The sequence below is a fragment of the Stegodyphus dumicola genome, chromosome 2, assembly GCF_044657685.1.
Source record: "Stegodyphus dumicola isolate Sdum_Otavi_A_Nest chromosome 2, ASM4465768v1".
Lineage (NCBI taxonomy): Eukaryota > Metazoa > Arthropoda > Arachnida > Araneae > Eresidae > Stegodyphus > Stegodyphus dumicola.
This window is the reverse complement of record NC_140769.1, coordinates 181,962,721-182,251,078: the sequence shown is the minus strand read 5'-3', so window position 1 is coordinate 182,251,078 and position 288,358 is coordinate 181,962,721. Positions and strand designations below refer to the sequence as shown.

The 288,358-nt window shown below is 32.1% G+C and overlaps 4 protein-coding genes across 20 annotated transcripts; 2 read left to right on the top strand and 2 right to left on the bottom strand.

The window, feature by feature from the left end:
- Nucleotides 1-71,951: 71,951 nt before the first annotated feature.
- On the top strand, nt 71,952-123,302 carry LOC118188419 (uncharacterized protein F13E9.13, mitochondrial). 12 transcript variants are annotated; one of them, XM_035358853.2, is made up of 9 exons: nt 71,979-72,594; nt 75,505-75,584; nt 77,407-77,464; nt 77,659-77,871; nt 82,512-82,594; nt 99,063-99,249; nt 105,982-106,132; nt 118,860-118,987; nt 122,168-123,302. In XM_035358853.2, exons 5-9 carry the CDS (start codon nt 82,520-82,522, stop codon nt 122,353-122,355), a joined length of 729 nt encoding a protein of 242 aa, XP_035214744.1. In that variant the 5' UTR covers nt 71,979-72,594; nt 75,505-75,584; nt 77,407-77,464; nt 77,659-77,871; nt 82,512-82,519; the 3' UTR covers nt 122,356-123,302. The 12 variants fall into 12 exon arrangements, with proteins under 12 accessions (XP_035214742.1, XP_035214739.1, XP_035214740.1 ...); XM_035358852.2 differs by having other exon boundaries at nt 75,430-75,584; XM_085811490.1 differs by having other exon boundaries at nt 71,995-72,010.
- Nucleotides 123,303-124,384: 1,082 nt separating this feature from the next.
- Nucleotides 124,385-137,074, bottom strand: TP53INP (Tumor protein p53 inducible nuclear protein). Of its 2 annotated transcripts, none has more exons than XM_035358858.2 (4): nt 136,914-137,074; nt 132,807-132,925; nt 129,375-129,812; nt 124,385-126,961 (listed from the first exon to the last, which is right to left on the bottom strand). In XM_035358858.2, exons 2-4 carry the CDS (start codon nt 132,916-132,918, stop codon nt 126,771-126,773), a joined length of 741 nt encoding a protein of 246 aa, XP_035214749.1. In that variant the 5' UTR covers nt 132,919-132,925; nt 136,914-137,074; the 3' UTR covers nt 124,385-126,770. The 2 variants fall into 2 exon arrangements, with proteins under 2 accessions (XP_035214749.1, XP_035214750.1); XM_035358859.2 differs by lacking the exon at nt 136,914-137,074 and adding an exon at nt 136,784-136,813.
- Nucleotides 137,075-137,120: 46 nt separating this feature from the next.
- On the top strand, nt 137,121-160,982 carry LOC118188422 (protein C19orf12 homolog). Of its 3 annotated transcripts, none has more exons than XM_035358861.2 (3): nt 137,121-137,271; nt 150,536-150,699; nt 156,414-160,982. In XM_035358861.2, exons 2-3 carry the CDS (start codon nt 150,540-150,542, stop codon nt 156,671-156,673), a joined length of 420 nt encoding a protein of 139 aa, XP_035214752.2. In that variant the 5' UTR covers nt 137,121-137,271; nt 150,536-150,539; the 3' UTR covers nt 156,674-160,982. The 3 variants fall into 3 exon arrangements, with proteins under 3 accessions (XP_035214752.2, XP_035214753.2, XP_035214751.2); XM_035358862.2 differs by having other exon boundaries at nt 137,127-137,260; XM_035358860.2 differs by having other exon boundaries at nt 137,157-137,415.
- Nucleotides 160,983-164,476: 3,494 nt separating this feature from the next.
- Nucleotides 164,477-266,084, bottom strand: Daao1 (D-amino acid oxidase 1). Of its 3 annotated transcripts, XM_035358845.2 has the most exons (11): nt 265,770-266,083; nt 251,761-251,881; nt 246,764-246,843; nt 232,306-232,371; nt 227,750-227,804; nt 219,784-219,885; nt 207,159-207,217; nt 194,105-194,222; nt 168,864-168,962; nt 168,688-168,739; nt 164,477-168,594 (listed from the first exon to the last, which is right to left on the bottom strand). In XM_035358845.2, the coding sequence occupies exons 1-10, from the start codon at nt 265,964-265,966 to the stop codon at nt 168,698-168,700; spliced, it is 939 nt and encodes a 312-aa protein (XP_035214736.1). In that variant the 5' UTR covers nt 265,967-266,083; the 3' UTR covers nt 164,477-168,594; nt 168,688-168,697. The 3 variants fall into 3 exon arrangements, with proteins under 3 accessions (XP_035214736.1, XP_035214735.1, XP_035214737.1); XM_035358844.2 differs by lacking the exon at nt 168,688-168,739 and having other exon boundaries at nt 265,770-266,082; XM_035358846.2 differs by lacking the exons at nt 168,688-168,739; nt 194,105-194,222; nt 207,159-207,217 and having other exon boundaries at nt 265,770-266,084.
- Nucleotides 266,085-288,358: the final 22,274 nt, after the last annotated feature.

Genomic DNA, 288,358 nt, shown 5'->3' with positions numbered 1-288,358 from the left:
TCTATCTTTCCAGTTCTGGCATCTTTTCCGGCTCTTGCTTCTTTTCCATTTTTTGCATTTTTTCCAGTTTCTTCTTCTTTTTCAGTTCTTCTTTGTTTTTTAGTTTTTGCATTTTTTCCAGTTTCTTCTGCCTTTTCAGTTCTTCTTTGTTCACTTGTTTTTGTATCTCTTCCAGTTGTTTCTCTATTTTCAGTTCTTTCTTTTCTAGTTTTTGTATCTCTTCCAGTTTTTTCTTGTTTTTCAGTTCTTCTTTTTTTTCTAGTTTTTGAATCCATTCCAGTGTTTGCTTCTTTTTCAGTTCTTGCTTCTTTTCTAGTTTCTGTTGCTTCTCCAGTTTTTGTTTGTTTTTCAGTTCTTCCTTCTTTTCCAGTTTTGGCTTCTTTTTCTGCTTTTTCAGTTCTTCTTTGTTTTTTAGTTTTTGCATTTTTTCCAGTTCCTTCTGCCTTTTCAGTTCTTCTTTGTTCACTTGTTTTTGTATCTCTTCCAGTAGTTTCTCCATTTTCAGTTCTTCTTTCTTTTCTAGTTTTTGTATCTCTTCCAGTTTTTTCTTGTTTTTCAGTTCTTCTTTCTTTTCTAGTTTTTGAATCCATTCCAGTGTTTGCTTCTTTTTCAGTTCTTGCTTCTTTTCTAGTTTCTGTTGCTTCTCCAGTTTATGTTTGTTTTTCAGTTCTTCCTTCTTTTCCATTTTTTGCTTCTTTTTCTGCTCTTGTTTCATTTTCAGTTCTTGCTTCTTTTCCAGTTTTTGCTTCGCTTCCTGCTCTTGCTTCTTTTTCAGTTCTTGCTTCTTTTCCAGTTCTTGTATCTTCTCCGGTTCTTGCTTCTTTTCTAGTTTTTGTATCTTTTCCAGCTTTTGCTTCTTTTTTATTTCTTGCTTCTTTTCTAGTTTTTGTGTCAATTCCAGTTTTTTCTTGTTTTTCAGTTCTTGCTTCTTTTCCAGTTTCTCCTTCTTTTCCAGTTTCTCCTTCTTTTCCAGTTTCTCCTTCTTTTCCGGTTCTTCCTTTTTATTCAGTTCTTGTTTCTTTTCCAGTTCTTGCATCTTTTCCGGTTCTCGCTTCTTTTCTAGTTCTCTCTCGTTTTCCAGTTTTTGCTCCTTTTCATGATCACAAGGAGGGTTTTCCAATCTACAAAATAATCAGTATATCTTTATTTCAGTAGTAAAAAAGTGAAAGTAATGCAACGACGATCACGTTTAACATGTACAAGACTTTAATATTTAGATACTATATAACACTTTGGGCTCAGTTTCATAGGGAAAAACCTCCCCGTAGATTTATTGCCTGACAGAATATTTTTCTACAAAGGGCGAATTTGTTGTTTTCGTTATAAGGACCTAAAGCCAAGCAGAGAAGTTAAAGAATTTGGCGTGATTTGTATGCAATAAGCGACCACCATGAATCTCACGTAGAGTGTGATAATTTGCAAAGTTTCAGTGCCTTACTTTTCCTTACTTAATTTTTACATAAGTTGTAATAATAATAATAGTAATAATAAACAAGTGGCTTAAAAACAGAGGGAAACAATGGGGAAAATTGCAAAATAGGAGAAAAATATGAAACTGAAATCAAAAATGAAACAACTACAAAAAAAGGATGGAAAAAGCATCTTAGAAGATATACACGTAACGTTCTTTCTGAATCAGAAAAACCTGTATTTAAACGAGTATAAGTTTGAGAGCTTTAGATTCATTTAGTTTTTAAATCAATTACTATTTCTTACGCTTGCTAGATATTTTAAATTTCTTCAATTTTTGTATAATTTACTTACGTATTTTGTATTTTAACCTTTTCTTATTATTATCCCAGTAGAGGTAACCTTACACATCATTACATTATCTCCGAGTTTCCTCATTTAAGTCATCTTTCTCTCAGAACAATCCCTTTGCATCGCTGGCTGCACAGGTTTCAAATTTTCTCTCGTTATTCCAAATTCGGAAAATATTGCTGGTCTATTTCGTCGTCCAGCAGAGCAGCACTAGGGGTTTTGCCACCATTTGTTTTCAATTGAAAATTTTATTCTCATTCTTCAGTTACATTCTTTAAGTTTTAATTATTTATACAAGAAGAAAGAAAGAAATCAAACACAGTAAAACAAATTAGGAAAAGAAATATCTGTTTTCTCCTATATTTATTGTTCCCTGTAATTTCTTTTGCCTGTTCCCTTAAATTTATTGAAGGAAAATTTGCTAAGTTTTTCAAAATGTATTTCCTAAACCCTTATGCGAATTAAGCCTTTCTGAGTGTTTCGGCTAATGGCCGAAATCACTTTAATGGCTTTCACAATGTAATGTTTGAATATTGACAGCTGCCTATACTGAAATATTTTCTCCATTGTCCTCGAAAAAAGAAGTATTAAAGTTCCAGGAGATTTTACAATGAAGGACACACATTTCTTATTTGAAGGGCAAGAGGAAAAAAAAGATATTTTCGGATGGGAATATGTAGCATTGTAAACACCGTGTTTGTAAATTTCATCATATAGTAGCAACACTTGAGTCATAAGTAATTATGCACATATATGAGAGAGACGACATCGAGGAAAAATGAAATGGCAAAACTAGGCTGATACAACTTTCCTGGCCGGTACAAACAACACAAAACACAAGAAAGAACGGACACCAATTATGCTTAGCACAAGAGAAATTAAAAAATAGGAACAAAATTAGACACTTATGGACCTCAAAGAAGGTGTTCGAAATTACGACCTGTACCCTGATGCAGGTATCACATCTCTCGCACATCGACCATAAGATGTTCTGGAAAATACTGTGCATCCTGAGGACTTTCCCAGCAGCTGCCACGATATGTGCCACAAGTTCCTGTTGGACTTCTAACAGGGGTTTCGTGCACGAATGTGTTGAATTACCCCGAGCGGAAGTGATAATGCAAGTGAGGTCTCGTGATCTTGCTGAACAATGCACTGGACTACCCCTACCAAACCCATGTTTAGGATACTTTCCTAAGGAACTTTCGAATACTTTCTTTGATGACAATCCAATGTTTTTGTTCTTATTTCTGAGTTTTCGCTGCGCTAAGAATAATAAAGAAATATCTTTACACTGTTCGTACCCTATTTTTCTTGTGTTGTCTCTCGTCACTATAGCGCCAGGAAAGCGTTTCCGACCATGCATTGCAATAAACGATTATATATATATATAATTTATTTCCTAAACAATATTGATTAATTGATTATATTATCTCCTATGATTATTTAAAGTAGAATTATTTTAAAAGAGTGAATCCATACTGGTAAGTTATATTTCGAAAGATGTTTTGAAGTAATTTGAAAGCAAAATGTTAATAATGTTTTTGGTTAATAATGTTAATAATGTTTAGCAAAATGCAAAATGTTAATAATGGGGACTAGAGTTAAATCATCATGAAGAATAAAATTTCAATTGTAAAAGGAAAATTAAAAACATGTAATCATTGTCATTGATCGGAAATTAATTGACTTTTCAAGGGGAACAAACCAACTCCCATTCAACGAACAATAATTGATAAAAATACGTAAATACGAAGGTGTTTCGTCTTTACTCGAGTTATAAGTTAAAGCCGAACCGGCAATTCTAGTCAGGCCAAATATCTCCGCGAATAGAAGGGATTATGATCCAATGCTTATACTCAAAGAACTTATTCTTATGAAGCAATTTAGTCAATTCAATTTGGAGTAAAAACCAAAATCTGTAGAGAAATCCGATATAACCCGAGTAACCGTCCCCGACACCTTCATGTTTATGCATTTGAGTTCTATATTATTTTTAAAAATTAAACATTGGAAATTCAATTTGGAGTAAAAAGCAAAATCTGTAGAGAAAACCGATATAACCCGAGAAACCGTCCCCGTCTCCTTCATGTTTATGCTTTTGAGTTCTATATTATTTGTAAAAATTAAACATTGGAAATTGTTATTATGAAATCGAATTCAAAGTAAAGTTGAAATAAACATAGAAGATTACAAAATAAGATAAATAATGCAAAGTTTGTAAAAACAAATCAAAGACAATATAAAGTAATATAAAAAAATGTAAAAAATAATATATAATAAGAACAGTGAATGTACATGAAGATATAAAGGCCAGAAAAGGTATTAAGTAACTTACATTCTTTCTAGTGGGGGAGTTGGCAAAGTATTCTCTTCATGTCTGACTCATAAGTGTTGGGTGTCCGAAAATTCTTAGCGGCAGTGGGGGCTTTGAATAATGTCAGTCGGTAAGACTTGGGTGAAGTAATTTATGGTAGTGGGTTGGACTCGGAATTCTTGAGGGATGTATTATGTGGAGTTCTTATTTGAGGGAGACTGTCTGTTAAGATTTTTTTGAAAATACTAGTGAATGGAAATTAATTAATTTCTGGCTAATTGTCGTGTCGCAATGATTAAGAATTTAAGAAAGGAACAAAGGAATTTTCACTGTCCAAGAGCTATTAGACAGACTAAAGTCATGAAATGGGCCCATTTTTTAGTAACAGTATAGTAACAGCATGAGTCTGAAGACAATTAGGTTTTTACAATATATACAATTGAGTAATTACACTATATACAAATCCTTCAACTGATAGTCATCCAACTTATACCGCCTTCTCAGGTTTAGGAACAAATTATCATATCCCTATCAGTTACATGATTTAGAGTGAGTATTTAACGCCTGCTCTTTTAAGACAATGGTTGATAAATTGAATGGGTATTAGATTATTTTTGAGAATTTTAATAAGGAGCAAAATTTCGCGTTGTAAATCTATTGTATCTGTGCATATAATTTTAATTCCTTGTATTTGATTAATTATAGTATTGTTAATTACTTTTTTGGATATGTTGGAGTTCCAATTTATTAATTTGTTAGTACTGAAATTGAAGTTTCTTGTTTTGTCAAAAAGTAAAATTTTTTTGTAGTTAATGATTTGAAGATCTAGAAAGTCTATGCTATTTTGTGAATTATTAGTTTCATTAAGTGTAAGACAATTCGGATAAATCTCGGAGTGTTCAATTTTATCAAAATTATTAATTGTAATAAGGTCATCAATATATCTGTAGGTGTGTTTGTAGTAATTTAACTCTTGTGGTTGTAGATTTTTTTGGAAGTTAAAGTCTTTGACAAATAAAAAGATATTACAGATCGAGGTGCTGGAATGTAAGCCCATTGGCAATCCTCTGACTTGTTTAAAAATTTGATTTTGAAACTTGATGTAGTTAAGAAAAAGTGTGCATTTTAGGTAGGTTTCCCATTTGTCAAGAGTCATGATATTGAGCATATCAGGGAAGAGTTTAGGTAGATCAAGTAGACTGGTATATATTTCTTCTAGAGGAAGTGAGGTATATAAGTTTTCAAAGTCATAGCAATTAATGTTTTGGATGTTAATGGTTTGAATAGTATTAATGACAGGAGTGTTATTATGAATGATCCAGGATTGTTATGATTAGTGTTACAATCATTGAAAATAAATTTACAGATTTTATTAAGTTGAATTGAAAAATAATAGTCTACATTTTTCTTGTAATTTATTAGTTCCATTAGCAATAAATCTGAATTTTAATTGTGTTTTATGGAATTTGGGAATCGCATAAAGATTAGTAAATCTGTTGTAGTTTGCATTGAAAGTAATATTGAGTTTCTTATGAAAAGTTTTAAACCCTTTATTATAGATGTTTCTGTAAGGTTGGCTAATTGATAAGTAGTTGCTTTGAGAAGTTCTTTATGAATAATTTCTGCGTAGAATTGTTTTCATATAATGCTAAAGTTATTAGTTGTTTAACTATTTTTGTAATAGTAAAAAGCTGTTTTAATTTTTTAATATCTGATGTAAGTTGCGACCAATTCAGTGTACTTTTAAACTTGAGGTGACTGATTTCGGTGGATATGCGTTGAAGAATTTTGGCTTTCCATTTTTAGAAGGTATCTATGGGTAAATTCAGTTGATAGCTTGCTTTAACTATAACTTTGTTGATGTTGTTTTCGAAAGTCTTGTAACAGAAATTTGTAGTCATGTTTCTGACTGGTCTAAATTTTGTACCATAACTCATTAGTGTTTTAAGTTGATGGTTTTGTATGATATTCAGGTTGCCAGTAATTATGTGCTGGTGATGAGAATCCACGTAATTGCTGTAAATTGGTGTCTTACAATGTCATTCTGCTGTTTCATCTATTTCATGGTGGTTAGTCAGCAAGTTGCTTAAGGTCCTTTGATATTTAAATGCAACCATAGGTAATGTATCAACTGCGGGGAAGTAATCTTTACAATCTCTGATGATTCTTGAGAAATGAATATTGTCAAACTGCGGATGTAGAAAATTGACTTTAAAATAAATTTTGCGTTGAGTGAGACTATTAGAGAGTTCGAAAAAACTAAAATCGAGAATCATGTCTTTAATGATTTGTATGTCGTCGTAGCTTTATTGAATGAATTTTTTTAGTTTGATAAGGAATTTATTAGTACAGGAGTGTAACAGTTGTGAAGTTTCTTGGGAAAGTTGTCTGAGTCAAAGAAACATTTCAATTGTTTTTTCAATGCAAATGTATCCAAAGTGGATAAGAATCTCGCATTATTTTTTATTTTGCTTCCTCTTATTCCTCTCTGCGTTTTGTTCCTGCAGTGCTTAAATTGGCTGAAAATAGACTTCTTAGAAGTATCTCTATGACTATGTATATAAGTGTTAAGTACATATGGATAAAGTGAACATTGTTTTAGTATATAGAGAGATTCCTGAAAAATTCGTGTTTTGTGATTGGGTATTATATCTAGTATTTGAAGTTGAACAGAGTTGAAGTCATGGTCTTTAAAGTGCTCTAATTCTGCTGTATTGAGTTGTGATGGTGTACTTATTTTAATGCTATTTTTTGTGCGTTGAATTTTTTGATTTAAGCTCTATGGTTATTGATTCGAAAGTTAAGATTGTTTTTAGTCTGTCCTATATATTTTATATGTAAAGTGCCGCATGTAACCATGTAAATACAGTTAAATGTTTTTCATAAAAATTGTATTTTGGGTTTATCTGTAGCAGGCATGGCGTTAAATTTTCAAGTTTTTCATCTAGTGGAATGACATTTAATGATTTCAATTTCAGATAAACTAGCAAGATATAAAAGTAAGGAGGCTGCTAACCTTCAATACAGTAAAGTTTTTGTATAAGAACTTTATAAAACTTAAAAATTAAAATATTAAAAAAGAAGAATGGTGGTAATATATAAAGTGGGTACATTAGGCAAGAGATAAAGAGCGCTAATAGCTGCTATTTAGCATATCCAATGTTGTATGATCTTAAATTCATTAAGTGCGAAAAGAATTTACAATTACTTGCGCAATTGCTGCAAAGTTAGTTAATAATAATTTATTTCCTAAACAATATTGATTAATTGATTATATTATCTCCTAACTTTAATTAAAGTAGAATTATTTTAAAAGAGTGAATCCATACTGGTAAGTTATATTTCGAAAGATGTTTTGAAGTAATTTGAAAGCAAAATGTTAATAATGTTTTAACGGGGACTAGAGTTAAATCATCATGAAGAATAAAATTTCAATTGTAAAAGGAAAATCATATATATATATATATATATATAATAGTTATATATATATAAAATCTTTATGTATATATATATATCTTATCGTGAAAGACCGAAATTGGAGAATGTCGACTTTCACCGGAGAATGTTAACATTCACCAAATACGTCGGTGAAAGATCGAATATTGCATTACATTCTTGTACATTCGGACCCTCCCCGGTGTATGTCGACACTCACGGATGTGTTCTGGTGTAGGTTGAAAAGAGAGGAGTATATGTACACGCTGTCATTGCAAAAGGAAGTGTTCCACAAATAAATGCTGTTGTAAAAGCAAGGGCCTCTTGTGCAATTGAAAGTGTCATAAGAGTTTAAGTTTTTGCAATAAATAAGATTTGAATCACGTAATTTAGTAAGTTTTAAACTTCTATTATTTTCCTTTCTCATTTTGAATGTACAGTGTGTTTTAAGTTCTTATATTCTTAAGTTTTTAATTTAAGTGCGTTTTTTCATGACCGAATTACGGAGAAAATATAATATTCTTATGTGTTCAACATTCACCATTAGTAGATTGTGAATGTTGACATTTACCGGTGTAAGTCAGAAATAAGAGTATTTGGAAAATATTTCGGACATACAACAAGCGACTATGTGAATGTATATATATAGATATATATGTATATGTGTGTGTGTGTGTGAATTAATGTTAGGAATTCTGATCGCACATATTGATCTATAATACAGAGCAAATTTGGCAGATGAATAAGATAAAATATTCAGATTTATTTCAGTTCACATTTGCGGCCCCAATTCATTTGAAATTCTAAACCTACCTATTTCTAGAATATTTATATTTCTCATATTGTTGAAATAGAAAGAAATTAGCACGACGTCGTGTCAGACGTGACAGAGATAGAAAAAACGTGCATAGTTCGACAATATTGTGGCTTAGTAAGAGAAATATTTGATTCAGGAAATTTTATATTCCCACTTAGCTAGGTCATCATCTTTATGTAAAAATCATGTGATGGGTATATATATATCTACATAAATATATTTTAATTAATTAATATTTATTTTTTAATTTTCTATTAATTCAAAATTCTTTAATATTATACATTAAAAAAATAATTGCAATGAAAAGTTGAAATATCGAATTTTTTATTATGTTTAATAAGTACATTCTCAAAACTCGAGCTAAATAATATTATAAATCTCTATAAATCTAGAAATATATAGTCTAACAGAAACAGATGAAGAGAACAATTTATATTAGATTTGTTCCGAATAGAGTATAGGATGGATTTCAGTGTTTACTTAATTTGTTTTACATACATATATATTATTATTTATAAACATAAAGTCCTTTTTGTCTTTGTTACTCTAATTATATCAACTATTTGACATTCAACAACTAACTTCATAACAACTTCTCATTCACAAATTTTACAAACTGGCCGTTTAAACACGTGTATTTTGTATATTAGCTTTCTGTTTAGATACTTCATTAGTTAATGCAATAACGTTTCCTCATAATCAAAAGGTATGACAATAAATCTGAATTCTTCACAATATGATTTTCCAACTTAAACATTTATAATATATTTTTGTAATGAAGGAATGAAAAAAACATTAAGCATTATAAATCTGAAAACGTATTATTTTCCAGACTAGCGTTTTTGTCAAAAAATTATTAAATGTATAATTAAACTGGACCTGAAACATTATGTTTTGTTTTATTATTTTTTCCGAAAAGACTTACGTCTCCGACACGTATTGCAATCTTAAACATTGGGGATCCAATTCTTCTAGTAGTTGTTCGCTGTAGTAAATTTCTGCTTCTCCTTCTTCTTCTTCAAATAGACGTCGATAATTATTTGCGCTGAAATATTTTTATTTCATTAAATATATATGTTCATATGTTTGAATTCATTAATTTAATAAATGATTACTTATACGTTTTTTCTCAAAAGTAGTAAGTTACAGTTTGCGAGCATTTTTACAGATTGTCAAAGATTTTTAAACGCTCAATGTTCCACGAAGAAAATATCTTTACCTATTCAAAATCTTTTAAAAAGAATAAATATGGAAATGAATATTCCTCTTATTAGCCTAAATTCCGTTATGAGAATATACAGGTATAATAGGAAATCAAGCTGCTGGCACCAACAGCTCAGGATGCCATATTAAAAGGTCTGATTGACATCTATCATCTCAAATCAAACCATGCAATCAGGAAAAAAGTTTCCAAACACGTTTTAATAAAATAACAAACAGGATGGGACGAGACAGATACAAGAAGATTGCTCGACGGTTACCTCCCGCAAGTATCCCTATAAAGATTAAATTTTTTTCTCCAATTAGATTGGCAACAAATCATGGAAAGTTCCCATTTTATTACCAGAGATTCTTAAGAAGCACGTAAAATGCGAGCGCGAAAAACCTGCAAATCTAGAAAACCTAAGCTTTATAAATGGCACTCTCCCCTACTTTCCCTTCTTAGAAAAAATAACCAGGATTTGCATCAAAAATTGCAGAGAAACGTGTTTCTACAATATAAAGTGTGTGTCTGCACTTCAACAATTTATGAAATATATTATTGAAAGTGAAGGAACTGTGATTATAAGTATCTAATCATATTACAAAAGTGAATAAGCATATATTTAAGAACAAGAAAATTTTTTAAACGGTGGCTTCCGTTGACCATGCTGATGAAATTTCCAGTCGAGCGCAATTAATCAATGTTTGGGATCTCAACCTGATGGCTGCGTATGCTGAGTCGATGACTGATCATTCATTTGGACAATTTCCGCACAGGATTAAAAATTGCCTTCCTACAGACTTCTTCACTTAACGGGCCATGCGTTCAAAACACAGATTTACACGTTAACTGAAATGTATAAAAAATTAGCGAAAACAAAAAAAGTATTTAAACGCACAATATCTCTTCGGATCTTCTTATGCTCCTGATTATTACATCTGCTGAAAACAATTTAATACGTTTAAATGCAATTACATTTCATTGAAGTGATCTATTAATTGTTTAACAGTTTTCTGCTGTTGACTTCAATAAATTTAATGATGTTTGGTATTTCATTTGTTTCCAGCAACACCTAGTCTCCTTTGCAAAGAAAATTAATATTAACTTTTGTAATTAAGAAATGATTTAGATGAAAAATTAAATTGGACTGGAGATAATGTCTCGGTTGTTTTCGTTAAAAGAAGTTGGTGCTTTCCTAATTCAAAAAATATCTCCATATATATACATAACATACATGTAATTAATTTACACACTTAAAAAAAGTATTCTTCACATGGTATCTTCAAATGGGTAGATACGATAGCTGAAAAACAAGTGTCGGACTAAAGCGGAGCTGCAAAGAGCGATTTGTTGTACTGATACTTCCGTTTATATAATTCTTGTTATTCGATGCATGTAGTTTTGTTGAAATTCGTGTTACAAATTGCTTTATTCTCTGATGTAAAATGAATTATCCCAAATTTTCAGAAGATTTAAATAACGGTTTCGATCACAATACACAGCAGTTACTAGTAAAATATCTGGATCAGTGACTTTTTGACGTCATTTAAAACGCTTAATTACAGGGCCGTAGTACAATTCCCAACCGGCCCCAAACCCAGGGGTATAGCGATATACAATAGTGACATGATCGAAGATTCTTTGGAAATAATCGCTGTCATCGAATGACATGCATATTCTATTTAAGTAATCATAGTCATCAGCTTTTAATATTCGTTGCAAATAATCATTGTCATCGAATAATCATTGTAAAGAATTATTCTCATCGGATAATCATTGAAAATAATCTTTGTCGTTACATAAAGGGGCATAATAGCTGATGTATAAAGAATTGTACTCAAATTCTCAATAAAACAATCGAATATGTATTGCAATTTATCATATGATCATTATTTACAGGAATTATTCTTAAATGATTTCGACCTACGGCTCCTAATGACGCCGAGGAAAACTTGCGCAACTGTGACAAAAAGAAGATTTTAAAATACAATAAAAGCTTGAAAGCTAGGAAAAATGTCTGAATTTAATTTCCTTTTGTTTAAATGAAGCTTAATGTTTTTAAAGGAAACTGAATATAACGTCATTGTATGTCGAAAATCTTTCGTTAATATCAGTATTTTAAATGAATAGCTGCTTTTGGCAAATTTTATGTTTCACCTTTGGATACGTGACACGATATGCTATCGCTACGTTAATTCCTTTATTGAGATTTTGAAATTTTGTTATATTGAAATAAATTTAAATCATAAACTCTAATGTATTACCTGAAGTGTCAAAGGTCTTTGTTTCCTGAGTTGGCAAGAAAAATTTATTTACGAATCGCTGGTTGCTTGGAAAGAATGAATGCATTTTCTTCATAATGAAATGTTTCTATGCAGTTTATGCTATTCTAATTTTATTTATAAAAATTTAATTTCTTTTATTGTATAATTCCTTTCTGAGTAGAAGTTTAAACTTCTGTAGGTATTTAACGTAATTTAGATTCAATGTTACTTTACTACAGTTACATAATTTTTTTTTTCAATTTACTAAAATGCCTGAACGCAAGAAGACAGCACAAATGTTACAGCGAGCTACATAAAAATGAAGTAAGAAACACTAGGAAACTCAGCAGGCAAGTACAAGAAAACTTGCGAGCTTCAAAAATGAATGAAGATACAACTAGAAACTCAGCAGGCAAGCATAGTGACAAGAAAGCTTACACATTCAAGAAAGTGAAGAAGAAACGAATAGGAGTTCCAGCAGACAAGCAGCAACTCAAGAAACTTCGCGTGCTAAAACTGTATCAGAAACTAGTAGAACACACAAAAGACATTCAGAAAACCAAGAAACACTGCGTGCTCCGGAAAGGGAAGCCGAAGCGAAACGGAGGCCCATTAGATAAGTGGAACGTCAACAGAATATGCGCGATGAAGAGAAGCGATGAAGATAAGTTGCGCAATGAAGATACGTTGCAAGTAAAGGAAGGATACAAGACTCTCCGCGTCACCGTAAGATTCGACAGGAAATACCAGAACAGCTCAAGAACCTACATAAACAACTCAAGACGCTGCAGATTACGAACAATTTCGGTTCGAAGAGGCAGAGCTTGTACGAGAAAACAAGCTTCGCAAGAACGCATTAAGTACTCTTCACAATGCAGGAAGTTTACTTTGAGCAACACACTGTATACATAGAAATGGTAGACATATATAGTAAAGATTTTGCTTTGGCAACAGCCTCCTAGTAAAATGTATGAATTTTATATTGGTATCTCACAATACCTGAACGAAATTTTTCTATTTACTTCTTCATTTACTATTTTCTTAAATTTTTTATCAGTAGTCCTGTCTATATATTATAGATATCAAAATCAGAAAAATTTAATTAATTATCTTTAAATGTATCTAAGTAATGAAAACTTCGCCCCTGTTCATACCGAAACAACACGATGTAATTGTAGATAGCTAGAAAGTAAAATGTATTCAGCAGGCTGTACAGCAAGCGACATGTATAAATGGTGATAACACAAGAATGGTATTTAATGTTATATACTGGCAGAGTTTTAAAATAAGAACATATACATCAGTGTTTCAAAAATACGAATTTTGCATCAAATTGCAAAACAAATATCTTAAAATCTGCCTTTTCATGCATAAGAGTTCAGCATTCGGAAAATTATATTTTCGTAAACGGTTTAGCAAAAATAACAAAAATTATTGCCTTGAGAAATGGATAATCTTGGTATGAATCCGAATTACGCCAAGACTACCCGTCAATGGTTGTTTTGAACACGCCCTTAATGTATATATATATAACCCTTAAAAAACGTAAAGTGAGTGAATCTACTATCCGAGTGTGTAATAGTATGATAATGCTATGTCGTATGAACATAACTTCTTGCATTGTAAATAATCTGTAATATTATGATAATGCTATGTCGTATGAACATAACGTTTTGCATTGTAAATAATCTGTAATAGTATGATAATGCTATGTCCTATGAACATAACTTCTTGCATTGTAAATAATCTGTAATAGTATGATAATGCTACGTCCTATGTGTTGAAGTATGTTGTAACAGTATGTTGCGCTATGTCCTAAACGTTGTTAGTGCTATGTCCTATGTTTACTGTAATCAGGTCCCCTGTGTCCAGAGAGCTAGTACATGGGGGCTATACCATTTTTGTCAATGGCGATGGCGTGTTGCCCCCTGTACTTGTTCCTGTCCTGTCCTGTCCTATCCGAGTGTGTCTTTATGTCTTGAGAATTTAAGAAATAAGAAATGCATTTATCAAACTGGATAAAGCTAACGCTATTGCCCGAATAACAACGTTTATTTAACACTTGATATAACCAATTTCATATACATCTTGAAAGAAAAACATAAATTTCCTAATCAGATTCTACCAATTGCAGAAAAAAGACAGAAATAATGGAATTTCTAATAACACTACAAGTAACATACCGAGGAATAAATTGCGCGACAAAACTGATGCAATCTACAATATGTAAACCAAAAAATTTAGGTTCCGCTATAGAAATGCAATAGAATGAGAAATGAAACTATGATGACATTTATAATGAAAAATTTACCATAAAGTATTAATATATGATATTAGTAAATATATACTTTTAATACTACTCATTTAAATATGCTCAAACTTTCATAATATTCATTACTTACAAACACTTTTTCATCCATCGAAGCATAGCACAAGCCATTCTCAATTCAGTGCTGGTGCACGTCAATAAAATAAGGAAAAATCCAAATTTTCACAAAAAATCAATCGCTTTGACTCGTTTCTCAAAAACGTTTACCTACAAATGCAGTATTAATATATCACATCAATATAATTCTGGATCATAAAATCTCCAAACAACGCATTAAACGCAAAAAATCGCATTATGGCAGAATGAAGAATTTTCACTCTTACAATGGCATTTACAATAATATACAATAGAATCTAATTTCTAAACTAAGTGTTCATTGTTACACCATATTTCATTCTTGAGGAATCTTTCATGGTTGTTCAGTAATTCTAACTGTTAACTGGTTTAAATCGAATTATGATTTCATATATATGCACAGACTTATATATGTATATATTAATACGTATCTGTAGTAACATACATCATCTTATTATATGTAGGCGCATAATTCTAAATTAATTATACTAGTCAACATAATTTATATATTGATAGCATCAGACTTTAAAAATTATTTATTACTATCTGCTTGCTAACTATTATATAATTACGTACAGTGGTACCTCGACATACGAGTTTAATTCGTTTCGTAACCTTGCTCGTATCTGAAAGCAATTTTCCCCATTGAAATAATTCGAAATGCCATTAATCTGTGCCAGCTCTCAAATCACGACCTCAGTTGTTTTTGTTAAGTGTTTTCGAATAAGGAAAATGTATTTTCTTATTCAAAAACAAGAATAAGAAATATGTATTTTCTTATTCAAAAACAAGAAGAAACAATTATTTATAAATAACAAATACATATTCTATAAAAACATAATTAAAAGAAAAAGTGAAGTGCCTACGGAAGCGCTTAATTTTTGTCTCTGGTCTTCGCTTTTTTCGTCATGCTCTGCTCATTTTCACCCGCAGATCGTTTAAAAAACTGTCGAAGGAGGTTTGTTTCTTCCTCCGTGTCAAGGATGCACGACTAGTTGCAACTTTTTCGCGTTGATTTTTATCCACGCACTCTACAACTTTCTCCCACATTCCCAAGACCTAAGATCACGCTCTCTAGAAGAATTCGGCTCGACAGCAGTTGTCGCCCAACAGTGGCGGAGGGGTAAAATCGCTGAGCACTGGTAGTTTCAAACTGGTTTCGATTCTAGGCGAATAGGTTGACTGCGTGGGAGGTTTCGGAGTTTTTCCTATGTGTAACGTGTATATTAGCCAGATTCCCTTAGAATGTTCTCCACGAAGGCATCCTTCATCCTAGGCAGATAGCGCAAGTGTGCTTCGTTATAATCAACTAAATCAAACCAAACACCAGAATTGCCTGTGTGGCACAGACAGACTAAACACTTGTCGAGCACCGAAGCTAGAATCCTAAGATTCGAGGACGAATACGAAGGTTGTGGAAACCGGCTTTCCTATCTCCATGCCAGAAAACCGCTAAGCGGAAAATATTTTCAAGTTTTTTGTGGTGAGTAGGCGAAATAAAGCAGGATTACGATTATCGTAGGATTTACGTTATAATCATGATGGTAAAGTGATGTAATTATATTAAAATCATGACCAGTATATGAAATTATTCGTCAAAGTTTTGGACTGATTTTGGTATATATGGTTCGAAGGTAGCATTTATGACATTGAAGCATCCTTTTTGAATATTTATATAAATATGTCGCGAGACTGCTCAACTAAGGTGAGATCGTTATAGTCAAGGTCGATTATGCTGACATTTTCTCAAGTCAGTAAATTGACCAAAGTATTATACTTTGGTACTTTAGTTTTACACTAATGTTGAGAGGAAATAAATGTTTCTTTGCTCTTATCTGTTCCGTAATAGAGTTCCAGGTAGAGTGTGATATATGTAGGGATTATAGCGATGTTCAAAGTAAAAGGTATACAGGAAAGAAAAGTGACAAAAAGAAAAATGTGCCTTAAGTTATAGTTGATTTCTTTCTTTCAGCAAATCATGTATATTCTAAACGCGATCGTCTAATACTATAACCAAAATTTATCAAAACATCGCGGCATAAAAATACATAGCAACGAATTTTCAAGCATAATTTTTTTTTTATAAACTGACTAACATATTTACATTTTTGTAAAGTAGCATATTTACATGTATACGAAATGAAAAATAGATATGAGGTAATAATAAAAAACTAAATAAAATATGCTCCCAAATAAAGACGTTAAGGCAATAATTGCTACACAAAGACAGAAAGTTGGTAACTAAACTGAGAACTTTTGCAGCGAAGACATTTATTAGTTCAAAAATCTATAAATATGTCAAAATAGAATAAATTCTATGTAGAAATGTTAGCAAAGATACTGTTACGAATTTGGTATTTAAAAAGCTAATGTTAGTTCAATTATAAATTAAATGGTTTTATTTCTCGCGCAGTGCAGCGCGTGACGAATATTAAAAGAAAGCTAAGCAGGATAATTGAAAATACAAGAGCGCGTGCATTAAATAAATAAATGTCTCTTTTTGATTTCGAGAAAGTACTGGAAAATTCTAGCGCGTGATTTTAAAATCTTATAAAAGGAGGAAAACATCTCAGTTCGCAGTAGTTGCTTAGTTTGTTGTTGTTTAGAAAACTGCTCTTGTTGATTGTAGCGAATTCGCGGATTAGCGTTCTTTAGCTGTTTTGAATTACGTTCTATTGGACATTTGAGTAGTTAAAAGATAACTACTGTGAGATATTGTAATACTGCATGATAATTTGAGAAAATTTAAGCATTTTTGTTGTGATAATAATAAATTTTTGTTCATTTTTCATCGGACTTGTGCATTCATTTCATAACGAACTCGTACGCACGCAACAATTTTTGGTGTCAGAAGTGGGATTTGAATGCCAATAACAAGAGCGATGGAAGAGCAATTAAGGCAGTTGATCTCAGCCTTTACCTCGTTGAAAGAAGATATGAAATCTAATCAGGAAAGGATTGAAGCGGGACAAGAATCCGTTAAGGAAGAGATAAAGGCCATTCAAGCTGGTCAATTAACTTTTAAAGACGAAATAAAAGCCGTACAAGTAAAGATTGAAGAAAGTCAATACGAAATGAAAAGAGAAATTGCCTGCATAATGGAAACCAAATTCGATGTTATGGAAGGCAGAATAGATGTGGTTGAAAATAAAGTTGGGCAAATTGAAGAAAAAGTTTCTTCCGTAAAAGGTCAAATTGAAGAAAGAGTTTCTTCGGTGAAAGAAGAAGTAGAAGAAAGAGTTTCTTCTGTAAAAGACCATATAGAAGAGCGAGTTTCTGCCGTCGAGCAACAAATTGATGATAGGGTTTCAGCCGTTGCGAAAGAAGTTGACACTTTAAAGAAGAGCATAGCGAACGAAAGAAGCAATTCTGAGGGTTTTAAATTCTTACCGATGCCTGCTCGTCCATCTCTGAAGATATCCACATATGATGGGAAGACATCCTGGCAAGTGTATAAAACACAATTTTCTATCGTTTAGGATGCGAATGGATGGGATTCCCAAACTAAGGCCTGCCATCTCGCCGCTTCTCTGAGAGCAGACGCTGCGGATATCCTGCAGACGCTTACAGAAAACCAAAGACTTGACTTCGAAGCTTTATTCGGCGCATTGGAACTGCGCTTTGGCGAGAAATGTTTAAAAGACTACAGCAGGCTTCAATTAAAATCCCGTCAACAGAAGCCCACCGAATCACTCCAGGAACTCGCCACAGATGTTGAAAAGCTGTCCCACCTCGCCTTTACGGAGTGCCCGAGAGAAACGAGGGAAATCCTGTCCCTGCAGTACTTTATCGATGGCATCCGGGATCCCGAAATACAGAAGGCTCTACGAATGGCGGATGTTAAAGATTTGAAAGGCGCCTTAGTGTACGCCATGAAATTTGAGGCACCCCAGCAAGCCACTCGTCGAGACCGCCACCCCGTGAGAGCTGCTCAAGTCCAGCAGCCAGAGAATCAAGTCACTGCTCGTCTAGACGATTTAACTAGACAACTCAACGCCTTGAGACGGAATATTGGTGATAAGAAACCGACCGTTAAGTGCTGGAACTGCGGTGCTGAAGAACACATACGACGAAACTTCAGAACACCCCAGGGCACGGATGTTAAGACCGCTCCTAGCAAGCAGCAGGGAAACTAATTAGTGGCTACCTCGTGGGTGGAGGTTGCCAGATAATGAAAAGCCCCAGTTTAAAGCGCTTCAGATTTCTGCAGTGAGAGGCGGCAGTAATGGACTTTTTGTAATAGGACATATTAATGGAGTTCCCTGCAATATGACAATAGATACAGGAGCCAACGTTACCATCATCCGAAAAGATTTGGCTCAAGAATTGGGAAGCAAACTTATCTGGACGCCGCCCTGCGTTACCCTCCAGACTGTGTCCGGTGAGAAGATCGATATCGCGGGGAAAGTGAACGTTAATATCAGGTTTGGAAGTGCCGCTTACCATCACATAGCATATGTAGCAGACGTTACAGATCCTTGCATACTCGGATTAGACTTTTTAAGGAAATATAATTTTTCCTTGGACTTTAAAAATAATGAATTGCATTCTGCGTCTGAGGACATAACGTTATTTGGAATTAATAATGCAGAAGTTAAATCTGTCCACAGAATCATAGCACAAGACAATATCACAATACCAGCAAGAACAGAAATTTTACTCCCTGGATCTATAGCCGAAAACAGAGATTTTCGCTACGGCATCATAGAATATCCCAATAACTGTAATACCCCGAAAGGAGTACTAGTAGCCTCAACACTCGTCCACTTATCGAGAATGGTTATTCCTGTGAGAGTTGCCAATGTAACTGAGAAGGCGAGAGTTATTAAGAAAGGCGACGTGTTTGCAGCATGTACTCCAGTAACCAGCGTTGAAAGAAAGAGCAACATCCCAGAACCCGTGTCCTCAGAGAGCATTACATCGGAGTTATTGCAGAATGCGCAATTAAACGATGAAGAGAAGAATGCTGCCGATCGCGTCATTAAAGATCTTCAAGTTGTTTTCTCCCGCTCGTCTTCTGACGTGGGTCGAACTAGTTTGACGCAACATAGAATCGATACAGGCGATCATCACCCGATCAAGCAACATCCAAAACGCCTACCGTTTGCTAAACAGGAAGAGGTACGAACACTTTTAAAGGATATGGAAGAAAGCGATGTTATCGAGCCTTCAGCAAGTCCATGGGCATCTCCCATCGTTCTTGTCAGAAAGAAAGACGGCTCAACAAGATTTTGTTTTGACCATCGCCGGTTGAATGAGGTTACGAAGAAAGACAGTTACCCTCTTCCTAGAATTGACGACATTTTGGACACTCTTTCTGGAAGCAAGTGGTTCTCAACACTTGATTTAAAGAGTGGGTATTGGCAGGTAGAAATACACCCTGATGACCGAGAAAAGACGGCATTTACTACGGGACAAGGGCTTTGGCAATTCAAGGTGATGCCCTTTGGACTGTGTAATACGCCGGGAACATTCGAACGTCTTATGGAGACTGTTTTGAAAGGCCTTTCCTACGAAGCCTGCCTGATATACCTGGACGACATCATCATCGTCGGAAAGAGTTTTGAAGAACATTTAGAAAAATTTAGGAAGGTGCTTCAGAAACTGAAAGAAGCCAATCTGAAGCTGAGTCCCGCTAAATGCAAATTGTTCCGAAAGGAAGTGACTTATCTGGGACATGTCATCTCTGCAGAAGGTGTACGCACGGATCCTGAAAAGGTATCAGCAGTTAAATCCTGGACACGTCCCGAAAATGTCCATCAGCTGAGAAGCTTCCTAGGGCTTTGCACCTACTATAGGAGATTCGTGAAGGACTTTTCTTCCATCGCAAGACCCCTTCACAAGCTGACAGAGAGCAAGCAAACGTTCTTGTGGACAAAAGAATGCGAGGATGCATTTAACAACTTAAAGGAAGCTTTAACATCTGCTCCAATCCTGACGTATCCTCAGCTCGACAGACCATTTATTCTCGACACGGACGCGAGCAATGAAAGTGTCGGTGCGGTTTTGTCCCAAGAAATAGACGGCCAAGAACGTGTAGTAGCGAACTGGAGCAAGTGCCTGTCTAAACCGGAGAGGAATTACTGTGTCACCAGGAAAGAATTGCTCGCCATAATCAAAGCTGTAGAACATTTTCATCATTATCTATACGGCAGAAAATTCCTCCTCCGCACGGACCATGCCTCATTAGCCTGGCTTTTAAATTTCAAGAATCTTGAGGGTCAAATAGCCAGGTGGATACAGAGACTCCAAGAATATGACATCACTATCCGTCATCGAAAGGGATCATCACACGGGAACGCCGACGCCCTGTCTAGAAGACCTTGCCCAGAAAGCTGCCGATATTGTTCCAGGGTGGAAGCGAAATACGAGCTGCTGACTCCGGTCGCAAGACAAATTACAACATCAACATCGGCTGATCGAGACCCGTGGAGTGATGATGAAGTCAGGAAAGACCAGCTGGAAGACCATGACATTAAACCCATACTTGATTTAATAGAGTCATCAAACAGAAAACCTACATGGCAGGACATTTCTATCTGTAGTCCTCCAACAAACAATACTGGGCACTCTGGGATTCACTTCACATTCGAAACGGCGTCTTATACCGGAAATTCGAGTCGGTTGATGGGAAAACGTGGGACCTCTGCCACGAACTGCTGATGGTAACAAATACATACTCGTTGTCATTGATTACTTCACCAAGTGGCCTGAAGCGTATCCTATTCCTGATCAAGAGGCTGTTACAGTAGCTGAGGTGATGATACAGCACTGGATTTCCAGTTTCGGGGTGCCTCTTCAGTTACATTCCGATCAGGGAAGGAATTTTACCTCGGTAGTAATCAAAGAACTATGCAAACAACTCGGCATTGACAAAACCCAAACGATGCCATTACATCCCCAGTCGGACGGCATGGTAGAGAGGTTCAATCGAACCATCCTTAATAACCTCTCATTAGTGGTTTCCAGAAACCAGCAGGACTGGGACAAGAAATTACCACTCTTTTTACTGGCTTACCGCAGTGCTGTTCACGAGACTACCGGCTATTCCCCATCACAGATGCTCTTCGGTCGTGACCTTCGTCTGCCTTGTGATCTATTGTTTGGTCGCCCTCCGGATTCTCCTTCATCGTCTGAGGAATATATTCAAGATCTCCAGGCCCGGTTTGAAGTGATGCACAACTTTGCACGAGAGAGAGTCAAATTGGCGACAGAGAAGATCAAGACCCGCTACGACACAAGAGCTACTGAACATCAATTCCACGAAGGAGACAAGGTGTGGTTGTGGAATCCGACTCGACGGAAAGGACTTTGTCCGAAATTACAGTCACATTGGGATGGCCAGTACACAGTCCTAAATAGGCTGAATGACGTCGTGGTTCGGATTCGTAAGTCTTCGAACTCTAAACCTAAAAAACCTTCGAACTCTAAAGTCGTTCATTACGACAGGTTAGCTCATTACTATGGCCATAGTACGTAATGTAAATAATTGTAAATAGTATAAGACCATGGTCCTTTTTGTTTTTAAATGTATATTTGATTTGATTTGTATTTAGTATTTGATTTGCATTTAGTATTTGATTTGTATTTGATAGCATTTGATTTGTTTTATTTATTGCATTTTTTGTTCATGTTGTTCATTGTAATGTAATGCTTATTAATGCATGTATGCCACAGTTGTAAGTTTAGCTTCCTGTCCAGGGATTGTACTGCCCGGGACGTGCAGTCCTTGGGAAGGGGGCAGTGTTACGAATTTGGTATTTAAAAAGGTAATGTTAGTTCAATTATAAATTAAATGGTTTTATTTCTCGCGCAGTGCAGCGCGTGACGAATATTAAAAGAAAGCTAAGCAGGAAAATTGAAAATAGAAGAGCGCGTGCATTAAATAAATAAATATCTCTTTTTGATTTCGAGAAAGTACTGGAAAATTCTAGCGCGGGATTTTAAAATCTTATAAAAGGAGGAAAACATCTCAGTTCGCAGTAGTTGCTTAGTTTGTTGTTGTTTAGAAAACTGCTCTTGTTGATTGTAGCGAATTCGCGGATTAGCGTTCTTTAGCTGTTTTGAATTACGTTCTATTGGACATTTGAGTAGTTAAAAGATAACTACTGTGAGATTATGTAATACTGCATGATAATTTGAGAAAATGTAAGCATTTTTGTTGTGATAATAATAAATTTTTGTTCATTTTTCATCGGACTTGTGCATTCATTTCATAACGAACTCGTACGCACGCAACAATACATTACTGAGAGCCTGCAAACACAAATTGTAAAACAAGTTTTCGAAACAGTACAGTGGTTGGCTTGTTTACACTTAGATGTCCATTGCAATGAAATGTTTCCATGCCGTATTTGAAGGTCTCGATTTGCAATAGCAAGAACTTGGCATCCAAAACATATCCTCAGCAATCATTCCGCTAATGTCAATGGGAAGCAACTTAATAAGAGAATAAAACTGTGTGCATAACATTTGGCCCATTTAACTTTGGCTGCAAAGAAAGAAAATTTAAATGTTTACCTAACAAACCTAACGGTTTTGGTAATTGCATGACAACTAAATATTCACTAAAACTCGAAAACTGTTTTAATATTTGGCTCTGAAACCGCCGTACCTTCCACAACGGCGTGGAAAAGACAGTGATCATTGTTAAAAAATACCGCTAGTACTTTTTGGCAGGTTCTTACATGATTTACGTGTAAATACGGCTGGCTTTTACATTTATTTTTTTCTTCTAAACATTGGTCATTGTCTGCCCATATTTTAAGATTACACGTTAATATATAAAAGTATCGTTCAAAATATTCATTGACGTATGCGTTCGATTTTTTAATATATGTTGCGGTCACTTTAAATTAATATCTGTATGAGTTAAAGAAATGTAGAAAGCAACGAGCGAATGAAGGACAAGAATCGAAAGATAACTTCTTTGTAACCATTTACAGAAAATGTAATAACTGGTTTAATTGGACTGGGTGATGAAAAATCTTCCATCATTTTCATATTTTGGTATATTGGCTTTAGAGCATGAAATAAAGCAAGCTCAAAATATGACCTAAACGTATTTACTCATGTCATCAACAGTAGCAGTTAGATACTCACCTCTCGGAAGTTATATCAGAGCGTGAAATAAATGAAGCTGGATGTATATAAATTGGCAAGATATAATATCGTTGAAACAAACGTAATTTTCCGGGAAACTTTTATTACAGATCAGGTGGCATGGCGAATCCAATGTAATTCTGAACCCAAATGCCTGTCTGAAAATGGAAATTGTCAGATTCTCGGAAAGAAGAAAAAACTGAAGTCAATCATTAAATCAAGAGCTAATTTTTTCTACATCAAAGAAAACTTTTGACCTAATCTGTATACGATAGAATATAATCTGTTAGATATAGTCACTTTGTCGACATGGGATTCGGTAAAATAGATGAAAGTTGTAAAATATTTATTCATTTTAATTTACCAGGTATTTTATGGTTACGCATCTTTACTGTGAGTTCTCTCTTACCTCTTCCCTGTCAAAATGTAAACCTTAGTTCGTGCGTATTTAAATGAGGTAGAAAAAGGTAGTATTAAGGGAGGTTTTAGACTAGAACGTGTACGGCTTGCTGAAGGACACATTACCAGTTCAAATTCTACGATAGCAGTCTGTCTTTATTGTTGTATATTCTTGGCAAGAGTACTTGTCCTCCTCGTATATGATTCAGTGAACTTCGCGTTAATAATTTCTCTGCAGCCTTTGGGCTAGCTTAATATTTAGCTAATTTTTTTTGATAGAAATACCTTACTTTTAAATTGCAAAAAAAAATATAAAAAAATGCGTTTAAAAATCGCGATGCAGACTTAACTGGTGGCATATATTTTTTTTTTTTTTTTCATTTTTCTATTCAGTCGTTTTTCAGCTAATCACCTCAACGCTCAGTTTTCTTACTAAGTTGGCTTTAAAAACTTATTTTACCTTCTTAATATTAACACTCTGTGCGTTTACTTTATTTATTAAATATGATACTTTTTGCCCCTTAAAATACCTAAAATTGGATTCAACTACAAAATTACAATATATTTCACAGCAGCATAAATTTAGAATATCCGATTAACGGTCTCGCGTGCTGGAAATAAAAATGTTTTATTCGGTACAGTGTTGCCACTGGTCGCTGGGTTTGTTAATAAAAAATTTGTTTTACAAAATATGAAATAGGTAATAATTCCAAATTCGGCTTTCCATGGGGCCTTGCTGGGGTGAAGGGCAGCGCTACTCTAAATCTGATGGTTATCGGAACAGATTTTTCTTCACAGTGCGGAAAACCTACATACATCCACGCAGATTCTTCTTATTGAATTCCTTTAAATAAAATACAGTGCGATAATATTTGGTGGGAATAATCTGAAAACTGATACAGCGCATTTAAATGTTTCGAATCAAACTGTCGTTTCGAGACTGATATCCCGTTCAAGATAAACGTCCATTTTGGGGTAATAAGTACAATATGCGAAACAACTGCAAAATTAACAAAAAAAAGCTATTGTAGAGAATTCAATCGCAAAAAGAGAATGATTCAATCGCAAAAAGAGATGACACCAAATTACGTGTAATTACGGAGGAGGTAATTAGGCTAGAGGCGAGGTTGAGAATGTTTTGACTTTTATATTTGAAATGGTAAATTTCCTTTATTAACTGTTATTAGCTATTGTTGTATGTATAATATCCAATCTGTACAAGCAGAATTCGTAAACAGTGCAAGAATGCATTTAATCATTTAAACAGTCCCTTGTGTCAAACGACTCGCAAACATTTTACCAATAAGTTAAGTAATTTCGGAAATATACGAAAAGATTTTTGGTATGAAAGTGTTTCTTCAGGAAAGGGCTCTTTCAGTTTCACAAGAGTATTTCTTCACTTGCAAGTCTGATATCCAAATTAATATGGGTTTCGTAATACTTAATAAATATTTTTAGAGCCACAGCGCATTTAGAGAGGGGCCTTGCAAAGATAAACATTAGAATTATACGTATCGAGTGCTCTTTGAAAAATTAGTAGCCTTCAGAGATGCTATTTTATAAATGTTTGTAGCAAAGAGGAATTAATATTTGTTAAATTCATTTTATCGTTTAGGCTACTAAGTGGATATTTTAACTTTTTCCGTTTATTAAGATACTGTTAAATAGTTTAAATTTGTTTTCATTTTTCATACTAAGCCGCATCATGAAAGAAAGAGATTGCTTACCAGTCGACAATGCATGTTTTTAATTATTTTTCCTTTAATGATCTTTTTTAAAACTTTTGTATGGGAACTTATATTATTTCATTAAAATTTTTTGAAATAGATTTGATAAGATCGAATGAAGTGTCAAGAATTTAAGAAAATGCTAAACACTTCTCTGACTCCGATAAAATTAACATTTAATTTTCATTTCTCATATCGAAATTCACAAATAGGAAACCAGGCATTGTTCTTTTTCATTTCATGGTGTTCTAATTTTTCCACTTCAACTGAACTTTATCAGAAACTAGATGATGATGCAATAAATCGATGTCATCGAAACGACACTACTATATTAGTAGTGTTCCTTTATAGGAAATTATCAATAATATAGGTTTTTATAAACAAGATTTTATGCCGCTGTTTACATCAACATCCACACGTTTGATATTTTAATATAAATATTTAATTTTCCTTTGCAGTTAATAACAAAACTTTTGCCTTAGTATATGGCTCTACAATTGCATTGCTTTTATTTCTGAGAATGCATATTTTTATAGTTATTATATCCAGGCTCACCCCAAACCCAATACGGTAATTTAAATAAAGTGTCCGTGAATATCTGTAGGTTGATGTCGAAGAATATAAAGCCGTAGATGGCAACACAGGGAATTTCTGAAGACAGCGTAGACGCATTGTATTTTAATATTAAATAAACAAATCTTGTACTCTATATATAGAAAGTATTGCCCGCTTATTGCATACCAGTTTTCTCGTCCGCCTATACGGTATAAAAGTTTGTCTCTTTCTTGCTCAGGACACATTTAGTTTCTAAGTTTAGTTGTTTTACTTTTTTGAATGAAACTGCATTGCTTCTTAGATGTAAAGCGGTGGTTTTGTAATTTCTTGGTGTGGAGAAAATGTTTTTCCGTGATTACTAATTTTATGTAACATATATCCGAACTTGTTGGAAAGGAGAGTGCCGACATTTCTCCTTTTAGTGTTACATGTGTGAACTTATAAGGAACTTCCGAAATTCTTATCTAAGGAAATTTTTCTCAAAAATATGGGTAAACCAGACCGGCTTCATGAAGTAAAAATTTCAACAATTTGAACGTTTTATTGCGAAACGTTCTTTCCCGGAGGACATTGCACCAAGCTCCAGTTTTTTATTGTTCCATTTACGGGGATTAAGAAGGCTAATGAGCATGTAACCCAGTGAACCAGCTGTTGTGTCGATGGTGAAAAGGAAGAAGGCAGACAATAAATTGCTATAAAAGTTGCTTAATTTTGATCTCTCCACTCCCACGATCTAGACTCCGTGCTTGTTCTTCCTTGCTTATTGACGCTGAAAAATTAAACTGTGTAGATTAGAGATGATGGGATGAACATAAATCTGAATAAAATTACATGAAAGAGGGAAGCCGAATAAACAGTGAAAGATTCCTTGGGAGATGTGTTGCAAACGGCCTACTTCCGTTTACTAGCGTATTTTTGACATCGTCGCTGACATTGAATTTACAGATGAAACTCCTACTAAATTTCTTTAAGAATGCTTTACTATTCCCAAATTCAGGATCCCGGTGCAGTTATTTATTGCATAATTCAGCAAACCTGAATTTTTTATGCAAAATTCTAAGTGGCAGAGCGAGCAGGAATTGTCTAGAAAATTGATGTAGTTTTATTCCGGGATAAAATTTTCTTACAAAGTGAAATAGCTAGTACTATTACACTTTCCAGTTTCCTCCTCTCGTATTGCAGTTTTAAAGCATTATTTTTATTCCTTCCCATTTCAACTAAAACTGTCAGTGAAATTCAGTCACTAAACATTGTGGTCGAGCGGAAACAAATAAGAAAAGCTACCTTCAATATCGATGCAGTGGTGAATAGGAAAAATTTGACAGAAGCAAAGATTTAGAAATAAAATATTTAGGAATGAGATTACTATGAACGAGTGCCACTTCAACGAGTTAATTTAAAATAAAAACTCGGATTCAAATTTAAAGGTTCAAATCCCGCGAACGGGCTGGATGCATGGGCGTTTTTGTGGTTTTACCCATGTGTAATGTGCATACGAGCCAGTTTCCCTTAGAAAGTCCTCCATGAAGGCATCCCTCCCTTTAGGCAGATAGCTCTCGTGTTCTTTGCCATAATTGGATAATCCAATCCAATCCAATCTGAGAGCAAATTTGAGAGCAAAATGTTGGAAACGGCTGCTTCGGACAGATAATTACGGATGGTCTGCTCGGAGGATTCGACAGAAGGAGAGAGGCTAGTGACTCGATTAGTTTTCATTATTATCATTTTTTTCTTTTCTGCGAACAAAACGGGAAAATCCCTTTTTATGTCTATGTATAAATTAGAGTAATGTAACATTTCCACTTGTGTGAAATATCGAAAAAGATCTCGACATTGAATGATCCGTGCTCCGATTATTTCAACTGTAACGTGCACTTTGTAACCTAGTGGGTTGCAATATATTGAATCTCGAGAACATAGAGTTCGCGAATTTATTTTTCGTTAAGTACGGATACCAAAATTTTGAAAGCAAAACGAAAGTCGCATTTAGGGTACAGAAATAGCTCAGTCGTATTTAGGGTGCAGATTTAGAATAAAATCGCATTTAGGTTACAGATATTAGTCGCCCAGATATAGCTCAGAAGATTGAAAACGAAAGTTTTAAAAGTGACGAAGTCAGTACGTTGTGTAAACAAATTCAGGACAAAATTCGCACGTTTAACAAACAACTCAAGAATAAATTTCGAATTCGTTGCTAAATGATAATACGCTTCAAGATGAATATTCCGAAGAACTTTCGAAAGTGGAAGAATACCGAGACAAATTCTGTTTAATTTGGTTCGCTGTTGAAAAAATGCAAAGAAGGGAAATTCGGCTACGGAATGAACAAAAAGCGAGCAAAAAGGGAAATTCAAACTTCCGAAACTAGAATTGAGGAAATTTAGTGGAGAACCGAAAGACATTCTTGCCTTTTAATCCAAGTTTGAAACAATTTCACAAAGATGATGCTACTGTGGATTAAGACCAATCTCAATATCTGTTACAATGTGTGGTAGTAGATCTTAAAACGGCAAGATTGGTGACAAGTTTTCCGCCAACTAATGAAAACTATTCAAAGATAATTGCACAACTTAAAGATGGCTTAGAGAGAGATTAACTTTTGGTTCAGATTTATGTACGGGATCCATTTTCCATGGTAACGAAAAATGCTGCTTGTCGGATTCAATGAGATTTAGCTGAACTTTATGATTTACTTGAGAGCAAGCTCATGGCCCTCGAAAGCTCAAAGGTAGAACTAAGGAAGAATTTGCTGAATTTTTGGAGCCACTTGTTGAGTCCTGCTTACCAGAAACTGTTCAATGGTTGATACTTCGTCCCAGCAAGATAGTGCGCGCTCTTTGGATAAACGTTTGTGCTTTCTTCGAAACCAAGTGCAAAGGGAGGAAAGGATTAAGCTCGCACGTAACCGGGTCGGGAGCTTCCCTTTCTGCTCATTCACGTCCACATTCTGATGTTCCCTATTGCTCTACAGCTGCTGCCTTCGTAAATTTCCAAGGCAATACAGGTAGGCGGAATTTAGGTTGTATTTTTTGTTAGAAATCCCACAATTCTGCCGAATGTTTTTCTGCTCGCAAAATGTGTTTAGAAGATAAACTAAAGCCTTTGGTGCAAACGCCTGTCTATTTTCGCCGCCTACGAGTTGGACATAGCTCACAGGCCTTCAGAAAAAAAGTAAAATGTTTAACATGTGTATAAATTTCACTATACCAATATGTGCTCTAATAGCGAAACTGTAAAGCGAAATGAAACTGAAAGTACTGTTTTTTCAAGTAATGCATTGTCTAATCAGCCAACTGTTAATAAAAATTTGTATTTGCAAACATTTGATTTAAAAATAGTTTTCGAAGGTACACAACTTACAGTTCGTACGATTTTCGACAGTAGTTCACATAATCTTATCTTTCAGAAAGGGTCATCACGTTTTTGCAACTGCGTCCCAAATCGAAACAAACCATTCTTGGGGAGAGAGAGACAAGTCCTAATTGCCATTTAGTGTTTGATGTTAATTTAAGAAATTTTGAGGGAACGTATGAACATAACTTTGAAGTACTTACTCATAACAAAATATGCGAATCTGTTCGAAAAATAGTTGATCACAATACCCTAAATTAAAAGGTAGAAATATCACCTTGTCTGATTTGCAAGCTAAGGAATATAACATTGAATTACTTTTAGGAGCAGATGCCATCGGGGACATTATTGCTGACAGCTCTCTGAAACTGAACTCGGGTGTGTCTGTAGTGGCGACTGAATTCGGATACACTGTGATTGGTAAAGTAAACAGCTTATCTGAAGAACCTACTTCAGCTGCTATTCTAGCATTACTGGAAAATAATTTGTTCAACAATATAGTGTCGTTGCATTCCTCTAATCTTGTGTAACCGAACTCTGGAATTTAGATGCCATTGGCATAACAGACCCAACCGAAGATGTTAAACTAGAACTTGCTCACACCAACACAGTTAAGCAATTCAAAGAGATATTAAATTTTCTTTCCGATGGCCGATATGAATTGCCACCATCCTTTAAATATGAAATTCTGTTACCTAACAATAAGTCTATGACCTTTAAAAGTCACAAACGAATGTGTCGACGAATTAATGAGAAAATCAGTTAGGTGAATATAAGGTAGTTTTTGGAGCAACGGGAAGATCTAAAAGTAATAGAAAAGAATTTAGTATGCTTGAATTTTTTCGCCATTTATTTTAACAGAAAGTTGCTTAGTAAGATTTTGTCCAGGTTTATTATTTGTCATGATTCTAGATTTGGAGGATGAAATTTCAAGTTTAATTTTCTTGCATTCTTGCTGGAATATGGCTATTATTTCTTGACAATTTCTTCGAAGGATTAAATGGGACCTTCCACTCATAACAAATGCGACATCATCGGCGAAAGCAGTAATTTTAGCAAAAGGAAGCCAAGCACTTTTTATAATTTTATTAAATGTAATATTCCATAATTCTGCGCTTATACATGCGCCTTGTGAACATGCACGAACTTGTTTTCTTCTGATTAAAGTATTATTATATAAAATGAGACTATGCCGATTATCAAGGAAATTATTGATAATTTAATAGATATTATAAGTACATTCAATATTTCTAAGTGCTTCTTTAATTGAGGGCCGCCATAATGAATCAAAGGCTGATTTGAGACCTAAGCTGATTATTGCGGAGTGTAGGTTATTGATTTTATTAACATGGATTTGGTTTAGGACTGCACTGGTTGCATGAATGGTAGATTTTTGCTGCCTAAATCCACACTGATTTTCATTAATGAATTTATGATGGTGAAAATGGTATTCAAGTCTTCCTATAATACAACTTTCAGATTTTCTCCAAGGGCTGGTAGAAGGTTAATTGGCCGATAGGAATTAGGATTTTCATGAGCTTTGTTCTTTTTGAGGAAGAGTATGATTTGTCTTGTTTTATAGCAGTCTTGAAAAATACCAAGTTGGAGACATTTATTGCAGATTAGAATTAGCTTAGGATTACTTTTATGTATAATTTGATAGCAGATTCTATCTGGTCCAGGAGCATTTTCGTTATTGAGTTTTTTAATAAATAGATTGAGTTCCATGGCTGTAAATGTGTTATCATTTTCTTGGAAGTAGATTACAACGAATTAATCTTTGTTCAGTTAAATCATCATATATGTTTTCTTTTGGTAGAATAACATCTAGAATGTTTTCTAAAGTGATCTTCGTAACATTTTTATCATTATTTCCCCTATTAGTGACTGTAAGTTGCGTTGGGTGGAAGATTTTGTTGGTTTCAATTTTGTACAATGAGCCATACGTATACTGGTTGTTTGAACAATAGTTGCACCATGCTTAAAGTTTTGCAGACATTATTTGCTTTTTATATGAGGCTTTTCGTTTTTTGTATTTTTGAAGTAGGTTGAGTCGTTCTTCATCAGTTTGCGATGATTTCAGTTTGCTTCGTAATGCTCGTGTTTTGTGTTTGACTTAGCGGAGTTTTTTCGTCACCAGTTGATTTTTATAATGGGTATTGATGATCTTTTGAAGAAGGTACGTTCGTAGGTATCTTGAAACTTTTTGATAAGTTCCTTGGTAATATTATTAAGTTCTGTTTTGGTTGTACACAGAATAATAGCATTTAGAAAGTCATTTGAAATTGGATTGAACTTTTGTTGAAATTTCTTTTCTTTGTTATTATTGATTTTAAATCTGGTAAGTGCAGTAAAGGACGTATATTCAGTTATATCAAAAGAGATATATTTGTTATAAGATTCGGTATGTTTATCTAGTATTGATCTGTTGTTAATTTTATTATCAAGATGTGTTGTAGAAATAAGAAGATCAGTCCAATATTTATTGTAGGTATTATCAAAGGTAGGTCGGTCAGTAAAATCATTATGTAGAATGAGATTGTTTGCATTTAAAAATTCTTCAAGTATTCCTCCTCTGTGATCGGTTTGTAAGTATCCCCATTAAATACTTTGCGAGTTAAAGTCTCCACTAATAACATGCGGACTATTATTATTGTTGTAAGATTTCATTTAGTATGGATAAGGTTTGATTTGGATTTTTGACGGAGATATATAGATACTAGTAATAAGAAGCTGAGATGCATTAGTATTGATTGAAATTGTGATTATATCTCGAGTATTAATAATTATTGTAGAATTACATTTATTGTTTGGAATGAATATGGCTGTACGAGGAGATAAAACACCCGTTGAAGCATGACGTTGAATAATTGCCCAGTTATTTGGACTTCTTCCTAATTTGCCAGTGATGCAATAATGTTCTTGTTTTATAATAAAACCTGCCAGATAATCTACTTGATACTGACATAGTTGGTCGGTGGCGGTCTTTGCTCTTTGAAGATTTATTTTGAGAAAGCGGATGCCATTGTTATTCTTTTTATTGATGGAAAGGGTCTATAGATAGTCTGCAGGATCTTGCATTATTGTTGATAATATGTATTGGATTTTACTCGTCTAACTTCTGTTTGATATGTGGACCAGGAAATAGCTAAAGCTGGATGTTTACAGTCAAATTTTGTTTCATACTTTTCATTGTTAATCCAACAGTTTATGCAGTACGGAGTTTGGGAATAACAGCAAGAAACATGATATTTTCCGCCGTAGAATGAGCATTTTGGTTGGTTTGTCTTATGAGAGAAATCTTGACAGACTTGACATCTGCGTACACCGATAAACTCGGCTCTTTTCGCAGTTCATCCGGTTTCCTTTTCGGGTTTGACAGTTCTTCTCCGGTTCCTGCTGGTTTTGCAGATTTGGATTCTTTTCCGTTTTTTGCTTCTTTTCCAGGTATTGCGTCTTTTCTGACTCATCTATCTTTCCAGTTCTGGCATCTTTTCCGGCTCTTGCTTCTTTTCCATTTTTTGCATTTTTTCCAGTTTCTTCTTCTTTTTCAGTTCTTCTTTGTTTTTTAGTTTTTGCATTTTTTCCAGTTTCTTCTGCCTTTTCAGTTCTTCTTTGTTCACTTGTTTTTGTATCTCTTCCAGTTGTTTCTCTATTTTCAGTTCTTTCTTTTCTAGTTTTTGTATCTCTTCCAGTTTTTTCTTGTTTTTCAGTTCTTCTTTCTTTTCTAGTTTTTGAATCCATTAAAGTGTTTGCTTCTTTTTCAATTCTTGCTTCTTTTCTAGTTTCTGTTGCTTCTCGAGTTTTTGTTTGTTTTTCAGTTCTTCCTTCTTTTCCAGTTTTTGCTTCTTTTTCTGCTTTTTCAGTTCTTCTTTGTTTTTTAGTTTTTGCATTTTTTCCAGTTCCTTCTGCCTTTTCAGTTCTTCTTTGTTCATTTGCTTTTGTATCTCTTCCAGTAGTTTCTCCATTTTCAGTTCTTCTTTCTTTTCTAGTTTTTGTATCTCTTCCAGTTTTTTCTTGTTTTTCAGTTCTTCTTTCTTTTCTAGTTTTTGAATCCATTCCAGTGTTTGCTTCTTTTTCAGTTCTTGCTTCTTTTCTAGTTTCTGTTGCTTCTCCAGTTTTTGTTTGTTTTTCAGTTCTTCCTTCTTTTCCAGTTTTTGCTTCTTTTTCTGCTCTTGTTTCATTTTCAGTTCTTGTTTCTTTTCCAGTTTCTGCTTCGCTTCCTGCTCTTGCTTCTTTTTTAGTTCTTGCTTCTTTTCCAGTTCTTGTATCTTCTCCGGTTCTTGCTTCTTTTCTAGTTTTTGTATCTTTTCCAGCTTTTGCTTCTTTTTCATTTCTTGCTTCTTTTCTAGTTTTTGTGTCAATTGCAGTTTTTTCTTGTTTTTCAGTTCTTGCTTCTTTTCCAGTTTCTCCTTCTTTTCCGGTTCTTCATTTTTATTCAGTTCTTGTTTCTTTTCCAGTTCTTGCATCTTTTCCGGTTCTCGCTTCTTTTCTAGTTCTCTCTTGTTTTCCAGTTTTTGCTCCTTTTCATGATCACAAGGAGGGTTTTCCAATCTACAAGATAATCAGTATATCTTTATTTCAGTAGTAAAAAAGTGAAAGTAATGCAACGACGATCACGTTTAACATGTACAACACTTTAATATTTAGATACTATATAACACTTTGGGCTCAGTTTCATAGGAAAAAATCTCCCCGTAGATTTACTGCCTGACAGAATATTTTTCTACAAAGGGCGAATTTGTTGTTTTCGTTATAAGAACCTAAAGCCAAGCAGAGAAGTTAAAGAATTTGGCGTGATTTGTATGCAATAAGCGACCACCATGAATCTCACGTAGAGTGTGATAATTTGCAAAGTTTCAGTGCCTTACTTTTCCTTACTTAATTTTTACATAAGTTGTAATAATAATAATAGTAATAATAAACAGGTGGCTTAAAAACAGAGGGAAACAATGGGGAAAATTGCAAAATAGGAGAAAAAAATGAAACTGAAATCAAAAATGAAACAACTACAAAAAAAGGATGGAAAAAGCATCTTAGAAGATATACACGTAACGTTCTTTCTGAATCAGAAAAACCTGTATTTAAACGAGTATAAGTTTGAGAGCTTTAGATTCATTTAGTTTTTGAATCAATTACTATTTCTTACGCTTGCTATATATTTTAAATTTCTTCAATTTTTGTATAATTTACTTACGTATTTTGTATTTTAACCTTTTCTTATTATTATCCCAGTAGAGGTAACCTTACACATCATTACATTATCTCCGAGTTTCCTCATTTAAGTCATCCTTCTCTCAGAACAATCCCTTTGCATCGCTGGCTGCACAGGTTTCAAATTTTCTCTCGTTATTCCAAATTCGGAAAATATTGCTGGTCTATTTCGTCGTCCAGCAGAGCAGCACTAGGAGTTTTGCCACCATTTGTTTTCAATTGAAAATTTTATTCTCATTCTTCATGTACATTCTTTAAGTTTTAATTATTTTTACAGGAAGAAAGAAAGAAATCAAACACAGTAAAACAAATTAGGAGAAGAAATATCTGTTTTCTCCTATATTTATTGTTCCCTGTAATTTCTTTTGCCTGTTCCATTAAATTTATTGAAGGAAAATTTGCTAAGTTTTTCAAAATGTATTTCTTAAATCCTTATGCGAATTAAGCCTTTCTGAGCGTTTCGGCTAATGGCCGAAATCACTTTAATGGCTTTCACAATGTAATTTTTGAATATTGACAGCTGCCTATACTGAAATATTTTCTCCATTGTCCTCGAAAAAAGAAGTATTAAAGTTCCAGGAGATTTTACAATGAAGGACACACATTTCTTATTTGAAGGGCAAGAGGAAAAAAAGATATATTCGGATGGGAATATGTAGCATTGTAAACACCGTGTTTGTAAATTTCATCATATAGTAGCAACACTTGAGTCATAAGTAATTATGCACATATATGAGAGAGACGACATCGAGGAAAAATGAAATGGCAAAACAGGGCCGATACAACTTTCCTGGCCGGTACAAACAACACAAAACACAAGAAAGAACGGACACCAATTATGCTTAGCACAAGAGAAATTAAAAAATAGGAACAAAATTAGACACTTATGGACCTCAAAGAAGGTGTTCGAAATTACGACCTGCACCCTGATGCAGGTATCACATCTCTCGCACATCGACCATAAGATGTTCTGGAAAATACTGTGCATCCTCAGGACTTTCCCAGCAGCTGCCACGAGATGTGCCACAAGTTCCTGTTGGACTTCTAACAGGGGTTTCGTGCACGAATGTGTTGAATTACCCCGAGCGGAAGTGATAATGCAAGTGAGGTCTCGTGATCTTGCTGAACAATGCACTGGACTACCCCTACCAAACCCATGTTTAGGATACTTTCCTAAGGAACTTTCGAATACTTTCTTTGATGACAATCCAATGTTTTTGTTCTTATTTCTTAGTTTTCGCTGCGCTAAGTATAATAAAGAAATATCTTTACACTGTTCGTACCCTATTTTTCTTGTGTTGTCTCTCGTCAGTATAGCGCCAGGAAAGCGTTTCCGACCATGCATTGCAATAAACGATTATATATATATATAATTTATTTCCTAAACAATATTGATTAATTGATTATATTATCTCCTATGTTTAATTAAAGTAGAATTATTTTAAAAGAGTGAATCCATACTGGTAAGTTATATTTCGAAAGGTGTTTTGAAGTAATTTGAAAGCAAAATGTTAATAATGTTTTTGGTTAATAATGTTAATAATGTTTAGCAAAATGCAAAATGTCAATAATGGGGATTAGAGTTAAATCATCATGAAGAATAAAATTTCAATTGTAAAAGGAAAATTAAAAACATGTAATCATTGTCATTGATCGGAAATTAATTGACTTTTCAAGGGGAACAAACCAACTCCCATTCAACGAACAATAATTGATAAAAATACGTAAATACGAAGGTGTTTCGTCTTTACTCGAGTGATAAGTTAAAGCCGAACCGGCAATTCTAGTCAAGCCAAATATCTCCGCGAAGAGAAGGGATTATGATCCAATGCTTATACTCAAAGAACTTATTCTTATGAAGCAATTTAGTCAATTCAATTTGGAGTAAAAAGCAAAATCTGTAGAGAAATCCGATATAACCCGAGTAACCGTCCCCGACACCTTCATGTTTATGCATTTGAGTTCTATATTATTTTTAAAAATTAAACATTGGAAATTCAATTTGGAGTAAAAAGCAAAATCTGTAGAGAAAGCTGATATAACCCGAGTAACCGTCCCCGACTCCTTCATGTTTATGCTTTTGAGTTCTATATTATTTGTAAAAATTAAACATTGGAAATTGTTATTATGAAATCGAATTCAAAGTAAAGTTGAAATAAACATAGAAGATTACAAAATAAGATAAATAATGCAAAGTTTGTAAAAACAAATCAAAGACAATATAAAGTAATATAAAAAATGTAAAAAATAATATATAATAAGAACAGTGAATGTACATGAAGATATAAAGGCCAGAAAAGGTATTAAGTAACTTACATTCTTTCTAGTGGGGGAGTTGGCAAAGTATTCTCTTCATGTCTGACTCATAAGTGTTGGGTGTCCGAAAATTCTTAGCGGCAGTGGGGGCTTTGAATAGTATCAGTCGGTAAGACTTGGGTGAAGTAATTTATGGTAGTGGGTTGGACTCGGAATTCTTGAGGGATGTATTATGTGGAGTTCTTATTTGAGGGAGACTGTCTGTTAAGATTTTTTTGAAAATACTAGTGAATGGAAATTAATTAATTTCTGGCTAATTGTCGTGTCGCAATGATTAAGAATTTAAGAAAGGAAAAAAGGAATTGTCACTGTCCAAGAGCTATTAGACAGACTAAAGTCATGAAATAGGCCCATTTTTTTAGTAACAGTATAGTAACAGCATGAGTCTGAAGACAATTAGGTTTTTACAATATATACAATTGAGTAATTACACTATATACAAATCCTTCAACTGATAGTCATCCAACTTAAACCGCCTTCTCAGGTTTAGGAACAAATTATCATATCCCTATCAGTTACATGATTTAGAGTGAGTATTTAACGCCTGCTCTTTTAAGGCAATGGTTGATAAATTGAATGGGTATTAGATTATTTTTGAGAATTTTAATAAGGAGCAAAATTTCGCGTTGTAAATCTATTGTATCTGTGCATATAATTTTAATTCGTTGTATTTGATTAATTATAGTATTGTTAATTACTTTTTTGGATATGTTGGAGTTCCAATTTATTAATTTGTTAGTACTGAAATTGAAGTTTCTTGTTTTGTCAAAAAGTAAAATTTTTTTGTAGTTAATGATTTGAAGATCTAGAAAGACTATGCTATTTTGTGAATTATTAGTTTTATTAAGTGTAAGACAATTCGGATAAATCTCGGTGTGTTCAATTTTATCAAAATTATTAATTGTAATAAGGTCATCAATATATCTGTAGGTGTGTTTGTAGTAATTTAACTCTTGTGGTTGTAGATTTTTTTGGAAGTTAAAGTCTTTGACAAATGAAAAGATATTACAGATCGAGGTGCTGGAATGTAAGCCCATTGGCAATCCTCTGACTTGTTTAAAAATTTGATTTTGAAACTTGATGTAGTTATGAAAAAGTGTGCATTTTAGGTAGGTTTCCCATTTGTCAAGAGTCATGATATTGAGCATATCAGGGAAGAGTTTAGTTAGATCAAGTAGACTGGTATAGATTTCTTCTAGAGGAAGTGGGGTATATAAGTTTTCAAAGTCATAGCAATTAATGTTTTGGATGTTAATGGTTTGAATAGTATTAATGACAGGAGTGTTATTATGAATGATCCAGGATTGTTATGATTAGTGTTAACTATTTCTTTATATTTATTAAAAATGCGATTGAATTATGTTGTTCTTATATTCCGGTTAAGGTTTTTATGCCTTTAGTAAATCTGTATGCAATATATTTTGAATTATCAACAATTTTAAAGTTGTTTAAGTGCCGCTAAGACTAATAATTTTTTTGATGGCGGCCATTGCTTGTTTACATTTGTTACAGCAGGATAATGGATTTGTTGCCAATCTAGAGAAACTTAGCTTCGGAACAACAAAGATGGCGCCTTCATTTATTATTGCAAATTAAATCATGTTTAATCCTTTCTGCAATTTTTTCGAGGAAATAAGTGTTTAAGAATTACTTCGTAATTTTTAATAGAGTTATTTTGAGTTTTTATGTATTTTTGCCTTGTCGCGAAGTGAGAACTGAATTAATTGAATGAAAAATACTCAATCGTCTGTGTAAAACTGTTTCTTTTTTGTTTTGTTTGCTTAAATTCTTTTATACATCGTTCTAGATTTATTATAGTATTTGAACAGAACATGTGGCAACGATTAGATAATTCCTTAAATAATATAAATTTTGTGCATTATGAGTTATAATATGAACGAAATATAATATTGTTAAGTGAACCTAGCTTAACATCATAGCCATCATTTCAACTTATTGGATTGAATTAAATCTACTTCGCCGACAGCGCATAAGCCACAACAGAATAAATGCATTCTTTAAAATTCACTCTATTTGTTTATCATCGCCAGAGTGTCGCTATGATAAACAAATAGAGTGAATTTTTAAGAATGCATTTATTCTGTTGTGGTTTATGCGCTGTCGGCGAAGTAGATTTAATTCAATCCAATAAGTTGAAATGAAATGCAAGAAAAATTGCGTATAATTTAATATTCCGTACAGGAAAGTCATGTGGTATACACATCATATTTTTTGTGCAAGGTATACCATGCATACTGTCATGATATTTCACCAATGTGTATTTAAAGTTTTTATTTTTCCATTTATAAATTAAATTTACCAATATCACATCAGATTTGTTTCGAAGAACAATACCATACTCTTATTATAAGTAAACAGATTTTATTTTGGAGGACGTACATTTCCTGTATGGATTTAGAAAATAAAATTCAGTGATTTGGATTTTATTAGAAAACCAACGGCAATATCTAAACCTCCTAAAGAGCTTAGGCAGAATAGAGGGCACATCTATCAACCAGTCAGAAAAAGATCATTTTTAAAATAAAAAGAAAAAGAAAAAAATCCATGTCTAGTAGAAAGTCTGTGAATGATTGCTGACTTCAGAAAAAGTGAAGTTGAGTAATGTACTTTACTTTTAGCCAATAAGTTTTGCCTGACTTTTATAAAATTACGACCTAAGTGTAAATTACGTGTTTTCATTAAGAAACGGTTTTTTGATATTATTATTATTATTATTATTATTATTATTTTGTTTAACTCTATTCCTCAGGAAATATAAGATTAGGAATATATTACAAGGAATATATTACAAGGATTATATTCTTGTAATATATTCCTCAGGAAATATATTACAAGGATTATATTCTTGTAATATATTCCTCAGGAAATATATTACAAGGATTGTTTGATGAACTTTTGATACGTTTGCGAGGCAACAAAGAAAACTGCAGCCTTTCTCCATAGATTTTAAATTTAAAGCTTACATTGAACTCATTGAAGGAATGAGTTTTGATTTGGTGCTAAATGTTCAGCTTAGGTTTTTGTTTCTGCTGTCGCATTTTCCCCTTGGTCCGGCTCTACTACTTCCCCAGGACAAGTCTCTTCCGAAGTATGTAAATTTCATGACAAAGGTTGGCTTAATGCCGGCAAAACCAATTTGTCTTGCCGTGGTATAAGCTCGTTGCTACCATTTAAAACCAACAAAAAGCGTTAATAACTGACAAAAAATAATAAAATATTGTAACCAAGTTGCAGAGATATTAGGTATTTTTTTAAAGCAGGAAAGATGAAAAATGAGTAATGCCCTCGCCGGGACTGGAGCCTCGAACCTCTCGAATACACGCCGAGCGTGCTGACCACTACACCACGAAGGCATGCTAAGCAACCCCTTTTAAACGGCGATCGGGGGTTAGGGGATCCCCAATTTTTTTTTTAACCAAAATATTGAATTTGGTTTTTTACTCTCGTAATATTCCATATACATAACTACATCGTATGCAAAAAACCGAGTTCAAATATTCTAATTTTTAGAGAATTTACAAGCATTTAAAATGTGTAAACAACGTAAACTTTGCCCTTTAAATTTTGGAGAAAAAGTAAAAAAAAATATATATCAACAGTTATTTACTGATATTATAATTTATATTTGCCCAAAAGAAGTGCTTATTTCTAAAAAAAAGGCTAGAAATGTCGGTATTGACAACTATTAATGAATTTAACTTTGGTTATGTGAATGCTATACGCATACACAGGAGGAAACAAACTCATTTTTCTTTCTCGTTGCAAAAAAGCGGGATCAACGTCGCTTGAACAAAAGCAAAGAGAGAAGTTTACTTGCTTGGAAAAAAACAGAAATATTAAAAATATTGTAAAGCATTAAAAGGTAATGGTGGTGTATTTAATTATGGCAAAGTACACTAGGGCTATCTGCCTAAGAGGAGGAATGCCTTTGGTGGAGGACTTTCTGAGGGAAACTGGCTCGTATACACGTTACACACGGGGAAAACCTCGAAAACACCCATGCAGCCAGCGCGTTCGCGGGATTCGAACCTCGGACCGAACTACCAGTGTTCAGCGACTTTACCGCTCGGCTGCTGGTGGGCGCCATTAAAAGGTAATGTAAATGTAACAAATGGAGGTAAAACATATAATGCGAGTTAATTTTAATTTTTTTTTAGATATAATGCATAAATTTGTTCTACCTTTAACTTCCAATCACATACCATTTTGTGATATGTTTATTTTTCTCATATTTAATATTATGAAATTAAAAATAGTTAAATGATACGAAAGTGTTGTCTAGTGTCTACATATTCATATTAAAAGTTCATTTGCTATTTCTCATGTCCATATATTAAAGGTAAGTTTGAAGAAAAACTTTAAATTCGGTTTTCTCAAAAAATTTTTTTCGCAGTTCTTATGTCTTAAAAATGCTCCATGAATTTCATTTTTATTTAAAAATGAATGATATTCAGAAGAAACTATCTTGTTATATGTTACAGTAGATCTTTGGATATTTTCGTAATTGCAATACTTCTTTTATGAGAAAGTAAAAGACATCATTTTATTTGATGCGCCTAGTTTTACTCTTTATTATAATTATTAGAACGTAAAGGGATACGTGAATATTCGAACTCATTCTGGCGTAAGCTTTTAGTGACTCATAAGTTAAAACTAATAGAAGAAATAAAAATAAAACAAAATTTCTTCAGCAATCCAAATGGAATAGTTAGGTTCGTGCTATATATGATAAAGAAAAACAGAAATATGGGTAAAACGGGAGAAGAACTTTTCGCACCTGCCTGTCAGTCACGTCATGCTTTCTAAAAAGAATGCACCCCAAACACGAAATTTTCCTTCCAAATTAATCACACAAATGAAATAAATTCATTAGCCCGTTGCTGAAACTACGTGTGTCTCATACCCAACAGTTACTTGTCCACATACTTCTTATTTAAATATTTATCTTAAGGGTTGAACTTGAGAAACTTCACTGTACTTGAATTCTGCGACATATGACATTTACAAACCTGATTAATGTTTGCTTTCTTTCCTCGATACAAGTCTTCCAGGCTTTGAGTGCGGGAAATTTTAAGAGTAATAATTTTAAAAGCAATGGTTGGGAAGTCTGGTTCATATGCACGTAATTAGTATCCTAAATCTTCAAATCGTGTTTGCTTTTAATGATGGATAATATAAAGGATATTTAAAATGAAAGTTAAAGTAACTCAGCAAAATGAGCTATAAATGTACTTAAAGATTTAAAGCCTATTATTTCACTTTTCTCTAAAAAACAAATATATCATATTTCCTACTGTATTCCCCCCCCCCCAAGCGTTTTAGCGCCAGACTCTGAAAATTAAAAATGTTTCGCGAAAACGTTCAGTTTATTAGTAGAGCTTATTCTCTGAACGTATTCTATAACGTAAAATGTAACGTAACGTATTCTTTAAAGTAACATGCATTTCCCCACGTAGTGAATCTTTTCTTTTTACTTACAAAAACAAACCCCAACAAGGTACCTGCAAATGTCATGCCGAACCTTTCTCTTCAAACTTTTGAATTTTATGCCAGCTTAATACAAGAATCGGCCGATCGCAACAAAGCAAACACGAACCTACACTCAGTCTATGAATTTCGCAAAGTCAACTGAACATTCACATTTTCTAATCATTTATTGATGATTTGCGGCCTAAGAAACTAGTCCAGACAACAGCAAAAACGGCAGAGAACCGAATTAGTGTTTGGTTTGGATTTATTTTATTATGGTAAAGCACTCCATGGGTATCTGTCCAAGAATGGGAATGCTGTCTTCGTGGAGAATTTTCTAAGGGAAACTAGCTGGTGGCTAGCTTTCACATGAGGAAAACTAAGGAAACGCCCATGCGACAGCCTGTTCGCTGAAATTCAAACCCCGGACTGAACTACCAATATTCAGCGACATTACCCCTAGGCCCCTGCTGAGGCTTCAAATCGCAGGAATATAGAAATGAAGTCATTTTATTAGATACTGTTATGAAAAGCCCAGATGCGGGGAGATAGCTTCCTCACAAAGCCAGGTTTCGGTTGCCAGAAAGTGGCAGGGAAAGGCAGTGTTGCGAGATTTGGCGCGAAATTGCCAATTTGGCGGCATTTGCCGATACGACATAGAAGGAGCTAGAAAATTCTAGAAAGCGGGTTTCCTCGGGAATGTTCGCGAAGGTAGGTTTAGCAATATATAACCCGCCTGTACTCTGAGAAAGGAGTGTCTTTAATTCAGTAGTGTAGTAGTGACTTGACTTCAGATGCTTGAGAGCTGTATTTAGTGCTTTGCCGTAAAGTTCTCTTCACCAATGTAGCGTGAAGGCTGTATTGCTGATGGTTTCAGAGTGTTTATCATAGTTTTTTGCCGGCTGTAAACGCGTCTTTGGACTCTCCTGTATAATCCTGGCGAATAAATTGATATTTGATTCTTCATTAAAGGTTATTATCAATTACTCCATATCTAGGACCTTGTAGAATACGTTAATATAAACAAAATTAGAGGCATAGATATATGTACTAAAAATAATTTGTCATTATTTATTCTCAAGCTTTGTAGGGTTCTTAAGTCCTTGTCTAAGATGAACGTCGAGGATCCTAGTGTAACGATTCATCGCTGAGTTCAAACAACTAAACACACAGACTCGAGAAGGATTAAAATACCTTTTTATACACTCATATCAGTCGGCCCCTCCTCGAGCTTAGAGAAAGCCTCTACTGTGGCTTTAACTCACAATACGAAATAAGAAACTAAACTATAATTAACTAAAGGAGACTTAGCAGAAGAAGAACACTACTTTCTAACGTATTTGACCCTTAAATTAAACTAGCTGGGTTTTATCAATAGACACGTAATATGCGGCCGAGCGTAACAGCTCCAAGTGACACGCAACACGCGCCACTAAACACGCGTGAAGGCAAACACGTGCCACTGAAAACTCCTAGCACTCTCTCTTGAAGTAAGTTGAACCTTCCTTAAATACTTCTTCTAACTCATTTGCATTTAACTCTATTCTAAAACCTTATTCTGGTAGGGAATCGTAAGGGGAAACCAAAATTGATAGGAAAGGCTTTCGAAATTGTCACTGTTATAAAACTAAAATATACCTTACACACTCGAAAAATATTCTTTGAAAATTTGAAATGTTTCCCCAGAGAAAATTTTCATAATTTGTTGAATTTTAATTTATGCTAATCCAAATCCACGAATTCATAAAGCGAAACAACATTTTGATGTTTGTATTACTATGTATTCCTATTCGAATGTAGGTTTCTTTTAAATAAATAATATTGCAATAATTACCTGTAGTTTATCTATGGCTACATTTTATTTGTTATGCTTTTAATGTAACCCCGACCTCTGGAAATCAAACTATTTATGTAATTTTTTCCTCTCAATTTTTGGACGATACATTTGGCAGAAAGAAAGAGCAAATACGATATTCCCAGTTACAAAAAATGTTTTTAATGACTTAAAAATTTCTGCTTTTGTATTTCATAAAATTATTTCCAATAATTTGGTTTTAAATTACGAAATCTATTTGTTCACTTTCCTCCGGGCCCTATACTTAGCAAAATATTACTCTTGCTAGAAAATAAAACGAAATATGGTTAAATTCTCTCCGAAGCAAAAATTACTTGGAGATTTCATTTCAAAATGTGAGATATTTTACGTCATTTTTAATTTAAATTTGAAGTTATTTTAGTAAATAAATTAAACCAATTCGAGATATTATTTTTTCATTAGAACAATGATAGTCCATTGTAATTTACTAGCGTCTTCATTTATAATTGCTTAAAAAAAGCATGGTGAAAGCATTTTCAAACATGTAACTGAAAAATGTTTTAAAATCTAATTATTAATATTCCTGTGCATTTTATTAATCAGGATTCATTTTCTGTTAATCGTAAAAATTAGGTAAAAATACTCTTCCTTTTCAGTTAAAGCTAATAATATTGCGAGTTAGCTACGTGCCAATACTGAAGCCTGGAAGAGTTTACTAGACACGAAATCTACTAGAATTCATGATTAAATCTCCCTTTTGAAAACTAAATTGTATTGGTAAACACTTTATATAAATATCTACATACAAATGTTCGTCATGAGAGTCTCTTAATATCAGAAATTTTTCTAGAATATATTATATTACTCCAAAAGGACAATTTGCCCAGAAGAATTGTTAATTTCGTTTTGGCATTTTGCTTCGATTCACTGTAAATGGCAAATCACTTTTTAAATTGTTGCCACCAGTTATTATCGTTCTGTGTTATATTTCAAGTAATGAAATAATGTAGAATATGCATAACTGTATGTAGGTTATTCTACAACTATTGCATGCAGATTAAATAAAGGCACAAAAACTAACCGGATCATAAGAACAACATACAGTGGATGGACAAAAATATGGAAACACCTTGTGAAATGCATGTTTGAAAACAAAAATTGATTTTAATGAAATATGTAGGTGGCGCTGGCGTTTTTGACTACTGACGCCACCTATACAACTTCCTAAATGTGCTAAACAGTTCAGTTGTTTTCGGAGTACTGTTATGTGAGGTTGTCATTGCATTATGTCAGAGTTAACAGACTTCGAACGTGGGCAAATTGTTGGAGCACGTATGGTAGGTGCTTCCGTAAGCAAGGTAGCCGAGGTGTTTAGTGTTTCAAGAGGTACTGTATCGAAGATTTATTCCGCATATTTGAAAAGCGGAAAAACATCCTCTTCTAAATCACAGCGCGGACGAAAGTGTGTCCTGAGTGATCGTGACAGACGATCATTAAGGGCAATTGTGACGAAAAATAAGAAAACCACAGCTGCAAAAGTTTCTGCTGAAATGAATGTTGTGTTACCGAACCCTTGTGAGTACCAAAACAATTAGAAAGGAGCTTCATAAACATGGAACTGCTGGCCGTGCTGCAATTGAGAAGCCGCTCATCAGTGATGCTAATGCCCGTAACAGGAAAAGGTGGTGTTTAAGTCGTAAAGCCTGGACTATAGAGCAGTGGAAGCGAGTAATATGGCCTGACGAGTCTTCTTTCACATTGTTTCTCAGTTCTGGCCGAGTTTACGTCTGGAGAACGCAATCTCAAGCCTATAATACAGACTGCTTGTTGCCAAGAGTGAAACATGGCGAGGATTCTGTTATGGTTTGGGCAACCATATCGTGGATCTCTGCTAGCCCCATGATAACTGTGTCAGGGCACATGACTGCCAAGACTTATGTGAACATTTTGGCCGATCGAGTTCATCCCATGGTACAAACTTTGTTCCCCGATGGTGATAGTGTCTTCCAAGACGACAAAGCCCCTGTTCACACAGCTCACATTGTCCAGGACTGGTTTTCTGAGCACGAGGATGAGTTGTCCCATCTCCCCTGGCCACCACAGTAACCAGACCTGAATATAATCGAACCTTTGTGGTCTACATTGGAACGGAGTGTGCGTTCTCGTTATCCACCGCCAACATCGTTATCTGAACTTGCCACCGTTTTGCAGGAAGAATGGTATAATATTCCCTTGGCAAACATGCAGGAACTGTATTTATCCATTCCGAGAAGACTGCAAGCTGTTTTGGATGCCAACGGGTTCCCTACACCATATTAAGCAAAGAAACATGTTTTTTAAAGGTGTTTCCATATTTTTGTCCAACCCCTGTAGTTCAATCATCACTTTAAAAATAAAATCCGCAATTTAACAACATATAAAAGTAAAAAAAAACTGAGCGTACCGAGCTGAGTAACAGAGTGGGTGTATATACTCGTATGTGTGCTATTGGTGTCGCCAATTGCAACCAAAAGAGGAGTTTCCACAACTGCATGTTATAACGGTACCATATACAAAGCTTCAAGGTTCTGAGGCGTTTCGGTTTTGAGTTATGCGAGATACATACATACGTACATGTATACGTACTGAAAAAGAATCTGATGTGTGCACCACATAACTTCCTTGTACGTAATATTCAATTATACGCATTTTTTCTAAAAATTCATTTAAACTGATGGGATTAAATTAAATCTACTTCGATAACGCATAAACCACAATGAATTAAATGCACCCTTTAAAATCCACTATATTTATTTACCATAGCGACATTCTGTCTCTAGGTTTACACATAAGCGTTACATCTCATTCATTTTATAAACTCCGAATGCACAAGACATTTATCAACTGAAGAATTATCTAATCGTTGACACATGCTCTGTTCTTAAACTTAATATGTTTCACAAGCTATAATCAATCAACAAATGGACTGTATTCCTACACTTTTATTTCATTACACTAATTATAAATAATATGTCAGCGATGCGAAATAATTAATACAAAATAAGCGACCCATTCTACATGGCTGGCACAAACACAATTCTATCAATCAATTATCTTGTTGTCACACACAAAGTTCAAAACTAAAGGAAGAAAAACAAAAGGAATTTACGCTGTTTGCAACAATAAAATGAAGCAAACGATACTCACATAAACATGCTCTATTCAAATACTATAATACATCTTAAACGATGTATAAAAAAAATTAACAAACACACACACACACACATAAAAAAAAAAAAAAAAAAAAAAAAAAAAAAAAAAAAAAAACCGTTTCACAGACGGATTCAGTATTTCTCATTCAATTAATTCAGTTCTCACTTCGCGACAAGACAAAAATGCATAAAAGCTCAAAATATCTACATTAAAAATTAACAAGTATATCTTAAACTCTTATTTTCTCGAATAAATTCCAGAATGCATTAAATATGATTTAACGTATAATAAAAGAAGGCGTTATCTTTGTTGTTGCGAAGCTTAGTTTCTCTATATTGGCAACAAATCCACTATTCCGTTAAGTTTCAAATGTAAACAAAGATGTTCGCAATGGTAAAATGAATTACGCTAAGCCGCATTTCAGCAACTTTTAAATTATTGATAATTCTACAAACATTGCATGCAGGTTTTACTAAATGCATAAAAACCATAAACAGAACCATAATTGGAAGATAAGTACAACATAATTCAATCATTTTTAAAGCAAAAAATGCACAATTTACAAACATAACGAAACTGCGTTCACTGAGTAACAGAGCGTATATACATAGATTTATATACACTGAAGTGACAAAAGTCATTGGATACCTCCTAATATTTTGTCGGTCCTCCTTTTGCCCGGCGAAGTGCAGAAACTCGACATGGCATGGACTCAACAAGTCGGTGGAATTTCCCTGCAGGTATATTGAGCCATTCTGCCTCTATAGACGTCCATAATTGTGAAAGTGTTGAAGGTGCAGGGTTTTGGGCACGAACTGACCTCTCGATGATGTCCCATAAATATTAGATGGGATTCATGTCGGGCGATCTAGGTGGCCAGATCATTCCATGGAATTGTCCAGAATGTTCTTCTAACCAATCGCGAACAATTGTGACCCAGTGACATGGCGCATCCATAAAAATCCCATTGTTGTTTGAGTACGTGAAGTCCGTGAATGGCAGTAAGTGATCTACAAGTAGCTGAAGGTATCCATTTCCAGTGAATGATCGATTCAGTTGCACCAGAGGACCGAGTCCATGCCATGTAAAAACAGCCCAGACCATTATGGAACCACCACCAGTTTGAACAGTGCCTTGTTGACAACTTGGGTCCATGGCTTCGTGGGGTCGGCGCCACACTCGAACCCTACCATCATCTCTTACCAACTGAAATCGTGACTCATCTGACCAAGCCACGGTTTCGTTTAGGGACCAACAGATATGCCCACGAGCTGGCATAGCCCAAGGAAGACAAATTTCGCCGCACTGTCCTATCGGACACGTCTCCCGTACGTCCCACATTGATTTCTGCGGTTATTTGACGCAGTGTTGCTTGTCTGTGAACATTGACAACTCTACGCAGACGTCGCTGGTCTCGGTCGTTAAGTGCAGGTGGTCGGCCACTGCGCTGTCCATGGTGGGATGTTATGCCTGAAATTAGATACTCTCGGCACACTCTTGACTTGGAATGTTGAATTCTCTAACGATATCCGAAATGGAATTACCCATGCGTCTAGCTCCAACTCCATTCCGCGTTCAAAGTCTGTTAATTCTCGTTGTGCGGCCATAATCACGTCAAAGCCTCTTCACATGAATAACTTGAACACAAATGAAAGCACTTCGCATTTATACATTTTCTACGCGATACTTCTGCCATCTGTGTATTTGCATATTGCTATCCCATGACTTTTGCCACTTGTGTGTATTTTTGGTGCGGCCGTTGCAATTAAAATAGGAGTTGCACATCTACCTGTTATAGAAGTCCTATATATAAAATTTCAACATTCTGAAACTACTCGTTTTTTGAGTTATGCGAGAGATAAATACATACAGACATCACAAAAAATTCTCTTAAGAATGCCTTTTAAATCCGTTTTATAATTTTTCTTGTGGAACACCTTTTCAACGGGATTTTTTCTAAAAAAGGTTATTTTTAAAAATGTACAGTTTATTTTTCTTTGATTTTTGGACACGTTAACCTTTCATCCTTGCGATTGCTTTTACAAAAAGAATTTTGGAAAAATGATAATATTTTGTATTTTTAAAAAATCTTTTAAATGAAGCTTCCGAGTACACTTCTCACATCTCACATCTTTAAAAATGTGATTTTGGCAACAATTTTCCTGTCTTATTGTTGTTGATAGATTTTTGATGAAATAGCATCATTTTGAATAGTTTCATTCTTTTCGAAATATGCGTTTGGCAACCATTTTTCATCCTATTTCTTATGTCACTGTTCTTAAGAGATTGGCATATTTCATTGTCATTTATATATATATATATATATAATATATTTTTATTGATTTTTTTTTTTTTTTTTTTTTTTTTTTTTTTGATGATATTGTTCTGCAATGTAAAATTCTGCGCGGAATTTTATGTTTTTTGAGTTGCTTTCATGTTATATTTTGCTTATTTCACTGTTTTTAAGATATTGAAAAGTTGTTCATGATTTTTTTTCTTCAACGGAAAGTTGGTTAATTTTTTAATTAGGATAATTGATATTTGTATTAAGGGATATAGCTTATTTCATTGTAATTTTTTTCTCTTGAAAATATAAGATAAAATATCATTAATTATACTTTGCTTTTCAGAATTTTTTGTTTTTTGTATTCTTTTATGTCATTTATTGCTCATTTCACTGTTTTTAAGATATTGAAAAGTTTTGAGTGATTTTTTTTAGGAAATAAAGTTCTTAACCCCCTTTGTACCATATGAGTTCTTAAGATTTTGCAAAGGGAAGTTTGTTAATTTATTTATTAGGATAATTAATATTTGTACTAAGGGATATTGCTTATTTCATTGCAATTTTTATACGTAAAAACGTTTCTTATGAAGTTGTTCTGTAGCGTAAAATTCTACCCAGTTTTTAAATTTAAAATTTGGTGTTCCCTTCAGCCATTTTTCCGGTACATTTAAAAGCCAGACGAAGGCTGGCAGCGAAGCTGCTAGTGTTAAATATAGCTAAAATTTAGAAATTTTAAATTGCGTTTTATATTTTGTAAGTAAAACTTGAGCTCATTTTGAAAAACAAAATCAGCTTCAATGAAAGTTTAATTTAAACTGATTTTTTGAATATTAAAATATACGGCTCAGAGTGACTAACATACGTACTGTTAATGATAATCCGCTCTACCCGGTTGTTTTGTCGCATTACTTAGAAAATCTATCTCTCAGATAAATGTATAATACATACCTAAAGACTAATTGCTCTCAATGAGATAAGAGAATCTGTAATCGGCTATTTAGGTAAGTCTATTCCATCAGAGTCATATAATTGGCGTCCTTTAATTTGAGGTTGTCAGTCGCAATGAATTGGCGGATAGTTGTTAAATGGACTGAAATCAAAGGAATACTAAGTGGCGTTGAATATCTACTTGCGGACACTAATTCCGGTTCCCGACACGAATTTACATTGATAAGAGATTCATGAAATGAAGTTAGGGCGTTTGATCATTGGTCAGATTCAAAACCTTAATCAGAAATATTCGCCAATGTATACTGCGTAAGATGCAGCAGTGTTTATGATGGTATGTATATTTATTCTATCTCACAAAAATACTGTACAAATGTAATGTATGCGTAAAATGAATGAAAGGTAATTTGTATGTATTCGTTCTTGCAGACACAATCGGAGAGGAAGCTGTAATTTTTGCTAAAACATCAGGGTGTTCATTTATTCTTTCAGAGAAATTTTGTTTAAAATTTCTGATGTGTAACAGTTCGGCCAGCAAGCAAGAGGGCAGAAAAAACGCTGAAGGAGCAGAAATTGACTTGATTCACTATTCTGCTAAGTTTCAATTGTAAACAAATTTGGCTGCTATGCTAAAAAAGATTAGGCTTAGCCGCACTTAAACAACTTTTAAATTGCTGATAATTCTACAACTATTGCATACAGATTAACTAAAGGTATAAAAAGGCTTAACAGGAAGACAAAAATAACATTATTCAATCATTTAAGCAAAAATTGCTCAATTTACCAACATATAAGAATAAGAAACTGAGCTCACTGAGCTGAGTAGCAGAGTGGGTATATACATTATATATATATATATATGTAATAATAAAATTCCATAGTCCAGAATACACTTAAAATTCTAACTGTATGTTCTTTTCATTTTTAATGGCGACGGTCTCTTATTTGAAAGTACGTGGAATTAAATTCACAGCCCCGTAGTCAAGTTGTTTTTCCCGCCTTTTATACATGTACAGTTATAGAATGCTCTGGAAATATTTAAAGCGAACTGGATTGGCTGACGAGGCTGACGTCATTTCTTAGAAGCTCCGCCTTTCCAGAGGCTATAAAAGGACTCGCAAATGAATATCGGGGTCTTTTCTTAAATGTCACGATGCAATAAACTTCATACAAAAAGTTATTAGTAATTCTTTTTTATTTACTCCGGAGGTAAGATTTTTTGTAACTGCTGTTTTCCCTGAAATATAATAAATGGATCCTTGTTTTTTAAACTTATCGTCTGATAATTTAAGCCACGACTACATCTATGATTCTTCACCAATCTATTTATTCCGGACAAAAGTTGGTACATCACATATATACATATATTTACTAAATAAAATTGATTATATTATCTCCTAAGATTAATTATAGTAGAATGATCTGAAAAGAGTGAATCCATATTTAGAACTAATGTTTCACAAAGGCCTAAAATTGAAATTCATAGTTAATAAATTTCAATTAATCTTATAAATGCAATAAAGAATTTTAAAATGTTAAAACCTAAACATTGAGCGAAAATACTAGGCATGTTTATATTTTGTTTAATTTTTTTCCATTATATATATATAATTAATTTACTAAAGAAATATTGATTATATTATCTCCTAATATAAATTTAGTTGAAGTATCGAAAAAGAGAGATAAAAAAAGATCTCTCTTTTATGATACTTCAACTAAATTTATATTAGGAGATAATATAATCAATATTTCTTTTGTAAATAAATTATTATTTTCTTACTTTGCAGCTATGACGCAAGTATTAGGAAAACTTGTTTTCGAACTAAGTGAATTTAAGATCATACATACAACATATACGTATATATATATGTTACAGTGAAACATCGAAATCTGTAGAATGTCGACTTTCACCGGTGAATGTCAACATTCACATAGTCTCTTGGTATATGTCCGAAATATTTTCCAAATACTCTTATTTCTGACTTACACCGGTCAATGTCGACATTCACCGTGTACTAATGGTGAATGATGAACATATAACAATATTATATTTTCTTCTCCGTCATTCAGTCGCGAATAAACGCACTTGAGACTTGAAATAAGAACTTAAGAACATGAGAGCCTAAAACACACAATACATTCAAAATGAGAAAGGAAAATAAAAGCAGTTAAAAACTTACTTAATTATACAGTACGTTCTAAATGAGAAAATAAAATAACAGTCATAAAAAACTTAACTAAATTATGTGATTCAAATCTTATTTATTGCAACAACTTAAACTATTATGGCACTTTATGACCTCTCTTTTCGACTTTCACCAGAGCGCGCTATAATCATCTTTGGTTTTGCGCCATAATCTCTCACTCACTCGATTTTCACCAGAGCAAATCTGTGATTGTCGACATACACAGATGAAGGACGAATATACAAGAATGAAGTGCAATATTCGATCTTTCACCGACGTATTTGGTGAATGTTGACATTCTACGGTGAAAGTCGACATTCTCCAATTTCGGTCTTTAACGGTAACATATACATACCCTATATACAAAATTTACATGTTCTGAGGATATTCGTTTTTGAGTTATGCGAGATACATACACACGTACGTACAGACGCCACAAAAATATCTCTTCTGAATCCATTTTAAATTAGTTTTATAATTCGTTTGGGGAAAAAGAGTCCTTTATTCTGTTCTTACGGCACAAATGTAACGCAAAAACAGCGTTAAATTGCAATTTGACAGTGGACAAAATGGATATTTTCGTTGAAATATGATACACGGAATTTTTCGTGATTACAATACTTCTTTTACTTCGAAGAAGGAAGCAAAAATGACGTGGCATGTTTAGTATCTTTGTAGATACTGCTTTGTTTTGGGAAGTGAGAAACAATAATAAATTGTTTTTAACTTTTCAGGACATTGAACCAGCGCTCATCGTTTTGCTAGACGGATTTGTTAACATCAGGGTTGTAAGTGGACACACCGTGGCTTCTCTTACTACGATTTTTCAGTGTTATCCATGGTTCTTATATTGTATAGGATCGACACTTACACTGAATGATCACGAATGGGAGAATGCTATAATTCCTTACATTCTCCCTCATCTAAATTCATTTTAAAGCTGTTTTATAATTTTTTCGGAGGAAACGAGTCTTTTATTCTGTCCTTACGTACAGATATCACGCAAAAACATGGTTAAATTGCATTCGATAGCAGTCAAAATGGATATTTTCGTTGAAATATGCTGCCTGAAACTTTTTGCGATTACAATACTTCCTTTTTACTTCCTACAATGAAGTAAAAACTCTGGAAACGCTCATTTTCGCACTCATTTTCCCGAGTGGCAACAGTCTAGGTGCGTTGGAGATAAAAATGCTTTATTTCGAAAAGTGTTGCTACTGTTCTCTTTCAACTCGTAGAGTTTGTTAATCAAAAATTTATAAGTTTAAATAATCTGTATATACAGTGACTCCCAAAAGTGTTCGTACACTTATGATTTTCATAGAAATAGGGAAATCCATTAATTAAAAGTAAAGTTTCTGAATGAGATTTTAATAATAAGATCTATAATCTGTTCGTAACAAAATAACATGAAATATTTTAAAGTATAGCGAAACTTTATTTTTAAGAAATTGATAATAAAAAAATGACAAACATTTTATCTCCCAAAAGTCTTCGTAGACTTCAAAAAATCTTGATATATTAGTAAATATTTTCCTTTTTCGTTAAATTAATATTTAGTAGGATATCCTGTAGCATCCACAACAGCTTTTAAACGCCTGGGAATAGATTTTATAAGTGTTTTTTTAGTCCAAAGGAATTTGAATCCCAAAGGACTATTAGTTTCGTTTTGGCATTTTGCGTCGGACTCATAAACGTCGGTTCACTTTTCAAACTGTTGCCACAAAATGTTAGAGTCCTGCATTATATTTGAAGAAATTAAATAATGAAAAATCTGCATAAATGTATGTATATTTCTCGTATTGTGATAAAACAACGGTACATAGAGTCATCGAATTTTGAATAACGTAATCCTCCAACGAATATGAGCATGTGGAAGACCAAATTTGAAATTTGAAATTTGTTTTATGATCGATTTCCTATTTTTTAAAACTTTGACGAATTTTTGATTAACAAACTCAAGGATTTCAAAGCGAGCAATGGCAACGTTGTGCAGAAAAAACATTTTTATCTCCAGCGCGTGAGTCTCTGTATCGGAAATTCTAAAGATATGCTCGGTTTAAAACTATTTTGCGATATTGCTGTTGCACTGGATCTTATGCTTTAAGTGCGAGGAACATGATATTTAATAAAGAAAGGTAACACATCAAAATGTTAAAAAACGCCCCTTTGGACGTAATTTAAAATCTGAAACATTTCAGATTTTTTTTTTTTTTTTAAATTATTATTATTATTATTTTTTTTTTTTTTTTTTTTGTAAATTTCTGGATCAATGTTCATCCATTCTTCCATCATTGCTGTTTTTAGTTCGCTTTTCGTTTTGATGTCGTCTTTTCGTACTCTAACCTCCAGTGCTTTCCAAATGTGTTCTATGGGGTTTAAATCTGGCGACTGAGGTGGTGTTTTGAAAACCTGTGGACAATTATAGAGACACCACAGGCGAACGTTGGGAGCCGTATGCTTATAATCGCTATCATGATTAAAAATAAAGTTGTTTCCAATACCCAAATTTTGGGCTGATAATTTTAAATTGTCTCTTAAAATATTTAAATAAAGAGAAAAATTTAATTATGCCATCAATAAATACCAAATTACTTAGTCCTCATGCTGCCCTGCACCCCCACACAAGAAAACTTCCACCGTCATGCATAAAATCAACTAAGTTTCTTAGAATGAAACGTTCCTCCTTTTAACTTCTCTACAATTATTCGACCATCGTAACCAAAAATATTAAATTTGCTTTCGTCAGCAAATAGGACATTATTCCAGTACGTTTCGGGTGTATTTATCATTGATTTTGCGAATGAAAGCCTAAGCTTTCTGTTTTTCTCACTAACAAAAAATTGTTTACGGACAGAACGCCCATGTAATCCAGCTTCTCTGAGAACTCATCGAACAGTTTCTGGTGAAATTGAAGTAAAAAACTTTGCATTAAATTCTGCAGAAACTTTTGCAGCACTCAAACGTGGGTTTTTCACATATCTTCTAATAATAAATCTCTTATCACGTTTAGTTAACTTTCTCGGTCGACCTTTTCTTACCTTGTTTTCAATCCGATTTTCTTCTTCAAAGCGTTTCATCACATACTGCACTGTAGAATGGGATAAATTAACTAATTTAGCGATATTTCGAATTGATTTACCACTACTATGGTGAAAAATTATCAGTTTTCGAAGGTTGTTTGTAATTTCTTTACCACTGTGACCCCGTTTTCAATAGTAAATATAATATTATGAAGTAAACAAAATAAAAAAAAAATAATAAAATAATAAAAAATTAAAGCAAACGATTTTTTAAATGCCACCACAATGCAAAAATTAAAAAAAGCGCAAATGATAATTCTAATTTTGATTTTATCCAAAAATATTTCAGTGTACGAAGACTTTTGTGAGATAAAATGTGTGTCAGTTTTTGATTATTTATTTCCTAAAAATAAAGTTTCGCTATATTTTTTAAATATTTCGTGTAATTTTGTTTACGAATAGATTATAGATCTTATTATTGAAATCTCATTTAGAAAGTTTACTTTTAATTAATAGATAGAACATTATTTCAATGAAAATCATAAATGTACGAATACTTTTGGGAGCCACTGTATACATATATATAAAGAAGAATGTGTATGTGTGTGTGTGTGTGTTTGCGTTATTGATTGCTGATCAATTATGATCAATTTTTTGTGACATTTAATCGACTAAAGTTGAATATAGGTGAAATATTGGCTAGAACTTGAATCCTTTACTACAATTTTATTAAAAAGACGAAAATCATTAAAATTTGCGTGCCATTGTTACTGATATGATGAGAAAATATTAGTTTACCTTTAAATCGTCATTTGTATGAGGGTTCTATATCGCATCAGCCTGAAACCTTTATGACTATGAATCGCATTTTTGCGTCCTTATTAGAGAAGGATTACAGCTATATCATTCTCTCTGTTGTTAGATACATTACTCTCAATCTAACGTAACTGTGATTGGGTACTTCCGCTAGTTTATAATAAAAGGTCCACCTATTTTATTTATTATAAACACATTAGCAAAATTAATTTTGTTCTTTGAAAATCTGGGACAATCCAAAATTAATTCTCGCGAGTAGAGTTTCCGTGCGAAACTAACATCCACATAAAGTTACATTTCTCCTGATTTTAAAATGCGAAGTGGCGTGTTTATATTCCGTTTACTAACATAAACGATTCTATAATGAACATATCATGCGCTACCAAATAATTAGCACTTCCAAACCAGTTTCCATCAAAAGTTTAAAGTGCACCTTGATGGTATTAGTAAATTTTACATTTCATTAAGTAAATACTTCTGCTAGTGTTCCTCATTATAACTGCGGAAGCTCGAATCCTGTCATCATGAACAAGAAACTGCTCGGTTGACTGCTCGGTAGCAGCTAATGCGTTTTCAAACTTGCTTTAAAATAATCCGTATACTTCGGGGGGAAAAGCGGCACAGTTCTATATCTTCCGTTCTACTGAGGCGATTGATGAAATCCAACTTGAGTTTTTCACGCCTCGAAAGAGCGACTTAGGATATGTATTAGATTTGTATACAGCATTGCTCTAATATAGCATTTTGACACAAAATCGGACATGTTCTGAAGCGTCATGTCACTTTTTTCAATATTTTGATTATACGACTGAAATTACGGCAAACTGCCAAGTTTTGTAAAAATCACGCGAGCATTTTTTAAAAAGTTAGCACTCAAAATTTTAGCTCCTCAATGTTAATTGAGTTTTCCATATATTTATTAATATATCTTTTTTTTTATTAAACTTATTTCATTCTTCCTTTCGCATTTCGAAATTTAGGTTCATTCCAAATAAAATTCGTCCATTTTTATGATTTATTTTAACAATTTGTATTTTTAAATATTTTTATAAATTTTTGGAAAACAAATTTTAATTATAATCTATAAAGTTTTACCATCATCTTAAACTAGATGTATTTCTAAATATACCTGCAAAAAATTACAGTTTTTTTTAATTCAAAATTCCGAAGATATACGTGTATTTATACATAATAATAGCTAAGCTAAAATTATCTATTTCAGTTAATGTTGCAGATTGCGTTGTTCCTTAATCTTCTAATTGGATCCGGCTTATTATTTTTTGCAGACTGTTAGAACAATTTTATAAAAGTAAGCTTGAACTTTTGATCATGTCAAAAAGAATTTCCGATTCTGGAGCTGCCAAAGGATCTACAAAGCGAAAGCATGTTTCGATGTCCATCAAACAAAAAATGGAATTGCTGCAAAAAATGGATAAAGGCATATCCTTTGTTTCTCTAACCATTCCGAAATATGTTTATCAATTTCATGCTGCTCTGCGGGGGGAGGGGGCAACATCACGGCGTGCAATAAACTGGAAGTTGATCTGTCAACACTATCCTTATCTTCAGGGCAGATGTTTTTATTTTATTCGGCTTATAATTCTTCACTAAATGTAGTATTTCATTTCAATGTACTCCATCTTTGATATGATTTAAATCAAATTCCTCATCATTATAAATATCACGAATACACATCAAATAGTTTTCTGGTTGCAATTTTCTAATTTCGACTATGCGTAATGTATTCTTTGCGCATGCGCGTTGAAAGAAATGTTTTAATAAAGTAAAAAAATAAATATTAAGCTTTTTTTTTGTAAATTTTGATACCCTTTAGACCATAATTGCTCTTTATTTCATAAATTATGGTTTCATATTTTTAATTTTATAATTTCTGCATGCTATCTTACCAGATTTAAACTCATGATCTATAATCCAGAAAAACCAATAATCCGGAATCGCCAAAGTCCCGATGAGTCCGGATTAAAGACTTTTGACTGTACTTAATATACAATTATTTTGCACATCTCTGCACTATTTTACACACATATGCTCTACACACATACTGATATTACATTTCTCGCACAGAAACCATTTCTTTCTGTCCTTGTTTTTAGGGCACTCAGCGCATCATCTGTTAATGTTTTTCATCTCTTCATCTCTTTAGATGGTGGTTCCATGTTGCAATCTCCTGAATTTTTTTTTTTTTTTTTTAGTTTCAAACGGAGCATGATTTGCTGCCGCCATTGATTTGATTAATATTCCACTTTCGAATTTCCAGTATTTCCAGATAATGCTTTTAGAACTAGTCCTAACATTCATTCAGAATTTGTTTTTCTTCCATACCAAGCCATTTTTACCAACATAATTTTTATTATTTCATTGATTTTCTAATTCACTATCTAATTCAGTGTCTGTATCACTGTCTCTTGATGAATTATAATTGCTGTTGTGTTCTTCATCTATTAATTCTTCCTCCTCTTCTCTAAATGTTGCATCATCTGTTGAAATGGTTTCTAGCATATTTCTCAACCTTTTCCATTTCTTTATCATAACTTAGATGCCACACCATGCTGGCTAACTAAAAAAATGAGGGTGAAAATCTGAGAGACGTGAGAAGGCGCGCGGTTGTCACATACCGAAATGGTACAATTCCTAGAAAAGTATTCAAAGAATCACTCCACGGAATTCACAGCTTCATGAATGTGACCTTGAATTCAGCTACAAAAGGTTTCGCCCATTTCCAGGAAAGGGGTTTTGAGATAAGGGGCAATGAATATGCCCCCGAGTATGAGATACCTGGCCTGTGTGCTCGCGGGTTAAAGATTTTAGGGATATTTTATTGAATATCAGAATAGCTTTCTGAAATCCTTTATATTTTAAGAATCTCTTCCTGCTAATATTTCCTCATCTTCAACTCATGTTAATAAGTATAGTTAGGCTCTAAACTAATGCTTGAAAGGTCAAGTGAAAAGTCGTTGTATTCATCAAAAGGTCTTGCTGATCATACTGAATTTTCATTTATTAGAAAAGAAAAATATAAGTATAACTGTTCCCAGAACTTACCCCCTTCCCTTGAGAAGCAAGCTAGACTTATTTTTGTAAATGTTAATGAACTAAAAAGGTATATAACTTTACGAAATGTAGATAAGCATAACACAGTTTGGTGCCTCGGCTCAACTAGCCCTATCTCAGAGTGTTTAGTAAGAGTGCATAAAAATATGCAGTATATAAAGCTTTGTGAAATGATAAGTGAAATATAAATTAACATTTAATAGATTTAAAAAAATAAGCTTTTTGTTTCACTAATGGAATTTGTGTTGGTGTGTTTTGAAATTTGGCATACTTGAAGCGATAATAACATCAAATGTGGTTTAGGCACATTGTTAAAATTATTTGAAAGTAAGAACGATGTGACTGTTTTTCTGCTCTTGCCCAATGGAAGGGAAAGAAAAATAGGTTGCCATATATTAAGAAGTTCAACAAAAGATTATTATTTGCGCAAACTGAAAACAAATTCGCCAAGATAAATTTTTGAATTTCTCCGTAAATTTCGCGCCTAATTTTACACAATTTAATATTTAGGCGTAGTTTGAGTCGTAGAATAGAAATACGGAAAAAAAATATGTATGTTATTTCAGAAAAAGTCCGAATTTGTGTCGAAATACCTATGTTGGAACAATGCTATATATAAATCTAATATATACAGTGGTGGCCAAAATTGTGGACACTTTTGGAAATTTTTATGTTTTTGAACTTTGTATGCTTATATAAAATGTTACGTTTCAAAAATGCAAACTTGTATATATCATTTTAAAGAGAATTTATTACTGAATTCAATACAAAACACAAAATTCAATTATTTGCAATACAAAAAAAGTTAAACGATAATAGTTATCGAGTTTGAGCACTTAAGCCTAAGTGCTGCAAAAACTGTGAAATATTATTTCTCATTAAAGAAAATGCAGGTGGAGTTTTAGATTAAAAAATCCATCTTAGGATCTCACTTTTAACCCGCAAGCACGCGCGCCAAAATTACGAACACAGAAAGGCTGCTAGGTATGTCATACCCGAAAGCAATTAACACGTTTTCAATTACATTAATAATATAAATATGAGTATAAATGTGGATTGACATAAAAACAATGAACTTTAGAATATTTTAAAGAATATAATAAATGAAGTACAGTCAAAAGTCTTTAATCCAAACGTCCAAAATCCGGAATGATCTATAATCCGGACCTCAAAGCTACAAACTTTCTGCGCATGCATAAATGCATAATACCTTTACGCATGCGCATATGCATTTACGCATACGCGTTTAATGTATAACGGACGGTATAAGCTAAGCTAAAATTATCTATTTCAGTTAATGTTGCAGATTGCGTTGTTCCTTAATCTTCTAATTGGATCCGGCTTATTATTTTTTGCAGACTGTTAGAACAATTTTATAAAAGTAAGCTTGAACTTTTGATCATGTCAAAAAGAATTTCCGATTCTGGAGCTGCCAAAGGATCTACAAAGCGAAAGCATGTTTCGATGTCCATCAAACAAAAAATGGAATTGCTGCAAAAAATGGATAAAGGCATATCCTTTGTTTCTCTAACCATTCCGAAATATGTTTATCAATTTCATGCTGCTCTGCGGGGGGAGGGGGCAACATCACGGCGTGCAATAAACTGGAAGTTGATCTGTCAACACTATCCTTATCTTCAGGGCAGATGTTTTTATTTTATTCGGCTTATAATTCTTCACTAAATGTAGTATTTCATTTCAATGTACTCCATCTTTGATATGATTTAAATCAAATTCCTCATCATTATAAATATCACGAATACACATCAAATAGTTTTCTGGTTGCAATTTTCTAATTTCGACTATGCGTAATGTATTCTTTGCGCATGCGCGTTGAAAGAAATGTTTTAATAAAGTAAAAAAATAAATATTAAGCTTTTTTTTTGTAAATTTTGATACCCTTTAGACCATAATTGCTCTTTATTTCATAAATTATGGTTTCATATTTTTAATTTTATAATTTCTGCATGCTATCTTACCAGATTTAAACTCATGATCTATAATCCAGAAAAACCAATAATCCGGAATCGCCAAAGTCCCGATGAGTCCGGATTAAAGACTTTTGACTGTACTTAATATACAATTATTTTGCACATCTCTGCACTATTTTACACACATATGCTCTACACACATACTGATATTACATTTCTCGCACAGAAACCATTTCTTTCTGTCCTTGTTTTTAGGGCACTCAGCGCATCATCTGTTAATGTTTTTCATCTCTTCATCTCTTTAGATGGTGGTTCCATGTTGCAATCTCCTGAATTTTTTTTTTTTTTTTTTTAGTTTCAAACGGAGCATGATTTGCTGCCGCCATTGATTTGATTAATATTCCACTTTCGAATTTCCAGTATTTCCAGATAATGCTTTTAGAACTAGTCCTAACATTCATTCAGAATTTGTTTTTCTTCCATACCAAGCCATTTTTACCAACATAATTTTTATTATTTCATTGATTTTCTAATTCACTATCTAATTCAGTGTCTGTATCACTGTCTCTTGATGAATTATAATTGCTGTTGTGTTCTTCATCTATTAATTCTTCCTCCTCTTCTCTAAATGTTGCATCATCTGTTGAAATGGTTTCTAGCATATTTCTCAACCTTTTCCATTTCTTTATCATAACTTAGATGCCACACCATGCTGGCTAACTAAAAAAATGAGGGTGAAAATCTGAGAGACGTGAGAAGGCGCGCGGTTGTCACATACCGAAATGGTACAATTCCTAGAAAAGTATTCAAAGAATCACTCCACGGAATTCACAGCTTCATGAATGTGACCTTGAATTCAGCTACAAAAGGTTTCGCCCATTTCCAGGAAAGGGGTTTTGAGATAAGGGGCAATGAATATGCCCCCGAGTATGAGATACCTGGCCTGTGTGCTCGCGGGTTAAAGATTTTAGGGATATTTTATTGAATATCAGAATAGCTTTCTGAAATCCTTTATATTTTAAGAATCTCTTCCTGCTAATAGTTCCTCATCTTCAACTCATGTTAATAAGTATAGTTAGGCTCTAAACTAATGCTTGAAAGGTCAAGTGAAAAGTCGTTGTATTCATCAAAAGGTCTTGCTGATCATACTGAATTTTCATTTATTAGAAAAGAAAAATATAAGTATAACTGTTCCCAGAACTTACCCCCTTCCCTTGAGAAGCAAGCTAGACTTATTTTTGTAAATGTTAATGAACTAAAAAGGTATATAACTTTACGAAATGTAGATAAGCATAACACAGTTTGGTGCCTCGGCTCAACTAGCCCTATCTCAGAGTGTTTAGTAAGAGTGCATAAAAATATGCAGTATATAAAGCTTTGTGAAATGATAAGTGAAATATAAATTAACATTTAATAGATTTAAAAAAATAAGCTTTTTGTTTCACTAATGGAATTTTTTGAAAATGTGTATGTACATGATGTACATAATAATAATGGTTTGAATTATTTGAAATTGCATTGGATTTTTATTCCACAGTAGCTTTTAGAATTTTTTAAATAGTGTAGGAATCACTCCTACTTCATATAACAAATACTTATTCAAATCTTGTTTCATCATCTTAAGTACTTTCTATGCCTGGATGTTATTCAGAATTTTATTTTTAATAAAACTGAGTACAAAAAGGGAAACTCTAGTACATAATAAAAAAGTACAGACATAATGTTTATGTTATGATTGAAATAACAGAGATAGATTAATCTATAAAATTGTGGGTCAGATTTCAATAAATAAATAAGATTAGTAGCTGACACTTTTGCTTTTCAAAATTGAAGTAAGATAGAAAAAGTGTGACGTTTGTACTTTTACAACAGTATAAATTGTGGAAAGTTAAAATAATGTAAGTTTTGTGTTATATAGTTTTTGGAAAAGACACAGTTTTCTATAATAATGCATTGAGCAGAGTATTTGTTTGTGATAAAACATTTTTCATTTTTTGGTACTTGTATTTCTATCAACATTTTATTGTAATTCTGTGTTTTTTGTTAAATACTTATTATTGTATGGGATGTTCATATTTATTCATAATAAAGGCTCTTTTTGCTGAAAGTAGTTATTATTAAAATGGCACAAAGTGATTATTAAAAGCATGGTGAATCCAGTAAAGAATTTTCAAGCAAAGATAAATTATCCTTGGCGTTTCTAGGAATATACTACATTATACGATTCACATCATTTAAACCTAGTAGCTAATCCAGATTTTGTATACCTATTATATGGTTTGAAAAAAATCATGTTAAATATCTTGAAAGAGATTATTAATTTTGTAGATACGAATTTAAATTTATCATAAGCATTCATAAAAATTTATTATTAAACCACAGTGTAGGCTTCAAATTCCTACAAAAGCTCATTGCTGTCGATTTTGCATCAGGTACTTTGGAGTGTAGAGCTGTAATATTCTAAACTTTACATCTAAAACAGGATTTAGTTTCAAATTGCTTCCAAAACTAGAACATTTACTTTTTTGTACTAAAATAAAATTTTTGCAGAAATATGACATATTCCAATCTTAGCAATTTTCTGCAAAAATTTTGTGTGAGAAAATGTTTTAGAGTTAAATTGCTGAATAATTTTCAACAGCATTTAACCAGGGGATTTCATTAAAACTTTCTTTTTAATTCAAATACAGCCTTTCATAGCATCTCTGAAAGTATTTCAGTGTGAAGAAAAAATCATCAGAAACCATAGTAGGTCGTCTTAAGGTCTCCCCTGTAATGGCAAGAATTCCTCTCAAATAAATAAATAAACTTGTGTTAAAACTGAAGTTCGTAGGTTTTTTTTTTTTTTTTTTTTTTTTAAGTGTAAATTAATTTTAGAATTTTTGTCATTCTTTTCTGTTTTTCTTAATCTTCAAAAATTATTCACTCACACATTATTAGATAAAATATCCACTTGTTAATGAATGCAATAAAAATTAATCTATAAACTGAAATTAAAATATTCATTACTTCCACATACTACTTCAAAATACAAAATTTAAAATTAAAACTCTAAAAATTTCTCTTTTTTTTGCCAATAGTTACATTTTGTAAAATTTGTTGTTGCATTATGAGAGCCAAAAGTAAATTTTGTAATTATACCATATCATTGTTCATAGTAAAACTGTGGGTGTCCTGTTTTATTAAAAACATTTGGATACATCTGAATGATTCGTTTTCAAAGTTATTAGCTGTAAGTTCTTTTTGTGCTATCTTTAGTGCAGTTTAGGTACACTATGTTAGTAGTTTTTTTTAATTATGAAATTAAATTGTAATTTGTGTATAAACATGAAGCATTGTAGAATATCAGTAGATTAGTAATGCTGGTAATCTGTTTGAGTGCAGTGAGCCGAAATACAAAATATGTATTCTAAATCATTTCAAGTGATAGTATTTTTATACATGCTGATTGAAATATTTTTAACCGAGATTTAATTTTTAATTATGATTAAATATATATTATCAATAAGTATAAAATAGCTAAAGAGCTCAGTATTTCTAGGTTTTCTGCTTTATTTAATTATAAAAGAATTAAAATGTAGAATTTTAATAATTAAAAATGTCCGAAGGTGCCTTAAGAAATTTTATATGATAGTTTTCTGAAATTTCTTTCGTAATATGAAATCAGTATTTATACTTTTTTTGAGATGATATAAAAAAAATATTTTCAAGAAGAAAAACTAGTTCAGTTTGATATGAAATTAGACACAAATCCCTGTATTTAATTATGTTAAAAACAAAATAGTACACACTTTTTTAGTTGATGAATATATGTTGTGTATTTGTGAAACCTATGACTAATAATGGGTTGAAAAAAAAAATTAGGAACTCTTTCATAAATAAGCAGTAAAAATTAGCTCTTATGTAGCTAAATATTACCTAATCTTATGTAGCTAAATATTACCTAAATTGTTCAGTTTACAAAACTGAAAACATTTAGGAAGTGGTTCTCCTGAACCATCTTAATCTCACTATTCTCACTATCAGTATTATCTACCTTAATACTGATAGTTCACTGCATATTTGTGTATGTAAACAAGGTTTAAAAAAAAAAAAAAAAAAAACAGTCTATTAAAGAGAGTTTATGAGATTCTGAAATATTTATGAGCAAAAGTTAAATAACTCAGTCTTAGAAAATAAAAATAAACAAAAATAGTATTATTCTCATTATTTTTAGTTGAGGTTGCAGTAGGTTTTAAGGTATGTTCTCCCTCCTTATAGCGTGCATTCGTGATGAAATTGGAACCACGTCTGCCTAGCTATCCAGAGATCCGCCGGAGTTGGAATTCCGGCGAGGGCACTGCTCATTTTTCACAATTGCTGCTTCACTAAAAATCCTAATGACTGTACAAGCTACTGACATTTCTTGAAATAAAATATTCGGAGCTCATAATAAATGTAAAGATAGCGCAGTTATTAAAATTTTAAAAACTTTTCAGGTGAAATTTCGGCTAGGAAAATAATACAGCGTATGAATAAAAGTTATTTTAAGACTACAGCTTTTTAGCTCGGATTTTTAGCTCGGAAACGGGAAAAAAAAAAAAAAAAAAAAAACATTAACAGAAGCGGACGAAGTTTGATCAGATCGGTGAATAATACTAATTCAGTGGTATTTAAAATTTTAAAGATGCTAATCATTTATAAACTATACTTACAAAAATAATTAATTGAATATACATTTTATTGTACTATAATCACGAATAACGCAGAGGGAGAAGGTTTCAGTCAGGGTAATGGAGGTATTTTTCCAAATCCCGTTTTTGAAGTATTCTTGAAAAACTGACAGAAAGCGCTTTTAAATTCTACTTTATAGATCAGTCTTAGAACACCGTAACGGTTTTAGTAAAAACTGATACTGTGTTATCGATGAGGCATGTGTCTACGTTAGAATTGTAACTCCCGTGAAAATCAAAATTCGGTTAATCAGAGCTAAATCCAGGGTTAAATACTTTGACAATTTCCCATTTCCCGGTTAGAATTGATGGCTTGTTGTATTGGCACGAGACTGGTCAGTACCTCGTACCTCCTGGTACTGGAGGTACTGGACTGGTTCACTCAGTATGCGCTATTGCATAGAGTGACTGTATGGTAGCACTCTGGTGGATTAAGAACCGTGGTGATGGGTTAGTTTTCTTTGCCAACAGAGTAAATGAAATAAATAGTCTGATTCCTTCCCTAGTTTAGCGCCATATACCAGGTGATTTAAAGCCTCGCAGATATACTTTCAAGAGGCAGTTCAGTTCTTTTTTATTTTCCGATTATCTTTGGTGGGAGGGTCAGTCCTGGCTCCTGGAACCTCTTAACAACTGGCCCCTTAATCGCCTGGCTTACGAGACCTCTAATGTAGAGCGAGTAGAAAGGAAAGTCAGGTTATGTAATCTTAATTCAGGTGAAGAGGAAATACCTTAGTATGCTGTTAGGTTTTCAAATTTTGTGAAAAACGCAAAAGGAAACTCGCATTTCGAAAGACCGTTCGTTTTCGATTTAACCTTTCATGAGGTGGAACATGCCGAAAAAAACTTGTAAAAATTGTACAAAATAAGTAGTTTCCCTCTGCGGACTCTATTCCTAACATGAGTTTCATTTCAGACGGAGAGGGTAGAAAAAAGTGAAAACTCGCATTACATTTTAATCTGCCGTACGCTCAGTAATTAAATCGGAATTCATAAAAAAATAATAATAAGGATTTTTTAGAGATGATTACCGTACTTCAGTTTTATTTGTCACATTAGTTAGCTGCATTATTGCTTTAATTTCAAAAGAAATAAGATAAAATAGAAAGAAGACTCGATGAAATTAAAGAGAGAAAGGAACGAATATTTTAATATACATATCTCTTACGCAAATTATGCATTCTAATAATTTTGGTTTGGATATAAATACACATTTTAAGCTTAGGCTGCATATTATTTATGTTATACAAATGCTAATATTTTATATATTACTGAGAGATTACTGCGTATTTGTTATTCGCATTTCCAGCCCTCTGATATGCCATCTAGTGGCTGAAACTTAAAGAACGGTATTCTGTTCGTCCATACTACGTTGTTTAGGAAGCACATTATGATCGAAAAATAGCTAAACATTTATTGTTGATTGTTGCGGGCGTTATGCATAGCTTAAATGGAAGTACAGAGAACACGTTTTGTTGTGCAGCTAGGTCCAGTTAACGAGCTTGAAATCAACCTGTGATATGCGTCCATCATATCCCTGCTTCGAAAAATAGGAAACAAGGTAATTTTATTGCAAAGCGAAGAAAGGAGGGGGATTCCGGTATTGCGAGTTAGAAAGGAAATTCTACGTTGTATGGAACTGAGTTCTAAATATTTTGAAAAAAAAAAAACTGATTACATTTTTCTACATAAGGGATATTTTGTTTATATTTTCAAAATTCTTTCCTCATATATATATATCTACACTCGTGCTAAAAAAATAACCAACAAACACTAAAAGAAAAGATATGAATGTAAAAAGAAGAATTGAAATATACAATTTATATATGAGGTAGCGGTTACATTACCGAATGGAAATAGGCGACAAAAATTAACATAAAACGCAGTCACACCACAACGCCTTAAAACGGGGCATGCCGGACTTGTGCGTTAGTTCGCAAGCAGCCATAGTTGCGTGTAATCCGAGATAGCCGAAGAGGAAAGCATGAGCCAAACACACCATTTGTACGATGAATTGCTTTGGAGGCTGTCGGGATGTTGCAAGACAATTCGCTGTTACGAGAGAGTTGAATGATCACAGTAGTGTCATCAATAGGCTGTGGAATCATTACCAAAGGGATCGAAATCCCTGTAGAAGACGTGAGTCGGAGGACTACCACAACGGCTTTCTGTTGCTATGTGCAAGACGCCGCAACAGTTGGAGTTGCGTTTCTCTCCTGCTGCAGAACGGCCCATATTCTGCCAAAATGTGTCGCGTCGACTGCGTGAAGGTAGACTGCACTCCGATGACTTGTGATTTTTGTTCCTCTGCCCCATAGAGCGCGCCTGAATTGATCCCGTGAACAACACAGTTGGACACCAGAGTAGTGAGGCTAAGTACTCTTTATGGATGAGTCTCGATTTAGCATCTATAACGATTACCGAAGTGCAATGATATAGCGACAGCCAGGTATACGTTATAGAGCATCAAACATCGTTCAAGGAGATCATTACAGAGGAGGCGGCTTAATTGTATGGCCTGGGATAGTAATGAACGGCCACATCGACCTCTACATGATTCCTAATGGTTCCGTCACAGCCTTTCGATATCGCGACGAAATTCTACATCCTCTTAGGCGCCCTTTTATCGCTTCAATGTATTCCGACGTGATACTTATGGACGATAACACCCGTTTCCATACAGCTCCAGTGACACCGAGTTATCTGGAGAGGGATACCATACCACATCTGCAGTGGCCTGTAGGACAACTGGATCTGAAGCCCATAGCACATGCGTGGGACATGTAGCGACGACAGAAAGCAGATCGCAGTATACCGTCAGGCACCCTCTAAGAGTTTCGATATGCTACAGGAATGGGCGCCATTGCCATAACAAGCGATGAGGGACACTATTGCTAGCTTGCCTTGCCATTGTCAAGCATGCATTTCAGCTACAGGGTATCATACTTCTTATTTACACATTCTTCCGACCTATTTGGTCTTTCGTTATGGGATGGTTGTAATACATGTGTTTTTGTATGTCTTTGTTTTATTGCTTGCTGTGTAGCTTAGTAATGCCACACCAACCTCTTGGGTCAGTTCACACACACACACACACACACACACACACACATATATATAGGTACATTTGCTTTGAAAGCAAATAATTTGCATATTCATGTTATGTTATGAACTATAAATTATAACTCATACATCATTCAATGTTATTAATGCACACGCACACACATATGTTTGGGTTTTATGCATATTTTATCTGCAGAAATTTAAATTCTACTTCAATAATGTAAACAATGATTTAACCTTTTCTAGGGGGCTGGGACATATATATTCCGAACTAAATATACAGCAGCTGAGGCCTCGGAACAGTTTCTTGTTTGTCGCTTGAAACTTGAAGATTATTTACGACACCGAAGAGAATGCGCTATATTGTGAGATTCCGCTAATGGGTAGAGATAAAATGTCCGTACTTTGCGAATTAGGTATCTTCCAGGAAATATTTTGTTGAGAAATTTAAAAAAATAAATAAATAAATAAATAAAAAGAATAGTTTCTTACTTCGATTCTCTCACGTTTGTGTTTTAAGATCTTCCTTCATTTTTTTCTGTTGCGAAAAACGTTAATTTTCTTTCAGTTGATACATTTATAATTTTTTCTTGTTCAATTTTAAATGATAGCTTATCAATAGCGATTATAAGCCGCCCGGTTTAGTAGTGAAACTTTTTATAGGATAGTAGGTAAATAAGCATTTAGACTAAGAGCATTATATTGCTACGAAATACTCAACTGCGGTAAGATAGCTTCCACGGAAAGTGGAGATAGGATTACCAGAAAGTGCAAGAAAAAGTAGGGTCGCCAGATTTGGCTGGAAATAGTCTGTTTCGCAACAAAATTGGCGATATGCCATAGACGGAGCGAGAATATTCTAGAACGAATTCTTAGCGGTTTTCCTGAGAATGTTCAAAAGATTGATCAAAAGATACATATACCCTAACTCTACGCGGAGGAGCGTATCTAGAGTACGTTGAGTTCAGTAGTAGTGTATTGAGTTCTGAGAGCGATCGCCGAGTCGGGAGCTGTACTTTAGTGCTTTGTCATGAAGCTACCTTCGCCGTTATAGCCTAAAGGTTGTGTTGCTGATTGTTTCAGCGTGTTTGTCGTAGTTTTTCGAAAACTGTCATGAGTCTTTGGAACTGTTCTGAGTAATTCTTCGTCAAGTGTTATCCGCGATTCCAGCGCTCAGATACGCCATCTAGTGGCTTAAAGATGGAAACATTAAAAATTGGTATTTACGTTTGAGAATACTACGTAGTTTGTGAAGCGTGTTGTGATCGAAAAGTAATTAAACGTTTATTTTTTATGGTTGTGGCCATTATGTTTTCAGTCGTTTTAACCCCTTGTACGACAAATCTAAAGAAAATGCTTGTAATATCATGTAATCAAAAGTTAACTATATGTTATATGCCAGCATTGCTTTCTCAAGTACTGAGGGGTAGGTAATCCTTAATCTGCTCTTTTTTTAAATGTTTGGTCATGGTATTATTCATTGCATGTATTTTCTATAATATATATAGAATATTAATATTTCTCATTTTATTTTTTCATTTTTAAGTGCTTTGCTTGTTGATATTCTCAAAATTGCATCTGATAATTAGTGCTATTATGTATATAATAGATATAAATATAATAGACGAATACAATAGATGAATATATTTTTAGTATATAATGATTCAATATCATTTTTATGGAAAAAAAGACACTTTTCACTGCACAGATTTTTTGTAAATCCCAAGCTAAACACATATGAAATCATTTGTTTACAATCAGTGAACGTTAAAATCAGCTAACTGTCGCAATACAATAAAACAGTGACACAATTTCCTACAACAGCCAGCAGTTCCTCCTTTACATGAACAAGAAATTTTTTTTTAAATTTTACTTTTCCTTTTTAATAATGAAATGTCCTTCGATTTCATGCGATCAAGATGCTATACAACTTATCCTTAAATAGGAAGCCAAAATTTGTAAATTGGATTTTTCAAGTAAAATTCCGAGCATTACCAAATAATCCACTTTTTAAAATTCTCTCTGCTTCAGTAACACATCGAGAATTTACGCCTCCTTTAACAAAATCAAACATTTCGGAAAAGCTAAGCAACTTCATTTTTGAATGTACGAAGTCAGATCACAAATCAAATTACCGGTTTTTATCCTCCACATTAATGTGTGAAAGAGCTACCTATAAGTGAATTGAATCGCGGATCGTCAATCACACCTAAGGCTCCTCTAAATATATAGGAGCCTTACCAAATCCACGAACCTGTAGAATGCAAAAATACTATTTTTATTATTTTAATTTTATGAAAAATTTAAAAATAACTGAAATTAAACGGCGGGCACGTCAAATCCACGAACTGGTAGAACGCAACAATATTATTATCTGTATATTTAAAAAGTCAAACAATTTTTAATGTAATTCTATAAAAATATTTAATGTTATTAATTTTAATGTTTAATTTAATGTTATTAATGAATTAAATTTGTTTTATGTGAATCGATTAGATTGAAAAGTTAAAAAGTAATATTTTTAAATTTTAATATTAAAGAACAGTATCTTACGCTTTTCTGAATGGCAACAAACTCCAATGAAAAGTGAAGTATGACTAGATTCCGCTTGGTAAAACTTTCAATACTCGTCTTTCTTTGCTCGTAACCCCTTCTGGGCTAAAAAAGAAAAAAAGAAGGGGGTAAACAACTAATAATATTTGCAGTAATATAAATGTCTTCGACCTATCTGTCGTATAGATGTGCGTTCTGATATTTAGCAATCAATTTAGTTCTTGATAAAAGCCGGCGTTATTCAAAAAAGTTATGCTTGGTTCTCTTCCTCTACCTTTTATTTATTTACTTATTTTATTATTAAAAATTATGAAGAGAGAAACACCCCAAATTTTTTTTTTTTTTTTACATATAGGACCAAAAGTTCAACTTAGCCACTGACTTTCCAAATTATGTTACACACCATGTCGAAAAGTACAAGCTTGAGAATAAACTTCAAACCCTTACACAATTCGAAAGATTCTTCGGTGATTGCTAGAGAGCTCACACACATGTCCTTCATCGTCGTTATCGATTGTTTCAGATACAGGCATAGTTGAATGGCAAACAGTTTGTGAATTAAGAAAGTAAATTGGAAATACTGTGTATTTCATATTAAGAAAATAAGGAATCGTATCTCATATTAGATGTCATATCATTTTGGTAATTTTATTTTCCAATTAAAGAATTATAACTGGTTTTATTTATGTGACTTGTTTTTTTCTTGTGGTTCAACCCCAACCTCTAGAAACTACTTGAGTACTAGAACCAGAGAAATAATATTTTTAATTGCTAATTTGACATAGTATTTGTTGACCCATTATGCCTAGCATCATATGCAACCCCTCATTAAGCTGCTTTTTAATCTGGTACTACTAGTAATGATAATTTATTTAATTCAAATATTGTGAATTATGGTAATTGTTTATCTTAATTAGTATAAAATATATATTATTTTTATAGTCAAGTGATGATTCTGCAGAATAGGATGGCCTTATTGGCATTTTCACAATTTTTCTTATTTGTAGGATAAATGCTATCTGCATTCACTTAGTAAGATCTTAAATATAGTTTGTCAAAAAAGTATTCGATATTACTAATTAATGTCCTTAAAAATGACATAAAAGAATAATTCTAATTATTTATTATTAAACTTCTTTTATTGTAGTCTTTATAAAGATCTATACTAGTCATTAAATGCAAAATCATATTTAAAAAGACTCATATGAGTGGTCTAAAAGTGAACAACCTAACCTGTTTTTATTGCACCCCCCAAAAAATCAACTCTGGCCATTCATAAGTCGTTTGAAGGGTTACAAAGTTTAAAGTAACACTTGAAGGCATTGTTAAGTGTTATAAGAGTATTGCCTTAAAATTATTTGAAATTTTTATGCTTGAATCATACTCATTTTTGAAATTTTAACAGAAAATTTAAAATTGTCTTTGAAAGGAAAAGGAACTATTGAAGAAGAAAGGAATTATAGAATTGAATTAAAGGAGAATAATTTTTGAAGAAAGGAAAATTGTAATTAATATGAAGAAATCTGGAATCATTCGAGAAAATTGCTCAAATTATTAAAGACCACTTTCAACTCTAAAATATGTAGTAAAAAGGCATGAGTCAACAAATTTTGTAAACAAGACAAGAAGTGAGCGAGCAAAAAGGTTGACCAGTTATGATAAATGATATCTTTTACTATAAGTTAAAAAAATTCGGCATTAAGTTGTCCAAAATTGAAACTACTGATCAAGAAAGAAGTTTGTACTTAGACTGTAAGAAATGCTCCTAAAGAGTTTGGTGTACTCTTCTGTTATCAGGACCAGATTCAGAAATGTATGCATATATGTGACATATGTACATATATACATGCATACATATTATGCGCACATACATATATACATGCATACAATATATGTACACATATATGCATACGTATATGTACACTTACATACATATATTACTGAATCCAGTCCTGATAACAGAAGAGTATCGAGTTTAGTTATGAAGGATAATCAGCTTGAAAAAATATTATGTGTCTGAAGTTAATAGAAAGAAAAGGCTATCATTAAATATGTAAACGAGACCCTAGACTTATGTTATATTTAGTGGAAAAAAGTTATATTTAGTGATGAAAGTGTAACATATTTGCAAAAGATGGTAATCGTAAGGTATAAAGACAACCAAATAAAGATTTTGAATTCAGAAATCTCTGAGTAAGAATAAAGCAAGTGGACATTCCATTATGTTTAACCATGCATGTCTTATGCAGGTTAGGGAAAACTGCATTTTATTGATGGCATAATGGACCATAAAATGTATATTTAACATTTTAACTACAAATATACATTCCAGTGTTCAATTTATGGGATTATCAACAGATTTTGTATTCATGCAGGATAAGGATTCAAAGCATAAAGACTTTGATTGGTATAGATCAGAAATAAAGATACTACAAATACGAAGAAACTAAAACAGCATTTCAAGAAAGAACGGTATAAAATACAAAGTGATTACATGACAAAAACTGGTTGTGAGCACACCATGTAGCCTGTAAATGACAGAAACCCATTATTAAGTCTAAGGGACATCCTACAAAATATTAATTATAATACTATAAATTGTTTTTGTTCCCATTTCAGAAAAAAAGTCGAATATTTGTTTGACCCATGCTATGGAATCTAAAATTTTTTTCCCTTTTTTATAGTAGCATGAATTTATTTAATTTCTTTAAACATAATTTTCACACTGTACAAATAAAATTTCTGTTCATTATTTAATGTTTTTTAATGATGCATTGTTTAGATAACCGAGCGAAGTCCAAATACTTCTTGTAGTAACTGTATATAAAAGTATCCTTTTCCTAAAATAGATAGCTTCACTGCAGTAAATTTTCTTCTTGCATTCCTGTGTTGATAGATGGTCTTAATTCTTGATTATCCGTAACATTTAGTTGAAAGTTATGAGTATCAAGAATGAAGTCAAAATTTATCACATGTTTTATGAAATTTTTACTATTTTTTTTAATTGTTATTTCTTTATCCTGCATTAGAAGACAGCACAGTATTCAACCAGATACTTATTATAAATTAAAAGGTCATATAGTGAAAATGATGAAGGAATGTGAAGGTGTACATAGATATATTTAAAATAAAATCCATTATTTCTTTAATGAAGAAAACATTTTAATTTTGAATAATGAAAACAACCTTTTGCCCCTTTATCTAAAGTAGATTATTATTATTTGCTATGTATGACCTAATCATGACTTTTTTTACTTTTGTATATGATTTTTTTTTCATTTTAAATTATGCTGATTTATATTAGTATATTTTTTTAAAATCCTATATTAGTTTTTAAAATGTTGTAATTTTATTCATAATATTGCTTGTATGTAAACTTCATTGACTGCATGATTGTATGCATTTCTTCTGTAAATGCTCTTCCTCACTTATGTACCTTTTTTTTTTAAAGTTTCTTATTGTAAATATTTGATTTAGGTGAATGCACAGTTATACAGCATGCCTAGTTATTACTTTCATAATATTTGTTTGTTTTCTGTGTGATATCTGCAGAAGCATGTCTAGGTTTGGAAAAGTATTCAGTTCTGTGAAATGTGCTGTTATTGGAATGATTCATGTTCAGGCATTGCCAGGTAAAAATTATTTTTAGTTTTATAAAAATTTGAAATCTATGTTACACGTGATAAAACATCTCTAATTATTTCTACATTATATTTTATTGTATTGGCGTAAAATACCATTTCTGTGAATCTAATTCATTTTTTTTTTCTTTTTAAAAATTTTGTAGAATGTTAAGGGAATTTATCATATTATATCTTAAATTTTTTACTTTGTACTTTTCTATTAATGTTTTTAGTCTTGACGAAAATGTCAAAGTTTGCTTTTTCTTTTTTTTTCATGAAATAAAAATATTGATAGGAAATAATATGTAATGTAGTAAAGTTTGAAAGAATTTTGTGGATTTTGTCAAGTGAATAAAAAAATGCTATGTTATGTTACATAGCTGCTAATTGTTTATTTTGTCACTGCCTTCTATTTCAGTCATTATTGAGAAAAGCCTTCTTTTACTTAGGTTACAAAACAATTTATTGTACATAAGCTATTAAATCATGTAAAGTTAAATTGATGTTAAAGTTTAGAATTAAGTTTCAGATTTTTGTTCTTGCTTGTATGAGCTTTAGTTCTTGCATATATTGACTTCCTTTAATGTTTACAAATTCATTAATATTCATGATGCATTTAATAATTTAAAATTTTACTGTTTAATTTGAAGTGGAGTGTATTCTATCTCACGATTGATAGTATAGTACAAAGTCCATCCAATATCCATAATGATCTAATATTCAGGCCTTCAGACCACTGCCATTCTTTTTTTTTTTTTTTTTTTTTTTTGAAACAGGAATGAATGTTAAACACGTTACACATGGGGAAAAACATGAAAACGCCCATCCAGCCAGCCCATTCGCCGGGAATCAAACCCCAAACCGAACTACCTGTGTTCAGCGGCTTTTACCGCTTGGCCGCTGGTGGGTCTTTTTATTATGTTGAAAATAATTTTTGATTCTGGAGCTTTAGCAGGATCTGCAAAGCTAAAGCATATTTGATACTTGCCTTCTATAGTGCCTGACCATAAGAAAATTACATTTGGTTAAAACCAAAGAGTGATTTATGAGTTAGCCAGAAGAGGAGTCTTATTTTGTTATAGGTTTTAAATGTTATTGAAAGCTAAATTTTCAAGTTAATAGAATTTGTGGAGAGGTGATAGTAAATGAAGGTGATATAAGTTTTTCATTACATGACAATGCCTAATCACTATCAAATAATGGACAACAAAGTCTCTAGTATGGTTTTAAATCCAGAAAATATCACTACTGGTAGTGTTGAAAATGACAAAGAAATGGAAGTTTTATGGAAGTATTTTCTTAAACAAAAATTCAGTATATTGGAATTTATAGTGTTTTGTAATGCTTTTTTTGTCTAGCATAGCATGTTTTTAAAAGAACAGTACTGTCCCCTTTGGCATTTATATGGTATGTTATGTTTTTATAACCTGTTGTATAGTTTCATTTTTTTTTTCATATGTGGGTGCATTAAAAATTGTTTAGTCTATTGTATATTTTTCATTTATTCATGATCTCCTATATGTTATGTATTTCATTTCCCCCTTTTTAATGACTGCTGTCAATGACCATATTTGTGCAAAAATGAAATAATCATACCATTCTGATGTAGCATTGAAATAATTTGATGTACCAATACAGTAATATCCTGAAGTTATGCAATAATTTGTATGTATATCAGCAAGAAAAGTTATGACAGTATTTTTTCTTGCTTGCAATGTTAAAATACAGAGAGTTGTACTGAAACAATGAATTTTGATCAATAAATATGTTAAATAAAAATAAAAGTATTCATTTGTAGTAGGTAAGAATATTTTTTTTATTCCTTTTTAAGCTATTGCATTTGATGTTCATCTGAATCAGTATCTTAAAGGACCTTCACCTAAGTGCCAGTAAGATTTTTGTCTCCATTTCATTTAAAACCATCTTAGTTTTTCCTTTAGTTTTAGAATTAAATTCCTTGATATCTTCAAGAATGTTCTGATTCTGAAATCCTAGAAATCTGTATATTTCTATAATATGTATATCATCATCTTCCATAAAAGAAACTGAATTCTTTTTTTTTTTTTTAATAATCTATTGAAAGGAAAATGGAATCAATTACTGCATAAGCTCAGAATTCACATTCTTTATGGAGATAAGGCATACATTCTTCAAATCAGGTTTATTATTTTTGCTTATGAATATTAGATCATTGTGACTGCATTCAAGGCATTGAAGTTCTTCACTATCAGTTCTGCATTTTCTTTTATGGCTGCATTTGATATGGTGAAAGAACATCATGCCTAATATGCTAATAGTAAGTGTTTTACAGTTTGTTCCTTTGAAATTAATCTTTCACAAATTATTGATCAACATAGTAAAAAATAAACTGGGAAGTTAAAAACAAGATAAAATATTTTAGCAACACTCTGAAACCATGTAAGCAAAAGTAAAGAAACTTTCGGAGAAGACGTATCTGCTTCATCAACTGGGAAAGGAAAGAGAACTTGATCAAATTATCCATTCTAGTTTCAGTTGATGAAGTGGAGAGGTCGTTTGTAAAAGCTCCTACTTTTATTTTTATTTAAACATGGTTTTAGTGTGTCAGCCTAAAATACTTTATCTTGCATTTTATCAGCAGTCTAAGGTAATTCAGATGCTGAACAAATTTTAATTTTTTAATATAAGAAATGTGAAAGGAATTGTTAATTTTAACCTTCAAAATACACAAAATTCAGATGTAGTTTATTTCAGATTTCAAAAGAGAAATTTTGAATATATTTTATTACTTGAAACAAGTATTTTCTCATGATGTTTTTATTTTGCTCTAAAATTCACAAGATTTTTTTATTTTCCCCATCTGTTCATAAGTTTTTGAAGCCCTATATCTGAAAGATCTGTGTTGGAATTTCTGTTGACTTGTGTATTGTCTCTTCATTTGAAATCATTGTGAAATTAAACTGACTTATGTTTGTTTTGAAGTTTGTAAGTAATGTTTCAAAACTGCACCTTCAAATGAATGAAGTTTAAAAAATTTTGAATGTGGAATGTGAACTCATTCACCATGATTTTTAGTTTGAAGGGAAAAATAGATTTCAGTTAACAGGAGTTATTTGAATATTAGATTTTTCCAGGTTTTTTTTTAAGTTGGGTGTCAATTTCATATTTTTGTTCATTTTAATAGGTATTACTAATAAAAGTTCCATATAATCATATATAATTAATTTTTTAAAAAATCTTTTAGGCCTTTAGTTATATATTAATAAGACTCTTGATTCTCTAATGAATCAAATAAATCAATCAATTTTAATTCATAATAATAATAATTTTTTTATATGTAAATATTGATGTTAACTTGTTGAACACAAAGAGAGAACTAAACTTTTTTGACTGATCAATGAGCTCTTCAGATTATTTTTGATTATTCTTATTTTTGAAAGCACTACTTATAAATGTATGGTTTTGATTATTTTCATTTTTGAAAACATTGCTTATAAATGTAAACATCAGCTGTGCATATTTAGACCACACACTTTTTTTTTCTTTGCTCTTCTTTTTTCTTTATCATTTTTTTTTTCTTTGCCTTTCTGAAGGATATTAACCAAGATGCTAATGTCACTACCAAATATTCATAAAGGAAACAAAAAGTAAAGTAGGCAACTCATGCCTTAATGCCAGTTATCTCATAATTTCTTAAACCTAACAGCAAAACAGTTTTCAGAACACAAATTTTAAAATTTGATAATAATAATAGGGCTTATAATATCCTATTGATTATTGGATAATAATAATAGTCAAACAACAAGAATCAGTGTTATATTTGTAAATTTTGCAGGATTGGTTTTGATGGTTTAACTACAGAACCATATTCCTCAGCTGCCAAAATGCGAATGGTAAGATATGACGATAAGAATGGTTGGACAGGAGTTAAGCTATTGGTGCCATCTATTGATGAAGCAAGAAGATTTTTTTTTTTTTTTTTGAATGTGCAATGCCTCTAGGAAGTCTAGTTTTTTCTTCTACCAAAAAAATTCTCAACTTCATATTTAAAAACCCCATTATTGATATGAATTCCTGCAGTATTTACAGGATTTTTTTTTCCAATGTGGTTTAATTTACGTTGGTCAAACTAAGAGACCCTTAAAATTTTACTTTAAAGAACATGAGGCATTTGTTAAGAAAAATGAAACACAGAAGTCCTCTGTTGCCTAGCACTGTTTGTCCAAAAATCGCACTTTTCAATTTTCTGCAGCCAAAATTATTGAAAAAACATATTCCCTTAGTGAACTAGATTTTTTTAGAGGCGATTCACATTCAAAAAAACTTTATGTTCTAGTTAATGACCTAATTCCAATCCATGTTTACCTTCAGACATTAAGGAACTTATATTTTAATTTTCTTGTTTCATCAATAGATGACGCAGTAGCGTAACTACTGTACAGCCATTCTTATCATATCACAGTATCTTATCTTGTTCATTTGCACTTTGGCATCTTAGGGTTATGGTTCTGTAGTTGAACCATCAAAATGTCCTGCAAAATTTACAAATATGATGCTGATTCTATTAATTATTATTTTAACCTGAATCCTATTGATTTTATTATTGGAATTTTAAAATATACAGTTTTAGTTTTCAAATACTGAATTAGTATTTTTGGGTGCTAACAGTGAAACTTTGTGGATAAACAGTCCAGAAGGGGAAATCAATTTTTAACCCTTTTCACAACTCCAATTTGGTCCAGCTATCTTCATCAGTTTATATTCCAAATACAAATAGTATCACAAATTAAAATAAATAAATAAAGTGTAGCAACACTTGTTTTGTAAATGTAAACATGATCAGCTGAGTGCATCCATGGTGCACACATTTTTTTTCTCTTTGCCTTTTCTAATATAATGATGTATTGTATTAAATTGATTGGTGTAGTATTTTACATATAAGGTCTACTGGAAAATTCTGTCTGTTTGGCAAATGAAAGAAAATAACACATTTTTCATGCCTTTGAGAATATTTATTGTACATATAATTTGCGTCATTACTTATGACCTCTTGCCAGCATGATGGTAATTTGTAAATAGCATTTTTGAAAAATGTCTTGTCCTTAGAGGCAAAGAACTACGGCAAAAGTAGTGTTACGGTGATATCTTCTTCAGTTTTGAATTTTTTCCGTTAAAAAAATTTTGAAAGAATAAAAACAAGTAATAATCAGAAGGTTCTCAGCTTGGAGAGTATGGTGTATGTGGCAGAATTTCTCATCATCGCCAGTTATCATCCCGTCCAAGAATTGTTCCTTTTTCTTGAGCTTGAGTGGAGATGTGCATATGATGACTCAGTTGTGCAATTTTTTCACTCTTTACTCATGAGGTATCCATTTAGAAAATTTATAACCAACCCTAGTTTCTGAATATGGTCTGAAATGATTTGCTGAGCTGAGATAAGCTTTTTCATAATCTCCAGTGCTGCCAAAAAAAAGATATTGCTCTGTCATGGTCCTTACAATATCATTTTCTATCAAGGATGCCTGCCCTTAGTGCAGCTTATCAGTAAGGTTGAAATGACCAGCCTCAAAATCTTCGAACCATTTCTTGTATATACTATCCAAAACTGCATTTCCCCCAAAAACTTTCACCAAATTTCAACATGCTTCTGTAGAAATGTCAAAATACAATGTCGTAAATGAACTTTATCAGTAGCCATGTTTACATAATCGCTTCTCACCTGATGATGTTACAAGACATGTTTTGTTGTCAGTTAGTTTAGAAAAACACATGTGTATAAATGCGATGATAAAGAGAGATAGCCATATGTACCTCAAATGAATGTGTGTTGAAAGTTGAAATAACATTATTAGACTGAACTCTGCGGTAGACCTTATATATATAGCAGAACTTAAATTGAACCAGAGCACAGCTCCGTTACTTCTTAGTTTTGGTGATAAATCATAAGTTTTAGCTGGAGCCCTAAACTAGAAAGCTTTGGCAATTTTTTTGTGTAACTGGAACAGCAATTTCAGAAGAAATTATATCTTGAAAATTTTATTTTTAGCCATAAAATTCTATTAAAAATCGCTTATTTAGTTTTAATTTAGCTCTTTACATTTTATTCAATTTTAATTATTTAATACTAATAATCTTTAATTATTTAAATAACTAATAATTAATTAACTAATAATTAATTAAATAATAATTGATCAATAATGAATAAATAACAGTTAATTTATATTAAATAATAATTAATAGCTAATAATTAAATAACTTTTAATTAATTTGATAATAATTAGCTATTTAATTTTTATATTATTAATAATTTTATTAGTCTATTTATTTATTTACTTTTGTTCCTTTTTTCTGACTGTCTTCAATAGGGCTCTGGCACTTCTAATTTTAGAAATTAAGCCCTGACATATAGTATATACTACAGTTACTACAGTTAATACTTTACATGTATAAAATGCACTAAATTTGATGATGATTTTTTTTAAAACTGTTTTACCTGTTGAATTTATTTTACATACCTTAATTTTATAAATGGTAAACATTTCATTGATGGGCACTTTAAAATTCTTTCTGTTATTTAATTTAAAAGTAGCAAACTAGATTTTTTTTTTTTTTTTTTTTTTTTTTGTTATATATACCTAGTTTTAAAAATTAAGGTTTAATTGTGATACCTATTAAAAGTGAATGTTTTTCTGTATTTAAGTAAACATCCAATGGCAAAAGTAACATTTGATTCACTTAAAAATCTTTTTATTGAAAAGAGTTCCCTTACCTGATATACTTCACAAACTTAATGTAAGCTATCCACAAGTAGTGTATTTTTATCTAATAGCCATGCAAAAGTCTGTTTTTAATTTGCTACATAATGTTAAGAATCTATCACATAGGGGAATGAATAGATTTTATGTTAAAATTTTTATTTGTAACCTCTTTTATGTAGATTTTTAAAATTCATTTTAGGTACTCCAATGTCAAAGTATTCTGTTCAGCAGATTGTTGAGTATGCATGCAATGAAGCAATAGTCTATGGAAAATGTGGAGTGGTAATTTAATATTGTTATTTTATCTTATGTATTTACTAGTAATTAAAATTATAATTAAGTTATTTTTAAATTGTAATTAGGTTTTAATGTTTATTAAAACTATGAAATTATACAAGAAATATATTTTACATATGTAAACTAATCTCTGAGTAATATTAATTTCTATAAAATTGTAATAATGTTTAGATTTATCTTTATTTTAACAATTCATTGTATTGTGTCATGTATGATTTTATACAATTTATGCATTTTCTAAGTATAAATTTAGTTGTATATAATCATCTTTCTTACATAACTAATATTCATTTGCAAGAATACTTTTAGCGTGTGACTAATTCAAATTGAATGTAAGCATTTTAAAAACAATAACTTTTCCCCCAGTAATAAATAACTTATCTTTTTAGTAATATTAACACTATTAGAAATTAAAAAAGGTAAGTTTAATGTTTAGTGAATAATAAGCAATTTCTTTACAGGAGCACTCGTAGTTATAAATAAGCAATATTTGCTGAGGCATAACCTTTTTTTTTTTTTTTTTTTTTTTGTTATTTAAAATGATTTTACTATATAAATATTTCATATTCTGCACCAAAATGTAATTAATTTACTTTTATGATTTCATTGTAACACAGTAGTATAAAATAAAGGGTACTGTTCCATTATGTGCCTGCTACACATTTTCTTACATTTTGTTAGGTTTTTTAAATTATAAACGGCTTCTAGTTATGAAAATAGTTTGTAGATGACAAATACACATATGACGTGGCAGATGATTGCCAATAGATCATCACCTGCCATGTGCAAAAAAGTGTGCAGGTGCATAATGGGAAAGAATGCTGTGCTTAACATTTAAAATTTTAATTAATTTAAATTTATTAAGTTATTTAGCTACATCTGAGGACTAAACCATTTGTCAACTTGCTTCCCTTATGCAGTTTTAAATGCGTTGGTTTGTGTGTTCGATTTTTGCTTTTATTGCAATGGATTTGAAAATTTTGGATTTACCAAGCAAGGAACAAGTGACAGTTATATTCTTTCAAGATAAAAGTCTTATCTATAAAAATAGAGAAAGACTGTATTCAAATAAGCATCTGATGAAAGTCAAACAGCTGCCAAAGGCTAAATGGTTTTGCTATCTTCGGTGTTGCACATATTACTTCCACAGTGAGTTTTCACAACTTTGTGTTGAAAAACAGGAGAATGCTTCCTAGTAGCTATTCCAGATTGCTGTGCTAAGACTTTAGTGGACGTGATGGAGAATAATACAGCAGATGAAACAATCATATTCTTGGATTGTTTAAAAGGTTACAAATCATCCGAGTTGAAAGCTACAGGAAAATTTTTCACTCCACGGTGAATCATACATTTAATGTTATTGATCCAATCATGGGTTGTCATACTCAGTCTGTGGCACATTCCTTGGGCAGAACTGAATGGCAGAACAAATGCCAAAGAGGCACTGCCATCAATATTTAACTTGGTAGAATTCATGTGGCACCACCTATATTCAAAGGCTGAAATGTTTTCTGCCATACTAGCACTTATTTATGTCTTCTATTTAGTGTCCTTTTTCATTTCAGCTGATTTTTTTTTAGTAATAAAGAAGGAAAAATCTTTTGTAATAATAAATTGTTATCTATAAACTGTTCTTTTAATTAGAAATTGTTTACAATTAAAGAATCTGCCAAAAAGGATGGCAGATACATAATGGAAAAGATAAAAAATTAAATAAAGAGTGCTGTTTTAACTATTTATGCTTTTTTTTTAATTAAGAAAAGCACCGTGAAGAATGTGCCTGCTTTTATTGAAACTAAATATGAGTAAAGCTCATACACACATAAGGAAATGATTAAAAATTCGGGGCCATAGGAACCATAAGTGGCTAGCAATTGCACATTCAATGTTTGAATCAATAATTGGCAAAACCCCCTGCTGGTGGCAATTGTTGAGATAAGGAGTGATAAAGATTCCTAATCTTATCCTGCAATAGATTCTGATAAGTATTCCTCAGTTGTCCAGATCTAGGACATTTTGTGGTGCTCAAATCCAGCAAATTACCATATCCCTTACATGTTCAGTTGGTGAAAGGTCTGGTGAGCTTGCCGGCCAAGGAAGAACATCAACAGCTTGGAGACAGTCCAGAGGTATGTGAACCATATGGGGTTTTATGTTATCCTGTTGGAAAATAGCTTCAAGAAAGTATGGCATGAAGGGTAATACAAATAGCTGCAGGATGCCATCAGATAACATTAAGCTGTTAAAGTCGCTGCAGGATGACTAAGGTTGACTTTGCTGTTATAAGAAATAGCATCCCACAGCATCGCACTAGAGGTAGTAGCTATGTATCTCTGTAAATCAAAGACTGAATGACACTGCTGACCCTTCCACACAATCGATGAACACTATGCAATGCCAGTTGGCTGACAACCATTATGATCAGCTAGGACACCCCTCCAGATTCTTTTGTCGATGTTGGGGGGTTCAAGGCAAAAGTCTTAAAGACTGATGTGAGCGCAAGTGCTGTGAGATGGTGAGAAGGCAAGTGGTATGGAGGGGGCTGTAGCATGTTGGATAATGGACAATGATACCATTGAGACGGTTCGAGTCTGCTGCACAGTTCTCCAATCTTGCCTTTCATTTGTGCACATTCGCTTTCCAGAGTCTTGATTCCACCAATTCCACCTTGGAGCAACCATTGCTGCCAGTATCTTTGGACAGCTGTGTCCTTGCAGGTGATAGAATATTGCATGGTATTCCGAGCCTGCTTCATGCATCCCTACTACACAACTCTGTTCAAAGTTGTCCAACTTCCACCAATTCCACCTTGGAGCAACCATTGTTGCCAGTATCTTTGGACAACTGTGTCCTTGCAGGTGATAGAATATTGCATGGTATTCCGAGCCTGCTTCATGCATCCCTACTATGCAACCCTGTTCAGAGTTGTCCAACTATCTAAAGCCTTTGGGAATGCCGTAACAGCATTATTGGCTGTGTCTCCATGGAACTGCACTGCTGAAAATGAGAAAAGATAACCTGTCCACAGTTTTTACCTATTTTATATGATGCTATTTGCACAGTAAAAATACATGTTATAATCAAAGTTAACACTCATTAGCCTTAAAAATTTAATCATTTGCATACTTGGTATGATGGAATTTGCATACAAAAGGTGAAGTTAATTAGCTTATTTTTTAAGGGTGCTTCTTCTTCTTTTTTCTTTTTTAACAGAACTACAATGCTGACATGCTTCTGTTTTTACATACCTCCAATTTATATCCATTTGCCAGTTACTAAATTTTAATTGTTAATCTCCCTTCCTTTTTTTTTAAAGAATTCAAAAGTTCAGTTAAAATATCTGGCTGACTTTTTAATAACTTTCCCATTTCTGTTTCTCCCCTCATTGTCCTCTGTTTTTGAGTTTTGGAGTTCAGTAGTCGGTAATTCATAATTTCAGGAGTTCATGTTTTTTTACATCTGTTTTCTATGTGGTAACTTCATATTCTGTTTTTTTTTTTTTTTTTTTTTTCACATTCTATCCAGAAGCTGACTGTTTTCTTTAGTGTCTGTAATATCTTTCCTATTTCTTCTCCTGATCTGATCTGGACATCCATGGCTGTATTAACCATTAAGCAATTTTTTCTAGATTACCAATTAAGCACATTCTTAAGGCATCAAGAAAAGGGGACACCATTAAAAAATCCTCTGGTATTCAAGGATAGGGGGCAGCGAAAAATTTCGCATTACCGGATTTACCATGGAATGCATGGTGCAGCAAAGCAAAACCAAGAGAGAAAAGGAAAGAAGAAAAAACTGGCCTAAACATATGTAAGGGCACAAAATCTTTTAAGTTCTAGGACTCTAAAGGTTTTAATTTGGCTCTGTGGGAATCTTAAGTACCTCTTCTACAACAGCTATTTTCCAGTCATTATTGTAATATTCCCTAGCATAATCTGTTTTGTGAAATGATGATAATGCTTTTATATGATGATCATAATATGTCTTCTGTTTAATTCTTTCTTAATTTTTTTCTTTTACAGTTTTCACAACTTTAGGTTTCAACAACTCTTTTTGTCTAGGAAGAGTTGTTATTGTTTTACTTGTTGAGCTAGGGATCCCAACATATCATTAGCCAGAATATTTCTATATAGCTAACAATGCTAAGTAAAGGTCAGCATGATCTGCTCAAGCTTTCTTTAATAATTTCATCATCATTTGCAATACGTCCTTGGCTTTTCCATTGAACATGGTACGGAATGATCTGCTTGTTATGTGTTTAAATTGGTATTTCTTTGCAAATCGTGCAAATTCTTTACTTCCATATTGGGCTGCATCATCAGACATCACCACAATTTTTTTTTTTTTTTTTTTGATTTGAGCATAATTATTTTGGTTCTTAATCAAAGATCTGAAAGCATAAGCAATTGGTTGATTTTTTTGCAGTTGAAACAGTGTCTGATTCTTCAGAACTTGCATTTACCGAGAGAGTTATATTATTATTAACATCAAAGAATTTTTATACAGATGCTTTTACAACCAGTTCGTTAAGCTTTTCGAAAGCTTTTTTAAATTTAATTATATTTTACTAGGTTTGACATTAGTGGCTACTGAATTTGCCCATTCAGTTGGTTCTCTTACTATCTCAATGACATTTAAATTTTCCGTTCTTTGTAGTTCTTTCTTCACTTTATCTCATACAGTTATAAGTATTTTTCTTGGAGAATGAATTACTGGTACTGCTTCTTGTTTTAATTGGAATATATATTCTTCTTTTAAATAACCTAATCCTTCAAATACATCTTTGTATTCCACCAGTAAGTCTTCAGTAGTTATTACTTTTTGTATCATACCTAGTTTCAGACATTATTTTAAACCCAATATAGAAGGTATAACTTTATATGTAATTTGGAATTCCACAACAAAGTTATTTTTTCCCTACTCAAAATACAACTTTTCTTATAGTACCCACTGTATTCCAAGAGAAGCAACTAATATTTTAATTGATTTTAGAATTATGTATTAAAACATCCAGCATTTTCACTTTGCTTTTAGAAAAGAGATAGCATATTACTCTGGTACTTAACTGCAGATTAATTTTATTTGTTTTTGCATTATTATCAACAGTTCATTTCCTTTCTTTGTTATCCAAACGAAGTCTTAATGTTCCTATATAAATTTCATGATTTAGTAATTTAATTTTTTTCTCTTTTTTTGTTTACCTTTATAGCTTAATTTTTTTATATTATAGTTTTTACAGTGGTTTGCACTTTTAAACTTATGACCGAGTTTTCTGTATGCAGAACACATTCGATGTTTAGTACTTACTTATTACTGCAACCACCATAACAGAAGTCACCAAACTCTGGCAACCATGGGCATCTTTAGGTAACCATATCCATTGTAAGTTGCAATCTGAAAATTCACTGAATCGCCTTTCTCTTCTGTAAAAAATCACCAAATTGTGCAAAGGTGGTTATGCTAACACATAAATACCTGATATTCATGAGATGTTCTGTATTTAGAACAGAATTTTGTTCCTAATTTCTCAGTATTGACCTTTTTGCAAATATTATTATTATGTTTGCTTAATTTCTTTTTCACTATATTTACAACAGTTTCTTCCTTTTTTACTACTTTTATTTAATCAGAATTTACTTTCTGCATATATCAATAACTGCATATCTGTTTCATGCAATATTCTTCTCTCACTACATCATCTCTAATACCACAAACAATTTTATCCTTTATAAGTTCTCTGTTAATTATGCAAATTCACATGTTCTAGTTTCATTTCAAAGGTAGTTACATAATTATCTATGGTTTAGGATGCAGTTTGATTTTGAGTGTATGAGGTGTGACAATTAAATAACAAGACTAGTGTCAGAAATGTGATTTATTGTGAACAAAATTACAACTAACTTTTATCCTCTTCAGCATACTCCCCTTCTCTGTCTATAAACTGCTGCATACGTGGCTTCTATTGTTCAAAGCAGTGCTGGAGTCGCCTAGATGGTATAGTGGTTAGAAGAGCCTACTATGGTACCGAAGGGCTCGGATTCGAATCCCAGAGAAGATATGGATGCTTGTAATTGTATAGTGTCAGTGTGGTATGGCAACACTCTAAATATGCGGTGAGCCGAAAGTCCTCTTGTGTGGATTGGTGGAAAGTGAGAGGGTGGAAGACCCCTGGAACCCCCCTGGGGTGTTCTGCCTCAAAATTGGGGGTGGAAAATTAGAAGTCCAACCTCTCTTCGGAGTAGGCTTTGGCAACCATTGTTCTGTGTCATATGGACAAGACAACAACAATAGCAAAGCAATGCTGGATGTCATCCACTGTCACCCTCTTCAACAACTTTTCTGTTTTTGCTTTTACCCCTTCAACAGACTGAAAACATGCTCCCTTCAATCCACTTCTGGCAGCAGATAAAAGTGACCGGGAATCAAATCTGGCGACTATAGAGGATCTTCGAGCACATGAATGTGTCTGGTAAAAACGTTTTCACAGATGGGGCATTGTGGGTGGTGGGTTGTTCTAATGCATATTCAATGTGTTGTTCTTCCATGAATCTGGTCTTTCCTTCCTTACTCTTTCTGTCATATTAATTAGGACTTCTTTGTAATATTTTTGATTAATGGTTTGACTCTCAGTCATGATAACAACCCTGATATCGAAAAACATGATCAGCATTGCCTTCAGTTTTGACTTGCTCATTTGTGCTTTTTTCATTCTTCGTTTTGTAAGAGTCTTCCAGGGCATCGATTGACACTTTGTTTCTGGGCTGTACTGCAAAATCCATGTTTCATCACATGTGATGACATGTGTGAGCAAGTCCAGTTCTTCATTAAGTCATGATGTTCTTCTGATTGTCTTTTTGTTTCTGAGAGAGATTTTTCAGAAACATTTTTGCCCAAACTTTTGTCATGTGTAATTCATTATGCAAAATTTGTTTTACTGTCTCTTTATTAATGTTCACCATGTCTGTGATCATCCAAATGCTCAGACATCAGTCTTTCCACACAATTTCTTTAATTTTCTGAACGTTTGCTTTAGTTCTTGAATTTATAGAGCAACCGGGATGTCAATAATCTTCACGCATTTCATGACCTTCTGAAAACCATTTGTGCCATCTAAAAATTCATGCATGTGGCTTAGCATTATCACCATGCATCTTCTTTAACATATGAAAACATTCTGTTGGTGAATTTTGTAATTTCATGGGGAATTTGATGTTAATGCGCTGCTCGATTTTAAGTTCACCGTGATCCCGTCACTGATGCAGAATAATGGCCTCTGCAACCAAACCCCAAAAGCAAACTAAAGCAGACAGAAAAGATGAAATGAACATTGGCTGCTTTTGAAAGTTCAAGGTTAACTGCATTCCAATACTAATCTTCCGCTATGCAGCTGCACAGTCTCGTTATATAATTGTCTCACCTCGTATCTTTCATATATAATATTTTTCAAACATACACTCTTCTGTAAATTTTGTCTTAATTTCATCTAATTTACATTCTTATTCACTTTCTACATAAAGTGCATTATGTGTTTAAAGATCCTGAATTCCTATAACACGAAGAAAAGTGTTTTCTCTCACCTTCTGTTCTTTATTATGTAATCTACTGGCTACTTCATAAATTTTGAAAGCATGCAGCTATCTTTGCTATTTGTGTTGTGTATCCTTTAGTGGTTAATTATTTCACAAGACACTGTATTAAACTATATGCTACTTTATCATATACAAAGCACATCATCCTCGCTTACACATGTATTCTACAACTACTCGCATTCCTTTTCGAACTCTGTCTTCCACCCTCCTTTTGAGATCTGGTGTCAATAAATCTATTCTTGTTTGAATTTCCCTCTTCAGCATTAGCATTGCAGGGCTCTGTAGAGTAGTTAAATTTGGAGCTTTTCTTTATTGCATCAAAAATGTACTGAGGTTTTGTCTCAAAGCTCCTGGATAATTTTGCATTGTTCTTAAAGATTGTTTTACTGTAAACATATACCGTTCAACCTGCCCATTACTAGATGGTTTAAATGGTGCTGTAGTTTTGTGTTTGATTCTGTTACTCTGCAGAAATATCTTAAACTCACATGAAGTGAACTGTGGCCCATTATCACTCACTAACAATATTGGTAATCTGAATCAAGCAAAAAAGTCCCGTAAACATTCTGTTGTTTTGAAAGTCGAGCTTGATGTCATTGAATAGGCTTCTAGCCATTTTGAGTGAGCATTGATGATTATCGAAAACATATGCTCAAAAATAGGTCCAGTATAATCGATATGAATATGTTGCATTGGAGCACTTGGGTACTCCCGATTATGAACTTTTACCTTAGGACGATCTGTTTCATGTTTTGCACATTCAGAACAGTTTTTGGAATATATTCGATATCTTTATCTATACCATTCCAAAATATGTAAGATCTAGCAATTGCTTTCATCTTTACAGTCCCTAAATGTCCATGGTGTAACGCTTTCAAAACATTATCACGGTATTGTTTTGGAATACAAACACTTTGACCATACATTATACAGCTATCCTGGAGACTATACTCCATCTCCTTTCCTTTTAATTCACCACCACTTTGAAGTATTCATAGGAGAGGACTGATTTCTGCATCAATTTCAGTTTCTTTAGCCAAATCTAGTTTTGGCAGTGTTTGGAAGAGTTTCAATTTGCTGTAATTGAAAAATAGTTACATTATCCTGAACATTCAGCTGCTCTGAGTTCGTCAGCAATTGTGATAGAAAGTCAGCATTATCATGCTCATTTGTTTTACGGTAAATAATGTTGAATTGGAATGATTGTAAAGCCAAAGAAAGCGTAATGCAGAAGTCTTGTTGCTGCCAAAACTGGCATGCCTTTCTTTGAGCTGAAAATTGCAACAAGAGGTTTATGATCTGTAATTAACATAAATTTTCTGCCTTTTAAGTACAGAAAATTTTTTTAAATTCCACAAATGATTGACAAAGCTTCTTTATCTGTTTGAAATAGATAATTACCCACTAAAGGGGGAAATAATTACCCACTAAAAGATACACAACAATTTGGAAGCAAAATTTGGTGGTCGTGCGTGCTTAATGCATGATATAATTAAAGAAAATAAGAGTAGACAATCTCCTATAACAAAAGAATATATTAAGTACTAAATTACAATTTAAATTACATTGCAGAGATCAACACAGAGCTCGGAACACAGTTCGTGCTAGCGTCGCGTACACTTGTCCGACGAGAAGTCTGAATGAGTAAAGATGTCGCTTTGCTGCTCCGATTAAGAACTGGATTTTACACGTGGCGCCATCTCATGAATAGAAGTTGAAGTATCTGTCGGAACGCCACAGTACTCCCCCCCAAGTACCATCGGTACGTTATAAGTACTTTGGGTTAAATTTAACCTTTCTTCCAGATCTGGTAGTTTTAGGTTGTTCTTTAACAGGATGTAAGCTTTCTTCCGGGAGTGATGTTGATGAGGAAGTTGTTGGATCTTGCATTAGAAATGCTGGTTTGAGACGATCGATTCCAATCACTGATTGTTTGCCATTGCAGATGATGGTGAAATGTTTCGGTGTTCGTTTGACAACTTTGAATGGACCATCATATGAAGGTGTTAAAGTTGGCTTAATTGCATCGTTGCGCACGAATACGTGCGAAGATGTCGCAAGCGCAGGATGTACAAAATAGCTTGGCTGGTTATGCGAAGATGCTGGGGTTGGCGAGATATTGCTCATGGTCTCACGTAAACGTTGAAGGAATGTTGGAGGGTCGATAACTGGAGTAGATTCTGGGTGAAAGAATTCACCTGGCAGACGGAGGGTTGCACCATATAACATTTCAGCACAAAAGCTACCAATGTCTTCTTTGAATGCTGTGCGAAGACCAAGCAAGACTAGGGGTAAGGCTTCTGTCCAGTGTGTGCTACTGTGGCACTTCAGACCTTGTTTGAGAGATCGGTGAAAGCGTTCCACCATCCCATTTCCAGATGGATGGTATGGTGTTGTGCGAATATGGCGAATGCCAAGAAGAGAGGAGAGGGATGCGAACAAGTGACATTGAAATTGTTGGCCTTGGTCAGTAGTGATGGTGGTAGGCATGCCAAATCTTGAAAGCCACTGGGAGATGAATGCTCGAGCTACAGTTTCAGCGGATATATTTTCAATAGGAATGGCTTCAGGCCATCTTGTGTACCAATCAATACAAGTGAGGAGGTAAGTGTAACCATTTGAAGGAGGCAATGGGCCAACCAAGTCTAAGTGTACATGATCAAAGCGTCTTGCTGGAAGGTTAAATTGTTGAATGGGACTGTGAGTGTGACGGGATACTTTACATCGTTGACATCTAATACATGAACGAGTCCATTCTGTGATGTCTTGATTCATTGCTGGCCAGACAAATCTGTCTGCGATCAGCTTTTTGGTGGCACGGATTCCAGGATGTGCCAAATTGTGCAAGGCATTAAACACTTCACGTCTAAAATTGACAGGAATATAGGGACGTATTCTATTGTTCTCTATGTCACAGTAAATTTTAAGCGTTGGATCAATGTGCAGCGGTTGTAACTGAAGGGAGGTTTGTGGATTTGAGATTAGGTTCTTGAGTTCCTCATCATGCAATTGAGCTTTTGCAATTTCAGAGAAATCTGGGGTAGTGAGGTTGATATTGTTTACCCGAGACAAGGCATCAGTGACACAATTATCAGTACCAGAGACATATCTGATATCTGTACTAAACTGGGCGATGAAATCCAGATGTCGAAGCTGACGAGGAGAACATGAGTCAGAGTTTTTTCTAAAAGCGAAGGTTAATGGTCGATGATCGGTGAAAATGATGAAGTCGTGTCCTTCCAAGTTGTGCCGGAAGTATTTAACAGCACAGTACACAGCAAGTAGCTCTCTGTCATATGTGCTGTATTTCTTTTCTGCAGTAGTGAGTTTTCTGGAAAAGAATGCCATTGGGGAAAGTCCTTTAGTGGTATGGGCTTGAAGCACTGCTCCTATGGCTGTGTCAGATGCATCTACCATTATAGAGAGCTGATCACTAGGTGAGTGATAAGAAAGTGTGGCTGCATACAGTACAAGTTTATTAAGTTGGTGAGCATTTGTTTTAGTTCTCGGGAGCACTGATATGTCAGCTCCAGTATCTACTAGAAAACGTAACTGAGTTGAACGATCAGCCAGTACTATTCTGTCGATGTGGCGGACATTCTGTTGGCCAGCAGAAGACCGCCCATTTAGTTTCCCGCTTGTACAAAAGTGCATGGAGGGGCACACTTGCGAGCTTGCGCGCCAAAATTCATATGATAAAAACATATGCCACTTGTGGGTTCTTTGTACTGCGTTCGTGTATTGTGACGAGATTGACTCCTGCTTCGGGCACGAAATTTATTACGTGGGCCCTGATTTGATCGATTGTATCTCCGTGAAGCATGAAGACTTGTAGAGAGTTCAGATACTTTTTTGGTCAATTCAGCCACTTTTTGTTCGAGGGATGAACTGGAAGGTGCAGCATTAGCAGCACTGACATAAGCTGGAGTAACAAGTTCATTAATTTTGTCAGCCATTGCTGCTAAACGGGTTAGATCTTCATTGGAAGCAGCAAGAATTATTTGTATGTTATTAGGGAGACGCGAAAGCCATAGTGACTTCAACAAGTCGTCACTAAAATGGCTTCCTGCCAGATCACGCATTCGTGACAGCAAGTATGAAGGTCTCCAAGTTCAAGTCCTTGTAGTAAAGTACGTATTTTTGAAGATTCACTTTCTGAATAGATTTCAATGAGCCGCTGTTTCAGTTTGGAGTATTTATCACAATCAGGTGGTTTGAGAATTAAGTCATGCACTGAATTCAGAATATCAGACTCAATTGCTGCAACTACATGGTTGAATTTTGTAGAATCCTCACTAATGCGAGCGATAGAAAATTGTGCTTTGATCTGAGTGAACCACAATGAAGGATTATTTTTCCAGAAAGGCGGTGGCTTCACCGCAACGTGTGTGATTTGTGGCTCTGGTGGAATATCGTCGGGCATACTGATAGATAATTTTCACTTTAAATAATAAACACTTAACAGCACAAATATTGTAGCATGAAGATACACTATTGATATTTTACCATGATAACAATAAATATTTTAACCATGCAGAAAAAATTTACGTAACGATACACACACAAATAATACAGGGTCAGCAATTACACACACAAATAATATTTTACCGAAATGCATTTGAAAAGAAACCCTTATTTGAGAAAAAAAAATGATGCGTTCATTTTGTATTGCGCACACACAAAATCACCACTTCACAATGAAAGGCACTTTCGAAGGAAAAATGAAATCACTCCTGTAGCACATGGGAAAAAAATTCACTACTTTCGAACACTGAGAAAAGAATTTTGCCGTAGCACGTTGCACAAAAGTTACTGATGTGGCACATTTAGCGAAAATCACTGTTGTAGCACATTTGTCGTTGAATGATCGAAGAATTATTGCACGACTGGCGAAGTCAGCGGAACGGAACAGATCACATTGATGATTTGCTGAAGCTCGTTGCGATGATATGCACGACTTTGAAAAAACACAAGCAATATATATCAATACTTCTAGAAATAATTGAAGGGGTACGTTGTAGCATACGTTTAATGTCCATATTCGTTGTTATTTTTAGTCAGTTCTTCAGAATGCCTTGGATGCACGTGGCTTAGGGTCGTTGAAAATCCATTCTCAGTAGCGTGCTCAGTCAAAAGGTCACCACTTTTGGTGGTCGTGCGTGCTTAATGCATGATATAATTAAAGAAAATAAGAGTAGACAATCTCCTATAACAAAAGAATATATTAAGTACTAAATTACAATTTAAATTACATTCCAGAGATCAACTCAGAGCTCGGAACACAGTTCGTGCTAGCGTCGCGTACACTTGTCCGACGAGAAGTCTGAGTGAGTAAAGATGTCGCTTTGCTGCTCCGATTAAGAACTGGATTTTACACGTGGCGCCATCTCATGAATAGAAGTTGAAGTATCTGTCGGAAAGCCACAAAAATTTCCATCAAATTTTATTAGCATTGGTGACTTCAAACTTTCCATTTTGAAAACAAAACACTTCTGACAACTATATAAAATAAAAAGGGTGTACTTTTAACTATCTAAACTATTTATTTATAAACATAGAATTCTAAGCATTTTACAGACCTATAACCTTGGCATATTTCTATTTTTACATACTTCCAATCTGTTCCCATTCACCAATTACTAAATTCTAAATGTTACAAGTAGAGGAGTTCATTTCTTCTACTGTGCTTCTATACTTATCCACTGGAAGTATGTGTGTAATTGGTAAGTCTTAAATATTTCAGCCCAAAGAAAGTCTCAATTTGGAGGTGGAAAGGGGAAAAAATTGGGAGATCTGGTGGATGTGAAATCTCACATGGTATTTCCAGAAATAAAGTATTTTTGTAAACACTCCAATTTATTTGAAAAAAAATAAAAAAATTACAGAATAAAATTCCTCATTCTGTCTCTTGTAACCAAGAAAAAGAAGTGAACTGAACTTAATTTCATGCAGATGTCAGTATGAGAAAATTTTAAGCATTTTTCTACCGACTTCTTTCATCTTTGCTTTAGCCATCTGATATTTGCACAGCTTCTGGTTGAGAATCCTGAACTGATTATTTGAATCATAATCTTTTATATTGTTAAACCAATAAGAACCAGTGTAAGTTGCATAAATTTGTAGAACTATTGTTTGAAGTTCGAATAAAATCTTCTTTAGCTGCAGCAAGGAAAATGAATCATGGTCATTTTAATGTCTGCGCTGCCCAGACAGTATAGTGGTTAAGGGAGCTTGACTGTGATACCGAAGGGCTCGAGTTCGAATCCCGGAGTACACATGGATGTTAAATTGTCTGTCCCGTCATAGGAGGTAACAATGGCAGCCTATTATGTAGCAGTGCCATTATAAGCAAATGCCCGCCATTAGGGGAAAAAATATGCCTGCAGCTGAAGGTCTTGCTCTAGCATTTTCATCATTCTAGGGAATAAGTATCGTTTGTGCCATGAAAATCAAGCACGTTAATAATTCAAAGCAAAATATCAGGGTTTAACAAAAGTTTCCTGCCACTGCAAATATCATCTGTACAAGCAGTTCGTGTTGACGTATTTAATCGTATTTTGTCAAACGATTTTTGGCATTTGAAAGAAAGAGATTGCTTTAGAGACTTGTGTTGTCAAATTTGTAAAAAATATAGTTATTATTAAGTACAAGATGTCTGAAATGGAACTATCACAATACCAGATTAGAACCACCATTTACTTTCAGTTCTGTTGCAAAAAGTCAGCTACAGAATGTCACCAAATCATGTACACAGCTTTAGGTACTAATGTTGTATCATATGACACTGTGAAGGTTTGGTACCAAAAGTTCATATTTTAGTCGCGTGTCGGCTGATGGGGCTCTGTGTGCCAACTGTGTCACGTGTGCCATAGGTTCACCTTCACTGAACTAAGTAAACAACTGAATTGAAATGTTTTTCTTCGGCTTTTATAAGCTTTTTAATCCTGCATGAGAACATTCTCATATTTTCTTGATTTTTCTGGATAGCAAGAATACAATTACGAGATATCTAGTTATTAAAATGTTAAATGCGCATGCTCCTGTATTATAGTTTTTCTGGCATAGCTTTAAAAAATGATAAATGATAAATGAATTAATAAATCTTTTAAGTTATTAGGAATTTATTAGCTAATTAGTAAGATGGGGCATTTGCACAGTTTGTCAATGGTTGAAGATGTCTTAGAGTTTCAAGTAATTTTCAACATCCAACTTGCTCTCATATTTGTTTCTCTAAAGCAGTTTAAGATGTAAAATTAATGTCTGAAATTTACCAGGGTGATGCTGACAGCATATTGAGGTTTTTATAGAATACAGTGAATTTTGAACGTTTATAATATACCCATAATGGTGCACTTGCATACATTCTTAGCAATCATGAAATGTTAGTGGTGGTCTGACCAAACTTATATCAATCATTTTAATGGAAATTTGAAAGAAGAGATAGCTCTGTATGTAGTTAGATGGTCAGCAGATACAAATTATTTATATGTAAAATATAAAAATATAAAGAAAAATTAAAACTTAATTGGAACAAACTAACAATAGACTTTTAAATTACTAATTTTCTATGAAAGCACAACCACTTCTATTCATCTGCAATTTCTCTGCAGTATCTGCGTTGCTGTAAACTCTTACACAGTTGCTGTATAGGATTAAAACGAAGCACTCTGAAAATTATAAATAGTCTGGCAACGATATACACACTCTTTTTGTGCTGCTTATGCTTGCCAGCTGCAAGATGCATCTTTCTTGGTTGCTTCTATTCATTGTTAAAAATTTAATGTGTTATAATCAAAACTGTGGGAAGTAAATTGGCTCCATGGTGATGTGCCATGTTATGGAGTAATCAACAAATAATAAAGACATGTCTGGATTATCAAATGATTTGCGATTCATCAAAAGTTCCTAACATCTTCTATGTAACTAACATTTCAGTGCTCTTCTAATTTCAATCCACTTGTGACTGAAAAATAATTGATGCTTTCCCTAGTCAAACATTCTTATAATATCAAACAAGAACAGAATTCATTCATCACATATATATCATATAAACATATAAATATGGTCTCCACTTGGTGCCACTGTTTATCCATTTTCAAATAAAGCTCTATATCATGTCAAATAATATAATTTTTTTTTTATGCCAGGTTCCCTTTTCTTTGAAATTATTACTTTTGTTCTGTAGAAGGCAGGTCCCAAATTTTAATAATTTTTTTCCAACATGCATGGGAGAAGCATAGAAGTAGCAGTTAACATGCATCTTTCTATACAAAATTTAAACTAACTCATTGCAGGTTAATCAGGGTTTTGTAAAACCAAGGCAGTGATCTAATTAGTATGTTGCAATGTTGCATATATCCATTATTAGCACAGAATTATACTATTTGGTGACAGTTTTTTTTTTTTTTTTTTTTTTTTTGTCAACTTTATTGAGGAGAAAAAGTACTCCTAAGACATTTTGCTACAAATCTCTAAAGCATGTGTATATCACAAGTTGAGAATCAGTGCATTAGAGTATATTTATGCTTTCAATCATGGATATATTGCTATGATACTTTTTTTTAGAAAATTAAGAAGTGTGTGTAAAATAGTGTTGAAAATTCCTTTCATTATATTCATTTTATTATATGTTATAAAATTATTCTGTTGTTTATTTTTGATATCTTTTTTAGAATGAAAGATTCATCAGTATGTGTACGTTTTAAAATATTCATAACTTTTTTAGGTATATTAATTTACCATCTTTAATTTTCTGATGTAAAATGAATTAAAATTATGTTTTTTATCTTTATTTATCATTTTCTATTTGTGCATTTTTCAGAGCTTTTTTTTATTAACAAAAGTGTTCTTCTTTGTAATTTAAGGATGGCCTGATTGTAGAAAATATGTTTGATGTACCTTATGTTTCTGGTAATCAAGTAGGACATGAAGTGACAGCAGTGATGACTCGTGTGTGCACCGAAGTGAAAAAGACCATTGGTAAAATGCCTTGTGGTGTACAGATTTTATCAGGAAATAATATTGCAGCTACTGCTGTGGCTTTAGCTGCAGGTATGGAATACTTTTTATATTTATATATTCAATTTTAATAATCTGGTACGTATGTATTATCGCAACAACCTTAGTGAATGTTGCTAAATTTTCATTATGTGGCAATTTTGACAACCATAAGCATATAATGTTTCAGTTTTAACAAGCAACATTGCCATTTTCTTATGTGTTCTTTTTTCTGTATTCCATGTTCCATTGGTTTGTATATACAAATTGGGATACTTTTCCATCTTGAACTCACTATTAAAATTTGAACTTGAAGGATTTGCCTATATTGGAAGAAACTGTCATAAAATTTCTGCAAGAATGTGACAGTTTGTTGCAAAATCACTTAAAAAAGACAACTGCATTGAATATAAGTAAAGTGCCACAAAATGTCCACTAGAACAAAGAAACAAAATCTCACTGGTAAGTAGGTTTATTGTTTTCAGGATCAGTACCTAATTAAACCATAAAAATAAATGTAATAACATGTTTATATGCAATAAATAATTTTTTTCAACTATTAAGTCATCATTTTTAGTTCCATGTACACATAAAGGAAATAGTAATCGCGAAAAATTTCGGCTATCATTTCATCCAAAATATCCATCTTGGATGTTCCAGAATCCATTTGTATGATCTTTTTGCATGATGTGTGTACGTATCTACAAAAGAAAGGACTCTTTTTTCTAAAACAGATTATAAAATAGATTTGAAAGGTTTTTCTCCCAAATGTCTGTACATATGTTCCTATGTTTGTAAATATATGTATGCATATATCTTGCATAATTCAAAAATATTTAACCATAGAATGTTGAAATTTTGTATATGGGCTGCTATAAAAGCTAGTTGTGCATCTCCCTTTTTTATTGCGATTGGCAATGCTAAACATATACACACACACACACATATGTCCATATATGTCCACTTCCTTACCCGTCTCAAAAGTCCTTACTCAGCCTTTATTTTCTCAATTATTGATCATATACTTTTAATTACAGGAGTGTTTTAAGTGACAAAAATATTCATGTTTTGTCAATGTTAAATTGGGGGGGAAAAAAAAACTTTTTTTTTTAACAAATAACAAAAATATGTTTGATGTACTTTATGTTTCTGGTTATCAAGTAGGACATAAAGTGACGGCAGTGCTGACTCGTGTGTGCACCGAAGTGAAAAAAACCATCGGTAAAATGCCTTGTGGCGTACAGATTTTATCAGTTAACTTTAAATGTGATCTCCTAGCTTTTATAATTATAATTGGGAAAATTTTTTACTTGTTATGAAAAAATAAAATTATAAGAAGTTTGACTCCCATACAGCAGAAATTGACTGGGATATTTAATTTCAAAATTTACACTTTTTTATGTCGTTTTTAACTTGCCTTGAAGAATTGGTTAATTACGTTAGAATAATTCAAGTAAATAAGTTTATTGAATTGCTGCAAAAATTTTTTATAATTTAATAAGCCATACAAGGAAGGCATGGCAGAGTTTTATTTTTCTGCTGTAAGAAATGGCCAGACTGCACCAAGGCTGTTGCGCTAATACTTAAGTACCTGATAATCATGTAATTAATAAAACATTTTCTCTAATTTAATTGTGCTTATTTATATTCTTCTGTGTTTCCTTGTTTCTAATAAAACACAGAAGTCCTCTGTTGCCCAACATTATTGATCCAAAAATCACACTTTCAATTTTTCTGCTGCCAAAATTATTCAAAAAACATCTTCCATTGGAGAACTGGATTTTTTAGAGGCATTTCACATTCAAAAAAATCTTTCTGTTCTAGTTAACGATCCTAATTCCAATCCGTCTTTGCCTTTGGCCTTTAAAGAAATTATGTTTTAATTCTGGTTTCATCAACAGATGGCACCACTATCTTGTTTTCTGTCCATGCTTTCTTATCTTTATATCCATGCTTTTCTTATCATTATATCATATCTCATTCATTTGCACTTTTGCAGCTGAGGATGGTGGTTCTGTAAAACCATCGAAACTAGTCCTGTGAAAATTTGAAAATATTACGCTGATTTTTGTTGTTTGACTTCTGAATAAGTAGTCTTCTGTTTATGCTACTGTAATCTGTTCTGAGCTGTCCTGATTAGTTGTCGTTTGTGAAGCTCATTTACCATATCATTAGATCTGGGCTAAAATCTGGAAGAATGTGTAGATGTTTATAGTTTTCTGTTCCCTTTCTTATAGATGTGATATCATTGTTCCCCACTGTGCATCTTAACCAATATTTTTAGTGATGAGATGGCAAGTTATTAATGGATTTTATCAATCCTGATGAGTTCTTAACCAACAAATATCTTGCCATTGGATTTAAAATAATAACAACATTAACAGCAGTAATAAATGCTGTTCTAAGGCCTGGAGAGATACGAGTTCCAGTTCCTTACACTATAATTTTTATAAGATATGTTACAAATTAAATGTTTGTTTAGTCGAGAATCTTTCTTTCCTGAGGCCACAGCGATAGTCTCCCATTTTCAAAATTCACCAAATTATCTTTTTCTTCTGTAAGAAATTGCCAAGCTGCTCCAAGGTGGTTGGACTAATATATAAGTACCAAAAAATAATCACATAATATGAATTTCATAACAAAATTGTGTTAAGAAATTAGAAGTAAATGAAGGGGAAGCTACAAAGGAGATTCTTTATCATTATGACAAAGTGCTATCACACATCTCTGCCAAGATAAAAGCCTGCTGTGCTACAGGGTTCCAAATGTTACTTTACACTTCATCATATCTTTCTCTAAATTTTCTGTTTAAAACACGGAAGAAAAAAGCTTCATGGATTTCAAGTGTCGATGATAATACAAAAACTGTCAATGAATTTTTTTTAGAGCATGATGAAGAATGTTTTTGTTGGGATGTAAGTATACTTCAGAAGCTTTGACAGAAGTGCATGACCATGGAGTGGATTATATTTAAAAATAAATTTAAAAATATTTATATATATTTAACAATGTTCACCTCACATTGTTCCTTATGTCCTCATCTTCCTGATCTATACGTTATTATTGTTCAACTGTCACATATATATAAATTTGAATTAGCAATTTTACTTAAACTCAACTTACTTAAACTTATCTTACTAAAAAGCGTTTTTTTTTTTCTTTTTCATAATCCTTACTTCAGGAAAAGTGAAACACTTTCACACTTGTTAATTATTATTGATTGATCAGAAGTTAGTTTGTTCCCCTTGAAAAGTCAATTAATTTCCCGTCAATGACCATGATTATGTAGTTTGTTGATTGCATTTTCACTTTTAATTATACATTTTCAACGTTTCCATTTAAAATTTATTCAATGTACAAATTTTAAATATGCTAATGAGTTGTAAAATTTCAATAGAATTCTAACTACTTTTGTTAAAGGAGATAATATACTAAATAATGTATTAGAAAATAAAATATTATTATATTACTTTGTAGCTTTAGCATAAGTATTAGGCAATTTATTATCATTAATTAAATTGTTTATATATATCTATCTCTCTCTCTCTCTCTCTATATATATATATATATACCCCCATACGTATACTGATGTTCAGAATTATCTTTACATACATAAAAACACTGATTTGTCAAAAACTGTTATAAGGTATTTCCCCCCCCCCCTTCTTAGCACGGCTTCATGGTGTAGTGGTCAGCACGTTCGGTATGTGGTTTGAGTCCCGCCAAGGGCATTGCTCATTTTTAGTGACTCCTGCTTTAAAAAAAATCCTAATGTCTTTATACAGTTATAAAATTGAGTGAATTTAATTAAATTGTAACATCATAACACATAAATAGAGATTGATAAATTGAATATGAATGCATAGAGAACAAACTGTATTGAAACAAATAAAACTGGAATAAATATGTTGCATTGAAATAAAAAAAAAATGTGAGTATCTCGGGAACAAATGAAGATTTATAAACATTAGTTGGAAATTGGATCTTTTCTAACTCATACATATATATCAGAGCATGATTTTAAGTTATCAAGAAAGTGATTAATTAGAGTGGGAGTGAGGAGGCTAAGGAGGAGAACTTTGCAAAGTGATATTAAAAGAGTCATTAAGATGGTGTAAACATTAAAGTGAAATTTATTGCAGAACATGAGACAATACTTTTTAAGTAAAATGCCATTCTGAAAATTATAATTTGCATTAAAAGAAAAGAAATTTTTCATTAAAAGGAAATATGCTTAGTTTTTCTGTAAGTTGAAAATCCCTCAATATAGCCAGCTATATATGTGACAGAATCTTAGATTCAAATCAGCAGGCCGTATTTCTCCATGTTAATGAACCATAATTTAGTCACTTTAAGGTTTCCTAATTTTATAATTAATGCAATATTAAAAAAATTAAAATTGCATAAAGCAGAATTATTTATTGAGAAGAGAGAAAAGGGAATAAAGTTTATATATTACATGCATGGTTACATATTTATTTATGTTTGCTAGTTTTGCTGAAAATCAGCTTTTCCATAACTTGAAACTAATATTAATACTAACCATTAAAAAGTCATGATTTTTTTTCACTACAGATATCCTCATGTGAATGCCTCTGACGTAAGTTCTGAAAATAATTATAATTTTAATTTCAAATAGTAAAATCATATATTGAGATTTTATATTATTTAATCATGTTCATTAATCTATAAATTATGGTATTTAATAATTACGTTTGTTAATTTATAAATTAAGATCTAAATTATATCTATGTTATATACACTGTTCAGAAGTTAAGGAACAGCATTTTTTTTTGGTCTAATTTGAGAATGAAGCAACCTAGAAACAAGAAATTTACAGGACCTATTCATTAAACAGTTCTTTAATGAATGCAACATAGAATGTTTCTAATGTTCAACACAAACATAAATTACAACAAAAAATTGCACTCTTGGCAGAGAAATCCAGTCTTGGAGAAACAGTATATCACAGTTTTTTGAGGAAAAATGGGGTGGTAACATTACAAAAATGCATTCTAATAAGGAATGTGCCCACCCCTAGCTGCAATACATTGGCGGCAGCGATGTCCATGCTGTCAATTAAGTTGTCGGTCAATGACATGGGAAGCAACAACAAGACACGGGGTAGTCCTTATTCAATTTTATCTAACAACCTTTGAGGAGGACTTGAAGTAGCAACCTGTCTCCTAAGGTGGTCCCAAAGTTGCTCTATCAGATTCAGGTCTGGGAATTGAGCTGACCATTCCATCTGTTCCATACTGTGACCCTCAAGATGTTCTTCAGCAACCCGAACTCAGTGCAGTCGCACATTGTCATACATCAGAATAAATCCAGGACTAATAGCATTGGCATATGGGCAGACATATTGATCAAGGATCTTGTATCAGTATCTCACACCGGTCAAAGTTCCTCCATAGAACACATGCAGGTCAGTGTGACCATCGAGAGAGATCCCAGCCTAATCCACCATCTCTGTAATTATTATTATTATTCCACCACCTCTGTAACTGTGTCTTTCCACAATCTAGGATTGTTGTATCTGGTTGGTTCATTGTTTCCTCCAGATCAGCTGATGACCTGAATCACTCTCCAGTGTGAACTTGGACATTGTGAAGAGAACCTATACCCATTGTTGACTGGTGCAGTGTTCTCTTGCCCAGCATAAACGGGCACCTCTGTGTCCTTGGGCTGAGGGGACACAAACAACTGGTTGTATTGCATGCAGACCTGTATTGTGCAGGTGCCTCTGCATTTTCGTAACTGAGATTCTTGTTGCTGTTGCCACTAAATGATCTGCCATGAGCTGAGGCACTTACTCCTTCTTCAAGCCGAAAGAGCTAAATAATGGTCTCTCGCAGGTGTTGTAACTCTAGGTCTGCCTGGAACATGTTTTCTAGACACAGAATCCTTGGATTCAAACTGATTGCATAGTTGGTGGACCACACTCATTTCCATCCATCCGATCACCCACCACCTCAAAGAATAGGGCAAACTACTTCTCCTGGGTATTGTCCACAAAACTGTAATAACAACTGAAAATCAATACTCGTGATCAAAAATTACAGTTTTTGCCTTTTTTCTCCAACCCCTATATAAATATTCATTTTTATAAAATAAAAGTGGTAGCTATTGTTTTTAAATATTATTAGCCCAAAGGAGTGTTAGTTCAGAAGAGCTATTAATCTCAAAACGGAATTTTGCATAGAATTAGTATAAAAATCTGAATCACTTTTCAAACTGTTGCCACCAAATATTATTACCGTGTATTATATTTAAAGAAATTAAATAATGAAGAATTTGCATGAATGTATGCATCTTTTTTGCATTGTAAAAAAAATGGTAACTAGAGTCATCAAATTTTGAATAACATAGTCCTCCACCTGAATATGGATACCTAAAAGCCCAAATTTTGAATGTCAAATTTGTTTTATTGTGTATTTCATATTTTGTAAAACTTTAATGAATTTTTGATTAACAAATTTAATGATTTCAAAGTGAGCAATGACAACACTGTACGGGGAAAAAACATTGTTATCTCCAGCTTGAGACACTGTCTATCAGAAATTCTAAAGATATACTGTTTTTAAATATTTTTAAACCAAAGGAAAATTAGACCAGAAGCTCTCAAAACGTGTATGTGTATTTAAATGGGGGGAGGGACGCCCCTTTGAGCATAATATAAAGTCTGAAAACTTTCAGAATTTTTAAAATTCATTTAAAAATAAAATAAGTAATCTGTGAAAATCAGGCATTCAGGAAACAATAATTTAAGAATATGTTTTACAGGTTTACAGTTTGCACGTATAGAAGGATTTGTTTTTGCTCATGTAGCTGATGAAGGTTTAATGGAAGCATGTGCTGGTCCTTTGTTACGATATGCAAGAAATATTGGAGCTAGAGATATATTATATTTATGTGATATAAAAAAGAAACATTGGTATGTATATTATATTTATTACATGTTTCCATGTACACTGCTGCCCATTAAACTTGCTATCCCATAAAAGTGTCATGCAACAAACATAAAATATTCATGAAAGATACTACATGCTGGGATATACAAATGATTAGCATTCCAGTGGAAGAGCACAAAGCAGGTATGAGTAACACTTTCTAAATTGTATATAAATAGGAAGATCATGCAATAGGTTTCTCATTTGAAAATAGCATTTGAACTTTTTTTTTTTTTAAGGTTGTGTTATGTCTCTTAATTTCTACTAGCACATGTTGAAATTCATCTGCAGCAGATCATGAACTGGGTATATCAATCTGCGGCATTGTTGCTTATGTTGGTCAGGATCCCATGACTGTCAGGTGAATATGGAATTTGTGGGTCCAAGAGGGTCATACTGAATATCTGAAGGATCTCAGCGGCCCCGGGCTACTAATGCCGGAGGGAACACAGATATGCTGCCTTTTAGGCCTTGCGGAATCATACAGCCACGTCACTTACTCTTAATCAGGAACTTGACTTGTATACAGGATGACGAGTGTCCGCGCAGACAGTGCAGTGATGTATACAGTACCACAGACTGCCAGCACAGTGCCATTGTATGGCTTCCTGTGACACTGAAGCAGAGACAGGTGTACCTACAGTGGTGCAGTGAAAAATGACAAGGGACATCGGAGCACCGTGTTGTCTTTTTAGATAAATCCTGGTTCTGTGTACATCATTATGATGGGTGTATCATGTGTGAGGTTACAAGGCAAATGCACATTGCCATCTTGCATTCGTCATTGTTGTATGAGTACTTGCTGTGCTAGTATGGAGTGCTATTGGGTATAATACATCCTGGTCATCTCTTGTTAACATAGTTGGTAATATGGACAGCCACTGACATATTCCTGATGTATTAAGGCCTTTGGTTGTGCCCAATGTTCAGGGCTTGCATGATCTTTCAATAAAATAATGCATGACCATATGCTACCTGTGCTGTCTTAACCTATTTCAAAACAGAGGGTGTTCAACTGTTGCCTTGGTCAGTATGTTCTCCAAATCATTTGAGACCACTATTGAGACTTGGTCAGGGGTTGCCGAGAGAATCATAGTGGTACACCACTATGATTCATGAAGCCACATGGAAGAAATGCCTGTATCCAGGGCCGAATTAATGTATAAGCTACAGCTTAGGGCCCCACTTTCTTGGCCCCCCCCCCAAAATTAAAATATAGTATAAATAGTATTAATTGTATGTATTGCTCTGCCTGAATCTGTCATCGAAACTCAGTTTGACTCAATGCCCAGCTGTTGTTGTTGTTGCCAGAGGTGGCAGTTTTGTCTACTGAATTCTGCATGCTGTATATCCTGAACCACCTGCTAATACGGTAAGATTGTTTTATTGTACCTGAATAAGTAAGATTGTATTATTTGCTTTCCTTCTTGATGTAACAATTTTAATGGGCAACAGTGTAGATAACTAAAATACAGTCAAATCTCTTGTAGTGTTGTGATGGCCCCAACTTATCAGCAACTGTGGTAGGGACTGCTATGAATTGTAAAGTTACACAAACACGTAAGAAGGGTTTTAAAGCTCTTTTTATTCCACTTTAGAAATAACAGCTGCGTTCACTTGACGCTCACAAACTACGCCGACCCGGCGGTTTAACAAAAACAGAAATATGAAACTAAAAATTAATGACAGGATGAGTAAATAACTAGTTGATCACTACTTACGAGGCTCTGAAATCTTAACTAACTTAACCGTGTTCTAAAATACAGCTGAGATTCAGTGAGCTTACTGATTAAGCAGTTGAAATATTCAGCGAACTGCTGAGATAGGCACACAGGCCGAAACGCGCGGTTCTTAAATTTCTACCTAGCAACCTTCACATTAGCGATTCAAGAAGCACACTTACAAACTCGTTTCCCTTCTATTTAAACTCAACTTACTTCTGCTAAAATTTGAATATACTTCACGTTCTACTACAATTTACATACTCTGGCATTGGCAATTCTAGGAGAAAGTAAAGGCTTGACAGGAAAGATAGCTTAAACTTAAAATAAATATAAACCCTACACTCTATTTAACAAAGTTACAGAATCTCATGAAAAACTTCACTAGATGGAGCTTATGATAAAACATAATGTAAGATGAGAATTTTTTTAAATTTAAAATAATAGTAAAAGAAAAAAAATTGCAAAATTGCATATGTTGATGTATCTATTCCATCAAAGCTTCCTAGGCTTAAATTCATTTCGAAAATTTAATCAGTTGATTTTGATTGTCAGGAAACTGCATTTTATATCATAAAAAGTCTCATATCTTTGTAATGTATAGAAAGCGTCTACTGGTACACTTTCTTTATACTGAAATCCATGTCGTAAAGTATCAAATGCATTTAACATATCTGCTAACAAAGATTTTGTACATTAATTTTCATTAACAGTTTCATCTCCTATATCATCAATCACTTTGTTGCTGTTATTTTTTATGCTGTCCAATATGTCCTTATCACCAGGAATTCCTGAGGTCTCAACTTCGTTATCGATAAAAAAATAATCTTGTAGTTGTTCATTGTTCTTTAACTATCTATGATTTTTCAATTGCAGCAAAATATTATTCAGTTCATAATCTTGTTCATTTGTCATCATTGACAGTACAGTTATCGGTAATGTCAATCTTGGTGATTAAGCCAATTTTCTGGATGCAAACAGTTTTTTTCAGTGACATCATAATTCCTTACTTTTGCAAGTTCAGATACGCAGGTGCATACAAATTATTACACATAAAGGGTGGTTAGTTTCAATTCTCATTAGGGTCTTCTTCAAAATGTTTTTGGTATAATGTGTCAAATCACCCCTTGATCCATAGGCTGCAGTTTTGCAGTGGTATTTGGAGGACAGGGGGGAAAACATTTCTATACTAATTTTTGATACCTTGAGGATGAGCAATGCAACTGTCAGTAACTGGAGCAATTTTTCATTTCTATGCAGACATTTATTTATTTAAATTTTTTAGGCACTTTTGAAAAATGGTTGAAATCATCCTAAAGTTCTTGTTGAAATCATAATCTACTTCCAGTGATTTAATACCTCTAGAACATCTTGGGTTTTTACTCTTTCCTATAAGTGAAGGTTTAAATTTTTCATTTTCTTCCATATTTGCACATAACAGTACAGTAACTCTAACTTTGCTGTTCTTACCCTCTAAACATTTCTCTTTTCTGAATATTAAATATTCTCTGAAGTATATGTTGATAAAATAGGCCAATTTTTTCAGCATTGAAAATATCTTTTGGCTTGTATATGTCGATGATTTCTTTTAGCTTTTGATCTTTTAGATTCGACATAAACATCTTCATTAATATCTTTCCTCACCACATATGATTTTTGAAACTACTCCATGACTTTTCTTTTGAATTTCTCCAGCTATCCATTGCTGACATGAAACTTACTTTGTTCTAAAGCTTCAGCAAACTTTGTAGTATTAGTGACCTTGATACCAGTATATTTTTGTATCTCTCACTGCACAGAGCCATTTTAATGTTGCTTCATGAATATTTTCATAAATGCATATTTTCTTATGTTTGGTACTTGTATCAGTGGAATCAAAGCTTGACAAAATTTTGTCTCAATTTTTCAGGATTGCGGATAAACTATTTTGCAAAATACCAAATTTTATGACAATGTCTTTCTTCTTTACCTTTATGCACTTTTTCTTTAAGTGTTAGGCACTTTTGTTTCAACATTTTTAATCATTCATTACACATCTAAATTAAAAAAAATATTTACAATGTAAAAAAACAAAAAGCAGAAATATAAATAACATGCTACTTTTACTTAACCTTAAATTGGTTTGGGAAAACAGGATTAGTTGGAGAATTTTTAATAATAGGGTAGTAAATGCTTTCTCATTGGAGAATTTGCCTTTGAGAATGAAATCTTGCAGAATGAAATGTAACTATAGATAATGAGCCACATGCTTTTTTTCTTTTAGGATCTTAGCACCTCTGTGTCACAGTAAATAATTAAGTAATTTTAAAGTAGAAAGAAAATCTTGAAAAAAAAAATCATCCATTCAAAACCTTCATTAAATTTGGAGTTTTTTAATACATGGAAATTCAAACTTGGGCATAATCCCATAAAAAATTTTGCAAAATAGAGTGTTCGTTACATAGAGGTTTGACAATAATAGTAAATTTATAAGATCATATGTTTTTAATCTAATATTCCATTTTCTAGCATTCATTCAAATAATCCTAATTTTTTTATTGCTGTGTATTGATGATCTAAAATGATCTCAGAAGTCAATAGTTGAAACAGAGTAAAAACTCATTTAACCAAAAAGCTTTGCAAGTACCGAATTCCCGATAACTGAGCCTGTAAGAAATGAAATTCACATTGGAAATGCCAAATCAATAGAGAATATTTTCCAGTCGAAAATTATAAAAAATTTCACCTTATTATTACCGCTTGAACATCAAAAGCCTACATTTAAAATTTTATATAAGATTTTAAAAAAAAATACCACATTTTAATCATAAAAGCTGGTATATTTTGATATAAGCTTAAACTTCTTCAATGTTCAGACAGCCCAGGATGGGCCCTTGCCTTCCTCAGAAACAAATTCCAAGCTCTTCTATCTGAGGTCATGGTCATTCATTTGGTTATTTTTAAAATTCTCAAAGTCTGTTTCCAAACGGTCGAGCCACCTAAGTTTAGGTCTCCCTCTTTTTCGGGTGCCGAAAGGTCTGGCCGAAAAGATCTTTTTAGTTACTCTATTTTCATCCATTGTGCACAGGTGTCTTGTCCATTTAATTCTCTGAATCCTTATATATTTTACTATATCTATTTCTTTAAAAAATGTATAGAGTTAGTTCTTCTCGAGATATATAAGTTTAAACATGAAAGTAAAATATCTGTTCCCGATAACTGATGAAATCGGTTATGAAATCTTGCCGAGCATGAAAGCTGGTGGAGATGTCAGCAATCATTCTGGCATAATTATAAACAAGCAGATTGTTCTTTGTTTAATTAAATAGTACAGTGACATAAATTACAGATATAGCATATAAAAAACTTAAATCACTTATCATAATTTTTTACTTTATATAGCTGTTGTTTATTTGTTTTCAAAGTTGCACATCATGGCTTTATGGCTTTTTTTTTTTTTTTTTTAATGCAAAGATCTTGTAATTTTCAAAATGTCTTGCAGTCCCAATTATTGAGAATTAATTGTATTTATTAGGTTTTAACAAAAATTTCCCGCCATCGCAAATATCGTCTGCACAAGCAGTTCACGTTGGCATGTTTAATCATATTTTGCCAAAGAATTTGTGGCATTTGAAAGAAAAAGATTTGCTTTAGAACATTGTGTTGTGAAATTTGTAAAAAATTATCATTATCATTAGGTATAAGGTGTCTGAAATGGAACTATCACTCTACCAGATTAGAACCATCATTTACTTCCAGTTCTGTTGCAAAAAGTCAGCTACAGAATGTCACCAAATCATGTGTACAATTTTAGGTACTAAAGTTGTATCATATGACATTATGAAGGTTTGGTACTGAAAGTTCAAAAACAGGGACTATGACATTCAAAAAGCAGGGTGCTGTGGCTGCCCTACTAATATTGATGAGGCCCGCCTGGGAGAACTTGTGGAAGAAGGTCAGTATGCAACCACTTGAGAACTTGTTAAGGAGTTAGACATTAGTGCCATGTCCATTAATCGCACTATGCAGCACATAAACTTAACGTACAAGTTCCATCGCTGCGTGCCACATGAGCTGACTCAAGCAGATAAGGACAGACGTGTTCGGGCCTGCATTAATCTGCTCAAATATCAATGCAAGGACAAAATTCTGGACATGATTGTTACTTGTGAGGAAAAGTGGATTTACTACAACAACACAGGCTGGAAAGGGAGTTGGTCAGTAACCACTGAGCCTGTCGGCAGTGTCACAAAGTGCAGTTTTACTAAAAAAAAGATAATGCTTTGTATTTGATGGGATTGCGATGGTATTATCCATAAACAGTATCTGGAAAAAGGTAAAACCATTGACAGTTCATGTTAATGCTGCTATCAAGGAAAAACGTCGAACTGAGTTCCTGCACAAAAAGATAATGTTCCATCAAGATAATGCAAGACCATGTATTTGCATTCATTGGCTGGACTCTGTATGGACTCGAATGGGATCTTTTGCTACAGCCATTATTTAGCGCAGCATCGCTTCTTTGGACTTCTACTTTTTTCATGCCTGCAACTACATCTTGCTGTTGTTATCTTCCATTTTGCTAATTAGGTCCGGAATGAGGTTAATCTGTCTTTGAATTGCGGCCACCAAGTTTCTAGGCTGAAGGGTTCAAAATACAATCAAAATGTTAGCAGAAAACCATAGATTTGGGTGGTGATTACTACCTACATTAACCCTTTGTGGCACAGTGTGTCCGGTCTGAGCACATCTAAAAATTTCCTTTTGTACACACAGAAAAATTGAATGAAAAAGGATTTATAGGTTACTCTGAACCTTCTTTATTTATAATAGTTGGCAACTGAGCACAAAGCAGTCCATATATTTTAGCCATGTTTTGTTTTTTTAGACCCTCATTTTTCAAAGAAACCTTCCAAATTTTTTTAGGGTATAAAAGGAATTGTTTGAAAAGAAATTTCTATGTTATTTTTTGGCTGTATGCTAATCTCTTTATTCTATATTAGTTTTAAATTTTTACCTTGAAATCTTGCCTAAAATCAAACGGCGAACCCTAGGTGTGCCCAGACCGGGCTCATCGTAAATCTAGGACAACTGAGAGTCTGTATTCTTTGTTTCTCCGCATCTCATCAGTCAGTTCATTGACAACAATACTCATTTCAGCACTCTTTTCGAAGCTCTATTCAATCAGTGTGCCACTTTGGGCACACCCACAGAATTAAAACGATAAATGCTATCTTCACAAAATTTTACTTGTGTACTCCTCTAGGCCTAATTAGACTGCATACCCCCCCTTTTTTTAAAATCAAAACTCTGACTTTAAAAGGCAGCGTGGCGGAAAGGGTTAAAAGTACTGCTTTCATGTTTTTTTTTTTTTTTTTCTGACATTATTAAGAAGTTTTTTTGGCAGAAAAATTTCATTGCAACCTCATACATTATACCAAAATGATATCTTTTGGCTTATTGTGTTGTGACATCATGCTTATCCATTACTGGCACCAGATCACACTGTTTGGTGACAGTGTGTATGCATTAATGTCATTTATTAAATTTCTTAGGGGAAATCTTTTTTTCTAAAATTTTTAAAAATATTCTGGTTACTTGCGCTTTCGTGTTTGTAACAGCAAAAAATTACAATTAAAAAAAATTCAAATATCAAGGCACTGATTTTTTTTTAAATTCTTAAACACTCTTCTGTTTTTTAAATCTTAAACCCTCCCTGTGTAGATCTTTTTCATAGGTTTGATCTGCGAAAAAAAAATTTAAAACATTTTTTTATATAAATTGATATGCAATATTAAATATTATTATTACATTTTTTGGCCTAATTTACAGTATTAAGTTTTCTGTGGATTACTAGTATAAATAATCAAAACTTATAACTATGTAGCTATATGCATTGAAAACTGTTTTTAACACACATTGCACATTTAAATGAATAAAAAGTCTAATTCATCAGAAGTGATCAGTAACATTTGTTTCATTTAACTATTTTTATATGATCTTAGAATGAAGGAAATTTTAGAACCATTTATTAAGAGAAACACATTTAAATATGTATATTTTGTCATCTTCGTTTAGTCTGAAATTCTTGTTCTTTTGTAAACTTAAAACATTTTACCCATGTGATGGATATGTAAATAGTTGCTATGAGAAGCCTGAAAATGAAGAGAAGGAAGAAACTTAGAAGAATATAATAATAAAGTAATGATGTAATTAAACCGTGCATAATGAGCACTTCCCATTATGAATAATTCACATAATGAGTAAAACAAAATGTAAAAAAATGACTTCCTGAGTGAGTGATGCTTCGTGGAATGGCTGACATGGAGACATTATGACATCACATGCAGGATCCTGTCTGCATCTGGACTGTTGGGCTGTGTTTATTGCTCGTTCAGCTAGCATCATACAGTCGCTTGTGAAAGGTCATATTCAGACACATTATTGTGCTTTTTTTTTAGTGAAAAGTTTAAGCATGCCTACATATTTGTCTCCAAAGAATATGCTGAAAGGAGACAGCTAAGACAAAAAAAAAAAAAAAAAAAATTCACCATCGAAGTCAAATGTAAAATCATTGAGAAGTAAGAATTTGGTGCAAGTGGGGCTGACCTAGCACCTACATCAAAGATTTGTGCTTACCCTCAAAAATAAGGATAAGGTTAAACAGATTGGATGAAGAAGAATCATTGAAGGCAAGCCATGAGTAGTTTGAAAAGTTTAAGAGAACTGACATCCATAGCACTGTGAGACACGAGATGTAGCAAGTTTAGAAATAAAGGCGGCCAAGAATTTCATTGGCATATTCAAGAACCTTGTGAATTCTCAGGGTTATATGCTACAGCAGATTTTTAAATGTCCACTAAACAAAACAAGCTTTTCTTTTCCAGAAGAAGGGACAGGTCTCTTCTGGAAAAGCAAAGCAAAGCAAATACATATTATAGTGGAGGAGTAACCGAAGCTAGGCCACAAGCCAGTGACAGACTGTTTCACGCTGTTGTTTTGTCCAAATGCAAGTGGTGATTTAAAAATTAAACTGCTGCTTGTTTTTACCATTTGGATAATACAAAAAAAGTGTAAAGAAGAGCAGGCTAAATGTCATGTAGAGGCTTAAATGACAAGTGATTTTTTTACAAGTTGGATCAATGAAGTGTGTGGTTCGTCTGTGAAAAGAATCTATTTGAGATTTTCTCACTTCTTAATTTGCTTGTCATGGACAAAACTCCTGCATATCCTTCAAGCCTAGAAGATGATTTCCGTGAAGAATTTAAATTCGTCAAGATACAATTCCTGCATTCCAACACTACTGCTTTACTGCAGCACATATACCTGTAGGTCATTTCAAATCTTAAAACGTTACATATTATTATTATGCAAAAGCGCTCTTCAAGCTTTGTTTTGAGGTAACTGAAGGAACTAGTTTCACTTTCAGAGGGTTTTAGAAAGATGACTTTTACATCATGTCCTGCTTCAAGATGATTAACGATACATGAGAGTTCACCAAGAGAACCCTTATTTCCGTTTGGCGAGGCTCAGTGTTGTTGAATGTGATTCCGAGGGTTTTGAGCAAATGCTTGGACAGCCTGTAATCAGTGAGATTGTGTGTCTAGCCATATATAGGGCTATATATATAGGCCATATATAGGCTCTAGCCATATATAGCCAGATTATAGGGCTAGAAATGGGTAGTGATGACATCAGTGAGTTAGTGGAAGAGTGTAGCCAGGAGCTGACCACAAAAAACTTATGAAGCTGCATTTTGTGTCACAGCAACAAGTTCAGGAGGAGATAACAGCTTCAGCAAAATGATAACCTTTCATTGAAATAAGGGAGATGCTGAAAGAATGGGAAACAGTTGTATTGTATGTTGAGAGGCATCACCTAAATAAGGCAGTAGCTATACTACACACGTTACAAATTTATTTAATGATAATGTTGTGTTTTGTTTTCACCAAATTTTGAAATGTAGGCAAAAACAAATGCCTTTAGACAACTTTCTTGTAAAAAAGGATGTATTATAAGTAATAAATTCTTTTTTTTTTTTTTTTTTTTTTTGCGAGATTCTGCATATGATAATTTATCATTTTCATGGCCTCATCATTAATGGTGCCAAGATTATCGTCAAGGTCATCTGAAATGAAATAAAATGTGTTTTTCTTGAAAGAATAGTGTAGCATCTTCCACATTCATCTGTAAATAAAAAATTGTTAATATAAAAATATTAAAATAGGGTTTATTTACAACTGTGATCTTCCTCAGTCACTTTTGCAAAGTGGAGTTCAGCTAAATTATTTCTCACATTGCGTAATCAGCATCAATTTCTGTGCTCAAATCAGTAAATAAGTCATAGTCCTGTAACAAATAGTATTTTATACTGAACCAGCTGTCAGAAACGTATGCTTTTACTTGTTTTAAACTTTTTACATCACCTCAATATATATATATATATATATATAATTGAAAAAGAAAATGTAAAGCGAACTGGTAATTAGGTCTTTCGTCTTTTTTTCCCTTGAAAAGCCAACTGAGAGTACGAGTGGGCTAATATACCATTTTTCCGCTATTTAATTATTGTTTTTGTAGCTAGTTTTTGATGCTTTTTGTGTCTTTATTATATTTTTTAATTTTGATTTTAATTTTTATGTATTGGCATATTATATATTGGCAATTTTAGTTTTAATTTTTTATGTGTAGGCATTTTATATATTGACATTTATAATCCATGTTTTTTGTATCTTCCTAATATATATATATTTTTTCCGTTCATCTTTTTTTCATGTGAGTTAACTTTTCACATTACACAACGGTCAGATTAATTAATTTTTTTCGAGCAATAGCAAGTCTTCCAGCACTAAAATTTGGCAGTTTTATCGTGCTTATACAGTTTTTCCAGTTTTACCAGGCAAATTTCTTATTGTTTATGTAGTACTATGTTACAACATTTCGTGGAGCTACAGCTCCTGGTAACTTTTGAGCAAGGTTGCTACAATGTTCCTACCTACTACTATATATATATATATATAATTTCATTTTGTGGCCATTTTGAAGTGTTTGAATGCAGGGTAAAATATCTTCTTGGGAAATTGGTCTACTCACAGAATAAAAATATGGCCTACTCACAGCTGCTATCTTTTTCAGGCATTAGAAAAATCAAAAACTGTAAATATATTTTTGAAAAAAAAAAAAAAAAAAAAAAAAAATTTTTTTTTGCATGCAGCGTTCTTTTTTCATGATGAATAAACTAGTTAAGTTCCATTGTTGGTGTAAATATCAACCAACTTTGAAATGTAAAAATAATAAGAATTATTGAAACTACATTGCAAAATAATCAACACTGTACAGAGCAGCAATCATCTTTCAAAACTGCAATATGTACCTTAAAATTTAAAACTAATCTGCTCTAATCTTTTTTTATATGCAGTTAATAGTTTATTCCTGCTATGGCTAAACAAATTGTGCATGTATTTTATTTTTCTTTGATTTCTGTGTACAAGCTGAGAGTTTTTTGGAACTTTTTTTGAAGCTAAATTACAGGGATCAACTTATATGCAGATCCACTAACCTCGAAAAGAACGTAGGCACTTTCCTATTCACCAGGCGCAAGCAATAAAGCGCCAAATGTCACACTTTTTTTATTTCTATAGTTTATATTTTTTAAGTTTATGAAAAAAATAATTTCAAATGGAATGCGGTATTCATTTTATGAAAAAATGTATTGTTTTATTTTTGAAATTGTTTATAATGCTGGTTTGGTACACCATCAGCAAAATGAAAAATCTGATGTTGATGAAATTTGTATGTTGCTTGCTCCACTTTTGAACTTTTTTCATGTAGAATTTTTATCAAATGCGATCACATATTGTTTGAAATTTGCAGTATAAGCATTTCTTTACAAATACTACAGATCATACAAGACAGCAAATGAACAGGGAAAAAAATGTGCTATTATAGTTACTTCAGAGAGAGTTTAAACTATCATTGTTGATGTCTGGTATTTTATTTGTGATTTGATAGGAAAATAATCTACCGTTTTACATGCTTGGCAACCTTTTTATCCTCATAAGGACATGTTTGAATGTTACAGAAATTTTTTTTTTTTTTTTTTTTTTTTACATTGTGACTAATATACAGGTTTTGAATTTTAGGTAAATTTTTGAAGAAAAAGCATGCTCTCGGCTTTATATACATATTGGCTTGTATTCAGAAGTATATGATAGTTAACATTAGGATTGTTTTTGACAGTATATCACTATTCTTGGTGGCATTTAAAAACTGGGGGCTGTAAAATGGATACATTAGATACTTCCCCATATATTAAAATTTTATTGGACCATAACCTGAAAAGGCTGGGAAACCCTGTTCTAGCTACTTTGCTCATGTTGCATTTTTGTGTCTTTCACTTGGTCTAGCTGTAGGGATTTCCTTAAAAACAAAGTTTATCAGGGATTAAATTATCCTGATAATTTGTCAGTGCTGAAAGACAGCAGAAATCAGAATTTACAGATTGCAAAGCCTAATTAACAGAATCTTGCAGTGAGGTACACTGCTAAAAAATATTTGAGCCTAGTGACACATTTATGTGATCTCTTAACACTAAGATGAAATGATGCAGGTTTGGACTTATTGGGAAAAACACTATTCTTAACAATATAACTTGTGAATGATGAAATAAAGAAAAAAATTGAAAAATATTTTGTTTGCGTTTGTAGTTCTTATATACACATATACACACACATGCACCCAAAACCGAAATTTCATCTGTATTTGATAAATTTTATATAATATCTTAACAGTGAAATTTCAAACCTTTTATTTATTTTTCTAGAGAAAAGGTTCAGCTACTGTTTTTCATGATTTGTAATACGTTTTTGCATTTTTGAAATGTATGGATTACTAGGTGGCTCTTCATAAAGATTTAAATAGGGCTACTTATAATCATGACCCTCTTTATGCATATGAATTATGAAACCATATGTGCTTATGATTATGTTTTATAAATCTACTAATTTTACAGCTCTCATGCAATAACAAGCGACTTGACAATATCGCAAACAGCAAGAGCTGCAGAATTTTTCTTAAGTGATGGAGTTATACTAACTGGGATGGAAACTGGAAATCCACCAGATGTAAAAGATTTAGAAGGTGAATATAAAAAAAGCTCCTTTTTTTAATGTGTCACAGTTATTTTAGATATAGCATGCTAAGATACAGAAATTTAAACTTTGCAGTGTAAAATTAATTTCATTTTTTAGAAGCATGCATCTCAAAACATTCTTCATAATAAATAAAGAGACATGCCAATTTGAAATTTAAAAGCAGGCATGATTCAGATTTAGATCAGCATGAGTTTCTTTGACAGAAAAAGTATTTAAAAAAGTATTGTGTATATGTATTCTACAGTGTTGATCTTATTACCGTTTTTTTTTTTTTTTTTTTTTTTTTTTTCTTTTAGAAGAATGAACCTCTGCTAGTAATGATCCAAACAACATTATTCTTATTTTTATTTTAGAAAATGATGAAATGTATCACTTCAATTATACATTTATCCATGTTACTAATTCACTATATTAGCTTATTTTAGATCAAAGATTTGGGGTATTTTCCAGTTAAGCCATATATTTTTATGCTTTTTTGTGAGGGGATATTTTCTCAGTATCAGTTTGGTTTGGAAGCTTTTCTGGTTATAATTGTCTTTATAATAATTACTCACATAATCATGTATTTCATCTAATTTTTATTAAAAGAATATACTTCAGAGAATATACTGAGAGATGAACAAGTGGCTAGTTGTTTTCTCAGGGGAAGTATTCTTCAGAAAGAAATGTGTTTGAATAGCCACCTTATGCAATTAAAAAGTGACTCAAAGATGAAATAGCTATGCAGGCTTTACTCCTGCTGGGGAGGAAAATGTATCCAAATAAAAAATTAGACAAATCAATTATACATTTTAATATTTTCTATACATTTTTATGTATTTTTGCATTTTTTATTTGGAGTATTCATTAGGAGAAAGCAGGATTATGAGGAGTTTTAAGATCATTCTGGGACCTGTGTTATTATATTGAACTGGGAATTAAGAATTGTTATAGACTGGTCAGTAATCAAACCGTGCTTGCAAAGCTAAAAAATTTTCACTGATTTCAGTTGTTTCATTAACATACATATTCAAGACCAGTGATAGAAATGCCAATTTCTTTATATATTTTATGAATAGCTTAAAGATATTTTAAAACTGTATTTGTTTGATTATTTATTTGTATTTAGCTGTTCAGACATACTCATAGAAGGAAGTAAATGGGAACGTTTTCATATGTTTGTGGAAAATGAAAATATGCTTTCATACGTTCTAACTTTTTAATGGATGTTTTAATTTACCATGTGGGTAAATCAAATTATTCATCACCAAAATATGGTTTAGCACAAAAGCAAAGCACGTTGCAAAGTTATATAAATCTCATAAGTTACATTTACACAAAAAGTATTTACTAATGAGAATAACTATTGGACTATATACTATAAATAAGTTTTTGTTGGAAAGCAATTTAAATGTTTCCCTTGTTTATGCTATTGAATGTGCCAGGATTAAGACAAAATTTGAAACAAAAACACTGGTCTTTAAGGTTTGAATATTATAAATAGCAGAAAATGTTATAATTTTTGCATGTTCTGCCATGCTGACTTCAAATGTGCAGTTGAATAATTTGGCGTAATATTTAGTAGACTTTTCAATTAAAAAAATAAAATGCCTTTTTACATTATTAAATCTGTAAAATTTCATTTTGGCTAAATAGTAGAAAGGTAAGAAATGTAGCATTTTTGTTATAATGCACTTTCTACAAGAATTTTACACGTAAGAAAAGTTTGATGTTCAGATTTGGCACTGTTAACGCTTTCAATCCTACACCAAGTTTGAAGTTAGCACCAAGCATTTTTAATATTTAATTTTATGTATGGCACTAAATTTTTGAATATGAATGTTTTAAAAAATATACCTAAAATATTTAATTTAAGATGGTATGTAGATTTTTATATGTTATTGTATAATTCAAAACTTTTTGGCAAATTTATAAGAATTTCTTAGAAGTAAATTTTTTAAAAAATAAATCAGAAAAAAATGCCTGAATTTTATTTAGATTAAACTTATATTTTGAATTATGAAAGAAGAAATCAAGTAAGTTTAATTAAAAAAGTGATATTTAATATTTTCTAAATTCAACTAATATTGCGGAACTAAAATTTTGAATACTAATTTTAAAAACTGCTTTTGCAATTTTTACTAAACTTGGCAGTTTGGCATAACTTGATATGGGAAAAAAATCAGCATTGATTTCAGGAAAAATCCTTTTTTAAAATCAAAATATATATGTTACAGCAGAGCTATATATAAATTTAATACATACAAGTTACGCTTTTGAGAAATTAAAAACACAAAATAAATTTTGTCACTTGACCAAATAAAATAGGAGATACAGAACTATCCCATTTTTTTTTCCAACTCATTATAGTTAAAAGAAAGAACAAAAAATAAGTAAAAGGGTTAATTAACACCATTGTTATTAATATTAAAAAATACTTAATTTTCTTGGTCTGATGTAGCATTATTCATAGGCATCATACCTTTATCTGGATTAAATCATAATTAGAACAATCCAGGGCACTGAAAATCTTGAACTTCTTAAAGTTTTTCTCAGTTGTTATTTATGACAATCATTTCCATTGCCTTACAATCCATTCACTTACCATTTTCAAATTGAGCTATTGTATTTTACATTAGGGCATCAAATTAGGGTTACCTCCAACCATTGATCTTTTGGTAATTAGAACGTTTTTGAAGTGTTTACATTATTGAAAATTATTACATTACTGAAATTTATATTATTTATTGAATATAAAACGAGAGAAGGTTTTATAAATTCTGAAGAAATATCCAAATATCTTTCAAATTTTAAAATGTAGCTGTAACATTTTGAAACAAATATTAACTTTTCCCTTCTTATAGAGATTATTAACATATATTTATTATTTACAATTCTGTAAATATTATTTACTTCTCAAAGCTTGAAATTAAAAAAAAATCATAAAATTCAGAAATTTTATATATATGTTTTTCATAACACAAAACAGGGCTGCTAATTATTTCTACAATTAACAAAGTTATAATACTGATTTTCTTATTTTTTATGTATTTTATTACCACTAGTGAAAAATAAAAGCACGTATTTCTGTCTGGAAAATTTAACTCAACTGATAAACCATTTTTGTAATTTGATGGCTTTTTTTTTTAATGCCTGCAACTTATGTATCAATTTTATTTACTTACAGGTGTTAAAACTGCAACGAGTTTGCCTGTGCTAATTGGGTCAGGAATGACGATTGAAAATGTAAAAATGTATGCCAAAGCAGATGGTTTTATTGTAGGATCACATTTTAAGCATAATGGACACTGGTCAGGACAAGCAGATAGTGATAAAATATTAAAGTTTATGGAAACAGTATCTGCTATTAGATGATCCTACTGTTATATATGCAAGTTTTTGAATTTGTTTGACTAAAACTTTGCTTTACATACATATGCATTGCATAAAATCATTAAGATATTGAAATTAATAAATTTACATAAAATTTATACCAATCAAAAATTGTATCCCAGTTTTATGCTTTTTCCATATAAAAATTAATGATTAAGGTCTACTAAAATAAGCATCATGTAAAAAGTATACTTAAGAAAATAAAATTTCAGAAATATTAGCTTGTGTTAGAATTCGTAATGCCTGCCCGAACATTTTAATTAATATTAGTAATTTTTATGATTATTTTGACTAATTTTTCTGTACAATTATCCCATTGAATTTTTTTCTTATAAAAATTTAAGCTTTACATTTTTACTAATAAGTATTATATTACTACAATCTGAAGTTCTACCTATATAGCCAAAGTGTTAGTATTTTAGCTATACACAACTCTGTTTCATTAAATGTAACCCATGTTGCAACAAGCAATATTTTCTTTTTGAAAAATTATAATTATTTTTTCCAGCAGATATTGTGAAATATCACTATCAGTGATTTTTTAAAATTGCATTATATGTGTAATACTTTCAAAGCACATACAAATCATGAAAATAATATGAAAAAGATGAATAGTTCTATTTCTGCAACTTCTGGCTATGTGTACGTTATTTGTAAAATAGATACTGGTTACTGGAAGAACAGGGAGGAAAAATAATGCTTTTATTGATGATACTTCAAATTTTATTTGAATGGCAAGCTCTTGTACAATGTACACTAGGTGAAAAAAAGGTATTTGATGATTCACATCTAAAAAACTATTTAAATAATATGAGGGTAGTTTTTATCCGATATGTTGTTCACAAGAACAACTGCTTATGAAAAATTATATTTTATTCACGTATTTTGATAAGCTGATGTTTATGATAATTAAAATAATTTTATCTTGATTTCAGTTTCTTTGTAACACATGCTGTTCTATCACATTCATTTTTATTCTTTTCAGAGGAATGCGAGTTAAGATTCTGTTTTTCAGAGTATTACATTATTCTTCATAACAATGAAGACTTTCATTTAAATTAATTCCTGTTAAAACTATTTGGCAGTTATAATCAGATAAAATACTTCATTTTTTTTGCGAGAAAAATAATTTAATAAACCAAAGAAGATGTGTTTCTTAGGGACAATCAACAAGTATTTATGTATATAAATAACTATAGTAATTGAAAAATAAAACAAATCCATATTAATGCTGTTAAAATGAATTATTGTGATTAGAAACTCATATACTGTTTTTTAAAATGGCATAATTATCTAGTTACATTTTCTTATTAAATTTAGTTGTGACCTCTAATATATTTTTGAATCTAACATGGGGCTACTTATATTGTGACATCTTGCTATTCATACTCTATTTGACATGATTTATTCTCTGCACCGAAGGTCCACCAGCAGCTGAGCAGTAAAATTGCTGAATGCTGGCAGTTCGGTCCAGGGTTCAAAATAAGTCAAACTCAATATGACTGGTTTGTATTAAAATGAATTATTGTGATTAGAAACTCATATACTGTTTTTTAAAATGGCATAATTATCTATTTACATTTTCTTATTAAATTTAGTTGTGACCTCTAGTATATTTTGAATCTAACTTGGGGCTGCTTATATTGTGACATCTTGCTATTCATATTCTATTTGACATGATTTTTTTACTATATTCTGTGTATATTTTAACATTGTATTATAAAAAGAGGAAAAAAAAGATTTTGTCTGCTGATTACTTCATATGTATTACATATACGTCTGATATAAATAAAACTGTTCTATCTTCTTATGTGAGGAAACAAACGAAAACTCAGATTTACACAAAACAATTTTTAGAATATTGGTTTTGCGTTGAAGTTGAAAACTGAAAATAAATTATTAAAAGTTACATCAACTATTAAAAAATTTCAGTAAGTTCCTTGTACTTCAAGATGATTTTGCTTAGTCTTAACATTTTTCTCCTTATTTCTAGGGAAAGTATATTCAAAGCAGAAAATAAACAATTCATTTATTTTATTTTTTATTTTTATCAGGAATTTTTTTCTTGGCTTTATGCATACAGAATGACAATTATACTTAAAACATATTTGGAATGTGATCTAATAAAGCATCTAAGCATCTGTACATATCTGTTTAAATACAAAAATTGTCTAGTAGAATACAAAATTGTCCTGTTATAAAAAGGCACTTTATGATGTGTGTATATATATATATGAGCTAATGGATGAAATTTAAATATTTTTTTTAAACCTAACATATTCATTTATACATTAAATCCTTTATAGTACATTGCACATTTGTATATGTAAGAATACATTCACACATATCTTTTAAATTATACTGCTACACATAAACTAACATCCATGTTTCCAGACTTACTTAATTAAATTACACAAATAGTAATATATGTGTTTACATCTAAATATAAAAGACAACACTATTTACAATCACAATAAATGACTACAGGTAATAAATACACAAATGCTATTAAAATCACTTAAAACACATAAAAGAATACCGTGAAAATTTTATTATGTATAATATCACATTTCTTATTTTGCATGATAAAAGAACAAAAATAAGAATCATATTTTAATAATTTAAAATTTTCATTAAAAATATTTGCATATACAAAATGATGTTCATATTTTTAATACATTACTGAATTACATACAGAGAGAAAATGACTACCACATAGCTGCCAATCTTGAAGCATGAAAAATCATAATATTTTCTCACAAACAACCGGCAGGTTGAAACATGATTTCAAGAGAAAGCTAAATCAACTTCAGTTCACTTTATAATGCATAATTCAAGTTACTGAGCTATTTATAATACTCATCTACTATACTAATTCTGAAATGCAAAAAGCAGGACTTTCTATGAGGTTTTTGAGCTGTATGATGCAGCCATTTCAAAACACTCTGAAATTAAATTCAAATTCATAAACTGAATTAAATTCACTTTGCAATATAAACTGAGTCTGTAAAACTAAATCTTTTATAATATAAACTGAATTAAATTCATTTTATAATACATTATTCAAGTTAAATTAATAGTAATATGGTTTTAATGTAACATATGTTAATATTTAATTAGAAAATTGTAAATTTTACATTCTTTGGCTAATTTCATTTTGTAATTTTCTTACACGTTTATACTGAGAAAATATGTGGGGATAGAAAGATTTCATCTATCAAAGTACTTTTAAATACCATGAAAATAAAATTAATAATTAATGTATATGCTAGTATACTAGCTAGTATGGGTTAACTTAATAATGTTTCATATATAAATGTAAAACTAAATCAAGTATTAGATTAAATACTGCTTAAATCTTCATTAAAAAGTTCTGTATGTATCTACAGTAGATTATTGATATCAAAAACTTAAGAAAAATTATGCTGAAAATCATTAAAGACAGGCAATGAAATTTGAACTTCAAGTTTCATTTATTCAATAAATTTCTTTTATAGCTGGGAAATATTTTCCTTAGAACTAAAAACAGAAAACCGAGAGATTCTAGATCTATACAGAGATGGGGAGAAAAAATGGGAGAGTTGGCAGCTATGTTATGTTAGCAATTTCTCTGTTACTCATTAAAATAATAAAAAATACAGAAATTATAATATTTTTTTCTGACTGAAACACTTACACGTCCAATACTTTACTTGCTCTACGAAAACTGAGAAATTTGTAAATAACAATAAATTATAATTTAGAGAATCAAATATGTTTATATAATACCAAATTAATTTTATTTAGGTAGAATAATGCACAAATATTTGCAATTTACAAATCACAATTTGAATTTTAATATTTCTTTTAAATGCAAATATCAACTTCTTTCAAAACAATAGAGGAAAAAATGTTAAAATGCGAGTATAAGATGCTTTGCAAATAATGAAGAGAGAATCTATAAACACTGGCACATGCGTTTTAACTTGATTATGAAAATATAAATGATGATCTAAAATATTAAACAATAACTGACTGAATTATTAAGTAGATCTGTAACAGCATCTACCTAATAATTTGAACTGGACCCTCTGAATTCAATAAATGTATAAAATATACATGGAAAACTAAATTTAAGATCACAGATTTTAAATAAAATTCATGTATTGCATGTAAAAAAGGATGCCAATATAAATAACTGTACAAAAAATTAAAATTATGTTTACAATGATGCTATACACTACACTTAAGCAACAAACCCACAAAATAAAACATTCACTCATAAAAGGAATATTAATTACACATGCAAAAATTGAACATAAACATTCAAAGAAAATGCAATTACTTTTACCGAAATGTAAGTATTTGCATTTATTATTAATGCAACAATTAACAAACATAAAAAATTAATAAATATGTCAAAAACTGTGCTTTCCTTTTTCAGCAAAAGGTTTGGCAAGACTCTTCTTTTTTTGATTGTGATGCTTTCTTGACTGATAACGATGAACTCTGTTTTGGCGATTGATATATGATGGGCAAAGTTTATATTGGTCATTCTCCCATTTAGCTTGTTGAGCAGGTTTCATATTTTCAGTCTGATCTATTAAGCCTGTTGAAACATTTCAGTATTTCAGTTATTTCTCACTATGTAACTACACAGAAATTATGCAAACATTAGATTTTTAAGTTTTTATATTATATTTAATTAAAAAGACTTGCTAAAAAAACTAAAATTTTAATATGCATAATTACATTAACTTCAAATATAACAGTCCACTATAAAAACAGACTTTTTTTTTTCCTTTTTAGCATATTCATCACATATACAAAAGATGGAAAAATACAACTTTGCAATGTTTCTTTTTACTTATAAATTATATGATTAAATATATGAAATAAATGAATTTGATTTACTTTATTCTAATATATGTGCTTATTAACTCTTAGAAAATATAAGCCTTTGTTAACCTGTATGCTTGAAACACCAAAGTGCCTGATATGCCTTTTGACATTTACAGCTTCTTTCCCTCCCCATCCACACACACAGAGTTCTGAAGATTTTTAATGACATCCTTTCCTTTTCCTAACCAATAAATAACCACAAATAATTCCTTTTAGGACAAGCTGTCTGCAATAAACTGATACAACGCGTTTGGGGAAACAGCACCTGCTAATGTATACCTTTAGGGGAAGGGAAGAAAACAACATTGCAAGTTTGGAGGTTTTGTTTCAGGCGGTGGTAGTCATTTGAAAGAAAGGCCATCTTGGGCATTTTGGTCTTGAAAAGGTTAATAAATAAGCAAGAGTATGAACTGATAATTAGCCAATTTTAATTCCCTAATACAAGTAGCTCGCCTACAACACAACATCCTGTAACACTATTTTGCTATAACATGATTCGTAAATTGTGGAAATCCTCCTACAACATGGCATCCTCCTACAACATAGTTTTGCTCTAATGCAATACGAAAATTGCCCAAGAAATACCAAGAACTTTAATGAACTCTGCATGAAATTTTTCCATATTGAGCAAAGCACTCACATAGTCATTTAACACAGTTTGTCTTCCAAGGTCCGGTTCTTGTAAGAACAAATGTTTCTTAGGGCCACATGGTGGAGAGCGACCATTGAATTCTTAACCATTAAAAAGGGAAAATAGTTTCCTTCCAGAACTTTCAAAGTATAGCATAATAGAAACAATACACAGTCTTCAAGAGAGCACAATCACCAGATAATAATGAAAAAAACCTCACTACTGCAGAAGGTGAACAATATGAGGTCACAATAAAAGCTCCAAAACACACAGCCTATACATTTGGGTTCCAACTTTCAAATCCTCATCTCTGTGACCTGAAAACAAAAGTGTGTCACGCTGCTGGTCAGCAGTCTGCATCGAGCCATGGTGTGTTAAAGAATAACTTTTTCATTTTTAAGACATTAAGTTTCAGTCCTATGTCATGTTCGATAAAGATGGGAAAAAAAAATTAAGACAAAATTAATTTTTTTAGAAGTAAAGATACAAATCTTGGATTGCCTTTTAAAAGGGAAAAAAGCATTTAACATTAGAAAAAGTTTTAAATTGAATGATGCAACAGTCTGGACTATTAAAAAAATAAATAAATAAGAAGTGCAGTTGCTGCAGGATCTTCGGCATCCATGAAACGTGCAGCTTGCCCCCAAACGCCAATAATGGAGAAGATGGAAAATGCATTCGGTGTTTGGATTGATGACAGCTATCAATAAAGAATTTCATTGGATGGCAATATCATTAAACCAAAAGCATGTAAAATTTACAACCACCTTAAAAAACATGGAGAATTCTCTGTGAATTCAGATATTGTGGCAAGTAAAGATTGGTTTGAAAATTTCAAAAAGCATTTTACAATTCACAGCATAAGAATGCAAGCAGAATTTGAATCTGATTCTTTATCTAATAGTACTATTAATATTATTAGATAATGCTCCACATCACCCACAAGATTTGAATCATCCCAAAATACTAGTCCTACCACCTAACACTACTTTGTTTCTACAACCATTAAATCAAGGTATTATTTATACCTTTAAAATATATTACATAAGAAGAGCAAAGAAGCTATGGCTTTCTTCAGTTGAAATACACAGCCCTCCAAAAGTTCAGAAACAGCATGTTTTTTGTATCTAATCTGAGAATGAAGCAACATAGAGACAAGAAATTTACAGGGCATGTTCACTAAAACAGTTCTTTAATGAATGTGACATAGAATGTTTCTAAAGTTCAATATAAACATGAATTACTACAAAAAATTGCACTCTTGGCACAGAAATCTAGTCTTGGAGAATCAGTATATTCCAGTTTTTTTTTTTTTTTTTTTTTAGGAAACATGGGGTGGTAACAATAATTTTAATAATTATAATTACTTAATACATTAAGCCATAAATTTGAAACAAAGAAAAGAAGTATCAAAAGCACTATTACAAAGTTAACATATTAATGGTTCTTGATCTATAAAATTATTTGAAAATTTGTTAAAACATCATACCTTTGAGATCAATGAGAGATCTGACTCTATTTTTTTCACAAACTTTAGCTGAAAGACTTTGCTTATCATTTCTTTCACAGCTGTAAGATTCAGATTTTACTTCATTCTCTGACTGAATAATTATTTCTTTACTTTCTTCTGCCTTTTTTCCAGCCAATGAGGAATTTGGAATTTGGCTATAAACGCTCATACTTGGATGTTCAATCAGTAAATCTTCTAACGGGGAAATTTCAATCATACTTGGGCAGTTAAGAGTGAAGCATGGAGGAGGAGCTACAAGCCAGCCTTCTTCAATTTTAGTTGGGCTTAACTGGGGAGAACTTTGAGTACTACTAGTGTTACTTATGTCCAGGAGAGGAAGAGGATTTAAATGAGATTCACAATTTTGTTTTGGATTATCCAGTAACAGAGATTCTGCATTTCTGTCAATTTCTTTTCCTATAATATAGATTAGATAGAGAAGGATTTAAAAGCAATTATTAAAAAAAATCCTAATTATATAAGTGTATTTGGTTATTGCTTACAACTAAAATAATATATAAAAAGAGGTCACTTCTCATACTCTATGGCAGTGGTGGCAAACCTTTTTGGGGCCGCATGCCATTCCTTTTAAGATAATAATTAGAATTATTCATAAATTACCTAAAAATGCTAAGCTCTGAAAACTGGAATATATTTAACAATGAAAGTATTGAAACTTACTGGCAGTCTGCAATAAATTTGAATTTGTTTAGCAAACATTAGCTGCTTCAACTTTGGCATATTCTTTGCCATGCGACAAATACAGTACAAAGTCTTTAATCTGGGCATCCATAATCCGGAATGATCTATAATCCGGACCTCAAAGCTACAAACTTTCTGCGCATGCATAAATGCATAATACCTTTACGCATGCGCATATGCATTTACGCATACGCATAATACGTTTATGCATGCACGTTTAATGTATAAAGGACGGTATAAGCTAGGTTAAAATTATCTAATTATCTATTCAGTTAATGTTGCAGATTGTGTTCTTCCTTAATCTTCTAATTGGATCCGGCTTATTATTTTTTGCAGACTGTTACAGCAATTTTATAAAAAGTAACATTGGACTTTCGATTATGTCAAAAAGAGTTTCCGATTCTGGAGCTACCAAAGGATCTATAAAGCGAAAGCATGTTTTGATGTACCGCTTCCGATAGCGAAGAAAGTGACAGAGAGGTTATTGAAAACGAAAAAATTTCGATTGACTAGTTAGACGGTATTCTCGACACAGCAATTACAGGACTTGAACAGTGGAACTGAACAAGAAATTATGTCTGTTTATAAAATTAAAGAGAAAGTATTAGCACAAAAAAACGAAGCATCTTACAACTTACACTGAAAGAAATGTTTAATAAAGTAAACAAATAAATATTAAGCCTTTTTTTTTTTTTTTTTTTTTTTTTTTTTTTTGTAAATTTTGATACCCTTTAGATCATAATTGCTCTTTATTTCATAAATTACGGTTTCATATTTTTAATTTTATAATTTCTGCATGCCATCTTACCAGATTTAAATTGATGACCTATAATCCGGAATCGCCGAAGTCCCGACGAGTCCGGATTAAAGACTGTACTGTAATATGATTGGCCCAAACAATTGAAACATCATAAACTGGGTCAATGAATATGTATATCATTTCTATGGCAATGGATGAAAATCTTAAATCTATGTTTTAATCTAGTGGCATTATGCGATAAGTAAGTAAGTGAAACGTTCAGGAACAGCCTAAAACACTTACTCAAATTACATAGTATCACTTTATTGTAATTATTGATCAAGGACATAATATTTTAGTTGCGCACCGGCTAGTAAGTCTCTGTGTGCCATAGGTTCGCCATCAATGCTCTATGGTATACATATGTATATGACACAATGCTATTCAAATAATTTACAGTAATAAAAAACTTTTTTTTTTGGTACTTGCATGTTACTGCAACCACTTAGGAGAAAAACATTCAAATTCGCCAGATTTTATCCCTGAAATTGTCTAACTCTAGGAACCCTGCTCATAGCATTCCTTCTGTCAAGCAAAACTGCCATTTTCCTATGCAATATTTTTGTTGTATTCCATATTCCAATGGTTTTTTGTAATCCAATTTTTTTATGTCTAATAAAAATTTAAAATATGAACTTGCTGAATTTGCCAGCAGTGGAAGAATCTGCAGTAATATTTCTGCAAAAATACAGAATTCTGCCACAAAATTTCTAAATGGAACAATGAGGAGATGCATATGGAACATAGCTGGTGTTGCTCACCGACTCATTAAGGACTGGTCAGGAATGGTCAAATAACTATAAAAGAGAATTACAAACAACTACAAATTAAGCCAAAAACTATAATTATAATACTGGTATTATAAATGGAAAAGTCACTGCTATTTCTAATATTATTATTCACAGGACTATATAAAAAACATTGCCAAGTGCCTAACTGAATTATACTTATCCTCATAAGTTTCTATGTACAGTCAAAAGGCATTACCAAAAGATAAATAATTCGTCTAAAACATATATCTCCATAAGAAGCTAAAGTAAACTCTGGAATATTACTTAATTCTTTTGAATAGCTCCAATAAAAATCTTTTTTTTTCAGCTGACTTTTAAAGTACTGGTCAGGAAGAGCTAAACTCATTGATTATTTAGCCACCTCACCCATGAAAAGAGAGAAGACAAATACAATCATTAATGCCTTTTTCAGGATTTGAAGTTGGGCCCAGTAATATGGCAGCCAATACTACTACCCATTATGCCCACACGGTCAACTGGTAAAATTTATTAGCTGGATCTTTGACTAATTTTAGACACAGAAAAACATAGAATCTTTTTTATCATTAAGTTTAATAGTTTCTTGATAAATTTTATTTTAACATGCAAATGGAATTTCAAATTTAATAATTTTAATCAAGTTTAATAATATATATTTTCGTCTTCAGCTGCAATTAAAAATGAACCATTTTTAACAGAAAGATTAAAATCCATCTCAGAAAGACAAAGATGTAAATTTCAAATAAATTTATAGACCTCACTGAATAAATACTTTAATATTATGAAAAAGCTAAAAAAATACTCTGATACTTACTATAAATAAGATATTTGCCTCAGGTAAATAATTACAAAAGGCATAAACTTGAAGCAGAATTCAATAACTAATAGGAAAATGATAAAAGGTGTTTTTATGGGTTTAATGTTTTAGTCAACACAGGTGTTAAAAATCAATTGAGATAGTTCTGATAAAGAGCTAATGTTACTTTAATATGCATGATATAGTTTATTATTATAAATAATTAAATATATTTAACTGTCAGTTATGAAAAAAAATAATCATCTTATTTGTATGTTATTGAATAAATTTATTTGAATCTACCAAAAATACTTAAAAATTTTTCTCTTAATTAAAAAACTCACCAGTGATGTCAATAAACACCCAGCTTTCAATGTCTTCACTCTCCTTTTGTTGACTGGTTTGGATGGTAGATGGACAATAATGACCAAAATAAGATTTGAAACTTCCCCACATGACTTTACTAAAAAAAAAAAAAAAAAGAAGATACCACATAAATAGGTGACACTTGAGATTCATGTTATGCAACAAAGATGCAGCAAAAAGAAATACAGGTACAATTCTGTTCTCAGGACCGGATTCAAAAATGTATGTATGTATGCATGTAAGTATGTGTTGTTGTATGCATGTAAATATGTAGATGCATATATATCTGTGAATGTGTATACACATACGTACATGCACATGTGTATACTAATATACATTTTGGAATCTGGTCCCAGTAACAGGAGAGTAGGGTAGAGTAGACTTTAAGGTACCCCTTGTATTATAGCGAAGTTGTTGTTTGATTTATCGCCAAGCTGCTGTTTCATTTATGGTAGCCTGAATAGTTGAATGTTATGGAAACCTTATTGTGACGTAATCGGGTGCATGATTCTGGGAAATTTTGAATCATGGGATGTTTCGTAAGCGTTTTTGTGGGGTGTGTTGGTTTGATTCTTTAGACGGTAGAATGGCCGAATGTAGTAAGATTAATTTGAAGTTTCTGTACGATTTGGAGTGAAAGGGGGAAAAGAGCTTTATTTGGTGTGTAAATGAAGGTTTACTTAGTAGCCATATAGTGTCCTGTATGTAGGAAGGATATGCGTCTAGTCGAACGTAAAAACCGTTTAGATGGATTTGAATGGGTTTGTAGGAAGAAAGGTTCAGATAGTCACTATGTGATGCGTTTAATCAGAAAGAGTACCTGGTTTGTAAAAAGTCATTTGAGTATGATTGATATTTTGATTTTCCCATGGTTCTGGGTGTACGAAGCAAACTCGAAAATCGTGGTAAGTGAATATTTACCTTTGGTAGTGCTTAAATGTATAACATGCTTTCCTTTTTTTTTTTTTTTTTGTTATTTTGTTTGGTTTAAATTGTATTTTATTGAGATTATGTATTTTTTGTTTGCCTATATTGTAGAATTTGGTGCTCCTTTGACTTTTTAAGTGAAAATATATCGATGTGTACATGGGCAAATTAAAGGGAGTGCGCAATGCAAGTTTGTGCAATTCGGGGATTTTTTTTAAGTGAAAATAGGTCGATGTGTACATGGATGAAGTCAAAGGAGTGCGCAATGCCATTTTTGTGCAATTCAGGGATTTTTTTTTAAAGTGAAAATAAATTGATGTGTACATTGATACCGAGTTTGTGCAATTGTTTGTCTTGTTATCTTGGCTTTGTGTAGCACTGATTTTTGGCACAAAAATCGCTGCTTCGCAAGCCAAAATAACGAGTCAAAGAATTGCACAAAATCGGTATCCATGTACCGCCAAAAATCGCCAAGTTACGCCAAGGGGTGCCCTAAACTATACTTTTACCAAAGAGTATTTTGCAACATTAATAGCTGATATTCCATAATTTTTATAAGAATTTGACTACATATTGTATTTCATAAATATGCTACAAAATTCATTACATTATGCATTTGAAAAATTGAAATTTGCAAATGAGAAAAATATTACAATAGATATAACAAAATTCCGCATACTGATTGATAAATACAAAGCAAATTTAAAAATTACACAAATTATATAAGGTAGCTTAAATAACAGTACTTTTCCGTTTCGCCGGCGCAAATCTCGCCAAGCAGACTTTGTTGGCGACAACATACAGTATACACACAAAAAATAGTTATTCTAAGAATTTTTTTTTTTTTTTTTTATTTTGAAGGCATAAACATTTTAATATGGTTTAAAATATTGTAAAAAGCCAATAAATAAAGACAATAAATTTGTAAAAAGACATTAATTTAAGAATTTACTATGATTTCATGGTTCAAAATTCTGATTCGCCGGTTCGTATTACGTGACCCCAAGTGATCTCATCTCACGTAAACTACGCTACTAAAATCTAATTCTCTCAGTAATTATCTACATTAATTTCAAGTTAAATCTTAATTTGGAATACAAGTTTAAATGCAAGAATTATTTCAATTCGTATGAATAGCTTACTCAGAAATTATGTAAAACCGCAGTGCTTTACTTCGCTAGTGCATTCTCATTAGAATTGATGAATTTAACACTTGATTTCGCCTTCGGATGAGCGGTGTAATTGCGTTCTAATTGACTTAATTACCGTGAATTGTCTTAGGGGATAAAATTTAAATATCGTGTAAAAATTCTATATTATTGTATGCCAGTATTGAAAGAAACAATCTGATAAGAAATGGCTTCAACTTGTTTTGAAACTGAGGCGTAAAAGGTTACCAGCGAAGATATTCCGTCTGACATCAGTTAAACCATTATTGGCGACTTTATCGTTTGCGGCAGCAAAACGGAAAAGTACCTAAATAACTAAAAGAAATCTTTTCATTATATTTGTATCACAGTTTGTATTACTGCTAACTACAAGAGAAATTTGCTCCAATCATTGCAATAACCTAATCTTGGCACTGCAGTAAAAAAAGAATAAATTAAGCTTTTTTACAAAAATTAGGAAAAATATATGGTAATAAATGAGATAAAATTCTTCCCTGCCCTATAGAAACATTATTGCTATTAAAATCATATTTCTGTACATCTCATTACTGATCTAAGAAATACAATAACTGTGAGATAAGTATTTCATTTTAGAAAGAAATACTTAAAAATAAGAAACAGGAAATGTGTAATAGTAACCATATGTACTTTATCAACACAGTAATTATTTAGCTATGTATACTTTTCAAAGTAGAACATTTATTCTCAGATATTATAGCTTTAAAAAAAAAAAAAAAAAAAAAAAAAAAAAAAAAAAAGATCAAAATTAATGCTTACTAGTTTACATTATTAAGCAATTTAACTACAGTTCACAAAAGATTTATATTTCCCCCCTTTTTTTTATTTATACCAGTTTTATCTTCATGAAAATCTCTCAGTATAAATAAATAACAAATAATTGGTACACTTAACTCATATATCAAGAAATTCTTAAAGTTTGCTGTCTCAATTTTTTAAAAATAAAATAATTACAATTATTTATTTTACTGCAATGGCTTGAAATTATTTCGTCCATTGTGCAAAATGAATACTACATGAATTTTAAGACCTAGTTTATCACCACAGATTACAATAAGATCTAGGGTTAAAAATCTTATAAAAGAAACATTAAATTTAACATAGTATTACATATAGGTATTTAATGAGACTAAATTTATTTATTAAGATATAAAACTTGATGAAATAATTTTAAGTAAATGCAACAAAATGCTTTTAATTATCAAATAATATTTATACATGGAAGAATACAAACAGTAAAACTTTCATTACTTCAAATAATTAAAAAACTACAAAAAACAGCGTTTCCTTTTCATTCAATTAACAATCGAGTAAGGATATCAATTAAAAAAATGATAAATTTTATTCCCTAATTCTACTAACTGACTAATTTCATTGGTCTTCATTTCTATCAATTAAAAGATTTTTACTGAAAAACTGAATAGGTAGCCATTGTTAGAATTTACAACATCTAATTTATCCAACATTGCAAATGAACTAGAAAAATTCTCAAAGGAAAGGATAGACACCTTCTGCTGGTGTTTGCAGTATGCAGAGTTAAAATTCTTCACTGCTTTATATGACGAATAAACATATGAATTTTAATAATAATAATAATAATAATTGCTTTACGCAAAGAAAAACAAAAATTCAACAGATAAGCAACAATTTCTAATTTTAGAAAAAAAAGTCAAAATACAAATAATGCTTCAAGCGTTTCTTTCCAAATAGCGTTTTTGTTATTTTTCGTTTGAGCCAAATGACATCATAATAAACACCATACATAACATATAAGAACTAACAACAAAAACATTCACTTTCAAAGCTATTTGAACAGAAAAGAAATAACTATTTCAGATTACTTTTATTTCAGGAGGACCGATTAATTATTTAATGACAAAGTGATCGCCAATGTATTGAGAAAGATAACAACTTTGACATCTAATCAATAACACATTCATCTAAGCTAAAGTATAATTAAAAAGTACATACCTGTTAGAGGACAAAAAAATGTTAAAAAATCAGAATTAATTGTCGAAAATAATTAACAGAAGTATAATTTAAAATTTTTAACTTATATAAATACTTTTCGACAATTATGCTTTTAAGGCCAGCTGGGTGACGACTTTGTTTATGTAATACTGGTTTCTGAGTGGCTGACGCTAGTATGGAAAATATGACCAATAGGGTTAGGCTATAGTCGGATGAGCCTTGATCACATGATGTAGCACGTGTTACATATGTGTCTTTTTGGCTTTTGTATACATGGGCGAAAAAAATTTTACGTTATCTTAGGATACGAAGTTTAATGCAAAAATCACAGAAACACAGCGTGTAAAGTGAGCATTAGGTACACTTTTCTTTTGTTTATGAAGTACACAGTGCATACTGTTATGAAACTGTAACATTTTACTCTTAAGACTATATATGTGTTTACTTATTGAACATATATGATTTAATACCACCATTCGTGGAAAGTATTTTTCCCGCCAAGGTAAGCATAATTATTTTTAAATCATTCTTGTAAAAGATTTCTATGGAATTAAAAAGTAAGACACATCTCGAATGAAAATTAAGTTCTTAGCCTTTCATTTTCGAGTAAATTTCAAACACTATTAGCTGTTGTTGTTTCCGATGCATGCGAATTTTATTAATTTTAGTTTGCAAAGATTGAATTAAATACCTGAAATTTTAACTTTTGTATAAGAAATGCTGGTGGTTGTATTTGAATGCTCTGATATATGGAAGTCTATATTTTTTATTTCACTTATCCCATGAATTTTTGGTTAACTCAGAATTAATATCCCATTCATGTAAATCGAGATTTTAGCAAAAAAACGTATTTTGAGTACCAGCGGATAGTTTTGCTTCATTTTAAGTTCTCAGAAATCGTAGAATGCTGGGTGTGTGATAATCTGAACGAAATTTACCAAAAAAATCTGTCTGTACTCTGTGTGAGAAAAACCGGTACGATTCTATTGTAAGTACGCTTATCTTTCTGATAAGTTGTTATTTTGCTATGTATTTTCCGATAACTCATAAATCTTTGTTATCCATTATTAAGAGATGATTTCTGTGATCAAATTAAATAATTTTGCGTTTAAGATAGATGCTCATTTTAAGTTTTCCAGTTATGTTTGAAAATTCAATTTTTATCTATATGTTGAACAACAACTTTCAGAACTAAATGTGCCTGTTTTATATATAAGTAAAAATTGGAACATGTATAAATTTGTGTAATTTTTTTCTATGTGTGTCTTAGACTAATTTATTAGAACCATGCATAATAATAAAACTATATACTAGTAAGACAGCATTTTATGGCTAATCTTTGGAATAAGTTACCATAATTCGAAGATTAACCCATTTTATTATAGCAGCTATTTTTGAAGTTTTGAATTTTATTTCAGTTCAATTCTGTGTATGCATTCAAAGTAATGTAGTTTCTAATTTTGTCTATTGAGTTACAAGTTCTTTTAAAAATTTCGTTAACATTTTTAGGCTAGTAATAAATCAAGTTTTCATTTGCATCACAAAAATGAATCTTTCTTTTAAAGTTCATTCCTCTCTCTGCCCATGAACATCGAAAATTAAACTTAATCTTTGTTGTTGTGTATATAAATATATATTTATGAAATTTATAATTTGGTGCCGTTGTTTAAATTGCCATTTTTTTAAGTTTATCTATTTTGCTGTCATTGTTTTTTCCCTAAATAATAAAAAATACAGTGTTTCATTTTGCATATCACCCTGTTGAAGGAAACTTGGTATTTTGTTAAAGGACACCTCCAGATTGGGATGTATAATTTCTGTGGCAGGTCTCTTTATCTTCATATTTTTAAACTTGAATCTAATCCTATTATTTTTCTTGGTCTAAAATAATTTTGCATCTATTTGCTTAAATCGGGGCCAGACATTATGATTTTCCCACAGCTGTTTGCCACTAGCCAGATATAAACCTTCCTTATGACTATCTGTGCAATACCATATTTTCTCATGTATCCTCCCTTTTTTTACTAAATTTATCATCCAAAAATTGAGAGAGGAAATTATGCAAATAATTTATGAAGGATATAGTTACAATAAAAATATAGCTTATGACAAGTTGTTATATATAAGTAGGTAACTATAACAATATTTAGAAATCTACATTCCAATAAGAATGCATAGTAATATTAGCATTACAGTGTCTAATAAGACATCTTTATTTATACTTTACTTTAACTTGAATCTTGCTTATTGTTGTGTTTGTAACTCTTTGTGCCTCCAATCATCTATAAATAAAGAAGTTCTCGGAGAAAGTCACTGTGAAGCTGACTCATGGAAATTGTAGACTGAATATTAGTTTCAGTGGTGTAAATAAGGGTATGCAAGAAATGCTATCGCATAGGGGCCTGAAGGCTTGGGGGGGCTTAAATGTCCTGCTGAACTATATTTACATGTTTAAACTTAAAAGACGGATTCTATTACATATATATAGAAGCTTTAATTCATTTTCCCCTGATAAGTTCGGAATTTGAGTTTTAGTAAAAGGAGATTAATTATTATTTTGATATTTTTTATCTTGTATTTTTTCCCCTCTTACGCTTTTCATTTCTATTTTTAGAGTTTGTACTACTATGAATTCTAATTTTAATTATGATATGTTTGGATTTTGTGTAAAACCTCTTTTACACGATTACTAATATTAATATAGCTGAGGAATAACCTTGTTTTGACACCAATTTACTTTTAACTTTAGAATCATAACAGAATTTGTTTTCTTTTAAGTTTTTAAGAACCCTCTTCGGTTGATCTTTACATTACGGTAACTTGGCGTTTTTTTGGCGACCAACTCTCCTACAGCAACCCTCTATTTCTTTTTTCCCGCCGCCATTTTGTCTTCACGAAGTAAAGACATGTTTCTTTTCTTTTTATCTACTGAACACTTCTTCCAACAATCTGCTAGCCGAATTACACTTATGCTAGAAATTTTATCTAACAAAACTACTTAATCATGACAAATATTCACTGCAAAATTGGGAAAAAGTGCACAATACCATACTCCTTACGCGTTTTTCAAAATAACACATACACATAAACCATGTACACGCCGACTTATTTTTACTTAAAAAAACATCCCAGAATTGCACAAAAATGGCATTGCGCACACTCTTCACTATATCCATGTACACTGCTTTTTTCTCATAAATTAGAAAAATTTCACGAAAATACATGACAATTTTCTCAATCTTTAAACCCGGTAAAAAGAACATATATGAAATTACCTGATCGCGAAAAAGTATTTACCCTTTCCAAATATGAACATTTCCACATATAAAATAAATAAAATATCCAAAAACTTTTACCTCTAAATCATCCATTACATTATACACGTCACCAACGAATTCATACCGCAAGCATTACAAATACTTAGTATCAAATATTTAAATTATTTCCATGCACGTTTACTTCAACTTAAACGTATACCAAATTCCTACAAACATAAAATTCACAAAATAACTATCATTTAATTAAAATATCACTAAACCATGTACACGTCGACTTATTTTTACTTAAAAAAACATCCCAGAATTGCACAAAAATGGCATTGCATCTTTAAACCCGGTAAAAAGAACATATATGAAATTACCTGATCGCGAAAAAGTATTTACCCTTTCCAAATATGAACATTTCCACATATAAAATAAATAAAATATCCAAAAACTTTTACCTCCAAATCATCTATTACATTATACACGTCACCAACAAATTCATACCGCAAGCATTACAAATACTTAATATCAAATATTTAAATTATTTCCATGCACGTTTACTTCAACTTAAACGTATACCAAATTCCTACAAACATAAAATTCACAAAATAACTATCATTTAATTAAAATATCACTAAACCATGTACACGTCGACTTATTTTTACTTAAAAAAACATCCCAGAATTGCACAAAAATGGCATTGCATCTTTAAACCCGGTAAAAAGAACATATATGAAATTACCTGATCGCGAAAAAGTATTTACCCTTTCCAAATATGAACATTTCCACATATAAAATAAATAAAATATCCAAAAACTTTTACCTCCAAATCATTTATTACATTATACACGTCACCAACAAATTCATACCGCAAGCATTACAAATACTTAATATCAAATATTTAAATTATTTCCATGCACGTTTACTTCAACTTAAACGTATACCAAATTCCTACAAACATAAAATTCGCAAAATAACTATCATTTAATTAAAATATCACTAAACCATGTACACGTCGACTTATTTTTACTTAAAAAAACATCCCAGAATTGCACAAAAATGGCATTGCGCACACTCTTCACTACATCCATGTACACTGCTTTTTTCTCATAAATTAGAAAAATTTCACGAAAATACATGACAGTTTTCTCAATCTTTAAACCCGGTAAAAAGAACATATATGAAATTACCTGATAACGTATACCAAATTCCTACAAACATAAAATTCACAAAATAACTATCATTTAATTAAAATATAATTAAATTCAAAAACACTACTTAAAATATAAATGAGCACATACATTAAATTAATAAAAATTACCTTACAATCCTAATTACTTTAAACTAAATCATTGCTAATAACAATTTTCCCAATAATACCAAATTCCTTTACTTCCACCTTACATTTAGAACAATGCATAAAAATAATATCCTCAAGTAATTAAAAATACTAACTTACCTAATCTTCTTCAGAATCTTGATTACGTGTCCAATAAACTTTTCTTTAGTTACGGCCATGGTATCCAAAAATTCACGAACACTGTTTCACACAACACAGAATAAACCAAATACAAAATTTCCGGATTTTTTCCCGATTTCCCCCCTTTTCCGATTCAAGAACCGTAATTCGTCCATTAATATCACATGACATATCCCATGATCTCTCATTTCCCTCACACAAAATAATGCGTAATCGGAACTGAGTACTGCTCACATTATTACCAAAGTCCCAGGTAGTAACCTTTATCGCCTCCAAAATGTCGCCAAACTACCAGTTACCATATTGTAAAGATCAACCCCCTCTTCCTATATGGTGCAGTGACGCAGTTCCATATATGACGCGGAAGCACATGAAACAGTTAAATTCAGTGTTTGCAAAAGTTAATATTCCATAATTCGACTATGAAATAGTAACTTCTGTATTATTTCTATTTTCGTGACCTACCCCAGTTTAGGCACAGGAGTCAGCAGAAAATAGGAAAAGTTCCTTTGTATTTCTTAATCTCTTACCTGAAATTTATTAAAGGCGACCCCCTGAAGGAAAGGTTTCTCTGTTTGCAATCCCAACTCAAAAGGGAGTGGAAGTGGAAATTAATTGTAACTATTTATTATAATGTAATTATTTTGTATATTAATTTATTTCTATATAATTCGTTATTATGATTGAATAGTTAATAGACACATTGTCTAAGTATAAATAAAGAAGTAACTAGGCAGGATTCTGGTATTTAATATTGAATTAACTTTGCAAATTAAGAGAAAACGTGGTATATTATTTGCAGTTCGAAATTTTCATAATATGTCATTCCGAAGCATTTAATTTTGTTCATATATTGAATGTGATACTAGCACTTCCATTAAACCCAAATCCAAAAATCAGGACTAATATTAAGCTTGAAATTGAATTTATTAATGTGAATGAGTTTTACAATTTAATATAACATGTATTACGTTGGTTCACTATAAACGGCGTATCACTTTTCAAATTGTTGCCACCAAATAATTTCACCCTGTATTATTTTTAAAGAAATTAAATAAGGAAGAATCTATGTATGTATGTTTCTTGCACTCGATGAAACAACATTACCTAGAATGTTTGAATGTATGGTTCTCATAATGTACGCAGGGTATAGGGATGGAAAATTTTTGGATTTAGAAGTATGGAACATTCCAAAATGGCAAAGTTAAAAGCGGATCCATTTTTTTTTCTCTTTTTTAGACTAATAATCTGGAGGAGGAAATCATTCGTAAGTATCAATTGCTAATTCCAGAATTTATGCTTTCCTTTCTTAAGGACATAAAATCATTGATGTAAGTTGAGCAATCGTGACATGAAAGGACTTTTCCCCACCCACATGTCGAAATGGTGTCCTCGTCCAGGAAACGCAAAGAATTTATGACACCACATTTAGAATAGAGAGATTTCCCCTTTCTTAGGAATCTCTGAATGAATTCAAGGTCAGAGAAAAAAGGGGCAAGTTTTATGCGACAGGCTAAAAACACTAAGTTTCATTCTTGGTTGCTTAAACATTAAGCGGCAAATATTCCCCGGTTAATCTTTGGATTATGGTAACTTGCCGATTTTTGGGCGAAAATTTGGCAACCAACTCTGCTATAGCAACCTGCTAGTTTTGTTTTGGACACCATTTTGTTTTCACGAAGTAAAGGCATTTTTTTCTTTTTTTTTACTCAACATTTTTTCCAACAATCTGCTAGCCGAATTACGCTTATGCTAGAACTTTTATGGGAAAAAAAAAAATGCTTAATCATGACGGAGATTAGGTGCGAAATTGGGAGAAAGTGCAGAATCGCAAACTGCTTGCCGCGTTTTTAAGAATTGCACTTACACGGTATCATCCATGTACACATCGACCTATTTTCACTAAAAAAAAACATCCCAGAATTGCACAAAAAATGGTATTGCGCACACTCTTGACTTTATCCATGTACACTACTAAAGTCCTAGCTAGTAACTTTTATCGCCTTACCGAAATGTCGCCAAACTACCTGCTACCATATTCAAAAGATTAGCCTATTCCACTTAATTTTTTTTACATTAAAAGTTATCGAAGTTCATGACTTCTTCACTCATGGGGAGAGGAAATGGAATAGATGAATATTTTTACTTGAAATAATGAGTAAATCAATATTTATCCAATTTTTCATATCAAAATTTTCGAAATATTCTCACATTGCAGATAAAGTGCAGGTTAAGAATTCTTTGGAATTCCTAAATGTGAATTAAATCTGAAGGCATAGAACTCCTAAAATATATCAGTTAATCTTTGGATTATGGTAACTTGGCGATTTTTTAGCGAAAATTTGGCCACCAACCCTGCTAGTTTGTTTTTGGACGCCATTTCGTTTTCACGAAGTAAAGGCATTTTTTTCTTTTTTTTTACTCAACATTTTTTCCAACAATCTGCTAGCCGAATTATGCTTATACTAGAACTTTTATGGGAAAAAAAATGCTTAATCATGACGAAGATTAGGTGCGAAATTGGGAGAAAGTGCAGAATCGCAAACTGCTTCCGCGTTTTTAAGAATTGCACTTACACGGTATCATCCATGTACACGTCGACCTATTTTCACTTAAAAAAAATCCCAGAATTGCACAAAAATGGCATTGCGCACACTCTTGACTTTATCCATGTACACTGCTAAAGTCCTAGCTAGTAACCTTTATCGCCTTACAAAATGTCAAACTACCTGTTACCATATTTCAAAGATTAGCCAATATATCCTATTTACTAAGCATATTTTAATGTTTAGGATTTACACGATTTACTTTAGGAAAGAGAACAGCTGTGGTGTTTCTTAGTTTGTAAATTACCCATCTACCAAAAATTCACGCCAATCTGCAAAAGATAATTCTGAAGATATTAAATTTGTTTTGAAGAAATATTTTAATTTCCATTCGTTTGAAAAAATACAATAAATTACAATTCGTTTTAACAACGTGAAACATTTAATCGTAGAATTCAGTAATGCACAATAATTTGTATGTTATTTAAATGGAACTGAATTGAATTACTATATAATAATAAAGCACTCAAGGAATATTTGCCTAAGGGGAGAACGCCTTTGTGGACTACTTTCTATTCGTTATTTGAAAGGAAACTTTAAAATTTACACTTTTGCTTTTAATTTATTTTAATTTTTATTCTACTTTTACTTTCCACAGCATTCAGTACATAAAATCATCAATAATAATATAATAATGATAATAAAAATGACATCATACAACTAAAAGTATATACTACTTCGTAAATTTCGATAAATTAATTACTGAAAATATTAAGCAATGGCAGCGTTGACATAATAGTTTTCAATTGCATTTCAACATCTAAAAGAACACAAATTACATTGCAATTTTCACTACACAGACGAATGGAATATTTCAGAAAAGAATTCTCCCCCTTTATTGCAATATTTCAATAATTTTCACAATTAAAAAATTTAGTTAAAATGTTTTAGTAGTAAATGATGCGATTTTTACTCATCTCTTTTAGCATTATTCTCTTTCATTTATCTTTTCTAATAGATAAATAGGTTCTATTAATATATGTTCCCATACATTATATCTTTTTTTCATATTTTTGTCATTAATAAATTAATGTTTCAGATAAGAAATTATATGGCTTAATTTATAAGCAATGTAAAAACTGAAAATCTGAGGTCATTAATTTCTGAAGCAGAAATAGTTGTCTTAAGATGTAAATAAAAGAAGATAACAATAATAAAAAATATTAATGCTCCTAAAATATATCGTGATTTTTGCTTTTTAACTTGTTTCATACAACTTACTAATTATGAAGAAACTTGTTTCCTAAACAAGTATTTTTGTATACTAATTTTAGAATGTATGCGACACAGTGTATAAGTATTCATCTTCAAATATTCGTTAGTGTCAGTAAGCTTAACTACAAATTATTAAACATTTCTGGGAACTTAAAACTTGGGAATCATCATATTCTGCTACAGTGGGTTTTAAATTCAGATAAATCCTCATACCATAAGTATGTGTTTAATTTTAAAATTTCCATTTCGTATTACTCAGTCATCTTCAAAGCTCTTTGGATACAGGTCAATAAAATTTGGTTCTGTTTATTATTTCCTCCTAAACTTGTGGAAGAACTTTCTAAAATTATTCGAATATCCATAATTTTTACTGTTAAATATTTAATAATTATACATTAACTGAAATACATTTATAGTACAGAGGAAAAGCTAAAAGATATTGCAGATCATGTATTATGTGTCATTGGAATATGACGATAATAATATTAGAATTTGACTGGAAAAAAAAAAAAAAAAACACAGATGTTTCAGCGTTTTTAAAAGGAAAGTGGACGTCTTTACAGCAAAATCTTAGATGAAAGTTTTACTGTGACTCAACTTGGGAAGACACTGGAAATTTATTGTGGAGGCGGAGTCCCTTTCTTTCCTAAATAGCTACGTTGAAGTGTGAAATGCTATCTTCAGTATACTTGAAATTGGCTGATGATTCAGAACAGTAAACTGAACTTGCTCTTATTCTAATGACGTTTCTATAGTCTTTCTCTAGGAGGCGTAAATTTTAATAAAGAAAGATTTTTGTCTTTATGATGAATTTTGGCCACCAGTGTTATAATTATAATTATTGAGGGGGAAAAAACATTAGAGAAGTGTGGACTGAGGAAAATTAAAAGGAAACAGGGAAAAAACTTCAGCATTCATAGTTTTTATAAAAATCATGTATTCAAGTAGTCTAGTGAACAAAATTTTTTTTAAAAGACAGGGGAAAAAACATTACTGTATATATTTTCTCCAAAAATTGTATGTTCAAATAGTTTTTTTATGAAGTTATGGTAAATATGTTTTATATTTAACAAATGTATCATTTGCATTATAAAAGTTATTATTTATTACTTTTATATTATTGCATAAGTCTTGTTCGTAAGCTGAGTAAATCACAGAGTACTATATATTAGATTAATATCTTTTCTGTACGTTTATCTATTATTTTGTCTGTCAGTTTATATAATAACCAATTATTTAAGTTTGCTAAATTTGCTGTATTAAAACATATTTGTATGTAAAACCTCTTGGATTTTATATAAAAATCTTCGCAAATCTAGGCTTTCTTGCTTTTCTTTTTTTTTTATATAGACTTATTCATTTATTATCAGTATGTATCTCAGTGAAAGGAGAGAAAAATCTGTCTCTCACATACACACAAAAAGTCTAAAATGACTGAATCATCTGAGGTCAAATACCCAGACTAAAGCAAATTTCACAGTTGGTCAAGGGAAAATATTTTCCTTTTTATTCTTTCTTCATGTTACCTACCTTTTAATTGGTTCCCTAAGGATGTGCTTTTATTTTTTAACAAATAATCCAGATGTGATAAAAATCATCATGAAAACACTGGCTCGTGGAATCCTTGATTTTTTTAAACTTTTCACTTTTTTTTAAATTGTTCACTTTTATTTTTAAGCACATTAAATTTAGTGGGGTAGGGGTTCAGGAAATTTTTTGCATAGGGGTCTAAGAGTTCTAGTTACACCACTGATTAGTTTATGTCTGCTTTGCTGTGATTGGTCGGTTCTTATTTTAGGCTGGCATAACATTCAGCAGTTATAAGAGAAGGGTTCAATTCATCTTACTGAGGATTGAATTCTTTCTTCATTACCTTCCCAACTATCAGTACGGCTTTGCTTCACCTCGTTGAATCGCCTGGTGGGTTCTGCCTTGCATCATAAATGCTGTACAGCTCCCTTCATGCTGGATATGCAAAAGCCTTCGACTGTTCTGGCATGAGGGACTTCTATACAGATTGATTCGTATGGACTTTCTGCGTGAGTTTATTTTCCTCTTAAGGTCCTATCTTATGACCAGGCTTTTTGCAGTGAACTGTGGGAGAAAGCTATTCAACCTACAAATGTGTTGATGTTGGCATCCTGCAAGGGTCGTGTTTAAGGCCATTACTCTACTTGTTTTATGCTTAAGATTTCCTTAGCAATAGTCTCCAAATAAACATGATTGTGGTATGCTATGCAGATGGTACTGCGATAGCTGCTAGATCTGTTCAGCCCAATAGATCCATAAGCGTACTGCAGGGCTTTGTTTTTCATATTGAGGATTGGTGTGCTAAATGGCAGAGTTCAGTTAATGCAAGTTAATCTAAACTTACCTTGTTTCGTCACGGAAGAATTCGGAATGTTACTCTCCAAGCCTTTATATCTTTTCAGGCAGCAAGTGCTTTGTGTTGACAATGTTAGTCTTGGGTTCTATCCTAATCAATGCTTGACCTGTACTACGCACACGGATTATGTAATAGGTAAAACAAGCACCATTGCCAATCAACTGCACATGCTTCTGGGCAAAAGTTCAGGCTTAAATCTTAATAGAAAGAGGAAAATTTATACCACAATTCTCAGGTCCATTCTGAGTTATGCTTGCCCAGCTTGGGCGACTGCCTCAAAGGCTAATGTAAATAGGCTTCAAGTGGTGCAAAACAAAATTCTTAGGATTATGGGTACTCACTTTTATGTCGGTAATAAGTTTCTGCATGACGATCTTAAGATAGAGATCATGCAGAAATATTTATACTGGATGAAGGACAATTTTTTCAGAAAAGGACAGAGCAGTTATGCCGAGAACTTCTGTGTCTGATTGTCAATCTAATGGATATTCATATTCATCCATACATAGCACAGTGACTAAGAGACTACAGTTTCGTTACTTAGAATCTTGCATCATCTTGTCTTGTTTCTATATACATTTTTATACTATGTGTATGGTAAAAGTATATTTACAGGTACCCCTTGGCGAAAATTGCCAATTTTTGGTGGTACATAGATACCAGTTAGAGTTGACTTAAAGGTACCCCTTGTATTATTGCGAAATTGTTGTTTCATTTATTGCCAAGTTGTTGTTTCGTTTGTCGCCAAGTTAATGGTAACCTGAGTAGTTGAATGTTATGGGTACCCTATTAAAATGCAATCGTTTGCATTATTCTGGGAAATTTTGAATCATGGGATGTTTTGCAAGGTGTGTGTTGCTTAGAAAGTACATTGCTTGTTTCATTGTTTAGATGATACAATGGCTGAATGTAGTAGGATTAATTTGAAGTTTTTGTACAATTGGGAATGAAAGGGAAAAAGTGCATTAATTGAGTGAATTAATTGTGTAAATGAAGGTTTACTTAGTAGCCATAGTCTGGAACTACGTAGTATATTTTTGACTCTTATTTTTGTGAATTTCTGTGGCGATGCGATATACGGATTGTAGTTCAGATAATTTTAGGAAGTTTTTGGATGCTGTTAAGGAATTTTGTGTGCCACAGACTGAAGATGAACGAATTTCTAAATAAGGTAAGGGGATTTTTGCTTTGTGTAGTGCTAAAATACATAACAGGTTTTTCCTTTTTTGTGTTATTTTATTGTTTGGTTTAAAATGTAGTTTACTGAGATTATGTATTTTTTGTTTGCCTCTACTGTTGAATTGGGTGCTCCTTTGACTTTTTAAGTGAAAATATATCGATGTGTACATGGACAAATTTAAGGGAGTGTGTAAAGCATAGTTTGTGCAATTCTCTGATTTTTTTAAAGTGAAAATAGGTCGATGTGTACATGGATAAAGTCAAGGGAGTGCACAATGCTATTTTTGCACAATTTGGGGATTTTTTTAAAAATGAAAATAGGTCGATATGTACATAGATACCGAGTTTGTGCAATTTTTTGACTTGTTATTTTGGCTTGCGTAGCGGCAATTTTTGCACCAAAAATCGCCGCTACACAGGCCAAATAACAAGTCAAAAAATTGCACAAACTTGGTATCCATGTACCGCCAAATATCGCCAAGTTTCGCCAAGGGGTACCCTAAAATATATTTTTACCTAGATACCTAGTTTGTGCAATTCTTTGACTTGTTATTTTAGCTTGTGTAGCGGCGATTTTTTTCACAAAAATCGACACTACGCAAAGCCAAAATAACAAGAAAACGAATTGCACAAGCTCGGTATCCATGTACACATCAACCTATTTTCACTTAAAAAAAATCCTAGAATTGCACAAACTTGGCATTGTGCACTCCCTTGACTTTATCCATGTACACATCAACCTATTTTCACTTAAAAAAAATATCAGAGAATTGCACAAACTGGGCATTGCACACTCCCTTGACTTTGTCCCAGTACACATTGAACTATATTCACTTAAAAAGTCAAAGGAGCAGCCAACAAAAAAATATATATAATCTCAATAAACTACATTTTAAATTAAACTTTGAAATAACATAAAAAAGGAAATTCATCTTTGCACTACACAAAGGAAATATCCACTTACCTTACTTACGAATTAACACGTTTTCAGTCAAACAAAATTCCTTAACAGCATCCAAAAGGGCCTAAAATTATCTGAACTACAATCTGTATTCTGTCATCGCCACATCAATTCACAAAATAAGAGTAAAAAATATCCTCCGTAGCACCGTTATGGTTTGACCATATGCATTTCCTTCCTACAAACAGGACACTCAATAATGGCTACTGAGTAAACCTTCATTTACACAACAATCAAGTAATACTCTTTTCCCCCTTATTTCCAAATCGTACATAAACTTCAAATTAATCGTACCACATTCAGCCATTTTATCGTCTAAACCAGAAAAAAGCAATGTACTTCCTAATCAACACACAGCACAAGTCCTTACAAATTCAAATTACAAATACAAAATTTGTCGGTAGTTGTAGAGAATTGAGAGGGGGAGGCTGTTTGATAATTATTTGCTGTTAATATAGATTACAAAATTACTTAGTTTAAATGAATAGTGAGTGTAATTTGGGCTTTTATTCAGAATTTATGTTTTTTAAAGGAAAATGCATGTGAATAGCAGAGAAATTATCGAACTACTCTGTACTTTGTCAGAAGAAGAAAAATTAAGAGTAACACTAAAAGAATCATTGAAAGGTGGTCTTATAGCTGGAGGATCAGCAATTCTAGGTGGCTGTCTCTTAGGACCAATTGGACTTGCATTTGGTAAGTTTTTTATAGATACTTTTGCATGAGTTATGTGTAATTTTTTGCTTCAAATGAGCATCTACTATAAAAATTGTGTATAAAATTTTGATATATTACAATATATTTCACATGTGTAAAATTTTAAGATTTTAAAAATGAATGGAATACATCATTATGAGAACTATGTGTTAATAAAAAGTTTGTACTGATCTTAAGTGTGAACATGCATCTGTGATACTACTGGATGGACATTGTTTTACGAGAGGGCAAAAGTGGTTGTGTTTTATGGATGTTGAGAATAATTTTCATCTTCCACATTTCTTTTAAAGAAATTTCCACTAATGAATGCCATTGTGAAAATTCAGTTTACTAAATATAACTTGAAATTAACATTTTGAGCATTCGATTTTTCCCCCTTCTATATGTGGGGGGATTACTAATTTGTTACATTTTAGGCCAGTTCTCTATGGGGTTGATAATCAGCTTAGTCTAGATCTCATTGATTATAAAAAAATGTATGAATAGAATTGAAATTAAATATTTATTGTTATAAAACTATATAATACAAAGTGCTATCCAAAACACATGAGTATGCTAAGTTTTGGAATTTAAGAAAGTCATTTGAAAGAAATCCTAAAATAAAAGTTGTTATTGAACCAAGATTGACCCCCCCACCCATGTCTTCTTACCTAACGGAGGCTGACTTTTGACAAGTCAGTAATTTGTTGCAGAAAACAAGAAACAGGTTCCATGTTTTTAAACAAGGCGATTTAATAAGCAATTTTATGCCAAACTAGCTGTACCTAGCCATGTCTTGTTATGGCTCAGCCTGGTTAAATGAAAAAGAAAGAAAAGAGAAAAAATGCATGTTTCTGTTATGTTAAATTTCACAATGCTTGTGGGTATACAGTATTTTTTGTTTCATTGTCTGTTCAGGTGTAGAGGTTGTCTGGTTTGCCGACTCTAGAACACACAACATATAATTGTCAGTGTGAGAAGCAAATCAGCATCTAGATCTAAATTGCATAATTCTAAAGATTTGCCCTGAACTTTGTTGATGCTGATTGCAAACACCAATTGAATTGGTAATTACAGTCTTAAATTGAAATGGCATATCTGTTGGAATCATAGGAATGCGAGGAATGCAGACATCTTCATCTTTGAAAGGTCCTGTCAAGATTGTTGCTTCTATGGCATTGCTCATTAATTTTTTTACTGCAAGCTGCATGCTGTTGCGAAGCTTTAACTGGTGATATTTTGCAACATAGTAATTGGCATGCCGATTTTCAATTGCAGTGCATGCAGTGGCATCCCTGGCAAATCAAGTGAATTCATAAATTCTGTTGGATCATTAACTGCTTGCACAACTGTGTTGACAGACTTGTATGTGACTGCCTCATTTTGAATGTTAGGCTAAATGATATTTTTAAGTACGTGGATGTCTTTGTTCTTGGTTGCAAGAATAGCTCGTTTGCTCAGCCAGTCAAGATTCTTATAATTAGTTTAAATATTGGGAAATACATTTTTAACCAATTCTTTTTTTCAACATCATTAAATTGCAGGCATTATGAGGCAATGAAATTCATCCTTTGGTCAGATCAACCAGTGCTTTTCCATTCTCAATTTTTGGTAATTGATGTGAGAATATCTCAGCTGTTCGATCATTTTGCAGCTGGATATGCATATTTGTACTTAATTTCAATGTCTATATGTGTCACCACAAAGTAGAGTATTTCAGGCAAACATCATCATTTATTTCATCTGCTAGTGTGGATCAAGGAATAATAGGTAATGTTTGCGTGAAATCTCCTGCAAGCAATATTAATGTGTTCGCAAATAGTATGATGTTTTTATGATCTTGCAATGATTGATCAAGAGCCTCGAGCAGGTTTTTTTTTTAAACATCAATGGTGTTAGCCCAGAAGGGCTATTAATTTCGTTCTACCATTTAGCATTGATTCACTATAAATGGCGAATCACTTTTTAAATTATTGCCAGCAAGTATTAGAGCCCTTCATATTTAAAGAAATTAAATAATGAAGTATCTGCATAAATGTATGTATGTTTCTTGCATTGGGATAAAACAATGGTACCTAGAGACATCAAATTTCGAATAACATACATCTCTACCTGAATATGGGCATCTGGAAGTCCAATTTTGAAATTTGTGTTATTATCTATTTCATATTTTGTAAAGCATTTATGAAATTTTGATTAAGAAACTCAATGATTTAATAGTGAGCAATGGCAACACTGTACGGAAAAAGAATTTTTTTATCTCCGCGTGAGAGACTGTGTACTGGAAATTCTAAAGATATGTTCATTTAAGAATTATTTTGTGATATTGCTCTTGAATTGAATTTTATGGTTTAAGTGCGAAGAACATGGTATTTAATAAATAAAGGTAACACACAAAACGTTAAAAAAAGCCCCTTTGATCGTAATATAAAATCTGGATTTTTTTTTTTTTTTTTTTTTTTTTTTTTGTGTGTGTGTGTGTGTGTGCGCCATTGTGCATTCATCTCGAACAAAGTCTGTATTTCTGCAATACTTTTCCCATGCCAGATGCTTTGGAAATGTTGCACATGGGAGTTTCAATGATATGGATGTTCAGCGGCATTTTCAAAATGGAATAAGCAGGTTAATGCATATATTCTAGTGTCGGCTGTGCTCCAGTAAATTCAGAGCTTGACATGCAATGCGGAAAAAGGCATGTGGGTAAAAATACATTTCAGTGTACTCGTTGGCACCATTCCTGTTTATGTCCAATGCACTTCCCAGTAAAATGGCGTCCAAAACATAATACAATAAAACATATTTAAAACAAAAAATATATAATCTCAATAAACTGCATTTTAAATCAAACAAGTAAATGACATAAGAATGGAAACAATATCTTATCTATGCAGTACAGAACGGAAATATTGACTTAATTTAAGAATTTCTGTTTCTGTGATATGTGTGAAAAACAGAATTCATTAACAGCATACAAGAAGTATTTTAAATTATCTAAACTACAATCTCTATGCTGCCATTATCACATTAATTCATAAAAGTAAAAATGAAAAATATACTCCATACTGCTGGAAGCATTTCTTTCAAAAATAACTTTTTATTACAATTTGCTTACCTTCCATAGTGTTGATATGAGCTCTGGTTTCCAAATCATTAGATTTCGCTGTGTAATTTACCACGAGGTGAACAAAGCCATTTATATCATCATTTACACGCCAGTCGATTAACGTTTTCTTTCCCAATCGTTCTAAAGTGTACGGAAACTTCAGGCGAATTGTACTACTAGCAGGCATGTTACGGTGTAAAGCACAAAATAAGCAATGTATTTCCTAACCAACATCCAATGCATAAATAAGCCTCAGAAATATTTCCCCAACAGTCAAAATCACCGCAATCACACATTACAACCAATCACGTCATGATAGGGTTTCCATAATATTCAACATAAAATACTCAGATTACCATAAATGAAACAACTTGCCGATAATATAATACAAGGGATACCCTAAAATATAGACTACCTTCCCAAAAGCTATGTTGCTCAGAGGGTTAATATAATTTTTTTAACAATATGGTGTTCAGCTGCATGTTTTTATGAAAATTCAGGATATAAGCCTGAAAACTGTGTATTAGCACCTAAAATGTATGCAATTAGTATGTTAGATACTTGAAATATCTGTATGTGACTTGCATATGATATAATTAAAATGCTTAGATAAATGCTGATATAAATTGAAAAATTAAATTAAAGATGTAGGTTTCATAGTTGATTGCAGCTAGATGAGTTTTATCTTTATTTTTCTTTTCATATTAGTCAGGCTTTGTTTGGCAGTTTTTTATTGAGTGCATATCACAAAATAATTTATCACTCTGTGGCTATTATAATGCCTAGGCACCAGCACCCCACATAGTCGAATTATATTTAAAAAAGTGGCAATTGTGTAAAATTCTGACACTTAAAAATAATAATTTTTTTAAAATAAGAAATAATTGTTTAAACTTTTGGCATAAAACAGAGAAAATATTTTAGTTTTGGTATATTTTTGATTGAATAGCAAGAATTTCATATAAAACTCTCATATAAAATACTATATAAACTCATATAAAATTCTCTGTTCTTAGTTTTAAATCTGAACTGAGAACTAACAGCAAGCAAGGCATAAATCATTATGCAGCCAGAAAATCTAAACATGGGAATCAGTGGTTCATCCTTTTGGGGGGGGGGGAAAAAATGATGCTTAGGGTGTTAAAAATTATAATTGCCTTTTGCAGATTTATCTTTAAAGGTCAACTTTAAAGATCATCAATAAAGATTTTTAATCATCTTTAAAGATTCAAGTCACCACTACAGATTCAATTTTTTTGCAAGTTAATTACTGTCCACAGGGCTCATGTTTTGTCCAGCTCTGTGGAAATTAGCAGCAAATTTGACTGTCTTCCTCTTTCAAAGTATCCAACACACATGACTGCAAGCCTATACAGACAATTTTTTTGATGGTAGCTAGTATGTCATTGTGTAGGTAATAAGAAATGAATAGATAAACTTCATTAAATCTTTCAACAATACGACTGTTCAGCATAAATGTAAAATTGCAAGCAACAAAACAAAAGTTGTATTATTTTGCTGTAGCCCAAAACTAGTCAAACTTCCTGCAGTTTGCTTGAATAATTAGAAGAGTTAATTTGTTATGCTTAGATATCTACATAGACTCTAGATTGTACATCATATCAAAAAGAAAGTACTAACACACTCTCTAGAACTAAAGACACAAAGTAGGCCATTTTGCCCTATCTCTTTGAAATATGGTGCAACTGTGTAATTGAAAAAATCATAATCTAACGGCCTTTCAATATGTATCATTCAACTTACAGGTTTTAGGATCAAGCAAGAAAGTAGCATTCAATATTTGATCTTAATTAAAATTTCTCTAAGCATCTGAAGATTATTTTTGACAAATGCTCTTCAAGTTCTCACTGGAAATCCTTCTATTCATTTGTTGCCATAAATACAGAAGCTGTAATAACAAGACTAATTCATTGGCACAATAATTCAGATATATGGAATATATATCTAGTATATCCTGATTATGAAAAGAAATCCATTCCATTCCTAATCAATCTATCATCATGCAGCAGCTTTGATTCAGTGGCGTAGCGAGGGGGAGCAAGGCCAGGACGTCACTCACGAGTGGCGCCGAATGTTCTCCAAACAAGATTTTCATCATATCACTGTGTTTTTTTAGGGGGGTGGTGCCAAAAAGGTATTTTGCCCCGGGCACCAGTTATGCTCGCTACTCCACTGCTTTCAGGCCAGTTTTCAAACTGTTTTATGCAGTAATCGTAAATGTCTAAATATCCATTGCATTGAAGAGAATTAAAATAATATTCATTGCCATTTTAGAAATGAGATTTTTTTAGAACTTTGTTGCAAAATAAAGAATCATTATTATAAGAAAAACTCCAAAAGCATACATCAGGTTATTTCTGTCATTAGTGTACTTTTTATTTACTCTAACAGCATTTTAAACGTTTCAGTCAGTTATTTCTTATGAGATATCTTTTAGTGGATGGAAAGTAAAAGCAGTTATGAAACATTAGTAGGTATCACAATTTTAGAAATTATTAAACTTGTGTAATTTTCTTCTTCATGTGAAATAAATGCAAACCATGTCTGCTGAGAAGATTCTTTGTAAAAAGTATTTAATGTATGATATTAGGTGGTGCTCTAGGAGGTATAATAGCTGCAGCTGCATCACATAATAAATTTTTACCAGCCTCTCAAGTTATAGCAACAATGGAGCAAGAACGAAGAGATTACTTGGCTGAAAAAGTTCGAAATATTATGCAGAGTATTGATGTGACTGATATTGCAGTGTTTGCTGCCATGGTATCAGGAGACATTACTATTAGGAGCAGAGTTATGGATGCTTTAATCGGCTATCTTAGGAATGAAATGTGTTTGGCTTTTGTTGAATGATACCTAAAAAGAGTTTGTTACTTTTGTTTGTTGTAATAAATCTTTCACCATTTTATGCAGACATTAGTGGGACTTTGAGAATTATGTAAATGCCACTGTTTGTTATGTTTTGTTTTATGAAATCTCATAAAATATTTTAATATTGATTTCTACCTAATTTTGTAATAAAAATGTTATCTGTAAGATATTCTGTTATTAACTGTTATTCTTCAGCATCATAAAAAAATTCAGCCCTGACATGTTAGTTTTTCTTAATGTCATTATTATTATTATTATTATTATTATTTTTTTTTTTTTTTTTTTTAAGAATGTTTTAAAATAGATCCCATGAATTAACTTTCTGATTCAAATTAAGAATCAATATCCTAGACAATTTCTATAAGCTGTACATCCTGTAATTATATCTTCCCATCATACTAAGCACATTAAATTATTCTAATGATGGTTTACACTGTTGAATAGTTATGTCTTGAAAATGATCCGGAGTTTATATGAAACTTCTATTCTCCGATATTAAAAATAAAGGTAGATATTGTATGATTTATGCCTTATTAAGACAAAAAAATTCACTTTTTTATGGGAACTCTATAAAAAAGGAGAAATTCTTTATGCTATGATGCTAGTTTAAAGAATAAAATTCTGATTAATTGAATAACTTAATAAAATTAAGTTAATATTGTTGAAATTATAAAGGAAAAAATAAGTCTCCACTAAATTAAAAAAGTATATCCTTTTTTTAAAATTATTTATACAAATTAAATAAATTATTCTATTGTAGAGCTCAACAGAACATTACAGTTTAAAGTTATATAAATGTATAATTTAATGTTGTACATTTAATGTATTTTTAGTTTTTATAATAATATTGATAATTTATGTATTTATATCTGCTAATCTATCTATATATTATACATACATGCATACAAGATGCCCCATCAGTTTATAAATGTTTTGGAAAATGTCTTTTTTTTTTTAGGATTCATACATAAATCAGACCTCTAATGAACAGTGTATATAGGGTATATAGTGACAGTGAAAAAATAATGCTGTAATGGTTGATATGTGGTAACTAATAGAAATATAATGTAATTTTATTATAATGTGATAATACGTTCCAGAAAAATTTTGCTTTCCTTTTAATTCACATAGACAAAACATTAAAAACAATGTCATACAAAATGTTTAAATTGAAGATTGAAAAAATTTAAAAAATAAATACAAGGACTGCACAAAATAAAAGAAGTATGAAAGCAGAGATATTATGTACCTAATATGGTATATAATCACATTTAGCATTTAAAACAGTCTGAATTCTGTGTAAGATGGACACATACAAATCTTGGCTGGTAGTGTATTTACATCATTCTTCATGCAAGTAAACTGCTTCAGTTTCTTAAGAAACTGGAGGAAGGTAAAGTGATCTTCCTTCTTTTCAACATAGCTAACATAGACTGATAATTTTTACTTCTGGTTAATGTGAAAGACTGAGCAAGTATGTAAATTTAAAAACATATATTCAATGATTGCACATTCCTATGTCTAAAAATTAAGATGTTATCTTTTGAAAGTTGTAGTACTCTGTTTTAAATAACCGAATAGACATGGTTGTTCAAATTGCTGTCACTGCTGATCTTCCCCCTCCCAAATGATGGTGATGAGACCTGTTGAAAACTATATTATAACTGTTGGCAGTTTGACTAGATCTCCACCACGTTTTAATGCATGTTTTGTTATGGGCAAAATCGTGAAGGCTGATTTACTTCCAGTACTTTTTTAAATATAATAATATACTTTTCATCGCAATATTTCCTCCCAGTTATCAGCAATTCATGTTTTGTGATTATGCAGCCAGCATAGTATATGCTTTGCATTCATCCCTAATACAAGGGATTTTGCAGTAGCAGTTACTATAAATAGAGTGATGGTCATCTCTGAATTAGTATTTCTTTGTATATAAACAAATAGTGGTACTGACCATCACCTCAGCAAGGCAGTCGTCTTTACTGGAAACATACGTAGTTAGCTTAGAAAGTTCACTGTAAGCAGTTGAATTCTGAGCAATTTAATATAACCTGAGTTCTATAAATTACATAGGCCCACCAGTGGACAAGTGGTTAAGAGTACTGAAAGTTTGACCCAGGTTTGTTCCTAGGTGAGTAAGTTAGCTGCATTGCTGGTTTTTCCCATTCCATAGTAACGTGAATACAAGCCAGTTTGTCTTAGAAAGGCCTGCATGAAGCCATTCCTCAGTAGGCTGGTATCCCTTGTCTATTTTGTCATATTCAAATAACCTAATCTAACTTATAAACTGCACATTAAGTTCAGAAATCACATTTGACTCTGTATTCTTGTTCAAGATAATAATCTTCTTTAATATCTTTTTGTCTTTGTGCGTTTTATTTTCTTCCACAAATGATTCGTGATGGTATGCTACTATGATTTTAAGACCATACTTCAGACTATTAATTTGCCCTCTTACCATATTAAATTACTCAATTTAAGTATTTTTTTTAAAAATTTACACAATTTGGAGAATGTAAGTAAAAAATACCCCCTAAAAATGTAGATAAAGTTTAATATTTTGCTGTAAAATTAGCTGAAAAGAAGTATGCTTTAAAATTTGTATTTGCATTATTTTATGCAACTTACGTACATATTAAAAGTTATATTAATGATACATCAGTACCTTGCATATTGAATGAAAAATTTGTTAGGTAAGTAGATAGGCAGTATTAATTGGGAAATGATAATTCAGATGCTGAAGAATCAGTATCTAATTTTTCCAGCGAAGAGGATTCGAGGCTGGATTATGTTGCTTACAACCATGCAAAAGAATCAAGCTCCTAAATTACTAATCAAATTCAAAATTATCTTTTACAAAATATTAATTTTTAAGTACAAAACTTTCAGTATTTGGTTGGTTACAACCCAATTAGCACTTGTATATATGTATGTATATATAATATAATTGAGCAAGTGAATGGATATGTGTATAAGCTATAGCAGAAAAATTAAGGTAAATGTTCCAAGTATTTCATAAGTATTTAATTCATTTTGAACTTTTTATGAATCATGCTAGAATTATAAATTAGTACGCATTTATATTTTTATTAAAATTTTTAATTATGGAACATATAAAGCATAGACTTTTTTCTTTTATTTCTATACACTTTTATTATTAATGTACATGGACCTTTTCTGTTCTGTCCTGAAAAGATAGTCTTCCTGTTTTGAAAAATAGGGACCGGGAGATCAATTTCCTATGTTTCTTAATCAAATTTATTAGTAATTATATTGAACTTCATAGTGGTGGAAGCATTTGATAAAATTAAAAAAAAAATTATTTAAAATTTATTATTATAAATATCTACTCATTTTTATAAAATAGATTTGAAATATACATATAGTAGTTCTGAATAATTTTAAAAACAAAAAATTTGCTATACTTTATTATCCATTCAATGCTTTAGCAAAGAAGCATTTAAATATAGGTTTACTTTTAAAACAACTTTTTAAGTTATATTCCCAAGATTTTAATTAAAGAATTTGATGAGTGTTGTATATAAGAGTTCTTTGTCATGTGCATTTGAATGACTAGATGTTTAGTTTATATTTGTTATTTGTAAATAAATTTTTGGTCTAAATATAACAATTATCTTGAAGAGAAGTTTTAAATTATTCCCAAGTGCATAGTTAATTTCTTTCTAACTAAACTCTGTATGCAGCATTTAAATACCACTTACATCTGAGATTAATAGGAAATGCTCAATTTTTTCCCATCTGAAACATGAGTAATCTAGAAGATACTTATATTTTTATTAATCATGGATGTATGTACTATGAAATAAAAAAAAGGAACATATTTCTTGTGATATATTTAAATGTTTTATTTTCCATGAGTAAATAAAAATAAATCAAGTGATCTAAGTGTGTAAAAGTATTATGAACTCGTATCTAGTCTAAAAAAAAATTACTACTATTTATATGAAATAACTTGTTTAGGGTCAGATTTTTTGTTACCTTTTTGTGATTCGTCAAGAAATTTAAAAAACTAGATGCTTAATCAATTTTCCCCCCCTCTTTCAACAGAAATTAAACACAGTTCTGTCTTTTAAAAATTTCTTGGTTAAAGAAGCTGCAAGTCTCTTATTTCAAAGCAGATTTCATTGCATTTCAAATCTGCATAATTAATGTTATTTCTTAATTAAAAAAAGGCTTGCGAAGGTATTTAAAAATTGTAAATTTTGTAATTTGTAAAATATTTGTAATTTTTCTATGTTATATTGTTAATAAAATATTATTCCCAACATTGTGTTTTAGAGTAAATTATTAGGAATGAACATTCACAGTAGTTAGAATTGAAAATTTACACCAGCAAATATGAATTTATTAAGCCCTAATTATATTGTAAAAAAATGTTTTATCGAATGGCAATTTAGTTTTAAAAAATAAATTTTTTTTTTAAATGTATGACTTATTCCAGTAACAATGAAGATATGCCAATAAAGGGGTGTTTGAGAAAGCAGAAACTGAATATTTAAGATATAATAATAATAATAATAATAATAATAATAAAAAAACCAATTTCAGTATAATTGATTAATGAAATGAATACATAATTGCAATGTTATGCAGTTTTAATTAAAAACTAATTTTTTATGCAATGATGTGTGCATTATATACACATATATCAATCACAAATATCAGCATCAAGTAACATTTATTTTGGCACATATACAAGTTTAGAAAGATCGATCATAAAAGATAAAAGCTTCTGAAAATTTAAAATAAGTTTCAAAGAAAATCCATTTTGTAATCTTTTATTTAATGAATATGCTTTTAAAAGAAATGAAATTAAAAAATAGGTATAATTATTTACAGTGTTTCTGTTATTTTGAAATTAATGTAATATTAGTTCTAAGGTTTTTTAGTATAAAGAAGCAAACATAAAAGTGGGCAAAAATCGACTGATACTGATTTGTACAAGAAAACTTGTAACACAGCTGTTTTGAGGAAAAACGGGCAAGGAACTCTTTGCTTCTTGAAGAAGAGGGACCTCGTACCTCTTTTCCTGCAATCAGTGATGGTTTTATATCAAACATTATCTATCTGTAATTGGTATTTGATGCTCATTAAAATGCTGAACAGTTAGAAATCTTCATGCAATTATTGCTTTTGCAATTCAAGCCAAAATAATAGATTGGTTAACTTTCAAAGGTACTAATAAATAATAATATTAGTTCTAAAATTAACACTGACTGATGATGAAGTTTCATTGTGATACAAATTGATAAATAGAAAATCTGGTACAAGTTGTTTAAATCCATTATTCCACACCTTATTAATTTCTTCTTTTGCTGCTTTAGCTCTGATGATACAGTTCATGCTCTTGTATAACTGATTTATTATAAGTTATAGTCAGTTTACATATATTATTTTACTATTTAAAACATTGTTTTCTTATTTTTTTAATGGTCTAAATATTATTCTAAAAAATCAAAGTTTATAAAAACAGTAAAATAAATAGTTATGCAAATCTGCACCCTCCCACAGGCACATACCTAAAAAACTCTTTTCCGTGATAAAGTACATTATATACATAATGTTCTTAACCCTCTTAAACAGTAAGGCCGTAAATAATTTTTCGGGTCAGGGAGTGGCTTGAGGTTATAGCCACTGTGCACTTAAGACATCTAGCTTACCTGTTGGGACAAAATTAATTCAATTCATTATGACAACTTTTTATGAGAAATTAATATTTAAGAAAATAACAATTTTAATGATAAATACACAATGTTTGAGGAATAAAGTAATAATCGTACAATATCATTGTTGTACTTGTTAAAAGATTTTTTATGTAAACATTTTGAAATATGGTTAATAAAAACTAGAAAGCCTGGCGGTCATACGAAATGACTGTTCTAGATATTATAAATTGTAATTTAAATGATTTGTGCAAAGGTGTCTGCTAATTCAAACTGAATTACCCTGGGCAGGCGGCGAGAACGCCCCTTTGCTTACTGCCCCACGGGGTTTCCCCCTTCTACTTGCTTAATTGCTTAAAGTAGAGTGCAATGAAGGAAACTACTCGCGATACATTTCTCAAGAGCCACCATTAGCTCAAGAAATAAAGGTGATTAAAATAATAAAATGTTAATTCACATGTCAAAGATCTTTTTATACACAACATGTGAACAAATGTTCACCTTTCCCCTGACATGCTCAATTTGCATTCAGTTGTAAACCATTTCAAAAACAGATGATTAACAAATAGTATAATATATAACAAATATTATATATATTAACAAATATTATATATTATTAATTATAACAAATATTATATATATTAACAAATATTATAATAATAATGTAAACAAATATTCCCATTCCCCCTGACACGCTCAATTTGTGTTCAGCTGAAAATTCAATTTAAAATACAATGTCGAAATAAAATCGAGCAAAACTTTAAACTCTTTATGCGAAAGGATATTTAGCATAGGAGTTTGGGTAAACCTACTTGATGAGATGTACTACGCACAACTCGTTAGTTGGTTTTGTCTCCTTTAATTTATCAACGTTTGCAAGTTTCTAGGTAATTCATATATAAATATAGTTAAATGCATAATAAGCAACAATTGTATGAATTAAAAATATTTAAATGTTCTTAAATACCATTATAATTCAATTAAAACAATGATAACTGCATGTATGGTATCAGTGTATGTGGACTATTTGAATGCTGTGGCTACTTCACCTCATTGGCTAGTATAGTTACGCGAGCAACCACTAAATTATTGGCTACAAAAAGACACTTAAGCCGCATATAATAAAGATTTAGAGCAGAAAATATGGTATGTGGTATAAATTTCAGAAAAAATAGAACCACATGATTGGAGGCACAATGTGGCATTGCACAGCGATCCAGAATGATGAGCTTTTTTTTTCTTTTTTCTTTTTTTTTTTTTTTTTTTTTTTTTTTCTACTGCAAAGAGCACATCTTCTGTATAAGCCACCTTCCGTTTTTACAGGACTATGTTTTGCATCTTCTGTGCGCTTATCTGTTGGAACATATGGCTTGTGCTTTTTTACAGGAACCGATTTTGAACTTAGTTTTTTTTTGCACCCATTTGTACAAGAAATCCCATCAGTAGCAGTGCTCGGATCACTTCTCTTCAGAAATCTTTCATGGTTTTAAATTCACTGCATTTATCTGGATGCATGTTGTAAATTATGAATGCATTTAGAACTGAAACATCTATAAAAAGAAAGAAATTCTCTGTCACCATTTGTAACTTTTCTTGTCAATTTCGTACAGGCATTTCAAGTGGTCAAACCTGTCTACAAAGTCCATATTTTTGTTATAGTCTGTTACTGCTTAGGGGCATGCTAAATTTATTATTTCATCATTCCTTTAATTTCTCTCTACATTGATGACATTTGTTATATTTTCTAAACATGATAATATGCATACACTGCATTTATCCTTCTATCTCAGGCATATTATGTTATCAAATAATGCCCAATCAAATTCTCCTCTTTTCATCAATTTCTCGGAATTTAAGTTTTTCGGCAAATTTATCCTATTCATGTTTACAGTTTCAAATGCGAATATCTTAGGAGTCTCTAGAAAGACTGTAACTGGTAAAATAATTGTCCATAAATAACTTAAGATTTTTACCTGATTGACTTAGAGTGCGAACAACTCAATTACTTGTTTTTTCCGGTAGTATCACCAATTTTTCCAGTATAAATTTCAAACTAGCAAACATATGAACTTTCATCACATCGATACTTTATACCCTCTTTTTATGGTTTTTTTTTTTTTTTTTTTTTTTTTTTTGCATACACTGTTTGAAAGAAGAACGTCCTTTGAATTTTACCATTGATTCATCAATGGCTTGATTTTGATTTGGATGAAATAAAGAAATGAATTTCTCCGACAGATGCCTCAAAAAAGGTCTTATTTTATATAAATTGGCATAATCGTTGCTTCCCTTTTTTTCGGCTGTAAAGAATTATTATTGTTATGCAAATGTGAGAGAGAATCCATGCAAAACTTTTTACATACATCTGTTGTGCTATGCACTCAACATGCAAATCGGGATCCACTGAGTAGTCTCTGTAGCTTGGCAAACACTTGATTCCCACGAGTAGATTGACACCCAAAAATCACAGTAATTTGTCAAACTCTAAAGGGCTGCATTGTTTCCTTCCTTGAGTTGCATATAAGTTACCGTGAAACACAATATCTAAAATTTTACTGTAATAAACAGCAAAAATACTCTAAGGAGGAGTTGGATTTTGCATTTCTAAAACTTCAGAAGACGGACCACTGTCTTCTGTAAATTCTGGCAGAGATCTGGAAATAAAATGTTTTTCACTTGTGGCTTAGAAGTAGAGGGAAGCTGTAACTCCCCAATTTCTTCATCGTCAGAACTAGAAATAATATTTTCCTCTTGAGTAAAGTCTGCAACATAGTCTTCATCAGTATCACTATAATTAGATACTGCTGAACCATATTTGATCACAAATATTCAAAAATAGCAAGAGCCTCTTGTACAGATAAGCTCTTTTTAGACATTGTAATAAACTTAAAAAAATTATGTTGAAATTAAAACAATAAAAGAAATGTACTATAATCATATAAAAGTAGAAAGCTAATTTAAAATAATACAAAAAATTATCCATATACAGAAAGTATTTTCTAAATTTCGTTTCTCTAAAAAACGTCAACATTCTGGCCGAACAGAAAAACTATACTGAGAGTCAAACCAAAGCCAAAACCTCATCACATGTTATAAACAAAGTTTGTTTATATTTCACACCCTTACAAAAACATAAAACTTGTCAAACATAACTCTTCTCTCAGGTAGAGGCAGTGCGGCATTTTCAAGGCCAGTGTTACTGCCCTAAAAGGACGGTGGATAGACTCTGTATCCACGTCTAAAAACCTAATAAAAATGTTTTTTTTTTTTTTTTTTTTGCTTGTGAACTAGTTCAATTTATTTATATGATAGAAAAATATATATTAAAACTGTCAAAATGTTTTCATAAATTAGAAATATTATTTAAAATAATAAAATTTCAATTTGCAGTACTTGTGCAGTGAATGTACAATTTCAGCGCTCCATCAGAGACCATAATTCGATAATAATGCATAGTGCTGCCATCTGTAATGATTTTTGTGCATTTTAGCTTATAAAACATGCTGTATAAAAACATGAAGGTGGTGCTCCTCCACATGTATTCAGGAAGTACTGCAACAACCACTTTGGAGATAAAGTCATCTCCGGTAACTTTGCAGTTTTGTGTTCACCATGATACCAGACTTCAATCTGATGGATTTGAAATCCAAAGTGTATACATCAAATCCATGAGATTTGTCAGGATTGAGAGATGTCATAAAACATCTTTTTACCCTGTATTTGTATGACCACCATGTATTTAAAAAACAGGTGTTTAGATATTTATGTAGGGTGGCAGGTAATTTTACGTATGTGTACCTGATGTATTAATAAACAACAGATTGCAAGCTGTACTTTAATGCAAGTTCTGGCAGTTCTCAGTCAATCATATGATCTCACAGCATGATAAAAAGGAGAAAGAAGTCTGTAAAGCTAACTTCTAGGATTTACTCCAGGATACGGATTTTTTCCCCTTCTGTTCCTGATGTCAAAATTTAAAGCCAAGAAAATGACTTTGAAATTCAGAGAGTTTTCATCAAACAGGTGTATTTAATAGAAGTTAGTTAGCTTACTTAAGTAAAATTGATTAGTTCTTTGTGCTGTATTACAGCAGAAATATAAGAGGATGCAATAAACTTTGTAGCATCTTGTGAGACAATAGTGAGAAGGAAATGTGAAAATCATTAAGAGTATAACCAAGACAAATATCACAGTGTATTCATGGGTCTGAAATCATGCAGTAGTGGTCCCATAAATCACAGATGGTGATATTTTGCAGGGTACAATAGAGACATTTGAACTCTCAATGCAAATAATTTATCATCAATTATCCGAGGCAGGAATTCACCATGAAGACTGCTATTAACAAGAATCATCATTATGAATACCTGCTATGATGTCACATTAGATTTACTCAAGATGAAAAATGGCTTAATAATTCATCTCAGTTATGCCACAGCAATGGTCATCGAGTATCTGGAGGAGACACTGCAATTAGACTAGTACTTTTGAATATCACACACAGCTCATTAACTCACTCACAGTCAAAGTTTAGGGTGCCATCAGCATCAGCAACTGATCACTTCTAATAGGCAATGATAGCACCTCACTATGATGATGAGGTGCTGTAGCTTGGTTCATTATTGTACACATTGGATATGTAAAAACATTCTTCAGCAAGGTGATGTTGATACTTTAGGTACCAGTAGGCATCTTTGTAAAATATTCAGGTAATTTCTTGATCAGCACGATCCCCAGATCTCTTGCCAGTTGAGCAGACTTGGAAATAAGACATCAAGGACAGAATTTACCCACTTAAATATTGAATGAATACTAACCTAACTAATCAATGTGCACCCAAAATATCATGGTCATATTTCTTACTAAATCATAGTAAGAAATATGACCATGATATTTGGGTATTCTTACTAAATCATGGTCATATTACTTACTAAGTACAATGTAAATTTAGTCCTTTGGCATATACAATTGAAATAAAAATCAATTTTCAATACTACTTCTTTACCTATATGCTATGTTTTGACTTATCTGAATTATTTTTTATGGTGTTGCCATTTCATCTGTGCAGCAAGCAATCTACATTGTAAAATTTAACCACATCAGTTATTTCTATAGTATATTCTGAAAAGTTCTCATTGAAAATTTTTTTTAATGAGATTTGGCTAAACATACAGGTGAAATGGAACTACCTGAAGCTAATTGTATTTACTCCAGGTTCATATGGCAAGTGCTAAAGACACATAGTTATATTAAGAACTATTCTGATTTATCTATATCATTGTTAACACATGTAGAAGACAAGAAAAACTTAAAGGTTAATATAGCATCCATATAACAGACAAAACAGATTTAACAGTATAAACAGTCTCTTAACACACTCTTACAATCTGAAACACACTACAATGGCAGACTGACCACTGATTAAGATTAAAATTTAAAAGCATAGAGAAATGTTGGTTTTTATAGTAAGCACATTTCCTTATCTAACTGGGGAATTTAAAAAGAAAAATGTTGCTTTTATATGGTTTTTGACAAAAATACCTAGATCATTTCGGATGCAAAAGAAGATTATTTTGAAATTACTTCTTGAATGCTAATAAAGAGAGGCATTAGAATAAAATAAATTTATAAATGTACATTTGATGAAAAAATAAAAGAACAGCAAAAGAAGAAATATTTTAATTTTAGTTTAATTTTTGAATAGTTTAGGATGATTTGAATCAGTACTGAAATCATTCAAGTTGGTAACTTTTGATGAGCTTCCAAAATTGTATAAAAACTCCATTTCACAAATTTCCATTTTCTCTCATTCTGAGTTAGTTTAACTGATGAAACTGTATATCTTGTTTGTTTAGCGATAAATGTTTTTATTTCATAAAGAAGAGAGTTAATGCATTAGATACTTTTAAAATGAGAATAGGGAGCTTTTGAGACACTCTCAAATCTCCTCCCCCTTTCTTTTTTGTTTTTAAATTAATAGTCTAAAACTGAAATTGTATTTACTTTATACATTAGGGAATTAAAATATTCACACATGAAATTAATTCAAGTGTAACTGTACATATTGTTTGGTACTAAGAGGTAAAAATACAGAATTCATAACTTGGCTACAAAATTTTTTTCCACAAAAAATTTCTTTACCAGTTGTGTAGCCTCTAATGCTGTGCCCCAAGAAAGAGCAACACCATGACCTCCATGTCCATAATTATTCACAACCTAAATGTAAAATTCATGATTTTAAATGAAATAAATTGTTTTTTAACATACATGCTACATTGCAAAAAATAGGCATTGGAAAAAATTACATACATGTTATTACTTAATATATATAGCAGAACTGATTGTTGAACTCCAGTGATGTCTTGCAGTTAAAAAAAAAAAAAAAAAAAAAAGAATTTATTTGTAAGAAACTATGAAATTTTAAAACTTAAGCATTAAAAATTAATATAAGGATAATTTCTATCAGAATTTAATGAAAAACATACCATTTTGTAATTTCCATTACAAGGTATGAAATTAGCATCAATACGCACAGATGGCCGATAGGGTCTCAGGCCAACCCAATCCCATGCAATCTCTGCTCTCTAAATAGAAAATGTTACATTATTATATTAAATTAAAGTAAGCAACCAATTGTATGGCAAAGTACATTTTAAAATTTTCATTCATACTCATCAATTTTCATACATACCCACACTCATATATGTATAGGAACAAATTTAATTATTATTATACGAACTAACGATTTGTCTTTTCAAAAGACAAATTTTGAGAAATTTCAACCTAAATTTTTCTTCATCTAATCGATACAATGTCTGATTATAAAATTTTATATTTTCATTTACATACAATATTCAAAAACTCTATTTAATGGAAATTTTTAATTGCTAAATTATTGCATAACGTTTCCCCACCTTACACTGATTCATTTAAATGGTTAATTTTTACCAAAATTTTGAAATAAGTAAAGTTTATTGTAAATAATGCTTCATGATATCAACAACTCCCAGCCAGTTAAGGTAATTCATGCTCTCTATGCACTCTTGATCACATTACCAGCTTTTTATCCATTTATAAAGAACCATAAGGTATTAAATATTTATGAAGATATTAGTACAGGTTATGAAAATAAAAATAGTATTCAATAGCAGGAGAGTATCTGACTGCTGTTGGCATCTTTACAGCTATAAAAATACTAGTAATGAGAATACCTACAAAAAATGCAAACATGAAATCATCTGCAATGACAATTAAAAATACTTCAAAGTTAAGTAAACATTAACCACCTAAAGTTAATTATTATATATTTTGCATTTATACCTCCAAGGATTATTGTATATCTAATATATGTGTTGTGTGTATGTAATGATTTAAATCTTAATGCATAAAGACAGAAGCAATCATCAAGGATATAAATGCTTTCTTTTATTCTCAATATATGCAGCCTCACATAACTTGGTGCTGTAAGCACACTTAATACTGAAGACAGTTTTATATATTTTAAGCTGTTAGAGAAAAAAAAAAAGAGTTGCACACGCAATCTAGCCCGCAAAAGATGCACAGAGGTAATGTGACATGTCCAAGATGAAAGCTTAAGTCTGAATGAGTTGATTTTGGTTTTCTTTATTTTGATTTATTAATAGTTAAGCTTCTAATATTAGTATTAGCTGAAGCCATGCACATATATGTATACAGAGAGAGATTTTAATTTTTAAAATAATGTAGAACATAAATTTTTGAACATTATATTTTTGAAACTAAATGCAATTTTTAAAATCCTATTAAAATTTCAATAGTTAAGTCCAAAGTCCTTGTTTTACAGAGTTGAAATGATTATGATTCTTCAAGAAAGTCTTCTCTTTTATCACACAATAACCTCTTAAAGACTGCGCCCGAGATATCTCGGGAATAGATACCGTTTCGATTTTCCTACGAACAAGTTAATTCGGGTGCTAAAAATTTTAAGGATATTTAATGCTCTCGCCCATAATATGTGTGGCAATTGACACTCTGACATGCAAATGTTTTCTTAGCTGTAGGAGGGCTCAAAGCGGTTTTTGTGATTGGTTCTTCCATGACCTTGAGCTGCAGTCGACGACCTGGCTCATTATAAATAAACTGTAAATTCAGCTTGTTTTATTAGTTGATTCAAATTACCAGATTATTATGCTATTGCAGACTGTGATGTGCTGCTATGTGTTGTACCATGTTTCAGACTGTAAAATACTGTCAATGACATCTATAGATCGTAAATATATTTACTTGATTTTTTTTTTGTTTAGCTCTTATTACCTAGACTACAGTTTTGTATTACTTTTGGCTAGATTTTTTTTTTTTTTTTTTTTCCTCGTCCAAAGGGGCTTTGTCCCTGAAGGACTATTGTTTTCATTTTGCGATTTCGTATCGAACTGCTATAAATGGCATATCACTTTTCAAATTGTTGCCACCAAATGTTAGAGTCCTGCATTATATTTGAAGAAATTAAATAATGAAGAATCTGCATTATGGGGTTCAAACACATTTCTGCACAAGGAAATTAAGTACTTTTAAGGACCATTAATGAAAAAAATTAAGGACCTATGAGCAAATGGGAACTGAATATATTCAATTAAAAATATTATTCTATGCCTGAATTTCACTGTTGTAATACCATCCTAAAAATAAAATAGATCCCTAAGTAATATGCATTATTACTAAACATGAATTAACATAATTATCAATAAGTTTGAGAATAAAATAAACATCATGCAGTTTATCAAGTAACATTGAATATTTTACACTTATAATAGGTTGGACATATTTGAAATATGATAAGTGACATTTACGTTTTACTAATAGTTAGCTTAATGTTGACTTTTTTTAATGTCTCATTTTGTCACATACTTAGTCAGTCTAGAGCAGAGGTTCTCAATTGGTGATACGCGTACCACTGGTGGTATGAAAGAAAAAAAATAAGTGGTACACAAAGAAGCAAAGTATTTTTAACTATTTATTTAAAAAATTAAAACTCGAACATCCTGATTGAGTTTTTTTTCTCTAACACTCATAAATTTATGCAATATGAGCTTTGTTCAAGAGTGGTGGTGGTAGTAGTACTTTGTAGTGGTTGTACTAAAGGTTTTCAATTTTTATTTAGATGGTACACGTTAGTCCCAAAAGGTTGAGAACCGCAGGTCTAGAGATTTAGTAAATAGAAGGTAGATTTTGTGTCAAACGTCATAGGTTAAAATGAGAAGTAAGATCATAATCAGCATAACAAAAGACTGAATGTTATCACCGCTGCTTGTCTAGAGAGAGATCTGCTGATTAGAACAAACTTGAAAGGCCTGATGTAGGCAGCGTAATAGCAAACCGCACATTGAGTTGATTAATGTTAGGCGAATTTCGCTTACTGCGCATGCCCAAAAGAGAATTTGGCGCAATTTTAATAGAAGATAAATACGGTATATGGTCGATATTGTGTTATCTTGGTCGTAAACAGTTCGAGGTTTTAACTGTCAGGTTGTAGGCTGCTTCATTACTTGGAGTGTAAATGTCGATTGTAAACTACCCAAATTTTCTTTTAAAAAGGATTACAGAACAAGAAACATTACAAGATATATTAGCTGATTATACTTCTGAGGAATAAAAACAATTGAGTATTTACCATACATTCCATTCATATATACTTTAACAAATTAAGGATTAAATCTAGTTTAAATTACTGAATTAAAGGTCAAATAAATTATTCTAGGTAAATGAAATAGACTGTTGCAGTTGTAAACAGTCGATAAGATCTAAATGACGAACAGGCTTGTGTAGGGTTGCTTATGCTTAGTCGCCAGTATTTTCTCCCACGCCAGCGGTACACCATTGAGCATGCACAGTAAGCAAAATTCGTTAGCATTGATCAACTCAATATGCGGTTTGCCATTAAGCATGTAGGCACAGTTAGCAAGTGTTGAAAGTTAGTCAGGCTCTGTTTGATGTAGTTAGTGTCATAGCTTTGTATAGAGTTCCAGGGGTTGTAACCCAGTTAATATACTTTCAGGTTCCAATAAGCCATTAAAGCACCAGAGGCGATACACTGTTTTGTACAGTCAAAGGTAATCCGGACTCGTCGGGACTTCGGCGATTCCGGATTATAGATGATCAGTTTAAATCTGGTAAGATGGCATGCAGAAATTATAAAATTAAAATATCAAACCGTAATTTATGAAATAAAGAACAATTATGATCTTAAAGGGTATCAAAATTTACAAAAAAAAAAAAAAAAAAAAAAAAAAAAACTTAATATTTATTTGTTTACTTTATTAAACATTTCTTTCAATGTAAGTTGTTTAGTTTTATGTGATAATGCTTTCTCTTTAATTCTATAAACAGACATAATTTCTTCTTTAGTTACAAAATTCCGCTGTTCAAGTCCTATAATTGCTGTGTCGAGAATACTGACTAATTTGTCAATCGAAATTTTTTCGTTTTCAATAACTTCTGTGTCACTTTCTTCACTATCGGAAGTGAATTATAATGACGAGGAATATGATTTAAGTCATATCAAAGACGGAGTACATCGAGATGAAATACTACATTTAGTAAGGAATTATAAGCCAAATAAAATAAAAACATCTGCCCTAAAGATAAGAATAGTGCTGACAGATCAACTTCCAATTCATTGTGCGCCTGCCGCGGCATTAAAGATAAACAAAGTTTAGATAAACAAAGGATATGCCTTTATCCATTTTTTGCATCAATTCCACTTTTTGTTTAATGGACTTCAAAACATACTTTCGCTTTGTGGATCCTTTACATATTAGTAAATATATATCGGAAATTCTATTTGACATAATCGAAAGTTCAAGCTTCTAAATTTCAAAATGCACCGGCACATATCCTTGAGTACCTGAAGTTGTCTCTTGAGAACCTTTATAAGTCTCCTAAGCTTGTTTTCGATTTTCTGAAGGTGAATGGACTTGTGGACCTCATCTAGTATATTCTTAGACGCGAAGATTAGTAACAACAACAACAAAAAATTACTTTTGATCTGGATAGCAGAAAAACATTTATGTACAGAATCATGTGAAGGGATTCACTTATGTACAGTATACATTTCACCCACTGTATTTGTATATTAGTATTAAACTATGTTATACAGTCAAAAGTCGTTAATTCGGACACCCATAATCCGGACCTCAAAGCTTCAAACTTTCTGCGCATGCGTCGCCTTGACGCATGGGCGTAAGGCCTTTACGGCTGAGAATATGCTTGTGTGCGTGCGCAAAATACATTTACGAGTGTGCGTTTAATGTATAACGGACGGTATAAGCTAAGCTAAAATTATTTAATTATCTATTTCAGTTAATGTTGCAGATTGCGTTGTTCCTTAATCTTCGAATTGGATCCGGCTTATTATTTTTAGCAGACTGTTAGAGCAATTTTATAAAAGTAAGCTTGAACTTTCGATTATGTCAAATAGAATTTCTGATATATATTTATTAATATGTAAATAATCTACAAAGCAAAAGTAAGTTTCGAAGTTCATTAAACAAAAAGTGGAATTGCTACAAAAAATGGATAAAGGCATTCCTTTGTTTATATAAACTTTAAAGTTTGTTTATCTAAACTTAGTTTATCTTTAACGCTGCGGCGCCGCGCAATGAATTGGAAGTTGATCTGTCAACACTATCCTTATCTTCAGAGCAGATGTTTTTATTTTATTTGGCTTATAATTCCTTATTAAATGTAGTATATATTAAATGTAAATCTCGACGTACTCCATGTTTGATATGCTTTAAATCAAATTCCTGGTCATTATAATTCGCTTCCGATAGCGAAGAAAGTGACAGAGGTTATTGAAAACGAAAAAATTTCAACTGACAAATTAGTCAGTATTCTCGACACAGCAATTATAGGACTTGAACAGCGGAACTTTATAACTGAACAAGAAATTATGTCTGTTTATAGAATTAAAGAGAATGTATTATCACATAAAAAACGAACAACTTACATTGAAAGAAATGTTTAATAAAGTAAACTTATTAAGTATTAAGCTTTTTTTTTTTTGTAAATTTTGATACCCTTTAGATCATAACTTCTTTATTTCATAAATTACGGTTTCAAATTTTTAATTTTATAATTTCTGCATGCCATCTTACCAGATTTAAACTGATGATCTATAATCCGGAATCGCCGAAGTCTCGACGAGTCCGGATTAACGACTTTTGACTGTATTAATAACAATAGACTGTTTTTTATCAGAACAGATTAATTATTTCAATTTTTTTCTTATTGAAAAAGTTTGTTGGGTACATATCCAAGAGTCTGGAATAGATAAACTGTGTATACCGAGATCTGACTATGGATCTAGTTACAAAAATGTTTTAATTGGCATAAGGATTCATATTTTAGCAATTTCAAGTTAAAAAAAGCAGTTTTTTAAAATCTAACTTTTCACACATTTCTCCAACCCCTATACTTATATTTAGGAAAAAGTCTGAACCCTTAGCAACAAAATATCAGATATCTTGGTCAATTTTTCATAGAGTCAAACTTTTTGTGCTTTACTTTTTGTAATGAATATTTTATATTAACTGGAAGTATATGTCTCTAGCCAACCATTTGTGAAAATAAAGGGCAGGTAAGGACTTTTATGGATATGGTGTAAGTGTATATATATATATATATTTAAATATATGTAATATTTTGGCAGTTGGGCACATGAGCGAAGCTTGGCAATCTGGTCACATCAGAATTCTGGACATTGGTGTGGCTGAGTATAAGTCGGCATCCAATGACGACACAGAAGGATTTAAATTTATAGCTCCATATCTTTATTCAGTTCAAATGGCAGATCGTTATTCTTTACTAAATAAGATTAAATTTACTGCATCACATTATTTGAACAAAGGGAGACAGATGGGAACAGCGGCAACAAAGGTCCTATAGCAGCAGAGGAAAAAAGTAGTCTCTTCTGACGCAAAATGGCACAAATTCTGCATTTATAGGAGCGGTTACGTAATATGCTCGAATGTTCTCGAAAATACTGGTCTAGGGGGAAGATCCTGAAATTGTGGAATGTTAATTAGAGGTTGCGTGATCACGTAGAGCAAGGCCATCATATTTTTTATATTTTACATATATATATATATATTTATTTATTTAGTGTTGAAGAACATTTTTTAACATTCCTTCCTGTAAGTGATACAACAGGTGAAGGTTTAACCAACTTTATACTGAAAAATTTAGAAAATTATAGTTTAGATATTTATAATTTGCATGGACAAGGATACAGCAATGGTTCAAATATGAAAAGCATATTAATGTATAATAAAATAATTTTAGACGTTAATTCAGGAGCAATACTTGTATCTTTCTCTAGCCACAGTATGAACCCTGTCTTAAAAGAACACTGTGAAATCCAATATGTTTAGTATAAAATTTTTCAAGAGCTACTCATTTTTCTCCCTTGCTTCAACCAATTGATGGTCTGTTTAGAAAAGTAACACTTCAAATTTAATGCTAAAACCTTTGCCCTAACTAACGCTAACCCCATCTAAGATTCCAATCAGGCGAAATTGATGATGCTTCTTATGAAATTTTGTCTGAAAATAATTTTGATAACACTACAAAACACCTAGCTACTTCTATGGCTAAAGAAATTAAAATTTATGAGTTTGTATGTTTGTTAGTGTTGCAGTGCAAGATACTAAGTAAAGTTGATATTGCTACCAAGATTCTAGAAACTATAAAAACTCAATAGTTCACAGGCTTGTGGAAGTTTGAACAACTTCAATACCTTTTTAAATGAATATCGATCAAATAAAGGTTTCAGTGACATGCTCATAGATGCCAAAGAATTGGCATCTTGTTTGGAAGTAGATGCAAAATTCAAATGTCTAGAAATTTTAAGGTCACGAAAATGTTAATCCTACGAAAGTGAAGATCAGCCAATTGAAAAACAAGAAATAAAAATTCAAAGTGAATTTTTTTTTTTTGGGGGGGGGAGAAAGCTAGGCATTACTTTTTCATCCGTAAATTGAAGATTTGAGCTGTTAAGTCTCCCATTCTGATGTTTTCAAATTTTTGTGGAATATTGAGGATATTGGCAAATATTCTGACCCAGATAAATTTAATTTTTATAAAAATCTTGGAGAAGCTTTAACTGATAAAAATCGAAATGAAAAAGATAAAGACAGAACAGAACTTTTACATAAATTACAATTTCTTCAAAATTATGACATCTGTAATAGAAACCTTTACAATAAATAACTTAACCCACTCATTCTCAAACATCACGATAGCATTTTATGTGCTGTTAATTATATTAATTTCTGTAACTATAGCCAAGAGATCATTTTTAAAATTGAAGTTAATTAAGTATTAATTATTTTAAGTTAATTAAGTATTAATTATTTTTTAAATTAAAGTTAATTAAGTTGATCATATTATTCTGGCATATAACCTGCACCTATAATTTCAAGCTATATATATTTTTAAGTGCGTTCTTCGTACCGTAAAAAAAAACATAGTATATTTAACAATCTAGATGAAAAAGAGGATGATAATTTATTTATTGATCAGAATAACAGTGGTGGTGAAGATGACACAGAATTCACTGATGCGTTTCAAGATATAATGGAAGATGAATATGATGAACTCTTCACGTTATCAGATCAGGAAATTTTAAGGATAAGTTCATAAGGAATGTCATTTCTTTTAAACAAACAGAATTTAGGTACTTGTAGAAATATATTTTTTATATGCTCATTGTTTCCTTATTTTTAAATCTATCATTTTTATATCTGACACATACCACAAATCCGTAAATTTTGATCTCATATTTTGTATTAAAAGTGCGCATCGTATGCCAGAAAATATGATACTTACAATCTAAAATGGGTGAGGAACAGTTAGAAAATCTTGCTATTATTTCTATAGAATACCTGGATATTGAAAATCTTTTTAATGAACTTATCAAAATAAAGCTAGAAAAGTCCAATTTCTATAAGACATTTCCATTGTATGCTGTTAATTTCCATTGTAACTGTTATGTATATCTGTTTAAAAACATGGTCAATATAAATATATTTTACTCTACATTTTGTTCTTTAATAATTTGGAATAATATTTTGACTTTAACACTGTTTTTTTTTTTTTTTTTTTTTTGTTACTATTGTTTCATTATGCAATAAAAGTTTTAATAATATTCCTTTAATAATTATATTATGTTTTGATAATATTAATGTTTTAATAATTAATATTGTTTTAATAATATTAATATGTACAGTCAAAAGTCGTTAATCCGGACTCGTCGGGACTTCGGCGATTCCAGATTATAGATCATCAGTTTAAATCTGGTAAGAAGGCATGCAGAAATTACAAAATTAAAAATATGAAACCGTAATTTATGAAATAAAGAACAATTATGATCTAAAGGGTATCAAAATTTACAAAAAGAAAAAGCTTAATATTTATTTGTTTACTTTATTAAACATTTCTTTCAATGTAAGTTGCTTCGTTTCATGTGATAATACTTTCTCTTTAATTCTATTAAACAGACATAATTTCTTGTTTAGTTACAAAGTTCCGCTGTTCAAGTCCATAATTGCTGTGTTGAGAATACCGACTAATTTGTTAATCGAAATGTTTTCGTTTTCAATAACCTCTGGGTCACTTTCTTCACTATCGGAAGCGAATTATAATGACGAGGAACTTGATTTAAATCATATCAAAGACGGAGTACATCGAAATGAAATACTACACTTAGTACGGAATTATAAACCAAATAAAATAAAAACATCTGCCCTGAAGATAAGGATAGTGCTGACAGATCAACTTCCAATCCGCGGCGTGAAATTGATAAACAGATTTCGGATTTCAAAACATACTTTTGCTTTGTAGATACAAATTACATATTAGTAAATATATATCGGAAATTCTATTTGACATAATCTTTCTAATCTATCATAATCTAATAATGACGTTTCTGCACCCCCCCCTCTGCCGCAGAGCAGCGTGAAATTGATAAACAGATTTCGGATTTCAAAACATACTTTCGCTTTGTAGTAAATATATATCGGAAATTCTATTTGACATAATCGAAAGTTCAAGCTTACTTTTATAAAATTGCTCTAACACTCTGCAAAAAATAATAAGCCGGATCCATTTCGAAGATTAAGGAACAACGCAATCTGCAACATTAACTGAATTAGATAACTTTAGCTTAGCGTATAACTCCGTTACACATTAAACGCGCATGCGCACAAACATATTCGCAGCCGTAAGGGTCTTACGCGCTCTCGTAAACGCCTGTGCGCATGCGTGAACGCGACGCATGCGCAGAAAGTTTGTAGCTTTGAGGCCCGGATTATAGATCATTCCGGATTATGGGTGTCCGAATTAACGACTTTTGACTGTATAGCTATTGTTTGCCTCAGATAAAAACTACATACCAATACCAACAAGTCTAAAGAGTTTGTCATAAATTTCAAAGCTGAACTGTTGGAGAATGGGTGGTAATTTTGGCTCAATACATATAGGATAAAAGAAAGGTGATCACTATTTTGCATGATGGTGCTGAAGATACTTGGCACATTCCTGCTTATTCTTTCTTTCTTAACTTAAGAGTTGAAACTAAGACTCTTTGTTTCTCCTTGCCTTTATTATTGCTATGAGGCATTAAGGGAGATGCCATTATTCCCGAGGCATTTAAGACGAGATGTGCAACAAAGAAACTGGAATTGACCATTATTAATTATTGATGGAGGACGGCGGCACTGTCTGTTTTATCCTAGATTTTGCTATATGTCTGCCATTATTAAATGGGAGAATGCCCAGTAGGAAAGCAAGCATTCAAAGTAGGTGAGCAAAGGGGCACTGTATATTCATTGTCCATCTCGTAGCAGACAGCTATAAAGCTGTAGGTTATAACCAGGGTGTTCTCCCTTAGAATTTCATCTGGGGAAGAAACTTGACAGTTAGAAATGCCCAGTGATACCTAATATACAGGGTTCGTACACATTTCCGCACATGGAAATTAAGTACTTTTAAAGACTTTTAAGGACCAATAATGAAAAAAATTAAGGACCTATGAGCAAATGGGAATTGAATATATTCAATTAAAAATATTATTCTATGTCTGAATTTCACTTTTTTAATACCATCCTAAAAATAAAATAGATCCCTAAGTAGTATGCATTATTACTAAACATGAATTAACTAACATAATTATTAATAAGTTTGAGAATAAAATAAGCTTCATGCAGTTTATCAAGTGGCATAAAATATTTTACACTTATAATAAATAGTTGGACATATTTGTCACAATAATGTCTCATTTTGTCACATACTTGGTCAGTCTAGAGGTTTAGCAAATAATAGGGAGATTTTATGTCAAATGGCATAGGTTAAAATGAGAAGTGAGATCATAATCAGCATGATTCATAACAAAAGACTGAATTTTGTCCCTCTGCTGCTTGTCTATAAAGAGATCTGCTGATTTGAACAAACTTGAAAGGCCTGATGTAGGCACAGTTGGCAAGTGTTGAAAGTTAGTCAAGCTCTGCTTAATGCAGTTAATTTCATAGCTTTGCATAGAGTTCCAGGTGTAACCCAGTTAATATACTTTAAGGTTCCAATAAGCCATTAAAGCACCAGGCGTAAGTTGTTTTATATATAAGTCTCAGTAGATGCAAAGAATAAGTTTTACTTGAATTTTTACATTTTTGTGTTTTATCTTGTGACCACAGTGAGTATTAATGAAAGGCAATAACTCGCTTTAATATGTAGAGATAATTTTTAAGGGTAAGTAGTTAGTTATAAATAATTAAATTAGGTAATTAGATAACCTTAGTCATTATGGATTTACATGGCCACTATTAAATTTTATTTTTTAACAATATCTGTTAAAAAAGCCCTATTAAAATCAAAATCTAATAAAATTTCGCAGTTTAAAATACATGTAATTTATGACACTGATTCTTAAACAATATTTGAATACACATACAACACTCAACAAAATATTTATCCGTCATTTTAATTCGAAGCCTATAAGGTATTTCTCCTACCTTCTTGGCAAGCCTTCGTGTAGTGGTCCGGTATTCCAGAGGTCCGCTGTTCAATTCCCAGCGAAGGCATTGTTAATTTTTCATCTTTCCTGCTTTCAAAAATACCTAATGTCTCTACAAGGCTTCCCAAACATTTTGGATAGTTTATATTGATTTCCTTCTCTTTAATTATTGATCTTTTTTGACAATAATTAGAAATTTGTCTCAATATGCAAACCAATGTTCTCGCTAGTTTCTCTGTGCTTTATCTCCTAACTTGTCAATCTCTCCACAATGTACCTATGAGGGTTTACTTGATCGGGTAAAAGTTAAATAATCCCAAACCCACCCGATAGGCATGAAGCAAATTATCACTATGTCTGAAAGTAACTACAATATCAGACAAAGAACTTAGAACATTAAGGCATGTTCTGATGCTAACAAAGTGAATTACAGCTCACGGTGACGTAATTAAACAAGACAGTCAAATTCAAACTAAAAACATGGACAGTGGTCAAAGATTATACAATTTAATTAAAATTTAATCTGGCTCAGTAACTTTATCATAGGAGGAAACAGAAATGGGAAGTTATAGTAAAGGATGAAATCATAAACAATTGGGTAATTTACATAATAATAACTGCACATATCTTTGAAAAATAATTTTCTTTATGTATTTGGTTTCTTTCTTCAATGTGTTTCCTTTTCATTTTAGAATTTTTGGATTTAATCAAGGATTTATATTTTTCTAAAAAACATTAAATGCATTTAGAATATATAGAAAAAGTGACTAATTTAATTTTCTTAGTAATATGAAATTTAGATGATTTCTGAAATATATATGGTAAAGGCTAGTTACAGAGTTGGTGTGGCAGAATTTTTAGAATTTAGGGACACACCAAACAACAAAATCAAGAAATGACAAAACTTTTAGAATTTAGAACATGCACTGAAAGCAGAATTTAGAAAGGCTGTAGGATTGATTCTCCACTGTGTAATTCTAAGTTACAGTGAAAAGAGAAGAATCTTAAGAACTAGCAAGTGAATAATCGCTTGAGTTTGTGAGACAGTGCATAAAATTTGAAACGTTGTTTTGTATTATTTTTAAGTCTCATTAGATGCAAAGAATAAGTTTTACATTAATATTTACATTTTTGTTTTTTTTATCTTGTGACCACAGTAAGAATTAATGAAAGGCAACAATTCACTTTAATATGCAAAGACAATTTTTAAGGGTATGCAGTTAGTTATAAATAATTAAATTAGGTAGTTAGATATCCTTATTCATTATACATTTACATGGCCACTATTAAATTTATCTTTTAAAAATATTTGTTAAAAAAAGCTCTATTAAAATCACAATATATTAACATGTCACATTTTAAAATACATGTAATTTATGACATTGATTCTTAAACGATATTAGGATAATTGCACATTAAAAGCTACAAATTATATGTAGCAACAATTCTAAACAAAATATTATGCACTTTTTTAATTTGAAGCCTTTGCAGACATTCTGGCTAATTTATATCAATTTCCTTCTATTTAAGCATCTTTTCTAATAATTAAAAATTTGTTTCTTATTTGCAAATCATTCTCACTAGTTTCTGCATGCTTTATCTCCTAACTTATCAACCCTTCCACAATGTATCTATGAGGGTTTACTCGATCTGATAAAAGAAAATAGTCCCAAATTCCAGACAGACGTGAAGCAAATTATTGCTATGTGTTAAAGTAACTAAAAAGTCAGACAAAGGTTTAAATAAGCCTCTTATTTAAAAAAGAACTTGGAACATAAAGACATGTTCTTATGCTAACAAAATCAATTACAATCACAATTAAACAAGAGTCAAATTCAAACTAAAAATTTAGACCTAGTGATCAAATACTATACAATTTAAATTTAATTTAAGTTGTCTCATTAACTCTATCATCATAATAAATTCAACTTACACTCCAAACAACTCAGTTTAAAAAGTGCCTAAGTGGCATTCTGGTGAGAAAACAGAAATGGGAAATTATAGTAAAGGCTGAAATTATAAACAACTGGGTAATTTACATAATAATAGCAGCTTGAAGAATAATTTTCAATTTCTTTATTCAATTTATATATAATAATATTCAATTTCTTTATTCAGCAAGTTACCTTTTTATTTTAGAATTTTTGAATTCAATTAAAGATTTCTGCTATTCTGCAAACACTAAATGCATTTAGAATGCAAATTTTAAAAGCTGCTAATTTTATTTCTTGAGTAATATGAACATTTTGAAGAAATATTAAAGATTTCTGTTATTCTGCAAACACTAAATGCATTTAGAATGCAAATTTTAAAAGCTGCTAATTTTATTTCTTGAGAAATATGAACATTCTGAAGAAATATGAAATATATATGGTAAGGGCTGGTTACAGAGCTGGTGTGGCAGAATTTTTAGAATTTAGTGACACACTTAGCAACAAAATCTAGAAATGGCAAAACTTTTAGAATTTAGGGCAGGCACTGGAAGCAGAATTTAGAAAAGCAACCAGCAGCACAATTTGCAATCCACAGAGATTGCATCAGGTGGGAAAATGCCTAGCGCCAGTTCTGTGTATGATGCATCCAGATATATTAGATGAATCATTTAAATTGTCAGTTTTCAATTTCTTTACCAATAAAAAATTTCCTTTCATAATGCCTGTTCTTGTAATAAGACTAGAAATATTTTTGATATTTTCCATGCCTGTGTCTTATAGTGAAAAGTAGAGAAAATAAGATAAACGTGTTAAGAAAAAGATTCCAGTATCAGAAGTAACATTCAAATATTATGTTTTCATGGTTCTTCCAGATTTTCTCCAAAAAGTACAAAATTCACCTTAAACTTTCCGTAAAATACATCTATTAGGTGTTACCATGGAGACATTTTTCTGTAATCTTCTAGAATCATGGGTCTATAAATCTTGTCTTCAAATCCTTCTAAACTTTTCAAGCTGCAATGTCTAAAATCCTAAAGAAACATTATTATGCAACAGTAAAAAGCCAGAAATATTTTGAGGAAAAAATACCAGAGGGAAAAAGTGTAAAATTAATTTTACAGAGAAAACTGATGCATATTCTGAGAATTCTGAATATTCTGAGGAATATACACGGGAAAAACAAGTACCATGAAAAAATTTAAAGACATTTTTAATTATTTACATAGCTATTTTGCTTTTACTATGAACTGTTTCGTAAATTGTGCTTTATAGCATTATACATTGTTTATTTTTCAGATTCAAGATATTGTATAATAAGTGGTCAAAATAGAACTTTATAATATGACAGCGAAAATTAAAAATGCTTTATTTGAATGTTATTTTTTAGACATAACTTCAATATTTTACCATTATTTTAATGAAATTTATCAATGTTACAATGATTGAAAAAAAATCATCAAAAAATTCGCAGATCTCGAAATTAAAAATTTTCAGCAGGAAACTGATCTTAAAATCGCCAAAATGTTGATACGTCGCCAAATTCAGAACTGTTTAATAAAAGTATTCTCATCCTCAAAAGCAAAAAGTTGGTTATGAGCTCTTCATTAGAAAAAATGAAATAATTTCGTAAAGACCGGACCGTACGAACCCTGGCTTATATGTATGTATGTTTCTCGCATTGTGATAAAACAATGGCACCTACAGCCATCCAATTTTGAATGACGTAATCCTACTGAAAATATGGGCATCTGAAAGCCCATATTTGAAATTTGCTTTATTATTGATTTCATGTTTTGTAAAACTTTATGGAATTTTTGATTAACAAACTCAACAATTTAAAAGCGAGCAATGACAACACTCTACTGGGGAAAAAATCCTTTTTATCTGCAGCGCGCGGAACTGTGTATTGGAAATTCTAAAGATATGTTCATTTTAAAATTATTTTGCGACATTGCTGTTGAACTGAATTTTATGGTTTAAGTGCAAAGAACATGATATTTAATAAATAAAGGTATAAGGTATTTCTCCCACTTCCCTAGTGTGCCTTTGTGGTGTAACGGTAGCACGCTGGGCCGGGATGCCAGAGGTCCATGGTTCGATTCCCAGTGAAGGCGGTTGCTATTTTTCATCTTTTCTACCTCTAAAAAAATCCTAATGACTCTACAAGTGGCGCCCGAACTAAAAGGGTTACGGATAATGATTCTCCGCACCCAGGATTTGGCGACTAGGTCCCCTAAAACCCTAGTCGCCCTTTAAAAAGGGGAGTATATAAGGTATTTCTCCCACTTCCCTAGCGTGCCTTCGTGGTGTAACGGTAGCACGCTGGGCCGGTATTCCAGAGATCCCTAGTTCGATTCCCGGTAAAGACGGTTGCTAATTTTTCATCTCTCCGGCCTCCAACAAAATCCTAATGTCTCTACAAAGGTCACACACAAAACATTAAACAAAAACACCCTTTGGACGTAATTTAAAATTTGAAACCTTCCAGTTTTTTTTAATGCACCAAAACATTAAATTGTCATAAGTTTAAGTTAACTCCAGTAATGTCATGAACCATAATAAATAACTTCCCCCCTCCTGAACTTTTTTCCTCTTCTCCTTACAAAGCTACATCTAGTGAGCTGTATCTGCATATAATAAAAATGTTAAAAAAATTCAGAGATTTTTGGCATAATTTTTAATATAAATTCAGCCGTTAAGCAGTTAAAAGTTAAAAAATTTTACATAACCAATACTTAATCACAAAAACATGCAATATATAGTTTTCATATTTATAATTTACATTTGACATCCTAAATATTGTAATATTTTACTGACATAATGGCTTCATTCTTATTTATTTTCCATTTTTAATTCTTAATTTTATGCAAAATAAAGGCTCTACAGTTCTCTAAAAAAGACTGTTTCCACCTGATTAGACATACCCATTTGAGGCACAGTAGCGCATCACACAGCAGCACCACAGGTCTCTGTTCGATCTCTGGGCTGGGCGAGGTCGACTCAGCTTTTCATCCCTTGATTTCCATGCTTTGGGTAGATAAAATGAGTACCAAGTTCGCTTGGGGACTAAACACTGGGGGTCCTGTGACAAGCTGACCACTTGTTCAGGGCATATGCTTACATATCCCAGGCCCACCGTCAAGAAAGCAGATTTTGGGGCACTGCAGGCATTGGCCCATTAGGGCTGTTACGCCACTGAGTTTTAGTTTAGACATACCCATTTAGTGTCTTTCTACACCAGTGGTTAAAGGCTCCTTGTTAGGTACTGAAAAGGCTTTCATTTCTTTTATAATGTAACTGGCTCTTTGAAAACTGCATTTAAACTTTCCATAATAATAATAAAATTCATTCTATACAAAATATATCATATTCAGTCTTATAAATTCAGCCCTCAACTTTTCTTTGAAAAAGAGATAAAAGGAACAATTGTTCAGAGGTAAAAATATACTCTAAAAATGTATAACAATGCAAATAAAAAAAATTAAAATTAACCGTGACTGCAACTACGTCTTTATGCATCTTCATGTCAACAACTTCCAAATTATTTCAGTAAGTCGACAGAATATGAATCTACATCATGCTTACTGACTTTATTTTCTTCTGTTAATTATCCATAATGAAACACCATTCAAAAGTTAAGTCTAGCAAAATATTGTGTCACTATTTCAATGCAATGTAAAAATCTCAGTTTGGAAAATTTTCAACGACCTCATCAAATCCTTTGCTTGTGTGACAACTTCAAAAGCAATATTGGGGGTGGAAGGTTCTATTATCATTCTACTGCAATATACCAGTGTTCAGAATTCAGTCAGCATGTTTATAAAAATTCACAAAGGGATTTAATGATTTCATTAAAGGTACAGCATTCCAAATTATTGCAACAAATGCTTTTTTTTTTTTTGCTTTGAAGGTGGGATGTGTAATATAAAAAATATGTAAATCAAAATTTAAGCTTTACTTTACAACAGCCCTTTATCCTTACATTTTAACATGGTTATTTTCTCATTCTATCCTAGAAACAGTAAGTGCTTATCATAAATCATTTTTAAACTGCATCATTTCAAAATTAATCCATGACGTATGATTTTGCAGAGTGATAATGATGCAGATATTTACATAAGACTTCAACCAATAACAGTTTTAGACAATTATTACAGTCAAAAGTCGTTAATCCGGACTTGTCGGGACTTCAGCGATTCCGGATTATTGATTTTTCCGGATTATAGATCATCAGTTTAAATCTGGTAAGATGGCATGCAGAAATTATAAAATTAAAAATATGAAACCGTAATTTATGAAATAAAGAACAGTTATGATCTAAAGGGTATCAAAATTTACAAAAAAAAAAAGCTTAATATTTATTTGTTTACTTTATTAAACATTTCTTTCAATGTAAGTTGTTTCATTTTTTATGTGATAATACATTCTCTTTAATTCTATAAACAGACATAATTTCTTGTTCAGTTATAAAGTTCCTCTGTTCAAGTCCTATAATTGCTGTGTTGAGAATACCGACTAATTTGTCAATCGAAATTTTTTTGTTTTCAATAACCTCTGTCACTTTCTTCGCTATCGGAAGCGAATTATAATGACGAGGAATTTGATTTAAATCATATCAAAGACGGAGTACATCGAGATGAAATACTAAATTTAGTAAGGAATTATAAGCCAAATAAAATAAAAACATGTGCCCTGAAGATAAGGTTAGTGCTGACAGATCAACTTCCAATTCATTGCGCGCCCGCCGCAGCGTTAAAGATAAACAAAGTTTAGATAAACAAACGTTAAAGTTTAGATAAACAAAGGATATGCCTTTATCCATTTTTTGCATCAATTCCACTTTTTGTTTAATGGACTTCAAAACATACTTTCGTTTTGTAGATCCCTTACATATTAGTAAATATATATCAGAAATTCTATTTGACATAATCAAAAGTTCAAGCTTACTTTTATAAAATTGCTCTAACAGTCTGCAAAAAATAATAAGCCGAATCCAATTTGAAGATTAATTAAAGCGCAATCTGCAACATTAACTGAATTAGATAATTTTAGCTTAGCTTATACCGTCCGTTGTACATTAAACGCGCATTCGTAAACGTATTTTGCGCACGCGCACACAGATATTGGCAGCCGTGTGCGTCAATGTGACGCATGCGCAGAAAGTTCATAGTTTTGAGGTCCGGATTATAGATCATTCTGGGTTATGGGTGTCCGAATTAACGACTTTTGACTGTATTAACCAATCAAAGTACACCAAAAATAAATCTCTGAACAGGGATTTCATCTCTGACATGCTACTTTTCACTCTTGCTTTTGCTTCACAGCTGCCAACACCTATTGCTCCATACATGTTTCTAAAATGTAAAAGTTCATCAAGAATGAGCATACTCTCTGAGCCATTTTATCTGAGCTGGCATAAAAAATGTTCAATAATGAAAATACAAAAGTGTTAGAATCAGCCATGAATGCAATTACAGTAAATGCCCATTAATATGAATCTCAAGGGACTGAAAAATCAAGAGTCTGTATTCAAAAATTCATGTTAATTGGGAACTCATATTTTATTTTTGGAATGATTTTTTCTACACATTAATCATTTACAGTGTATAGTTACATAAGTACTACTTGAAAGTCACATAAGTAACTTGAAAAAGTGCACTCACAGATAATTTTTTGGGTGAAAATTTCTATTTCTGTACACTGTGCTGTTGCCGATGGGTTTGAATTTACATGGTAATTTCATAGCCATCTGTACTCATGGCTTCCATAAAACTAGCAGTCATTTCAGATGTTGCAACAAAATGTTCTACAGTGTCCAATGTGTGTAACATTTTCTGGCATGTGGGTAGAATGATATTATCTTCCTCATTTTCTTCTGATGACATTTCTTGCACCTCAGACACAACTCCTTGTACACCTTGCCTTCCCCAAAATGGGACAGTTCTATATCTCCCATTCTGTTGGATCGATAATCAAAATTTAACTTGCATTTTCCATGTCTCAAAAGTGCGATTTAGGATATATATTAGATTTATATATATAGCATTGTTCTAACATGGATATTTTGACATTAAATTGAACTTTTTCTGAAATAACATATAAATTTTTTTCCATATTTCGATTCTACAACTCAAATTATGTCTAGATATTAAATTTTGTAATTCTTGCTGAGAAATTTAAAAAATTATTTTGGCACATTTTTTTTCAGTTTGGACTAAGATAATTCACTTAGCGCACTTCTTAATTTATAGCAACCTATTTTCCTTTCCTTTTTTTTTTTCATTACACTCGAGTGAAAAAAAAAGGTCATTGTTCATACTTTCAAATACTTTTAACAAAGTGCATAAATTACACTGGGGGGGGGGGGTATTATCACTTATAACAAATATGCCAAATTTCAAAATGTGCCAATATGTAAATTCACATATATCTTAGAAAATTTTGAATAAAAAATTCTAATTTTTTGTAGGTATGCTTAGAAATACATCTAAGATAATAGTAAAAATTTTATAGACTATAATTCAAAATATTTTTTCAAAAATTTATAATAAAAATACAAATTTAAAAAATAAATCATAAAAAATGGGAAAATTTTTTTTGGAATGAGCATAAATTTTGAAATGTAAAAACAAGAATCAAACACATTTAATTAAAAAAAAAAAAAAAAAGATATACAGTTAAAAGTCATTAATTCGGACACCATAATCCGGAATGATCTATAATTCGGACCTCAAAGCTACAAACTTTCTGCGCATGTGTCACGTTGCCGCATGCGCACAGGCGTTGACGCATGCGTGTAAGACCTTTACTGCTGCCCATATGTGTGTGCGCATGCGCATAATACGTTTACGCATGCGCATTCAATGTATATCGGACGGTATAAGCTAAAAGTATCTAATTATCTATTTCAGTTAATGTTGCAGATTGCGTTGTTCCTTAATCTTCGAATTGGATCCGGCTTATTACTTTTTGCAGACTGATTGAGTAATTTTATAAAAGTAAGCTTAAACTTTCGATTATTGTCAAATAGAATTTCAGATGCTGGAGCTCTCAAAGGATCTACAAAGCGAAAGTATGTTTCGATGTCCATCAAACAAAAACTCGAATTGCTGCAAAAAATGGATAAAGGCATATCCTTTGTTTCTCTAACCATTCCGAAATCTGTTTATCAATTTCATGCAGCACTGCGGCGGGGGGCACCGTGGCGGGCAATGAATTGGAAGTTGATCTGTCAGCACTATCCTTATCTTCAGGGCAGATGTTTTTATTTTATTTGGCTTATAATTCCTTACTAAATGTAGTATTTCATCTCGATGTACTCCGTCTTTGATATGATTTAAATCATATTCCTCATCATTATAATTCACTTCCGATAGCGAAGAAAGTGACAGAGGTTATTGAAAATGAAAAAATTTCGATTGACAAATTAGTCGGTATTCTCGACACAGCAATTATAGGACTTGAACAGCGAAACTTTGCAACTGAAGAAATTATGTTTGTTTATAGAATTAAAGAGAAGGTATTATCACATGAAACGAAGCAACTAAAACAACTTACAGTCAAAGAAATGTTTAATAATGTAAACTAATAAATATTAAGCTTTTTTTTTTTTTTTTTTTTTTTTTTTTTTTTTTTTTTTTTTGTAAATTTTGATACCCTTTAGATCATAACTGTTCTTAATTTCATAAATTACGGTTTCATATTTTTAATTTTATAATTTCTGCATGCCATCTTACCAGATTTAAACTGATGATCTATAATCCGGAATTGCCGAAGTCCCGACGAGACCACATTAACAACTTTTGACTGTATTAATAAATATATACCAAATTTAATTAACATGGAGGAGCTTAAATTTTTATAGTTGATTTTTAAAAAATTACATGTGCGATTTTGTCAAAACTTGACTCTTTGGCTTAATTTGAGTTGTAGAATCAAAATATGGAAAAAAATTGGTATGTTATTTCAGAAAAAGTTCAATTTTGAGTCAAAATACTTATGTAGCACAATGCTATATATAAATCTAATATTTATCCTAAGTTGAGCTTTTGAGACATGGAAAACACAAGTTGAAGTTTGCGAACTGGTCCAGTAAAATGAGAGATATAGAACTGTACCATTTTTAATTTCACAAGGTCTACATTAAACTCCACTGCAGCACGCACGGCAACATCATCATCTGCACTAACAAACTCCTCAAAACATCAGGGTTTGCAATACCTTATAGACTATTCCATTCATCAGGTGAAATGATATTATTATAAGCATCTAACTCATCAACAGGATTAGAATCTTTATACCTCCAGGCTCTGCTGAACTAGTTCTGTATGTGTTGTGATAACATGGATCTCGATAGTGTGGCAATAGCTTTTATTGCATCAAGCACACTCCAAGTTGGTATTTCTATCCCCTTTTCAGCAGCACCAATTGCAGGTTTCATAAGTCACTTGCAATAATTTTTCTTCATAACTTCAATAATACTTTGATCCAAAGGCTAAAGATATCTTGTTTCGAATTGGGGAAAGTAAACCTTTAATACTGGTTAAGTTCAGATCAGGTATGTTATGGGCCCTGTGTCATAAGAACACACTTATTCTGAGCCACTGTTTGACTATAAAACAAAAGAAGCCTATTATAAAATGTTGAGCTGCTGATCAAAGCTTTCTTATGGTGGGAACATATGCAGGGGGTAAAGTCCCATTTATGTTTTTCTAACAACATTGTTTCTCGTACTTACAAATTACTCAACAACAAAGTCTATCACTGCTGTCTGCATTACATACAAGGACAACAGTTAAATATTGTTTATTGTGTGCTCCATCATGACACCTGTTACCTTTCATTCTGAGGGGAATGATTTGGGAAAAGTTTGCACCAAAGTCCAGTTTCATTCATACTCTAGACATTACACGAGATATCTTTATCTTGTCAAATTCATGCAACTAGTTGTTTGCTTCTTCTTCATCAGCTCAGTTGCCTCACCACAAATCACTAATGATGAAATTAAGTGTCTCTTTTGCAAAAGGTACTGCCAATATTAAAATTGAAATATTAAATGGCTAAATGTTTTGCAATCTCATTTATTTTTGACTGGATTATAAATCTATTTAAAGGTACATTGGAAGTACACATATGATTGAACCATTCTGAAGTAAAGTTTTGACATCTTTGTACTTAGCACTGTAAAGTAACTTAAATTTGTTCCCAGAACCCAATGCAACAGCATCAAGAACTTTTTCACAATCTTTAAGTATTATGAATATGGTAGAAAGAAGGACATTTTTTGGCCAATCAAATGGTAAAGGGTCTAGCAAAGAAGAAGCTCAGTTGTATTTTTCCTCAATACACCACGATCAACTTCCTCAGGATTTTCAGTTCTGTTTACGGATCTATGTTTATCTTCTTCCCCTTGGCCATGAATCATTCTCTTACTGCTTGCAATTTAACATTAGTTGTCATGTCCTGGAAGCTACTAGAGTGCCATCTACAGGTTCATCAAACAGTGCTGCTAAAATTTTCAGAGAATAAAAGACTTGTTGGTGTGGGCTGAAAATTCATGTGTAACTAAACTACAGTCCAGTAAATCTATGCAAATGTTTTATTGTAAATGCATTCGTTTAAATTTCAACTTAAATTGTGCATTTAGTATTCTGTATCCTATTCAGTTTTAAAAGAAGATAAGACGAAAAACTTACTCTGGGGACCACTGGAAGGTAAATAATTTTATGTGAATAATTTAGAATAATTTAGGTAAATAATTTTATGTGATTAATTTAAAATTATTCAAGATTTAACAATAGCCATAATAATTAACTTTTACAAAATAAAAAAAAAAAAAAAACACATTTAAACACGAAATTGCATTTGTTGTCTGAAGCTCATTATTGATGCGATGATCGTGATTGCAACTTAATGTTACTCATGCTGAATATGTTTTAAAGAATACAATGTATTCTGTTAGGTTTTTAATTAAATGGGACGAAACATTTCTGAATGTAGCCCTAGCAAAGAAACAACAAAAAAACGAGGGGACTTTGAAGGTCCATGTTAAATGATAAAATCTAATGATGCAATGGACTAAAAAATGGTTAGTAATTCATGTGTGTTAACCAAAATTTGCATTAACTGATAAAGCAGCAATGTGTACACAGAAGTAAATACAAATAAAAAAAATGTTGCTTGTTATGATCACATAAAGCAATTACTTATCACCGCTCACATGGGATAGTGATTAGCAGCACTGATTGCCGTATCGAAGGGCCCATGTTTGACCGGAGAAGACATGGATGTTTGTAAATGTACAGTATTTGTGCGGCATGGGAGCACTCTAAATATGCAGCAAGACGAAAGTCCTCCCAAGAGATTGAGGTAGGGGAAGAGGTGTGGGAGACACTCGGATCCGTCCCCCTGGGGTGCTTTGCTTCAAAACTGGGGGTAGAACTGAACAAAATTATACTGTCACCTGTATGGTGCTCAAGGCTCTTTTTCAGAACAGGGGCAATTTTGACCTCTTGCCAAGATGAATTTTGTGGGTTTGCTCTGATATCAGAGACTTGATCAGATGTTACTGTTGATTGGGTGGACTAAGCCACAAACAAACACAAATAAAACAAAACAAGTGAAAATAAAATTCAAGAATTCAAGAGAAATTGGTTGTTATCATTTAACAGTCATAAGTATAAATAAAAGTATAATATTATAACACATAAATATGCATTAAGCATAAAGCCATATATTTTTTAAAAAAAGAGCCTTCAAATTTAAGACCTGAAAGTATACTTGAACTGCAGTGTTTCTAATGTCATGTTTAGAAATAAAATTTGCAAAATACAATTAAAACTGTCTATAATATTCAAAAGCAAATAAATTTAAACACCATTATCATATAATAATTTTTAATGTAATTTATATCATATTCCCTTTAGAAATGAGATTATAAAACATGGAAAGCTGGACTGCCGAGCATTGTTGCTATTGAAACTTATTTCAAGAACAACAATCTATAACTCTACTTTCTAAAGTTCAAAAATAAAGATTCTATATTTCTTATGAGGAAGTCACAAGCAAGAATTTTACCAAACATGTGCAGCCACTATATTAGAATTTGATGACTACATTTGAGTTATTAGAGATACTAAGATAACAAGAGTTGGTGTAATTTTCATAAATTTGCAGGACTAGTTTTGAAGGCTTAAACGTAAAAAAACTTTTGAAATTCTAATTCTTGTTGCCTTAGTATCTCCAAAAATCATGATCTAGCATGTTACTTTACCACAAATCACATTAGAAATGTCATCACCAATTCCTTGCCTATGTGTTCCGATGATTAGTAGACAGCTTTTCACACTATTCATAAGAATGTGTGGCACAAATGCATTCTCATTTTGTAAAATCATTACATGGGTGTAGTATTTGAGTAGAAGATTGATGCAGAAATTTCTTTTTTTCTAGATGTTTTAAAATTTGGATTAATTGAAAAGCAACAATATCATTATTTCAGTTATTTACCAAATTTGAATAAGTTGTATTTTTTAATCTGAATTAATTACTTGCTTATTATTTTTTGAATTTTCAAATAGTATACTGTGAAAGATATATATTTCCTTCTGGCTTGATTGTGCAGTTATATTTTAATCACTATTGTGTCAAATAACTTTAGACCTATTGAAATTCTATTCTATCATTCTTTTAAAATGTTCAACATATCCCTCATAATATTATATTAAAAGATAACATATAACTATTTTACCTTTAGACTAGGAACAAGTTCAGTACATTTATCCCAAATGAACTGCTTCTGATATGAACTTACATTCATATTATAACTGCCATGGTCTTTAACACCACCAAGTGTCACATAATCTATACTAGAATAAATAAATTCTTACATTAGAGAAATAATGTAAATAACAGACATTAATACTTGAATATAATTAAGATTCCCTTTTCAGTAATTCATAGAAAATATCAATGAATGGATTCCAACAAAAATTTCTAAGATGGTTAGATATAATCTTACAGTAGATCAGAAAACATAAAGTTACATCATTTTACTTAGATTTGATATTTTTAAACATATGAAAGCTATCTGCTTTGGGAATTAATATGTTAGAGAAATATCATGACTTAGAACGTACTCATAATACGCTCATGTCCATAAATTAAGGATAATGCAAAATCAGGCAAAGGAAGAGTTAGAAGCAAACCAAATTTGACTTATTTGTAAAGCTTAATTATTAAACAAAAGGTAAAGAGCAAAAAAAGATGCTATATGTTTGATATTATAAAAAAAATTAGCGATTTTTTCTCCCTGAAGCAAATTACAAAAAAAAAAAAAAAAAAAAACCTATTTGCAAAAAACCAATATTACACGGTTGGTATGATTGTTAATACATTGTATGTCTCCTAGACGATGCAATACAGTCCGTACAATGCCTAGGCATGCTGAGTATCGAATTATCGATCTCATCTTAGGGGATATTACACCACTCAAAAAGCCATGCTCTCCGAAGTTCCGTTAGATATATAGCAGGAGGTTGACGGGCTGCAACTCGTCGGCCAAGCATGTCCCACACGTGCTCTACTGGATTCAATTCCAGTGAGAATGCTGGCCAGTCCATACGGGTGATATCCTCTGATTGAAGGCATTCGCTTACGATGTTTGCACGGTGAGGACGGGCGTTGTCATCCATAAACACAAATTGTGTGCCCATGTCGCCCAGAAACAAACATACATGCTGTTCCAGAATGACTTCCCGATAGATTTGGCTAGTCATGGTTCCAATTTGAACACACAAGTCAGTTCTGGAACCCAGAATAATTCCACCCCAAACGAGCAATCCTGCACTACCGTAACGATGTCGTTCAATGATGTTTTCTTGGTGGTTACGGGTACCTGGAGCTCTTCATATGAAATTCTGGCGAGAATCAGACTGCAAGCTAAACCTGGACTCGTCGGAATACATCACACAAGCCCACTGTTGCGGTGTCTATAATGCATGCTCTCTACTCCAGGCTAACCGCAGACGACAGTGAGTTGCAGTAAGTGGAATGCATCTGACAGGTCTACGAGCATATAGACCAATCTGCCCTAAGCATCTGTACATGGTCTGCCTTGAAATTGTCGTACCAGTGGCTGAAGAGAGCTGACGAGACAGGTCTGAGGCTGTGCTCCGGCTGTTTCTTTTGGCAGTAACTGCCAAATACCGGTCCTCATTCGGCGTTGTAACTCTGGGGCGACCTGTGCTGTAACGTCTACTCACATTACCATCATCTTGGAATCGTTGCCAAAGCCTGGAGATGACACTGGGCAATTCCAAGTTCATCTGATACTTCCAGTTGGGTACGCCCACATTCCAGACGGCCAATAATTCTACCACGTAAAAAATCATCCAAATGCATCCTTTGTCGTACCAGTGGCTTTGTCGTACCTGTGTCATAACTATTCGGTTATTGCACTGAAATGCTTATAAAGAGCCTGCGAACAATTTTACTTCTTTGCCTGTATTCCTTATATATCACTCTCTTCCACTCTCGTCATTGTGATGTACCATCGGTGTCATCTGGTTACTTCCTGTAATTTGCACATGATTCTTGAAGATGTGTGTAGTGATTTTACAGGTGATATATTTATTTTAGAGTTCGATTTCTGAGTGACTCCGAATTATCCTTAATTTATGGACATGAGTGTACTTTTTTATGCTTTGCTTAGGGCATTTCTTTATATTAATGGAATCCTCTCTAAAGAAAATGTTCACAACCTTTACAAATTTCAGTTTTAACATCAGAAGAATGGAAAGTGTAACTCCCTCTCCCCTCCAGCAAAACTATTAAAATACAGATTAAAATTCATGATTTTTTATGATTATCATTAGTTTGATTGTAAGCTTAGTTTTAATAAAAACTACCTTGAAATTGAAATATATCACAAGTTAGAACTGTTTTCCTTAAAAAATCTGATTTAAAAACAGTTATTGATTATCAATTAATCTGCTTAAAATAGTCTTTCAGAATGGATTTATGATTGTTTTAACAAGAAATAATTACACCATCACAAAGAAAATAGAGAAAACCAAGACATGAATGCACTGATTAAATGATTTCATGAGCTTCCAACAAAAGAAATTTTTTTCATTTTGAAAAGGATCCTAAAAAATCTTCCTATAAAAATCACAGATTAAAAAAAAAAAAAAAAAAAAAATCAGATTAACTCTTTTAAGTAAAATGCAGCTTAGAATAAAATTAATAATAGTCTACACTCTTTCTCTCAGAAAACTACTATGATTTCAAGTGATTTAAGCATTATTCCATGTCTGTTAATAAAACAAAATATTAAACGCCAAATACAATTTCATTAAAACTTCCATCTAATTCCATAAATAAATGACTAAAAATATTAAGATTCATTGCTATATACAGAAAATTTATATCAAGAGAAATTTGACAACATTCATATTTTGCAATTATAGCTTCAAAACAGCCAATGAGTTATTTGAACTACAGCAGTAACATTTTCACAAAGTCGTTTTCCTTATGTACAAACATATGCCAGGATATTGCTCCACTTTATACCGGGTGCAGACAAATAACAGTGCAATTTCAAAAATTAATAAAACATTTATTTTTCATGTTACACATGCATAATATATATCATCAGCAGTCATACATGATTTTGCTGAAATTTCTTGCATGTTAATTATAATTCTTCAATGTATTGCATACTCAGTCATATGACATACATCCTCGTGATAATTAAATTGATCCTGAACTTGGAGTATTGTGCCTGCTGCGATGGTTGCAGTGCATACATCATCTTATACAGTGCTTTTATATTTGCTATTTTTATACACTGCTTTTACTCAGGAAATAATATATTACACAGGCTGAACAACTTACTATTTAAGGCAATAAAAATGCTTAGAACTAAACAACTGTTTATTCACTTTGCTTTGAAAAATCACTTTATGACTTATGTGTCAAAGCAAGTTTTAGTTGATACTAACATGTCTATATTTGATTTGTAAATTCGGCATTCTCAGAAACAACTTTTGCAATTATAACTTTAGACCAACTAGTTGGTTATTTTAACTACTACAATTAACAACTGAGCTAATATATGTGAGGCAAACATAATGGATTTCAGCAAAACAGTTGAGATAAATTCAAGAATTTTTTCAATCCTAATATCTGCTCAATCATTAAAGTTGATGATTAATGATCAACTGAAATTTCAATGGAAACGGATAATTTTGGAAGGTAGTACAGAAAATGTCCAGTTTTTCAATATCTGTGCAGTCCTGGATTATATTAAAAAAAATTTCATTTAGTTTGAAACCATTTTCTGTTATTATAGAAGGAGAAGAAGAGCTAAAACAATAGAATGACAAAATAATTTCCAGGTAATTATTATCTGTTTTTCAAACTGAAATCTGACCTTCAAATGATGAAAATGGCATAAAACGACCAGTTAGGCCAGATCTTCAGATCACATTTTCAGAGGTATAAAGCTGCTCATTAAACAAAGAGCACTGAGATATGAAGAGCTAACATTTAAAATAAACTATTAAAGTTTTCCCTTATTTCTTTTAGAAATACATCAGGTGGAATCCTTTGGATTTAATACAAAAATTTAAACCAAACAGATAACAATTTCTTGAAATTAATTTCTTTTTTATATGCACATTTTCTTTTATGAGGAAGGAATTAAACGAGTAATTCATACAAAGATTATTACCTACAGGACGGCAATGATTTGGACATCGCAAAATAGAGCACATATAATGCACAGTAAGGAGGATAAAAAAATTGTAAAAGCACATAAAAAATTTACCCAACTGTCAGTGCTGATGGTGTACATTATGCACATGAAAGTTGAGACATAATTTTGCTATTATTTTTTTAAACTGTACCATTTTTTTTTCATACACTTTTTGTTTGTGTGTGTGCGTGTGTATACACAATGTCCATTGAAGTACTTAGCCAGCCTTTATTTTTGCACCCACTAACAATAGACAATATACAGTTGTACAGTGGTATATTCCTGCTGTGAAATATGTCCAACTTGGCATACCTTCTGTTCAAAAGTGAAAATTTTTGTTTGGTATATGACATTTGCTTGAAATACGATTCAAGTTCGATGAGTCATGACTGCACACACTACTCTTGTTTATCTCTTTTAAGACAATGCTACAACTGCCAATAAGTGTCATAATATTTATCTGTTGCTACAGTTCAGTTAATAACCCATACTATAATTCTAAATTTTCAAGTGACTTTCTGTTTTTTTTTTTTTTTTTTTTTTTTTTTCATTAATGTTTTATAAATTGATTAACAATCAGTTTTAGGAAGTTTCATGAGTAGAGTAAAGCAATGAAGAAAATTGAGGATCATGATGGAGATGAAAAAAAGAAATTGCTGAAAAGTATGGAGATGGTGTGTCTTTCTGCAACTCAACTATTACACTATTACACACTTTATGCCAAGTATGATGGAGTCTGCAGTTGTGAAAACAAAGATGCTATTACATCAACTAATGTTGTGCAAAAGAGGCTAAGTCAATTAACAAAAAAGACATTAGAGCATGTTAAAAAATTACTTCCCCTCAAGACCTGTAGGCTGCCTCAATGTGGCGAGGGGGTGGCAATGGGTGGAATAGGCGAAGTACGTCAGGAGTGTATACTCCTGGTAGGGTCACTCAAGGCATGAAGGCTATTCCACTATACCCAGCTAAAGCTTACAGGCATCTGAGCTCAGTCCTCTACTATTGGTGTTCGGGCCTCACGACTTACAGAGGCTGCCCTTTTCCTCCACCCATGAGTCATGAAGCTTTCTAATGCAATCCATACTGCATCGTCCGTTGCGCAGGTTCAAAAGGGGCACGTGACCTCGTCCGAAAAATAATCTACAGTCTCCTAGACTATGAACTCTTAAAATAATCCAATATAATGTTAATGGTATTTCAACATTGGCAGTGAAATCTAAACTTGACCAAATATTGGAGTTGGCTAAAGACCAAGGAGCTCAAATTATCGCTCTACAGGAAGCTAAACTGAGAGAGAATTCTCAACTAAAAGTGAAGGGATACAACATCATCCATTTAGACAGACATGAGAAAGGAGGCGGTTCGTTTTCCTTATCAGAGATATTAACTATATTTCCAAAAGCTATAATGCACCCACTGGTTCAGATTTAGAGTTGCAAGGCATCACTGTTATGTGGAGAGGTGAACTACTAGACATCTTTAATTTATATCATTCTCCCAACATTGGTAATCTGCCTGGAGTCTGATAATCTTTTATCTGGAAATACTCTACTTCTGGGTGACTTAAATGCTAAGCATCCAGCGTGGGGATGTTCTTCCCAGAATCAGAGAGGAATTGATCTTCTTCATTCTACAGATGACTCAAGTTTCATGATCCTTAATGATAGTACTCCAACGCACTCTTCATACAGCTATAACATGTCTAAAGCCCTTGATTTGTCCATAGTAAGTCCCACTATCTTTCTAATTTGCACCTGGACAGTTTTGAAGAACATTGAGAGTGACCATTCTCCAATTTTAATTGAAATAAAGAAGAAACAGTGTACTTTCCTCAATCATAAAAAATATTGGGATTTTGATAAGGCAGACTGGAAGGCCTTTGGTGATCTCGTTGACACACTGGCTGAACCTAGCATTCACTCTAGTGACTTTGATACTAACTGGATTACTTTCAAGCACAAGCTCTTCAAGGCAGCTAAAAGTACTATACCTAGAGGAAAGGTTATCAGGTTCAATGTTTCTTCTTACCTTCTTCGGAAACATACAATGACCTGACTAGAACAGAGAGCTTACTAAAGCTATGTTCACTAATTGTAGTAAGTAGACAGGATACAGACGAAGGGTATACAAAACCCTTTATTTTTTTCTTTATATACAATGACTTCCGTACTTCGGAATACAATGACCCTCCACTCGGGGTCTAACTTAAAAGATATCAAAATAAAACTAAACTCTAATTTAACTTTAGAATAAGATTGGCCTTATAATAACAGAAAGCGTATGTAGCACAGAGACTGTGAACACTACAATACGTTTAATTTATCAAGAGGATTAAAACCTCTGGCCTGGAAGGCAAAGTAGCAACTGCGTAACTTCTAAGGTAAGCGGCCTGCTTCGAACTCACGGCTTCCTCTCTTCTGCTTGGCAAAAAGGCCACACTTAAATACTTGGCGTTCGCCAGACAACTTTGCATAAACTCCTTCACGCTTATAATTCTGGCCGGAAGTAGAAAATAAGAAGTGATAGTAAAGATTTAAAATAAAATAAACGTTAGTAAAACTTAAGATCCTTACAAGGTAAAGCTCTTTAATCCCTACTTTTACTCATAATTCGCTGGCTTTGCTGCCTTTTCTCCAGAAGAGAGAGAACCTGCAACCCGAATTGAAAAACAATAATACAGAGCAAAACAGGATAGAGATGAACAAAGTCACGGCAGAAATAAAACGAATCTATGTGCTGCGCAAGAGGAAAAAGTGGATGGATACATGTGAGGGACTTGATGCTAGATCATCATCATCTAACACGAAACTGCGGAAATTGATAAAAAATATTAGCAGTGAACAACCTCAGATAAAGAGATGTAATGCTATTTTAGATACGGATGGCAATATCCCCATAGACGACAAAGCTCTGGCTGATCTCCTCAGGGCACATTACCAGAAGATAAGTGAGCTGACTTATACAGAGATTGATAAGAAAGTTGCAAAAAGGTCTAGAGATCTTGCACATGTATGTCGCAGTGCTGTCTTGGGCAATCGCCTTTTCTTTAAATCCTTCTCCATGCATGAATTGGAGATGGCACTCAAGCATCTTGACTTGACCAAAACTCCTGGACCTGATGGCATTCATGGCCAGATGATTGGGCATCTTGACAGTCATGCAAGAAAGAAATTTATGAATATAGTGAATCAATCTTGGAGTCTTGGACACCTTCCTAAAGAGTGGAGAAGAGCCACAATCATACCTGTTGAGAAACCTGTCCAAACTGATGGATCTCCTGGGAGCTTCAGATCCATTGCCCTAACCAGCATTGCATGTAAAGTCATGGAAAAAATTATTATGGGGCGGTTGCTCTTCCACCTGGATACCCATGACCTTCTACCAAAAGAAGAGCAATACAGTTTCAGAAGAGGTCATAGCACCACTGATCAAGTGGTTTATATCAGCCAGAAGATAAGGGATGCCCCAGACAAGCGACCTACCAATCATACTGTGGCTGCTTTTCTAGATTTATCAAAGGCATTTGACAGTGTCTGTAAACAAACTAATTATTAAACTCTATGAAGACTTTGGCATCAGGGGTAAAGCCTTGACCTGGATCGCAGATTTCTTAAGAAATAGACTGATAAAAGTAAAGCTTAATTCCACTATGTCAAACACCTTTAAATTGAGCCAAGGCATTCCGCAGGGTTCTGTGTTGAGCCCAATTCTTTTCTGCCTGTATTTGGCTGGCATTGAGAAGATTATATCAAGGAGATGTGAGGTTGGGCTATTTGCGGATGATATCGCCCTTTGGAGCTCTGGCCCAGAAATGAGTTCAACTGAGACCAATATAAATCTTATCCTTGAAGAAGTGTGGAAATTCTCGAAATACCACAAATTGAGTTTTAATCCAACTAAATCTATTGTTAGTTTTTTTACCATCACTAAGAAGTTTTATAATTATCATCCAAAAGTTTTTATGCATAACTTGCCTCTTACGTATGACAAACATTCCAGATATTTGGGCTTTGTTCTTGATCCAGAGATCACTAGTAACAAACATGTAGATTCACTGGTTTTTAGGGGCAGAAAACTATCTCGGGACGTGATTGGGGAGTCGATGCCTGCACTTTGAGAACTACTTATTCAGCTATCATACAACCTATTTTGGAATATGGTTTCCCCGTTTACTGCTGTGCCTCTTCTACCAACCTCCAGAAATTGGAAAGAGTGCAACTTAGTGCTTCTCGTATTATAACTGGCTTACGCAATAGTTGCCCGAATAAAACTGCATTGTATGAAACAGACCTTCAACCCCTTAGCCTAAGAAGAAATGCTGGCCTTGCAAAACGTTATAATAAACTTTTCAGTTATGGCTCCCAAAATAGAACTTCATAATTCCTGCAGCACTGGAGTAATAACCTGCAGCACTGGAGTATAAGACTTAAGAAAAATAGCCCACTCAGTCAAACTGAGTACGCTGGTATAATTGACCGTAATGTTGAGCAGCATTCCTTGAAACAATGTTTAGATCCATCTGAGGGACTCCCTAGAGTCGAGTTTCATACGGAACTTTTGTCTCGAGTTTCCAAGAAAAATTATATTCTGGCCCTGTTACGACAATCTGTCTTAGAAACTATACACAGAATTCCCGCTGAAGATACCCTTATCTATACTGATGGGAGTAAAAGCGAGGACTCTCGTTCCGGTAGTGGAGTTGTCATTAAAAGCACAAATAGAAATATTGTTAAAATAAAGAAAAGAAATTCTGACTTCAGTTCGGTTTTTAAAAATGAGCTTATAGCCATTGAAGAGGGACTAAACACTGTTGCGTCCTTTATAAATCTTAAGGCAGTACAGTCAAAAGTCATTAATTCGGACCTCAAAGATACAAACTTTCTGCGCATGCATCTCGTTGACGCATGCGCATATGCGTGTACCCTTTACGGCTGCACATATGCGTGTGCGCATGCGCATAATACGTTTGCGCATGCGACTAATATGTTTACGCATGCACGTTTAATGTATAACGAATGGTATAAGCTAAAATTATCTAATTATCTATTTCAGTTAATTTTGCAGATTGCGTTGTTCCTTAATCTTCGAATTGGATCCGGCTTATTATTTTTTGCAGCACTGTTAGAGCAATTTTATAAAAGTAAGGTTGAACTTTCGATTATGTCAAATAGAATTTCAGATGCTGGAGCTCCCAAAGGATCTACAAAACAAAAGTATGTTTCGATGTCCATCAAACAAAAAGTGAAATTGCTGCAAAAAATGGATAAAGACATGAAGAATGTGACAGACAGGTTAGTGAAAACGAAAAAATTTCGATTGACAAGTTAGTCGGTATTCTCGGCACAGCAATTAACGGGACTTGAACAGCGGAACTTTGTAACTCAACAAAAAATTATGTCTGTTTATAGAATTAAAGAGAAAGTATTATCACATAAAACGAAGCAACTTAAACAACTTACATCGAAAGAAATGTTTAATAAAGTAAACAAATAAATATTAAGCTTTTTTTTTAAAATTTTGATACCCTTTAGATCATAATTGTTCTTTATTTCATAAATTACGGTTTCATATTTTTAATTTTAGAATTTCTGCATGGCATCTTATGCGATTTAAACTGATGATCTATATAGTCCGGAAAAATCGATAATCCGAAATCCCGACGAGTCCGGATTAACGACTTTTGACTGTATTAATGAAAGGCAATAACTCGCTTTAATATGTAGAGATAATTTTTAAGGGTAAGTAGTTAGTTATAAATAATTAAGTTAGGTAATTAGATAACCTTAGTCATTATGGATTTACATGGCCACTATTAAATTTTATTTTTTAACAATATCTGTTAAAAAAGCCCTATTAAAATCAAAATCTAATAAAATTTCGCAGTTTAAAATACATGTAATTTATGACACTGATTCTTAAACAATATTTGAATACACATACAACACTCAACAAAATATTTATTCGTCATTTTAATTTGAAGTCTATAAGGTATTTCTCCTACTTTCTTGGCGAGCCTTCGTGTAGTGGTGGTATTCCAGAGGTCCGCTTGTTCAATTCCCAGCGAAGGCATTGTTAATTTTTCATCTTTCCTGCTTTCAAAAACACCTAATGTTTCTACAAGGCTTCCCAAACATTTTGGATAGTTTATATTGATTTCCTTCTCTTTAATTATTGATTTTTTTGACAATAATTAGAAATTTGTCTCAATATGCAAACCAATGTTCTCGCTAGTTTCTCTGTGCTTTATCTCCTAACTTGTCAACCTCTCCACAATGTACCTATGAGGGTTACTTGATCGGGTAAAAGTTAAATAATCCCAAACCCACCCGATAGGCATGAAGCAAATTATCACTATGTCTGAAAGTAACTACAATATCAGACAAAGAACTTAGAACATTAAGGCATGTTCTGATGCTAAGAAAGTCAATTACAGCTCACGGTGACGTAATTAAACAAGAACAGTCAAATTCAAACTAAAAACATGGACTAGTGGTCAAAGATTATACAATTTAATTTAAATTTAATCTGGCTCAGTAACTCTATCATATGAGGAAACAGAAATGGGAAGTTATAGTAAAGGCTGAAATCATAAACAATTGGGTAATTTACATAATAATAACTGCACATATCTTTGAAGAATAATTTTCTTTATGTATTTGGTTTCTTTCTTCAATGTGTTTCCTTTTCATTTTAGAATTTTTGGATTTAATTAAGGATTTATATTTTTCTAAAAAACATTAAATGCATTTAGAATATACAGAAAAAGTGACTAATTTTATTTCTTTAGTAATATGAACATTCAGAAGAAATATGAAATATATATAGTAAAGGCCGGTTACAGAGCTGGTGTGGCAAAATTTTTAGAATTTAGTGACACACAGAACAACAAAATCTAGAAATTTTAGAATTTAGAGCAGGCATTGGAAGCAGAATTTAGCTAGGCACTAGGCAGCAGAATTTAGGATACACAGAGATTGCATCAGGTGGGAAAATGCATAGCACCAGCTCTGTGTACGATACATTTAGACATATTAGATGAATCTTTTAAATTGGAAGTTTACAATTTCTTTATTAATAAAAAAATCTCTTTATATAATGGCTGCCCAAGTGATAAGATTAGAAGCATTTTTGATATTTTCCATGCTTTTGTCTAGTGAAAAGTAGAGAAAATAAAGGGAAGATAAACATGTTAAGAAAAAAGATTCTAGTATCAGGAGTAAAACATTCAAATATTATGTTTCCATTGTTCTTTCAGATGTTCTCTAAAAAGTAAGAAATTCATCGCAAACTTTCTGTAAAATGCATCCATTACGTGTTGATATGTTGATACCATGGAAACATTTTTCATTTTGTCACATATTTCTTGAATCTTCTAGAATCGTGGGTCTATTAATCTTGCCTTCAAATCCTTCTAAACTTTCCATGCTGCAATGTCAAAAATACTAAAGAAAAATTATCCCAACCAATTCTATAACAGCAAAAAGCCAGAAATATTTTGAAAAAAAAAAGGGAAGGAGAAAGTGTAAAGTTAATTTTATAGAAAAAACTGATGCATATTCTGAGAATTTTGAATAATTTAAGACAATTACATGGGAAAAATGCTTACTATGAAAAAATTAAAAAGAAGACATTTTAATTAATTACATAGCTAATTTTGTTTTTACTAAGAGCTGTTTCGTAAATCAGCATGATTCATAACAAAAGACTAAATGTTGTCCCTCTACTGCTTGTCTATAGAGAGATCTGCTGATTGATACCTTGTTTATTTTTCAGATTTAAAATATTGTATAATAAGTTGCCAAAATGAAACTTTATAATATGACATCAAAAAATAAAAATGTTTTATTTTAATGTTATTTTTTTAAATATAATTCTAATATATTACCATTATTTTAATGAAATTTATCAATGTTATGATAAATTTTATGTCAAATCATTATTAAATGTTATCAAATATTTTATGTCATGTCATTTTATAATCAATGTTATATCAAATAAGAACAGTTATGAACAATGTTATGATGCTTAAAAAAAAATCGCCGAAAAATTTTCAGATCTCGGAATTAAAAATTTTCTATAAAAACTGATCTTAAAAATCGCCAAAATGTTGACAAGTTGTCAAATTTAGAACCATTAAAAAAAGAATTCACAACCCCAAAAGCGAAAAGTTGTTTAAGAGCTCTTTATTAGAAAAAAATAAATTTTGAAATGCTTATGTTTCACTTTTTGTTTAGAAACTTGAGTATCCTATCATCAGAAATAGAAACAAAATATAACCCATGAACCCATTCAAAAGATAACCATATACGTCAGTGAATCGCCAAAAATATTCCCCCCAAATGCTAATTCACACTCAAACTGGCAGTTGTAAAAACAGACAGAAATTTCAGATGATTAAAATTAAGGACTTCTACTGATTTTGGCCAAAATTAAGGACTTTTAAGGACCAAAAATCGATTTCAAAACATTTAAGGACTCTTAAGGACCGTACGAACACTGAATATACCTACTTCCATGGCCGCGTGTTGGCATTCAACTTGCACCTGTAAATTACATGTTTATACAATGGTATTAGGACTGAATCCATTTGTGTACCATTACATTGCGCTAAATTATTTCTTCAAAATATTTCAGATTTTACAGAGGAAAGCAACATTAATACGAATCCAGTACACCCTGCACTCTTATGATGGTGCATTATTTTCTAAAATGGAACTGAAGAAAATAGCTTTCATACTAATAAAGTGTACATGGTGTTGGGACTATCTTTGGGAAGCATACTTTTGCTGTGTTTTTGAAGCATGAAAGAGGACTGGCATCACATTCTGCTTTCCATGGGGACTATTTTGAATAACACAATAATTAAATTTAAATAAGGTAAGCTTGTGCTTAAATAGTCTAGAAACTTTATAATATCATCACATATCTTTTTTTAAAATTAAGCTGTTTTTTTTTTTTTTTTTTTTTTTAACATTTTGGGAAAAAAATAATATTAAAAAAATAAAAAATAAAATAAATGATTATCTAATGAAGCAATACTTACCCAGGCAATACATAAACTTCATCACCATAGTAAAAATGTTTAATCCATGGTGCTTTAACCTGCATTGCCAATTAATTGGAAATAAGTTAAAATGCATATATAGAAATAATTTTAAACATAAAGAAAAATCATTCTTAGCAAAAACCACTTCATTTCTCATTTTAGTGGTTTATATACAATCAACCAAATTTTTGCACTTTGTTATTTAACTTACACAAATAAACATTTCTAACACATCTATCATGGCTTTACACAATTTTAGTCTTCCACGGTAGTGGTGGTTACCTTACAAAATATGATTACTGGTAACATTAAATTTTGTTATTTAATTATGGTTTCAAAAGCACTGATCATTTTCAGAAGTCCTTAAGGTGACTGTGAAACCTTTTTTTTTTTTTGGAACTTAAAGTCAATTTATCCATTGCCTTCATTTATGTAATATCATATTATTGTTATTAATGTAACTCAAAACATTTTCAATTATTGTAATTATCAAAAAATTAATTGTATGCACAAATTATGAATCACATTTTTTTATATCTCTAAAATTTTAGCACACAAGACAACCATACTCAATGTGTTTTTAATATTTGTAGCATTTTCCATTGCAAATTTGTCCCAAGAGGCCAGGCAATTAATATGAAATTTTACTGGGAAGTTCTGTAGTATCTGAGAAAAACATTCAGCAGAACAGAAAAGCAATCCAGGGTCTGCAATATGTAGAAAATTGGATTCTCTGTGACAACAATGAATTGTATCAACATGTACCCATGAGTTTTTCATCAATTACAAAGTGTTATCACTTTTGCATTTATTTACCTACTCACTAGTTTTAGCTACTGTTGAGTTTTTCCTTTTTTCAGAGATGAAAATCTAGTTGAAAAGTTGCTGTTTTCACAGTGCTGCTAGCACAGTGTAAAAATCATGAGAGGATATGGACTGGCTTATGCAAAAAGACTTTGAAGCTACATTTCAGCAGTGAGAAGAATGCTGTCACTGGTGTATTGTTGCACACTGACTTTAAAGAAATGATGTACAAACTTAGGTAAATAACAAAGTCAGGACAAGGACGAAGCAAGTGAGGCACTTGCCTCAAGTGAATAAGTAGAAGGGGTGCCACATTAGTTAATAACAAGTCAAAAATTTTTCATAATAAAACTATGTGAACTTTCAAATCCAAAATACTAAAAATATATTTTAAAAAAAGAATGCATTAAAATATATTTTAATAAATAACATAATTTTATTAGCACCATTCCTAACAATTTAAAAGTATATTCATAAGTACTACTTTCATTCTCTGCTCTCTTCGATTTCCATTGATCTTTCATACCTTTCTTCTCGGCCATGCACCTGTCAGTTTATGTTTGATGCAGCACAGTGTCAATACAATAAGCAGCAAAATTATATAAATACACATTTATTTTGTTCCCTATTGCAATCAGATTTCTTTGATACATGCTTTTTTTGATTGTATTTGCCCTATATGTGAAATCAAAAGTTAACAATTGAACAGGTGATTATAAAATACTGTTTTCATGTAGTTTTGAAAAATATGATAAAGGCTTTTGTTAAAGTTTCTAAAATCTTGGTTGGTAGTGAATATGTTAATAACACAATTCAAAATATGTGCAAAGCAATATTAAAAATTTTCAAGATTGCTATGGCTCTACTGTTTGATAAATAAGCAGAAAATACTGAATACAGTCAAAAGTCTTTAATCCGGACGTCCATAATCTGAAATGATCTACAATCCGGATCTAAGCTAAAATTATCTAATTATCTATTTCAGTTAATGTTGCAGATTGAGTTGTTCCTTAATCTTCTAATTGGATCCGGCTTATTATTTTTTGCAGACTGTTAGAGCAATTTTATAAAAAGTAAGCTTGAACGTTCGATTATGTCAAAAAGAGTTTCCAATTCTGGAGCTACAAAGCGAAAGCATGTTCGATGATGTAAACAAAAAAGTGGAATTGCTGCAAAAAATGGATAAAGGCATGAAGAAAGTGACAGAGAGGTGATTTGTTTCTCTAACCATTCTGAAATCTGTTTATCAATTTCACACTGCTCTGCGGAGGGGGGGGGGACAACATCGCGGCGCGCAATGAACTGGAAGTTGATCTGTCAGCACTATCCTCCTCTTCAGAGCAGATGTTTTTATTTTATTTGGCTTATAATTCCTTACTATATGTAGTATTTCATCTCGATGTACTCCATCTTTGATATGATTTAAATCAAATTCCTCGTCATTGTAAATATCACGAATACACATCAAATAGTTTTCTGGTTGCAATTTTCTAATTTCGACTATGTGTAATGTATGCTTTATGCATGCGCGCGTTGAAAGAAATGTTTACTAAAGTAAACAAATAAATATTAAGCTTTTTTTTTTTGTAAATTTTGATACCCTTTAGATCATAATTGCTCTTTATTTCATAAATTACGGTTTCATATTTTGAATCTTATAATTTCTGAATGCCATCTTACCAGATTTAAATTGATGATCTATAATCCGGAAAAACCGATTATCCAAAATCGACGAAGTCCCGACGAGTCTGGATTAAAGACTTTTGACTGTACTGTATTTACCAGGCTTGTTGAATCAATCTTCTAATTAGCATCATATCATCTGCATACGCATAGCAATTACTTTCCATTCCATTATTTTAAACAACTCAGCTGAATTAAATATGAAATAATAACATTAATTTATTTTCAAAAGTGCTGAGGTTTCATAATATTGTTTTCTAATATTAAAATCTATTATTAGAACTAATGTATTGAAGTTTACTTTACACTTGTAATCATTTTCATAGACTAAACTTGTTTACAAAGAACTATGATTCAAGATTTTATCTTATTGTTTCTCTCTGTAAAGCAGAACTATAAAGTTGGTTCTTTTATGGCTATTTTTGGAGTAGTAACACATACTGTTTGATAGATTAAATAATCAACGCATCTTATTCTTTGTCAATACTGTAAAGTAAATACAGCATGTTTCAAAAAGAATACATGCATTTCAAATGCGTATATTTATTAAACTGTATGACATACGAATATGGAACTTTCCACACATATGTACAAACCTCTCAAGTTCAGATTACAGATATTACAGATGTTCAATACGTCCTCCATCAGCGACATGAACAATATCACATCAAAACTTAAATTCCTCCCATACTTGGGTCAAGCATGTCTGTCGTCACTGATGCTGTTGCAGTATGGATCCAATTCTTCACCTCTTCCATGTTCTGTGGAAGTGGTGGTATATAAACGTTGTCTTTAATGTAACTTCACAGGAAGAAGTCACAAAGTGTCAAATCTGGTAACTGTGGAGGCCAGCTGAGACATGCTAAATCGCCATCTCCTTTATGACTAATCCAACAGTTCGGTACAGTTTCATTCAGATAATCACGCACTTGGCGATACCAGTGAGAAGGTGCTCCGTCTTGTTGAAAAATGAAGTTGTGCAGCCTCGGAAGTTGTGAAGAAGTTCGTACAGCCTCAGAAACAACCAATTTTGTAACATAGCGAGATACTACTGACCGTTAACCGTGTTTCCATCAAAGAAGAATGGGCCGTAAACAGTTGATCGGGTTATTGCACAAAACACATTGGGCAAATCTCGTACATGTTCTATGGCTGCACGTGGGTTCCAGGGTTCGTACACATTTCCTTACATGAAAATTAAGGACTTTTAAGGACCATCAAAGAAAAAATTAAGGACCTATCAGCAAACAAAAAAAACAAATAGAATAAAGCAATTATCCATACAACCGACTTCATGCTTGTAATTTCACTTTAAGAAACTAACAGAAGTGTGTATTATGCACTATTATTAAATTCACTTTAATACTTACCATAAAACAATTTTGAAAATTAAACTAACTCCCTACAAGTTATGAAGTAGATAACATTAAATTAGGAACATAATTTCTTTAAAAACATGTATAAGTGTATTTTACACTAATAACAGTCACTATTTTAGAGATTTACATGATTATTATTAACTTATTTGATATTTATTTAAACACAGTCAACTACTATTATAATCACAATGTAAGAATATTTTGCAGATTAAAATAACTGATTTGTAAACATACAATTTATTTCCTTGGCTTTTTTAAAAGATACTAGAATAATAAACTATAGAATAAAAGATACAAAACATTTGTGCTTTTTTTAAATCTGAAATCTTTTCAGCTATTTTAACATCTAATTTATTTATGTCTATTTCCTTTTCTTTAACTATTCGTCTAAGTTCATTTGCTTTGATAAACAAATCAATGTTCATGCTGGTCTCAGCTTCATCTGCTAAAGCATCTACTTCTTCATTAATATCTTTAATTTAATTTCCTTTGAAGAAATTTTTTCTTCTGCTTCATATATAATCAATTTCTTCCTCAATGATATTTCTTTTCCTCTTTGAATTTTCAGATTTAGTTAAAGATTTTTGTTCTTCTAAATACTGCATATATTTAGACCTTGCAGAAGCTGCTGCTGATCTCATTTCTTTACTAATTTCGATATTAAGAACAACTCCAGAAAATTTTATGTAATCAAATAAGTGTGCATTGAAAAATGTATGATGAGTCACTTAAATTTTCAATTTCAATTGCTTTATTTACAGAGAAGCCCCTTTCCACAGAGGCCTGTCCATGTGACAAGATAAGAATCATTTTCACTATTTTCCATACTTTTGAATAGTGAAAATCATGAAAATAAGAAGTGAGAAATGTGTCAACAGAAAGATTTTGAGGATCAAAAGTAGAAAATTCATGTAAATTTGTCTTAACTACTCTCCAAACTGCAGCAGAATTTCATCCCAATCATCTTGTAAAACATGTTTATTCTGCATTAATACAGTTAAAACTATTTTCATTTTGTTCTGGGCTTTTTCTGGACTTTTAACCATCAATCGCGGGTCTATACAAGATGCATTTCGAATAAGAGAATAATTTATTGGACATGTAGACATTAAGTGTTGTACTATTGTTAAGACACATTGTTGACCTTGTTTCAATGCAAAACTTTCAGCTTGTGAAATGTCCTTCTGGCATTTATCATTCATTAACTGCTCAGCAATGAATCCCAAATAAACTTTACTTTTATCATTATAACAATTTGGATCATTAAAATTAAATTTATAAAGATTTTCTGCTTTAGTTATTTTTGAATATTCTAGTTTCAAAATTTTAAAGTGCTGAAGGCAATCATTTACAAGTTTTAAGATATCTTCAGCAAAAAGGGGAATAAGTGGTTTATCACTTTGATAATATTCAAGGAAAGGCAATAATATTTTCGACAGAGAGAGAAAAAAATTTAATTTTACAAGAAATGTTTTATCTTTAGTTGCCTCCAAAATATTTGAGAAGGATTTCGATGAATTTTTTTTTTAAACTTCCCCATTTCAACTTCTTTAATGTACAGTAGCAAGTCATCCCATATTTCAATGGCTCTTTCAACTGCTGGGACATTTTGCAACCATCGGTAAAAGCAGAACTTCACAGGTAGCTTTTTTAAGCCAGATATACTTAAAAAATTTTCACGTCTTGCAGGAAAATCTTTAAAAATCCAATATAAGGAGGATAAGAATGATGAAATGTCCCAGCCAGTGGATGACATCCTATGCTTGAAAGCATTGTTAAGAATGTGTAAACCTAATGTCAAGCATTGAATGTTATATTCCTTTGTCAAGTCCTGTTGCAATAAATCATAAAATTTCCAGTTTACTGCAGGACCATCCATCGATATTTGTAAGAGTTTTGACAAGTCTAGTTTTTCAACACATTCATAAAATTTGGATAAAATAATTTCACTTTTTGCATGCCCTATAAATGCAAAAGTAAGGTACTGAATTCTGACCTTATTTTTGTGATGCCAGTACCTCACATAAATATCTAGTTGCTTCTTTTGATTTGTCAGATTAAGAGTCTCATCAAATAGTAATGTAAAAAACTCAGCATTTTCATAATGCTTTAGTAACAAAGTTTTAAAATGAGGGCCAAGACCAAAATAACAGATATAAGCACATTTCTTTTCACCACATGAAAACCATTTTGCAATGGAACTATCCGGGAACATTTTAGTGAATAAAGGCCCAATATCATCGCACGATTTAAAAGAATAGTGGCTTTTGATGCACTTAAAAGCCCACAATATTTCTGCATCTGGGTAACTTCAGATTTGAAAAGAAAAGAATTAATTTTATTATTTTCTACACTTATTGATGTTGAATTAGCAGTTACATCTTTTCCTGAAGTAGATGGTTCTTCTAACTTGACAAAATTCATGATACTGTTAGAAGAAACTCTGCAGTTGAGAAGGGAAAGATGTTTTGCAGCTAAAAGGGGCATTACATGCAAGGCATCAGTAAAATTATGTATCGCATATAATATGTATATAATGTATCTATCTCTCTCTCTCTCTCTCTCTATATATATATATATATATAATAAGAAATGTATACTGAAAATATACAGAAAATATACACTTTTTACTATATATATATACAGTAAAAATTCCGAGATCCGGACATCCAATATCTGGAATGATCTAAAATTCGGACCTCAAAGCCACCACCAACCAATTTTTTAGGGCTTTTTTGGAGGGAAGGGGTATGCTTTACGCATGCGCATTAGATTTTTTTCCTCATCATAAAAAAACATGTCGGAAATCCCGATTCTTAATCTCAGTTTGGCGCTAAATAAAATATGTCATTATTGAAGAAATAATTATTTTAGCATAAATTTGTGTGATTAGTAACTTGACTCCATAGCTGCGTATCTGCTTGGCATAATCTCAAACCGAAACATTTGTTAATTTTACACCAACTAATATTTTATATCCTTGATGCCGAAATCGCAAATCATTATTTATTGTATTTTGCTTTCATCACCGCATGTTTATCAACGGATGACAACTTGAGTGATGACTCATGTAGCGATGCCAAATAACAGAGTATTATCCGATTACAGATTTAAGTTTAATGCGCTAAAATGTTGACAAGGGGAGATTTAACAGAAATTTCTTTCCTTATGCTGAAAATAGATTTTGTTAATGATACTCATAGGACAAACGATTATATTTAGTGCTATTTGAATTAAGAATAACTGATTTGTTATTCACATAAAGCCAGAACCAGCGCCTCGCATGGCCGCACCAGGCGGCAGAATTTAGGGAAGTTAAACAGAAGTTTTTCATTGCGATGACAATGCCCCAGTCATCAATCAATTAACGGAGGGCGAAATCTGTAGTATGGTTCTAAATCCAGAAAATACAGCTACCGATAGTTAAGAAAGTAACAGAGAGGTTACTGAACGAGAAAAAATTTTGATTGACAAGTTATTCGGAATTCTCGACACAGCAATTACAGGACTTGAACAATGGAACTTAATAACTCAACAAGAAATTATATGTCTATAGTATTAGTCTAAAGTATCAGCAGAGAAAACAAATCAAACAATTCACATTGAAAGAAATGTTTAATAAAGTAAACATATAAATATTAAGCTCTTTTCTTTTGTAAATTTTGATACCCTTTAAATCATAAATGCTTCATTATTTGATAAATCATGATTTCATATTTTCAATTTTATAATTTCTACATGCCATCTTAGTAGATTTAAAATGATCTAATATCCGGAAAAATCTCAAATCTGGGATCGCCGAAGTCCTGACCTCGGACTTTGTACTATATAAATATATATATATAGATATATACGGAATGTATATTTTCAGTTAAACTTCTACCCAATAACTTTTTAGTAATTCATGAAAGTTAATTTTGTGTCTAGTTAATTCAAGAAAATTAGTTTCAATTAGTTGTTTTCAGCTTTAAAAATATTAAAAATTTTTTAATTAGTTAGTTGTTTTCAACTAATAATTGTATCGCCATTAGCAAAAATAATGCATTACTATCAACAGCACAGGATTAAACCAAATACTTAATTGTCTATTGAAGCTTCAAAACGTATTTCCGAACTTCACTTTTTCTCGGCTAACGTTACCGAATTTGCCCTTGGCGACCTAAAATCGAAATGGAGCCAACAGATTTCTCGCGAAATCGATAACAGACCCTCTGCAGAAATAAACTCATAATCCTGATATCCCATACATATAGTATGTGAAAAAGAGAATAAACTCTGTAGAAGGTGATAAAAAATTAATTTATGGCTTAATTGAAACAAACACAGAAATTAAGCTAAGCAAAACCATGTAAAAACAAATTGAAATGATAAAACGAAACTTAATTTTCATGTGAATTTTCAGCGCTGACTCTCCCATTATAGAAATTTCAATTTGTTTCAAACAAAGACCACATTTAGCTTTATAAGGATTGTCATCCATCAATATCCAGTCTTTGTAGTCAGCTTGATGAAGCCACAGTTTATTGAAAATGCACTTTCCAGGCATCTCGTTCCTATTGGCGTCGGAAGGGTTGTGGCCTTCCAGGTTGGGATTGCTCTAATTTTGGCAAATATTTTCAGAATCCCCCCTTTTCTTTTTCTCGAGCACCTTCATCATCACTTTCGCCTCTTAAAGAACTTCCGGCATCAAGCTTTCGTCACAATCTGCCTAAATTTATGGATAACACCTGTTTCGAAAGATTGGTTGAATAGCCAATCAGACACTGATACTTTCGTTCGGGTAGCTAATTTTTTTTTTTTTTTTTTTTTTTATCGTTTGCAACGCAAATCCGCCAACAGATTGGTTAAGAGCTGTGCAAATTCACACATAGAATGGCAATCATTAGAAATGATAAGAAATGTCAAATGAGCAAAATTAAGGACCGTTTATTCATTTTGAATAATGAATGAAACAACAAAAAAACAAAAAAAAAAAAAAGTTCAATTTCAAAGAAACAAACAAACAAACAAAAAAAAAATGTTTAGTGTCTGGTTTTTTTGTGGAAAATTTAAGACAAACTGTTTAGGTTAATTCTAATATAATTAATAGTAATCTGAAATATGTTTTAAAAAGTTTAAATTCATTTTGTTGATTCTAAGGTACCAATATAAAAACATAATTAAGAAACATGTTGAAAAAAATTTGAAAAAATACAGTTTCAGAAAGACTGAAATGTAAAAAAGAGAAACAAGTGAATGTAATAAATCTGCTTATTTAACGATTTTAAAAAATTAAAATTGAAACATAAAAATCAATTAGATTAAAACTAGCAAACTTGTTTATTCGTATAAATAAAAATTAGCTGTAAACACTTGCCATATTAAAAAAGAATAGCATATTGAAGCCCTCTGAGTTACCTGATGAGGATACGTAAAAGTAACGATAAAGCACGAAGCACCATTAAATCATAAAGGAAAATGAAGATGCACAATAGGATAATTTTAGGGAAGAAATTTCAACATGTAAAATCATGTTCCATTTACATTAGTTTAACATTCTACATAGGAAATTGTTCATATAAATTAAGAGTAGTTATGGGTTTTGAAAAGTTAATAAATTATTAGTAGCAGCAAATTATTACCGGATTTCCTCAAGCATTTTCTTTCCCCCTTTACTAAATTTATCAGGTTTTAATGAAAGTTTCCCATCACCACAAATATTGTCTGTGCAAATAGTTCACATTGGCATGTACAGCTTTAGATACTACTGTTGCATAATATAACACTGTGAAGATTTGGACCGAAAGTTCAAAAACAAGAACTATGACATTCAAGAAGCAGAGTGCTCTGGTCAGGCTACTGATGTTGATAAGGCCCATCTGTGAGAACTTGTGGAAGAAGATCAGCATGCAACCACTTAAGAGCTTGCTAAGGAGTTAGACGCTAGTGTCATGTCCATTAGTTCCACTATGCATCACATAAACTTGACGTACAAGTTCAATCGCTGGGTGCCGCATGAGCTGACTCAAGCAGATAAGGATAGATATGTTGATATGTTCAGGCCTGCACTAATCTGCTCAAATATCAATGCAAGGGCAAATTCTGGACCAGATTATCACTTGTGATGAAAAGTGGATTTACTCCAAGACAAGCTGAAAGGGATGTTTGTCTGTGCTCAGTGAGCCCATCAGCAGCAAGGCAAACCACAATTTGGCTAACAAAAAGATCATGCTTTGTATCTGGTGGGATTGCCACAATATTATCTACAAAGACTATCTGGAAAAAAGTAAAATCCTTGACACTAAGATATACAATGAGATCCTAGACCGTGTTGATGCTGCTATCATGGAAAAACACTGAACTGAATACCAGCACAAAAAAGTAATGTCCCATCAAGATAATGCAAGACCATACATGTCTGCATTCACCGGCTGGACTCTGTACTCACTTGAATGGGATCTTTTGCCACACCCACGATATAACTATGGCATTACTCCTTTGGACTTCTACCTTTTTACACACCTGCAGCTACATCTTTCTGGTGCTATCTTCCATTCTCAAAAGATGTTTGAAATATGAGGTTGATCTATTTTTAGACTAGTAGTCACCAAGTTTCTGTGCCAAAGGCTTTGAAAAACTACCAAAACGTTGGCATAAAATCATAGATTTGGGTGGTGATTATTACCCGCACTAAAGGTTTCATGTTCTTTTTTCTGACATTATTAAAAATGTTATTTGGCAGAAAACATTCATTATAACCAGATATCATCTGAAATCAAGCAGAGAAAATTATGTGAATAATTTAATCTCTGAATTAAGCAACTTCTGTAAAAACTTAAAAGTTGTAATGGAAAAATTAAATGCTGTTATTATAATTTGATTTCTTTAAAATAAAGATACATTTCAATACAAATACATAATGATATTAAAATTGCAATATCTACTTCCCTATAATTTGAGTGTAGCCCATTCTAGTATTTGCTACTCCTTAGGTCTCGAATTACATATAAATAATTACAGAAGGCGAACGTGCAGTTGACTGAATAAAATTGTAGACTGAATGTCAGGTCATGTTAGCTTCTTGGTGTGACCTTAGTTTGCAAGGGTTTGCATTTGTTAGTAAGATGAAAACAATTTACTACTTGAATGAAACCATTTTTAAAATTAAGGGAAGCTCGTTCTCTAAATCGAATAAGGGAAAATTATGCGAATATTTTTTTAAACTTTCAAAACCTGGTTCTAAGAAGCTAGGGAGAAAAACAAACAAGGAAGTAGATCACAAATTTTATATAATAAAAACATAAATCCTATTAACAATGGGATATTTTATATTGTAGGACAACACACAAGTTATATAAATTTATCAGTTATATAAATTTAAAAAACAAAAAGAATGCATCAAATAAACAAAATGTATTAGTTATTAAAAGATAGGCCATCAAATGATAAATCAGTACAGTGTGGTGAGAAACAATAGCATTTTAAGCAAAGTTATTTAAAATTTTTATATCTGCATGGAATTTAATATTGCATGAAAAATAATAAGTAAGGAATTTTTTGCCATACTGTATATAACTGTTTGTAAAAATTATATGTAACTGTTTACAAAGTCACCTGCTTGGAGACAGAAGTATGCCTTTCTTTATTGCAGCCAACAGAAAATGATTTTAATATATTCTTGAGAAACGTAAAAATTTAGTTTTAGAGATAAATATATCAACAGAGTTTCGTGCTTTCTGTCTGAATGCCTCAATGAAGCAAATTACCTACAGCACATTCTCCCAGATTTGATGCATGGAATACCGGCCACTGTGTGCCAAAATAAGTAGTCGATACATGATGGTACTTTAGCACATTTTGCGACTGTGGTGCATAACCATATTTATACTACATGTCTTGTGAGTTGACTGGATACAGCAGACTTGTTGCTTGGCCTCCGTGCTCCCCAGACCTCAATCTGTCAAATATCAGACACCTGTGGATATACTGGAAGATCTTACAGAAATGATCATCATCATTTCAGCAGACATCAGCAGCACACCGGTTATGTTTGAACATCAACAATCCTTCGTCCGTCAGTGTCAGCTGTGCAATGACCTTCGGGCCACAACTTTGAACAATTCCTATAAAACTGCCTTTTACATCGAATAATTTTTTTCTGCTTATTACTGGTCTCTTTTATTCCGACATCACACACTTCATAACTATTTTTTACAATTTTCTACCACTAAACATGGTTTGCAACCCCAGGTTCTAAGGCAATTTTTATTTTTCATCCTCTTGATGTCTGTTATCACCCTATGAATTTGTCGATAAAATTTGAAAACACCCAACATATTATTCTTATTGTTTCTTTAAAACAAACTATCTCATATACTTCCTTCTTTCATTATGTTATATGCCCACCAGCGGCCGAGCGGTAAAGTCGCTGAACACTGGTAGTTCGGTCCGAGGTTCGAATCCCGCGAACGGGCTGGCTGCATGGGCGTTTTTGTGGTTTTCCCCATGTGTAACGTGTATACGAGCCAGTTTCCCTTAGGAAGTCTTCCACGAAGGCATCCCTCCTTGAGGCTTTGCCATAATCACACACACATTATGTTATAACTACATAAAAAATTTTACAAAATTTCATTTTATTACTATGAAAATAAAAATTAGATGCTGTAGGTGAATTTTAAATCCGATGGCTTATTTAAATATTTTAAGATATAGCAAGAATACAGATGCAAAACAAAATGCAAACATTAAAATAAAAAATAAGTTAAAAAAACTCTAACTTTTATTGTTTGCCCTCGGACTGGAATCAGCATTTTATCTTTCAATAACTGTTTGGCACCAAGACCCGAGCAATTTACCACAACATCATGATTTTCAGCTATCTAATTGCAGAAACATGAATTTTTATTAATTTCTCTTTCACAGTCATAAAAACACAATCATAAAAAGTGAGAAGGTGAAAGGTAAATATGAAAACAGGTAAATTTTTTCAAATTGAGGAAAAAATCAGATAATTTAGTAGAAAATTCAGTTATACATATGGAACTTCATGATGTAACTAATAATGTCAAGTCATAATACTGGTTACATCTCTTACTATAAACTATTTGTTTATACTAAACTATTTATTTTACAATTACATGCAAATTAAATTTACAAGAGTGTTCACACAAGCAAACATGGAAGAAAAATGTGATACAAAAGAAAAAACCAGATATTTCAGAGTGTGTTATCTAACATTCTAAATGAGAATAAATATGATCAAAATATTTATTTTGCAAAAATGATCCATAAATATCATTTATACAATGAACTTATAAAGTTTAATATCTTTTAACTTATAAAATGTGACTTCACTTTTTCGTTAGACTTAAAGCAACTCATCACCATGTCTAAAATTAAAGTACAGACACTTTAGAAAGGTGTAAAAAGACCCTTTTATTTTTAAACTCAATATGATGAGCACTTATGGGGAGAAACTTAAAAGTGAAAATTCAAATGCATGACTAAATTTAAATAGATAGCCAAAAGCTACACAGAGCAATTTAATCACGAAGTTGGCTTTGAATTCACCATCATGAATATGAACTATCAGCAAGACGCAACATCTAAGGCAGGATCTCTTCTATAGAATAGTAAAACCTAGTAACGTGGCCTTCAAATGGTAGAAGACACTCTGACTTAACAATCTCAAGCCTTCACTTACATACATGCAACCTAACACAGACAGGAAAACAGAAAGCAAGAAGTGACAGTAAGGATCTGAAATATAAAATAACTGTTACGTAAATTAAATAAAACTCATAAACTATGACAGAAAATTACTTGCAAGCTGGACATACATTATTCTTTGTCAGATGTGGTATATGAGTCCTATGAGTCTACAGTCCACAGATTATGCAATCAAGTACTAATTTGGATAGGAAAGGTTCAGTCAAGAAAAGGTTTGGTTTCAGTAGCATAAGACTGATATTTGTAGTCACGGGTAGGAAGGAGCAAAGAATCAAACTCTGATTCAATTAAAATAATTTCTGTAGCAGAAACTTATGTAAATACTAGGCTTTGACATTATTTTAAGCTGGGATCACATCACTTTTTTAAGCAGTTTGTTCATTAAATATAGTCATTATGTTTTGGTCAAGTTTGTACATACTAATTTTTAATAAATGTTTTTTGAACAAAATGTTTTCAAGTTGTTCTGAAAACTGAAAATGTAACATATATTTTGGCAAATTTCATAAAACTTCTGATTTGAATATGCATGATTCTTCCCTTAAGCAAGCTAAATTAATTGTTTCTGTAAAATTCTGATTAAAGCAAGCTAAATATATCACTTCTAAAATACATCATTTCACCAATATTTAATTTCTGCAATATTTTATGATTGATATTCTATAAACTCTTAGTTGTTTTCAGTCAGACATAAACTACACAGTTTCACTGTATTATTCACATACCTAGGTATGGATGACTAATAGTTCTTTATAGGTGTAGTGTATCGAGTAATCGTAATCGGCCTTAAAACTGGCACACGGCAAGCATCGCACTGCCTATTTACAATGCAGTTCGTTGGAGTTGTACACGTGTATGCGAGTGAGGGTGTGTTTTGTATATAAATAAATATATTACAAGCTGGTAACGGATGTGGAAAGTAAAAATTAAAAAAAAAAAAAAAGTCTTTCAGGGACAAAGCCCCTTTGGACTAACAATCTGAAAGGTTTTAGATTTTAAATTACGTTCAAAGGAGCGTTTTTTGAACGTTTTGTGTGTTACCTTTATTTATTAAATATCATGTTCTTTGCACTTAAACCATCAAATTCAGTTCAAAAGCAATGTCAAAAAATAATTTTAAAATGAGCATAGCTTTAGAATTTCCGATACACATTTCTGTGTGCTGGAGATAAAATCTGGCATCATTACATTGACGGACTATTCCAAGTAATGAAAGGGAGTAAAGTCTTCATGGATGATGTGCAAATAACAGGGTCTGATGATGGTGCACATTCACATACTTTAAAAATTTTCTTAAAAATGTAAAACTCATAAACTAAAATTAACTTGAGAAAAGTAAAATTTTTCAGAATCAGATAATTTTTAGGTCATAATATTGATGCTTATGGTTTACATAAAAGTGATGAAAAAATATCAGCGATTGCCAGAGCCACGACACTCAGGAATGTCCAAGAAATTCAAAGTTTTTTGGGATTAGTTAATTTTTATGAGAAATATTTCCAGATTTATCAAAGATCGCAAATCCCTTATACCATTTAATTAAGAAAGACTCAAAATGGTTTGGATAAAGGATTGTCAAAAGGCTTTTATAAAGATTAAAAAATAACTGTGTTTACAAAAAGTTTTGATACTTAAGACACAATAACACGCCGAATAAATACTAATTCCGAAGTCAAACAACAAAAATCAGCGTTATATTTTCAAAATTTTCACAGGACTAGTTTCGATGGTTTTACCGAACCACCATTCTCAGCTGCAAAACCGCAAATGAACAAGATAGGAAATAATGATTAGATAAGATAAGAAACCCTGGACAAGAATAAGCAAGTGGTGCCATCTGTTGGTGAAACCAGAACTAAAACATAATTTCTTTAAAGGCTTGCAGCTGAGAATGGTGGTTCGGTAAAAACATCGAAACTAGTCCTGTGAAAATTTTGAAAATATAACGCTGATTTTTGTTGTTTGACTTCGGAATTAAGTTTTGATACATTATGATCCAAAATTGCCCTTAACATAGGCAAACAGTACATCACCAGTGGAGTTAGGTGCAGTAGTTTCTCAAAAACTTCCTGATGGAATGGAAAGGCCAATTGCATGTGCTTTTAGAACTCACTGAAACAGAGTGAAAGTATTCTCAAACTGATAAAGAAGCCTTGTCAATCATCTGGGGAATTTAAAAAAAAATTTTTCTAATTAAAAGGCAGGAAATTTACATTAATTACAGATTATAAACCTCTTGTTGCAATTTTTGGCTCAAAGAAAGCCATGCCAGTTTTGGCAGGAAAAGACTCTTGTACTATGCCCTGGCTTTACAGTCATTCCAACTCGAGATTATTTAATGTAAAACAAACGATCATGGCAATGCTGAATTTCTAATAAAATTACCAAAAAAACTCAGAGCAGCTCTCTACTCCGGATGATGTTAAATATTTTTTAATTATAGCAAAGTGAAATTCTTCTAGTCACTGCCAGAAATTTGGCTAAAGAAACTGAAATTGATGCAAAACACAGCCCTCTGCTATATATACTTTAAAGCAGCAGTGAATTGAAAGGAAGGGAGATGGAATACAGTCTCCAAGATGGCTTTATAATGTATGGCCAGTGCATTTGTATTCCAAAACGAGTTGCATCACGGACACTTAGGGGACTATAAAGATGAAAGCAGTTGCTAGTGTTTTGAAATAGTATAGATAAGGATATCGAAAATATTTCCAAAAACTGTTTTGAATGTGCTAAACATAAAATAGATCCTCATAAGGTAATGTTTCATCATTGGGAGTACCCGAGTGCTCTAATGGAATATATTCACATCGATTATACAAGACCTATTTTTGAGCATATATCCTTGATAATCATTGATGCTCACTCAAAATGGCTAGAAGCCTAACAAATGAAATGAAGCTCAGCTTTTAAAACAATGGAATGCTTACAGGACTTTTTTGCACACTTTGGATTACCAATATTGTTAGTGACTGATAACAGGTCACAGTTCACTTCCCATCAATTTAAGATATTCCTACAGAGTAACAGAATCAAACATAAAACTACAGCACCATTTAAGCTATCTAGTAATGGGCAGGCTGAACGGTATGTGTTTACAATAAAACAATCTTTAAGAACCATGTAAAATTATCCAGGAACTTTGAGGCAAAAACTTAGTACATTTTTAAAGCAATATAGAAAGTCTCCGAATTTAACTGCTCTAGAAGAGTCTTGTAATGCTGATGCTGAAGATGGAAATTCGAACAAGAATTGACTTGTCTGAATATGAGACCATATCTCAAAGGAAGGGTAGAAGACAGAGTTCAAAAAGGAGCCTACGAGTTTTGCAGATTGAGGATACAGGGTGGCAGACAGTGGAGATTTGGTACGTTCAATCCAAGGATGGACAGATACATTACACTATAAATGTAGGCAGTCAGTTATGGCAGCAACATATTGACCAGATGTGCGATGGAGGAACCATAATTGATGGCTGCAGACGTCCTCTTCCAGCTCTCATGATTTCCAAAGAAGTGGATAAGAGTGGAGTTTCAGAACCATCCAAAGATAATAGTCACCAGATGGATAAGTCTGTGTAATCTTCCAAGCCCAAGATTTACCACAAGTTCCATCCACCAGACCTGGATGCCTATTCTATGATCACTGGATCTGCCTACAACTTAAGCGAACAATATTGACTCAAAGAAACCGGTATGGACAGCCATCAACAACTTATCGGAGAAAGCCATTCTGTGGTCCTCAGTTGGTGGGCGGGTGGGTCCATTTAACTTTACTGAAAGGGGACAAGGCTTCAAGGAACTTTAGATCAATCGCAGTACAGACGAGTGACGAAATTTATAGCGCGCGCTGGCTGAAGTTCTAGGAATATTCTCCTATTATTTCACTAACTCACACGCTGCAATTGTAGTTCAAAAAAAATTGCACAAAACAGTATTATGACCAACACGCAGTGGAATATGCTGCTGTGTTATGTGAAGGAAAATTCCGTTTTTTAAGGGGAAACTTAACGCAGGAATTTAGAGCTAAGAAATAAAGAGTGATATGGGATACCACGAAAGCAATGGTAAATAGATAAAAGTAAATGAATTAAGCTTACTTCAAATCCTTTTAGAAATAAACAATTTTAATCATTTAAATTTATAATATGATTAATTTGCATTACAATCTAACAGCAAACTAAGTTTTTTTTTTTTTTTTTTTTTTCCATGCTGTTTTCCCGCAATTTATTTTACAGTTACTATTGGAAAAATATTTCTTTACATAATAAATTAGAAAGAAAATATTTTTTTCTTAATATTTCTTCCTTTTTTTAATTTTCTTTTACTATGAAAATTATTTCTTTCAGGAAAAGAAATAAAATTCATTCGCTATTACAGTATGGCCGATTGCTGCTGCATTCAACTATCACACACGCATCAAAATGCTTTATTTTAAATAATTTATTCTATAATTAACATGAAAGAAAATATTTTTTCAATATAAAATATATAACCAAAATTAAACTAATCTATCCTGTATGTGTGATTAATTCGTTTTGCAATTTTTGTCACACAATTACTAATACCTTTTTTTTAATATTACATTGCTGTTACTTGAATTTTATATATATATAAGAACTGCTCAGTTTAAATATTCTTCCTTCTCAAAAGATTTTATTTTGTGAAAATAATTAAAAGATAGTAATATTTTCACAGTGTAAGTACTAAAGTAAAAATAATCAGTGTAGGTCTCTTGCAGTTGAAGTCCTTGTCAAAACAGCGTTTCGACACATTTTAAATAGAAAACTAATAATAATCAATATCTCTTTTACAATACAAAAATGAGAATGCTATGAACAGTATTTTTTTTTTTTTTTTTTTTTTTTTTTTGTTTGTTAACTTTGCAAAGAAACAATGATTTTTTAATACTATAATAGGTTACAAAAGTAATATCCCATGAACAAACCCTCAGTCTTATAGCATTGTTACTTTATAGCATAATACAATAATAATGCAGTATAATTCTACTAACAAGCCCACCAGTTGCCGAGCGGTAGAGTCGCTGAACGCAGGTAGTTTGGTCCGAGGTTTGAATCCCGGGAACGAGCTAGCCGGCGTTCTCGTGGCTTTTCACATGTGTAACTTGTATACGAGCCAGTTTCCCTTAGAAAGTCCTCACTTAGAAACCAGTTTTAAAACGTAATAAAATTACACACAAACAACACACACACACAAATAATAATAAATAAATAAATAAATTAATAAAATCTGAAAGCCTTCAGATTTTATATTACTTCCAAAGGGCCATTATTTAACGTTTTGCGTGTTATCTTTATTTATTAAATATCGTGTTTTTCGCACTTAAACCATAAAATTCAATTCAACAGCAATATCATATAATTTAAAAAAAGCATATCTTTAGAATTTCCGATACATAATCTCCCGCGCTAGTGATGAAAATGTTTTTTTTCTGTACAATGTTGCCATTGCTGGCTTTGAAATCGTCGGGTTTCTTAATCAAAAACTCATAAATGCTTTACAAAATATGAAATAGATAATAAAACAAATTCTCAGTTCCAAATTTGGGCCTCCAGATGCCTATATTAGGATGGAAGATTACGTTATGCAGAATTTCATGGCTCTAGGTAGCGTTGTTTTATCACAGTGCGAGGAACATTCATACATTCTGCAGATTCCTCATTATTTAATTTCTTTAAATATAATAGAGTGCGATAATACTTGGTGGCAACGATTTGAAAAGTGAAACGCCACAAAATGGCAAAACGAAATTAATAGCCCATCTGAGCTAAAGCTTATTTTTGAAAGTATCACACTAGTAGTAGTACAGCTACTGAAAAAGATATTATAAAGCTATTTTATAGTTTTATAATTTTTTTTTTTTTAAATTTTTATTTTACAGTAGTGTGAATTTCGCGTAATAATGAACGACATTCCTTTTTGTGTTCGCAGTATTATTCGTAAGGTATTCAACTGTTAGATTTTAAAGTAAACGTAATTCTTGCTGTACATAAAGAGTAGAAGCTTATCGGATGTCTATATTTGTGTTAAATAAAGAAAGTTTATGTGCTTGATAAACTTATTATCTTCTACATTTTTAAAGCATACAATTACAATTTATATCTATAATTTCTGGAATAGTATAACTTTTCTTTCAGTAGAAATTGCGTTCTTGTTTTCTGAATGTGGCTCCAAATACTCTCTCAGTTCATCGCAAATTAAAGTAACTATAAATTTTGGCAATCTGAAATACGCAATGAAAACATCTTTTGGCAGAGCAAAAGCATCAATATATTTTCTATAAATTCGCCACCGATTCAGAGATCTACGACCGTATTCTTCGTTTAAATATGAAAAAATCAGCAGCGAAAACACATACAAAGCCATTGTCTACTTAGTACGTCAACTGCACAACCCTGATTGACGATGCGGCAACACTTTTTCACGCGCTTTCGACAACTTCCGTACTCAGAGAATATAGGATGTCGGGCAGACCTGTTTTTTACTAGCAGCGACATCTGGCGGCCCACAACTTGCTGTCGACTCTCGTAGCGTAGAATAACCGTCCTGCTGTTGATACAACCAGGTTACCAAAGAAGCCAGCTGTGCCACAACCTTTTGCGTGGGTGCACTAGAATTTGATGACCCCCAAACGAACTGAACTTGTGATGAAGGGGGAGGATGCAGTCTATCAAGTAATCGTAAGTGAACTTAGAACTGGCGCACATCAAGCATCACCAAGTATGCGAAGCAACTAAAAACTGTAAGTGCAGTTTGTTCGAGTTGTACATATGTATGTGAGGGAGATGTGTTTTGTACATAAATAAAATATGTTGTAAATTAAATACAGTGTCTTGTGCAATAAAGATTCAATGACATACAGATTCAATAAATTGTTCATCTAAGAAAAATCGGCAAGTCTAAAATATAAACATAAGATTTACAACTTCTCTAAAATTATTTGTAATACTTATTTGTTATATATTAAAAAAGGAATGCAAGAAAGGAAATTTACCTCACATATATTTATGATGTATTTTGGCACAATATTACCATTTGCCTCTTGGAATCTAAAATATGTCAAACATTATAACAAGCATTATTTCATTAAAAAAGTATATTTAAGGTTAAGACAATTGAAAATTTTGATCTAAGCAAATACTCCCTATTATACTTACTTTTTATATTATTAATTTTTTATTTAGTCAAATAAATGAAAGTTCATAAAAACTACAAAAGGTTAATATATACCGTAATTTCGCGCGTATAGTCCGCGGACTATCTGTGTTTAAAATGCGAATTTTTGAAGCTGCGGACTATCCATCAGTGCGGATAATACGCTGGTTGTTCACGGTTAAAATTGTTGAAATTTAAAAAACACGCTGTCGTGAACTGCCGATGATCAAATATAAAAAAAGCGCGAGATTCCAAGTATCCTTCGCAATGCTTTAGCACAACTGCCGGGAGGGTGGAAAAGTAGTTGATGCGTCAGCTCGGTTTTTAGGAGCCATAGTAGCAAGTACCTGGAGTACGAAAAAAAAGCATGATTCGTTTACTTATAGCGTAGTATGGCAACACCGAGTGAGTGGGGTCGAAGGTCACATTTCATTACCACTTATCACGAGGATAGCACGTTGCACAGTATTTTGTTTTCGTATTTTGTCTTTCATCTTCGATAACGTTGATGAAACATTGCCGGAGATTTACTGCTGAGAGGTAGTTGAGAAAACTGAAAAAGATGGAAATAGAGAAGCGGGCCGTTATTGGTTCAATCCTAGTATCCGGTGCACACGGCATTTGACTACTTTTGGCGACTTTATGATGAGCAGTGAAAACGGGACGTATACAATGAGTAGTTAACGGGTCATTCATAGAAAATATATAGTTAAACATAGTATATACATATACTATGCGTGTATAGTATATATATAGACGTTCTTTGGATCATTTTTGGTGTTGGCGATAATTTTCAAAGTTGCGCCAAGGCTGCACCGTATACTAGGATTTTACTCCGTTATTTTGAAGTGGACAAGAAAGCGGTGAGAAATTTGTGCAAACAAAAGGATGTGTTTAAAAAGCATGGGAATATTGCCGTATTAGAAAACGGACTATCTGACAATTTAAAATTTTTTTTTTTTATATAAAATCGTGTCTGCGGACTATACGATGGTGCGGACTATACGTGCGAAATTACAGTAATTGTTGTCATTAAATTTTATTTAATTGTAATTTAAAAACAAATTAAAGATTAAAACAAAAATCACACGTTATGTACAGTACCAGCTGCTTATTAAATTTACTGGTTAATAAGCTCAGCCACTTATTTCACACAATTTTCCAGAAGTCAAAACAAATGAATAGCCAATTAAAAAAACTGTTGTTTATTAAACTCATCTTCATTACTTATACAAACTGGTAAAAGACTGATTCTTCAGATCCAGAACAAGCTGCTTGTGGCTGATAAAATCTGTAGCTCGTTCATTTATTTTTCAGTTACGTAATGCTAAATAAAATATGTTTAGCAGAAATTTTGAACAGTTTAATGAGACGCAAGTCCCCTTGGGGATATTAGATACTCATTCCTGGTCTCTGTCAGGCACTGTTTGCAAAGCTCTTTGTCTGGACTACAACTGAGAGTGATAGAATACCTCTATCTTATAATTGCAAAAGTAGTTTTCTAGAAGCATTGAAAAGAAAATTTTTGATTGTAAATGAATGAGTGTTTCCAGTTTTAAAGATAAGATGGTGAACACTGGCTTCCTTTCTCGAACGCTAGCTGATAGGGGATGGAAGTGCACACCCACATTAAGTTTGCAGATGTTCTCAGAAACACCTGCAAACTTAAGTGTGTACATTATGAAATGTTTTCTTGCATTATTTTACATTAATTTTTGATCGGAAAAGGGGAGTGGCCATTAGAAGAGCAGACTGAAGACAAAAAAAGAAAACATTAATTACGCCTGTGGGAAAGTTTAAAAATTAATTACCCCTACGGGCAAGCACTTCCAAGGAGACAAAGAAGTCAATATCTTTGCAAGAGGCTATGCATATCAACACATCAACAAAATGACAATACAAGATCTCAATGCATCTATAAAAATACAGTTAGAAATTGCTTTAAAAAATTTGGGTTTTATTTAGAAGAAACCATAGATGAATTGCAAGCTATTTTAATATTTTGAATATCGGTGACAGAAATTACGAAGATTCGTTTTTCGAATACATTGCCACTGATGATAATATTGAGACAACATATGAAAACACCGACTACAATATTACAGAAAATGTTAAAAGAGCTGCAGAAACTGAAACTGACAGTGAAGGTGATGCAGAGGAAATTGATTACAGGTCAACCTCAGGAAGATCGAGAAAAATATTGAAGACTCTAAGAAGAAACTGAAAGATGAAGATTACTCAGTTTTACAAATTAGAAAATGCAATTGATGAACAATACAAAACTAAAACAGATAAATACAGTCTTTATAAATGTTTAAAATTTTATCAGGTATGTAATTATAAAAGATTTTTTAAATGAAAAATAAATTTTGAAAATTTGCAATTAGTTTAATATTAGCATTAATTTTTAATTAATAATTTAGATATTAATTATTAGATTAACTCTTAATCACTATCTTATTAAGTACATTCAAAGTCGATACCATAATTTGGAATACTGAAATTGCCAGTTATTAACTCAGCCACTTAATAAACTCTAATAAGTTTGGAATGGAAGTGATTTTAATAACAGGCAGTACTATGACTTAAAATTTTACTATAAACTATACTATATCACAAGAAATTGTCTCAGAATATTTTTTATTCAAATCCCCTTCTAAAACCTTTTTTCATCAAATATTAACAGCTGAAATAGTTTATTAAATAATTAGGAAACCAAATTTACATTTTTAATTTTCATTTTTTTAGACATCATTACAATCTGCCATCTCCAATATCGGTATGATTTTTGCTTTATAAACTATTCATTTAACTATTAAACTATTTAATAGTCATACAAGCATAATGACATTTAGATTATACATATTTTTAATTAGAGAGCTATACAACTGATTTTTTCAATAAGTTATAATTTAACTTATTGAATGACAAGTAACCAGACATGAAATTTATTAAAGTATTCTTAGTTATAAAAATATCATTAACATTTTTTTTTTTTTTTTTTTTTTTTTTTTTTTGTGAAAAGAGAACATACATAAAAATTACTAAGAAATTGAAAATAATAAAGTAAATGAGACTTTTTAACTATTTTGTTATTAAGTTAAAAAAATCCTTAAATATTTATATAGAGAGAATCATCTTACATTAATAAATTCAGCTTAAACTAGCCCAATTACTTTCTCCACAAATAATGTTTACTCAATAATCCTTGATCAACCAAACTGCTGCATTTTTATCATCAGTGGAAATATTATTCAGAAGTGTATATTAAACCTTTCCGAATAAAAAAAAAAGATATTGCTGTTTTAGTCTGATAATGCTTTAAATAGGATATATGGGAAGAAAAAAATTTTACCGTTTCATCATTTCACATCTTAAAACTAATAATTTTTTTTTTAAAATAACGGAACTGAAATACCTAAATATTCTAAATAAATTAGTTATTTTCTAATTAACTATAACAATAAAATTTTATTAAGGAGCTGAAAAAATATTACACATTCAGGTATGAAGAACTTTTCTTCATTTTTTTACCTCAAATTTGAATGACCATTACAGTATCAAACAGATATATATATATAATTGTGCAAATATTCCGTTGCATTGAATTTTAATTTAGTTAAAAGTTCAATACGGGAAATCATTTTTTGAAGCACATTTGAAAAAGAGAAAAGAACTCATAATCTAATTTCCCTCATAAATACTTAGAAAGTACTAACTATTTGATCATTTGATTTCCAATTGAAATGTCACAAAGTCCCATGAAAAATCACAAAAGTTTTAATATTTAAATATGAATTTTTAAACTTTTCTTCTGTTCTGAACATTGCACTTGTGTAGGTCAGTTTTTTTTAACAATGAAAATAATAAAATTTAAACAAATTAATGACTATTACATCCTTAAAATGATTTGTAATTTGTTCTCTCAGCTTTGAGATCATGCTTTGACAAAGTTTTAATAAAATATCACAAACTGTAAATTAAACTGCAATGATTTTTAACTCCAAATTTAATATAGAAATAATTGTAATATATCCAAACCACTGCATCATAAAGTCACAAGCATTTTATTAACTATGTCACTATTAAAAAATGAGTGGAATGGCAGCACTAAGCAATGGCTTTGAACTAAAGAATCTAGCAATAAAAAGCAAGCACAGGAAAAATAATTTGAAATTTCTCTAATGCTTCAGAGAATTCAGAAATGATTTTATACTGTATATTAAATTACAGTTATATTGAAATTGCCATTTATTAATATTTTGAACTAAGGAAATGTATTAAATAAAATGAATGCATATTTATTCATTTAAAAACAGACACTACATGAATAGCATCAGTAAATACACTTTACACACAACATGCACACATTAAAAAAAATCAATGTAGACTTACTTAGACTTCATCCAAGGCAAATAATATCGGCAGTCTGTGATAATTGTAGTGTAAAACATTCCATACCTATCAATATTAGCAAAGCATTTTACTTTATCAACATGCAGAAAGTATTTTACTTTTTTATATTAATAGGACTTTCCACCAAATTTAAAATATTATTAACATGGAAAAGGAAATACATTTAAAGTGACATTTTCAACATCAATTTAAATGTTAAAAGGAGTATCAATTTTCACGTGTATTACTAACAGCACAAAATGAAATAAAATAATGGATAATTTAACTCAAAGGAAATGGAAAATGTGACAATGCTGTTATCTTTTTGAGAAGTGGTGCTGGAACAAGATAGTTAAGATTAATATGCCAATCATTACAAAGCCAAAGGACACACACACACACACAAAAAAAAAAAAAAAAAAAAAAAAGGTTGGAATCATAAAATTTTGTATGGGTGAATGTAATGCAGATATATTTAAATGATTATAACATTAAAGCAAAAGGATAATGAAGGATGCCCTATGTACCTTTCTCATATATTTGAGCACTGAAAGCATACAAGATCTGAATAGTATTCTGAGGCATATTTGCCTACAGAAGTTATAATTGGGTTATTATATTTTGCACATTCATAGGTTGCTACAATGATATCTCTACTTGTTACATAATCAATGATAAATCAAGCAAGTTGCTAAGGCAAAGTAATGCATCAAACTGGCAAAAACATTCATGAAAAACTCTACTGTGTATGGATGAGTATTCTTCTTCTTGAAAAATTACTTCTGGAAGTTCTGCTATAAAGGCAACACATGTAGCCACAGGATGTCCTGTACATATCACTGGTATTTCTTATATCATCAATACATCTGATGAAATGTACATGTTATCTTCCCAGATTATCATACCAGGTAGAAGTAGAAGTGAGGTGGGACACCAGAGATTTACCATTTGTTGTACAGGTGTAATTCCATTGCAATCCACCTTAATTTTGATGGAGAACATCCTGGAAATGTTCGATGGAAGAATGCATATTGAGTATTGGGACACCAATCGTTTATCTGCTAACCAGTTGCAAATAATTGGCCAGAAACAGGATTTTATGAAGATGGTGGAACACAAAACAGTTAAAAATTGCTCATGCTTCATGGATCGCATAATCTTCTTTATTGATTGTACATATGGGTTATCCAAAGCTTATTCACTATGCTATTATATAAGTATTGGTTCTGATACTTTGAAACAGCTAAACTGTGACAGGCTAGATGACAGTCAATTCTTCAAAATGCTCATGATCCTTCTTTCTGTACAGTGATAAGTGTCCACTAGAAGACTGCAAACTTGGCAAAATGTCTTCCATTGCACACTGTACAACCATGTCTAGCAGTTAATGAGTCTTAACAAATTAAACAAGATGCACATAAACTACATAAAAATGGCCTCTGGAATTTTTTAATAAAAAAACGGAGGTAGCACTGATACAGTCTCAAGTAGCAAGACCCATAGTCCAGTTCTATTACAAATGTTATGATTAATTACCCATTTGAAGAACTGCATGTCTAATTTTACAGCAATCCAACATTTTATACAGACAATTTTTTTAAATTTAAATTTCTCAGGGGGGTGGAGGAAAAGTTGTATATATACAGAATTTCATTAGAACCCAATTCATCAAATGATGAAGATTTTCTGATAAACTTTTTATACATACGTACTTCACAGTTTATATACAAATTCTTTCTTTTTGAAGATGCATTTTAATATTCCTAAATATGAAGACACTTTTCATTTGTATAGAGTTTTTCATAAAAACTTTTTAATAAAATATATTAAATGTCAAGGCACGGTGAGACGGCTCCGCAAAGCGGTTTTAGGGTTGCCATAAAATGTTAAGAGAAGGCAGGGTTGCTACATTTGGCGACAAAATTGGCGCTATGCCATGGACAGATGGAGAACCTTCTGGAATGAATTCTTACTGGTTTAGCCCAGAATGTTCTCGAACACAAGCCGAAAGCTATATAAACCCTGCTGGTCCGCAGTCAGTCAATTAGTGTCTCAAAGGGAGTGCCTCGTCTAGAGGGCGAGTTAGTTAGTACTGAGTTGGTGTCTCGTCTAGCGAGTCAATCCCTGTGGAGTCAATCTAGTGCTGAGTGGGTCGTCGAGTGCACTGAAACAGTCTCATCGCGGTTAGTGCTCTATCGTGGTTAGTGCATCGTCGAGAGAGCGTATTGAGCTCTGAAAACGACTCAACCAAAGAGTCAGGAGCTGCGCTCGGTGTGTCCTCGAGTGCATCGCGAGTTGTAGCGTGGAGAGTCTCGAGAGTATGTGGAGTTCCTAGAACGACCAAGCAGAGTCGGGAGCTTGACTCTGGTGCTTTGCAGTGAAGCTGTTTCCACCGTGATAGCTTGGTAACCTGAAAGCTGTGTTGCTGATCGTGTCAGCGTGTTTATAATAGTTCGACGACTGTAAATGAGATTTTGGAGCTGTCCTGATTAATACTGGCCAATAAAGTGTGTTTTGATACTTCATCAAGTGTCGTCATTATTCACTCCAAATCCACACAAACCCCGTACGAACGTGAAGGAAGAAAATAACGTAACAACTGGTGGCAGGAGAATAAAAAATTGCAAAAACTGGTGTCAGAAGTGGGATTTGCGAGTGAATGCCAGTGACCCACCCACAGAGGAAAGCCATGGCGGAGGAAATGAAGACTTTGATGAACTTCTTTGCCAAGATCAAAGCCTGGCGAGAAGAGATGAAAGCCGGATATGCTGAGATAAAATCTGGATATAAAGAGATGACAGCTGAGATCAAAGCCGCACTCAAAGAGATGAAAGTGGAACTGGAAGATAAGAAACCCTGGTGAAAATAAATAAATGTCGGCTAAGAAAAGTTGCGAGAGCTACTCCAACAGGTGAAAGTGGAGTTTACAGAAGATATTGGAGGCATAAAAGGCGATGTGGAAATGAAAGAAGTGGCAGTTGAAGAATCAAAGGATGAAGAAGTGAAGGAAGCAGCTAATGAACTATCTGAGAAAGATCCAGAAATGAAGGATGAAATATCTAACGAGATTAAAGACAGAGATCGAAACGATGAAGAAATGAAGGATGGGAAAGAAGCTTTTGATTCTCAAGTACCTGAAATGGAAGAAAGTGAAAATGCGACTGTTAGGTTCTTGGAAATTGATAGTGAAGTTATGAAAACGCAGTCAGCAAGTGTTGAACCATCTGAAAGTTCACGTGATGCTGAGAATGAAGAAGCTAATGTACAGCTGAAGCAGTGTGCTCCAGTATTGCAAGAAAATTCACCTACCTAACAAACTATGTGTGCGTCTCACAGTGCAGATTTTGCAGACAAGGACTTGATTTTGATTCTAAACCAGGATACTTACGTTTGTAAAGTATCGCGCTCCGTTCACGATTCTGATGCAGAATTTGGAGCTGGTTTCCAGGAAACACTGGAAAATGAACATGCACCAGCTGCTGAAAATACTGAAGTGAACTGTATGTCTGCTGAGAATGAACTACAGAGTGCTGAACCAATTGTTTCAGATCTTTCTGTGGATGAAAAGTCTCAACGGACCCAATCTTCATACTGTGATATGTAAAATAAAAATGCATCTGAGAACTGCAGTGGAAAAGTATTTGACCCGGGTATATTTTACATAGACGGAGACTGCAATTCATTCTGAACTTTAATTATATAATTTAAAATTGTGATGTGTTTAATTTGTATATATAACTTGAACATAGTGTAAATATTTGTTTCTTTTAAAATTGTGATGTGTTTAATTTGTGTATCTAACTTGTATATAGTGTAAATATTTGCTTCTTTAGTTATGTTATTTATTTGTTTTAGAACCTTTTGTTTGTATCAAATTATGCTTCTGACCAAGGGTTGTACTGCCCTGGACGTGCAGTCCTTGGGATGGGGCAGTGTTACGAAATCTCAAGGCGCAGTGAGATGGCTTACCCCCAAAGCAGTTTTAGGGTTGCCATAAAATGACAAGGGAATGCAGAGTTGCCACATTTGGTGAGAAATCAGCCATTTTGCGACAGAATTGGCGATATGCCATGGACTAATGGAGAACCTTCTGGAATGAATTCTTACCGGTTTAGCACAGAATGTTCTTAAACACAAGCCAAAAGCTATATAAACCCTGCTGGTCTGCAGTCAGTCAGCTAGTGTCTCAGATGGAGTGCCTCGTCTAGAGGGCGAGTTAGTTAGTATTCAGTTGGTGTCTCGTCTAGCGAGTCAATCCCTGTGGAGTCGATCAAGTTGACAGCCGGGCAGTGAGTGCCGAGTGGGTCGTCGAGTGCACCGAAGGAGTCTCGTAGTGTATCACGGTTAGTGCATCGGCGAGAGAGCGTGTTGAGCTCCGGGAACAACTGAACCGAAGAGTCAAGAGCTGTGCTCTGTGTGTCCTCGAGTGCATCGCAAGTTGTAGCATGGAAAGTCTCGAGAGTACGTGGAGTTCCGAGAACGACCAAGCAGAGTCGAGAGCTTGACTCTGGTGCTTTGCAGTGAAGCTGTCTCCACCGTGATAGCTTTGTAACCTGAAAGCTGTGTTGCTGACACAGTTTGACAACTGTAAACGAGATTTTGAAGCTTTCTTGATTAATACCAGCCAATAAATTGTGTTTTGATACTTCATCAAGTGTTGTTGTTATTCACTCCAAATCCACACAAACCCTGTACGAACGTGAAGGAAGAAAATAACATAACAACTGGTGGCAGAAGAATAAAAAAACGCAACAATATGTGCAAGATAAATAGAATGCAAAACAAAATCCTAGCTTTAAATTGTAATGATATCTTAAGTCTACATTTTAATTGCATTCTCTCTCCTAAAATAGTAACATGCTTATATCTCTTTAGTAATAAATATAGTAAATCTCTTTAAAATGTGCCATTTCAAAATTAATCTTTATCATGATTCTTGTGAGGCATATACTTAAATAATGCTCTAACTAATAATAATATTAAAATTTGCTACCTAAAACCTAAATTAGTTATACCTTAAAACCTAAATTAGTTATAAGGAACAAATGGTTACTAACACTCATATTTTTATCCAAACATTTCTTCTCTGCCCTGCCACCATGTTGCCACGTATCACTCTTTCTTGAAATATATTGTTATAAAAATGTAATTGGTCAAGAACAGGCATGCAGATTACACATGTAACCTATGCCTACATCAAAATGTATTATCAGCTTTAAAAAAAGTGTTCAACTAGCCTCAACCACTACTATCATCATTACGCACAAATTCCATCACTTACTATAAAAGAAATTATTTTTATTACATTTATACTCTAATACTCTGACTTACGTGAACTTGAAATAATCACATAAATCTGTAAAATAAAATACAATTCCATATTTTATTTACGATTTATGTTTTTAATAATGTTTTAGTTTTGTTTATGTTTATAATTAACTTGCATTTGAAACTGTCAGTAATTCAGAAAGTGTTAATTCATATCTAATATATAAACACTACTCTACTAACATATTAGACTTAGTTTTAAAGAAATAATATGCATCAAAGCACAAAAATTTATGCTTAATCCTCTGAAATTCCACACCTCTCTTCAAAAACTGCAGTTAAGTTAATTTGGATTTACAGATAAGGCAGTATTTCTAAATTTATACACATAATGCAATCACTGTTACATATTCTTTGGCATAGAAAATATGTACAGCAGATTTTACGTTCTTATTTTTTCCCCCTTGTTTTATAATTATGAACTGGATGGTCAGAGGAATTTGTTAAATTTTATAAATCTGATGGCAGTGAAATAACTCCATTTTATGAAACATATTTATTTGAATACTATTTTTCTTAACATATATAAAAACTACATTCGTTATTATATACTTTTCTCTTAAAAATATATATTTCAGCCCTTGGTCCCATTTAATTAACAGACAAAGTTAAAACTCTGCTTTATAGTGCTTTTCACCAGTATTATCTATAATGTAATTTTGGAGTATTACAAATATTTCACAGCTTACTTTTTTTTTTCCTGTGAAGATGCATGCTTAATATTCTTTAAGATGAATATTCTCATTTGTACAATGTACAATATATCACACTGATAAGGAATATTAGTCAAAATGTAAGTACAAAACAGTTTAAATACAATAAATACAAAATACAATAAATGAAACAAAATTTAAGTAATTTACAGTTTCCAAAATTTTATTCAGGATTAACTTTATTATAGTATAAAACTAAATAATGAAACCAATAAGTTTAACTATTTGTTTTTGGTATTTTTTTGATTAGCACATAAGCAAAATTTAATTAATTTTATATTTAAAAGATCTTTATTTAAAATTAACCAGGATTACTCCTATAATCACAAAAATTAGATAATAGACAAAGCAGCCTGTAACTTGTGTTGCAAAACTTGCATGATAATTCTTAATTTCAACATTTAAAAAAAATCCTTTCAACCTTTTTATTTTTGAAAGTTTTCTCTTTCAGAGTCTTTGTTGCTTATGTCTGTACAGTAGCATCATTTTTTTTTTTTTTTTTTTTAAATTAGTAATGTCTTTTTTCTCTTTGAAAGAGTTTTTTATGTAAGTTCACTCTTGGATTTCATTAAACGAGTATACGAGGATTAAAGGGTTCTTAAATTTTAAAAGTAAGAACTACACCACATGTTTCAAAGAAACAGCATGTTGTCTTGTCCGTTATCTAATTTCTGCTCTTATAAGATTTATATTAGATTTTAACAAGTCTTGCAAATGGAAATCTTTTATTTAACAGAAGCAAACCAACTATAATAAACAATAATAAGAATGTGATAACTGGTTGCCATGCAATGAATTTGAGTTATTCAGAAACTGAATGAAAACTAAACTTCCTTTAATATGAGCTGATTTTGAACAAGAAGCATCTAAACATTCATGCTGTAAAATCTTTATGTTATGTAGCCTTAATAATTATTTCACTTGTATATTTGCCTGATGATAATCTCATAGCATGTGTAACAAATTTTCACATTCTTCAACGTATGCACGTGAGTAGTTGACAGACACAGTTAGCAAATGAAAGATCTGTGGTTTGAATCTTTGCAAAAGCACAACTTGAACTTCACATTTCCTGCTTTGAAATAATTAATGGTTGCTACATGTTACAATAAAATCTATTAGCAATGAATATACTTTAACTGTATTTACTCCAAAATAAGTAACAGTGACTTAAATACGTATTATCTGCCATGACGGAAACTATTCCAATGAAATACTTCTGAGGATATACAACTGTTGTGATAAATGGAATGCATTGTCAGTGTAAAATGCTGTAAACTGAAGAATTCTGATTTTAATATTGAAATTAAGCTATTACAGTGTGTTTATAAATAAATGGTGTGGTTTTGAAAATTAATAATAAATGGATGTATTACTTTATATGGGCAAACCTTACAGCATAAGCAGGGGCAACTGTCCAAGTTTATGATACATTAATTAAAATCCTTCAATATGTGCACTTTTGGTCACATGACACACATTTACACAGTAATCAAATTCTTTCCATACTCAGTGTAGTATGTCCGCCATGATGGTCTGCAGTGCATCTTTATCTGACCCAAACTTCTTCAAGGGACATGGGCATTGGCAGTACATAAACTCAGTCTTCAACAAACCTCCAAAGAAAGAAATCTCATGGTGTTAAATATGGCAAATGGGGTGGGCAGGAAGGAGTGAAGGTTGTTGTCTGCTGTTGCAGCACGTTCAATCCAGTGTTGGTGAAAATCACGATTAAGAAGTTCTCATACATTTCTGTGAAAATGGGGTGGAGCACTCTCAGTTACAAAATGTAATCCTCATAACGGGTGTTCAGCTAGGGTTAACAACCAGATTTCCAACATATCTTGAAATGAGTCATTGATCACAGTTTCTTGTTCAAAAAAAAAAAAAAAAAAAACGGGCCATGCACAGAAAACATGCATGAAACTCACACTGCACTGAAACCACAAATCTGGATGCTTCAAGACACAACACACAGAAAGCCTTTTCTTGTTAGCGCACCATCTTTCAAAACTAACACTGCGGCTGCACAGTAAGCATGAAAAGCAAACAGCAGGTAGCACATGAGAAATTTGGACAGTTGCCAATAATTACAATGTTGGTTTTACACGAGTAATGTAATACATTGATTTATTATTAAATTTTAAAACCCCACCATTCATTAATAAACACCCTGTATATATACATCTTTCCTTTCAGATTCAGAACACAGATGGGGAAAATGAATATTCACTCTTTTGCAAGAAGCACTACTACTATATTCTTCCAGAAAATGATAACACAGTACAAAGTCCGTAATCTGGACTCATCGGGACTTCCGCGATTCCGGATTAGGGGTTTTTCCGGATTATAGATCATCAATTTAAATCTGGTAAGATGGCATGCAGAAATTATACAATTAAAAATATGAAACCGTAAATTATGAAATAAAAAGCAATTATGATCTAAAGGGTATCAAAATTTACCAAAAAAAAAAGCTTAATATTTATTTGTTTACTTTCATAAACATTTCTTTCAATGTAAGTTGTTTAAGTTGCCTCGTTTTTTTGTGCTAATACTTTCTCTTTAATTCTATAAACAGACATAATTTCTTGTTCAGTTACAAAGTTCCACTGTTCAAGTCCTGTAATTGCTGTGTCGAAAATACCAACTAACTTGTCAATCAAAATTTTTTCGTTTTCAATTATGTTCTTTGTTACTTTCTTCACTATTGGAAGCTCGCATGGGTAAATGCTTTACTGGCTTTACGCGCATGCGTAGCAGATACAAGCAGTAAAAGCTTTATGCACATGCGTAAACACATTATGCGCATGCGTAAGTTTGTGGCTTTGAGGTCCGAATAATGGACATCCGGATTACGGACTTTGTACTGTACATCTCTCTCCCTCCTGAAAAATGAGAAACCTTAACTGACACTCAAATATATGTGATCAAGATTCTAAATAATGTGATGTAGAAAATGAAAATAATGCTGTAGATAATGCATTTAACAATAACAGGCAGTTGTGGATTTTTTTAAATCTTTATTTAGGCATATTTCATAGAATAATCAACACAGTAAAGCGCTGCACACACTGGGACAGGCACACTTGTTATTCTGCAATTTTCATTCAACATTTCACACATTTACTGTAATGTAGTTAGTGACAAAACAGAGACTTCATCTCAGTCTTACAAAAGCTGATGTAAAAAAGAGCAAGATTATGCTACTGATATTAAATTAGAAATGGTAAAACAACTTTTTTTCATTACACATAGCATTGCTTTATTGTTGTTACCAATTTGTTTATAGATGGATGATTTTAGTGCAATTATATGCAAAATTGTTGTATTTTTCTGTGTGATGTAAAAAGGAAAAAAAATTGAGAGAGTGAAGCTATGCCGGGAAAGTAAGAATACAGAAGCAAGTATTTAACATTGAGCAAATGGTTATCTTTTTAATTCGGTTGAGATATTACGAAGCTGACAACGGGTTTGGTGACTAATTTTTATTGCCAAAAGTGGCAACATTTTGGTTTGGTCCCTGTATCACCGTAATAGGTATTGTAACTGAATAAATGTTATAGATCACTATATTAGCTTTAACTGTAATTTGACTCTCATATTGCCTTTCAGTTATTTCGAGAAGCAGAAAGTACTAGAAATATCTCAGCAGCCGAGTTAAAACTGTGTAAGGCTGGTGAGAACATTTGCTCTGAGTTGTTGTTAGCTGTATTTGCATTGCATTGTGTTTAACTTTCATAGCAGTTTGAAATGTAACTACTGATTATACTTTGTGATATTGTGAAGAATTGTATAACTATTTTTGTGGAAAATTTCAAACCTCTGAAGTGTTTCTTTTGATAAAAATAAATTTCATCAACCTATCATCAGAGCTGTGTGCATTTAATTTATTATGAACCCATACACATGCAACATTGTCATTAGTTTATAACTATCAATAAAATATTTGTTTCGATTTTACTGTTATGTAAATACGTGTATCACTTGTGTTATACAAAAATTAGATGGCAATCATTCTATTTGGAATTATGCTTTTCAAAAAGATTTATTAATAAAGCATTTAACCAATTTTAGAAAAAAATGGGAAATAACCAAATTAAAAAGATTTTAGGGACTATTACAAATTAAAGTTAAAATTTTAACTTATATAAATACATTATTATGATTACATATATATACAAAATCAACATATATCTTAACAATTTTATTTATCATTTATAATTCACAGAACCAAATGCAGTGGGGATAGGAAGGAGACTTAATTTAAATTTAGTAAACTGGAGCTGAAATTAAAAGTACTGTACGAGAGTTACAAAGTACATAATGTAAGATAAAGTGCGAGATTTTAATTCTTGGCATCCACCATAAATATTGTTGTGTGCATACGGGTTCATAATAGATTGAATGCACACATATCCAATGATAGGTTAATAAAATTTATTTTATCAAAAGAAACACTTCAAAGGTCTGGAACTTTCCACAAAGTTATAAAACTCTTCAAATTATCAGAGTACAATCAATAGTTACATTTCAAACTACTATGAGCATTACACACAACGCAAAGCGCAGCTAAACAGGAAGCTACCCAGAGTTATCTCAGTACTCCGAACTCACGCTGAGCTAACTGCAACAACTGAGAGCAGATGATTTCTCCGGCCTTAAATAGTTTTTACCTATTTTTCAAGATATTTCTAGTACTTTCTTACTTTTCGACAATATGAGGATCGAATTATGATTACAGCTAATATTGTGATCAATTATATTTATTAAATTACAATACCTATTACATACATGAACCGGACCAAAATTTCGCCAAACGGCTGTCAAGTTGGGCAATTTTTGGCTATGTATCGCCAAGTTTGGTCACCAAAACTGTTGTCAGCTTGGAGACATATCGCCAAATTACCGAGATATCCACTTAATATTAAACAGATTTGTCCCTGTATCCTTACTTTTCCGGCATAGCTACTCTGGATTTTTCACGTTACATTACACAGAAAAATACAATTTCACACATACTTGCACTAAAATCATCCAAGTACAAAATTCATAATAATATTATGTTGCATTTCAACAAATATTTCAAATTTTGCATTCAAACTATGCATTGTGAATGCAAGAAAATCAGGAAGTTTATAACTAAAGTGAATGTAGATAACACTGAGGACCCAAAGTATAAATGATATAAAGATTTATCCTAAAGTGTAATCCTAAAAAATTTAAAGCACAGCACTGGATAACATTTTAAAGTTCATGCATAGTCATTATTTAGGAAACATGATGAAAGAACCTAACCATTCCCTAAAATGTTCAATAGAAATGAAATTTATTAAAATGTTCAATAGAAATGAAATTTATTCAAACTGTTCAATAAATTTCCTGAAATGAAACTAAAGAAGAAACACTATTAGAATATTGAAATCTTGCATAAATTATTTATCTGTCAAGGCAGTGGTTATCAAGCAGTTTTGCCCATGTACTACTTTCACCATTACTGGATCATCCTCCCCCTTTTCAGAACTTGAAAAATATGTATATGTTTATTTATATTTTTTTTAACCATACAGCAGAAAGCAGGTAGAGTCAGGCTGACAGCATTCTCCCCATGAAACTATGAAACTCTCCCTACAGAGGACCTTCCCCTGGGTGAGAACCCCTGCCATAAGAAATTTACAATCATAATTAATATTTATTCCATTATAAATTCATATAAAACCCAATCTTTTAAATAAGCTAGGAAATTTACATATAAATTTAAAGAGAACAGTAATAACAGTAAAAGAGAACATCTGAATCAACACTGGGAAGGATGAATGATCAAAGAATAACTGATGGCTCAACTTTATGTGAGTGCAAGAAATTATCATTTGAAAGCAATTATTATCAATAATTCATGGTAAATCCTATATAAAAAATAATGACATCCACAATACACAAAAATTTTCAATATCACTGTACAATTTCCAAGAATTATAAAGTTAATCTGTTCTGAATGACAACTTAATCCACTCAGCATTAAACTCTTATAAATAAATATATATATATAAAGAGAGTTAAAATTAAATCTTTCCTCTACATATGTATGTGGATTTCAGAGCCAATTTTGAAAATCAAATCATTAATAACAGGACTACTGTTTCCAAATGGGCTACAAACATGAAACATGGTTCTATTCATATATATAATTGTTATTCCAACTGAGAAGAAGAAACAAATAGCATTACAAATAAAACTCATTAGGAAAAGACATTAAGGACAAAAAGTATCAGTTCTGCTGAATACTTTTAGATAATCGGTTAAAAAAAAAGATAAAACATTCTGTTCGCCATTAAAATCAAAATAGCATAACAACGTGATGGAAGTACACAACCTGAAATACTCATAAAATGATAAAACAAAGAATATGCAAATGATAGTATGCACATATTACAGGCAACAATAATGATATCCCAAAGCAGAACAAAAACCAATCAACATGCTGGTTTTTCTTTTGTAAATCATGTCTACTCATTGTTTTTCATGTTGGAGTTGTGTGTGCTAGTCTTCATGTAAGAAGGAACTTGCATTTTTCAGAATATGACCGTGGGAGAATCAGAGTCTAGTCAGATTACAGTTATCATACCACACAAATGCTGCTCATGTTGGTCAAGACCACTTGATCGTTATAAGTGGTGCAACTTGCAACTAATGGATCCAAGAAGGTGCACAGAGAGAAGTGCTAGAACTTGGAGGCTTCCCAATTCACAAATGCCACAGATCACACACATCTTGTTTGCAATGTGTTAGGGACTATATAGCTGCATGCCAACCCTGGGTCAGCACAGTGGATGTATAGCATAGCATCAAGTATCCACATGTACAATGCAATGCTATGCCACATAGCATCAGATAATCAATGATTACTTTACTTGCCCTTGACACTACAGCACCTACAATGGTGCACTGCCACTGCATTCGATTCTGCATAACTAACCAAATTTAATTACCATTATTTAAGCACATAATGTATGGTCATGAAAATTAGGAATTATTCACAAAATCCTTATGTATAATTAATTTCAGTTTGAATGTTACAGCTTTTGCACATGTATGTAACTTTTGCTGTATAGGATGGCCCAACGGGTATGCCAGATTTAATTTTAAAATGAAACACAATAAATTTTTATTTAATTTGGCAATTTTTATTGATTTATTAAGTAGATATCTTGAGATCAATTATGGAATATGATGTCAGCCAAATAGGTTCACAGTAGTGCTGGCACACCATGACCCATTTTGATCAAATTTTGAAGATGTTTTCCAAGTTGGCTCAATTTTTAACAATGATGTGTTGGATATCTGTTTTTAGTTCAGAAACTGTCTGTAGTTTGCCAGCACAGATGTTGGACTTTACAAAACCTCAAGGAAAACGTCACATCGTATCAAGTCACAAGATCTGAATTAGCAAATTAATTACAGCATTTCTGGAAACCTGCTGATCAGGAAAATGTTGTCTTAGCAAATTAATGGCTTCACTTACTGTATGGCATGTGGCACCATGTTGTTGAAACCGCATTTTATCAAGATCCATATCATTCAATCAATCTGAAAAAAAGTTCGATATCATACTCCATTTAGAGATGAAGCTCGAACAGACTCAATTCTAAAAAAAAGAATGGCCCTATGGCAAACTGTTTTTATTAATCTTGATGAATACAGATAACAAATGTCAAAATTAGGTAATTACAAAATTAAGCATAAAAAGATAATGGGGAATTTACATCTGAATTACCTGATGAGCCACCCTTTCTAAGTTCAGGGATTAAAATAACTCCAGAAGTTACAGACAAATCAGCATGAACATCAAAGGTAGAAATAATGAAATGGAAAGGATAGGATAGTTGAATAAGATATTATTTAATTTTCAGTTGATGAAACAGATAGGCTATCCGTGACAGTTCCTTTAGAACTGTACATGCTAAGCACATGAATTTTATGCTCAATATTTAATTTCATAAAATAATCTCTTTTACCTAACTTTTAATGAACTGTAAAATGTTCTCTACTTGCAACACACTGTAATAAAATGAATTAAAAGATAAAATATTAGTATAGAAAATAATATTCAACTTTCTAGGGGAAAAAATAGAATAACATAAATTATGAAATTAAATATTTGCTACAAATACAGGACCAGTTAAACCTCTGATTAACAAAATGTTTCAAAATTCTTGCATCAAGAAAATTCGTTCAAGCAGAATTTTAATATATTTTCAATCTTCTCAATATACATTAAAAGCTAAAGCATATTTTATTATATTTTTATTCTTGTTAAGAAATAAAAAATATATATATATATATATTAAAAAAAAAAGAAAAAAAAAAAAAAAGAAAAGAAAACAATGTTAAACACAACATCTATCCTAGCAACTTACTTATAATGTCTTGGAAACATTTTCAGTTCCTTTTCTTGCAGTTCTCGATATTCTGGCAATAATTTCAGTAACAAAGGATTCTGAAAATTATCATATTTCAATATGAATTAAAAATATTAATAATGTTTCCACATAATTTTATTCAAATTGGTCTCATTTGAATTATTCTGCTGGAACAAATATTATCAATACTATATTTCCTCATATAAGAAATCACAAGATCAATTAGGGCAGCTTCATTAAAGAATTGACTTTTAAAAATTAACAAATATTCATGAAACAGTAACAGAAACAAATTTTTTAATATAATTATTGTTAACAATTTAAGATGCATCTACTTAATAACTTAAGTAGCAGCAATAATGATTGTTATATTTTCAAATGAAAATAAACAGCACATCTCATAAAAATAAAGAGAGGTCTGCTTTTAGAATTTTTATATAAGTATTTTCTTACATTATTGAAAATTATGCATATACAAAAGAATAAAATACAAAGTAAATTCATATTTTGCTTTGCATATATAATGCTTCATATTTAAAATATAGGAAAATTTAAAGGCAACTAAGTGTTAGGTGGAAATGATTCCACGTTTAGGAACAAATATAGTTTTTATTTATTTATTTATTTATTTATTTTTTTTTTATTCAGAAATAAAGCTAACAGTAGAGTAAAAATTGACAGTTCGTACTTTGGAAGAAATGTTGTTAATTGTTGAATTAGGAGGTATAGTGGTTAGGGGAGCCTACTAAGGTACTGAAGGACCCGGGTTTGAAACCCGGAGAAGACATGGCTGTTTGTAAATGTATAGTGTCCGTGCAGTATGGTGGCACTCTAAATATCTGGTGAGCCGAAAGTCTTTTCATGTGGATTGGTGGGAGTCGAGAGGGGTGGGAGAGGATTTTAAAAATGTAGTTAAAAGTAATTTAATAATAGGATTTTTATTTTTTCATATAATGGGGTGTGATTATTTTTTTAATATAATGGAATGTTGTAGTGCAATTCACGTAACCACTCATGAAAATTTAATACATGAGTCAGCTTAAAGTGGATTTGCCCAAATAGCTGGATGTGCATACTAGAAGAAAGCTGTAGGGTCTTCCAGTTTGAGTAAAATAAGATAATTGTAAAAATGTAGTAAAAAGAAAAGAAAAAAAAAAATTAATAATAGTAAAGTAAAAAACATAGTTTAATAATAATAGTAAAGTATTACTATTAAATTATTATTATAACATTTAATTTTTAAGTTATTAAATTATAATAACATTTAATTTTTAATAACATTAATAATAATAGTAAAGTAGAAAACCATAATTTCAATCATGCTATTACAAATGATAAAGTATTATTTATAAATGTGAAAATTAGTATGGTGTAAAATTTTAAGATTTATGATTCTTTATAATAATTAATGAGTATATAAAATTTTTATAATTGTGATATTGTATGAAAATTTTTTTGTGATATTGTGTGAAAAAATTATATTTCTCATATTTTGCTGCTCTAATGCCTTTTTCTCTCAAAAAGGCTTCTCTGTCACTCCGCCTTTTTCTTTTTGAAATGGGTAATGTGTAAGATAAAAAATATTAAGGCAAACTTCTAGTTTTAATTGGCTATGACCTCTTTTAGTTTTATTTAATTTGGGAACTTCATCTCTCTGTCTTGCCCAATCAAAATAATTGCAAACCAAAACTAACTTGAATTGAAATTTTTGATTCCCTCCCTTCTTTCTATTTGAACTACTATGATACTCTTCCCTTTTTTTTCGCTTGTGCCTTTCTCATGGTTAGACGTTTTGTTGCAATCATCTATGTGCTGCAATGATCGCTTATATCTCAATAGTATCAAAACTGTTCTGGAAATAGACACAACTGGAATGCCAAATGAATAGTGTCCACAAAATGTGAATTAAAAAAAATAAGGAATTTAAATCGGCTCGACCGTTTACTCTTCTTTAAAATGGATGGACATTTTAAGCATCAAGTATCTCCACAATCAGCATTTCTATGCATCTACGTTGTAGTGTTCTTGCATTCAATGCTTCCAAAATTGTGCTATCATTACATACACACACACACACACACACACATATATATATATTAGGGTTATTTCAGAGTATTAGAATTTGGCATTATGAAAAATAAAGATACAGAATTTGATATTTCAAAAGATGAAACTGGAAACGTAAAAATTAAAACATATTACATTCAACAACAAATGTGTCTTTTAACACTTTTGTACTCAATTGTTAATAAAATTGTAGGATTTTGACAGATAATAATTATTTGGCAAATTATTATGAAAACATTGCATTTCCTGCAATGAAAGAAATGAAATCAATATAATAAGTTTTAACTTCCATTTAAATCATTAATTAATAATTTCATTGATGGCATGTACTGTTTTTAAATAGGTATAAAGTATCTATTCTTACTCCTGATTTTTTAAACTATATTAACTTTTAATACTACTTCCTTTTTAAAATTCCTATCTGCTTACAATAAATTAATTTCTACTTTTGGAACTACTCTGATATGCGCCCTTAAGTCGCCAAATTTCTTGCCAAACATTTTTGGCAAGAAACTCCACGCTACCATATTGCTATCTACGTTTTTTGTCTACATTTCGAACTTTACGCCTAAAATATCTCCAAAAACACAATTTTCGCGAATGCAAAAACCACATTTTGAACACACAATTTAAGCTAAAAATCCGAAACAAAAACAAAAAATTTAGATAGCAAAACCGTAAAGTTTCTAACCAAAATTATTTGACAAGAGTCCATGTACACAGCGATATGTTTTAACTTAAAAAAATATCTACGAATGGCACAATCTAGGCAACGAATGAATCTATGAACTACGCACACCTCACTTTAATAAATTAACATAACAACAATAAATTTTAAAGAATACCATGTACACAGCGTGCTGTTTCAACTTAAAAAAACATCTACGAATTGCACAATTTAGGCAACAAACAAATCTACGAACTATGCACACCTCACTTTAATAAATTAACATAACAATAGATTTCAAAGAATGTATACAGTGTTCTGGTTTCAACTTTAAAAAACATCTATGAATTGCACAATTTAGACGGTACGCACTAATCAACAAAATAACTAAAATAAATTTCAAACAATTAAAAAAAAAAAAAAAAAAAAACAGCAACAATAATGACAGAAATTCATACTAAAAAAACAATGAACATAACATTCTACAAAATAAGAACAAAAATAAAATAAAATGCACTTACCATGAATCAATGCTTTTTCGAACAGCAGAAATACCAATTTCATACCGCCTTTAGCATGCCACCACGTAATCACTATCGTATTTATATGTCAGCCAGACACACTATCCAGAAAATTCATACTATGGTTCACAAATAAATAAAATAACAAATAATCACAAATCCCTACTTCTATCATGCACAGCCACTAAAAATAATCTCCTAGAACCTCTTTCCACACCTCCAAATACCCACTGCCCCTCAACAGGATGGCCAAGATGATATTTCCTTTTGCCGAACTTCAATTCAACAACTTCCACCATTTTAGCTTCTCAGACACAGAGCATGACACAAACCAACGAACTCCAGCGACAGATTTTTCAACGTCAACAGGGTTGCCATACAACACGCAATCGCGGCAAAAACCAGTGCAGAACACATATCGCTACATTTGGTGAAATTAGGGCGTATATCAGAGTTGTACCCTACTTTTTATTATTTACATTGTCACCATGCAAAGCGATTCTCTTAACAGTCCCCCCCTTTTTTTTTCAATAGCCTGTGATGTAAGTCTAGGCAGATAAAAACAGCTTTTTTGCTTTAATGTGTTTGCTTTTACTTTTTTGCTTAATGCATAGTATAGTTGAAGCATTAAAGATTTTGCAATTAATTATTTGAAATGAAGCAATGCAATTAATTAATGCAATTAATTGTTTGAAATGAAGATGATTTTGCATTTTGCAAGCCTAAATATTTTTTTTAAAAATAAAGGATGGAAAAAGAAACACTGTTTCGCATTTCAATTATCAAGCAAATTTTGCTGAGGAAAAATACAATATTTATGTTTTATTTTTTAAATTGTTAAATGATTTCCATCACTAACAAAATATTAAATCAGATTTGGTACTTTTCCGTTTTGGCAGCGCAAATCTCGCCAAGCAGACTTTAATTGGCGACATACAGTATACACATAAAAAAATTTTAACAAATGTTAGTTCTAAAAATTTTTTTATTTTGAAGGCATAAACATTTTAATATCGTTTAAAATTTTGTAAAAAGCCAATAAATAAAGACAATAAATTTGTAAAAAGACATTAATTTAAGAATTTATTATGCTTTCATGGTTCAACAAGCTGATTCTACAGTTTATATCACGTGACCCTAAGTGATCTCATCTCAAACTATGCTACAAAAATCTAATTCTCTCAGTAATTATCTACATTAATATCAAGTTAAATCGTAATTTAGAATACAAGTTTAAATGCAAGAATTATTTCAATTCATATGAATAGCTTATTCAGAAATTATGTAAAACCACAATGCTTTACTTCGCTAGTGTATTCTCATTAGAATTGATGAATTTAACCCTTGACTTTGCCTTTTCTATATTTTCGCCTTTGGGTGAGCGGTGTGATTGCATTCTAATTGACTTAATTACCACGAATGGCCTTAGGGCATAAAATTGTACTATCTGATAAAAATTCTATGTAATTGTATACCAGTATTGAAAGAAACAATAAATCTGATAAGAATGGCTGCACTTTTTTTGAAAATGAGGCGTAAAAGGTTACCAGTGAGGATATTCCATTTAGCATCACTTGTACCATTATTGGCGACTTTATTGGTTGTGCTGGCAAAACGGAAAAGTACCTCCGATTTAAAACACAGAATAAAATTAGGCTACACAAATAAATTAAAACAGAAAAATTTCAAACTTTTGAGTAAATGTATTAATTATAAAAATTAAACAATTGAGCACAAACTTGTATCTGCAAAGGATTACTGCTGAGATGATAGCCAGAAACTAATTGTGTTCCTGCTTTTGATGCTTCAGGAGAACGTGCTAACTCAAGAAAGTGAGAGAAAGAATCTTCACACCATTTACTGAAGAAAAAGAAAAATTTTGTATAATATTACAACATATTTTCAAAAATTTATAGAAACAAATCACACGACTATTAAGCTCATCTCATCATTTTCTGCATTGCATGAAAAGAATCCAATTTCAGAAGTAATTTTAGCATGAAAAGAATAGATCTAGGGCAATAATACCATCAATAATGAGAATGTAAACATGTTTAATTTTTCTTCACTTAACATAGAAGTTTTATTTAATAGCTGTTATTTACTGACAAATAACTACTAATGTGCTAACAAATAACACTAAAAGTACAATTTCATACTGCATTTTTAATAAGTTAAAACTTGCATGCACATAAATAAGTAAATTATGCAAATGAGGATTCACGTTTTACTTTAAGGAACTTAACTTACAGAATTATATGGTAATTATGCAAGACACATAGCAAATGAATACAAATTTTCTACCTAATATTTCATATTTTAAATTCTGTCATATGAAAGATAACAAAGAATAATTATTTTAAACTATGTTATAACACAAGGAAGAAACGCAAAAGTCTGGTTGCACAGAACCTCTAGAGCAGTGGTGCGCAAACTAGGGGTCGTGACCCCTGTGGGGGTCGCCAGAAGTTTTTGGGGGGTCGCCAAATTTTTATGAAATGTATTATGCCTGTATGCTGCATACCATACAGTGTACATATAAAGAGTGAAGCGGCGTCACTCACTGTTTAATTGCAATTTCATTCTGTCCGCTCTTTCTTTGACCGTAATGCGTAATGTATGTAAAGTGTGAAGACGCAAGTTTTTCACCCCGGTAGATAGCGCCCTCTTCGAGGTAATTCGCCAGTTTTACTGAAAAGCGCCTATTTGACTAGACGTTAAGCGCAGGGAAACGGGGGTCTTATTTTCACATCTTGTCTCTGCGACACCTTTGTTCTGTTTTTTGTACTTCCAGGAACCCATATTAAACGATAACTGGCAAAAAGCCTGCAATCCACGCAGGCTATGTCCAGTATAACAGCGGAAAATGGAATAGAAATGGAGGGAAAGTGGAAAAATTCGCTTCCGTGATCAGCCAATCAGATGGCGAGGTACGCGGTGTATCTGATAGTCACAGTGAAGACGTGAAGTGTTCGCGTGAAGTTGTAGCATGTAGCAGTTGGCCTGCAATTGTTTTAGTTTATCCTCGAGTTTTATCATGTGACGTTGTGTAATTATCATTTTTTATAATTTTATCGGGCTTTGCTACTCTTTGTTATCAGGTTACGTACTATCATTAGAGAAAGATCTCTGTTAATTTTATTGAATTTCTCGAAAAAAAAATGAAAAAATTTTATATATTATTTGCTTTAGTTTAAATAATTTAATCCCTATCTTCATAATGAATAAATGGGTAATACGTACACCAGGTACATCTTCAGCTAACAAAAGAACAAATACTGATGAGGAGTCGCAAAATACTGAACTAAATGCCCGATCTAAAAAAATAAGAAAATACAATGAGGAATTTATTAAGTATGGTTTTGCATTTTGTGTTGTTGATCATGAAGAACGCCCGATATGTCTCATTTGCAACGAAAAATTAGCAAATGAGAGCATGAAACCAGCTAAATTAAAAAGGCACCTGGAAACTAAACATAAAAACTTACAAATAAACATGCCGATTTTTTTCAAAGACGAGCTGAAAATCTGAAAATTCAAAGTGCACATTTAAAGAAATTTACAACAATACCTCAGAAAGCATTATGAGCTTCTTTAGAAGTTTCTTATCTAATAGGAAAAACAATGAAACCCCATACAATTGGAGAATCCCTTATCCTTCCTGCAACAACTAAGATGACATCAATTATGCATGGCGATAAATATGGAAATGAACTAAAAACAATACCATTATTAAGATATACCGTGTCTCGGCGGATTACCGAAATGTCACGAAATATTGAGTCAGAAGTCATAAAACGCATACAAAATTCATCTGTATTTGCTTTACAACTGGACGAAACTACCGATATTACTAAAATATCACAACTAATTATTTACGTTAGGTTTATTTTTAATGAAGATATAACAGAAACTTTTTTATGTTGCAAACGTTTGGAAGGAAAAACAACTGGAGGAAAAATATTCAAAGTAATAAATGAATATTTTGAACCAAAGTCCCTTACCTGGGCAAACTGTGTTGCGGTTTGTATTGATGGTGCTGCAGCATTAACAGGTTCGAATAAAGGGCTCAGAGGCTTAATTCAGAAGGTGGCGCCTCATATGGTATTTAATCACTGTATGATTCATCAGCAAGCTCTTGTTGCAAGAAATATGGATGAAGAGTTGCACAAGATATTACAAGACGCTGTTAGTTCAATTAACTACATTGAATGCAACAGCCGTCTCTTTTCAATACTTTGCAATGAGATGGACTCATCGTATGAGAGATTACTGTTACACACCGAAGTCAGATGGCTTTCACGTGGGAAAACACTACGACGGATATTTGATTTGAAAAATGAAGTGTACATGTTTTTAATCGAAAAGAAACATAGATTGGCAACTTATTATATCAATGAAGTTTGGCTAGGGAAGCTGAGCTATTTAGTTGATATTTTCGAAAAACTTAACAACTTAAATTTGAGCTTGCAGGGTGAGAATTCAACTATCATAACTTCAGCCAGTAAAATTCAAGCTTTTAAGAATAAGCTTAGTCTCTGGCAAACTGAACTGAATAAAAACAACACCGACATGTTCCCTTTAACTATTTTATCAAGGAAAATAATATAGATATATTTACATTTAAAAATATCATTTCCAATCCCATTGAAAAGTTAAAGGAAAATTTTTCAAGAAGATTCAAGGGTTTTCCTGAAAACGATCTTGGTTGGATTCGTGATCCATTTTCCTTTGACATATGCAGTTCAACTCTTCAAATTAGTGAGAAAGAGCAATTGATAGATTAAATTAGTGATTATACTCTTCGAAATCAATTTAAGACTCAGCCTTGCCAAAAATATTAGCTATCCGTGGAAAAACAATATCCCGTTTTATGCAAGAATGCCATCAGAGTGTTAATACAATTTGCATCAACGTATTTATGTGAAACTGGATTTAGCAAACTAGTTTCAATAAAAACTAAATACCGCTCGCATTTAAACTCTGAAGATGATATGCGAATTGCAATTAGCAACATACATCCAAACATCGATGAGATAATTAGAAACTTGCAGCCACATACATCTCATTAAAGGGCAATTTACTGATTTTTGTGTTATACAAAAAGTATTTTCTTAAAATTATAAATAAAATGAGTCAGATATGATGATGTTTTTATTCGATGAAACGAAAGAAATGCGCGAAATAGACATCGTATTTGTGAATATTTATCTCTAGGGGTCGCCAAAAATTTTCTCTCTACGAAAGGGGTCGCAGTCGAAAAAAGTTAGCGCACCACTGCTCTAGAGAACAGTATCAAATATAACCACAAAAGGCAGCAATAATAGCACTTACATGGCTAAGCATAGAGCAGAATACACATACCTGGTAAGGTGGGATGTTCTTATTTACATGGCTTCACTTCTTTAATAGAATTCATTTGTTCATGCCATTAATGATCATTGACATGCTAGTTTTTCTGCAAACATGGATCAGCTATGCCCCACTGGTGAAAAAGCTGATAAATACATTAGCAGACAGAAACTGAACATGTTATCTACCAAGGAAATACAGGATACAACATGTATGTTCCTGTGCATGTTTGTATATGTTTGATATTGTATGTGTTTGATAAGTGGCTCTATAAAAGGACTGAAAATATATGACAACTATAGTAAACAAAGAGAAAAATTAGACGACATATTGAATTTATGTAAATTTTTCCAAAGTTAGGCTTATTAGCCCAAACTGCCCATCCCCACAAGATAGTGCATCCTGTAAGCTCATCATTCCAAAAGTGTGGTTCGCTGACTGAAGATTACTGAAGTCATTTAATATGGTTTATCAGTAGAGATTATCAACAGAAATGACAAAGGTGGAATAGCAAAACACTTTATGGGATACTAGAAGAATATATGTTTAGACTAACATGAGAACATTATACATCTTCTGTATATTTGAAAAGTGAAAAAATAGTATTCTATAAAAATATTCAATGTTTGAATTACATATATCATGAACTATATGCAATTTTACTTAAATCAATGAGATTCAAAAGTTTAAAAAAATAATATTCTAAGAACTGCATCTGATGCTTTTAAATAACTTAATTTGTTAATTAATAACTCATACATTTAATTCGACAGACAAATATCTTATATTTTGCTGAATGGCATCAGACTCAAATGAAAAGTAAAATGTAAAATTGTATTTCAAGATTAATAAGTATTTTGGGGGAAAATATATACATACATAAAATAAAATGAAAAAATAAACAAATAAATAAATCAGAAAAAAAAATTATATTTGTTTTGTTTCATTACAGTTTTTTCAGTGCAAGTTGTTTCCAGTTTCATTTTACATGTTCATACTTTAATTTTATAGACAGACATAATTTTTTCAACTGAAAACAAATTGTTCCTTATTCAGTTACCATAGCAGCTGTGGGTTAGTCTACACGGTACAAAGTCTTTAATCCGGACTCGTCGGGATTTCGACGACTCCGGATTAGGGGTTTTTCCGGATTATAGATCATCAATTTAAATCTGGTAAGATGGCATGCAGAAATTATACAATTCAAAATATGAAACCGTAATGTATGAAATAAAGAGCAATTATGATCTAAAGGGTACCAAATTTTACAAAAAAAAAAAAAAAAGCTTAATATTTTTTTGTTTACTTTATTAAACACTTCTTTCAATGCAAGTTGTTTAAGTTGCTTCATTTTTTGTGCTAATACTTTCTCTTTAATTCTATAAACAGACATAATTTCTAACAAAGTTCCACTGTTCAAGTCCTGTAATTGCTGTGCCGAAAATACTGACTAACTTGTCAATCAAAATTTTTTCCTTTTCACTAACTTCTCTGTTACTTTCTTCATGCCTTTATCCATTTTTTGCAGCAATGCCACTTTTTGTTTCATTAACATCGAAACATGCTTTCACTTTGTAGATCCTTTGGCAGCTCCAGAATTGGAAACTCTTTTTGACATAATCGAAAGTTCAAGCTTAATTTTTATAAATTTGCTCTAACAGTCTGCAAAAAATAATAAGCCGGATCCAATTAGAAGATTAAGGAACAACGCAATCTGCAACATTAACTGAAACAGATAATTACCTTTACCTTCACTCGCATTTGGTACAAACTACTGTGAGTTATCACCAATAGATCAATTATGCCTTAGGCCTTTCACATTTGTATCAAAAAGAAGACATACTATTGGTACATCTATTACCCAGAGGCGTAGAATGCATTAAAAAACTCTAAGGTTTGGAGTAAACTGGTCATGGGGAAGCAAAAGTTTCCATAGATCTTAAGTTGCAAACCAATCTTTTACCTAGCGCCAGAGTCACATTCAGTCTCTGCTAGATATTCATTAAGAGTTATTTAAGGAGAAGCATTCTGAAATGAGAGCACTTTGTCGCAAGATAGGAAAACAGTTTAAGTCTGCGTTTAATTAATCAGTAATGTCCTTATCATGCACTGAAATGTCAAAGTTCAATCAGACTTTGGTCAACAACACAAAGTTCATAAAATTTTGTAGAATTTGCATTCACTCAAAAGTCACATCACATAAAGACACGTTAAAAATTTATTTGCAGATACGCCCATGTGGGCGTGTCAATGAAAAAAGTAGCACAATTTCCACTTCAAATCTTGGAATTAAACATAAAATTTATAGTCATAAATACAAAATACTTGATTAAATACGAAGAAAAATGAACTATTTACACATTTACAGTTGCATTATGGTGTATTGTGCAGGGTCTTTTTACCATGCTTTAAATTGTATGATCGTAGTCACACAAACTTGCGAGGGAGGCGTATCTTGAGTTACTTAAACTTTTGAAGAAATTATGAGATGAGATTAATATCCGTTCGTGCATGGCTTTTACGTTAAGGACTGCTGAATATCCGGATTTATCATATACCAGGGAGTTTTCACTATGGAACATAGAATTTTATTCTGGAGAGTATCAAGTTTAGCACACTCTGTTTCATTGGCAGTTGCCGAAGCCGGCACGGCATAAAGCATGATAGGCTTTATTAAGGTGATATAGAGAGTTCTTTTGATTTTTAGTGATAATTTAGAGTTCTTGTCTATTAGGCTGTAAAGCGCACAAAAAGCCGCATTTGCTTTATCTGCCACTGCTTTCACATGATAGGCGAAGGTGAGCTGGTTATCACTAACTCTTAAATATTTGTAAGAGCTTTCATGCCTAACAACTTCATTCTTAATTTTGATCTCATTATTGATAATTACTCTTTTTCTGTATCGTCTAAAAAGAACAACACAACATTTGCTTGAGTTTAAATTTATCTTCCAATCTTCACACCATTTATTAACGATGTTAACGTTTAACTACAATTTGTCCATGGCGAGTTAATGGGCTAAGTGAATCCGTGAGGAGAATCGTGTCGTCTGCATATTTCAAAATTTTACAGTCAAGAGGGCTTGACAAGTCGTTAATATAGATGTTGAAAAGACTGGGGCGAGAACCGCTCCCTGTGGGACTCCACTATAAACTATTTTCTTGCGAGAAATAGCATCTGCACACTTGACTTGAAAAGTCCTGCATTTAAGATATGAAATAAGGAGCTGGATGAAACTGACTGGAAGCAGAAAGTTGCTAAGTTTGTGGATTAGTCCTGCGTGCCACACTCGATAGAAAGCTCTTTCGAAATCGAGGAAGCACGCAGCGGATAGATAATTAGAAAATTTTAGCCTAGCTTATACCATCCCTTATACATGAAACGCACATGCATAAACGTATTATGTGCATGTGTAAATGCATATGCGCATGCATAAAGGTATTATGCACGCAGAAAGTTTGTAGTTTTGAGGTTCAGATTATATATCATTCAGGATTATGGACGCTTTGTACTGTATTTTAGAGTACCCCTTAGATTATCGCCAAGTTGTTGTTTCATTTATGGTAACCTCAGTAGTTGAATGTTATAGAAACGCTGTTTTAACGTGATTGGTTGTAACATGTGATTGCAGTGATTTTGACTGATGGGGAAAATATTTGTAATTATATATGTGTTGGATGTTTGTTAGGAAGTACGTGGCTTATTTTGTGCTTTACACCATCAAATGTCTGCTGGTCGTACGATTAACATGAAGTCTCTGTACAGTTTGGAAGATTGAGAAAGAAAACATTGATTGGCAGTTGTGTAAATAAAGATTTAAATGGTTTCAATCATTTCTTGGTAAATTACACAGTGAGATTTAAGGATTTGAAAACCTGAGCTCATATTAACACTATGGAAGGCACGTGGGGTGTAATAAAAAGGGAGTTTCCAAAGAAATGCTACCAACAACCAAGAGGATATTTTTCATTTTTACTTTTGTGAATTTATGTAGTGATGGCAGTATACAGATTCTAGTTTAGATAATTTTAAATAGTTTTTGGGTATTGTTAAGGACTTTTGTGTGTCACATATATTGAAGACACAGAAATTTTTAAATAAGGTAAGTCTATATTTCCTTTTTGTACAGCATAGATTAGATAACATGTAATTTCATTCTTATGATATTTCATTGTTTCATTTAAAATGCAGTTTACGGAGATTACATAGTTTTTGTTTTAATTATGTTTCATTGGATGCCATTTTACTGGGGAGGGCATTAGACGTAAACAGGAATGGTGGAAAAAAATGCCAAAAAATCCACTGACCTGTCATCTTATGACCTTGCAATGTTCCACACAGCAGATTTTATATTAAAGTATTTCAAAAATTCTAAGAATCATCTTACTTCTGACCCCTGCTCAAATTTTAAAAAGGCTGCTATGCATAATACAGAGTCTATAATTCCCATATCCAATAATTGGGCTACTGGCCGAAAAATAAATACTGTATATATTTGCATATAAGTTGATCCTCCGACTTTTGAGAAACATTTTTGGAACAACAAATTTGTCCCATGAGCAGGGGGCACCGCTGCCAATAAAACAGCATGCCTATGTACTTGATAAAATTACACTCGCACTTTAGTGATTTTTTATTTTCATTTTAGCACATGATAAAATTTTATAATATGTACAAAATTTTCAAAGAATTTCATTTGAATCCTTCAAATTCTGAATGAAAGTAGAAATCTGCAAGTAAATCCAGAAATTCTTTTTCGGTCATTAGCGAGTCATCATAAATTTCATCACAGCTAGTGTCATTATCATCACTTGAATACATTGCATCATCTGTGCCATCCAAGTTATTGGAAATGCAACACTTTTTGAACGATTTAATTATCATTTCAGCTGGAATTATGTCTCAAGCATCTTTCATCCACCATGCAATTAAACTTATATCTTGCTTTCTAATATTGCCACCTTTGGTTTTAGTAGGCAAATCGGATTGTATCCATTCTGCCCAATATTTGCACATATTCACCTTGAATGGCTTATTTATGGTCACATCCAGTGGCTGTAAAATGGATGCCAGCCCTTCTGAGATCATAGAAAGTGTTGTTTCTGAACTTTCTGCATGCTATTTTACAACTTCTGAATGATGCAGTCAAAGCATATCACAAATCAAAAGTGAAGGTTTCCATAAAAAAAGAACTACTGTGAAATGAGTTTTCTCATAACCAGTTGTTTTTACATGAATTGTTTTTCACCCTTTTTATAAAAATGAAATTTTCAGGGAGATCAAAAGTCATGGGGGTTTCATCCATGTTTCCTGTTTGGGACATTCCAAAATTAGTTATTTTTCTTTTTTCAATCACATACTTTTGGAAGTTTATTAATTTATCTTCGAGTTAACTCGGTATTTTCTGTGAAATTTTGGTACGATGGTGTAAACATAGTCCATAACGATCCATGAATCTCATGCACCAATGTTGTGATGTACGAAAAGAGTTATTTACAGAAGCAAATTTTTCATCTTTCATGAGTTTCATGGTTCGCAACCGTATTGCAAATCGGGTTATGACAATCTTGCCAACTGTTGTCTAGAATGTAGTCACTTAAAGCTTTTTAAATAAATAAAAAATAAAATCGAAACAAATTTAATAAAAAAATAATAAATAAAATTTTTGTGTTTTTTCTATATGAATGATATATTTAATAATCAAGTTCACCCACATGTCATCAAACAGCGGTGGCGGATCTTTTTTTTTTTTCATGTTCCCTGTAAGTCGATCCCACACTTTGAAGTCCTGTAAGTCAATCCCACACTTTGAAGTTCCCTGTAAGTCGATCCCACACTTTGAAGTTCCCTGTAAGTCGATCCCACACTTTGAAGTTTGATCTTTCTTTCTTAAAACTGTCAACATGGGTATATACAGTAAATAACAATATAAAAAAATACCTCCCTCCTAAGTCCAAAGTCTAGGAATGGTTAATAACATCTGCTCAACAAAAGAAAGCAGGTGTGCAATAAATGCATTTGTCTTCCAACTAAGATTCCTACATGTCACATTCAAACATCTGCTGACTAGGGAGTCATGCTGTGGTCAATGACAATACATACAGGGCCAATCCTAGCAGGGACAGGATGGTGAACAGCACATAGGCAGCCAGATTTAAGGGTAGTGAAATGATTACTAAATATATTTCTGTAAGAAAAGTTGGCCAGTTTCAATTTGCATGTGTGTAGTCGATGGACAAGAATAGGAGCTGAATACACTAATTTGATTTATGTTGGCCAGAAATACCCTTTCGACCCTTGAGTGTTGTAGGGGACACTTTTCTATCTGATGTAAGTGAAAGTAAAGCCCAAATATTGCCATGCCTACATGTTATTACTAGATTTAAACTGATAATCTAAAATCCAGAAATTTCCAAAATCATCGAAGTCCTGATGACTCTGGATTTTGGACTTTTATACTGTATTTGCATTTCAGTGCATACAGAAATACAATAACCACTGGCTTAATCAAGGATATAAAATTTCAAAGGAAGAGTAAAACAGGGATCTTTGCCTTTATCTAAGCTTTAATTTTGATAATATAACAGCAATTACTGTCATCTCATCAAAATTAAATAATAACAGACTGAACAAAATAATAAGCTGGATCAAATCAAAAAAAAAAAAAAAAATAAAGAAAGAAAAGGTGGGTAAAAGTGTATTTTAGGGTACCCCTTGGCGATTTTTGGCGGTACATGGATACCGAGTTTGTGCAATTCTTTGACTTATTATTTTGGCTTGCAAAACGGAAATTTTTGCACCAAAAATGGCCGCTACACAAAGCCAAAATGGCAAGACAAAGAATTGCACAAACTCGGTATCGATGTACACATCAACCTATTTTCACTTTAAAAAAAAAAAAAAAATTCCCAAATTGAATGAAAATGGCATTTTGTACTCCCTTGACTTTATTGATGTACACGTTGACTGACCTATTTTCACTTGGAAAAAATCCAAGAATTGCGCAAACTTCCATTGCGCACTCCCTTCACTTTGTCTATGTATATATCGATACATTTTCACTTAAAAAGTCAAAGGAACACCTAATTCAACAAATACAGGCAAACAAAGAATACATAATCTCAATAAACTACATTTTAAACCAAACAATAAAATAACACAAAAAAGAAAAAACATGTTATACATTTAAGCACTACAAAAAGCAAATTTCCACTTACCCTATTTAGAAGTTCCTTTGTCTTTAGTCTCTGGCACACAAAATTCCTTAACAGCATCCAAAAACTTCCTAAAATTATCTGAACTTGAATCCGTATATTGCCATCGCCAAATCTGAACCTTTTTTCCTACAAACCCATTCAAATCCATCTAAACGGTTTTTACGTTTGACTAGACGCATGTCCTTTCTACATACAGGACACTTATAATGACTACTAAGTAAACCTTCATTTACACACCAGTCAATTAATGCTCTTTTCCCCTTTCGCTCCAAATCGTACAGAAACTTCAAATTAATCTTACTACATTCAGCCATTTTACCATCTAAATAATAAAACCAACACACACCACAAAAGCGCTAACAAAACATCACATGATTCTAAATTTCCCAGAATCATGTACCTGATTATGTCATAATAGGACTTCCATAACATTCAACTACTCAGGCTACCATAAATGAAACAACAACTTGGTGATAAATGAAACAACAACTTCGCCATAATACAAGGGGCACCTTAAAGTCTACGCTAACCAAAAGGTGCATTTCTCAGTGCTAGCTGAGTTCAAGTTAATAGTAATCTAGTCATTTTTCCTTCTTCCCTATTTTGCTAACAAAAAGAAGCTAGTATGCACAATGTTCTACTCCAAGCAAACACTGATCTTCAGAGTTCTCTAACTGTATACAGTGCTAAATAAAAGGGAAAAATGCTACCCACGCTACAACTATTTGAGAGCCAAAAATTAAAATGGGATTTGACAGAAGGCTGGTGTTTTAAAGTTAAAACAACATAAATAATAATTGACTATTACCACACATAATTACATTTTTTAATTTAAAAAAAGGGGGGAAGGAAAAAGAAGAGAGGGATAAAAACTTGGCTACTTGGAACAAAAATTGAATTACAGCACACTTGCTTTTGCTTCAGTGTCATATTACCTGTTCCCATACTGAGTGTGTGTGTGGGGGGAAGAATTTAAAAAAAGGGAATGCGAGGTCAGATAATAGATTATTCCAGTTATTAGGTGTCTGGATTTCAGACTTGTGTGGCACCGTAGTGTACAAAAAGAAGCTACAAAATCTATAGAATAGCATCCCTAGTATTATTCATACTGAATTTAATGAAAAATCACACATGCAAATATACAAAAGCACATCTGCCAAGCTTAAAAATTCCTATAATAAATATTTTCTGTTCAAATATCACAACCTGTTGCTGAGAGTATTTTTTAACATTATGGTTAAAACAAATAACAACTAAAATTATCTTATTTATTGTGTTAATTAAAATCTTAATTAACTTATATGAATCTTTATCAAATCTGAGATAGAGTAATTCTTAAAATAATACTTCTATTTACCAACCTAAATAATTTTAAATCACAGTTATTTCAAGAAAATTTTTAAATCACCGAAAAAAAAAAAATCTTTGCTAACTCTCAACGTAACTTAAATTTTATTCTGTTGCTAACAGTAACACATCAGTAAAGGATTAGAAGTGCTATGCTAGTTCAGTAACATATTTTAACAAAGACTTTCTACCTGATTTTTACTTAGCAGTTGAAAATATAAAAATGAATGACATTTTACTTGACATTACTGTATTGTGTGATTTTCCAGATTTATAGCATTGTCATTTTACAATTCAGAAAAGTCTGGGTTATACAACCATGGAACTGTTAACTTCTATTCATTAATTCAAATGGTACTTTTCCATTTCGAAGGCACAAATCTCACCAAGCAGACTTTATTGGCGACAACACATAGCATACACATATAAAATGTTAATAAATGTTGGTTCTAAGAATCTTTTATTTTGAGAGCATAAACATTTTAATACTGTTTAAATTTTATAAAAAGCCAATAAATTTGTAAAAAGTCATTAATTTAAGAATTTACTATGCTTTCATGGTACAACATCCTGATTCACGTGATCCCAAGTAATCTCATCTCACGTAAACTACACTATAAAAATCTAATTATCTCAGTAATTATCTACATTAATTTCAAGTTAAATCTTAATTTGGAATACAAGTTTATATGCAAGAAATATTTCAATTTGTACAAATAGCTTACTCAGAAATTATGTAAAACCGCAGTGCTTTACTTTGCTAGTGCATTCTCATTAGATTTGATGAATTTAACCCTTGACTTTTTTTCTATATTTTTGCCTTCAGGTGAGCAGTGTAATTGCATCCTAATCTACTTAATTACCACGAATGGCATTAAGGCATAAAACTGAACTCTGGCAAAAATTCTTCGTAATTGTATGCTAGTATTGAAAGAAACAATCAATCTGATAAGAAATGGCTGCGACTTGTTTTGAAAATGAGGCGTAAAAGGTTACCAGCAAGGATATTCCATTTGGCATCAGTTGTACCATTGTTGGTGACTTTACTGCCTGCGCCGGCAAAACGGAAAAGTACCATTCAAATAATATTAGCTCATGAAAAATTTTAACTTTTTCATTCTTATGAACACTATTATTGTAATTTTAACACTATATTTTAGCTTGTATTTATGAAAACATTCTTGTGATACAAAGACAGTTTCGAGAAAAATAACTGGTCCCAATTTTAAAATAGAAAATTCACCTTCAACATTATAAACTACAAGCAAAGGGAGGAATAAATTGCTTCATTGGCCTTGCATATTCCTTAGCACAAATTTACTAAAAAAACTCAAATTTAATTTGTGGTATTATGAGTAATCTTTACCTGATTTTTATCAAAGCATTATTATACATTATTCTTATTGTGATTTCACATTCATAAAACACTATTTTGATAATTATTACTCTTGCTGAAAATCACAATATTCTACTGGTTTTAACGCATTTCATTTCCTGAATTATTTTTTTAAAACGTCCAAAAGGGGGGAAAAAAACACATTTTCTGTGCAATGACACTAAAATCAGGAAGTGTAATTTATTTTTAATACGGGAAAAACAAAGTATCTGGAAAATTAATCACTGTATTTTTATTATAAGCAGATCTCACTTAAAATTTAGAAACATACTCTATTTTTGTTAACAACACTATTTTGTCTAGTAATTTCTTCCGCAAAATTAAAAAAAGCTAATCAAAGATAAGAGTAATCTAGGATTTCATGAAGCTCTGCCCAGAACGTAGACTTATAGATAATTACGTATCAATATAAATGTATACATATATATATTACTACCTTAAACGCTCAAAGTCTTCATCTATATTAAGTTCGGGTCGAAAAATTCCACCTGCTCCAGCACTTAGAGTATCTTCGTTGAATTTATCTGCATATAGCGATACACTAGCAGACGGAAATTCTTTTTGAAGACATAAGACTGTGGATAATCCAATTACACCAGCACCAATGACAGCAATATTTTTCTGTTTCGTCATTATTGTTAAAAAATAAAATCTGAAAAGAATTAAACAACAATTTAAAATATAATACGCGAACGATTTATAAGAATTCAAGAAATACAACCTTGAATATTGTTTTGAAAATAAATGTTGCCAATTTGCATCTACAATAGCGTAGTTTTGGTGGGAATGTTATGAAGCTGCTCGATCTGAGATTCAGTTGATTCGATGCTTTTAAAAATAAGCGTACATGAAAATGAACATCTGTAGTATTTTGTTTTATTTAGTTAAAAATGGAGTCACTAAACTTTTCTGATACTTTTATTTCATTAAATAATGAGTAAATTCTTGTTTAATAGAAGCTCAACGAATTTAAAAAGTTGTATCATTTGCTGATGCATGTAATTTAGAGTCAGGAAACACAACTTACAAGTCTTAGCAAGTGTCTATATTTTATTACAAAAATTTGAGATGAATATTTTAAATATGAAGCTTCAGACTTTAACTACTAGTTCTGAGTCTTTCAGACAGACAGGCAGACATATGTCTTGTTTTGCACTCGCTACGTCTTTCTGCACCGATGGGCGAAAAATCAAGCATAGGTGCGAAGGAAAGGTATATAGAAAGAGGCGCAATTTCGTATTTGAGGAGAGTAAAAAGGAACTTCGCACATTTTGTACTAGTTCAAAAGGCCAGGAAGAAAAGATGGGACAAAATAAAATTTAAAATAAATGGCCCAAAAATAATAGAGGGGGGAAAAAAGGGCCTATAGAAAGAAAAGGAAAAGAAGTAGAAAATATCCTAAAATACGATTGTGTCCATGAGTGTAGTTAAAAGGAGAAGAATCTGTCTTCATTTACAATAAATAGTGTCTCACAGGTGTGTGTGTCTAGTGAGTGTGTTTGGTAATGGTGAAAGATGTGTTACTGGAAAAAAAAATAATAAAAAAAAAATATTGATGGTGTTAAAATGCTTCGTATCAAGGTATTTAGCATGGAATATAAAGTAATATGTATGCTTGCATCCTGAGATATCAACAAAAGTATATATGAATTTAACTAAAGTAACTTATGCTATTTTCATTCCCAAAATTTTCATACATTTTTCAAAAAACAGCAGCAGACTAACAACATAGAACCATATACAATAGAAGACCACAACCGCAACCCCCCCCAAAAAGTAAAAATTAAAAAAAATAAAATTTTATATTAATTATTTTACTATCATAATTTATTACTAGTTAATTAATGTTAGTATAACACAATGAGGCACACTGTTTGCCTCATTGTGTTATACTAAATAATAAACCATCCCTTACATATGGACATTTAACAGATAGCAAGGAACAGTATGAGAAAAAATCGGTGAAGTATAATATTATTTAAAGGCGAAACTATATTTAAGCGATCTAAAAAGAAAAGAGAATCCAGAAGATTCGAGAGGGAAATAGCGCGATGCCCAAATTTTCTCTCTCACGAGATTCCTTAAAACAAAGATAAGGGCTTTGTAAGTGGTGAAAGACGTGAACTGATAACGTTGGTGTCTGTTTGGAATTGATTCACAAAGGAAGCCACAAGCAATGAGCAATTTCAAGTATTTTTCAATGCTTTAAACAGATGAAAAATTAAAATCTATTGATTTAAAGGCACTTATTTATAGAAATTTGATTTAGTTTAGATGAAAGAAAAGTACTTATCTTAAAATTCCAGGCTTTTGGAGTATATCCTTACATTGTCCGCTGTTTTATTCTCGTCAACATCGGAGCCGAAATTCTTTGGAATGATAAAGGTATTGTAGAAAAAACACTATTTCAAAGTAATTTAATTGATAATCACCAAGGGGAAAGGAAATTTTTTTCACTTTTTACGAAACGCTGCGAAAGTGCAGCCGCTTGCCTAGGTGATCGCAGCGGTTGTAGCCATCTGAGTCTTTCGAACACGGGAGGCACGTTAGGTTAAGGCGGTTTTTTGATGGCAAATTTATCCGTGTATCATCACATAAAAAATGCAGTCTCACATAAAAAATGAGAAAGTCTGCTGCTACATAGATAACATCATCAAAATTATGCTGAAGTAAAAAAATGGCATACTTTATCAAATTTATTAATAAATATTTGCTGAATATCACTTTTGTTTTTTTTAGCGCATTTTCGATTAGTATCAGTATTGAAAAATGGAGGGCGCCACAACTCCATTTGGGAGGATGGTCAATTTTCACTTTGAGGAAATATTTACTTTTTCTGGCATTAAAATGGTTAATTTTTTTTATCTTAGGAAACGAAGTAACATTTACAGATTCACCATGAAAAGATTCATTCATCACAATGTTATTTTTTACAGCACAAAACATGCATTAACATATATTATATCCAAATACTTTGCAAACCTTAAGGTTTCGGAAATGTCATTGCATCTTTCGTCAAGTAGGAAATTTGGCGAGAATATTTTCACTCCTGTGTTGTAGATCGTCTGCAGACCTGAAAACAGGTTTTGGATGTATATACCCCCCTCCCCGCCTCAAGCAATTTAGGAGAACTGATCGTTGAAAGTTGAAAGCACGGAGAAGGAGGTGACACTGCCTAGTAGAAAAACGGCACTGCTGTTCCATCTTAGCAGTTCCAAATGTAAATATTTATTGAGTAGCCAGGCGGCTAAGCTTACTAGCGGATGAAAAAATGCTTATGTTTTTAATGTGATGGATTATTATTATTATTATTATCAACGTTATAATATTCTGCTCACTAATGATTGTATTTTATTCCTCAAATTATAAAATTAATTTACAGCTTTCATGCTTGTAGTACTTTTTATGAATGATTAATTTGAAGATATTTTTCAGCCCCTCCACCTTAGAAAAAAATCATATTACTAGTAATAATACTTGCTGCGTATATGTTAAATTTAATTAGAATAGGTTCTTCGCATCTCTCGTTTTGTAAAATGCTTAGATACACAGCTTGATATAAACTGTGGCGAAATTTTAATGAAGCTTATAGAATTTTTTTCAGTCAATAAATTTTCTTTACTATCATAATGAGTTATTCTTTTTATGAATCAGATGTCAGTTTTGATTTTGATATTTTTATCTTTTTCTGTTAAAAATTTCCATACCTTTGTTATTGAGAAGTATGTTTCAAATTGATTTCACAAGATCTTAAAATAGAATTCGGATTTGAATTCAGTTAAGTATTCTGAACACTTGGTTATGCTGAACTGTCTATTATTCATAATTAAATATAAAGAGTAAAAAATATGGAAACTAATTCAATCTATCTTTAATTTTGTCCTGCTTGAACAAACTTCTAACCAATAAATGCAGTATTTTAACTAAAAATATAATGTAGATCTTTTTTATTTTAAAAGTACATGTGCTCTTTTCCTCCAAAGGAGGAAAATTCTATCCCATTCAATAGCCTAAAAGATGAGTTTCTTATGTTTAGAAAAATTTTATTACAGTTATAATGAGATGATATTTTCTCGCTGTTAAATTTCAAATTGGTACATGTAGCTTTTTTGAAAAAAAAAAAAAATGTTGTGCATGTGTTATCTTTTACTGGAAAAGATCCCCTATTTTTTATTTTCATTTATTGAACTGATTATTTACTAATAGAGTCTAATTGCATTTGTTGCAAAACTACCAGGTTAATATCAGAGTACCTAATGTGTGCTTGCTGCGGTATTTAAAAAATATCATTACCTATGTAAAACTAAAGTCTGTTTTCTCTTGCAGTAATTATTTACTTTTTTATTCTCGATTTAATATCTCTTTTTCAACGATTAAAGATTCGCAGTGAAAGAAAACAGTTCAATTAAATAAAAATGTAACAGTAATTGCATAAATAATCCTGAAACAATCTCAACAGTATTGTTTTATATTGTTACACACAGGGGTGAGCTATAGGAGGCTAGAGTGATTCGTTAAATTTGTGATCAATTTGCAAGCACCTTGTTCTTTCCCACCAGCAGTTGAGCAGCAAAAGTCACCAAACACTGCCAGTTTGGTTCTGGATTCGAATCCCGGCAACAGGCTAGCTGCATGGGCATTTTTCTGGGTTTTCCACGTGAAATATATATACAAGCCAGTTTCGCTTAGAAATGAAGGTATCCTTACCCTTAGGCAGATAGCCTGCAGGTTGTTTGGTGTAATTAAATAGAGCAAACCAAACCTTTTCTTTTTGTTTATGGTTTAGAAAGTACTGCTGATGAATGTGTACATGTCTATATAATTTTATAATAGTTTGAATTCATATCGAAAAATATTTAAAAACCCATTTAATTGCAATTTACTCTCACTGAACTGTTGGGAAGGAAATATTTAAAATTTTTCAAGATTCATATCAGCATGCTGAAAACAATAGACATTTAAATAATGTGTCTTCAAGATCTTTAATTAACATATTATTGTAAGTAAAATGTGGAGTATTAGCCAGATGCAGTATTCGCCAGTAAAATATTGTCGCCAGATGAAATCCCTTATCTGTTTTTAGACGACTGTAATAATTCCAAGCACATAAATTTAATGTGACCTCATCAAATATTCACCGCTTTTCGAGGGGAGGAGGAAAAATTAATTATGTGCATAATAAAAATTCATGGTGCCAGCCTCATATAAAATCAAGACTATCACTATGGAGCTAAGTCTGAAATACAAATTACAATTTAAATTGGAAGATTTATCATTTAGGTATCACCAAAACCATGCCATCTACACAAAAACAAAATTTCTAACTTTAGAACATAGAACCACTTATTCAAATATTCCATAATTCAATACAAAAAATATATTTATATAAACTCAGTCTTCACATAAGCAACTTTTTATGCAAAATACATAAAATACATATATAAATATGGTATGTAACATTTTCTAGTATACCGTATTCAAATACACAGTACAGAATTGTGAATGAAGTATTTCTATGGTAAAGCAAAATTCAATTTTTGTACAGCCCCAGTTACACCTAATTAGATACATCACATACAGGATAAAGAAGCAATACAAACCAATAATGGTTTATGGTATTATAAAATCACATCATACGAGGAAATCTTGAAATTAAACACTTATGCACTTGTATATGTTAGGCACAATGTTGTTGAATCTCGAAATGATATATAAGGGTGATCAAGTCTTAAACTAATGATTATGCTCACACAATCGAGAAATCAACAAAAGACACATAACGATAAATTTCAAACAATATTAATTAAACATATTGCATAACTTGTAATAATGTTCTATGATAGTACAAAAAATGAGTGAAAGAAATAAAATAAGTGTACTGTCTGTTTCTACGATCATATTGATGTATAACTTGAGAAGTGGGAGATGAATGTTGAACCTAGTGGGAGAATCTTTTAGGAGCCAAACGAAAGCAATTGATGGATGGGAAAAAATCATTGTGAAGTGCACAAATAACATAATTTACATAACTTTTTTAGAAGAAATAACAGAAAAAGTTTTCAAAAGCCTGTGCTGGAATGTAACTTTAGATTTCACATACACTATATTATTAACATTGAATGATCTTAATATGCCATTTTTCATTTGACAAGTATTCAGTTCAATTTGCTTTATTCCAACATCTCATAGGCATGCTCATAACTTAGTTTTAGCTGTGTTAAAAGATCACACAAATAATGTGATTTATCCAACTGAATGGTCTTGGATAAGGATTAAACATATTAAAAGGTAACGATAAATTTCTTCCAAAATGCATAATATTAGGAAAATGACCAGTTGAAGGATGAACAGTACCATTGTAAATATTTTGATGGATAAACAATGCATTTTCAAATGGAATACCTTTTTTATGAAGTATAAGCAAAGAGCTCTTGATGGAGGCATTAGCACGTTCATTTTGTGCGTTATACTCAGGTCCCTGAGGAATACAGTGTGATAATTTTTAATATCCAAGGATTTGGTAATCAATTTAAACATTAGTCAAGGGTATTGTGTGGCTAAATCAATTAAGATCATTTCTGGTCTTCCAGGTATATATATTATAATAAATGTACTGTAACAGTTTCAGCAGTGAGATTTTTGAGAAGTCATAAAACAAGACGTTTAGAAAAATGATCTAGAATAGTGAGATCATGTCCACAATTTCGTACAGGACCACCAATATATATGGAAATAAAGTCATTTGGATATTTAGGTATTCTGATAGCTTTAAATGGAGCCTGTTTAGGAGGGAAAGATTCGTATTTGCTAAATAAATGATACGGAAGGACAAAATTCTTTGTGTCATTATACATACCCTCCCAAAAGAATCTTTCGATAAGATTTCATACGTTTTCTGAACTCCAAGATGGGATATATGAGAAATTTCTCATAATCACAGGATTTCAATGCTAGTGGGGCAACAACTAATTCAACATTATTTCATTTATTCAAAACAAACATAAGAAGCTTATTGAATCATTTATGAAGAAATTATTCACTTTTGCTTTATTAAGCAAGGATTTTTCAAAATGTTGGTAATTGCTGATTCACCTGGATGTAAAGTGAATTTGTGTTTCAAATAAGCATTGCAGTCTAATGATATAGTATGACAATAATTCCAAGAACATATATTTAATGTGACCTCATCGGATATTCACCACATTTCAGGGAGGGTGGAGAAGGAAAATTAATTAATATGTGGATAATAAAAATTCCAGTATCACGGTGCTAGCCTCATATAAAATCACGATGATCATCATGTTGGAACTAACAGTCTGGGAACAGCTTGCCTATAACCCCATTTTTTCGCCAATGGTAAATATCGCCTAAACTCTCGCCAATCTGTAACACTGTGGTCTGCAACGTGATGTAAGTAGCAGAATTGAATTTTCACGTAGAATTGAATTACACACTCTGATTTTATTTTTATTATTATTATTAGATTTGCAATGTTATTAAAATGGCAAGCAGAAAATAGAATTTTATACCTGTAGCATTTTATTATTTTTATTCTAACACTAGCATTTTATCAATGTTTAAAATGGTTATTTTGAATTTTTTATGTGTTAAATCAAAAAATTTGTTGAAAATTTTGATGTTGCTTAAATTTTTTTATTAAATGTAATTCTTTTTTTTTTTTTTTTTTTTTTTTTTTTTTTTTTTTTTGTCTCTGAAGAGGAAGATGGAATTCCAATCAACTTGTAGGATTTATATTTATTTTAACTAACATTTATTTTAAGTTTAAGCTATCTTTCCTATCAAGCCTTTACTTTCCCCTAGAATTGCCAATGCCAGATTATGTAAATTCTAGTAGAACGCGCAGTATATTCAAATTTTAGCAGAAGTAAGTTGAGTTTAAATAGAAGGGAAACGAGATTGTATGTGTGCTTCTTGAATCGCGAGCGTGAAGGTTGCTAGGTAGAAATTTAAGAACCACGCGTTTCGGCCTGTGTGCCTATTTCGGCAGTTCGTTGAATCTTCAACTGCTTAATCAGTAAGCTTGCTGAATCTCAGCTGTATCTTAGAACGCGGTTAAGTTAGTTACGATTTTAGAGCCTCGTAGGTAGTGATCTCGTTATTTATTCATCCTGTCATTTATTTTTAGTTTCACATTTCTGTTTTGTTAAACCGCCGGGTCGGAGTAGTTTGTGAGCGTCAAGTGAACGCAGCTGTTATTTCTAAAGTGGAATAAAAAGGGATTTAAACCCTTCTTACGAGTTTGCGTATTTTACAGTTCATAGCAGTCACTACCACTGTTGCTGACAAGTTGGGGCCTCGCAACACTATAAACTTATTTACATTTTTGGAATTTTTTTAAAATTTGTTGTTCCAAAAGTATGGGAGAAATTATTCAATCACTAACAAATTATTTGATTCAAATCCTTAGAATTATTAGCTTTATGCAATAGCCATTCTTGAGAGTGAAATTTCCATTCAATTCAATTCACTTAAATTTTTATACTCCCTAAATTTATAACAAATTTTCTGATGTGGCACAATTATTTTAGAAGAACATCGAATAAATTTCAGTATATTTTATCCTTGAGAAAGCACACTTATGCACACCAAAAAAAAGACCACTTACCTTGATTTCTATCATAGAATTATTTCCTTAATGCAAATTCAGAAAACTTATAATCATATATGCTAAAAATTTATTGATAAGATCTTCACAATGCTAACATATACACAAATACTTTATTTTAATAAATTTAAAATCCTTATGCATAATGGTTCTCACTCTGCACTGTAACAAGATTTAAATCTTAATTTTTAATAGCCATTCATTCATGTGATCAGGTGGTATGATTTCATATTGATAACTTATTTAATATGCTGAATTTATCTCACAGAGAATCCATTTTTCATTACACTTACTGCTGTTATGTTTTCGCTCAAACATGCAGCATTGTCTTCATTTTCCATTTATTATAAAAACCTATTTCAAACTGAAAAAAAAAAGGGGGGGATGAGTTTATCTTCTTTTCTGTACATGAAATAGAAGGGCAAATACTCTATCATTCTTTTATAATTTCAGAAATTTATTTAACTTTGAAATCTAAAGATTGCATACTTTCATGAACGAAATGCAGATGCACATAAGTTATGTGCAATATTTAACTAATTTCCAATTTATTACTATTTTTTATAAGCGTACAGTAAATATTCTCTTATTTACTAACAATCCAGACGTTCTGAATAATTATATAAATTCGTATATATGATCAGGCATAATATAAATGTTGCTCACCTTTGGAACTCTAAATATATCTGGTTTCTCGATTCCCAAGCTTTTATTCTCCAGTCTAACAGTTCCATAAACACTGTTGCATCCAGGGACGAAACAATTTCCATTATTTGACTTTTTCATAATGAAAATTGATATCAAATCAATATTTTCGCTATTATTGTCTATACAAATACTACGAAAAGACGGAAAGTTAGCGATTGCAGAGCCCTCTATAAATAATGCGACAATAAGTGGACCATTTTTGGGAAAAGTGGTACATACATCATTTCTGTGGACTTTTGAACTCATAGAGTGAGGTCCTGATTTTTTGCTCTCTCTGCTTGATTCTCTTGTAAGTATGATTTTTCATATGCGACAAACCAGATAGCCAGCAGAATGTCGATCGATAACAAAGGCAAATGCCTTAATAAGCCGAAACCTTCTTCTGATTTAGACAACGATGTTCAGCAAATTGTTCAGCACATACAAGAATTAAAAGATGCCATAGAAAAAGTACAACAGCTTCCGATCACACGAGAAAGCGTTCAACTTCGTCGTTCTATGCAGGCTGAATTAAAGACTCAGGAAAAGAAGCTTTACTCATTTATTCCTAAACGAGATGTCGATAAAATTATCGCGCAATTCCCACCATCTGTTAGCAATAGCACACAAGACTGGTCAACCGTAAAGCCGGCTAAAAGATCGCGTCGTGATAGCGGATCATCCTACAGTTCACAAACTATTAGCACATCCTCACGCTTCGATTCACTAAACAACGAAGAAATGTTCGATGTCAACAACGATGATATTCATATGACTCCACAAGTTGAAAAGCCGAGAAAAACCTACCAGCCCATACCCGAAAGATACTAAGATACCACCGATAGTAATCACAGATATTAAAAAAACTAATTGGCCAGAAATACGAAAACACATTAAGGAAAATTTAAAAATTTCTAAGCTCGAAACCAAAATTGAAGGAGAAAATATCAGAGTGCAATTTTTTAACGAAGACGACTTTCGCACGGTACACGATTATCTGGAAAAAGCTCCTATCCCATTCCACACATTCCTTCTCACTAAAGAAAAAAACTTAAAAACAGTCGTTAAAGGTTTAACCGCACAGACTCCAATAGAAGAAATAAAAGAAGAGCTCAAATTACACAGAATTACTGTCTTAAAACTTCACCAAATTCAAAGAATGCGAAATGGAATTCCCACACTGCTCCCGATTTTCTACCTTGAAACCCCAAGAACGGCGCAGGAGAAAGAAGTTTTTAATATAACGCACATTAGTGACGTGCGAGTGCGAATAGTCGGTTACAACACAAGACCCGGCCCGGTACAGTGTTACCGCTGTCAACGCTACGGCCACACTCAGAGAGCTTGTCATAATCAGCCGCGATGCGGCAGATGTTTAGATAAACATCAATCGTTTCAATGTCCTATCAAGGAAAAGAAAGAAATTCCTGCAAGATATGTACTTTGGGGTGGCTTTCATGCCGCTACAAGCGTTGATTGCCCGGAACACTCCAGCAGAAAATATCTCCAGAAACAGAAAATTCCGCAAAAAGATTTCCCAAATTTCATTAAACAAAACTCTGAACAGCAAAAAACAGAAGATACTAGGGAACTACTCTGATATGCGCCCTCAAGTCGACAAATTTCTCGCGAAATATTTTTGGTGAGAAACTTTACGCTGCCATATTACTATCTAAATTTTTTGTCTACATTTCGAACTTTAAGCCTAAAATGTCTCCAAAAACGCGGTTTTCGCACATGCAAAAACTACGTTTTGAACACACGATTTAAGCTAAAAATCCGAAACAAAAACAAAAAATTTAGATAGCAAAAACGTAAAGTTTCTAACCAAAAATATTTGACAAGAATCCATGTACACAGCGACATGTTTTAACTTAAAAAACATCTACGAATGGCACACTGTAGGCAACGAACGAATCTACGAACTATGCACACCTCGCTTTAATAAATTAACATAACAACAATAAATTTCAAAGAATACCATGTACACAGCGTTCTGTTTCAATTTTAAAAAACATCTACGAATTGCACAATCTACACTAAAAACAAATCAAGAAAATAAACTAAAATAAATTTCAGACAATTCAAAAAACAACAATAAAAACAGAAATTCATACAAAAAACAATGAATATAACATTCTACAAAATAAAGACAGTAAAATAAGATGCACTTACCATAATGAAAGCTTCTTTTAAAAGCAGAAATATCTTTCCCCCCTATCTTCTCAGATACAGAACATACAAAGTCCAAAATACATTCGTTAATAAAATTTCGCCAGTCACACAACGTCTGTGAAGAAAACTTCCACGATTTTGCTATATCACATGCCTTCCTACGATTCAAAATTTCGAAAGTAACAATAAAAACTTCCTCCAACGTTAACTTGCTACACGAAAACCAAGATCCAAACCTTAAACTCCGCTGACACCCACATACTTTATTAGCAACAATTTTACTGCAAACCCACACAAGTCTATCAGAAACACCATTTTTCGTCCGAGTTCTCATATCAGCTCCGCATTTCGGACACGTCAAACTCCGTTTTAAAAGTCCCAACTCCCACAGAAATTCCAAAAATACACTACGATCCCCATAAATACATCCGTGAACAAAAGACTCGTTAACAACTCCAACATCGTACCTTTTCATACTAAATTTACTCTGCACACAATCTAAAATACGCGGCTGAAACCTTCTCACCACGTCTTTCTTCGCAACATAGACCATTTCAAAAACACACGCGACACGAACCAACTAGCAATTAAACTACTCCACCAAAAGATTTTTCAACGTCGACATGGTTGCCATACAACACGCAATCGCGCCAAAAACCAGCGCAAAACACATATCCCACATTTGGTGAAATTAGAGCGTTTATCAGACTTGTACCGATACAAGTAAAAAAACCTACGCAAATGTAGCAGCGAATAAAGAAAATGAGAACGGAATGACCAAAATTTCAGATGTTAAAAACCTTGATGAATTTAAATCATTAATCTTCAAACTAAAAGACCTGTATCACAAATTTACAAAAGTCACCAACGAAAATGAGAAACTTGATTTTGCTCTACAGGCACTCGAACTGTTTGTTTAAGATCTATTTTGAGCTAAAGAGATCAGATGAAGATGTAGCCGAGCGGTATAGACCTCGGAACCTTTTACTCCACGAGATTGCAGGTTCGGTCCCAACCGAACCAGATAAATTTCAAATGGAACTTGTAATTATTATTTCTACTTCTTTATTTACTCCAGAATTTTTACTTTTATTTGATAAGTTAAGTTTATTTAATGTGATTTAACTTTTTTACAAAAATCTTTTGAAATTTAGAACCTGTGAAGTAAGTGAATGATGAATTTTCCAGTATTTATGCCAAAGATTATTGCCAAAAAAGTTTTTATTAAAACTTCTGAAGTTCCTCATGATGTATTCGAAGTGAAATATATTAGTAGAAGTCTCACGACTGGCACTACTTAAAAGTGTGAAGATCGAAGATCCAAAAGTGGTAATACCAGTTTCCCCTCCTTCTTTATACTCCGTGGCTGAAAGCTTTCAATAGCCAACAAAGCATTGAACGCTTTCAATAGCTCTCAATAGAGAGCTCTCTGTAGAGTCTGGAAACCATGAGTCAGTGCATTCAACGAAAAATTTCTCAAGAGCAATGTTTGGCTCTCCGCTAAATGAAAATTCAAATAAATTACTTGACTAATACTATTAATAAATATTTAGCTAAGGGTTATGTGAGAACATGGAAAGATCATCCGATATTGTTTCAGAGAGCGTTAGGGATATCTTTAAAACTGCCTCAGTTACCAATTTTGAACCATTATACGTAAAATCTTGAATGCTGAACTGATATTTACATGGGTTAATTTATAGAACTTAATCATAGAAAAAGAATGCGTTCAAATTATACTTATATTTTTTTTTAATAATCTCATTATATATTAAGTGAGCAGTTCATTGAATTCGTTGAAATTAAGCATAACTAAAACGGATTTAAAATAGTCTTCAAATATTAGGGATAGTGTGTTATTTTGTATAAAGATTCGTTAGAGTAAATTTTCCCTCTTCAGTAACTCTTACAATATCACGATTCTTGTTAAATATTTAAATATTTTTTCTTGCATCACATAGCATAAGTTATTTCACCTCGGGAAGGATAGCATAAATGAAAATTAAGGAACATCTCCAAGAGATAAATCATGAAATTGGGCGAATATTTCGCAGCTGAGGATTTTCACTTACACTTTCTTTCAAAGAACCTGTTAGATAACTACGCATTCAGTCGTATTTATTTGTAAACAATCAAGCTTTTCCAGTGTTAACAGAACGTTTACGAGAGACCAAGATCTTGATTTAAGCTGATAGTGTAATTTAATATGTTGTACAATATACAGACGTTTTTATTTGGTATCTGTTATCATCATTGGTTTGGTTATTTATTTATTTACGGCAAAGCACACCAGGGGTATCTGCGTAAATGCAGGGATGCCTTCGTTGAGGACTTTCTAAGTGGAACTGGCTTGTACCATCCTATACATGGGGGGGGGAAATCACAAAATCACCCATACAACCAGACCATTCGCTGCTGTTGGAACCCCGATCGAACTACCAGTGATCAGTGATAACAGATGGCCCACCAGCACCGCTCGGTCGTCGATGATGTAATCTGCTATCATGTAACGTGGTTTGTATTCGAAAATGGGTTGTTAAAGACACCGGCAAATATTCAAAGCATTTGAACATTAGACACCATCTCTAAACTTCAATATAAATCAGAAAAATTCGTAATTTTTTAATTTATAATGTTGTAAAATTAAGGAAAATCCTTAAAATTTGCGAAAATTCGTTCAGTGGGTCTTGCGGAAGAATTCAAACAACGGGTAATAACTTTACTTTGTTAGCTCTTTGGTTGCAAATCATCAAATAATAATTAATGGTAAAGCAGATGATAGGTCTTTACCTAGGTAAGCATGCTTATCTAAATTTCAATGATCATTTCGACTTGTCTCTGTACTTATTAGATTTAAATTTGTGTGAACAGTATTTTCATACATTATCATAAATTTTTTATGATTTTGTTGCGTTTTACGACTTTATGGATTTGGAATGATTGATGGTGACATGATAAAGGATGAAAAACGTATATAAAATATATGGTGGCATAATAACAAAAACCTAACAGGAGTAATTTGTAACAGTTTCAGCAAATACAAGCTCACCCCTTAATTACTCAAAACAGCGTTCTATCTATTGATAATAAGTTACTCATATACAAATCTCTACTGCGTCCCATGCTTTGCTATGAGTGTCCAGTTTGGAAGTATGCTTTCAAAAAGTAATAGAAAAAGGTTGCAGACAGCATAGATCGTAGATGCCCCTTGGTACCTTCGTAGTAGCCGGATTCACGAGGAACTAAATATAGTTCAAGACTCATTATTCAGGACTCATTATTATTTTCTTGCAAAAAGATTTAATGAGAGGCAGAAGTATATAAACAACCCCGTTAAAATCTGTTCTTATGATTACAGTGATTTAGCAAATAGTAATAGGCCAATGGTTATCATCAACAACTATATAATGTAAAATTGTATTCTTTTGTATTTGTTATACCTATGTATCTATGTATTATTTGTTTTCATATCTGACTTATGCAGTGTTGCTCCTCACCTCTATTCTGTTTATGTAATTACTTAATGTGCCAGCTGATTTGTAACTGCTTATGTCATTCTATTCTATGTTTCTAGCCAAATCACCAGCTCGAACTGGGTTTTCTGGAATGCAAATGTAGGAAGCTGTCTCATGTTCAGTTATTTAATTATTATTACACCTCTGTAAATTCAATCAGCTACAATTTCTTTCTAGTTCTCTCTTGTAACAAATAGGAAAGGTAAACTGTTCTACATGTAGTAGGAGGCTTGTTTGGTTTAATGATGGGAGAGACGGTCGCCGTTTTTCAGTGTAATGGGAAGCTTCATGTTTCAGAATGATGTTGATTATTTTCGTCTGCAGAAAGACGGTTTTCAGTGGGAAGATCGTTACCACTTTTTTGGTGACTTTGTCAGGACCACATCTCTTTTTGTTTATTTTTATTCAAAATAATAAAAAACATGAGGAAAAAGAAATAGCTGTAATTATACGAGTATTTAAAGAAATTGAAAAAACAAACAGAGACGAAAAGAAATAGAAGTAGGTTTTAAAGCAAAAGAAAACTAGGCGCAATCGAAGTATCATGAAAGAATATGTTTAGTTCCACAGTTTAAACATGAAGTATCATGTTTTAACTGTGGAAAATTAGGACATATATCAAACTAATGTAATAAAGAATAAAATGTTTTAGTTGAAGAAAATTAGGCCACAAATCAACTGAAAGTAGGGGGAAAACCAAAGAAATTTAACATATAAAAATCCAAGATGTCCAAGCAAGGAAAGAGAATATGGATAGGCTACATGTTTAAAAAAATACTAAGAAAACAAAAGAAACTTTTAATCAAGGTAGAAATGATGAAGAGAATGAAATAGAATACTAAAAAAATAGAAAATTTAAATGGATTTATAGAAACAGGAACCACATCTTACATAACAACTAGTAAAGAAATATTTACTAATTTTAAAGATAAAGAACGACAAATAATGACAGCTGAAAAAAGCGCCATGATCAAATCAATTGATATTGGTAACATTAAAATGAAAATTGATAGAAATAAGAGCTTGAGAGTAGAAAATGTTCTACAAGTACCGAATTTAAGTGAAAAATCTACTGTCAGTATAAAAAAGATCAGGATTTAAAAGCAATTTTTACCAAAATTAAAGCAGAAATGATAAAAAAACATGGAAACATTCTGTATACAGTTACCAGAAATGGAAATAAATTTAAAGGAAATATAATAGAAGAAGCTAAAATTAGTAGAGTTAATAATGTGCTTAGCATCGGCGATTAGATCACCTAAGGTATCAAAGACTGTTAGAAATGAAAGAAAACTCATTAGTAATTGGCTTAGAAAATGCAAAAAGTTCCAAGCGTACTAATTGTGAAACTTTTGCATTAGAACAAATAACATGAACGTCTTATAAAAGTGAAAAATTTAAGCAAATTGAAGAAATTTTAGAATTATGGCCTATAGATTTAGTTGAATCAATCTAGAATTCAATACATGGAAATTGTTATTTTCTATCAGTGGTAGATGATTACAGTAACATCATGTTTGTGATTACAGTTGAGAAAAAAGTGAAACTGCAGTCATTCAAGAAGAAAGACAAACAGGAAAGAAACTAAAAAATAATTCGGAGTGATAATGGCAGAGAATTCTTAGCTAAAAGTACGAAGGAAGGTTTTCGAAAAATAGAAATTAAACGTGAAGTTACAACGCCTTACACTCCGAAGAGTAATGGAAAAGCTGAATGTTTCAATTGTGCTATAATCGAAGTTTCTAGAACTATATTGACTGATGCAGAATTACTGATAAAATTTTGGAGTGAATGTGCTTGCACCTTATATAGAACGCAAGCCTAACATTACTTATCTTAAAAGATTTGGATCTGAAGCGTATGTTCATATAAGACGAAAATGTGGGAAGAAGGATCTGAAAGCTCCAAAAGGAGTTATAGTAGGTTACAGCATGAAGATAAAAGCATTTCTAAATTTATATTTCTGAACTAAATAAAATTCAAGAAGCGAGAGATGTAGAATTTAATGAGTAGAAACTCGGATCAACTTTACTGAAATAATTTAAATATACACAAGTAGTGGAAGTTTTGTCTATAGCATAAGTGTGCCTGTTCTGTTACTTTAAAACTTAAATATTTTGTGAGTTGTAAATCGCCGTTCGTCTAATAGGATCTTCAGGAGTTTAATCCTAGTTTCCTGTTACGAAAGCAGCCCTACATGCTAATATTTATACACAGTTTCGGTTTCGAAATCACACCACCTATCTTACTAGATTCACGTTGCTGTTTTTGTTTTCCCATTATCAGTTCTTACTAAAACCTTTAGATGGCGCCTCATTCATTTCTTCTTTAAACTAGTCATGAACTTCCCAGAACTGTGTTCCCTCAGGGGCGTAGCTAGAGGGGGGCAAGGGGGGGCATCTGTCCCCGGGCGCAGAATCCACAGGGCGCCAAAGTGATGTTACGACATTTTAGAATTAAAAGTTTTCCATCCTTGGCAAGCAATAGGGGGCGCGAAATCTTCAGTTGTCCCTAGGCGCTGAAAACCCTAGCTACGACTCTGTGTTCCCTTGAGATTTTAAATGCGCTCTCTACCAGTTTTTTATGAATATTTTAAAAACGGTGAAGAAATTGACCAAAGGCAAAGGTGTTTTGGCCTCCTCGGTGATTGCGGTGATTTGTGCCCAGAGGGCGCACCGCACAAAAAGTTAGTAGCGTTACAGAACGTAAGGGAAGCGGACACACCAAAATGTCGGGCGTAGTACCGCTAATTGAGGTAATTGCATCGTATCTGTCAGGTGGCAGAAAACTAGTATGATGTATCAATTCACATGCCAGGTGGCAGAATATGTCTATCATGTACATGCCAGGAGGCATAACGCTTGTAAATAATGCCAGGTGGCATACGACTTGTAAATAAATTGTAAATAAATGTACAGTAAAATATCTTGGTGCAATAGATCAAGGAACACGCATCAACAACCTTCTGATCATTTGGATACGTACATTTTTTCTGGTGACCCGGACGTGATTTGTGGAGATGAAGAATGGACGAAGAAAATTAGTGAGTTCATGACTGAAAAGCCAGGATTTAACGCGAAGAAATTCGAGGTAGGCCCTTTTTCATTTTTCCCAGTTTTGAATAGAATTGTTGAATAAAAATCTTGGTGATTATTATAGTTGATAGACTCTAATGTAAAATGGAGGCTATGAATAAGGCAAAGAAGTTGCGTACGGTGACGCGTAGCTTAACTACCAAGTTGATGAGTAAAATAGATTCTGCATTGTTAGAAGAGGGTGAAACCGCGGATGAGAAATTAAAAGAATTACTCGAAATGTTACTTGAAAAATCGCAGTTGTTGAAACAATACGATTCTGAGATTGAAAAACTTATAATTACGGAACAGGAGTTAGAAACAGAAGTAATTTCCGCGCAGGAATATCAGGAAAGAATTATAAGTTTTAAATGTAAAATTCAGGAAAAATTAAGAAAAAACGCGTGTAAAGTTGAATCTAGAAATTCTAGTGAGGAAACTATATCCCCGAAGTTGAAAACTTGTGAAGTTAATACTTTAAAATTGCCAAAATTAACGATTACAAAATATTACGGTGATCCTTGTTCTTGGCTTGAATTCTGGAATCAGTTTAGTAATTCCATTCACCAAAACGAAAGTCTCAGTTTGGTTGACAAGTTTTGTTATTTAAAATCGCTTTTGGGAGGTTTAGCTTTAAATGCTATTAGTGGATTAACATTTACTAGTGAAAACTATACGGTGGCTGTTGATATACTAAAAAACCGTTTCGGCAGAGATGACCTGCTAATTAATGCGCATATGAATAAATTGTTGAGTTTAGAACCTGTAAAATATTCCGGAAGTACGGCTTCTTTGAGGAAGCTTTATGACGATATAGAAATACAAATACGGAATTTAAATTCTTTAAATGTTACTAGTGGTTCTTATGGACATTTATTATGCCCTATTTTGTTAAAGTTAATACCCGAGAATTTAACTCTAGAATTCACTAGGAAAAGAAGTGATAAACAAAATTTCGATGTTAATGAACTACTAACGTTCTTGAAAACGGAAGTGGAATGTAGGGAAGCATCAATGATGTTAGCGCGTTCTAAGAATTTTGATGTAAATGAAACATCAATACGAAACAAAAGTTCCCATCAAGGTTATCAAAATAAATCTTGCATGCATTCTAAAAGAAATGATTACAGTATGAATAAGCAAGGTGCTTCTGTATTAACTAGTCAAAGCGAAACTCCCTCTAAATACTTTCAAAAATCACATTTTAATCCAAATCGAAAGTTCTCTACCCCGCCTAAGAAAGAGAATCAAAATGTCTGCATATTTTGTTTATCTGCTTGTCATATGAATCATGATTGCGCACTTGATTTAAAGGCTCGCCGAAAGGCATTAATGGATCGAGGTTTATGTTTTATTTGCTTTTCGAAAGGGCATCCAAGGCGTTTCTGTGCTCATAAAGATGAAAAATGCAGACTGTGCAATGTCCAAGGCTTACATAATTCGTTAATATGTGACGCCGCATCGAAAGATTTAGAGACGGATACTTCCAATCAGACAAAACAAACGCCAATCCCTGAAGCTTCTCTTTCGCTCTTATGTAATGAAAATAATAACAAAATTAAACTACCGACTTCCGTTCTTTTACAGACGTTTTCGGCAGCAGTTAGGTGTAAAGGGGGGAACGAAAAGGTATTACGTTGTATGCTAGATTCAGGGTCAACAAAGTCATTCATCTTACGAGAAGTGGTTGATTCACTGGGGTTGAAAATTATTAATAAAGAAGCGCTTATCATTTTCACATTTGGATGCAAAGATGCAAAAGAGCGCTTGTATGACATCGTAGAAATCGTACTGCAAAATGTAAACCATCCCAATAAAAAGATAAAAATTAACGCAATAGTCATTGATTCTATAACACTAGGGCAAGTAAAAGTTCCTTCTCGGTGGATACGACAGATAGCGTTTGAGAAGGGAATAGAATTAGCAGATGCTGGTACGAGTGACGAAATTCAAGTATTAATAGGTTCGGATTATATTTGGGAAATTTTAGAAGAACGAAACGTGAAGATTTGTAAAAAATTAGTCGCAACAGAAAGCACTTTCGGTTTTGTGATTCAAGGCAAGGACGAAGGATCAAAGTGTAAGGACGCAAGAGTTAATCATATAACCGTTGTAAATGAGGACTTAGATTATGAAAGAGTTAAAAAATTATGTGAATTAGAAGCAATTGGGATAAGTTCGGATAAAGAAATATCTCTATCAGATAAAGAAATTTTAGAGTCATTTGAACGAAATACAACTTACAAGAATAAAAGGTATGAAACTCGATTATTGTGGAAAGAGGGTGTTGAAGGTTTAAATAACAATTATGAAATCGCGAAACAGCGTTTACAATTTTTAAATAATAAGTTTCAGAAAAATAGCGAGCTATATTTAAAATATGAGATAATTAATGAACACTTGAGAGATGGTATAGTGGAACGGGTAGATACGTATTTAAATAGTAGTTTGAAAACGGGGTATTACATGCCTCATCACGCGGTAGTGCGCGAGCAGAAGGATTCTACAAAGGTTCGAATAGTTTTTGACGCTTCTTCTAAAAGTAAGGGAAATTTATCACTTAATGATTGTTTGAACATTTGAACGAAATACAACTTACAAATACAGTCATTTGAACGAAATACAACTTACAAGAATAAAAGGTATGAAACTCGATTATTGTGGAAAGAGGGTGTTGAAGGTTTAAATAACAATTATGAAATCGCGAAACAGCGTTTACAATTTTTAAATAATAAGTTTCAGAAAAATAGCGAGCTATATTTAAAATATGAGATAATTAATGAACACTTGAGAGATGGTATAGTGGAACGGGTAGATACGTATTTAAATAGTAGTTTGAAAACGGGGTATTACATGCCTCATCACGCGGTAGTGCGCGAGCAGAAGGATTCTACAAAGGTTCGAATAGTTTTTGACGCTTCTTCTAAAAGTAAGGGAAATTTATCACTTAATGATTGTTTGGAAAGCGGACCTAATTTAAATCCTGATTTTCTAAAGATTATCATTAAATTCAGGGTACATTCAACTGCGTTTTGTGCCGACATTCAGCGTGCATTTTTAGAGGTAGGCTTAGCTAAAGAAGATAGGGATTTTTTAAAGTTTTTGTGGATAAATGAAGAAGGGTCAAATCTCGATCACAGTAATTCCAACTTACAAGTTCTTCAACACAATCGAGTTCCTTTCGGGGTCAAGTGCTTACCTTATTTATTAACAGCTACAGTAAGACTGCATTTAAAAAAGTATGAAGATGCCTACGAAGAGGCATGCAGTATGTTAAAAGAGCTTTACGTAGATGATTTAATTTCTGGGACAGTTAATGTAGCAAAGGCCTTACATTTAAGCAAGGACATGATTTTCATTCTTAGCGAGGCCAGTATGAATTTACGTAGATGGGTTTCAAACTCACCTGAGCTGAATGAACTATGGAAACTTAATGGAATTGACTCTCGTGAAACATCTGAAGACTCTTTGGTACCGTTGAAAGTTTTAGGTCTTATCTGGGACAATGTCAATGATAATTTGAAAATAGATGTATCTCAGTTTGAGAAGTTACAAAATCTCAAAGTAACTAAACGCATCATTTTAGCAGCATGTGGTATGCTCTTTGATCCCTTAGGAATTATGAATCCATTTACTGTTCGAATTAAACTCTTAATGCAAACTATGTGGGAAAAGGGTATTCAATGGGACGAAAGTGTTCCCCTTGATACAGAATTCATATTTCAGGAATGGTTAAAAGAAGTTGAAAAAATAAAGTTTTTCGAAATTCCCAGACAGTACTTCAGTGATATGTGTTGGAAGTTAATAGAAGTTCACATATTTTCTGATGCCAGTCCCAAGTGTTATGGTGCCGTAGCATATTTTAGATTTAAGAAGAAAAATAAATGTAAAACAAGTTTCATAGTGTCGAAATCCCGTTTGGCTCCATTAAAAAGGGTAACACTCCCTAGGCTTGAACTTTTGGGAACATTAATTTCTGCAAGATTAGGTTCGTATTTGCAATCGATATTTCCGCAGTTGGATCAGGGAAATATATTTTACTGGACTGATTCCCAAATTTGCATTCACTGGATCAAGGGATCTGCCAACGAGTGGAAACAATTTGTTAGAAATCGTGTGGTAGAAATCAAGGAGAAAACAATTTTAAACAACTGGTACTTTTGCAGTGGGAAGACAAACCCTGCTGATAAACTTACGAGGGGCATGGATGCTGAAGTTCTAATTAATGATAGTGATTGGTTTTCTGGGCCACCCTGGCTTTCAGAAGTAGATATTCGACATCACATAAACGAAATGAATACCGAAGCTGACTTGCAAAACGTTAGTGAAGAACGAAAATGTGTTACTTTGAAAACACTTGTGGAATCTACAGAACCGTTACTAAATCTTGAACTGTACGGAAATTTAAACAAAATACTGGGAATAATGGCTTATGTTCTGCGCTTCGTGAACAACTGTAAATCCGCTCGTGAAATGCAATCTGGTATGCTTACCACCTATGAGTTACGGAAGGCTTCAGAATTTCAAAGGTGGTTAGCAAATGAAAACATAAGGTGGATATTCAACCCGCCAGCTGCTCCACATCATGGTGGTATATGGGAGGCAGCTGTTAGATCTATGAAGCTGCATCTAAAGAAATGTGTTGGAACTCAAATTTTGACTTATGAAGAGTTTCTAACTCTAATTGCACAAATTGAAGCATGCTTAAATTCGAGGCCAATAACACCGGTCTCCAGTGATCCCAATGATTTGACAGCTTTGACTCCTGGACACTTTATTATAGGGACTTCTTTAACAGCTGTTCCGGAACAAGATTTAACCGAAGTACGAGTGTCTCCATTGCAAAGATGGCAACTAACACAGCAGATGTTCCAAGGGTTTTGGAAGCGGTGGTCTAAAGAGTACCTGTGCCAACTACAGCAGCGTAGCAAATGGAGACAGCCTAGCA

Coding starts and splice junctions, on each gene's coding strand:
- LOC118188419 (XM_035358848.2), top strand. CDS start 75,434: ATGCACAGTTATACAGCATGCCTAGTTATTACTTTCATAATATTTGTT. Junction 82,595..99,062: donor TCTATGGAAAATGTGGAGTG/GTAATTTAATAT, acceptor TTGTAATTTAAG/GATGGCCTGATTGTAGAAAA. Junction 106,133..118,859: donor GATATAAAAAAGAAACATTG/GTATGTATATTA, acceptor CTAATTTTACAG/CTCTCATGCAATAACAAGCG.
- Daao1 (XM_035358844.2), bottom strand. CDS start 265,966: ATGACGAAACAGAAAAATATTGCTGTCATTGGTGCTGGTGTAATTGGA. Junction 251,882..265,769: donor GAAGACTTTGAGCGTTTAAG/GTAGTAATATAT, acceptor CTTTTTCTTCAG/TAAATGGTGTGAAGATTCTT. Junction 168,963..194,104: donor AACTTGTTCCTAGTCTAAAG/GTAAAATAGTTA, acceptor TTTTCTATTTAG/AGAGCAGAGATTGCATGGGA.
- TP53INP (XM_035358858.2), bottom strand. CDS start 132,918: ATGTGGGGAAGTTTCAAATCTTATTTTGGTCATTATTGTCCATCTACC. Junction 129,813..132,806: donor GGTGTTTATTGACATCACTG/GTGAGTTTTTTA, acceptor TCTATATTATAG/GAAAAGAAATTGACAGAAAT. Junction 126,962..129,374: donor ATCTCTCATTGATCTCAAAG/GTATGATGTTTT, acceptor ATGTTTCAACAG/GCTTAATAGATCAGACTGAA.
- LOC118188422 (XM_035358861.2), top strand. CDS start 150,540: ATGCATGTGAATAGCAGAGAAATTATCGAACTACTCTGTACTTTGTCA. Junction 150,700..156,413: donor ACCAATTGGACTTGCATTTG/GTAAGTTTTTTA, acceptor GTATGATATTAG/GTGGTGCTCTAGGAGGTATA.